At 33.5% G+C, this 288,358-nt stretch overlaps 1 protein-coding gene and 1 non-coding gene across 2 annotated transcripts; one reads left to right on the forward strand and one right to left on the reverse strand.

Annotated features, from left to right (window-relative positions):
• The first annotated feature begins 971 nt into the window (after positions 1-971).
• On the forward strand, positions 972-174,427 carry Sema3d (semaphorin 3D). Its single transcript, XM_046464198.2, has 18 exons — positions 972-1,211; positions 33,653-33,840; positions 67,091-67,251; positions 91,224-91,286; positions 99,869-99,988; positions 104,457-104,550; positions 107,100-107,228; positions 118,187-118,329; positions 131,714-131,828; positions 132,951-133,020; positions 136,353-136,497; positions 146,587-146,809; positions 149,390-149,478; positions 151,680-151,721; positions 154,512-154,669; positions 157,150-157,214; positions 163,087-163,226; positions 170,131-174,427. The coding sequence occupies exons 2-18, from the start codon at positions 33,690-33,692 to the stop codon at positions 170,536-170,538; spliced, it is 2,316 nt and encodes a 771-aa protein (XP_046320154.1). The 5' UTR covers positions 972-1,211; positions 33,653-33,689; the 3' UTR covers positions 170,539-174,427.
• On the reverse strand, positions 125,741-125,866 carry LOC124106551 (small nucleolar RNA SNORA61). Its single transcript, XR_006856095.1, has one exon. It is a non-coding gene; the product is annotated as a small nucleolar RNA SNORA61 (small nucleolar RNA).
• Positions 174,428-288,358: the final 113,931 nt, after the last annotated feature.

Consider the following 288,358-nt stretch of genomic DNA (forward strand, 5'->3'; position numbering starts at 1 on the left):
TTGCTCTCTTCTCTAGATCACATGTTTATACCTAATTATTTTTTATGGTTGTCTATTATTTAAGGCTAACCTAAAGTTATCACCTTGTGCTATATTTTAGTCAATGAGCTTATTCAGTTTTATGGTTCTCTCTGGGTATTTATAGAGTGTACTTTATACTGCATTTCTAGTTCCCTATAACCAAGGAAACAATCTATACTACTGTATTTCAAATCATTGCCATCCTGACCATTACTTCATTTGCAATAAAAATCACAAACTGTGCAAGTGCATTTCATACATGCTCATTTTTTTTTCAAGTGTTTATAAGTAAATGTGTGTTCAGCCTTGGTGTAGAGAAAGTCACAGACCCCCCACATGGTGGGATTTGTGTGAGGCTTGATGGGATATTAAGGGTGCATTCCCATGAGGCTCCTTTCCATGGGAATTTCCATGCTTTATTCCAACTTTCTTATTTTAATAAAATATGTAAGTATTCTCTTGAAAGGTAAATGTTATCACCTGCCATAAGTTTTTAATTAATATAATGTCCCAAACAGTCCTAAGAAAATTTGCATGGGCAGAGTTCAGAGCATAGGAATTCTCTGCAGTCTGTAACATCTGAACTTTCTTCAGATCAGCAGGCACAGGAGATTTGGTAGTTTGAAAATTATGTGTTAAGGACCAAGCAATAAGGTATTTTAATGCTGAAAACGGCAGTACAAAAGGGTTTTTTGAAGGTTAACTTTGTGTCAACTTGACTGGGCCATGGTACCCAGGCATTTGGTCAAACATTACTCTGCATGTGTCTGTGAAGACATTCAAAAGGTTGAATGAGATAAACATTTGAATTGGTAGACTGATTAAAGCAGATTCCCCTCCCTAATGTAGGAGGGCCCCATCCAAGGAGTCTAAAGAGAACAAAAAGTCTCATCCACCCACAAGGAGGTGGGAATTTCCTTCTGACTGACCTGAGTTATCTTTTTCTTTTTCTTTTCTTTGCCTTTTGACTTGGACTGAAACATCTAATCTTCCTTGTTTTGGAATCTGCAGGCACTCAGTGAAACTATACATTGGCTCTCCTGGTTCTCAAGCCTTCAGATTTGAACTGGAACTGCAAGATCTGCTCTCCTGGTTCACAGGCCTTTGCACTAAGACTACACTACTGGCTTTCCTGGATCTCCAGCTGGTCAACTGCAGATCTTGGGATTCTCATCAGTTTCCATTGTCATGTGAGCCAATTCTTTGTAATAAATCTCACTCATAGAAAGATAGATAAATAGATAGATAGATAGATAGATAGATAGATAGATAGATATCCTATTGGTTCCATTTCTCTGGAAAACTCTGACCAATACAGACTCTCCTAGATGAGATGATAGAAGGAGAAAATCTCCTTGTCAGTTGGCTAAGAGAAAATTTGGATAATCTATATTCACATATGTATGTAATATTTGTTCTAGATATGATAACCCAAGAAATCTTGAAAAACAAAAGATTATTATGTCTTTGCTACGAAATCACACTTATTCATTTAAGCAATGAATTAATGACATAGTCATTATAATGCTTTTGGTTCTGTTATTGATATACATTAAAATATTGTCATTAGGTTATAAATCACCAGTCAATATCAATATATGTTTAAAAACATTGCTAATACATAATCTTAGGAATTTTCTTTTATTCTTAAATTATTATTGACTATTTTAAACATCAGACTGCATATTCTGTTAGTTTTCTGTTGTTTTACTATTTGCCAGGCATAATAAATAGCTCTCAGTTTCTTTTACTGTAATATTCATATTAATCTTTTATGCACTTACCCACCTAAGTTCATTTTCATCATTCCAAACTTGTCTTCCACAGTCCAGATATGTAGTTGTACTCAGATTATAAACTATTCCTTTTCGGGCACAAATAATGTTGTCTTTTGATTACTTAGTGATATAATTTGGTGATATGAGATCAAATTATATTTATGTTGCTTTCTCTTGCCTATGGCTGACAATGATCATGTCACTTACAACTTGGGCTTACTCTAATAACCAGGAAAAGGTAATTCAATCATGACTTAAGTACTCACTGTGGTAAAATTTGTCTAATAAGTAGGTGAAATAAGACCCAAGATCAAAGAACACTCACTCTGTGAGCAAACACTATCCTATAAGTAAGTATAAGTGTGGTCATTTTAAAAAATAAAGAAGAGATTAAGGTGGCAACAATTAATAAAGCAAATAAAAAATTGTAAAGTGATCATGAAATCAATAACTATGAAATTATCCAGCCATAGAAACTACAAGACAACTAACCCTTATTAAAATTAAAAAATTAAGAAAACATCTCAGGTTATATGATGCATTTGTAAGAGGTATTGTTTGAAAACAGATTTTGTGAACTTTTTCATTATCTTGACCAAAGTATGGTCAGAAAAATCTCTCATTCTTTTTTAGATACTCTAAAATTTAGAACTTTATAATAGGAATTTAAAGATTTCTTAATATCCTTTGGGCAAAATTCAATATAAAATCTTACACTTGTATGGAATCTTAAGGTCAATATGATGAACTGAATAGGAAAAAATCAATGTAAAAACCTGCACTGGTACAAGATGCTATGATGATATAGAAAGAATAGCATTCAAATAAACAAAAAATCGTGTAGCTATATGATGACCCTCTCCCTCCTCTCTCCCTCCCTTTCTCTCTCTCTCTCTCTCACACACACACACACACACACACAACACATACACTTTCTGTGTGTGTGTCTTTGTCTCTCATTAATTTTGCTGTTCAATTTTAACCAATATAGAAATATATTGCTGTGTTACCATTAGCCTCTCTGGTTAAACACTATACACTTCCTGGAAAGGATTTTGAAAATAATCATTACCCTTTCTGATTTTGTTTCTTCCTTTGCTTTGTTTTTGTTTTTATTTTTCTTAGTTTAGGATTAGAAAGAATTTTTACAAACCATTTGTATATGTATAAACTTGGAGAAGTTTACCTGGTTTATGCAAAGATTTCTAAAGTGCAAGAATAAGGTAAGGAAGGAAGACGAACTATACAGTACCCCCCCAAAAAGAAGAATAAATAAATAAATAAATAAATAAATAGGAAAATATGGAAAGACTAAATGAATGAATAATTGTCTTTAATAACATTGTTTTATTTTATCTATGCAGTTTTCTATAAGGTTGCAGAAGCAATTTCCTTTTTACTTTAATTTATTTGCCTTTCAGTCTCAGTAATCAGATAACCTCTTTGTGCCTGTGTGTGTGTATGTGTGTGTTTCTTTGTTGTGGTACCATACTGTTTAAACATGTAAGCTTAGCATTTGAAGAAAGTTCTATGTTGAAATGAAGCTTTTAAATATTATAACCAAGTTAAACAGTTTTAAATCTTTGAAAACATTCTTTTTTTTTATTTTGTTTGTCTCACATTTACAATGAAAAGAATTTAAAAGAAACACTAAAATCACACCATTAGCCACTGAGTAGAGTGCATGTAAGGAAAGTGGGCTCTGGACTCTTTCCAGGAGGGCTTAATTGTGGTTCCACAATCAGGACATTGTTGCACCAGGCTTTACCTACCTGGCAGATTTACACATAAACTCAAAACCATAGTATAGAAAAGCTCCAGTGACTATAAATATTTGGCCATAAATCTAGCAAAAGCTGGAAAATACAGAAGAATAAAGAAGATATCAAAATTAACAGTAAGAATCAGGTGAGAAATTGATTAGTATGTTGCATAACACAAATTCTCCTTCAGGTTTGATTTGGTGAGTGATCCTAATTACAGGGAAATAGTTTTGTTTTGTTTTCAGAAAAGTACATATAATTCTTAGAATTTTAGCAGCTCAGAAATGGACTAGTTCACTAGGCCAACAAATAAGTACCAAGAATTTTGATTATTAAACAGTTATAGCCAAACAACCTAGTAAGTATTTATGTCCCGATAACCTAAATTGAAAAAAAAAATGAAAATAATACTTTAATTCATTCTGAAATTATTTACTAATTACTTATGAATAAGGTGTATGCATATGTTGGGCACTTTACTACTTTTCATACCTTGGAATCTGATTGAGCACTGGGAACCTCATTACCTGTTCCACAAGGATTTTCAGGAGATACTTGATTTTATCACATCACCTGCTGAGACCAACTTCACACAGCTATGATGTCCTAGAAAGGAATGTGCCCTCACTAATGTTGAAACTGTGAAATACCTTGACTACATGACTCATACGATAGATGTTGAGCCTTGTTATATTTACCTTGAAATTTTAAAATAGCCCACAGCCTGCTAGATGAGTCCACTTATCACTGCAAAGTTACCTTAGTGCATAGTCCTGGAATCACAAATTTAGGCTATTAGATACCAATGTCAAGTATAATCCTTGAGTTTTCAAATTGAGAAGTGAAAAAGCCTTTGCTACATGGAAAGTGAGTGGGAAACAACCATCAAAGCTCACAGTCCTACCTCTTAATCTTGGTATTTTTAAATTTTTTTCTCAGTCCAGATATTGCAAGTACTTCTTAGTATTCACAGTATAATTGTAATTTTGGAGAGTTTGTTGGCCTACATAGTGATGTAGCATGGGACCATTATCATAGCTTGAGGCAAGTGGTACTTATATATTTTAAATAAAATAATAGAATAAATGCCTAGTAGGGCTTTTTTTTTCTTTGACACAGTATTTTATGATTTGGACTAAATGTTTTCCAAAGGTTCTAACTATACCTTTTCACTCAGGAGAGCTACTTGTTTTAACAGTCTGTATGAGGTATATTGTACTGAGAAGAGGAATATGCCTTCTCATGTATATATCCAAACTACAAATAAACCTGGAGTGCTTCAAGGGGAGCATTTGAGTGTGTATTCCATTTTATCTCAGTTTTGCATTTGAATAACCCAGTTAACTATATAAATAATGTTTCCTTTTAAAAACAAATATCATATAGAATCAGCTAAGGCCCTTACTGGATTTTATCTGGATTATAAGAACCCAAGAATGAGAGTGTTAAACTAGATCTGTTGCTTTCTGAATAAACTGTGAGCAATAATGTCCCCATTGACAGTAAAGCAAGGTATGCTAAAATTAATAGTCAAGAGTATAGACTACCTATTAATGAAAAGAAAAAATATGATGGAAGCAATATTTTCTTGCAATATTTTAGACAGGGTTGGATAATATTGATCATTAGCAATGATACTTAATAACTGACATTCTTGTGAGTTCAAATTTTGACTTATTCATTTTCCCACCTATTCATTTTTTTTGAGAGAGAGAGAGAGAGAGAGAGAGAGAGAGAAAGACAGAGAGAGAGAGAGAGAGAGAGAGAGAGAGAGACAGAGAATTTTAATATTTATTTATTTTTTTTAGTTTTTCAGCAGACACAACATCTTTGTTTGTATGTGGTGCTGAGGAATGAACCCGGGCTGCACGCATGCCAGGCAAGCGCGCTACCGCTTTAGCCACATCCCCAGCCCCCACCTATTCATTTTTAAAATTGCAATTTCTTACAGTCTACTTTGTTATCAAATGTACATACTTTTAAACAGTTGCAGTCATAATCTCTGAATGCGATCATGATTAGCTGGCTTTTATTGGCAGGATACTTTTAATTTTTATTCAGATTAAAATCATTTATCATCTACTAAAAAGTAGGTGTTTGAAGGAATGAAACACAGCACTAGTACTGGGCAGGAAGGTATATCTGGGACATTGTGCTCACTCTCAGTCGAAAGACTTCTATAAATCTGTGGAGAGATGTTGCATCGAGTTGGTCAATGAATTCAGATGATTTGGAGTGAGTAGGAAGGGCATTTCACCTATACTGTGAGTCCAGGACTGATTCTGATTATTTCACATACAACTGCAAGAAAAGAAAACAATAAATTGGCTGATACCTAGGTAACTTAAACAATATTTAGGTAATTGAGACATTGGGGGAAATAAATTATATGTAAATACAAGGTAATAGAAGAAAAATAATAATTTGATTATTTTTATTTTCATGAAATCTTATTACCTAAATGTAAAAAATATATGCAGACATATATGTATGTATGTGTTTCCATATTTTCCTTCTAAATTGATTAAATTTTCTATTATTGGTACAATTACTTTCCAGCCAGGTAGATAGTTGTTTTAGTTAGCTTTTTCACTGCTGTGTTCAAAAGACTTGACAAAAACACTTTTAGGGGAGGAAAAATTTACTTGGGGGCTCATGGTTTCAGAGGCCTCAGTCCATAGAAAGTGGATTTCATTCCTCAGGGCTCAAGGTGAGGCAGAGCATCATGGTGCAAGAGTGTGGTGGAGGGAAGTGTCTCAAGATATGATGATTAGGAAGAATAGAGAGAGATTCCACTCACCAGATACAAAATATATACCTCAACATCACGCTCCCAATGTCCACCTCCTCCAACCATACTCTACCTGCCTTCAGTTACCACTAAGTTAATACCCATGGCAGGATTAATTCACTGAGTGGTTTAAGGGTCTTACAACCCAATGATTTCACCTCTAAATATTCTTGCATTAACTCATACATGAGCTTTTGGGGGATAGCTCACACCTGAGCCATACAGAGTAGCAAATCTATAGAAATAAATTCACAGGAAGTCAGAAATGGAATGTTTATGAAGAGGGATAGAAAACTGCTTCTGTGATTGGAACTGAAACTGAATAATGTTAATCCTATGGTGCAGTCATATGCCAACTGGACTGTGCTTTCTTTCCCCTTCACTTCCTTGTTCTCATTGCTCTGCCAATATGCTTTCTTTCGGTTTTTCTATTCCTAAGACAGCTCTCTTTAATTGTCCTAGTAAATGTGCTACTCCTTTGAGTTTTACCACCGTTTTTCAGCATCCTTGTGTAGCCTGCTCCTATTCATTGGAGTCTGCTGTCTTGTCACCAGAAAGTGTTTGGAGACTTTACTTTGCATATACATGAAAAGACCAGTTCTTGTCCTACTCTTCTGTTTCTTTTACCTGTGATATCTGCTGTCACGCCAGGTCCTCTTTTTTTTTTTTTTATTTACTTCAAAAATAAGATCATTTATTTTTTAACCAATAAAACTGTTTCTTATCTTATATCTTAAATACAGAATTGTTAAGTATTTTACAGTATGATAATAAGTGACACACGATGTGTGTAAATGTATATCACACACAGACATACACAGAGTGAGCAAGCAAGGAGAAAGGGAAAGCTAAGAAACTATAAGGTACTATACAAACATAAGGTAGATTGAATTTCCTATTTGTACCAATTAAATTTCCTTTTATTTTTATGTGTTTTGAATATCTTAGAGTTTTGTATTTGAGTAATAAGTGTTGAAAGTGGCAAATTTCTCAGATTGTTATACAGTATTTATGTATCTTTAGAATTGTAAGTAGTCAACAGCATAGAATAAAAATGTCATTTTTTTTTCCTTATTACATGTTGATTTAAGGATTTCACATTGAACCCTCCCAAAACAATCAAATATTATGGGCACCTCTTTGATGTTTCTCAGAGCCTCATAGCTGTGTTAAGACCTCACAGTTTATATTTGGCTCCATTCTTTCACTCAGTTTCTTTGATTCTTCACAATAAATGAAACATGTTTTATATACCAACCATTATGCCAGTCTGAAAACAAAATAAATGATACAAAGTAAAAATTCCTGTCATCGTAATTCCTATACTGCAATAGAATAATTCCAAGTTTTAATATTTGGAAGACAGGTTATTGTCCTGCTGCCATTTACACTCAGTAGTTCAGAGCCTTTGAAATAATTCCTGATGAAGTGTCAAGGATAATCCTCCTCCTTGCTTCATAAACAAATGCAATCAAACCAAATGAAATAATAAATGCCAACACTAATAAATGCCAGGCTAGGATTGTGTGTCTTATCAAGTTTCTCTAGAATTTCTGAAACTTATTTATTCTTTTTAATTTAAATACAGAGGCCATTAAAGCCAGATTGCTTGGTAATGGCAATTTCTCCCATCATTGAAAGATTTTTTAATGAATTAATATTAACATTGGAATCTGTAGTAAATTCTAATAAAATCCTAAGGAATAATGATATCTATTTTACAGTAATCAGATGTTTCAAATTAGGAGTGAGGAGCATAGGACAAATGTAGCTTTAAGGTTGACCTAAAGTATTGGATATTGCAGATTAGTTACTTAAAATTAAATCTGTAAGCCAGGCATGGTGGCTTATGCCTGTATCTGCTGCAGCTCAGGAGGCTGAAGCAGGAGGATCCCTAGTTCAAAGCCAGCCTCAGCAACTTAGCAATGCACAAAGCAACTCAGTGAGACCCTGTCTCTAAATAAAATACAAAAAAAAAAAGGGCTGGGGATGTGGCTCAGTGGTTAAGTGCCCCTGAGTTTAATTACTGGTACTCCCCCCAAAAAAAATCTGTGTATAAATGCTTATATCTTCTTATCCCATATTAGCTTTAAATTCAGTGTTGTTATTTTTAATCTTAAATAATTTAAATTTTAAAGTTAACATTTATTTCAGTTATTAAAAACTTTTAAATTTGTTTGAAACACCTTTAATATGTTCAATTTTTTCCAAATGCAAGTTTTCTATTCTTTTTTATATTTTATTTTTTGGTATTAGGGATTGAACTCAGGGGCACTTAACAACTGAGCACATCCTCAGCCCTTTTTATTTTATTTTTATTTTGAGACAGGGCCTTGCTAAGTTGCTTAGAACTTCCATAATTTTCAGAGCCTAGTCTCAAACTCTTAATCCTCTTGCCTCAGCCTTCCAAGATGCTGGGATTAAGGGTGTGTGTCACTGTGCTTGGAACTGCAAATTTTATGAGAACTGAACACAGACCAAGTATTTTTGATTAAATCTTAGCATTCACATAGAGAAACACTGAAAGGGTTTCACCTGTTTTTGTTTTTGTTTTTTTTTTAAGACAGCATGGAAAAAGTAAAATAATTAATAATTTTTATCTGGATTACATGTTAAAAAGGTGATATTTTGGATATGTTGAATAACATAAATTATATTATAAATTTGGTTTCATTGGTTACTTTTCACTGCTCTTACGTGACCACAAGAATTTTTTTAAAATTACATCTCACCTTATATTTTTACTGGAGAGCACTAGAAAGTTTTATACAACCAGATTATATTTTATGTATAATGTATTTGTTATTATCTGTAACCACCAGTTATTTCTGCAATAACAAAATTATTAACATTTGCTTTAGAATTTATAGGTCAGGTATTTTCCTCATATGGTCTGATTTTATGTCATATCAATTTCATTCCTAATTGCATATAGTTTTATGATAGATATGTTTAGGTTACTCATTATCATTTTGGCAAATTGGTCATTTTAAAAAGATCTCATTAGAAATTATTTTGCTGCATGAAGGCATATAGACAAGTTTATTTTTGAAAGGAGAAAAAGTTTAGCTGGGCATGATGGCACACTCTTATAATCCCAGCAACAGGAGACCCGGTCAGGATCATTGCAAATTTGAAGCCAGCCTCATCAACTTAATGATGCCCTAAGCAACTTAGTGAGACCCTTTCTCAAAAGAAAAAAGAAAAAAGATTGGGGATGTAACTCAGTGGCAAGCACCCCTGGGTTCAATCCCCAGTACCTAAAGACAGAGAGAAACAGAAAGGGAAAGAAGAGTAAGTTGTCTTGAGATAGACTAGCTCTTGATGCACCTGATCAATGTGGCATTTATTGTCTGAGCCTTTGGCATCCCCTGAGAAAGTCTTCTCAATTCATGGATATGGTTCAAGAAAGATAAATTCAGGAAAAAAAAAAGTATAAGATGCATATTTATTCTGAGAAACTATCGGCCAGCCAAAAAGAGAAAAGGTTAGTCCATTCACATCATATTGCTTGTCTGGGAATCTTAGAAAAAAGGCAAAAGGAGCCATAAAATTAAAGAAAACATTGACGGGGTTTTTCAGACACTAAAAAATGCCATCCCTCTTTTCTTTCTTATGAAAACTCTCTTTCTGGGATCACTAAAATAAACCAAATATCAAAAGCCCTTCTTGTTCTTTCTAAAACTTGCTTACGTCCTGCTCTTGAGATCCATGTCTAATGCAATTTGGGGAAAATACCGTATTACCATGGAGAATGATTAAATGGAAACAAGACCACCATGAGTTAGATTCCTTATTTCCCTGATGTAATCTGTGTCTTTTATAAATAAATTATGACATATTTAGAAAGTTTTATTATTGAGTTCTAAATAATGTTGTAATTTCATGTCTAGAGAAATAAATTTTGACTTTAAAACAATAAAATTCATATGGAATTAACTTTGGCTGATACTGAAGTTGTAGATAAAACTAACCATTTTCTCAGTGTTTTACTAGGAATTTTATTTTTCAAACTTTTTTTTTGTATTGGTGAAGACATGACTTCTCAAACTTCAATTAAATGAATGATTGATTAATTTAAAAATTGGGGGTAAAGCACCCAGAAAATTATCTTTTTTAGTGATATTGATAAATAATTGTTTAGAAATTCTAATATACCAAAACCAACTTCTATATAGTTCACAGAAACATATTGGGTCTCTCTTTCTTCCTTCCTTCCTTCCTTCCTGTCTTTCTTTCTTTTTTGGTAGCCCTCAAGCTTAAATAGTACATTAATGTATTAAAGCTTTGTTAAATGCATATATTTTTTACTCTTTTCCGATTTTCTTTCTTTGAGTGCAAAGTGCATTGCACACATCATAAATTAATACTGAGAAATCTAAATTTACCCCTTTAGAGTCTCAGTGATGGCTTTATAAATGGGCCCTTGTTTATTCTGTGTGTGGCCACTTCGGTTGTTAGTAGGGGTTACACTGATCGCCTTTCCTCAGATTTATGAGACTTGGCAAAAAAAAAAAAAAAAAAAAAAAACTTTTGAGAAAACAGAGCCCGGTTTCTCTCAATAGAAAACATCATTAGATACTAAATAAACATTAATTTAGGTAAACTGGTACTACGCAGCCCACAAGGAACACGTTCTTGTTTATATTTCACTCTGATGCATGAAGGAGTACATGGGGGAATTGATTTATGGAAATCACAAAGAAGGTATATTTAAGCAATACTTGACACTTTATTCTTAGGATACCTTCCTGCTCTGTCATGAAGGGCTCTGATACTCTGCCAGGAAGAGCATGCATCAGGTCCTTCTCCCAGTGTGGAAAGATCAAGAGAACACTCAATCTTTTAAAAATTAGTACAGAATCCCCAATAGTACAATGATTGATTTCCCCTGGATTCCAACAAATCTTTGAGAAATAGGGTATATTGTGAAGTTAGTTAACACAGGGTTTGGAAGTAAATTATTAACTCTTTAACAATGTAGATATTCCTGAAGTGTTTAAAGCACTTAAAAGGGTAACTTTAACTTATCTCTCATCAACAAGTTAGTGTCTTTTAAAAGAAAAAGGGGGTGATTGATATGTGTGCTAAGTTAAAGATGACAGGGCTGTAGCTAGTCAATATGCCATGTTTAATTGGATCCTGAGTTGGACATGCCAGCTATAAAGAACAGTTTTGGGACATTCTGGAAAAATTTTAATGTGGACTGGTCATAAAACAAAATTGTGGGCAAAGGAGAAAATTAACTCAAAGTGGTTATAAAATAGAAAGTTCAATATAATTTCATTTTAGTAAAATACATGTACATGTAAAATACATGTACATATATATTGCAGTAAAAATGCATGTAAATGTGGAAGGATAAAGAAGATTTTTAATATTTTTAGTATTTTTCTCTAACTGGGGACAAGATGTGAATATAATGTAGGAATATAATGTTTTTATTTTCTTCTTTTTGCTTATCTGTGACTTTAACCCCATAGAGTACAAGCCTAGCACTTTGGTAATAATCACAATTTATTATTAATAAAATAATTAGCCAGCAGTAAATTGAATTTTATGTTTATACTTAAAATATTATATATTGTTACAGAAATAAAGAAACCTTAGACTTTCCTCAGGGTGGTGGGCAATAGCTTTGTTTTGTGGCTTAGAAATCCATAGGTGTGATTTGCAATGTGTTTTTCTTGATAACAAACCAGTTGGTTTAAAAAAAGCACTCAGACTTTGCTAAAGATTTCAGATCTGTTTTCGTACAATAATAAACTGATTACAGCAGATTTTCTCTTTTATAGTGATACTGAATATTTCTTGAATTGTGCCAGTTTTAGGGCACAAGTTCAAAAACATTGCTCTAAATGAAAGGGTGTTTTAAGCTCCTTTCTGGCATTGCTTATACAGCAATTCATTCAACATTGGGCCATGCCCCCAGGAAAACCAGGAGAAATCTGGGTTAAACAGGTTTGGCTCATAACAAGGACTCCTTGGTAATAAGAAGCAGTTAATAATGTGTTCATGTTTTTCAGGTTGTAGAATATATATTAAAGGGGATAAATAATATATGATAGAATGAGGAAATAAATAAACACTCTGCTGAAACATGTTGGGCAAAATTTGTGCTAATGTTTGATGTAAGTATGGTGAAAAACATCTTGATTTTTTTAAAAGTAAGTGTTCAAATACAGATTAGAAGCATATCGCAACTTAAGGACAACCTTCACTATTCCCTTCATTTAAAGTTGAGGAAATTGCAATTCAAAAAGGTGTAATAATTTGCCAACAGTAACACTGATATTTATTGGCAGAGCTTAAATCAGAACTGACATTATTTTTAATACTGCATTATTTCTAATTTTCATGTTGTCATATTAAAAGTTTTACATATTCAAGAAACAGGAGAAAGTACAGAAGTCTTATTAAATAAATCAATGTGTATTTTATAAAATCATTGAATTTTAAAATGAATGTTTCATGTTAAACTAATTTGTCTTGGAAGACCACATTTCTCCCTATAAAAATTCAAGAAGAGTAATCTTAAACATCTTAGTTCATTTCCATTGGTGCATATGAGTTTATTTGGGTCCAAAATATAGGATAAGTAGCATTATATAATTTCATTAAATTGGATTAATTCTCATATAGAGAAGTCTTATAAGAATTCAAACTCTACATATTCATTTCTTACTCATCTTAAAATTGACTATGAATAGCTTGATATTTTCACTATAATTTGGGTTGCAAAAAGATATAACTCTTTGTTACACTACTCAAAAATTTGTTTATATTGCTATTTTCAAATCAACTCAGATATCTTGGTTTGTAGCTATTTCATAAAAATGCATTTGGGCATCTTTAGGATGCCCCTGGTTTATCCAGAAAGAACAAATTCTAGTTCAAAATCAGAGCTCAGGGGCTGTTTATTTCCAGTTTTAAAACAAAAACAAAACAAAACAAACAAACAAAAAGCCATTCTCCTTCCGGTAAACATGAAGGAAACAAGGCTTTGTTCTAACATGTCTAATAAGCACAAAGTTCCAAAGGAGAGTTGTCATTGTTTCAGGTGGAGTTCTGTACTTGAAAAAGTAGAAATGCTTTACATGTTCACAGGTGACCTACATGATATAAGTTAAATGAGCTTTCTAAATTAAATTGCAGTTTCTCCATCTCACCTTTTTGATCAATTCCATTTTTTCTCCATAGCACTTAGCACATTCTATGTTATATTATTTCCCTTCTGTTTTCTATTTCTAAACTACAAGTTGCTTGAATAGAGATTCTTTTTTCTGTCTTCCCTTCTGTATCTGTAGTTCCTAACAAGGTGCTGGACATTAGAAGGTACACAGTAAGCATTTATTCTCTTGAATGAATAAATCAATGAATTGTCATCCACAGTGGTGGCTCAATTGTTTTAAATTAAATCAAATCAAATATTTTTCTCCTTATTTTAGCAAGCATTAAAAATGATCTTATAAACTTAATTTTATAAATGTTAGTAATTATTTCACATACATTTTAAAATTTAAAGCATATTTATAAGTAGTGACCTATAACAATAAATTAATTGTTCAATAATTATTTATAGCACACAAATTTATCTAATTTTACTGTTTTATTTGACAATTCCTATATTTTCTGCTATCCTGATATTTTACAGAATTTTAACCACCACGCAGGGAGGATCTAATTAAGTATACTGTTTATTGTTTGATCGGAACAGTTTCTTATTCCTCAAAAGCACTATAGATTATAATATTTATCATTTGTTTCATTCTTTATCATGTAAACAGAATGGATATCTTAGTGTAGTTATAAAAAGTTAATACAGTAATATTTCATAAGTCTTAATATGGGCATTTTTTCTTATTTTAAGTTTTCTGAAATCAATGGCATTGTACAATCAATGCCAAGCCATAGTTTGAATGGCAACATTATTTTCTTACTGAAATTTAAAATAATGATGTAATTCCATTTTATAGTAGATTAGATAAGGTATAATAAATAATTATTCATTTTCTCAGACATGTTTTCACAATGCTTAAGAGCATTATTCTTAAAAATAGCATTACCTAAAACTTCTAAGAGAAAGACAGAACTATTGTTTTGATTTCAGGATATTATATGCCTGAAATTAAAAAAATTTGCTGATATAAAATAATATTTTCATTGTTAAATAATATAAAATAGATATCTGGATATCTGATGATATTTTTAAATATTGTGCACCTCTTTAGAACCACAGAACCACTTATACCCAGTAGTCAATGCTTACATCTTATTTTTTTAACATGTTAGCAGCATTTAACTCAGTGGCTCATTGATCACTAGTATATCTTGCACCCAAGATCTAATGTGCCTCCAGAACCACTCATGCTTCTGGTTCTCTTCTTCCCTCACTAACAGAGGTCTCCCAATCTCAATCCCTGAATCCTCCTCACTTCCTTTACTTTTGAATAATGCAATGTGTTGGGGTCCAGACCTTGCAATTGCTCTTTCTTCTTCCTGAACTCCTTTCCTTGGCAACCTCCCCTGCCACAATCCACCGTCATGCTGATGATCACCAGGATTACACATCTGTCCCTGGCCACTGTCCTTACCTTCTGGCTTGAACTCATTGGCCTGCTAAGTGTTGCCAGCTAGATGTCCAGTAGACAGAGAGACCCAAAGCCCAAACTGGGCCTTCCAGACACCTTCTCAACTACTCTTTCATAATACCACGTGACCAAACTCTCTATGAATGGTGTTAGCCCCATCTTCAGACACTAGTGGAATCTAACTTTCACTTTTTGCTTCTATAGGTAACATTCTGTGTGTTTCATCTGCTAATTAATAATTTCCTCCAGAACTTTGCTCCAGTGTAAGTTTTTAATAGGTACCCTGTCAGTACTTCTAATTGAAACTCAACTCAAAGGATTCTTGATCCTATTTTCCAGTACAGCATTTTGTCACAATCTTAATATGTGTTTTGACTACTATGTTGTCCTGCACTTATACTTAATAGAAAGGAAGTTCCACAGAGTCAGGAACTTTATGTCTATGTTTTATCTTCAACTCCTAAAGTCTCTATAACATTATAAAAGCTCTAAAAATAATAGGTAGATAAACTTAGAACTATCAGCATCACTTCAATGGAAAATATTTCTTTATTCTGCCCACCCTTGCTCTATGTCTTCTTTTCTTTCTTTCTTCTAGTGAAACTTATTAACATGTGGACTATGTTTCAGACCTATGGCTTTATATCACATAATTTATCTGTGTATTCAAAACTTCTGATAATTTTTCACAAAAATAATATTTAGAATACCTTTGCTTATATATAGTTCAACAAATTCTCCCAAGTATATTTTACAATATGGAAAGTATAGTGTCAACAAACTAATTCCCTGGTGTATTTCCCTTTATACTATATAGAGTTAGACATAAAATATCATGCTCCCAGATTAAAAAGAAAATTTGTCAGCCATGAAATGAAATTATGCTCTTTACATGACTTTTCTTCCTTTTAAAATATTTTATCAGCTCTGAGTTAGTTATAATTATCAAAATTTCATCCAATTTTATTATCAATAGCTTATTAACTAGTACTTTAGCAGGAACATTATTTTTAAAGTTACCATTAGAAACCATATCTGTCAAATTTCATAGAAAAATTAATAAAGAAAGAGCTACATTTCTATGTTGAAAGTAAGACAGAAAACACAGTAGAGTTGTTGATAAAGTATGTTGAAATATTGTTGATAAAGTAATGTTACCCAAGAACTCTCAAATTTTACAAAGAATAGTCTGCTAGTTTTTATTTGATGATCACATAAAAGACATATAACTCTACTTTCTAATAATTTTAAGGCAATTTAATGTCAGTCAGGTTTCTGGCACTGTCACAAAATATCTGAGAATATTAATTTAAAAAGAGGGAAGATTTCAATCCATGGTTGTTTGGCTTTGTTGTTTGGGGACTTGCGGTAAGACAAAATATCTTGTGGGAGCATGTGGTAAAGAAACACTCCACATTTTATGGTGGCCAGAAAGCAGAGAGAGAAAGAGAGAGCAGAGGCCGGGGATCCTTCAAGGGTATGTTCTCAATGACCTAACTTCCTTTCACTAGGTCTGACCTCCTGATAATTTGCCACGTCCCAATCGCACCACAGTCTGGGGATCAAGTCCTTAATAATTGAGCCTTCAAGAGACACTGTAACCCAAATTTTAGCAACACCATTCTATATTGTTATTGTTCTTAAAAATAGTTTTATGATGAAAAATGTATCATAAGGGAGTCATCAAGTTTATGTATAGTTTAAAGATTTTTAATTAAAAATATATGTTGTTTTCTGTTATAAAATCATTTCAAAATATAGTGGTCAAACAAGATAATAGTGCATTTCCGTTGTGCAAAGAGACTGATGTAGTCAAGGAACCATGGTGGGCAAGTGGCTTTGTTTTGCACTCTCAAGCTTTTTGTCTTGTTGCTAAGTTCCTCGGTGTATTGCCCTCAGCTGGTATGACCATAGCTGGTCTAGGAGCACCTTGTTCACATTATGCCTTATTAGAAAAGGAAAGAAGGCAAGCAATTTATTTTAAATACATGTCAATGCATTACACACATCACTTTGAATTAGTAAAAATTTATTAATTCTTACCAGCTATGACAGAGGATGAAAAATGAAGCTTCTACCATGTGTCTTGCTCACAGTTGGGACTGGTCCGTTTCTATTCCTTACATGAAGTAGGGGTGATGATTCTTAGGGACAGTAAGTAGTTTCTAACACAGTCATATGCCCATTCCCATAAGATAGGAATTTTTAAAAAGATATTCTTCTAAAGGAAAACACTGATTGTGATAAAAGCTTGTTTTTTATCTTTCATTATGTTTTCATTACAAATTTTCAATCAGTCTACACCTAACTAAAACTCATGGTAACTGTTCACTTGCAAGTTTGTCTTAAAATAAAATGTCCTATTGTTGGCTGAACATCTTAACAAAGTAGTTCACACCAGAACTACTTTGTACCTCAATAAGGAATGGTTCAATTACACCCAGCCATCTTAGAAACAATGTGACACTTTTCCAGTCATTCCTCCATGTTTTTCATCCATAAAGTGGACGCTACCTCAGCAATTCATCCTCAAAATTGTATATTTCATCAGATGATCTATAAGAAATTTAGAAGCAGTTTCCAGATTGTTAAAGAATATCATTTGTTACTCTTAGAAGGTTTACAGATTCTTGTAACCCTCAAATTTATTTAAAGAATCAGAAAAAATATATATTTTTATTGCTTCTTTTTTTTATTTGGCTAATTTCTTATCTATGTATCAAATAAGCATTAAAAACACTTTTACATTGAGCCTACTTAGCTTTTGTGGACTATTTGAAACAAGTATAGGAGAGTGAACATTTTATTCAGCTAATCATTTTCTAAACCTCTGGATAGGTAAGAGGTGCATAGAAGTCAGGTAACTCTTTGACTTCCAACAGGGTTAGGGCCCAATGGGCTCAAGGTGAAAGGATTATAAGTTAAATACACATTTAATACACCTAACCTACATAGCTTACAAACTATCATAGCCTACAAACTCAGTACACGGTATTATATTGGTTGTTCACTTTCATGATAGTGTGCTTGACCGGGAGCTGTTACGGCATATTGCTAGGCTGGGTAAAGATATACATTCAGGCCAGGTGAGGTGGTGCACACCTGTAATCCACCAGCTAGGGAGACTGAGGCAGGAGGACTACAAATTCAAAACCAGCCTCAGCAATTTAGCAAGGTCCTAACTGAGCAAGACCCTGTCTCAAAATAAAAAAAAAAAAAATAAAAAGGACTGGTTAAGTCCCCCTGGGTTCAATGCCTGCTACCCAAAAAAAAAAAAAAAAAAAAAAAAAGAGAAAAGAAAAATGTACATTTAGATACGAAGTATGATTCCTATTGAAAACATATTGCTGTTACAGTCATACAGTCAAAAATTGAAAAATCACAAGCCAAACCATTGTAAGTAGGGAACCATCTGTATTGGACATTTGTTGTAGGAAAAATATGTTGTAGTTAGCCTGGTAGTAAATGGATTCTTTGATCTGAAACTTGTCCAGAAATGCTTTGTGGGTGTGATTAGGTCAGGGAGGTCAAAACATCTTCACATTACTACTTAGAAAGGAAAATGAACATGATTTGTATGGCATATGTTGATTGACCATTTTGACCCCAAAATAGAGTACATACTGAGGAACACAGAAAAAAGGCAATTTATGTAGTTAGAGAAGGAATTTGGATAGAAAGCTAGGGAATGTATATTTCAAGTTAGAGATGACATTATGAAAGCAAACACTAAGGAGACAAATCTGGAAATATTGGACACTCCTAGGATTGCAGTCTATGGGCAGAATCCAGAATACCAATGGTAGTAAACCAGATATTCATTCATTTGCCAAAACTCAGGGCTAGGTTGTTGGTCCTGGAAATGGAGTAGAAAAGATTAATCCTAGAGATACAATAAACTGTCTATTACTAAAGACATCAAGATACTGATGATAATTTTGTGGTAAAGAATAGGTATTCCCTTACCTTTCCCTGGGAAAACAAATTTGAATTAAAAAGTTGATCTCTTAAGAAACAATTAGGTCTATGCATATTGTTGATCATGTTTAAAATATTAATTTGCATTACTAGAGCTACATAATATCCCTGTTAGGTTGATGACATATCTAGATACAAATTTACATAAAACAACCCTGACATGGAAGAGTAATTAAATTGGAAAAGACAAGACATCCTGTGTGAGGCAAAGCGAGGACTTCAGCTTCAGCCAGGTCTTCAGGGCCCTGACTCAGAATCCTTTCACTGTGATGATTGACCCTTGCTCATGTTCTTTCTGCATGTTTTATAAGAACAACTGGAGAGTCTGACATATGCTTAGAACAACATATTTTAACAGGGCCCAGTTATGTGAGAATAAAAATCTGTCAGAAACTTAAAAAAAAAAGATTCTGTTCCCAGTCGATGCGAATTTCATTTTTAACACTAATAAAGCATAATTTACCATTCTCATGGGGATGATTAGACCTTTTCACAGTATTTTAAGTAAAAACATATTATGGATAATTGTATAATTAAATTGTCCTAAATTCATATAATCATAAAATATCACTTATAGATTTAATAATTATTCCTAAAAACTATGACATTACAAATTTACAATATATCAACTGATTGGTGAATTGATAGTTAGATATTATATGCTAGTTTTAAATCAATCAAATGAAATAATTTGAAAAATCTGCGTTGCATGATTCCTTAATACTGGTGTTTATCATAAGTCTGGAAGTCAGACTTTTTAAAAAAAATTGAGTAAATAGATAAAATGTATACAAGTTCTCTTTTTAAAAAGGTAAGCTCTTAATTTTATGTGAGTATTGAAATATGATATGTCAAGAGCTTTGTAATGTTTTGAACAACTAATAATAAAAAAAAATTTTAAAAAAAGAAATATAATAGTTTTATTGAACAGTTGTCTGAAACTGATTTGTGGAAATACCAGGGATAGAAAGATATCTTTTTCTCATTGTAATATCTTTACTCATTAAAATCAAGAATTTGTTTCTCTCCTTTCACATTCCAAATGATATATGTATGTGCTGCTACAATTGAACTTCACATTCTTTCTTGCCCAAGACAGCAATAATCTCTACATCTCTTCTTTCCCCCTCTAAATTGCTTGCATATTTTGCCACTTAGACACTGTTCTTCCTTCTCCTTTTAAATCTGAATATGTCTGTGTTTAGAAAACAATCTGTGCTGTGAATTTTATAGGAGAGGATATTATAGGCAAAGAACAAATACTTAGTGGATAGTTTTAAATGTTTTTAATTTCTGCTTAGGTTAAAAGTTATGCTTTGTCTTCTGGATAAAATTCATCAATGGACAGAGAAAAAGGGAAAATAGCAAGTTAATAGTAAAAAATGAGTCACATTAAATTTAATTTCTTATTATGAACTATTTTTTTTTACCAGGTGTATTGGTGCACACCTGTGATCCCAGGGAGGCTAAGGCAGGAGAATTGCCAAGTTTGAGGCAACCCAAGGCAACTTAGTGAGACCCTCAGCAATGAGTGAAACCCTGTCTCAAAATAAAAAAATAAAAAGGGCTGGAAGTGTAGTTCAATGGTAAAGTACCCCTGGGTTCAATGCCTAGCACCAATAAATAAATAAATAAATTCCTTCACTCAGACTATAGTGATGGGAGTGGGAGAAACTTAACAAAACTTCTCAAGAAGTTAAGTGAGCATTTTCTCACTTTCAAATCACAAGTACCATCAGGATTCACTGGCAAATCACACCTACTTGGGGAAATGGGACTCTCCTAATACATAATAAAGAATAAATCATTGTAAGAATTTTTGCTTATTTTGCTTATACTTTATAAATGAAAATTTTAACGTATAATAATTTAAATTCATCAAGATGGCAAAGTTGTCATTACTTACTAAATTTCACAGAAAATCTTTTTCAGTAAGTATGAAAACTGAAATTCATATCCAAAGCTTCCAGACTCTAAATATTAAAATTTTTCTCTTATTTCATGACCTTTCTAGACACAGGGATTTCCTAGACTGTGGGAGGCCAACCTTATGGGTGACTGAGTGCCTATGGGTGACTGAGTTACACTAGACACTCTCAAGTAATGTAGGAGGGAAAAAAAGGTGTGATTCTGAAAAGTTGAAACATACCCCAAATGACCAATGTACCAGTTGGTGGTTCTTCCTATTTTCCTTTGGGTATGAATCTTTGTGGCATCCATAAGTCATTCTACTTTAGTCCCCAAGTTTCCATGTGTTTTTAGGACACTTGGGAGAGAAATTTTTTGAGTTCTTATTATACAAGGGGTGACCTAGAGAGATTTTTAGCTATTTTTCACTGTTCATTTTGAAAGTGGGCTGGTGAAAGAAAGAGGAGATTGACTGCGACTGTCATTAACTTATCAAGTGTATGTTCTTCGCTCACCCTTTAGCAAATACCCTGCTAGGCTTTGGGGATACAATGGTGAACTTGACAGATATCCTGACTTCATGTGGTTTGAACTTACTTTTGTCTACAGGTGAAAATAATGCTTGTTCTTGAAGATAAAAATGCAAGTCTTGTGAAGGATAGAAAATGACCTAAATATCTTTTGGAAAGATTTTTTAAACCAACTTTACTGTGCTAGAACAACTCAATGTTTTGAATACTCTAAAATTGTACAGCAGTTAATTAAAGCTAAAGTTCTTAATGTGTATAAACTTCTTTGGCTAGTACAATGTCCAAATAAGACTTCAGAAGTAACTAGGTTGGCTTACTGCCAAAACCATTTCTAAATATTATGAGCTCTAAGACCTCTCCCTTAGACTTTTCTTTAAACATATTTATAATCCCAAATTGAACATTCTAAAAAGATAACATTTCTTTTTTACTGTTTTATTATTTATTTTTAAACTATTTCTACACTACATCCAATAAAACAATTGTGTGGGTTTTTTGTTAGAATTTTATTTGGGCAGTGCATATGGGCTAAAGAAATGAGAAGTTCAGAAAAAAATGTCTTATTATTTCTATAAAAAGGGTCTTATCTCATCTTGTATTGAAAAAAAAAGTACATTGTATAATGAGGGTTAGGAAATTTAATTGCAACTGTGACAAAGGATGATGGGAGTTCCCAGCCTTCCTTATGTCTTTTATGTTTCTTTAGAAAACTAGTTGTTATTATAGCATGTAAAAATGCAAGTCTTGTGAAGGAGGTTCCTTTAATTCATAATAACTAAACTATGGAAATAACCTACGTGTTCTTCAATGGATGAATGGATAAAGAAAATGTGGTATGTATACACAATGGAATATTACTGGGCCATAAAGTAGAATGAAATTATGACATTTGCCAGTAAGTACATAGAACTAGAGGCTATCATGCTAAGTGAAATAAGCCAATCCCAAATCACCAAAGGCCAATGTTCTCTCTGATAGGCACATGCTGACTCACAACAGGTGATTGGGGGATATGGAGTAGAGGTTCCCCAAATTAGGATGGAGAGAATGAAGAAGGGAGGGGGCATGGGAATGGGAAAGACAGTAGAATGAATTGGACATAACTTTTGTATGTTCATATATGAATACATGACCAGTGTAACTTCACATCATGTACAACTACAAGAATGGGAAGTTATACACCCTGTGTTATGATATGTCAAAATACATTCTACTGTCATGTATAACTAAAAAGGACCAAAAAAAAAAAAAGAGAGGCTCTTTAACATTTGACAAGAGCCTTACTGTATCTGGAAATGTACAACTGATCTCCATGCATTATTTCATTTTATTCTTCCAGCTGATCCCATTGGATGAGGACTGATGATCCTGTTTGGAGATGGGATAACTGGACTTAAGAGAAATTGAATGAATTCTCTTAAGGAATAAAGCTGATAAAATGTGAAACAGAGATTACACTCAAATCATCCTATGGCCAGGGCCTCACCTCTTAACCAGTTGTCTGAGCCGCCCCTGGAAGATTCAAGAATTTAATTTTAGGGTTGGGGTTGTGGCTCAGCAGTAGAGCGCTCGCCTAGCACACTCGAGGCCCTGGGTTTGATCCTCAGCACCACATAAAAATAAATACATAAAATAAATATATCATGTCCAACTACAACTAAAAAATAAATATTAAAAAAAGAATTTAATTTTAGCTACTTTAACAAATGGCAAAAAAGAGTAATTATTAGAGATTTTGAGAGATGATCTAAGTTGAATTCTGTTATTTGAAAATCCAGACCATAATGCTATCTTCACTATAGAGTCCATTTCAGAGGTCTTATAACAAAGGTAACAACTTTCTTAAAGGAAAAAGATTGAAAAACAAAAATGGGAATTAGTGCTCTATCTGATGTGCATATAACAAAGATGTTCTCCCACATGGTTAGCTCTCTCTTCACATTGATTGTTTTCTTTGCTGAGAAGAAGCTATTTAGTTTGAATTCATCCCATTTATTAATTATTTATTTTATTTCTTGAACTTTAGGAGTCTTGTTAGTCAGGACCTAATCCGACATGATGAAGATTTGAGCCTACCTTTTCTTCTATTAGATGCAGGATCTCTGGTCTAATTCCTAGGTCTTTGATCCACTTTGAAATGAGTTTTGTGCAAGGGTGAGAGATAACCATGAATCAAAATGCATTCTGCTGTCATATTTACATAATTAAAATAAATAAATTTTTAAAAATAAAAAGAGCTTAGGAGAGCTCCATGGTAAAGCACCCCTAGATACAATTTCCAGTACAAAAAAAAAAAAAAAAGAAAGAAAGAAAGAAAGAAGGAAAGAAACAACTACAACAACAACAACAAAAAAAATGGGGAAATATCCATCAGAAGCTGCTCAACTCAGGTATCTTCTGATTATCCTACTTGATGCACTTCTTGGAAGCAGAAAGATTTGGGATGACCATTTAAGTCCAATTGTTCAGATGTAGCTAAAGATACAAGGAAATTAAACACAGCTCAGAAACTGATAATAGTAAATAAAGAACCAGGTAAATAGGTGATGAGTGTAGAAAAGAAATAGCCCACATATTCAGTACCTGGCTTAAATGGAACACCACACACACACACACACACACAAACACACACACACACATGAAAAGGTGTTTATGTAGAAAGACCAGAACAGTAGGGTTTTCAGAGAGATATAGGACTGTCTGGTAAAGAAATTGAAATTGTTGGCAATTTATTAGTCTCATTATCATAAGATAGCATCCCAACCCATTCTGCACATAATTATGTATCTGCTGGGCATTTGCAAGTTACTTTTAACATAGAAATACGTTAGTCTAGGAAGTATTCCCTTTATGTAGTTAGAGAGTGTATATAAAAGGAACTAATTTGGCTTAATCCATGAGCTCTTTGATGAGGTACACATTAAGCTTCTATATTGCATGTCAAGTACTTTGAATTGTTTCTAAAATAAACTGTAATACTTTAAAATTAGATAGTTTCACATGGGGATGGATAATATAATTTAAACATGTATTATTTATAAAATAATATTTAATTGTTTTACCATAATGGTACTTTGAATTATATAATACATTGACATTTAATTTTAGTTTTGCAAACTTTTAATTAATATTAACTGAGGTCTGCATTTTGAAGACAATAAAGCTCATGCTACAGAAATACATAATACATTTATATAGAGAGACATATATACATTTTATATTGAATATGGAAATATTTTTTAATATATGCTTTTCATTTTCCACCTTAGGGCTTACAGATATATTAAGATGATCTAAGAGGTTCAATAGGGCTTTGAATCTGTAAGAGAGATCATATCAAATATTTGGTCTAAATATATAATACAGTAATTTTGAAAACTGATATAAATAATACTTGGAAAGTTTATAGATCTGAGATGTTTAAAATGTTATTTTTAAAAACTTCTTTTTCTTTTTAACTTACCAAAACTTATTTGAATATTAACATGATATTCAACTCTACTTTTATTTTTTAGTTTGGAGATAGTGCTTTCTTCTTTTCTGGACTATCATAGTCAACAAACTAAAAATAATTGTTTAGCTCACACTATGTTTCATAGTTTTACTGTGCTTAATATATGATAATAGGGTGTTAACAATGAAGTTTTGTTGGTTTGTAAGTGAGTATGGATTTCTGGAAAAGACAACAAAAGAAGCCTAATTACTTTAGTCTTTTTAATACAAATAAAAATGTTAAAATCAAGTATTTTATATCTTTACCAATGTTTATTCTAATTTTGTTTTGAATTTTTACATGAAATTATTATTTTATTGGGTTTTCAGTTATTTTCCCTTTCTTGATATGTTATACAATTTAATTTGAGTGGCATTCGAGGCTCTCCATGTACAATTACATCTTATCCTCCATTAATCAAATGCAAACCATCACTTTCATTCTCCTAGAAATGGAATTTATTTATTGACTTGCTTATTCACTTTTTTGTTTAATTGATCTCCAAAATAAAAACTTATTTTCTTCATTCATCTTCATATTCTTGAAGCAGTATTTTTCTGAAAATTCTATTTTCCAGGCCTGATAAACTACATTAAACTACATACATTCAGGTCATTATAAATTGTCTTTGAATCATAATTTTCTCTTGTGCTTGACTCGAAGTTTAATAGAAAACTAAACATATTGAATATAATAATTTCACAAGACTAATACTAATCACTTACTATGTATGTGAACATAGTGTAGGGCTTTATATAATGGCTCTTTAATCTGACAATGTCAGAAAAGGTGAGTGAGACACAGTGATGTTGAATACCTGGCCCATGGATAAACCCAGAGCAAACGGCAGAGGTGGGCTTCATGACTGACAGCTTTACCATCACCCTGTTCTCTTCTGTTACAGAAAACCTAACTAGGAATATCTAGAAATGTAGGTAAAAGAAATTTATCAGTTCAGTCTTAGAAAGTGAAAATGATAGCCAGTGATAGCACTGTTGGCATGTGTGGAATCCCAGCTAATCAGGAGGCTGAGGCAGGAGCATGAAAAAATTCAAGGCCAGCCTCTTCCACTGAGCAAGACCCTGTCTCAAAAACAAACAAAAAAACAAAAAGCATGGTCTTGGGATGTAGCTCAGTGGTAATATGACCCTGAGTTCAATCCCCAGTACTACAATGGTAGTGGGAGAGAGAAGAAGAAAATTATGTTTGTTTATAAAAGCTTAAGTTTTATTTCAAAATCGTGTTTAGTTTTTGATAGTGAATCTATGCCAGTGCAGGAATATTGACTGGGTCAAGATGTTAGGATCTTTCCAATTTCTGGTAGTAGCTGGAAGATCATCTGTAGCAAAATTCAGATTTCTATTATGAATAATTCTGTTACAGAAACATTTTTGATAATGAACACCTACAAATTTACTTTGTAATATCCACTTAAGAAAGATACAATTGGAAATACAAGTCTGTTGGACCAATTGCATTGAATTTTTTCTATTTATTTGTTTGTTTTTGTTGTTTTTGTTTTGTACCACGGATTGAAACCAGAGGCATTTAACCACTGAGCCACATCCCCAGTTCCTATTTATATTTTATTTAGAGACAGGGTGTATTGAAGCATTTTAAATCAAGATGAAATCATGAACATATCTCACCATCATTAAAAATATGAACAATGATCATTAAAGAAATATTATATCTAAGTGTGCTGGGATTTTTTTTTTTAATTTGTTGAGAAAAGTTACCTTTTGTTTGCATAGTTATCAGTTGTTTAATTCAATATGCTAATTAGTATCCCTGTTGGGTCAAACATCATGAAATTCAAATCTGATATGAGGACTTGTCTTCTGTATATGACTAAATTGCTCTCACATCCTGCCTGTTGTTTTTTTTTTAATTGTCAAATAATATCGTGTTTTAACCATGTACACATAATTTTTAAAGTATGTAAACTGTGGGATGGTTAATAACATCTTGCTAATTAACAAGTACATTACCTCATAAAGCTTCATTTGATAATGTGGAGGATACACTATCTATATTTATTCCCATATACTATTAATATTTATGAAGTGAATTGTTCAAATTGTTTTCTCTATGTAAAAGGAATACCTCAGTTGCTAGAAATGCTTATTTTCTTAAAGATATTTCACCAAATAGTGAAGAAACAAATAGTTTTAATGTGTTTGGCACATTATTTTCTTAAAATAAAAGCTATATAGGATTCACTCAACTTACTATGTTTTGATTTCAAAAGTACATGCATTCCTGGTAGACCCACGTGAATACGAAATCCAAGCCCCCCCCCCCTTTTTTTTGCTACATTTTGTTTTTGGAATTAAGAAATATGCTGTTGAATATTTTAATTGGTGGTAGATATGAAGCCATTTCATGGTTGGTTTACTTACAAAGTGTTAGGATTTTTACAGATAATCTTTATAACTAATCTATATTGTATGTCCTCAAAACTTTTAATTAGTTCATAATTATTTGCAAATATTGCATCTATTTCAAATTAAGTCTAGTATAAACCCATGTTTTCATTTAGATTTAGTATTGGAACATATTTAAATGCTATTTCCTATATAAGTGATTTTAGATAAGTAGATTGGCATCTTGCAAATTAATAGATAATAACCTCTAGATTTTTCTTTTTAGGATATGATAAAATATTTGTCTAAGATTTATAAAATATGCATTAAATAATAGTAATATTTAAAATTTTTCTCTTCTAACATAAAGAATTATTGTTTCAATAAGTATTTTTATCTGAAAATATTACATGTGAAAATTGTAAGAAACAGGACTAACCCATGTCAGTAAAAGGGAATTATCATCTTTGTACATTATTTTTTATGTAGGTTTCACACTCTTCCCTTATGCATCTCTGCATTATCTTAGAACAAGTGCTGCTGAAAGCAGGCACCATGAAAATTCCTATGCTGTTTTGAAAAACAAATGTCAAAGTGGATGATTATTTCTGCATATAAAGAGACCATGTACCATTAACCTAGTGGTAAATAGAATATTATGTACATTTTATTATGAAGAATCAATTTTAATATTCAAAATTATTTGCTGCCCACATTAACAAAATATTAAATAAATATAAAGTCTGGGGAAATATTTACTGGGAATGTAATTTGACATCTAAATTAAGAATTAAATTTCAGGAAAGATATAAATTACAATTATGGAGATAGCTTAGTTTTCAAAAATAATGGCTTTCCTAAAACATGAAGGGACTCAAACATGTTAGAGCTAAAGTTTCTCAATAATAAATACAGTAAGAAATGAACAGTATGGTTATAATAAATACTGTGATTTTGCTGTTGGTGTTTTCTATGACCCTGCAAGTTGACAACTGTCAGGTTGCTATGCTGAGTAGCAAATTGATGCATTGTGGAAGTAGCCAATAATATTGTCAACAAGGTCTTTTATTGTAGTGTTTTATTAATTTTGAAATATGTTAAATATTTTTCCATTTGAACCCTGGAGGCCCATAATTTCAATCAAAACTCTTTTCAATTTAAACAGATTTTGCTACAATTATGTTCAGGGAAAAAATTGTAAACCACAATATTAAATTGAAGTGGTTACTCATGTGTATACTCACTATTATATTATTTTCTATTGAATTCATTAGGGGTAGATCCTAGAGAATTGGGTGTTGTATAAGTACATAGCTGTGGGCTTGCAAAGCCAAGGAATATATAATAGTGGTGCTTTGTTGATCAGTATTTATATAGTAATACACACTTTCAGTGTATTTTAGAAATGCAAACATCATGTTTAAATCACTGAGTAATAGGATGTAACTACTGTGATTTATCTTTACTGATAAATAGTTGAGCTCAGCTCCACAACTGATGATGTTCATACTTAGTTTGGAGTGTGGGGTAATGTCACTGACTGTTATCATAAGGATGTTAGCAAGTAGATTAACATTTGTAAGTCTCCTCTTCATGATCTTTGAAAGACTCATATGGTCTTCCAGACTCTACTGGAATACATCAACTGAGGGGAAGTCATGACACTTTGGAGACAATGAAATCTATTAATAGACAATTAAATACTTCAACAAAAAGTTTACTGCCTTGTAAATTCTACTTATTACTCTTAGCAATATATACTCAAGCAATGATTGAATACCACTGACTATACAAAAGTAGGAGGATATATTAGAAAATAAAAAAAATTTAGAAAGGATAAGATAAAGATAATTTGAATGAGAGTTCTGGTGTTCCCAGCTCCATCCCAGTGGTTCTTTTGGCATACCACTGGCTTCCTGCTTTGATATTATTGCACGCAACTAATTGGATGTATAATAGCCCTCTGCAACCATAAACTTTCCCATTTGTTTGTGTCTATTGCCTCTTTGGCTCTCAAGTTTCTTCTATAATTGCTGTTTGTTTTGTCATCAACAACCATGCCATAAAGTAATGGTGCCAATAATTGATCAGTCTTGTGTACTGTACAGGAAAACCATCTAACCAAACAAAAGCTCCAAATTATGAGCTGCAATTTGGCCAAAGGGAGTTTATACAGATATTGCTTTTAATTTGCAAGTAGTCATATTACCTTATGTCTTTTGAGTTGGGCAGAAAACTTAAGTGACCTTACATGCACCACTTAGGTATGAAGAACAAATAGCCCTTTATAAAATTCAAAGTGTGATGATTCCTTCCTTAGTGTACACACACACACACACACACACACACACTCACCTGAGAATAAATCCCAAATCTAAGAATTCCAGGTTTTCACGTGTGAAGAAATATATATTTTAATTATTGTCCCAAGGATAGAAGCTGTTTTTCCACATGAATAGTACATCATCTTGTCCTACCGACTTTTGGAATAAATCAATAGAAATAAATTAAGTACATCAATGAAGTTCACATATAAAATTTTATATCTCTTGCTCCTCAAATAAATTTTTTGGTGAGTTATTATTCATGTAATAAGTTCTTTTCTCTTTCTGCTCCTTAGGGAAATGGCGCAAGGTCTTCCTGAGTGTTAGATTGTGCATTTGGAGTTCTGATTTAGTGGAACAGTGTGTAAAACTCTCATAATCAGAACACTCCCTATTGGCTCCACATCTGAAGATCCCCAAGAGTGCTGTTTGTCCCAGTGAACATCTGGAATAGATTATATGCAGTTAATTGGCTCCAGGTCGAGCTTGTTACAGACAGTAGCATTCAGTATAACCTATGCAATTCCCTAAATCTACCCACTTTGGGTAAATCACACCTACTTCTCTTCATAATTCTTCCCAGATGTAGGATGCATGCTCCTGTATGTACACACAGAACACATGTGCATGCACACACACACACACACACAGAGAGAGAGAGAGAGAGAGAGAGAGAGAGAGAGAGAGAGAAAGATAGCAAAATATCAATACATTAGTACAAAGGTTGTTGGCAAGACATTTAACACATAAATTATCTCAATTAAAAGATTAACTATAGGATTCAAAGGATTGTTGGGAAGAAAAACAAAGAATCAGGGGGAGCAAATTGTAGAAAGTGACTGTTTTATAGCAGAAAAATATTCAAAGTTTTTAAAAAAGTTATTGTACTTTCAAGATTTTTGCTTAGTTTTGTTCCCTCCTCTTCATATGTGTTTCCACATGTGCAGGCACTTATCAGAATGTCAGACTAGTGAAGAAACCAGTGCTTTGATTTTTCACTTATTTAACAATATTAATAAGTTGGGTTATAGTGGACAGTAAGACTACTGTTCATTGCAAACCAAAACATCAATCTTTTTAACTTACAATGTTAGAGGCACAGGGCATGTCTTTGCGATTAATGACTAGTTGGAGGAGTAGATATCTCAATATGTAGCAAAGGGCCATTAACCCAAACTAATCATTAATTTCCAGGAAATGTCCTGTACTGAGGTCATTATTGCTAATAAAATGCACATATGGAAAGTTCTCTTTTTTTGCTTATGCACATAAATGTCTTCACATATACATTGTTAGAAATCATAGAACAAAAGTTATATATTTTGCAGGTCCAATGATCAGAAAAACTATCTAATGAGAAATTGAATATACTCAGTCTCGGGATTCAATTTAACTTTCACTGTTTTCAGAGAGTATGGGTGGGGAGGAGAATGCATGCTTGTATGTCAAAGCTGGGGGTCTGCTGCAGTCCGACATCAGTGTTCTGTTAACATGATGAAATAGGTAAAAGTGAAAGGAACAGGAAAATAAGATTAGAGAAACCCTGATGAATGTGGAACCAGCACACATGATCAAATAGCGATGGCAGTAAAAAGTAATGTGTTGTTTTGAGTCATAATATTTTGGGTATCCAAAGAGGCATGAGGCAAATTCAAGAGTTAGCTTAAGTTGCTCTTTGGTGTCCTCTTTCTCCCACCCCCCACTGGATTGTGCTTTCCTCTCCCTTCCTTCTCCTTATAGCCTTTCACCAAGTCCATGATGCTGCCTGCCTATCCTTTTCAGAACCCTTAGCCACGTATCACTGTTTCTGGAACTCTCTTTCTGGTTTTCTCTGTCTTCCATGAAATATTCTCATCTTAGTTAAATCTGTGTAATACTCTTTTAAGTTCTCTTTCAGAGTGTCTCATAAATGTCTCAATTTTAGAATTATTTTATCATACTGTAGTTATTTCTATATAATTAATTATTCCCTCAGTAACAATCCTTATCTCTTTTTTTAACCTTAATAAATAGTGGAGGATTACTTATGGTGTTAATGACTGATAAGAATTGTATAATATATACAACCATACATGTATGTATATTCAAATATCATGACCAGTGATGTAAATGTATATATGTTAAGATGCAAATGTATAACATTTGTGATGGCAATTGTCCAAAAGCAGCAAATTTTTAAGAAGAATCTATAAGTCAAGGAATACATCTACTTTTAGTGATGTCAAGTCAAACAAAAGTTTTCAGGATACATTTCTTAAGACATTGAGTAATTCAAAACAATATTCAAGTCTAATCTGATAACTTTTTTCTATAGGAAAAAGATCAATTATAGATCAACTAAAGTGCCCGTTTTTGTGGCAATAGATTAAACATGTTTTCCTACTACTTTTAAAAAATGTTTCAAATGTGTTATTTAAGGATTTTGTTCATGTATTATATTAAAATGCATATAATTCAAGTTTTAAAACTAAAATATTCATAAAGGACGGCTGTGTATAGATCTTTTTGATTGGAAGGAAATTCTTGTTGTCTCTCAAATTACAACTAATTGGGTAAAACCTTCAAGAAATCTCTAGTAAATGTGAATAAAATATTTTTATTTTAGTATTTTATATTTAATATTTTAATAAAATATTATAAATTAATATTAAAATGAACTATCTGTATGCAGAAATCTATAGGAAGAATTAAATAATTATGTTACAAAATAATTTGATACTTTCATAGATACCATTGAAAATAATAAAAATAATTGGGGAAAACACTCATGCTTAATATTTCATGAAGCAATTTAATGTAAGATTTGTCTATCCTTAAATGCTTGCCATTCATAAACACAAATTAGTACACCTCAAATTTTATCTTTTTTTTACTTGTAAGATGTAACTGGAACCTTGATGTTCAAAGTCTCTGAATCATTATAGTAAAGTGGAGAATTTCTCTTAATGAAAATTCAGCCTTTATGAGATGTCTTAAAATAATACTCATGAAATTCTTATTTTGAATATTAAATATTTAGAAAATTATTTAAAGTCTAATACCTATTTATTATGACTAATGCTATCAGCAAGGAAGGTACAAAAAATATTCAGACCACAGTTAAAGCAGGTACCATATGCAAAATCCTCCCTAGAACTCAATATAGCAAGATCCTTCCCATGGGCTATTTCCTAGGAAGAAAAGCAGTACATTAAGGCAGGAAGAGAGGTTGAAGATTCTATCAGTAATTCAAGGTCAATTGACCCTACCATAATGAAAACACCAGATTTATAGGTCTTAAGAAAAGTTTAATATTTGTTCTAAAGTCCTAATCAAATATTTCCATTGTCTTACTTGCCATTCGAACTTGGAACAAATATTTAGCTCTGTGCGTCAGTTTTCTCAACTGTGAAATGTGGTAAATAACTACTTATTCTATGCCTGTCAATAGCATTATGCCATTTAGTCTGTAAGCTACTTTAAAAAATATCTGGTATGTATATTTCAATAAATATTATTTGTAATTTTTAATAACAGGTTTAGTTTGAAACGTGTCTTTTAATTTTCTCACATTTTTAACAAAGATATCCAAGTCATTTATTTATGGCAGTGTAGTTAATAACCACCTCCTCTCTTTTATTAACCTTTACACTTTATAACTTATTTTTCTATTCAGGGCTGTCCTAAACAGAAACTAATAGATGGTATGTTCTAGGCCTACACTCTGTACTGGAGGACCTGACAGCTTGTGTCTGTTTTTGTTTGAAAATCTTTCCTTTTGGGATGATACGGAATACAAGTAGATGTCTGCTAGTGTTTTCATCTGATCAAAGAAATCAAGTTATGTTAAAAAAAATACTCAGATATTTACAATTAAAAAATAACTTTTGTAGAGATTATTAAAATAATTTGATTTCTAGTAGTGTATTCATTTCTACATTGAAGTAAAGACAATTCTGAATTTATTACACAGTTTTGGATTCATATTCTCTTGAAAAATTCACTAAGAACAAATGAGAAGAGAGAAATTGTTTTTTAAAAAAATTCTATGTACATTTAGAAAATTATCATATAGTATATCTAGAAAAAATCTGCAAAAGAAAAACTCTCATATTTTTTTTTTCTTTTAGAGTCCACTAGCACTGAAAAAGAGCATTGTTTTTCATCATGGATGCCACTAAAGATGAGCGACCAAAGTTGAGAAGCCACAGTTTTCACCTTTTTCATGCTTTCATGATGCTAAGTATGACTGTGCTATTTCTTCCAGTCATTGGAACTTCTAAACAAAATATTCCACGACTCAAGCTAAGCTACAAAGGTAAATATGTAAATATTTTTACATTCTTCATTAATATTTCTGAATGCCCTCTGTAATTATTGTATTTCTTTTATTAAGAAATGCATATTGACTTCTGTTATGGTTCAGATGTGGTGTCCCCCAAAGCTCATGTATTAGACAATGCAAGAAGTTTTGGAGGAGAAATTATTGCATTATAGCCTTAACTTAATCAGTGAATTAATCCCTGATGGCATTAACTGAGTGGTAACTGGGTGCAGGTGGGTTGTGGCTAGAGGAAGTGGTTCATTGGAGGCTTGGCTATGGAGTATTTATTTCGTATCTGGAGAGTGGAGTCTCTCTCCTCCCTTCCCCTCCCCTCCCCTCCCCTCCCCCTCTCTCTCTCTCTCTCTCTCTCTCTCTCTCTCTCTCTCTCTCTCTCTCTCTCCTGTTCATCATGTGAGCTGCTTCCTTCCGCCACACTCTTCCACCATGTTCAGCCTCACCTCAAACCCTGAAGAATGGAGACTACCTTCAGTGGACTAAGACCTCTGAAACCGTGAGCCTTTAAATACACTTTTCTTCCCTAAATCACAGCAGTGAAAAAGCTGACTAAAACAACTTCTATGAAATGTTTATAGTGTTGGCTCAGTTAATAAGAGTATTAATATACACAAAGCCCAATTGTTCATTTTGTGAGGAAAAAGGATACTAAAGTTTTCGCACACTTTTTAGCCCCATTTGTTCTACAAGTTGTAATCAGTTTTGCATTAAAAAAACGTCTAAAAATAGAAAATGTTAACCAATTTCATGTAACTATTATACAAAACTTTTAAAATAGATTTCTTCAGGAAATTTTTAATACTCTGTGATAAATTTAAGATCGCAAGCATTCATACATATTTTGAAATTAAAAAAGCAGTGACATAGGCATAAAATATAAGGATATAAAAAACCAAGTGAAATCTCAGCTAATTGTTTTTAAACATTTGACATAAACAAATAATTTATAAGTATGATAGTTGGTCATTGTGTGGATATGTATATTTGTATGTAGCTTTTCTCCAAAGTTTCATGTCCATAGATTTTGTTTCCTTGGCTTACTTTTCTATGATACGCACTGAGTTTCATTAATACCTCAAGTAACCAAAGGTATGTAGGAAGAATCCAGCTTCTTTATTTTGAATTCTGGTAAAAATTATGCTGATAATTTTAATGTTTTCTGATCTTTGTGATGACATTTTTCCAGTCCAAATCAAATATATATGATAAAAAGATAATTATATATCAAATATAAGAGAAAATGAAATAAGCACATTCTATCACATTTACTATGTTGCTATTTGCTTTGTAATTTACATCTCCTATATTAAAGAGTTGAACAATTTTTATTTTTTTGTTTTTAGACTTATATGTTTAAAATTCTTTTAAATTAGGAGTATATTGGCAATTTAGGATGAGATTTTTATCTAAAAACATTGATCTCATTATGAAATATAATTTATTAATATTTTGTTTTATCAGTAGTTGAAAGATACACCTGAGTATTATCCATTTATTATTCATAGATGTATTCAATTCATTCCCCTAAAATTATTTTCTCTTTGTTAACAGTCATGGTAAGATACAGACTACAAATAAAAAACAAGATCAAAGATTTTGAGCATGATAGAGTAACTAGTAATGCATTATATCTTCTGCCATGAGCAATTACACAACTGAACAAATTACATGAAGCAACCAGTTTTAGATATTGAACAATAGGTAGCAGGAATTACCCACCTAAAGGTGAGACTCAGAGATTTAGGGCAAACAGAGTATTAGTGAGCTAATGTAAGATATTAAAGGTCTAAGAGTGCTGGAATACAGAATCTATGACCAACTAGAACAAGAAGACCTCACCAAACACATTGACACTCAGATGGCTGCTGAAAGGTCACATTTTAAGAACTGAGACATTCTTTCTCAAAGTAAAGGATATACTAAGCCAGCCTTAAAACAAAATATTTAAAAATAAGCCTCAAAAAGATCATATTGAGTTGCCATTAAATTAAATGTCTTCAAAACAACTAGATCCCCAACAATTTAATGTCTACCATGTTCAGGTACAATTAAAACATACTAGACATACAAAGAAACAAGAAAATTTAATAATAAGGAAAGGTAATGGAAGGTCACTTGAGATGATACGAATTTTACATTAGCAGAGAAGGACTTTAAAATGGCTGTTATATTTTCAAGAACTTAAAGGAAAATGTTTCAAAACGAGTTAACATGGAATCTCAGCAGAGAACTAAAACTACTAGGAAAAAAAGAAACTAAATGGAAATAATAGGGATGAAAAACATTTCTGAAATTTAAAATTGACTGCACACATTTAAGATTTTAGATTGCAGAACAAAATTTAGTATAACCAGAGATAAATTGAGCTCATCCAGTGTAAAGAACTCTTATGGACATCTTATACATCCATTTATAATATGCTCTTGAATCAAAATCATAACTACAAAACTCTTTGAGAAATGCTCTTCTGTTCCTTGTACTCTCTTCATTACTCTATTGTGACAGTATTTTTAAGATTCTTAGAGGTCCTGTTGGGTAAAAGGAATCTTCAAAACCACATATCTTAGGTTTCTGTTATGTTAGTGCCCCATTCTTAAAATGAAAATAAAATTTGGATATCTATTAATGTATAACAAACCATCATAGAATTCAGTGCTTTAAAAAACAATTATTATTAATTCCCATTTCTGTAGGTCAAGTCTTTGAGAAGGGCTCAACTGGGTGTTCTGCTGTGTACTCTCAAATGTAGGTGTAGTGGGATGATGGTTGGAAATGGGGCTGTAATCGCCTGGTTAGTTGCATCTCATTCTTCAAGTAACCTCAGGATTTCTTGGAAGGATTATCTCTACTTGGGCAGTTTGAACTTCCTTTAAAACAGCCCAGGACTTCAAGTGCATTTGTTTCAACAAACAACAAGGGAGCTGTAGGTTGAGTTTTCAGAGCTACCTTCAGAAGCTGTGTGGCATTTCTTCCAGGATTACTCTATTGATTGAAATTAACATTAGAGTTCAAGAGGAGCCTGTAGTTTTCAAGTCATATATGCGAAGAGCAGTGACCTTTAAGATATTGTTGTGGATATCTATATAAAATACAATCTGCTACAATTAACCTTTAGATAGCCTTTGACTTTTATGAGAAACACATGTGAATCAGTAAAGAAAGGCAATGGTGCTATAACAACTTCATAGCTATATAGAAAAAACTGAACATCAGTTTTACCCCACAAGATGCACAAAAACTATCTCAAGTTGGATGATCTGCCTAAAAATAAAAGCTAAAATTCTAAAGCATCTAGGATAAAACCTGGAAAATCCTTATAACCCTAGAGTAAGCAAAGATTTCATAAGCAGGGCACAGAAGAACTACAACTATAAAAGTTTTTTAAACTATATGTCAGCAAAATTAAAACAAAATTCTGCTTATCAAAGGCAAGTTATAAAATATTCACAAAATATATCTGAGAAAATGTCTTCTATCCAGAATATATGTATACAGAAACAAATCAATAACAAAATAACAAAAACTGAAACAAATGAATAATAACAAAATTATAAAGTCTAAAAATAACTAAATAGACACCACTCACAAAGAAGATGCACAAGTGGCCAATAAACATTTGAAAAGTGATGGACACCATCAGTCTTTAAGTAAATACCAATAAATATTACAACAAAATAGGACCATATATAAGTTTTTAAAGAAGTATTGACAATATCATATAGCATCAGTATGTGGAAATATTTTTTGAATTTACAAACATTGTTAATAGGAGTATAAAACTGAAAAGTTTTGTTTCAGTGGTTCCCCTTACAACTAAACATAGACTTGCTATTTAGCTGAAGTTTTAGAACTGATAAAACTAATCAATAGCAAAAGAAAAAAAGGAATCAAAAGGAATCGTGTTGGGGGGATAGCAGAAAAGAATGACCAGCAAAGAGGGGAGCATGAGAAAGAGAAATTTCTGTGATTATGAAAATACTCTATCTTGATAGAGATGTGGGTCACTGAAGTACATAGATCTGTCACAACTCATCAATTTTTTCATATGAGAACTGCTTATTTCTATACAAATTTACCTTTTAAAAAATAATCAAAACCACATAGGAGATGCCACATGATAAAAAGTGGTACAGAAAATTTTAATATAAAGATATTAAAAGTAAAAAAGTAAACTACCTGTTTTCTGTAATATAGTGAATATTATAAAAACATTCTACCGATAAATGTGGGCAAATAAAAACAATTAGATTTGCAAATAAAATTTCAAGAATAGATAATATTCACTGAGTATTCATAATGAGCAAAACATTGGTATAATGGCTGTTGGAGAATTATCTCATTTCATTGTCACCACCACCCTGTGAGGTGGACATTGTCATCCCATTCCAATCTGAGGATACGAGATACTGAGAGACTGACAATTTGCCAAAGCACTTTCTTTCCAACAAAGTTATTTCATGGCTAAAGTCCTGGGCCAGCTCCTGTCTGACCCCTAACCTGTCTCTTATACTGTAGAAATAAGTAATTCACCCATTAGGCTCTTACCTAAAAGATTGAGTAAAGTTACAGAAAATATCATGCTCATATTTAACTAAAACCAATTATGTGATTTTCAGTTGTCAAAATTAAACAGAGTTGAAGAAAACCATGTGCATTCTTTAAGATCACTGGGAGGGGTGAATTAAAAGAGCTTTACTGAGTTTCATAGGATTTTAAGCTCTTTGCTATATTTGTTGGGGAAAAAGAAAGTAAATTGTGACTGTGGTAATTTATCTTTATAATCAAAATTTCATAGAAGAGTGGATTCTAACTATTAACTCAAAGGTAAAAAATTAGTAATTTCAAAATAATAACTTGTTTTAATGTATGATTTTGGCCTTCTAATCAATCCCATAAAGACTAAGAATCTCAGCCAGGCGAGATGCTCATGCCTGTAATCCCAGTGGCTCTGGAGGCTGAGAGAGGAGAATCTCTAGTTCAAAGCCAGCCTCAACAACAGCAAGGTGATAAGCAATTCAGTGAAACTCTGTCTCTAAATAGAATACAAAAGTAAGGCTGGGAATATGGCTCAGTGTTCGAGTGCCCCTGGGTTCAATCCCCCCACACACCCAAAAAAAAGACTAAGAATTTCATTTTATTCATCTGTCAAAAAATCTTACTTCTTCTATGCACCTTGTACTTCTATAGAAGTAGAACTAGTATACTTTTGGTTAGATTAAATGCAATGAAGTCTATGCTTTTATTGCTCCTTATATGTAGTACACATGCCAAATTTATATTTTTTCCAATGTTTTAGGTCATCTACATATCAAAGCCTGGTCACTAATACTAGACATTGGATACAAGGCAAGAATTCTAGTAATTTCCCAACCAGTACACACATACACTTCCCTAAGCTGCTACAAGTCATTCATTTTTTGATTAAATGCTAATAACAACAATAGTCTCTTTATCTAGGAGAATTATTAATAATCCCACCAGCTTTGTGCACTTATCTTTCCAACCACTTTAAAGAACACAGTGTTTTACTTTTGAAAATCACCAGTTGTTCAGCATTGTGAAACCCATCCATTTGTAAGAATTCCAAGTTTCTCTGTTCACCTTTCCTATATCCAGACTCTTTAGAAGGAAAATAGCTCAATTCCTGGCATATTACCTTTTAAAAGTGTACTTTTTCTGACTGAAAAAAAAGTTAGACCATAAAATTCCTGTTAATTTAGTGTTATGATGAGGAAAATTGCTTGTGTAATGCCTTCCCACTTCTCAGACAATAATCACAATTTTCCTTTGGCATTTTCTGCTTTTCTCCTGATTATGACTAATGAATTGAGATCAGCAGGCACTACCCTTTTCTTGGGTAGCATTGAGAGTCTAGAAGTTCATGCTTGGGTATGTAAATGCTAGTGGGATGTGAAGAAACTCAGCCAACACGAAAAATTAATTTGGGATTTAAAATAATTTTTTAAAAGAGAGAGAGAGAGAGAATTTCAATGTTTATTTTTTAGTTTTCGGAGGACACAACATCTTTGTTTGTATGTGGTGCTGAGGATCGAACCCGGGCCGCACGCATGCCAGGCGAGCGCGCTACCGCTTGAGCCACATCCCCAGCCCAATTTAAAATAATTTTTATAGGTCCAAAAATCTGTATTGTTTTCTTTGGTCTCACCCCTTCTCAGGTGCCATCTACAGAGCAGAATGTAAGATATGAGCAGCCCTAGGTACTTGGAACAGCTGCAAGATAATACTGAGGCTTAATTTCTTAAAGGTCAACAGAGTTGCAGTAACCATTTTATCCAAAGAATGCTCTTTGATTAAAGACTTAACCTTTGAATCTCTGAATCCACAGGAGCTCATTTGGTACTATTGTTGTACAAAGAGATTTTCCTTCAGTTCATGTTTTGAATTCTTACATATTTATGCATACTGAGTCTCTTTCCTGAATAATAAGTATGGAATCAGAGGTCAGAATAAACTATATTTTAGATTTTGATATTAGACAATTATTACATATATTTTGCCCTACAAACTAGGATTCTCATAGTGACTTCTACAGAGATACTACAATTGTAAAATAATTTTTGTGAAATGACTTACTTTAGTCTCATAATAATATAAACTTTATGACAATGATTACTAGGGACCTTATATGTGTTAGGGATATTTATATAGATATACATCATTGCCCATGTAAAGTTGCTTATTTGGCTAAATAAATAAATAAATAAATAATGAATAAGAAAAATGCAACTGCAAGAAAAGGAAAGTAACTTATTTAATGGTTTTATGCTCAACCATTCTACAAATTATAGGGATTCACCACTATATACCAGGCATTGTTCTAAGTTCCAGAAAAGTCACACTGTCCCCTTTGAACTTATTTTATATATATAGACAGTGAAGGAACAGAACAAACCATCAAATATCATTTTTTAACTGTGGTAAGTGTCATGAAGACTGCAAAGCAGGAGAGTGGCTGGATCCACTTACTTTACTCAGACTGTATCAAGTCTGTGGTGTTTCACAACACTTTGAAAACCTGTGTTTTCATACTCTGAGACATGAGAAATATAAGACTCAGATCCTGAATGATTTGCCCAATAGTGAAACTCTCTCAAAGAGCAAAACTATGTGTAGTTCAAGGCCCATGATCCTGTCATCTCATCATGCCCTTGAAGGAAATGTTACATACTGAGGAACATCAATGTCAAGACACACACACACACACACACACAAAAAAAAAAAAACAGCCAAGGTTCTATGATCTTTGGCAGCATGTTCTTTTCAAATAGCTTCCACTAGTAAGTAATGGTGCTTTGTGTTATGTGTGTGTAGTTTATTTTTTTTTATTTTTAATTTTTTATTGTAGGTTGTTCAAAATATTACAAATTTCTTGACATATCATATTCCACACTTTGATTCAAGTGGATTATGAACTCCCACCTTCACCCCATACACAGATTGCAGAATCACATCAGTTACACATCCATTGATTTACATATTGCCATACTAGTGTCTGTTGTGCTCCGCTGCCTTTCCCATCCTCCACCCTCCCCCCTCCCCACCGCTCCCCTACCCTCCCCTCCTCTCTCTCTACCCCCTCCACTGTATAACCCTGAGGGTCTCCTTCCATTACCATGCAATTTCCCTTCTCTCTCCCTTTCCCTCCCACCTCTCATCCCTGTTAAATGTTAATCTTTTTCTCCTGCTCTTCGTCCCTACTCTGATCTTAGTTACTCTCCTTATATCAAAGAAGACATTTGGCATTTGTTTTTTAGGGATTGGCTAGCTTCACTTAGCATAATATGCTCTAATGCCATCCATTTCCCTGTAAATTCTATGATTTTGTCATTTTTTAATGCAGAGTAATATTCCATTGTGTATAAATGCCACATTTTTTTTTTTATCCATTCGTCTATTGAGGGGCATCTAGGTTGGTTCCACAGTCTTGCTATTGTGAACTGTGCTGCTATGAACATCGATGTAGCAGTGTCCCTGTAGCATGCTCTTTTTAGGTCTTTAGGGAATAGACCAAGAAGGGGAATAGCTGGGTCAAATGGTGGCTCCATTCCCAGCTTTCCAAGAAATCTCCATACTGCTTTCCAAATTGGCTGCACCAATCTGCAGTCCCACCAGCAATGTACAAGTGTACCCTTTTCCCCACATCCTCGCCAGCACTTGTTGTTGTTTGACTTCATAATGGCTGCCAATCTTACTGGAGTGAGATGGTATCTTAGGGTGGTTTTGATTTGCATTTCTCTGACTGCTAGAGATGGTGAGAATTTTTTCATGTACTTGTTGATTGACTGTATGTCCTCCTCTGAGAAGTGTCTGTTCAGGTCCTTGGCCCATTTGTTGATTGGGTTATTTGTTCTCTTATTGTCTAATTTTTTGAGTTCTTTGTATACTCTGGATATTAGGGCTCTATCGGAAGTGTGAGGAGTAAAGATTTGTTCCCAGGGTGTAGGCTCCCTATTTACCTCTCTTATTGTTTCTTTTGCTGAGAAAAAACTTTTTAGTTTGAGTAAGTCCCATTTGTTGATTCTAGTTATTAACTTTTGTGCCATGGGTGTCCTATTGAGGAATTTGGAGCCTGACACCACCGACTGTAGATCGTAGCCAAATTTTTCTTCTATCAGACAGCGCGTCTCTGATTTGATATCAAGCTCCTTGATCCATTTTGAATTCACTTTTGTGCATGGCGAGAGAAAGGGATTCAGTTTCATTTTGTTGCATATGGATTTCCAGTTTTCCCAGCACCATTTGTTGAAGATGCTATCCTTCCTCCATTGCATGCTTTTAGCCCCTTTATCAAATATAAGATAGTTGTAGTTTTGTGGATTGGTTTCTGTGTCCTCTATTCTGTACCATTGGTCCACCCGCCTGTTTTGGTACCAGTACCATGCTGTTTTTGTTACTATTGCTCTGTAGTATAGTTTGAAGTCTGGTATCGCTATACTGCCTGATTCACACTTCCTGCTTAGCATTGTTTTTGCTATTCTGGGTCTTTTGTTTTTCCATATGAATTTCATGATTGCTTTCTCTATTTCTACAAGAAATGCCATTGGGATTTTGATTGGCATTGCATTAAACCTATAGAGAACTTTTGGTAATATCGCCATTTTGATGATGTTAGTTCTGCCTATCCTTGAACAGGGTATATTTTTCCATCTTCTAAGATCTTCTTCTATTTCTCTCTTTAGGGTTCTGTAGTTTTCATTGTATAAGACTTTCACCTCTTTTGTTAGGTTGATTCCCAAGTATTTTATTTTTTTTGAAGATATTGTGAATGGAGTGGTTGTCCTCATTTCCATTTCAGAGGATTTGTCGCTGATATACAGGAATGCCTTTGATTTATGTGTGTTGATTTTATATCCTGCCACTTTGCTGAATTCATTTATTAGCTCTAATAGTTTCTTTGTAGAGCCTTTTGGGTCTGCTAGGTATAGAATCATATCATCTGCAAATAGTGATAATTTAAGTTCTTCTTTTCCTATTTTTATGCCTTTAATTTCTTTCGTCTGTCTAATTGCTCTGGCCAGTGTTTCGAGAACTATGTTGAACAGAAGTGGAGAGAGAGGGCATCCCTGTCTTGTTCCAGATTTTAGAGGGAATGCCTTCAGTTTTTCTCCATTGAGAATGATGCTAGCCTGAGGCTTAGCATAGATTGCTTTTACAATATTGAGGTATGTTCCTGTTATCCCTAGTTTTTCTAGAGTTTTGAACATAAAGGGATGCTGTACTTTGTCGAATGCTTTTTCTGCATCTATCGAGATGATCATATGGTTCTTATTTTTAAGTCTATTGATGTGGTGAATAACATTTATTGATTTCCATATATTGAACCAGCCTTGCATCCCAGGGATGAATCCTACTTGATCATGGTGTACAATTTTTTTGATATGTTTTTGTATCCGATTCGCCAGAATTTTATTGAGGATTTTTGCATCTAGGTTCATTAGAGATATTGGTCTGTATTTTTCTTTCTTTGAGGTGTCTTTGTCTGGTTTAGGTATCAGGGTGATATTGGCCTCATAGAATGAATTTGGAAGTTCTCCCTCCTTTTCTATTTCCTGAAGTAGCTTGAAAAGTATTGGTATTAGTTCTTCTTTAAAGGTTTTGTAAAATTCTGCTGTATACCCATCCGGTCCTGTGCTTTTCTTAGTTGGTAGTCTTTTTATGGTTTCTTCTATTTCCTCAATTGATATTGGTCTGTTTAGGTTGTCTATATCCTCCTGACTCAATCTGGGCAGATCATATGACTTAAGAAATTTATCTATGCCTTCACTATCTTCTGATTTATTGGAGTATAAGGATTCAAAATAGTTTTTGATTATCTTCTGTATTTCTGAAGTGTCTGTTGTGATATTGCCTTTTTCATCCCGTATGCTAGTAATTTGAGTTCTCTCTCTTCTTCTTTTCGCTAGCATGGCTAAGGGTCTGTCGATTTTGTTTATTTTTTTAAAGAACCAACTTTTAGTTTTGTAAATTTTTTCAATTGTTTCTTTTGTTTCGATTTCATTAATTTCAGCTCTGATTTTAATTATTTCTTGCCGTCTACTTCTTTTGCTGTTGTTTTGCTCTTCTTTTTCAAGGATTTTGAGATGAAGTATGAGATCATTTATTTGTTGTTTTTTTCTTTTTTTAAGGAATGAACTCCAAGCAATGAATTTTCCTCTTAGAACTGCTTTCAATGTGTCCCATAGATTCCGATATGTTGTGTCTGTGTTTTCATTTATCTCTAAGAATTTTTTAATTTCCTCCTTGATGTCTTCTATAACCCATTGATCATTCAGTAACCTATTGTTCATTCTCCAAGTGATGTATGCTTTTTCCTTCCTTCTTTTATCGTTGATTTTCAGCTTCATTCCATTATGATCAGATAAGATACATGGTATTATCTCTACTCCTTTATATAGTCTAAGAGTTGCCCTGTGACATAATATATGATCTATTTTTGAGAAGGATCCACGTGCTGCTGAGAAAAAAAGTGTAACTGCTTGATGTTGGATGGTATACTCTATATATGTCAATTAGGTCTAGGTTATTAATAGTGTTATTGAGTTCTATAGTTTCCTTATTCAACTTTTGTTTGGAAGATCTGTCCAGTGGCAAGAGAGGTGTGTTGAAGTCTCCCATGATTATTGTATGGTGGTCTATTAGACTCTTGAACTTGAGAAGAGTTTGTTTGATGAACATAGCTGCACCATTGTTTGGGGCATAAATATTTATGATTGTTATGTCTTGTTGGTGTATGGTTCCCTTAAGCAGTATGTAGTGTCCCTCTTTATCCCTTTTGATTAACTTTGGCTTGAAATCTATTTTATTTGATATGAGTGTGGACACTCCTGCTTGTTTCCGAAGTCCATATGAGTGATATGATTTTTCCCAACCTTTCACCTTCAGCCTACGTACGTCTTTTCCTATCAAATGCGTCTCCTGTAGGCAGCATATTGTTGGGTCTTGTTTTGTGATCCATTCTACTAGCCTGTGTCTCTTAATTGGTGAGTTTAAGCCATTAACATTTAGGGTTATTATTGAGATATGGGTTGTTCTTCCAGCCATATTTGTTTATTTCTGTTACTAAACATGGTTTGTTTTCCTCTTTGATTATTTTTCCCCCCTTTACTGTCCTACCTCCCACTGTTGGTTTTCATTGTTATTTTCCATTTCCTCTTCCTGTAATGTTTTGCCAAGGATGTTTTGAAGAGATGGTTTTCTAGCTGCAAATTCTTTTAACTTTTGTTTATTGTGGAAGGTTTTAATTTCATCTTCCACCCTGAAGCTTAATTTCGCTGGAAACACAATTCTTGGTTGGAACCCATTTTCTTTCAGTGTTTGAAATATGTTATTCCAGGATCTTCTAGCTTTCAGAGTCTGTGTTGAAAGATCAGCTGTTATCCTGATTGGCTTACCCCTAAATGTAATCTGCTTCTTTTTTCTTGTAGCTTTTAACATTCTCTCCTTATTCTGTATGTTGGGCATCTTCATTATAATGTGTCTAGGTGTGGATCTCTTATGATTTTGCACATTTGGCGTCGTGTAGGCTTCTAGGATTTGGGATTCTGTCTCAATCTTCAAGTCTGGGAAGTTTTCTCGTATTATTTCATTGAATAGACTGCTCATTCCTTTGGTTTGGAGCTCTGTACCTTCCTGTATCCCAATAACTCTTAAGTTTGGTCTCTTAATGTTATCCCATATTTCTTGGATGTTCTGCTCATGGTTTCTTAACAGTCTTGCTGAGCTGTCTATGTTCTTTTCCAGTTGAAATACTTTGTCTTCATTGTCTGATGTTCTATCTTCTAAGTGTTCTACTCTGCTGGTAGTATTCTCCATTGAGTTTTTAAGTTGGTTTATTGCTTCCTGCATTTCTAGGATTTCTGTTTGTTTTTTATAACCTCTATCTCCCTGTATAGTTGATCCTTCGCTTCCTGGATTTGTTTGTGTAATTCATTGTTGAAGTGATCTTTCATTGTCTGATTTTGCTGTTTAATGTCTTCCTTGATACTCCAGATCATCTGAAGCATGTATATCCTGAATTCTTTATCCGACATTCCATCTGCTGCAGCTGTTACCTCTTCTAAAGTTGCGTTGACCTGCATTGCTTGTGGTCCTTTCTTTCCTTGTCTTTTCATACTGCTTGCGTATCTTTCCTGCAGGCGCGGGTGGCGGCTCTGCTCTCTCCTTATTCCAATTGGGGTGTCATGGCTACCACGCCGGCAGGTCACTGGGCCTGTTCTGGGCGTTGGCGGCGGCTCTGTTCTGCCCCTACTCCAATTGGGGTGACGAGTGTACCACTCCGGCAGGCCACCGGGCCTGATCCACCGGTGGGTTGCAGGTTTGCCTACCCTGCAGGCTTGGTCGGCGGCTCTACTCTGCCCCTACTCCAAATGGGGTGACGTGTCTGTCCTACCGGCAGGCCACTGGGCCTGTCCCGCTGGTCGGTCGCAGATCTGCCCAACTTTCAGGCACGGGTGGAGGCTCTGCTCTGCCCCTACTCCAATTGGGGTGTCGTGACTACCCCGCCTGCAGGACGCTGGGCCTGTTCCTGGCATGGGCGGCGACTCTGCTCTGCCCCTACTCCAATTGGGGTGGTGTGTGTACCACGCCGGCAGGCTCCTGGGCCTGATCCGCTGGTCTGTTGCAGGTCTGCCTACCTTGGAGGTGCGGGCGGCGGATCTGCACTGCCCCTCCTACCACGCCTGCGGACCCCTGGGCCTGATCTGCAGGTTGGTCACAGGTCTGCTCACCCTGCGGGCACGGGTGGTGGTTCCGCTCCGCCCCCACTCCAATTGGTGTCACGTGACCACCACACCGGCAGGGCCTGATCCGGGCGTGGGAGAAGGATCTGCTCTGCCCCTACTCCAGTTGGGGTGACGTGTGTACCACACTGGCAGGCCACTGGGCCTGACCCGCCAGGCTGTCACAGGTCTGTTTACCTTGCAAGCGCGAAGGGCGGCTCTGCCCTGCCCCTCCTACCACGCCCATGTACCACTGGGTCGTGGGTCTGCCCACCTTGCGGGTGCGGGTGGCGGCTCCGCTCCGCCCCCTCTCCAATTGGGGTCACGCGGTCACCACGCTGGCGAGCCACTGGGCCTGCTCCGGGCGCTGGTGGTGGCCCGGCTCCTCCCCTCTGGCTCGACGACAAATTGAGGAGACTCGGGTGTCTGTGCCTCACCCCCCCTACCAGGAGACCAACTGTTTCTGTCGCCGCTGGTATTGATGAAGTTCTCTCCTCCGCCGCTTTCTGATGACATCAGATCTCTGCCATGTTGGTATCCTATGCGAATTGCTGAATAAGCAGTGTTACCCTCCGTGCGACAAACCTCTCGCGTTTGAGTCCCCGTAGCCGATCCTCGTGCGATGGAAATCCTTCCTCCAGGTTCCGGAGCACCCCACTATTGCTGGAAATTCCTAACAAGATATCCTTTAGCCGTCCTGACTTGTCATACTCCCACACAGTGAAGCAGCGCACGGGGGCAATGCACTACCCTCGCCGCCATATTTCTAGTCCTTATGTGTGTGTAGTTTAAAGACAGAGTTACCAGTTAATTGAAATAGGGAAGAATGGGAAAGAAATAGGTTTGGGAATAGACCAAATGGACATATTTTATTTGATAAGGATTAGATATCTAAGTGAAATACCACAAAGACATTAAATCTGGAATTCATAGAAATGTCAATGGATATATTAATTTTGAAAATTATCATGTAGAAAATTTTAAATCCATGAGATAATCAAAGGATAGATGAGAAGAATTCAGAAGATTAAGTTCTGGGATACTATCAAAGGAGAAAATTGGAGAAAGAAGGAATGAGCAGAGAATTGAATTAAAAAATACTATCCGGGTATGTGGTAAAAAGAAAAGAGGAATCATAGGACAGGAGTTAAATGAAGGAAACAAAAGAAAAGAAATGTCATCATTGCCAAAGTCAGCTGATATGTCAGGAGAGATGACAATTGAAATTTACATTGACTTTAACAACCAAGGATCATTGTTATCATACAAATGACATTGCAAGAAACTTTGCTGAAGTTAAGAAGATAGATAAAATCTCTGATGTCTATATAGGTCATCATTGTCTTTTGGGCGGAATAAAGGAGAACTAGGTTATGAGATACTTTGGTTGTGTCTTTGTCCATGCAAAATTCTGGTAGGGACTTCAAAATGGGCAGAGGTTAAGTAAAGATAATTTGTACTAAGATCAAACTCAGTCAACTATTATTTAGTTGAAAAGGTTCTTTTCAAATAGATCTTAAATATGGTTGATTTACTATTCTATAAATTTATTTTAATAAGGTATGAGTATCTATGTACAATTTGTTTTATAACTTTACTTGGGTCTTTTTAAAGAATTTTCACACTGAGACTCTTTCAGAATGTGTGGCTCTTGGGGCTGGGGTTATGGCTCAGTTGGTAGAGTGGATGCACAAGTCCCTGGGTTCAATCCCCAGCACAAAAAAAAAAAAAAAAAAAAAAAAAAAAAAAAACTCAGAAGGTGTGGTCTAAATTTAAGGAGAGTATAAAATATAATGACATTCAGTCGTCTTTAATAGAAAATTTGACTAATGTCTCTCTGTATTTTTAAAATGAGTAATGTGCAGTTTGCATTTTTGTATGAGTCCTTTAAGCATACTACTTTAACTGTATTAATTCAAAAGAGGCATAAATTAGGACTAAAGTGTGTTTTTACTTATAAAGAGGCTTATTAAAGCCACAGCGACACATTCCAGAAAATACGATACATAATGCAGTGATCCCAAAGGAACAGGGAAGTAGAGGAAGCAGTAGATGTGAATTTACCTTGATATATTCAGTAATAAGTGGAGCTATTTGGGGAAAGAATATTGTTTATCTAAATATTAAAATATACAATATAGCTACAATAGGTGAAGGACACAGAATTAAGAGACCTGTATAAGTTTTAGCTACTTTTGGACATGTACTATCTATGCATCATTAGAACAATCACTCGCCCTCTCTAAGTCTAAATTTTCTCATCTGGATATTAGGTTTACCTGGAAATTAGATTCTCCTTGAGAATCAAATTGGGCAGCATATGGGCAAACCTGTCAGATATTGTAAAGCACAAAATCAATATAGTGACAGCTAACTCAAAGATAGTTAAATGTAATGTATTATTAAAGTAAGACACATAATAAAATATCCAAAGTCTTTGAAAATATGATTTTAATTATATCTAGGCTTCTTAGTCAGCAATTTTATTGCCACAGATAACAGGAAAAATACTTGAGATAAAAGCCTAAATTCCTCATCTTAGCATCTTCTTTCCAAGGTAATCCATATTAAATAAATGTACTTCCCTTCTTTGTATTAAAAAACTGAAGGGAAACTGTTTAAATATATTGTTGGTTTAAACTAAGCAGCTTGCTTATCACTTTATCAATTTAGGAATAACATCTGTAGGGATGTATAGATTTGACCTATTTAGCATTGTAAAGGAAAAACATAAATTGCATAGAAGAACACAACAGGAATTAAATGTTTAAAATAATTGTGATGAGGAAGAAGGAACAAATCCCACTCTTGAACTCAAGCAAGTGGAGGAGGAACAGCCAGAGAGTTTTTTTTTTTTTTTTTTTATCCTTTCTACTCCATGTATGGTTCAAGAATCAGAAGCATCAGCACAATCTAGGACCTTGTTAGAAATACAGAAGCTCAAGCCTGTTCTGTGACTTCTTAACTGACAATTTGTGTTTTTCAAAGACACCCATTTGACTTGAATGTATGTTAAATCCTGACAAGCAATGCTCCAGCACGTTTTGTTTCCCTCCTTCCCCCAAGTATGGAGATGACAAGAATTTTTGGCAATGCAAAGCCTTAGAGACACAGTTGAGTTTCCACTTGGTACGTTAGTGTCTCTAAATTATTAATAATAACTTTATAATAAATTCTGATTTAGATAGGAGATAGATAAAACAAGCAAACAAAACACTAGCATGAAAAAAAAAAACATTCGTTAAATCCATTAGACTTCTTATGTGAAAGCAATAGTGCTGAGGTGCAGCAATGATTTTGATGTCCTTATCTACAAGGGCTTCTGATCTTTTTAAGGGATAAAATGAGTTCACAAAATCACAGCAAAAAAGATTAGTGTCATAATGTAAATACAAGGAAATGTTTAAAAGATTTATGAGGGAAATAGGTATGAAACTGACCTTTGCGCATTGGAGGAAACAAAATTTTGAATGAAGTACATGTTGGCATGGGAGGATTTCAATTATGAACTTGACCAAATTGAGCTGAGATTATGGGAAAAATTGAATAGGCAGCATCATGTGATAGGAACCGGTGGGGAGAAGAACAGCAAAATAATTTATGAGTCTGTGACAGTAATTTAGAGAAGTAATTTTCATCTTAGCCTACCTAACAATGAGTAAATACTTGAGGAGGGAGAAGATAAATTTATATGATAGGATGTCTAAGGCTTTAAATTTGGTACAGTGGTGTGAAGGAAATGAATAAAGTTGGAATTACTTGAGGGAAAGAAGAATAAGGGCACAAGGAAAAGGAACTAGCAATGATTCTGAGATGTTGAACCTAATGACCGGGTTGTATCACTGAAGTCATTAAAATCAGCAGGAGTAGATGGTTGAAGGGAGAACAATATCGAGCAGGCACCTAGAAATTCTGAACTGAGACTTATGAGAAAGAATGGGATTTTAGGTATCTGTTTTGAAATAAACAATTTATGGAAAATAAAATGTAAGTGGGAATCATCATTTTGTTGCTTGTACTTTATAAATACTGCCTAAGGCAGAGAATGACATCTTAGGATGTTATTTTTAAAATCTATCTCTTAGAGGTATATTTGCAAATTTTGGTGCAAATTCTCTGAGCATCTTTATCAGGATTATGCTTCTTGGACCAGTGATTAGAATAAAAATGTTGAAAAAACCCAGAGAAAATATGTACAAATGATTAATATCTTATTCTGAATGAAAAGTCAAACTAATATTTTCCTGAATGTGTGGAAATTAAATTTCAGACCATGTCACAATTTTCCCCAACATGATAAATAACATAGATGCCAAATGTTTTTAAATTGCGTAATAATAAGAATGAAGACATGATTTGAACAACTTTTAAGAAAATAGGAAGCATTTTCAAAGGCTTGGGGAAATAGATTACCTGAGACTTCTCAATCGTGACCAGTCTCACATATGCCTTTGATGGTTATTTTTGTATATATACATTTACCTTTGATTGATGTGAATCGATTTTTTAAATTATACTTGTTCCAAAATGTTATCTTTTGATTTAGTACTCATAACCTTTTGCTCTGTACATTATTTTCCAGTAATCCTACCCTGAGGAATTACCTGTTCTTGTCACATTTGTCTAGCTCTTGCAGTCAATAGTAGATGTTGTGCTAAGCTATGATTTTCTGGGTTTTTAAAATTTTAAATTTGCATACTTGGCTAAAACAAATCCTCATTCACTTGTGGTATGGTGTTTTTATTTTAAACATTTCTGAAATTTGAAAAGGGACAAATTCTAAATACATTGATGGGAGCCAAGAAACTAATTGTCAAATAAAAATCCATTTTCCTCATGATCTATCAATCATTCCTGAGGAGGTTTATTCTATCATGGCATTGCATTTTGGGAAAATTTTCAGTTATTTATAATACTAGTCTTTTTATATAGGTCAAAAGGAAAATTTATCACTCATACCAAAGCTTTTGAAAAAATTAGAAATGACTTATTCTTTCTGAACATATGCATTTAAAAGAATTATATTATAAATTATGAATCTCACATGTGATGAATTATATAAAGCATCCACTTTGAAAGCTAGCCAAATAAGAATAAACCTGCGATTTAAAAAATGAACATGTAAAATTACAACTTCCCTACTTCACATCCTGTCCTGGCAGGAACATAGATCCAATGACATAATAGGCTTTATTTGGTTCTGATTTATGTTTCCCTATGTGATATCATCTGATTTATTATTGACACAGTAATGTTCTAGGACCTAATGAATAGAATGATCTCCAACATTCATTGTAGAAGAGTAGAGTTAATTTGATTTTTTTTTATTCTCTTTCTGAATGTGAACTTGCATTTACAGGAACAAAACAAAGTTAAAAATTTTGCCTATGAAAGCATAATGATAATATAATATACACTTGTAATATTGAAGTAGTCTTTGTATGTATTGTAGGTTTAACTAATATTATTTTTTGTGATTTGCATTGGTTGATTAGTTACATAGACTAAATATACAAACAGACCTTAATAGAGATTTTTGTGTAGGTGGAAGTGAACTATCTTGATAACAAAATCTTTTCACATGACCTCAAGCCTCAGAAAACCTACTGAAGAAGCAAGGCCAATTTAAGATGAATTAATTTCCCCAAAGTAAAATTCAAGGAAGAATCCAAGGCCTTTCCTCAGACCAAAAGCTGAAGAATCAAACACATGTTAAGAGCCGTAAAGACTCAGTGAGAGATATTAGGGGCTAATTTTCATTTTCAAACAAACAAAGTTTATTCTTTACTCAATTCCTGACCCAAAGCCTGAGAGGCTTTTTATTGGGAATAATTTTGTAGCCAAACATTTCTGAAAATTATGAGAAGAAGCTTTGAAGAAACTCAGAAGGACACTAAGTAAGTATGAGAAGTCCCGGAATTCAGAAATAGAGTAGAAACGCTGAACTCAGGGGGAAGGCAGGATTAGAAAGATTTAAAGAATTAGAGACAATCTACTTGGAAAACTTTGGAGAGAACATACTAAAGAACTAACTGTATTTAAGAGTCCTCAGATAGCCCTACTGATAAAACTGCTATTTCCTTGAGGAAAAAGACAAATGGGTGGGGCAACAATTTCTGTTGAATGTCCTGATATGTCAGAGAAAGGTGACTGATCTGGATCTATTCTTTGTTGTGAACTTTCTCTGCTAAGGAATTCTACTCCTCAATCTGTAGTAGACTAGAATTTGACATTCTCCAAAGCTGATTCTTTTTTTCTTTAACTTTGTGAATTTGTGCCTTCAACAATCTTGGTTTTCTTTTCTCTGTCTTTCTTTATAATATCTCAAAGTTACATGTTCTTTGAGGATGAGGGAAGCCATTTTTTAGCTGAGAGAAACTGACAGCTCCACCCAGTTCAGGATTTCTGGCAATAAATGCAGGATTTCAAGGGTATGGGATCTTATTCATTTAGTATTCAAAAACTGAGGAAGTCTGTGTTGCTCAATCCTAAATTTATTAGATTCAATATGACTAACCACTCCCTTCCTTTCTGGGGTGAAGAGGAAGAATGCAGACCATCAGGTCAAATGTTTTTTTTCATAATGAATGAACAATTGTATTAAGGAGCACTGAAAAGGAAATACAAAGAATTCTTTTCACAGCAAATGTTTATTTCAAGTATGAACAGGGATTGCTTGGCCCATAGCCAAACCTTCACCTGGAGGAACACCAGGTCATGAGTGAATAAATTCTTGCCACTGGGCTCCACCACTGAGAGAAAATTGATCATGCAAAGGCTTTGGAACAGTTTTGGAACTCACTGAATTAATAACCTATTTGTTAAACAAGATTATTGATAAGATCTCCCTTTAGCTAGAATTTTTTTTGTACTATATTTCTTTTCTTCCCCAAAGTACAGATTACTTGATTTTAGAAGTAAGAGTATCAATCAGTATTAGATAAACTATAGTTTGTTATTTGATATGTTGATATTTATTATTTGATATTGCCATAGAACTCATTTGGTTTCTTTATCAACACTTAAAAGATCTGAGAAAGCTAAGGTAGCATTAATTAGTTTTGCCCAAGGAAATATAGATAAGAAGTACTATCCATTTTATTACTAAAGATACTTAATAGTCTACTAATTTAAATACTCTTGTTCTTTGTCACAAGAATATTTTCTTTTTTGTTGGGGATGAACATTTCATCTCCACTGAGCTCGAAGTTCCATGAAGGCAGGAATCTGTCAAACTTATTAGGGTCTTTCCCTCAGAGTACTTGGTGTTCTTGGGGGAATTAGTTAGTGTCTCAAAAGTCAAATTTTGTGACAGTAGTGACTCACTTTCTTGTGTTAGAAATGAGAAATTATTTAAAATGTTCCTGACTGTACTTGGAAAACAGAAAATTTCTGGTCATTTTTTATAAGATATCAAGAGATGTTGATGAAGATTATGGACATTCTCTTTAGAAAAAAATGCACATATACAATCATGAAAATGTCATGGTGTTTAAAGGCATTTTGATCCTCAGAATTATCCCTGTTCTCTTTAATGGGTTATTGATAATGAATCATGGACATCTTCTGTCATTCTTCCACCAAAATTGATCTTAAACAGTGATTTCCAACTTTAACCAAACAAACAAAAAACCATGTGAACAATTGTATCTTTGATCTTTTTATTTTGGAAGTGATCAGATTGTAGATTTTCTAATAGTGTATTGCTAGAGCAAACATGGGAATTTGAGTACTTGAGTGATGGAGGGAGATTACAAACTGGAACTGAGGTGATAGGAAAATATACTGCTGGAAAGAGTAGTTAGAAGGAATGGTTATGGTGAATTAAAACAATTTTGGGTAGATTTAACAGAGAAATAACTCAGGACCTTAGGAGACCAGAACACACAGAGGTAAGTGCTGCTCACATCTCAAAAGGATAGGAATGGTTAACCAACCACCTAATAGGCCTTTTCTGAAAACAACACCTGTGAAGCAGTGTACTTATCCTCTACCCAAGGGAAAAGAAAAGAGTCCTTGTCCAAAAGTCTTGAAAACTATGAGCAATCTTCAAAATCACATGCGTAAGAATTTTTAATCTGGGAGAAAAAAATAACGCTCTGACATTGGCATCCAGCAGAGTCAGCCTCCATTTCTGATTCCTGGAATCCTAAAACATTTTAGGTGTTACAATATAGTCTCTAGAGTTAGCAAAATTTTTACTGGGTTTTGGTTGATGATCCTGTGGAAACAAAAATGACTTTGCTTGGCTTGGCAGAAGTGCAAAAGAGATAAGCTGCACGGGGAAGAGAGAACTTGTTCCAATCCGTGTCCCAAGGTCTTTTCATAATGTGTACGTCAGCCTGAGAATTTTTTATATGTAATGCCTAAGACTAATTATCTAATTTGGCTACAAAGAATTGGTGCAGCATGTTGTAATGGTTTTGATGCGAGCATTGTCACAAGGCCGCATTAAATCATTTGGAAATGATAACAGTCCAGGTTAGTCAATATTTTTGCAGCTGTTTTTCCTTGTCAAGTTTGTTAGAAACTAAGTGAAATAGAATTGGTTATGGTGGAAAAAAATTATTCAAATGTCTATGTCAACTGCGTATTTGTTTTCCTCATGTATATGTAAAGGGGAAAAGTGAGGTACACATCCCTCTGCCCATTGACATTGCTGTAATTCAGGGACCCACTATGTTTTTGAAATTTCTGGGTAGTCTTCCTGACATTGCCATTCCCCATCCATATCCATCACAAACACTGCAGCCAGACTTATCTTTCCAATAATCAATTATAGTCTTTGTTACTTGCTTACATAAAAAGATATAGTGGCTCTCACTTACACAGAAAATAAGCTCCCCATTTTGATGTCTTAGGCCCTGGTTATCTGCAAGTCGCCTTATGTCTAGTCTCACTTCTCACCTCCCCCACGTATTCTCCATGTTTCAACACACTGAATTTCTTCAGTTCCACAACTATTCATTAAGTGCTTAATTTGTCTGAAATTCTGAGTGAGGTGCTGGGAATTCAAAGATAACAAGACATGGTCTTCGCCTTGTACAAACACTCAAGAGTAGGAGATATGCAATCAACTCCCTTATCCATATGGAATACTTGCCAAAAACCCCAAGTCCCTGAAATTGAGGAAAATAATGAATTATCTATACCTGGTATTTCATTCTAGAGATATACAGCTATGATAAACTTTAATTCATAAAACAGGAACAGTAAGAGATTAACAACAAGTAATAATAGAACAATTATAACAATGCATTGTAATAAAAGTTATGTGACTATGATCTCTTCAAATATCTTTGTACTATACTCCCCTTTCTATTGGTAACAGTGTGAGTTGATGGCCTTTCCCATGTGATGAAATACCACGAAGTGAATGACACAGACATATCTTTGCAGCATTAGGCTGTACTGAATTCTGGTGGTACATCAGGAGCATCTGCTTTGGGTAACCCTAAAGCACTGAAGCCTGACAAGGCCAGATGGGTGGTGTGAACAGCAGGGATATGCTGGATGAAAGGAAGATTCATGAGGAGCATTTGTACTTCTGTTAGAATTTATTTCTCATATGATGTGTTTTATTTTCATAATATCTTTTAACGTTTATGGAACGTTTTGTATACACTGGAAGGAACCCAGAGCTCTATTATAATTAATTTTCTTAAACTAAATACAACTTTAATCATTTCAGACCAAAGACATAATGCTATAATATATTAGTAGCTCCAAATGCAATTATCCTATTTGTGAAAGGCTAATATCCAACAAATACTCCATATGGTTGTAAGTAGAACTGAGAAGAAAATAATGGAACCAAGAGATTTCATACAGTACTTACTCCAGCCCACTGCCTTTTGGTTTGTCAAAACTAAGATGAATCTAGCTTAGAAACTAAAAGGAATAATAGTTATGCATAAAATAGAAGAGAAAATCCTCCAAACTATGAAATAATAATAAATCCTGTAGTTGAGGGATAGAATATATATACCCTATATTTAAGAGATTAAGAGTTCTGCCTATTTTACAGAGGTTGAAATTTCCATACTTTTAAGAAGTATCTTCATGTCTATTTTTGAGATATTATCTCTTTTATATTTATCATCAATTAACATGAATTATTTTAAACCAATGATTTGGTGTTAAACTCATAACATATGATAGAATTTAATAAAGTAATGAGCAATATTATTATCTTGTCAACATTCAATATTCTAGTTGTAGAAAATTAGAGATTATTGTTAAGTATTTGAAGTGAAAAAAAAAACCTGTTGAAAAGATTTGGGTTCCTTAGAGTATCTGTTTGTTACAATTAAAAATAAAGAATTTGGAGAGACATCAATGAAATGAAAACTAGGAACTCGAATTCACTTATCAGCTTTGACAGCACACCATTATTTTTCTTTAGAGCATATGACTTCAACTCACCAACATTATATATCTTCACTTATAAAATCATTAATTTGTATTAATTGATTTCAAGGTTATTTTCAGCTTAAAACTTCTGATGCCATTGCTAGATCAAGAGTATGTCTCAGACTCCATTTGGTCGGAATCACCTTATTTACATTTTCTTTCTGCACATTTAAAATAGTGATAGTATAATCCATTAATCACAGAAATCAATCTAAATACTATCAAAAACAGAAAGCAAAAATAATAAGCCATAAACTGCAAGAGAATATTTTCCAAAGACATATATGATAAGGTACTGTGATACAAAATATGCAAAGACATTAAAACTCACAATAAGAAACAACAACATTTTTAAATGGGTCGAAGACCTTACCAGACACTTCACCAAAGAAGATATAGACAGTAAAAAAAAAAAGCATATGAAAAGAAGTCACTGGACTCTTTGGTATGAAGATGGCCGCTGCGTACGGGGGTTGCTGAAGTGCTGAGCGTGGTGCTCAAAGCAGCGGCTTTAATAGAGATTTTGCACAGTCTGTTAGAGCTCCTTTCACCTTAAATCTGTAGTGGACCACTTTGCCAAGGAGCAGGAAGAACAAAGAAATCGAAAAAGAGACGCTTGGCTGCTCAGAGCCGCGGGCGCTTTGCTCCCATCTGCTTCCTCTTTCGCTTCGCTCCGGGCGGAGAAGCTGAATGTGTAATCAGCAGTGGATTGTAAGTACCCGAGGCAAAGAAAGCTCAGTGCGCCCCGCCTTTTTTTTTTCTTCTTCTTTTTTTTGAATATTTTTTATACAGGGAGAGTTTGTGGATTGGGATTGTTGGCGGGGCTGTGGTTTCTGTGCCGAAAATCCACTCCGCGGGAGCCGCCATTTGCTTTCTGCTTGCTGTCTTGATGGCTCTGTATACACTGTCCGGCAGCCGCACCTAGAGGTTGGAGCTGGGCTGCGTGCCGAGCCCTGTCCTCCGAAGGCTGGACTGCAGCCTCGAGCGTCTCAGTGGCCTGTTCGCCGCTGCACCTTCGGGCAGAGCCTGCTCTTGGGTCGTTCTGCACCCCCCTGCCAGGGGACCCGTGCTCCGGAGGAGGGGACGGAGAGCCGCGGCAGCAGCCGCTTGGGCCCCTGGGGCCGGGCACCGGGCTGAAGAGCTGCGGAGGCCAGGGCGGCTCTGCTATGGTCGCAGACAAGCGCGGCGCTTGTGAGCGCAGCCCAGAGACGGAGGCGACGGCGGCAGGGTTTCATTTCTAGAAATCTGGACTGGAAACAGAAGCAGCAGTTTGTATAATCCCAAGAACTTGCTTATACCAGGAAGCTGTAAGGGCAACATGAATATCACTGAAGAGATGTAACATGGTGGCAGGCGCAGAGAGATCAAGTCTCTGACATCTTCAACTGCGCGGGCATAGGGAGCTGTAAACTGTCTAAACGCTGTTTGCTCAGGATCACTAGGCAATGCTGAGCTGACGTGGATCTGGGGTGTACAGGCTGGGCCCCTCAGAACACACACACAGAGCTCGAATCGGAGGCAATTAAGCTCCGGTTCGCCTGCTTCGTGTGACTCAGCACTAACGATCCCGCTGAAATAATTGGCCGGCCCTTAGGAACTTACAGAGGTAAAAGCCAACAGAGCCTTCATAGGCAGTGGCCACAGGACTGAAATGGGGATTGGGAGAGACAGTCAGGACCCACCCGTTGCATTGGTCACCCGGCAAAGGGAACAAATGTTCACCATTTGCAAGGGATACCACCATGGCAGAGAAATGGCGTCACGGGCGGAGGAGATAACTGCATTGAAACCAGCGCGACAGGTGTGTAATCCCCTAGTCATCTCTCTCCACACAGCAGGGAAAACTTAAGGGCCACTCCCAGCTCTCCTGTGAACGCAATAACCAGACCGAGGGAATCAGGAGTGGCGCGGGACTCGCGGCGCGGAACTCCCGGCTACCGCTCCCACCAGTGCTGACAACTGAGGTCTCTTGCACCAGCTACCGGGGGCGTGGCTACAGGAGGGCAAGCAAATTCGCTGGGGGATCTCAGCCCCAAGCTCTACAAACTTAGGGTCTGAGGGAGGCAAACAGGGAGAGTGAGCCCAGGTGTTCATGAAAACAGGGCTCCCAGGAGCAGCAGACCTGGCGTGTAGCCAGTATTGTGGTGAGCGCCACAGGTGAGCACGGCCTGGCTTGAGGAAACACAAGACAAGGCCCTAGACACTCAGGATTGGAGACCCGCCCAGTCTAGGAGAAAGAGCTGCTGCACAGTGAATGGTTCCCACCTATTGAGAGGAGAAGCTTGGCCCAGTGGGCACAGGTCCACCTACTGGAAGAGAAGTTAATAGAACTCTAGGACTGCATTTATTATTATTATTATTATTATTATCATTTTTTTTCTTTTCTTTTTCTTTTTCTTTTTTTCTTCTTTTTCTTTCATTTTCAATTTTTATTTGTTGTTGTTCTTTAACTTTTTTCAATGTTTCTATTTTTTTAATTTTTTTTATTTTATTATTATTATTTTTTTTAAATTTTAATTTTCATTTTTTTATTATCGCTATTATTTTTGTTAAAAATTTTTTTCGTCTTTTCTTTCTTTCTTTATTATCTAATCTTTGTTATTCTTGTTTCTTTTGTCTTTTCATTTCTTTTCAATTTTCTTATTCCCCCTTCCTTGAATTCTACCTGCCTACTCTCATTCTCTTTAGTGACTTCTTCCCTTCCCTTCTAATATCTTTCCTCTCAAGCATCAAATAAATCTATAAGAGTAAACAGTAACTCAGCAGTCAAACAGAACAAGAAGTAACATGAGCAGCATAAAAAAGCAAGGAAGAAAAGGAGTACAAACAATGAAGGACAGCCCAAATATTCAGGAGGACCTAGAGTCAGCAGAAAAATGGTCATATAAAGAACTCAAGGAATACCTTAGACAGATGGAATGGAACCTTAAAGAAGATATAAGACAGCAAATCCAAACAGTGAAAGAACACTTTGAAAATGAATTACATAGACAGATAAAAGAAGAAGTTAAACATCTTTATCAGGAGATTGAGATTATAAAAAAAAAAACCAAACAATAATTCTAGAAATGAAGGAAACGATAAACCAAATTAAAAACTCAATTGAGAGTGTCACTAACAGAGTGGAGCAAGTAGAAGCCAGAACATCAGATAATGAAGACAAAATATATCATCTTGAAAAGAGCCTAGCCAACTCAGAAAGGATGGTTAAAAACCACCATGAGAAAAACATCCAAGAGATATGGGATAACATAAAGAAACCAAACCTACGAGTCATCAGGATAGAAGAAGGTACAGAGATTCAAACCAAGGGAATGAGTAACCTGCTGAAAGAAATAATTACAGAAAACTTTCCAGAAATAAAAAAGGAAACGGATATACAAATTGTAGATGCATACAGGACACCGAGCACACAAAATCACAGTAGACCAATGCCAAGACACATTGTTATGAAGATATCCAATATACAGAACAAAGAGAAAATACTAAAAGCTACAAGAGAAAGGAGGCAGATTACATTCAGGGGTAAACCAATAAGGTTAACAACAGATTTTTCATCACAGACGCTGAAAGCGAGAAGATCCTGGAACAACGTATTTCAAACACTGAAAGACAATGGATGCCAACCAAAAATTCTGTATCCAGCAAAATTAAGCTTCAGGTACGATAACGAAATAAAAATCTTTCATGATAAACAAAAGCTAAAAGAATTTGCAGCCAGAAAACCAGCATTGCAAAGCATCTTGAGCAAAACACTACACGAGGAAGAAATGAAAAACAATAACCAAAACCATCAGTGGGAAGTGCCTCTATAAAGACGGAGGGCGGGGGGAAAGCTAACCATGGAGAAAAAAACTAAATTAAAAAAAAAAAAGAAGAAGATAAATAATCAAACATGGCTGGAAGTACAAACCATATATCAATAATAACTCTAAACATTAATGGCTTAAACTCTCCAATAAAGCGACATAGGCTGATAACATGGATTAAAAAAACAAATCCAACAATATGCTGCCTCCAGGAGACACATCTGATTGGAAAAGACATACACAGGCTGAAGGTGAAAGGCTGGGAAAAAATATACCACGCACACGGTCCTCATAAGCAAGCAGGGGTGGCCATCCTCATATCGAATAAAATTGACTTCAAGACTAAATTAATCAAAAGGGATAAGGAAGGACATTATATACTGTTAAAAGGAACCATTCACCAACAAGACATAACAATTATCAATATTTATGCACCAAATAATGGTGCTGCGACATTCATAAAACAAATTCTCCTCAAGTTCAAGAATCAAATAGACCACAACACAATAATTATGGGTGACTTCAACACACCTCTCTCACAATTGGACAGATCCTCCAAACAAAAGCTGAATAAAGAAACTATAGAACTCAATATCACAATCAACAACCTAGACTTAACTGACATATATAGAATATATCAACCATCATCAAGTGGATATACTTTTTTCTCAGCAGCACATGGATCCTCCTCAAAAATAGACCATATATTATGCCATAGGGCAACCCTCAGTAAATATACAGGGGTGGAGATAATACCATGCATTTTATCTGATCATAATGGAATGAAACTGGAAATCAATGATAAAAGAAGGAAGGAAAAATCCTACATCACATGGAAAATGAACAATATGTTACTGAATGATCAATGGGTTACAGAAGACATAAAGGAGGAAATCAAAAAATTCTTAGAGATAAATGAAAATACAGACACAACATATCGGAATCTATGGGACACAATGAAAGCAGTTTTAAGAGGGAAATTCATCTCTTGGAGGTCATTCCTCAAAAAAAGGAAAAACCAACAAATGAGCTCACACTTCATGTCAAAGCCTTAGAAAAGGAAGAGCAAAACAACAGCAAATGTAGCAGAAAATAAGAAATAATTAAAATCAGAGCGGAAATCAATGAAATTGAAACAAAAGAAACTATTGAAAAAATTAACAAAACTAAAAGTTGGTTCTTTGAAAAAATAAATAAGATTGACAGACCCTTAGCCAGGCTAACGAAGAGAAGAAGAGAGAGAACTCAAATCACTAACATACGGGATGAAAAAGGCAATATCACAACAGACACTACAGAAATACAGAAGACAATTAGAAATTATTTTGAAAACCTATATTCCAATAAAATAGAAGATAGTGAAGACATCAATAAATTCCTTAAGTCATATGATTTGCCCAGACTGAGTCAGTAGGATACTCGCAACTTAAACAGACCAATAACAATAGATGAAATAGAAGAAGCAATCAAAAGACTTCCAACCAAGAAAAGCCCAGGACCGGATGGGTATACAGCACAGTTTTACAAAACCTTTAAGGAAGAATTAATACCAATACTTTTCAAGTTATTTCAGGAAATAGAAAAAGAAGGAACTCTGCCAAATTCATTCTATGAGGCCAACATCACCCTGATTCCGAAACCAGACAAAGACACCTCAAAGAAAGAAAACTACAGACCAATATCTCTGATGAACCTAGATGCAAAAATCCTCAATAAAATTCTGGCGAATCGGATACAAAGGCACATCAAAAAAATTGTGCACCATGATCAAGTAGGATTCATCCCTGGGATGCAAGGATGGTTCAATATACGGAAATCAATAAATGTTATTCACCACATCAATAGACTTAAAAATAAGAACCATATGATCATCTCAATAGACGCAGAAAAAGCATTCGACAAAGTACAGCATCCCTTTATGTTCAAAACATTAGAAAAACTAGGGATAACAGGAACTTACCTCGACATTGTAAAAGCTATCTATGCTAAGCCCCAGGCTAGCATCATTCTCAATGGAGAAAAATTGAAGGCATTCCCCCTAAAATCTGGAACAAGACAGGGATGCCCTCTATCACCACTTCTATTCAATATAGTTCTCGAAACACTGGCCAGAGCAATTAGACAGACGAAAGAAATTAAAGGCATAAAAATAGGAAAGGAAGAACTTAAATTATCACTGTTTGCAGATGACATGATTCTATACCTAGCAGACCCAAAAGGGTGTACAAAAAAACTACTAGAACTAATAAATGAATTCAGCAAAGTGGCAGGATATAAAATCAACACACATAAATCAAAGGCATTTCTGTATATCAGCGACAAAACTTCTGAAACGGAAATGAGGAAAAACACTCCATTCACAATATCCTCAAAAAAAATAAAATACTTGGGAATCAACCTAACAAAAGAGGTGAAAGATTTATACTATGAAAAAAGAGAAGTAGAAGAAGATCTTAGAAGATGGAAAAATATACCCTGTTCATGGATAGGGAGAACTAACATCATCAAAATGGCGATATTACCAAAAGTTCTCTATAGGTTTAATGCAATGCCAATCAAAATCCCAACAGCATTTCTTGTAGAAATGGATAAAGCAATCATGAAATTCATATGGAAAAATAAAAGACCCAGAATAGCAAAAGCAATTCTAAGCAGGAAGTGCAAATCAGGCGGTATAGCGATACCAGACTTAAAACTATATTACAGAGCAATAGTAACAAAAACAGCATGGTACTGGTACCAAAACAGGAGGGTGGACCAATGGTACAGAATAGAGGACACAGAGACTAATCCACAAAGCTACAACTATCTTATATTTGATAAAGGAGCTAAAAGCATGCAATGGATGGAGGATAGCATCTTCAACAAATGGTGCTGGGAAAACTGGAAATCCATATGCAACAAAATGAAACTGAATCCCCTCCTCTCGCCATGCACAAAAGTTAACTCAAAGTGGATTAAGGAGCTAGATATCAAATCAGAGACTCTGCGTCTGATAGAAGAAAAAGTTGGCTCCGATCTACATATTGTAGGGTCGGGCTCCAAATTCCTTAATAGGACACCCATAGCACAAAAGTTGATAACAAAAATCAACAAATGGGACTTACTTAAACTGAAAAGTTTTCTCTCAGCAAGAGAAACAATAAAAGAGGTAAATAGGGAGCCTACAGCATGGGAACAAATTTTTACTCCTCACACTTCAGATAGAGCCCTAATATCCAGAGTATACAAAGAACTCAAAAAATTAAACAATAAGAAAACAAATAACCCAATCAACAAATGGGCCAAGGACCTGAACAGACACTTCTCAGAGGAGGACATACAATCAATCAACAAGTACATGAAAAAATGCTCACCATCTCTAGCAGTCAGAGAAATGCAAATCAAAACCACCCTAAGATACCATCTCACTCCAGTAAGATTGGCAGCCATTATGAAGTCAAACAACAACAAGTGCTGGAGAGGATGTGGGGAAAAGGGTACTCTTGTACATTGCTGGTGGGACTGCAAACTGGTGCGGCCAATCTGGAAAGCAGTATGGAGATTCCTGGGAAAGCTGGGAATGGAACCACCATTTGACCCAGCTATTGCCCTTCTTGGACTTTTCCCTGAAGACCTTAAAAGAGCGTACTACAGGGATACTGCTACATCGATGTTCATAGCAGCACAATTCACAATTGCTAGACTGTGGAACCAACCCAGATGCCCTTCAATAGATGAATGGATAAAAAAAATGTGGCATTTATACACCATGGAGTATTACGCAGCACTAAAAAATGACAAAATCATAGAATTTGCAGGGAAATGGATGGCACTAGGGCAGATTATGCTTAGTGAAGCTAGCCAATCCCTAAAAAAACAAATACCAAATGTCTTCTTTGATATAATGAGAGCAACTAAGAACAGAGCAGGGAGGAAGAGCAGGAAGAAAAGATTAACATTAAACAGATACATGAGGTGGGATGGAAAGGGAGAGAAAAAGGAAATTGCATGGTAATGGAGGGAGACCTTCATTGTTATACAAAATTACATATAAGAGGTTGTGAGGGGAATGGGAAAATAAACAAGGAGAGATATGAATTACAGTGGATGGGGTAGAGAGAGAAGATGGGAGGGGAGGGAGGGGGGATGGTAGAGGATAGGAAAGGTAGCAGAATACAACAGTTACTAATAGGGCATTATGTAAAAATGTGGATGTGTAACCGATGTGATTCTGCAATCTGTATTTGGGGTAAAATTGGGAGTTCATAACCAACTTGAATCTAATGTATGAAATATGATATGTCAAGAGCTTTATATTGTTTTGAACAACCAATAAAAAAAAAAAAAACAGCTACTCTTTCCCCCTAGATATTCAATTGATCCATCAACATTAATTGAAAAGGTCATTCTTCACTCCATTAAATTGTAGTAGATATTTGTCCTGAAAAAAAAAAAAAAAAGAAAAGAAGTCACTCTATACGTTATGTAACCAAGTAAATGCAAATTTGAAACAACAGTAAGTTATCACTATATACTTATTAAAATGGCCAAAATCGAGAACACTGACAACATGGGTGCAGATGAAGATATGGAGCAATTAGAACACTCAATCATTGGTGTAAATGAAAATGGTACTGGGATCTTAGAAGCCAGTGGGCAGCTTCTCATAAAACTAAACATGTGATCCATCAATCAGACTTCTTGGTTTTTACCTCCAAAAGTTGAAGACTTGTGTTTACAACTGTCCCACATACAGATGTTTATAGCAGCTTTATTCATAATTGCCAAAACTTGAAAGCAATAGAAATGTCCTTCAAAAAGTGAATGGATAATTAAACTCGCTGATCCAGACAAAGGGATATTAGTCCACAGTAAAAGATATTAGACAGTGACCCAAGAAGACACAGAGGAAGCTGAAATGCATATTACTGAGTAAAAGAAGCCAGTAGGAAATGGCAGCATACTGTACAATTCCAATTATATGACATTCTGATAAGACAAAACTATGGAGACATGAAAAAGATGAATGATTGGGGGCAGGCGAGAAGGATGAATAGGGAGAGCACAGAAGCACACAAGACTTTCAGGATATACTATGATGATAGATACATGCCATTATACATTTATCCAAACCTATAAGATGTACAATATCAAGATTGAACCCTAAACTATATACCTTGAGTGATAATGATGCTAATGTAGGCTCATTGATTGTAAGAAATGTGCCACTATAGTGGAAGATGTTGATAATGGGGAGGCCATATATGTGTTGGGGCAGGAAATAAATGTAAATCTGTTTCTTTCAATCAATGTCACTGTTAATTTTAAAATGCTCTAATAAATCAGGTCTATTTTAAAATGTAAAAAGGAACGAAATGTTAAGATTTGTGACATAGTTTGATCCCTGCTTTGTATGTATCAATTTTATCAAGTTTCAAATATTCTTATAGGTAGATATTTTAAATTGTAATTCAAGAAAATGAGAATAGGTTTAAACTATTTTGCATTTAATTGTTTTGTGTTTATATATTTGATCTACATTTTAATATGGTGCTGAATATCATATAATTATACATAAAAAGGTATTGATAAAATAAAAATATCATACATCTCACTTATTTCTAAATGAGTATATATTAAAAACTGTAATTATTTGTAAGTATTTTAATTGGAACTTTCATGTTATATACATGTATTTGCACACACAGAGAGAGAGAGAAAGGAGAGAGAGAGAGAGAAGTAAATGTTTTGCCTAATAAAATTTTTTTCTTTCATTTTTTCCCATAGATTTGCTGCTGTCAAATAGCTGCATTCCATTTTTGGGTTCATCAGAAGGGCTGGATTTCCAGACTATTCTGTTAGATGAAGAGAGGGGTAAGCTGCTTCTGGGAGCCAAGGACCACATTTTCCTGCTCAGTCTGGTTGACTTAAACAAAAATTTTAAGAAGGTCAGTTTATTTATATATAGTTGATTAGATTATTTTAATTTTATCTGTGCTCTTCTGCTTTGTATTAAGTGATTTAGTGTCAAATGCAGTAGGTCCTTTATGTATCAAGAAGAACACAATACATTAAAAAAATGACTCAAAATACATTTTGATTTTTTGTGGATTTAAGTTCACATGCATGTTCTTTATTAAGAGTAGATGAGAATAATACCAAAACCATTGAAATTATAAATGAAAGGAATCAAAGTGTGTAAATGTGAACTTATATAATGCAAAATTTTGGATTAAGAAATAGCAAGTGAGCTATTCATCAAGAGTGAACATTTATACTAACAGTAATTATAAACTTGTATTTTTACTAACTTTTAAATAATAAATAAGCATAGCTCCACTTTACAGTGTGGCTGTGGTAGCATTTTAATACCATACTTTCCTCTGCACACTTCATTTTACACCTGTACAAGTTTCTCTTAAGGCCCAGTCACTCCTAGATAATGACGTCTATAATGCCCCAACTCTGCACTGCTTAAGAACAGTCTTACCACTAAATATAAATGCACAAAGACAGAACCAGATGCTTAAGCAATAATCACCTCATTGACATAGCAGTTTGGACAGCTATCTGCCCACTACACTATCTTTACAAGAGACAAGAAACACCAATGAGAGTTCATAGTGCCTGGTTTTAGGAAAATAAGAAAAGATACATGGCGGTAGGTAGGAAGGGAAGAGTTGCCAGTGTCACCCTTCCCATATAACTTCAAAAAGTGTGAAAAGAGACACTACATGCTTGGGAAAAGGGGAAAGAATTAAGTCCAGGCCTTGGACTTGAAAGCCAGTACCAAATCTATTATAGCAAAACCCAGTGCCAAGCAAAGCCCCATGATCCCCATGCCCAGGCCAGTAACAATTGTCATAGGTGATGGAACTGCATTAGCCAGGTGGCTGACTGTTTCCACCACCCCTTGCCCTACCTTGGGCAATAGAAAGAGGATCAAGACTCAAGCTACCAGGAAGCAGGACATCAAAACCACCACAGGATTTCAAGCAGGACATGAAAACTACTACTAGGAAATAGGACATCAAAACCACCACAGCCTCTAGAGGAACCCCAATGTCAGGAGGAGACATGTGGTACCCATCTATTGAACTTCTATTCCAGACAGCATCTTAAAATCCTCACTGAATGAGTTCTATGAGTCTGTCTGGCAGGGAACAGGTGTTCTGGGAGGATTTAAACAGAATTTTTTAAAAATTTAATTCACAAATAATGATGATATGTATTTATATGCTATGGTATGTTATTTCAATGCATGTATACAGTGTGTAACAATCAAACCAGGATTTTATCTTATCTGATTCCACTGCAATGAAACCTAGGGGTAGAATTCAAAGGCCCCATGGCCATGCCACAAGTCAAAGACAGAGCATCTAGACCTGCTCTGACATTAGGAGGAGACCTACATGACAGTAGAATGGGCTGAATTTTTGGCCTATATCAGTTCCAGCCTTGGAATGGGCTTGGGGCATTGGCCTCCTCTAGCTCACCTGACTGCAAAGGTTCCTGTGGCTATGAGATGCAAGTGGAACCTAGTTTAGCATGAACTGTGGCAGTGAAGGAACTATCTTTATTACTTAACTCCCAATTTGGAGCATTATTACCCTATGTATAGGTATGGTTGCACAAATGGTATGACTCTACATCATGTACAACCAGAGAAATGAAAAGTTGTGCTCCATTTGTGTAAAAAAATAAAATAAAATTTTAAAAAAGTTTATTCTAAGACATAATAATAAAAACCATCCTCAGGTCTAGAGAAGGATACAAGTATCCTGGTAAAAGAAGGTCAAATGTCACTATTCTAATTTAGCACAACCAGTTCTGTGCCAAGATGTATTATAATCAGGTTATTAAAGGTGAAAGATGAAGAGAAGATTCTCAAGGCAGCAAATGAAGAAACAAATAACACATAAGAGTGTCCCAGGTTATCCAACAGCAGACTTCTGAACAGAATCTTACAGACCAAGAGTGGCATGAAATTTTCACAGTACTGATAGAAAAACAACAACAACAACAACAACAACAAAAAACTGCTTACCAAGAATACTATGCCCAGCAAAACTTTTTTTTTTTTTTTTTTTTTTTTTTAGGAATGAAGGAGAAATAAAGACATTCCTAAGCAAAAGCTGAGATGTCATATCTCAGTCATACTAAAGGGGGTTCTTCTAACTGAAAGAACTAAAATTAAGAGGCAGTAATAAATAAGAAAATATGAGAAGGAACAAATTCACTGCAAGAGTAAATATAAAGACAAATTCAAAATGCTCTGGTATCGTAAACATGGTGGGAAAATTCTTTTATATTAATAATTAATCCTAAAAACAAAACAATTAAAAAATACATGAAGAGATAGGCAATATACCAAATGAAAATTAGACATCAAAAAATTCAAAATGTATAGAGGAATGGCATGCAAGTGCAGATTTTGTTTTAGTATATTTTCTATTTCATTTCTTGTTGTATTTCCTCACTTTATGATCATGTTAAGTTGCTATCATTTTAAAATAGCTCATTATAATCAAAGAAGGTTTTTATAAGCCCCATGGTAACCACAAAACAAAAATTATTACAGACAAACCAAAAATAATAAGCAAGAAATCAAAGCACACTGCTAGAGTAAATCACTTAACCACAAAGGAAGACTGTAAAAGAGGAAGGAAAAAAAAGAGAGAAAGAAACTGCAATAAAACTAGAAATATAATTACCTTAAACATAAATGCATTTAATTCTCCAATATAAAAACGTAGGCCAGGCACAGTGGTGCACCCCTATAATCACAGTGGCTCAGGGAGCCGAGGCAGAAGGATTGCAAGTTTAAAGCCAGCCTCAGCAACTTAGTGAGAGCCTGTCTCAAAATAAAAAATAAAACGGGCTGGGCATGTCACTCAGTGGTTAAGCACCCCTGGGTTTAATCCCTGGTACCAAAAATACATACATACATAAATTACATACCATAACATGACTGAAAGGACCAAAAACAAGACCCAACTGATACTGCTTATAAGGAACTCAGTTCGCCTCTGAGGACACAAATAGACTGAAACTAAAGGGACAGAATAAAATATTCTAATCAAATAGAATTCAAAAAAAGAAGGAATAGCCATATTTATATCAGATATAATAGACTTTAAAATAAAAGTAGTTAAGTTAGTCAAGAAAGGTCACTATGTCATGATAAAGGGGTCAATTCAACACAAGAAATAATAATTCTAAATTATTAGAATTGAAATTAATATACATACACCAATATCAGAGTACCCACATAACAAAGCAAATCGAAATAGACCTAAAAGGAGAGATATACTCCAAAACAGTAATAATTGGAAACTTCACTATTCCACTTGCAGCAATAGACAGATCTTCTGGACAGGAAATCAGCAAAGAAACAGCAGAGTTAATTGTACCCTAGACCAAATATCTAACAGATATCTACATGACATTTCATCTAACACCTGTAGAATACCTATTCTCATCAGTACATGTAACATTCCTCTGGATAAACCATATGGTAGGCATATGATTTAACTCAACAAATTCTGAGAAATTGAAATCATATAAAGTGTCTTTTCTGACCATGAAAGAACCAAGCTGGAGGCAAAAATGCTACAAACTGTAGTCTTCACAAAAACATGGCATTGGGATAAAAACAGACATATAGCCCAATGAAAGAATAGAGAGCACAGTAGTAAACCCACACATGTACAGACATCTGATTTCCAACAAAGGTGCAAATAATACCCAATGGGTTAATGAAAGTCTTTTCAATGAATGGGGCTAGGGAAATGGATATCCATGCAGAAAAATTAAACTAGACCCTATCTCTCACTAGTCACAAAAATAAACTCAAAAAGGATTGAAGACTTTAATGTAAGACTTGAAACAATGAAACCACTAGAGGAAACCCAGGGGAAATACTTTAGGTCTTTGAAATGGATTGGACCCCAAAAGCACAGGGAACAAAAGCAAACATAGACAAATGGAACTACATAAAATTTTAAAAGTTTATGTACAACAAATGAAATAATTATCAGAGGAGATATACAAAATGGAAGTATTTGCAAACTAAATATCTGATAAGGAACATACCCAAATTATATAAAGAACTTAAAAAACTGAATGACATAAAAAATAGAATAACTTGGTTTAAAAATGGACAATAGACCTAAACAAACATTTCTCAAGAGAAAACATACAAATGACCAGCAAGTTTATTAAAAATATTCAATATCAACTAATCCTCAGGGATTCAGATGTGGGACTCTGGAGGTGGTGATCACCTAGAAACTGAAAGTAGAATGGTGGTTACCAAAAGCAGGGAGAGTAGCGCAGAGGAAAGCTGATCATGGGTACTAAGTTACTTTTAGGTAATGGTAAGAAGTTCTGTTGTGCTGTCACATGGTAGGGTAGCTATGGATAACAATCAAAACCACAGTGAGATACCACCTCACTCTAGTAAGGTAAGACCCCAAGTGATGGTGAGGATGAGGAGTAAGGGGCAAACTTGTATGGTCTTGGTAAGAATGTAAATTAGTACAGCAACTGTGGAAAATAGTATAGAGCTTCCACAAAAGGGGGGGGAGGAGGAGGAGGAGGGGGAGGGGGAGGGGAGGGGAGGGAGGGGAGGGGGGGGAGGGGGAGGGGAGGGGAGGGAGGGGAGGGAGGGGAGGGGAGGGGGAGGGGGAGGAGGACGATGACGACTACTGTTTAATCCTGCTTTCCCACCACTGGATATATATTTGAAAAAAATGGAATCAGTATTTCAAAGAGACACAGCACACCCATATAAATTGCAGCACTATTCAAAATAACTAAGAAATGGAAACAACGTGTCAGTCCATCAACTGATGCAAGGATGAAGAAAACCAGTATACATAAGATAACAGAAAATATTCAGCAACAATAGGGATAGAACTGCAGATCATTAGGTTATGTGAAATAGGCCAGAAACAGAAAGATACTACCACAATATCTCATTCAAACATGGAATCTGAAAAAGGTGATCACCTAGAAGTTAAGAATAGAATGGTAATTACCAAAATCTAGGGAGAATAGAAGGGAGGAAGGTATTAGAAAAGTTGATCAATTTATACTAAGTTACATTTAGGTAGTACTAGAAAATTCTGGTGTGCTATTGCAAGATAGGTTTACCATGAATAATAATAATATACTGTATATCTCCAAAAGCTAGAGGAAAGGACTTTAAATGTTTTCAACATGAAGAAAAGATAAATCTTTGAGGATATAAATATGGTTAACATGATTTAAACGTTTTACAAAGTATGCATCCATAGATCACATTAACCCATTACTAGGTACAATCATGAAGTTGAATATTCAATAAAGGAAAAGTTAGTTTAGATTTTAAAAATTAAAAAAAAAAGAAAATAGCTACTAGTTATTCAAAATTCAAAAGGCATTTGCTACCAAATCCTACATTTTCAATTCTCAGTGTGATGTTCAAAGGAAACCATTCCACATTTTAAACCTTATCAATTACATTAGATAATACTCTAGCAGATATCAATATCTATGGAAGTAGATACAGATACCAAATGTACCAGAACTTGAGTGATTGCTAAGACATAATGCTCAACCAGTTCTCCATCAGTGAGGCTTTGTCACTTACCTTCTTTTTAAGAAGCTTTGCAAAAGAAATTCTCAGAGCCATTGCAAGGTTTCATGTCAATAATTCCAAAGATTGAATTACTCTGATTCAAAAAAATGTCATTTACATTTTATCGTAGGACCTTGAATCTTCATATAGCTTTTATCTACAATGACCAGTTCCATTTATCAGTTTTATTTAACCCTCCAATTATGAGATACACTTCATAGCTGAATATCAATTGCTCAGTTATTTGAATATTATATGGTCTCACAGCTTTAATCTGCTTAGCAAAATATTTATCTTCATTTATATTAGTATTGCTTAACTAATCCCTCTAGTAGAACAATGGGTTTTGCTTTTTAATCATTTAATTTTTAGGTAGGTCTTTTATATATTTTGGGGTCCACCAAGGGAAAAGGTGCTACTTCTTATGAATTCTCAGACTTGAAAAATAAAGAATCTTTGAATATAAATGTAGGTATTTCATGTAATCTGTACTTCTAGAAGAAAGAGTGCGGGCTAAAGTACTGCCAACAGTTGTTCTCAGCTTCTCTTACTTCAAACACTTAAAAATTTAGAAGATTACCTTGTTTAAAAAAATACAGTTATCCTATAACCTGGATAATCTAAGGTAAAATAAACAGTTGAATATACTCTAGAATTTGAAAAGTTTACCCTGCACTCCGTCATAGCTCCACTCTATTGTTCTTAAGGATGTATTTTTCCTTCAAGATTTTAAAAAATTTTTCATAATCTTAGGAGAGTCAGTTATTGGTATTAAGTAATATCTTAATTGTCCATAAATATCTTAAAGGAGTATGACAGTTTTTTTCCAAAAGATATTAGAGAAAATTCTTAGTTAACTTTGCAGTTTTGCTTTAAGAGATACTGCATAACTTAAAATGCATTTTTCCAAATATGTCTGTCTTTTAATATAATAGCAAGAAGTAATACTTTTAAGGGAATTTGATCTTGTTCTCTTCTTTGCCTTCAGGGAGTAGAAGAGAAAGACCATTTATCTGAACTGAGTGTATTAGATCATGGCTTAAAATAACTTCTGATAGCGTAACTTCCCTTCAGTGACTATTTTAAGTAAATCTCTCTTTGGCTGTTTTCCATGCTTGAAATGTGCTAATATTTAATAAAGTAAATGTTTATGAAATTCCAATTTCTCTTATGATGTTATTGAAATAAATGATTATTTAATATATTATACAATTAGAGATTTTCAACATAACTGAAATTTCTTTGTATTTCTATAAAATGTGCAATTCATAATGGGTTATGCATGCATTGGTAACCATTGGTGTTTATGTAGGTATCCACCATTCCAATTTATATAAATCATTCCAGTGCTAAAAGGTACTCCACAGTAGCAAGTGTCAAGATGTAGTACTTTCTCAGTGTTTAGACCTCCTCAGTTTGCCTTGGCTCAATGCCCCTCGGCAAAGATCCAAACTCCTCTGTGGAGGAAACCACACATTTTGGGACTCTAAGGGCTGAAGTGTGTCCTTTGTACTCTTTAGAGTTAAAGCAATCTACAACACATAATTGAGTTATGAGTGACTGGTTGGGAATTTTCCCCCCTGGGAAATTTTTTTTTAGAAAGAAAGAAAGAAAGAAAGAAAGAAAGAAAGAAAGAAAGAAAGAAAGAAAGAAAGAAAGAAAGAAAGAAAGAAAGAAAGAAAGAAAGAAAGAAAGAAAGAAAGAAAGAAAGAAAGAAAGAAAGAAAGAAAGAAAGAAAGAAAGAAAGAAAGAAAGAAAGAAAGAAAGAAAGAAAGAAAGAAAGAAAGAAAGAAAGAAAGAAAGAAAGAAAGCTTTGGAAAGTACTTAATTGAACTAAATAAAATTTAAGATATAGGTGTACTTATTACAAAGTCGTTATTATCACTCACAATTGCAATGGACATTTAGGGTAGAATTACAGCGAAAAGTGAATTTTTATAAATATTTAATAGTACTTTTCTTGTTATGCTTATTATTGTTTAGACTAGATTTTGAATTTAGTATAGTGAATGGTGCAGGGATATACTTAATAAATATTTGACTAATAATTGAGTTCAGAGGAAGACAAAATTAGACCTTTTGGAATACACCTAGCTCTTTTTTACCTTTTCAAATTGAGATTAAAGGGATGAGATTCTGGGGTTTGTCGTTGTTTGTTGTTTTTATGTTTTAAGGTGAAGGATTGATCTCTATAGGGCCATAACAGACTTTGGAGCATGCATAAGTGCACATCATATCATGAGGAAGTGATGCCTTATAATTTAACAAGCCTTTTCCAAACTTGAACTATAAGGCCTCTTTTCAATTAGGAATACCCTATAGATTCCTCTCTGGGACAGATAATGAACACTGATTAGGCCTTCTCCTTCCTTTTTTGTTTCTTCTTCCCATTCTCCTTCCCTTCCGGACTAAAGCAAAATAGACCAGATATGATCACATTACAGGGAAGGACATGGGTCTGGGGCTGTACTTTTCCAAAACTTGTGTTGTAAGTTGAATTATCCTAGAAACCAACTCTGAGATGATACTTAGCTTGCATTTGTAAGAGTGTTTGGGATCAGCACCTATGGAGTGTAAGGTAGAAGTGGGGAGGGAACATAAGTTCCAACAAAAGCTTCAGTCCACAAGCCTGACCACTAACGTCACAAAAATTCAATATGTTCCTACAGTGTATGTGATGATATCTCATTCAACCAAGTTTATCTTTTTCTCTTACCTAATCCATTCACAATGACCATGGAAGTTGCTTTAAGTATATAAAAGTCTGATCCTATCTCTTCATTTTTTTACACATCTCTGATGTTTTTTTTTTTTTTTTTTTTTTTTTTTTTCTAACAGCTTGAATAAACTTCAGTCTTTTTATCATGACTTCTAGGACTCTTCCTAAACTTTTTGCACCCTATGATGTTTCTGATCTCATTTCCATCCATTCTTTATTGTTCCCTCACTTGCATTACAAAATCTCTCCATTTTCTTTTTCTCTTTCTCTTACTCAAACTACCCTGTTAAGTATTTCCAAAATGAATAATTTACTTTCAAGTTCTTTGCCTTTGTTAAAACTTCCTGGGATGCCACTTTCTTGCACATCTCAATTTCCTTAGATCTTGAAGTCATATATCCCAATTTTCCATATTTTTAATGGGTGCATTATAATTGTACATAATGGTGGTATTTGTTGTTCCATCTTTGTATAAGCACACAATATAACAATATTCTACTTTACAATACATTTCCTCTATTCTACTGCTCTCCCTTTGATCTTCATGAGATTCCTGCAACCCACTTATCTTTTCCTTTTTCGTCTTTAGCTTCTCCATATGAGAGAGAAAATACAGTGTTTGATTTTCTTAGTTTGATTTATTTTTTTAACATGATAGTCTCTAGTTCCATTCATTTTCCTGAAAATGACCTACTTTCATTCTTGATGGCTGAATAAAACTCCATAATTTATATAAACCACAGTTTCTTGATCCATTCATCTATTGATGGACACCTTGGCTGGTTCCATAGCTTTGCTATTGTGAATTGTGGTGCTACAAACATGAGTATGCATGTACCATTATATTATGCTGACTTTAATATTTTAGGATAAATACCAAGGAGTGGTATAGCTGGGTCACATGGTGGTTCCATTCCTAGTCTTTTACGAAATCTTCTCACGGATTTCCGTAGTGGTGGCAGTAACTTACAATTCCACCAGCAATGTGAAAGTTTTCCTCTTTCGCCATAACTTCTCCAGTATTTATTATTGTTTGTATTTTTGATTTTGAACATTTTTTTCATATGTTTGTTGGTCATTTATATTTCTTCTTTTGTGAAAGGTCTGCTTTGTTCATTTGTTTATTTTTTAACTGGGCTATTTGTTTTTGTGTGTGTTGAGTTTTTTGAGTTCCTTATATATTCTGGATATGAATCCTGTCAGAAGAGTAGCTACAAAAGATTTTCTTCCATAGGTTGTCTCTTCCTATTCTTACTTTTTTCCTTTTCTGTGCAGAAGGTTTTAGTTTGATGCCATCCCATTTGTTAACTGTTGGCATTATTTCCTGAGCCTTAGGGGTTCTATTGAGAAAGTCGTTGCCTGTGCCTCTATGTTGGAGTTTTGTATAATTTCTGGTATAATTCCCAGGTCTCTGATCCATTTTGAATTGACTTTCGTGCATGGTAAGAGGTGAGGATCTAGTCTCATTCTTCTATATATGAATAATAAGTTTTCTCAGCACCATTGGTTAAAAACATTGCCTTTTCTCCACTGTACATTTTTGTCAAAAGATGTATGGGGTGTGTCTCTGTGTCTTCTATTCTGTACCTCGGGACTCTGTGTCTGTTTTTATGCCAATATCATGAAGTTTTTGTTACTTTAGCTCTGTGGTATCATTTAAAATCTGATATTGTGATACCTCCAGCATTGCTTTTTTGTCTTAGAATTGCTTTAGCTATTCTGGGTCTTTCATTCTTTCAAATGAATTTTAGGAACTTATTTTCTAGTTTTGTGAAGAATGTCATTGATATTTGAATGGGGATTGCACTGAATCTGTATATTGCTTTTGTAGTATGGGCATTTTGATAATATTAGTTCTGCCTATCCACTAACATGAGAGATCTTTTCATCTACTTGTGTTTTCTTCAATTTCTTACTTCAGTGTTCTAAGGTTTTCATTGTAGAAGTTTTTGACCTCCTTGGTTAGATTTACTCCTAGGTATATTATTTTTAGTGAGACTATATTGTAAATGAGACTTTTTCCCGATTTCTTTCTCAGAATTCATTGGTATACAGGAAAGCTATTGATTTTTGTATGTTGATTTTATAACCTGCTACCTTACTGAATTTGCCTATTAGCTCCAACAATCTTCTGTAGTGATAATTTGATATCTTCATTCCCTATTTTTATCTCTTTTATTTCATTCTCTTGCCTAATTGCTCTGGATAGAATTTCTAGTGTAATATGGAGTAGTGAGAGTGGACATCCTTTTCTTGTTCGGGATTATAAAGGAACCATTTTCAATTTTTCTCCATTCACAATGATGTTGGCTTTGAGATTGCCATACATAGTATTTAACACATCAAGGTAAGTTCCTTCTATTCTTTGATTGTCCAGTGGCTCCTTCCTTCCTTCCTTCCTTCCTTCCTTCTTTTCTTTCTTTCTTTTTTAATAAACAGAATGTCAAAGACATTCTCTGCATCTGTTGAGAAGACAATGTGATTTTTCTCCATAATATTATTTTTTTTTATTGGTTGTTCAAAACATTATAAAGCTCTTGACATATCATATTTCATACATTAGATTCAAGTTGGTTATGAACTCCCAATTTTACCCCAAATACAGATTGCAGAATCACATCGGTTACACATCCACATTTTTACATAATGCCCTATTAGTAACTGTTGTATTCTGCTACCTTTCCTATCCTCTACCATCCCCCCTCCCTCCCCTCCCATCTTCTCTCTCTACCCCATCCACTGTAATTCATATCTATCCTTGTTTATTTTCCCATTCCCCTCACAACCTCTTATATGTAATTTTGTATAACAATGAGGGTCTCCCTCCATTACCATGCAATTTCCCTTTTCTCTCCCTTTCCATCCCACCTCATGTATCTGTTTAATGTTAATCTTTTCTTCCTGCTCTTCCTCCCTGCTCTGTTCTTAGTTGCTCTCATTATATCAAAGAAGACATTTGGTATTTGTTTTTTAGGGATTGGCTAGCTTCACTAAGCATAATCTGCTCTAGTGCCATCCATTTCCCTGCAAATTCTATGATTTTGTCATTTTTTAGTGCTGCGTAATACTCCATGGTGTATAAATGCCATATATTTTTTTATCCATTCATCTATTGAAGGGCATCTGGGTTGGTTCCACAGTCTAGCAATTGTGAATTGTGCTGCTATGAACATCGATGTAGCAGTATCCCTGTAGTACGCTCTTTTAAGGTCTTCAGGGAAAAGTCCAAGAAGGGCAATAGCTGGGTCAAATGGTGGTTCCATTCCCAGCTTTCCCAGGAATCTCCATACTGCTTTCCAGATTGGCCCCACCAGTTTGCAGTCCCACCAGCAATGTACAAGAGTACCCTTTTCCCCACATCCTCTCCAGCACTTGTTGTTGTTTGACTTCATAATGGCTGCCAATCTTACTGGAGTGAGATGGTATCTTAGGGTGGTTTTGATTTGCATTTCTCTGACTGCTAGAGATGGTGAGCATTTTTTCATGTACTTGTTGATTGATTGTATGTCCTCCTCTGAGAAGTGTCTGTTCAGGTCCTTGGCCCATTTGTTGATTGGGTTGTTTGTTCTCTTATTGTCTAATTTTTTGAGTTCTTTGTATACTCTGGATATTAGTGCTCTATCTGAAGTGTGAGGAGTAAAAATTTGTTCCCATGCTGTAGGCTCCCTATTTACCTCTTTTATTGTTTCTCTTGCTGAGAGAAAACTTTTCAGTTTAAGTAAGTCCCATTTGTTGATTTTTGTTATCAACTTTTGTGCTATGGGTGTCCTATTAAGGAATTTGGAGCCCGACCCCACAATATGTAGATCGGAGCCAACTTTTTCTTCTATCAGACGCAGAGTCTCTGATTTGATATCTAGCTCCTTGATCCACTTTGAGTTAACTTTTGTGCATGGCGAGAGGAGGGGATTCAGTTTCATTTTGTTGCATATGGATTTCCAGTTTTCCCAGCACCATTTGTTGAAGATGCTATCCTCCCTCCATTGCATGCTTTTAGCTCCTTTATCAAATATAAGATAGTTGTAGCTTTGTGGATTAGTCTCTGTGTCCTCTATTCTGTACCATTGGTCCACCCTCCTGTTTTGGTACCAGTACCATGCTGTTTTTGTTACTGTGGGAAGTGCCTCTATAAAGACAGAGGGTGGGGGGAAAGCTAACCATGGAGAAACAAACTAAATTAAAAAAAAAAAAAGAAGAAGATAAATAATCAAACATGGCTGGAAGTACAAACCATATATCAATAGTAACTCTAAACATTAATGGCTTAAACTCTCCAATAAAGCGACATAGGCTGGTAACATGGATTAAAAAAACAAATCCATAATATTATTAACTTAGTGAATTATATTTATTGATTTGCATATGTTCAACCATCCTTGCAACATTGGTATTAAAAACAACTTGGTAATGATATACAATCTTCTTAATATGATGTTGAATATGATTTGCTAATATTTAATTTAAAATGTTGGCATTTAAGTTCATCAGTGTTTGTAAGTTTTTTTTTTTGTTGTTGTTGTTTTTACATTGGTCTATAACTTTCTATCCTTGATGTGTCCTTTTCTTGTTTTATTTTGATAGTGATACTGACTTCATAGAATGAATCTGGAAGTGTTCCATCCCTTTCTATTTTGTGGAATAATTTGAGGGGCATTGATATTAGTTCTTCTTTTTGAAGGGGGGAGCATGCAAATAAATAACAAACTATATTCCAATGGGTAATTTGATAAGGCATGCAAAATAAACATGTATTATACCAGGTACAGTCAAAAATCACAAAAGTAAAAATTGTTAGATTTAATTACATAAACAAGGAAACTATAAAGAAAATTGTTTTGTTGAACCAGTGAAATTTCTAATAGGAGACTACTTTTTCCCTAAGAAAGGCAATTTAATGTGATGAAAAGAAGAATGTTTATAACAAATATGAGAATGGAATAAAGCTTTTATGTAAAGAGCTCTTAAAATCCAGTAAGAAAAAGTCAAAACTTTCCAGAAAAAAGAAATTGGACAAAAGGCATGAATGGGCAATTCACAAAATGTTTCTAACTTCAAATATTTAAGAAAATATTCAACTTCAAAGATAAATAAACATAGCAATAACTGTGAATAACTCTTCAACTGGCAATGCAGGTATTTTTTAAAGCCTCTATTGGAAATTCTGATAATTTCTAAAAATCCAAGAGAAATAGGAACTCAGTAATTTTTGGTAAGATTTATGATGACTTTAGAATATTTGCTCAAAATGCACATATCTTTTCATCAAGTGGTTTTATTTCTAGTTATTTACCTTAAGTGTATAGTCTAAAATGTATGCATATGCATGAGATTGGTCATTACAAAGTGTTCATGAAAAACCAAAGATTAGATAAGATAAATGACTTATAATTATCAAGTTAAATGTCTAACAGTACCCAGATATCTGGTTAAATATTATTTTGAATGCTTCTATGAGGCTGTTTTTGGATTAAATTTTACTGAAACCAAAGTACTTTGAGTAGGGCAGACTGTGCTTCCCACTGTGGATCAACTTCATCCAGACAGTTGAGGACCTGAATAGAACAAAGACTGACTTCCTCAGGGCCAGAAAGAATTCTGCCAGCAAACATTTACATGTGAAATGCAGAATTAACTCCTCCCCAGCCTCCAGCCTGCTGGTCCACACTGCAGATTTTGGGTTTAAAGCCTTTGTAATAGTGTGAGCTTGTTCCTTAAACTGAATTTCTCTCTATATATGTGATCTGCCCTTTGTATCCCAAAGATGTGTTCAAATTCAGCCTGGAATCCCTCTAGTCCTCAGCTCTTTTGTTGGAAGGCTTTTTATTGCTGCTTCTATTTCATTGTGTTCTGTTTAGGTTTTTTATGTACTCTCAATTCAATTTTGGTAGGTCATGCATATCTAGAAATGTATCTATTTCTTTCAGATTTTCCAATTTACTGGAGTTTAAGTTTTCACAATAATCCTTTTCTTTTGGCTAGTTTGGCTAAGGGTTTGTCAATATTGTTTATCTTTTCAAAGAACCAACTCTTTGTTTCATTGATCCTTTGTATTTTGTGTTTAAATTTTCTATTTCATTAATTCATCTCTGATCTTAATTATTTCCTTCCTTCCACTAGTTTTGGAATTGATTTGTTCTTGTTTTTCAAGAGCCTTAAAATGCATTATTAGGTTGTTTATTTGGCATCTCTCTGATTTTCCTGTGTAGGCACTCATAGCTACAAATTTTTCTCTTAGAAGTGACTCCTGTGTTAATGAATTATTGGGATACGTCCATCAAGAAATCTTACTTATTTTGAAGCCAGTTCAAATCTGCATGGGCGGAATGAGTCTCTTAAAAAAGGATGTATGCAATAGCTTACAAAAGGAATGATTCATTCACTAAATATTGTTTTTTATCCATATTATTCAAGCATTTGTTTTAGTTTTCTTTCTTTTATTTCTTTTTCTCCCTTCTTTTTTTTGTGTTTGTTTCGAGAAGGCTATAGAGGAAGGTGAGTAGACTAATAAAAAAATGAACTTACTCTGAGACAACAATTATTATTTATTTGATCTACTAGTCTAACACTAACTGGCATGCTAACTCATAAACCAGTAAGACAACTTCATTCTGCCTCCTGTAGTTCCTTTCAATCTGCTCTGTGGGCCAAGTTCTTCTCCTGGGTTTGCTGGATAACTTCAACAGGCTCCATGGCTTCTGAATTCACTCTTAGGTAGTACAGACAATTGTTATTTAGAAATGAAAGGTCCCATGTAATGTCATAAAGCTTCATTTATCATTGAACTCCTGTGCTCTTCACCCGTCCCCACTAGTCCTGCCATGTACAGGAGGTCCTTGTCATAGGGAGATGACCAAGGACTTCTCTTTTTCCCTGGCTAGTACTCCTCTTCCTTCATAATCTTGTTGAACACACTGCCTGACCAATGCAGGGTCAAATCAGAGGGAAAAGGGAAAAGAGGTGAGGGGTTCAGAGAAATGTTTCCTTTACTGGCATTGTCAGAAGGAGGTCACTTCCCAGATGTTTTGCCAGACGTTTAAAATTGACTTTTCTTTTGTAGCTACCTTTGTGAGTTTTTGAAATTTCCCTGACATGAATCTTTTTTCCTTGCAGTACTCTGGATAAGGGTGACTGAATTTTTCCTCTGACTAATGTGTTCTCATTCTTTATCCTGAGACAGGTTGCAGTACCACCAGGTGTTTGCTTCCTAAATCAAAACCACTCACTCTTCTTAAACAGCAACTAAGATGACCCCATGACATCCCTCTCATTTTTTATGAAGGCTCACCTCTGTTCCATGAGAAGCCTTTATATGCTTTTCCTTGGACACAGTCTGGACATGCAGGTTGATACCAATTTAGATACCAAACCTGTCCTCTGTTTTCACTTGTCACTTGTCATCTTTCACCCTTTAGATACTCCACAAAACATGCTCAACAACAAGTGCTTCTTGAGGTTCTATTGATGCCCCTTCCATAGAATCTATACTTCACACCGGGTGGGTGGAAGACTAGTGATAGATATACCTAATAAAAAAATAAAAATTAAAAAAAAAAAAAAACTTTCCTCAAAGTAAAAACTCTGTAATCTCCAGTTTTCAACTATTTTTTAATTTGGACATGGATGAAATCATGTAAATGATCCTTGGTTACTGACTGAAATTTTTTGCTTTTTGAGGTCACATCTCATGTTGAATTTTGCCTCAGTTAAAATGTTCTCTTTGATGATCATGCTTTAAGATCTAAGCCATAAAATCAGATCTCAAATGAATGTTTTACCTTCTAAACATTATAGTGGAGATCACTGTACATCATTCTTGAAGTATTCATTTAGAATCACTGGGGTAAGCAAATGTTCATCCTTTCATTAACATTGTTTACCTTTTGGTATAAATAGCATCAATCAAAATGTTTTCCCTTTTGTACCTTGTTCCCCATCATTTTCAGTAGTATTTCTGATAGATTCCTGCAAAAGTAAGTTGTGACTGAAAACCTAGATAAAACAAAGTGTAGAGCCTACACTTAACATTTTTAAACATTCTGCAAAATTAATATTGAAATAGTTCATTTTTATTTTCAAATCTTGATTATCTTTATTCTTTTTAATCCAACTAATTTTTAAATCTTGAAGCTGATATATGTGTAAATTAAATGTTGTATATAAAAGTGTTTAAGAATTGTTTTATTGGAGGTAAAAAAAAAAAAGTGAAGATTTTCTTTAACTGGACCCCAAGAAAAACCTATTAGCTAAGCCTCTACTTACACTGTTAATGGAAAAATCCATAATCCACATGTCATGTCCTCTCTAAAGCATTTGTTTTGATGTAAAATCACTTTTTGACTTAAAAAAAATTGTCTAATGTAAAAAACAACAACAACAAAAAACTACATATGCACTGGCTAAAAAGGAAATTTTTATATGGATTTAAAAGTGAAAAAACAAGGACAGTGATAGGTCAGTAGTAGCACTTACCTAGCATGAGTTTGACCTCCAGTACCATAAAAGAATAAAATAAAAATGAGAAAGCAATGCATTTAAAGAATATGTAGATTTCATAGCCTCCCTAAAACAGCAACATATTTTTGTGGAGTATTCTGAAACAATTTTATTTCACCTTAAATGAAATTTAAACAAATAAGACTTGGTCCCCACATTTATTTCAGAAGTTTACTCTTTTAGTTATTAAAACACAAAAGTAATGTGGATTTTATAAAAGAAAATATTGAATAAAACTTGAAAATAAATATTTAAACTATAATCTGGACACTTGAAGAAAATTGACCTTTTTATTAGAATGTAACAAAATTCAAGGTTGACAAATGTGAGAGGTTGTTTTCTTTTCCCCACATAGCAGTGGTAATACAATTTTATTATTATTTTTGTCTGTATTTGACATGAGAATTTGGTTCATAATTATGAAATTACTCAGATTACTTCAAAGTCATGAAACTATGCACTTACTTTTGAGAGATAATATCATGAAAATAACTAAGTTAAGTAAGTTTGTAACTTTATAATAATTTTCACTGGAACATTTAAACCCCCTTCTTTGTTTAAAATAAAAAAGGGCTTTGTTATTTTCCTTTCTTTAAGGAAGTCTAAAACAAGAGGGTTTTCATACATGAGCATTCTGTACTTGCTTGTTTTTTATTGAGAATAAGCAGAAATTCCTTTATAAATCAGAATGACCTTCTGACTCCAGTTTTTTAACTTACTCTATGGCTGAATAAGACATTTCCATCTAATGTAAATTCCAAAAGAATTAGTATGAATATCCTCCTCACTTAAAAATCAAGATATTGACAAAAGAAAATTGCCATCCTTTTAATTCCAATTTAATACTTGAAATTTAGAAAATATGAACACTGGAAATCGTGTGGCTATCCCAATAAATTAACTTTAGTGTAAGGCACCCTGCTTAGTTTCATGGTGATTAATCTGTTCCTATTGCCTGCTGAGCACATGTTGTCTAGTAATCGCAGAGGTACAACAATTGACCTGTTCATGGATGTGCTGGCTCTGTAGCCGGGTGCTGATATGCAGGTCCCATCTGGTAACTGTAATGGACTGTCAGGATGTCAGGCTGCTCAGCTCCTACCAGAACTCTGACCAGAACTCCCTCTATGTTTCCAATTCTAAACGAAACTCTGAAAGTCATATTGCAATGAATACTTATTGAGTGCTTACTCTGTGTAAAATACAGGTTCTCAGGATGGTAGGAAGAAGTAAATCCCTTGCCCCTGAACCTGAGTGGTCACTAAACTTTAGTGTCTTCTTTAAGAATCTAATGAACACCATGAACAATATTCATTACAGAATTTTGAAATCCATCCACAATAGCAATTGGACCATAAATTCACATTACTTGTGGAATTCTTAGAATTTATTTCATTTGAATGTTCCAATAGTATTTCTCTTTCTTTCATGCAATGCATATTCATGCAGTTCCAATATATTTCCAGCACCCTTCTACATGTGGGGAATATAGTGAATCATAAAACATACTAGGCCTCTGTTCTTATTTTGTCTGAAATTTGAGGAAAGGGAGTTAATGAAGAAGAAAGAAGGAAACAAAAAATATCACTTATTGTTCAAAAACCTGGAGTTATTGCTAGAAAAGTACTCAGATTAGTTACCGGAGAAGGTCTTTTGGGGGAGATAATATTAAACTTGGTGCCTGCTTATAAGAATGGATTATCAAGGGGAGGTCAAATGTGTTTCAGGTAAAATGAGCTCTACTTGGACGATAATAGTGAACAGGCAGTGTTAGTTGGCATGGGGTAAGGGATCCCTAAATACTAAGTGTATATTTTTCCAAATAGGTCTTAACTGGGTAGAGATTATAATCTGGGATTTATGGCTGAACTACTGAGACAGCCACCTAAGATCAAAATCCAACAAGTGGCAAAACAGGGAATCAGACCCAGGTCTTCTAATTCTGCTGTTTCATTGATCATTTACACCTAGAACATGGTCCCAAACTAAACTTATATTAGTTAAAAAAAAAAAAATGCCAGTGCATGTGATAAGCACAAGTGTTAGCAAGACAGAAATGGTCAAAGATGGCTCAAATGCAAAAGAGTATTTTGAGATGATTCCAGATTCCAGAAAAAGAAAAGGAGAGATAATTGTTACCCACGATTTCATGAAGGAAGCTACTGTGGGCAGATCAGAGCACTGTGGACTGCATACCTGAAACTCTGTCTTCTGTACAGAAGGACATTTTCTTGGAAAACTGGTAGCCTTACTTTTATATGTAAGTCTGAAAACAAAAAGGCAAAAACTTGAACTTCCCATCAGCAATAATTTCTACTCAGTTCCATTATTCAAGGTTTACCTTTGATATTCCTGTCCTTAGTTTTCAGTTTTGTTCTCTGAACTCAGACCTCCTCCCTTTCCCTGTGCTTGGTTGGAGCCGGGTTAGTCATTGCTACATTAGTAATTCAAAACCTTGATCATGTAGCATTTAGAGCAGCATTTTCCCAAATTCTTTATAATTGTGCAAACAGTTGTATTCTGTTCTTTGATAGAGATGGCCCTGTTTCTGGAGTTCTGAATTGTTGTCTTTAATTAGGTTTTATGAATAAGTTGCAACTTCCTCTTGGGTGTTCTATTCAGTTGTTGTGGCATCTCTGAGTTAGGCCAAATGACATTTGATTGTCCTTGCACTTGCTAACTTGAGTCTGTTAAATTGCTAGTTCACAGATTATATTTTAAATCCATGCAGAAAAATTATTATAAATCTTTTTTTAATGGGTTTAAAATATAACTTTATGATATACAAAATGTTTAAAATATAACATTTTGAACATAAGCAAATAGATCTAATAAGGCACTAAAATTTTTTCCTTTCATTAGAATGATCTTTTTCCATATTATTAATCTATGTTCTATAATTCTAAAATAAAAAATATGTATACACATGAAAAATATGTATGTATATTCTTTTAGAACTTTCTAATACACACACATATACACACACTCATATTTTTTGGATGTTAATATTTGTGCCTTCTAGTGTATCCTGAAAAAATTCTTTGAAAATTATCAATTGTGAAAAATATAAAGGCTTGCATAAACATACTAAAATGGTTGTTCATAAATTATAAAATATGGGTGATGGTTACACTTTTTTTACAATGTTAACTGTAAATTATTACTTCTAAATATGGAGAACTTTATAAAATTCTGTTCTGTTTCCCAGTTTTCTGTTGTCAAATGTATCTATAAGAATTACCATTCAGATTAAAACCAACTTGCACAATTCTAATTGTTTAACATTGGTTTAATTAGTAGTTACACTCTGGATAATTAAGCTGGAAGTGATTCTTGGGCTCCCCAAAATCCACAGAAAAGATCTCTGTTTGATTTTTCTGCCCTGCTTGTGGATGGAGAGAGCAATAATGTGCTTTCTACATATTAGCAATCCTTAATATAAAAGATGTAAGGTCTTAAAGATCACAGCCCACTAAAATGACAGCTTTAAATTCTGTAGGGTACTTCATACAAGGTTAGTTAAGAACTAATATTTCATGAGAATGTTTCAGGACAATTAAAATAACAATTACACAAGTGACTGCTTCTGGTATGGCTCTTTGTTACGTGACAGAAAAAAATATCAGTGAATGAATTTCTAGGGAGCCATCATCTTTGAGATGATATGGCATATATGCTGTGTTTTATTTTGCTTAATGCAACTTTTAATATGTTGAGATGTGTTTTTAAGGCACTAAAATGCAAGAGCATACACAATTAGAATAGAAAATGTGGGTAATGGAATGCTCTTTCATGTGTGTTTGTGTGTATAGCACATTAGATGTCTGTTCAAAAATTATTGAAACACAAAACTGTGACCTGAACATATTTTTGCCAACTCTATATAACTACCTATGTAAGTACCTTTTTTTCCCCTTTGGTTTGTATTTAGATTGAATCTAGGATTATTCTGTATCTTTAAAGTCTTTTACTAATTAAGAATCAAAAGAAATATTTTTGCAAAACCTTTATTCTAATGACTAGGTAACAGTAAAAGAAAATCCCACCATATTCATAATTAAAATAATATCTCTTAATCATTGGCACAACTACCATGGTATTTTTTTCTTCTTTCTCAGTTAAGTGTTTAGAGTCTGAAAAAAAATCATACATATATGTTTATCTGTAGGTGGTTATTATTTAAGTTGATTCTGCTTATGATTTCTAAGTTCTTAATGGTATTATATTAAAATAAGCCAATATGCACTCTCAATCTTCATTTTGAAGACTTCAGTAATTCTTTAATTAGAAAAATTTTCTTTGTACCAGTATCTTAGAATCCTTGTGCCATTACACATATGTTCAAGGACGGTTTACATTTATATCAGGGTTCTAGATATTATAGCATTGAAAGTGAATGACGAAAAATAAAAGAACATTTTGGAGAAAATCTATTATATAAACAGAGATTAGAAGATCTAGAAAAAAATGAGTTCTGGAGTCCCACAAATTGTCAGTGCTTACACATCTCTGTTTAACATTTATGTACTTATCAAAAAGCAAATTCTCTGAAGCTTGTAATTAGTTTATTGCTCCACCAACTAGGATGATATAACTCAGCAAAATGTACAACAGAAACATTAAAACTTCTTTTAGAGATTTGTGTTTCTTTAGAAAGAAGAAAAAATGTGCAATTGGTATTTTAGTGTCAAATCTCTAAGACAAACTAGGGTTGAAACTATTAAACTAAACTAAACTATCACACTAGAGTTGAAACTATTAAAAGCCAGTAATGTGAACAATGATGCGAAAGTGGGGACTGAGAAGGACTGTTTACCACTGAGTGTTCCTGAGTGCTCCCTGGCAATGGCTGCTCCCTGTGTGCTCTCTTCCCTCCCTCCAGCTCCCATGGAAATGGAGCTGCTGTTTATTGAACTGTTTTCCTGACTCACATCTAAGTGCTTCAATCCCACGCTTTGCCTGGCATGGTGGCAATTCTTTAATTAGAAAAATTTTCTTTGTACCAGTATCTTAGAATCCTTGTGCCATTACACACATTACACACATTAGACACATTACACACACAAACATAACTACGTATCTAATGAACAGTAACTATTCCATGTTAACTTTCAAACAATTTAGATCCCATAAAAGACGTCAAGATTGCCTCCACGCTTTGTCCTTAACTTCTTCCATTTAGAGACAGCAATGAATGTTTTCAAACTCAGTTTTGGAGACAGTATTTATTTCATAATTCACTTTAACTCAATCACCCAGTATGCTTATTTGAAGTAAAAATAGAACACTGTGATGATCTTTATGCTTTTTAAGACCCATTTACCTGGTGAAAAAGAGTTCTGTAATTTCCTTTATTCTATAGTATTAATAACAATAAGATCTGTAGCCCTGAACAAATATATATGTTTTTATATGTATATAACCTATATATAAATTTATGTAAATATGTATATGTAAATTTAGGATATATATGTGTATACATATCCTAAATTTATTTCTGAAATATGATTGAATCTGACCATATTTAAAAGACTCAGAGATATATTAATCTAGACTAGAAATCAAATGAAATAAGTCAAGGATTAAACCAATTGACAGATCACAGATATGAGTTATGTAAATGATTTTCTGTCCAGTGATATAAAGCTATATTCTGCTAAATAATCTGCTTCTAATATTAATTCATCATTCATTTAAAAATCTTATTAATTTGATTTTATTTGTCTATTATTACATTTTGGGATGCTATTTCCTCTTCCTTCCTCAGGCATAAAAGCCCAAATTTTTATTATAAAGACAATATTATGCAAACATTGGTGATTCCTAAATCCTTTGTTAATTTTAGGTTTAATAAGTCTCTTTCAATGTATTGACAGAGGTGTTTTGTTTTGTTTTTTCTTCATCCATTAAAACATTTTCTGTTAACTTTGGTGAAAAACATAATAAAAGTCTGTCAGGAACTTGTGGCGTGTACATTATAAGCAACTCAGAACTTGATTTTCTTGTTTCTTCTTGCCTATAGCTTTCAGAACTTTTCTTTCTACAGGCTAAATCACTCTTTGAACCTGACTGAAAAATTTCTAAACTTTTCTTTTTAAAAATGAAGGATAAAAGCTCTTTTTGATAATTCAAGACTGTTAAGCATAATTAAAATCTACCAACCAAGATGGTTGGTGCCTTTGACCTTAATCATTTGCCCAAATAACATTTTGTAAGGACTGAGACTCCCAGTTCAGAAGATAGACAGAATACATGTTGGATTATGGCTATATCACAAAATAGTTTTCTGTCCTTTGACATGTTTTTTAGTGGCTGGGTGACCAAGTTTCTGATTTAAAATTGAGGAGAATAAGTATAAATATTTCATAAGGTCATTTTGAAATTTAAATAAGATAATACTTTAAAAATATTTAGTTTAGTGACAGATGTGTCTGAGCCCCATGCTTATTAAATACTGTCAACAAATTCACACTTGTCCTTGGTTTGGAGTGATAACTTAAGCGTGTGACACAGAGCTATTTCCAACACCTCATCACATATGTTCATAATGCACCATCATTCATAGTAAACACAGAGACGGGGTAAACAAAGCCTATAATTCCAGTGTGAAACTCTGTTGACATTATTATGAGAACTTTTTCCTCTTGAGCATAATTTATCTATTATTGTATACATTAAAAGAGAAACAAGAAGATTGATAAATCAAAAAAATTGGGGGCTGGGGATGTGGCTCAAGTGGTAACACGCTCGCCTGGCATGCACGGGGCTGGGTTCGATCCTCAGCATCACATAAAAATAAAATAAAAAGATGTTGTGTCCACTGAAAACTAAAATAAATAAATAAATATTAAAAAATTCTCTCTCTCTCCTCTCTCTTAAAAAAATTGATTGTTTTACATAATTCTCTTTTAATAACATTTTTGAGGGGGCTTTGAAAAATACTTAAATTTCAAAATTCTCACATTGACTCTGTTAGCGTGATTAATATCCATTCTTTAGTATCACACATTTACTTCTTTAATCAAAATTATAAGTTAGAGTGCTGTAGATATTCAGATTCTGATACACCTTGAAATGTTTTACAGATTTATTGGCCAGCCACAAAGGAGAGAGTGGAATTATGTAAATTAGCTGGGAAGGATGCCAATGTAAGTATGAAATTTTATAATTATCTTTGTTAAACTAGTACTGATAGTAAATATTTACACTCACTTTTATTGAAATAATGACATAAGTGTATTATTCATTTATTTATATACTAGAAATTTAACCCAGTAACATTCTACCACTGGGCTACTTCCCCCGTCCTTTTTTTTTTTTTTTTTTAAGAAAGGGTCCCACTAAGTTACTTTGGGCCTTGCTAAATTGCTGAGGCTTGCCTTCAACTTGGAATCTTGCTGCCTCAGCCTACAGAGTTCCTGGTATTACAGGTTTGGGCCACCATATTCAATTAAGTGTCTTTGTTTTTTCTTTTTTCTTTTGTACCAGGGATTGAATCCAGGGAAGCTTTACCACTGAGCCACATCCCCAGCACTTTTTATGTTTCTTTGTTGTTGTCGTTGTTGTTTTCGAGACAAGGTTTGCTAAGTTGCTTAGAACCTTGCAAAGTTGCTGAGGCTGGCTTTGAACTTGAGATCCTCCTGCTTCAGCCTTTTGAGCTGCTGGGTTACAGCTGTTCACTACCACACCTGGCTAAGTGTATTATTTTTAAGATAATAAACTAATATTCTCTATAAAGATTGATGTAATGTAAAATATTTCTACCTTACCAAAAGCACTGATGCTGTTTATAAAAATCCAGAAATTTAGGGGTTTGTGACTCAGCAGTAAAGCGCTTGCCTAGCAGGCATGAGGCACTGGGTTCAATCCTCAGCACCACATAAAAACAAATAATAAAAAAAAAGGTATTGTGCTCATCTACAACTTAAAAAACAATTTTAAAAATACAGAAATTTAGAAATGCTATACTTTCTAATGTATCCTCAATATTATTATTTTTATCACAAAAATATTAGAAGCTATTAAAATATTCAAAAACAAATTATCAGCAAACATTGTATTTCAAGGAATGTATTTTTTTAAAAATGTATGTACATGTATTTTGTAAACATACAAGTATCAGACATTTTAGTATCATGAATATACAATTGATTAATTTTATTTGAACTGAAATTAAATTTACAGCATATAGAAGATATTTATATTGTGACAGAGATAACAAGCAAAATTGGTGGTAGAAAAATGAGTTGAGAATGAATGACACAGGATTCTGGCATAAGAACTAGAAGTAACGTACTCTAAAATTTACTTAATAATTATTACATGGAATAACTCATAAAAGATAATTAGATGTTCTTAATATAAACTTCTAGCTTAAACCACCCTAAGAACAAGAACAAAACCCTGTTCAGGAGTCACCCTGTTCATTGTCAGTGCAGTCCTGCCTAGCTTGCTTTACACTGGGCAGTTGTCCTGTGTGCTCCCACACTGAGTCACCTGTTTTACCTCCACATTGATTGACTCCTCTCCTCATCTGCATGCTCTAGTTCATGCCAGATGCTCTGTGTTTTGCTTTGACTTCTTGCACTGTGTGGATGAGGAGAATTATTCTTTTTAGGTAAAATTGATCACAACCTGACTGTAACTCAAGATGGGAAGAGGTTCCAATGTTGGACAGAAACATGGACATCTTGAAGTTTCTTCTGCAACATCCTTTAATGTTACCTTAACCACAATAACACAAGGATCTCAAGTGGAGCTTGGCTTTCATATTTAATAAAAAACAAATTGTTTGTTATATGAAAGCAAAATTAGATTTAAAAATTATCAATGTGATAGACGTACAACAATAGGGTATATGATGTCTTGTGAATTGAGGAGATGCTCGGAAAATTATGATTGTCAGACAACAAGCTGGTTCACCATTTGCTCATTTGTTTAGTCAACAAACAATTTTAAGGAGCCTGAATGTATGTACAACTCTATATCATCTATATATGTATATATATGAAATTGATAAGATAGCTATCCTCAAGAGTCTTTCTACTGGAGGATACAGATAGCACTCAAATTTCTATACATTCATACATAGAAACAGTACTAGAAAACAGAGTGATCAAACCAAAATAAAACTTATGCTTCTACTTGATTTTGTATTAACATGATATGAAATATGATCTATTCAGGCACATTAATGTAAACAGAAATATATCAGGTATTGTTAGCCTCAAATGCAATGGGAGACAGTTTTACTTTCATTTTTACCAGAAAAGAAAGGAATTAAACATTTCAAGACTATATTCTTTATCCCATGACTTCAATGCAGAGACATTGTTCACTCTCATTACATAGCAAGTGCTGGTTCTATAAAGGCATCATTTCTTTATTGAATTTATGAAGGAAAAAATGCTTTGGTTATGAGAGTTTTCAAAATTATTTGTGGAATGAATAGTAGAAGCATGGTGTAACCATTGTGAACAGTTTTATAACTTGTGTTTCACCAATATTGAGTATTTGATAAAAACGCAAGAAGGAAAGGGATGTTTTCAATTTTCCCCAATAAACTAATGTGTATTTTCCCTTCAGTTAGATGAGGAACAAACACCCAAGGTCAAACAACAAGTAAAGTTTTAAACTGTGACAGTGTTCTCATTTCAACATGCACACTAGGTCCAGTTACATAGTAACTGCATGGTCCCTCTTATTAAGTTAAAGCAGAGAGTGATGAGCTTTCCTTGAGTATGTATGACTCAGTACACTGAATGAATTCATCCAATTCAGTTCTGTTTGTGAGCTAGTGCTTACCCTTACCTTTAAGCACTTCTGCTAAAACAGGATTAGAAATCTGGGAAGCTTTCCTCTTTTCACAAATCCTTTAAAATCTGATGTTGATTCATGAAGACACAAGTCTTTATCTCTTCATTTTTAATTGGTCATTCTATTTTAGAGTTCCTGATAATGGCTAACACTCTCACAGCACTTACCATATTCAAAGTACTGCTTTCAGTACCTTATGCTTCTAATCTCATTTAATCCTTAAAACAATACTATATGCTATGCTTTATTATTATTCCATTTTCTCCAGATGAGAAAACTAAAGCCAGGGAAATGAAATCACTTGCCCAATATCACACAGCTGGTAAATGTAGAGCCAGGAATTGAATCCAGAAGTCTGGCTGCACAGGCTATGCTCCTACTTTACACTATAAATCTACATACAGGATCTGAAACCTCTCTCTCTCAAATCATTTCTCTCTCTAATATCACCATGATACAGGTCCTCATTTCGAACAGTATTACACAGATGTTGACCAACAGAAAACTGAGACAAGGCTGTGGTTTTATGGACATCTTTTATTACTGTTGGCACTACCCTCTGTCCTTCCTCCTCTCTAGTAATTTTTACCTACTTCCCAAGAGTACGTTTAGGATTAACAAGTGTTTGGAAAGACTGTCCCTTAACACAAAGGTACTATATAACTGCTAAATAGTGAATTATTTACTATAATGAAATTTAGCTAATTGGGATGGGGAGGCAGTGGAAGATGAAAAAACAAAAGAGAACTATTCCACATTCTTTAACATGGTCCCACAGTTGAATCCAGGGAGAAGAAGGAGAAACAGAAAAATATTTGGCAGAATTTTGCTTCTATTTAGAAGAAGGTTATTCAAAAGAAATCAATGAAGAAATGTCTTTAGTCCTGACTGTACGGCTTGGGTTAAACAACTCAGTCCAGGCAAAAGAAAGGACAGAGCTAGGAGAGCCTGGCTCTGCTTGTCAGCTCAGCTTCAGAGAAGTGCACAGGCTAGCTGTGGAGAGATGTTACAGAGATGGGTGACCTGCCAGCTGTAATGTTCTGTGGTTATATTTCATTTTTTTGTTTTAGTTTTTCAGAAAATCTGAAAACAAAACACAATATTTATTTTAGAAAACTTGCAAATTATATACAAAGGGAGGGAAAAGTCACTTGTAAATACTTTCTCCCCCATAAACACTACCCAGAGATAGCTGGTGACATGTTGGTATTTATTCTTCTATCTTATCTATTTACTGTTTTGCAGAATGAAATCATTGTATACATAGTCCCTGAAAACGTTTTTTTTCCACTTTGCAGACTGCCATGAGCATTTTCCCATGTCGTTAAATTCCTTTTTATAACACCACTTTTAATAGCTACACTGCATTCCATTATGCACTATTTCATCAATCCCCTATTGTTAGAATTCTGGTGCATATCCAGTTTTTATTATTGCAAATGATACTGCATATGAAAATCCTTAAGTATAAACACTGGGAAGATCTTTGATAATCAAGTGGACTTTTATTAGTTAAAGACATAAAATTTTTACACACATATTGCTAAATTTCCCTCCAGAAAGTTTATGAAATCCTTTTATACTACAAATACTAATTATTTTATATTCTTAGAAAAAGTATTTTAAATATCATATCCCTTATGTTTACTTTTCCTTACTGATTATTTAGATTAAAATATATATATATATATATATATATATATATATATATATATATATATACACACACACACGTATATGCTAGTGTATGTGTGTTTGTGTGTGTGTATGTGTATGAGTGTGTGTAATAAAGCATATAACTAATAGGTTTTCCACTCATGGAAAAATATTATTTAGCAGTTTTCTTTTATGAGGACTAGACTTTCAATATTTAAAAAGTCTTTTGCTTTTAAATATTTTCCTTTGCTTTTTAAAAAATGACCAATTATTCCTCTGTAAAAATGTTCACTGTTACATCTTCCATTTTTAAGAAAGAAATTGTGATATTTGAACTTTTATATAGTTATTTTAAAATGCTGACAATTTATTAAAATATTTAAACATTCTGAGAACTAACCACCTATCTCTGCATACAGGATCATGTCTGAGAATAGCATCCAATTAATGATCCAACAAGGTTCAAGATCACAATATTCTACAAAAATGTTAAAAATAAAAACATATCTTAAGAGATTTTGGTCATGTAACTCAATAGTAAAGTGATTGCCTAGTATGCATTATGCCCTAACACTACGAAATATATATATATATATTTTTTACATTTATATTATATATTTTTTAGAGAGAGAGAGAGAGAGAGAGAAAATTTTTAATATTTATTTTTTAAATTTTTGGTGGACACAACATCTTTATTTGTACGTGGTGCTGAGGATTGAACCCGGGCCGCACGCATGCCAGGTGAGCTCGCTACTGCTTGAGCCACATCCCCAGCCCAATTTATATTATATTATATATATTTAAAACATATATATTTTACATATATATATATATATATATATATATATATGTGAGTGCATACATACACATATAAAAAGAGAGAGATTCTTTTTATTTTTAACCACATAAACCTATATTGGATTTAACTAGTCTTCCTGTAAGTCTTGAGAATTGCAGGTACTTCTGTTTGCTAATATCTTTTTGATAACTGAGGAGAAACTAAAATTGCAAATGTTCATGCATTGACCACTTGTTTCTGCAAATATTAATTTAACTTTATATTAATTTTATTAATTTTACATATAAAAATGCATACAACATATTAAATAAAGATGCAACATTAAAACATGCAATGTTACTTCAGAGAATTTAAATATTAATGCATGGTTTTGATCCTCTCTCTTTCTCTCTCTCTCTCTCTCTCTCTATCTATCTATCTATCTCTCCTCTTCAACAAATGGGGTGGTATGAGTAGAAAGGAGAGAATAGGTAGGAAGAATAGGAAAGATACAAGTTTAATACTTTTCCGAAGCTGAATATATTACTTTCTAGATTGTTTGGTAACATGCAAGGATTGTGGGCAATAGCTAACAAATTAGCCAGCTTTCAGGGAAAGTTATAAAAGCTGATTCTCAAAAGTTATCTTTCTTCATGCCTCAGAGAATTACCTTACCATTAATAGTCATGCAAGTTGCTAAATGAATTAAATAGTTAATTATTGATTAGTCTATTTAAGCAAAACTTCGAAAGTTATGCATGCTCGATAAAAGGGTATGTAATCTTTGAGTCTAAAAAAAAATGAAGTCATGAATTAAAAGGGAAGTCACTGTAAAGTAATTGCATTTGGCAAGGTTGTTTGGCTAAAATGTCATGCTCCAGGCTGTTAGAACTCAGAGACTTTATCTTTCATGATCCCTAATCATAGGTTTCTTTTCCTCAGGCAACCAATGCCTTCCACTGCCTCCTGGCCAGTTAGGGAACTGCCTTCTGTCAACTTCCCTGAAAAAAAAAAAAAAAAACCTTTGAACAGGCTTTCTTTTTTTATAAAATGTGTCATATAATTCAAGACTCACCCACACTATAATCTATTCCACTTCAGTCCAATCAGAGAGAGGGAAGGGATTCCAAACACTAATCCTAGGTGATCTCTCACCTTGTGTGGGAACTGGCAAGCTAAGTTACTTTCCAGGGCTGGTTGCATTTTAATAAATAGTCCTAGAAACATTAAAGGTTGAGAAATGTTTTAGGTGTGATTTGTTCTTTTTGTTTTATAGTCATTAAAACATTTCCTATGTGTATACAACTTCATGCCGGGCCTTGTTTCCCTTTTTAACAGTAAGGCTTCTCATAGTCCCTAACTTTTCTGATTTCATTATTTATAATCCGGAAAGAGAGTTGTTTTATTTCTTTATACAAGTATTTCTTTCATAAGTTTCCAAAATTATTATCTAATGACTGTTTGGGTAAAGCTAAACTTCTGTAAAAATGATGAAATAGCTCTCAGTGCATCCATCACATCTCCCTTTAGCCATACATTTTTATTCTTTCCCTTTTTGTGTATTTACTATTCTTTGGGTAGATTTTACCCTTGTGTGCATCTATTAAGGGAGGAAAGACCAAGAAATAAAAGTCCTGTCAGTGAGCATGCCTGAGAAAATATGATGGCCTTTTTCAGTGCAGTGTGCAACAGAGCAACAGTATGCAGGGTGCTGCTCCAGTTAAAAAGTGCTCCATCTATGTACCTGATTTAAGAAATATCCTTTATCTTTGTGGCTACCAGACGGATCAATACTGGTAATTGTATTTCTTAGTTTTAAGCAACTACTGTTTTTTTGTTTGTTTGTTTGTTTGTTTGTTTTTTATAAGGAGGCAGAGAGCAAAACTACGCAATGAGTTTAATGGAATATTCTTTGTGATAGAGCCTGTGGATTTTGTTAAGATCTACAAACTTTTGAGACATAAATTTGCAGACTAGTTGAGTGAAGGAAGGAAGAAACTAGGAACTCTGTTGCACAGATTTGCAGACATAGTTATTCACTCTAAAATCAGAGCAGCCATGGGATATTATGGAATATTAATATTTTGAATTAGGTTTTGTATTAGGTTGAAATCAGAGTAAGGAATGCATAATTATTAAATGTTATTTTTTTCATTTAATCCCGTTTAGCAATCACAACAATCCTATTGGTTAAGTCATTGTCTCTGCCTTTTTAAAATCTTATTTAAGAACCATTCTAACAGTTACATCATTGTCTGTTTTTGTGTTTTTTTTCTTTTATCTAATGTAGTCCTCCCAATAGTCCTTACAAGAGTGAGCATTATATCAGTGCCTCACTGGTGAGGAATCCATGGCTAATCAGGAAAGATTGAACTTTTTCAAGAAAAAAATCAGTGGTTTCATAGGTTTCTAGCTTCCTTAAATACTCAACTGCCTTGTATGTAGAATTATTATCAAGAATAGAAATGTGCTATAGCCTAATATTTTCCTCAGGGGTCTTTGGTACTAGAAATCATGCAGTCATGATTAAGAAAATATTTCCAAAACTTATGTAAAGAAAAGAAATCACCTATGTTTAGGTATATTGAAAATTAATACATAAAAAAGAGTGACTACTCCAGAAAAATATAGAAAACTACTATTAATTAGTAAATGGAGGATAGAAATTCTAATGGCTTGGAGATGCAAACCACAATGAATATACAATCTTTTCAATGAAATAATATCAAAAAATTTCCCAAACTTAAAGAATGAAATTGAAAGTCAAATCCAGGAGGTTTACAGGACTCCAAATATACAGAATTACAATAGACTCACACCAAGGCACTTTAAGTTCTAAAAATTATGAGGATATAAATAAATATTTTATATATATATATATAGGCATATTCCAAACAAGAAGAGATATACAAGTCTTAAAGCATGTCCTTGGGAAAAACAGAAGAGACCATTGAAATCAATAGAAAACAATCTAATTTTTAAAGACTTTGTAGCATTTGAAAATAAATGGAAACAAGTATAGGGCATTTTGATCTATATGAATGAAATACATATCTGTGTCTAGTGTTGTGTTCAGTATAGCTGCGACAGATGGTGTTGCAATTCGAGCCATGTAGGATAGAGTGTTAACACTAGAGCATAATGGATGCTCTTCTCTGTGTACTTGAAAGAAAGTATGGATGTCACATTCACATTCTGTGTATATCCATTCTCCAGGTCTCACTGAATATCACTATAAAGATTTTCATTCTAACATTCTGATTAGTTCAAAAGTTTTATAATTTTAAGGAGTCACTCTATTAAGCCATAATTTCCACACTTGCCCTATCTTTTTTGTTCAGTTAGACATTTAAACCTTGTAATAAATATTTTTATTTTTTAATATTTAATGATTTATCTACTTGAAAAACAGGTGATACGAAGGATAATCTTTCAAAAATTTGAGCCCTGTGCTAATGCTTTAATTTTTACATCCAATAGACAGAATGTGCAAATTTCATCCGAGTTCTTCAACCCTACAACAAGACTCACATTTATGTGTGTGGAACTGGAGCATTTCATCCAGTGTGTGGATATATTGATCTTGGAGCCTACAAGGAGGTAATATAATGCATAGTATGCAAAGCATAATTTATTGCAATATTTTGTTAATTAATAGCTTTAATATAAATGGGATATATTTGAATATAAAGATTAAAAATACACTTTATTAACTGTATAAGGACTCATCTTCCTAACCATTTTATGGACTATCATTTTGATTATACATTTTAGCTACATAATACATTTTTCTATTACAAGTTATTTTCAATAAAAATAAAATTAATAATGTAAAATGCTAAAAGTCTTTTTGTTTTCTATGGGCTTTCTGGATACTTTCATTTTCCCTTGAGTTTTCTTTATAAGTAGATATATGTTGTTTGTTGCTGTTGGTAAGAATCCATTTTCCATAAGATCTTGCAGTGGAATTATATCTTCTATATAATTTCATTTTTCCCATCCAGTAAAGTTGATCTGTTATGAATCCTTATGATAGTGGTCACTAAGTAAAGAGAACTTTAATGAATTTCTTAAATTTATATAGATAGTAATTATCAAACTGAACTTATTGATTATGTAGCACCTAATTAGCATAGAAGAAATAAAGTATGTGTTAATTAAGATGAATTTATTCCAGATAGCAATGAACACTTTTGCAAATAAGAAATATGTAAATTTCAGAAATTTAACTAATGACTATTTTAAAGTGCTGTGAGTTATAGACTATATCATGCACATTATATGGATTATTTTTTTTTGGAATTTCACAAACTCTTAATGAAGTTAGTACCTTTATAATTTCTAACATATAGGTTAGCAAAAGTTGTCCTATTGGGAAAGAAATTTTATTTTTAAGGTCACCCACCCAATAAATGATCTAGTAATGAGTAGAACCAAGACAGTCTGCGTCTAGAGACAGCATGCTCTGCTGAGCTTTAAAATATGAACTCTAAATTGTTTCTTTGTATGGACTGTTATCCTCATGTTTATGTATATGCTTCTTGTGAATAACCACATATATTTGCAGGATGATTGGCTGTGTCTTTGAAAGTAAAGTCCAGGGTTCTGAAACAGGTTTCCTTACATTGATTTAACTGATTCATGCAGAGATCAAACCCACGAGTGTGGCAGGATAGATTTTTCTCTCTAACCAGCTTGTCTAAGCAGCCCAGACTCCACTGTTTGAAAATAAAGCAACCATGATGGTTAAATCTCTGAACCACTAGGAGACTTGGCAACTGAATCCATCATTCTTTGTTGCTGGTATAATGTTCTCCCGCCTAGCTTTGATGAAGGGTGATATATAACAGTAGCTCATAGCATAGGGTGTAATTATATGAGATAGCCCCACAGCTTTGGGTGTGCTTTGAGACCTGAGGCTAAAGGCCAAACTCACAACCTGCTGAGGGAAGCAAATAGTGTTTCATAGCTCCTTAAAAGTCACACATGCTGAAAGGGAATTTGGATGGAGCTAATTACTTAGCTTGGGACTGTCAAGAAGCCCTGGGGCAGTCAAATTTACAAGTTCTATGAATAAGAAAATTATGGGTGAACAGGAGTATTAAGCCTTGAGAGTTTTCAGCAGGTCAGAAGTACAGGTAATTGTATGGGCAGTATTCCTTCAAGATTGTTAACTTTTTTAAATGAACCATTAATTTCAAGAAATTATTGTACTTCTAGAAAGAGTTTAGAAGCCCTTTTCATTTAAGATAAGATTGCTGGGGAGAAGGAACAGTTATACTCTGTAGGGCTAGAGGAAGGAACTCTCTGGAGACTGCTACTTAATGTGGCTGGGGCAGTGAGAAGAGGAAATAACTATGATGAATCCTAGAGAATTAGCAGCCAGTTGGAGCGTGGTCCTATTTATTGAGGTCAGAATATTACCAAGTTTGTGGATAGAATAGTGAGTTAGTAATTGCACATTTTGCATTTGAAACCTGTTCAGTAGGTCATGCCAAGAGGGCAATTGGATCCAGATTCAACAGAGAAGTCAAGACTGCTGTCAACAACTTCTAATAGTAGCTTGGGCACAGACCATCAGAGCTTGACATATGGCTTCAGTCATTTACCAACTCCATGACCTGATGCATACTGCATACATTTCCTAATTTATTGTTTATTCAATAAAATGATAATGATTATGATAGTAACTGCTTCACAGAGTTTTGAGTACAAAATGAGGAAATGATTGGAATAACAATAATTTGGAATAGCACTTGCTCCATTCTAATCACTTTTAATATTCATTAAAATAGGAAACAGGAAGACAGAAAGGTAAAAAGGCATAAGTTTAAAATACATATGCGTGTGTGTGTGTGTGTGTGTATATATATATATATATATATATATACATACACTTTATATGAAGTAATATTAATACCCTGCAATACTGGGAGTTGTGATAGCTGCTTAACAATTGGATTAGAAGCAAGTTCTTTTCTCTGAGATCAACACTCTGTTGCTGCACATTTTACCTTTAAGTGGGGATAATATTGGTAGTAACTTTCCTAGTTGTGATGATTGAATATTTTCTTACTATCATTCTTATCTACTTATCTTTTTTCCTTCTCTAACAATATGTCTGTATGAGAAGGTCAGACAGGTGATTTTTGCATAAATAATTAGGTTTAAGGAATTTCAGGAGGCAAATCTCATAAAATTGAAATCTCAAAACTTAGAGTGCCATGTAAGTTTATCTCAGGAAGTGCATTGAATCATCCATTCTTTTACTTTATTTTCCTGTAGGTGCCCTTGACTGGCTCAAGGAAACCTGCTTTCCTGCTGTCTCCAGATATCTTCTAGTTTTTTATTATAATTTGTAGAACAGGATTTAGTTTACTTTTCCCTTTACAGTATCTCATTATAGACTTTTAGAGTCAACAGGCCTTGTGAACCTGTGGAAAGTAATGTGCCTTTAATGATAAGTAAACTTACTTAAGAGCCACTATCACAGTCCCATGCCCCACTCATCTCTGTCCCCAGCTATGTTTGGAAGTATGCCCTAAATGCATTTTCATTGGAGATATATATATATATATATATATATATATATATATATATATATATATATATATATATATATATTTTAACCTAGGCTCCTCTATTACTTTTCATTAACTAACCTGATGAAACTAAACACACTTGGACTTATGTTACATGGTCACAGTGAGTCAATAAATTAACATGAACACATCCTTATATAAATGAGTTTAAAATTCTGAGACTATATTGTTAACTTTGGAGACAACCATGAGTTCAAGCTCCTGATTTGCCTTTTACTACTACTGTGTGACACTGAACAAAGAATGTGCCCCTTCTATCTTCAATATTATAGCAATTGGCAGAGCTGGAATTGTTGAAGTAGCTACACTGTTAGACTTATGGTGAGGATTCAGTGAGCCAATCTGCATAAACTTCCTAGATCTTGGTTAGTACCTGTTAACTGTTAGGTGCCACTATGGCTAGCATTAAGGTAGGCTAGCATTAAGGTAGGTTTATTTAAAACTACATAATATTGATTGTTAATCAGGTTACTTAAATTGCTATTACTATTTTTTAGTTACTATTGGTCTCATTCAAAAGGGGAAAAAAATCTCAACTGACAACATAATACAATAAGTAATACTATGTCCTCTATCCCTTTTGCTTCAGTGCTTGTAGCATTGAACAGTTCTCTCTTATTCCATGTGACCTATGGTATAACTTTGCAGATAATCCATCTAGAGAGAATGTCTGAAATGCTGGACTTCTCCAACAAATGCAGAGAGTGAGTCATCTGCCTTTTTGCTGGATGTAGTGTTGTCATTGTTATGAAACATTCAGGCTCATGGGGCTACATTCATTATACATTCATATTTTTCTTGGAAAGATCAACTTACGATGTTATTTTTTTCCTGAATATTAGAAGTCTGCCAATGTCATTCTGTCTGTGGCCACTATTACAAAAATAGATGTTTCAGCCAAAATAACTATGTGGCTTTAATGTGTATAGTGTTTTTATAATAGTGAAAATACTACAACAGTATTTTTTTTTTTGCCCACATGCATCAATAGCTCTGAAAATTAACTGCCTGCCTCAGAACATTTTTATGTCATTTAACACACACACACACACTCACACATGCACGGCTTAAGTAATTTGACATAGTTGCAGATGCTTAGTAACATAAATCATAATCATTAACATAAAAGCATAAATATTATAATAAATCTATTTCTTAAAAGAGGAGATTGGTTTAAATTAATAATAATAAACCTATTAGTAAGCTTAAAAAATATGTTTGCTTAGTGATTTTGATATTAATAGTAGTTCATTACCACCTTGGGAAAAAGGAGACCAAACATGAGAATTGAGTCTTGCCAAATGTAATATTGGCTAAAGAGTTAAGGATCAGCATTAAGTACATGCTATATATGCTCTATTAGTTTTTATTGAATTAATGAGTTAGAATTTAATTCTTATCTTCTATGTACTTACTGGTTGTAATATCATAAAAAATCTCACTTGCATTAATATTTCTCATAACAGGAAGTCATATTCAAACTGGACCCACATAATTTGGAGTCTGGCAGACTGAAATGTCCTTTTGATCCTCAGCAGCCTTTTGCATCAGTAATGACAGGTAAGATTGATGACACATAGATCTTGCTCTAAAATGATTTTCTGAAAAGATATGTGTAGACATATATGTGTAGAAAAGCCACATTTTCTTATTGAGTTGAAGATAATTTTGGATTAGTCTTCCACCAGCTATTTGGTTCCAGTATTTTAGTGCCAAATCTTTTTATACTGAACATTCCAATAAAGTGAGGTTTCAGCAATCCTAATGCCTACACAGCTGCTTTTAAAATGAACTTCTGGTTGAATTTTTTAATGCAAATGACATGCTTGTTCTATAATATTATATTTATATGCTTTTTTTTTATACTCAGTTATTTCCCCATTTGGCTCAGTAGGGATGTTAAATTTAAGAATTCTGCATGTGTGTAAATTAATAAACCAAATGAATCAAGCTATCAAATACAGATATATAATGTTACAACATATTTTTCCCCAAATGTTCTATTAATGGAAATGGGATTTTTTTTTTTTGCTGCACATTTAGTCTTCTCTCACTTTGTATACATCTTAAATATGAGATGGTTATCTTATTCAAAGGAGGCAGGCAGTACTGTGTGGTCTGAAGTATGCTCTATAGAATGTCAGCAGGATCCTAGAATTTCAACCATTACCAGAATACCTTTTGTCTTGGTTTGGTTCATGACTTTGGTCTCTTTTTATGTAACTTGTCTATCAAATGTTTGAATAAACCATCAGACTAAAGCACCGTGACATTTTAATTTTCATTAGTGAAACCAATGATCTTGCTTTGAAGTGAAAGTGCGCATGTTTCTGTGTGTTTCGAAAATTATGTGGCTAACATTTACTCGTCCTCAGAAAGTGAAATAAATGATTTGGGATCTCAACAAAGACATTGTGAAAAGTTTGATAAGAGGAAGGGAAGCAAACCATTACTTTGAAATATATAATTGTAGATATTTGACTATTTTATCAGAAAACATGGTAGGTTTCAAATTAAAATTTGATTCTGCATATCTAGTTTTAAAAACTGTCTTCATTGCATCTAAAGTCATACACAGAATCATAAAAGGAGTCACCAGTGCCCACTGTCCATTGTATTTTATAAAGGGTATTAATCCCACTTGACAGATGAGAATCCCAAATTATCTATTTCACTTTCTGAGGATGAGTAAATGTTAGCCACATAATTTTCAAAACACACAGAAACATGCACAGTTTCACTTCAAAGCAAGATCATTGGTTTCACTGTTATGTTTTTCTGATTTTAAAAAATTTGCTCTGCAAGAAAATATTTCCATTTAACCTAACATACTTTAGGAAGTACCTTAAGAGGATGAAGTACTACTGTGTCTTTAACAAATTTACACAGCTGAATTTCTCTCACTTGTGTATTGTTTGGTTTCCTTTATAAGCTGCCTACTGTCATTATTTAAGCATGATTTTCCCAAGGGCTTATTTAGATAAATTTAGATTACATTTCTGAGGAAAGTTGAATTTCAATGATAAACTAATATTTTTATTTTCATACATAGGCATTTAAAAATTTAAATGCTCTGTAGACCAGTTTTACTTTTTTTTTTTAATATATAACCCACAGTTGTTGACTGTAAAAGGCTCTTGAAATAGCAAAGGCTTGGCTCTCAAAGGGGCAACACTTTTTCCTGCCACCCACTCCGCCCCTTCCCAGCCCTGCCACTAGCAGTAGGGGGGCTCTGTCACTGATCCAGCACCCCCTCTCCACTCCCCCATCCTCATCTCTCCTTTTCAATCCCTGATTCTCTTTCCTTGCTCCCTTTCGTTCTTTTTCTCAGCCCCCTCACCTTCCTGTACCCTCCTCTGCACTTACTTCCTTTCTTCCTCCTCCTTCCTGACATTCTTTCCCTTCTCCTCCTCTCTGTCCTCCCCCATCCCCTTTCCCCTCTCTCTTTTCCTTACCCTTTCTCTCTTCTGTGCCTGATAAAACATGGACATTCACTTTATGTAAATAATAGGACAAAGAAATTTGGTATGCTGTAATGCAACATCTTTCTCTTTTCAAGAACTCCTGTTTATCAGAACTATTAGAGACATGATTAGCTACAAGGAATGTAGCATGTTATAATTACAAAGAATGACTTCAGTGCTGAAAGCTCCCTTTCAGCAGAGGTTAGGCAAAGAAAAGTTGTGGTCCTTGAGGTTGTTCGGTTAAGTAAATACTAATTACACAATCCATTCCTCATTATGGCATTTAATTTTTTAATATTTTCTGTGTGTTGTTGCAAAGAAGAATTCCTAACTATAATGTTTTACTGAAATATTTGTGGGGAGAAGGAATAAAGAGTTGGTTCAAAGAGAAGCCAATGCATGTGCAATTATTAATGTGGAAGAATTTAGCCTTTTTTTAGAGTATCTAGCATTAAATGATGAAAGGTAATTGACTTGTGTCTTCAACTAAGCTTATTTTTCAAAATCTGAAAGTGAAATTTGTGAAACAATATATTCTGATGTGAAGCAATCATTGTCTTTGGTGTCATGCTGTGAAATTTGTATGTTTTCAATAGTATCTGGTCAGTATCTGAAAAGTCCTACATGTGCTTTTCTTTCTCCCAGATGAGTACCTCTATTCTGGAACAGCATCTGATTTCCTTGGCAAAGATACTGCATTCACAAGGTCCCTGGGGCCCACTCATGACCACCATTACATCAGAACTGACATTTCAGAGCACTACTGGCTCAATGGTTAGTGATTATTTTGTCATTGATTTGAGATTGATAAGAAGTTCCTTATTGACCATTCAGTTGTGTTTTGGTAGAGTTGATTAAGTACAACATTATAAAATACATTTGAAACTAATTCACATCAACCTAGACAAATCTCCAGAAATTTTTGTTATGTATAGTAACAGCTGGTATTTACTGAGTGTGAGCTATGTAGTTTGCACTATCTATGCTTTTATAGATACTTTGAAAATTCACAATGACATGTAAGATGTAGTATTATTTTATGTTTTTTTTTAAAGATCAGCAAACTGCAGTTGAGAGGAGTTGACTAATTTGGTCAAGGTCTCATAACTTCTTAGCTACAAAGCCAGGATTCAAGCTGGTAATCTGACTCCCACAGTCTGTGGTTTAATGACTAAGCCATCTATTGCCTCTTAGCTCAATAGAAAGGGGTGAGACTGTAATGCTAACTTCTTTTCTAGAACATATTTCTTATTTGTAATTGATACATAATTGTATATTTTCTTTTAAATTAACAATGATTTTCATATTTGGGGATATAGTATGAACTTAATACATACATATGTATGATGTGTAATTATCAAATCAGGTAGGTAATATTTCCCTCTCCTTATCATTTCTTAACATTGATAGTTGTAATGACAACTTCTATTGCTAAAATTTATGTTTGGCGTTACACAGCCCTGCAAAGTTTTAAGAATATTGATAATGATATAGGTTTGTCTGATTACTATTATGTTTAGGGTCATGCCATATTTTGGGTTTAAAAAAGAAAAAAAATAAACAAAAAAAAAAGAAACGTCTAAGTGAATTTCCTTAATTATTTTAAGAACTAATACAAAGGTCTAAATTTTTTAACCCATTGCCTTACAACAGGCCAAATTTTATCATGATTTTCTAATGTTTTCTAATTACCATATGCCTTTATTACTCAGGACAGAATAATATAAAACTGTTATTTAAGCAGGCAGAACACATTTACCATTCTCACCATAAATATTGGGCTCTAGTGGAAGAGGCCAAGGTAGAGCATTTCTAGGAGCCATCTCTGTATCTTTCAGTGTGAGTTAAACAGTGACAACATAAACAAAAGAAGAAACACTTTTAACAAATTTCTTTACTCAAAACCTCCAGATATATTTGTTCATGTAAAAATACGATCTCCAAATAAACCACAAAGATAAATAAATAAATAAATAAGAAACAATGCCCAACAGTATATTTTTGTGGAATTTCTTAATTTGAGAGAAACTCCTATATTTCACCCACAGCCAAGTTTAGATATATCGTTAGATGATAAGATATTCTTATGGCTTTAAGACGTAGTATAAGATAGAATGTTTCAGTTTGGGAATGACAAATATTATGACATTGTTACTCTTTTAAAAAAGTATTCTTTGTTGTCCATAAATAAATCTGCAACATATTAAAACAATAAATGTGGAAAATACATATGCAACTATTATTTACCTGGGATGCTGTTGTTATTGCTGTGTGAATAGAATTACAAAGTAGGAAGCCTTTGAATTGTTGAACATTTCCATAATCAACAGCCTTTGAGTCCTTATTGCATACTGAGTGCTATTCTACCCATGGTCCCTGCCCTGATAGACAGGGGAAGGTGGCTGACCTCGGGTATCATGAATGAGCTGCTTATTCTGCAGTATAGCAGACACTGGGAGAAGGGGCTAAGAAGTTGTTAATATTATTGTAAAACTAAAAGAGAACCACTGATAGCCAGGTAATCAGTTCTTTATTTTTTAAAAGATGAACTGATAGCATGACAAAGGGACAGAGACAAAGGTGCTGGCTGTGGAGATGTACTTGAGCATATTTGAGGGGCACATTTGTGAAAGGAAGAATCTAAAGACATAAGGTAGAGTTCAAGAAAAGAAGGCAGTAGGAAGTAAAATTCTGAAGGAAGAAGAAAAAGATATATGATAAAATTTTAATGGACCTGAATTTATCATTTTAGGGTCATTCAAGGCAGACTTAATGTTTAATAACCACAGTGACCATAGGACCTGGTTTTGCCCAGGATTTCCAGTTTACTTCTATTACTCTTTTACTCTCAAATTATCCCAGCTTAGACAAAAAGGTTATAGTTGTTTGGAACTTAAGTATCTGCACTTAAATCCTGAATATTACTTATGTGTGATCTTGATCAGAACTTTCTGAGCTTGCAAATCTTTGTCTATTTAAAATGGCATCTATTGATAACTATATCTGTTTAGAATCATAAACATTATATTAAATCATTTAGGGAAGTCTGTTAAAAGGCAAGAGCTGGATTAGTGCCAATATCACCCTCATTGCTATCATTCCTGAATGGAACAGGTCAGATGTGGGACTAAAACTCCGAATGCACCCTGGTTCTCTGACATCTCTTTGGCATGTTAAACTATTGACCACTTTTCCCTTTTCCCTTTATACTTCATCATTCAGTGAGCTCATGTAACCTAGTAGTTTCAACTATTACTGTGTTCCATTGTTTCCCAAAACTAGAATTCCATCCTTGTCCTGTAAATCAGTGCTCTTAAAAACTATTTGAATGTCTTATATTTTCATTTCAGACTAAAATAAAAATGATTGCTTTTTGTGGAAATAAAGATATCAGAGCCTTAGCTTCAATTATGCCATGAACTAACTTTGTGATTTCTACAAGTTAATAAATGACCCTTCACTTTAATGGAATCGAAAGTCTAAAAATTTTTTTTAATCTTTTTTTTTTTTTTGCTGCTAACCTGCCCTTCAACATCAGCTTCCTGATTTTGATCTATCTTAGGCTTCTTAACTTCATTTTTCCCATTACCTTGGATTTATCTTTGATTCCTTCCTCTCCTTTATCCCTTTATCTAATCTATCACTAAGGCCTCTACTTCCTTCAACTTGTGTATTGACCTTGTTCTTCTATGGCTGCCATCTTCCCAGAGGCCTTCATGACCTCATCTCTGGTTTATTGCCCCTATTTTAGTATTTACTAACTGATCTTTCCGTCTCTTCTCTTTTCCATTTCAAATTTATTTCATATAACATCTTATATAAAGTCACTATTGTATACAACTTTTAAAATGCTGTTTTGTTGACTGGCATAATCTTGAGAGAATAATTAGTTGCACTTTACATTAGGAGACATGTTAAAAGTTAGTAAATAATCCATATTTAAACAGTTAGTATAAGTGAGTTTGAAACTGAAATCCGTCTCAGGATCCAATTCTTTCCAGTGTGTGACACAGTCTAGCAACCTAAATTCTATTCTTTTGGTGGCATAACTTCTGCTCATATAGCCTCACCATAGAAAAGGGTCGATGTCTACATGCCATGTTGGGTAATAGCAAACCAAAGATGTTGGTCTGGCAGCAAGGACTAGGACAGTTAGAGAAAGTAAGGTTAGGCGAGCAATCTGGGTGAAGCCATGACAAGTGCAAGCAAAAAGGCAGGCCAGAGTGAGGAGAGCCTGATGCTCAGGAGATCAGACAATCACAAATTCCTTGGTTCCTGGAAACTAGGGTAGAGCACAGGGAGAAATTATAGAAATTACATGAGATTCTTATTATGAGGAGAGATCTGATGGGCTATGGCAAAATATTGGCTTGCTCAGAGAAATTTTCTGTCCTCCTCTATGAGAAATGGCCATTTTCCAGATATAGTTAGTCCATGGTTCAAAGACCAAAGTCAGGCATTAGGAGTGTGAGAAGAGAGAATACAGATGAACTGTGCTGTGGTTGAGAATGAATTTTATTATATTATTTAACTGCATGTTTTACAACTTGAGATAGAGCATAGGGAAGGGACACCTCCAAGTCTGTCACCATCAAGCCCAGTCTTTCATTGTGATCCTAAACTTCTGCTAAGAGTAACCTGTTGGGTTTGAGTCTAGAAGGTTGTCTGTTCTTTTGTGATAATTACAAAAATAAAGGTTCTTGCTGTTTAAAACTTGACCTGTTACAGCACACACTGACATTGGATTGGTCTAATGCTGTCCTGCCCATTATGGTAAACACTAGCCATATGTGGCTATTTCTATTTAAATAAACTAAATTTAAATAAAATTAAAATTTCCTTCTTCATTCATTCTAGCTATCTTCAAGTGCTCAATAGCCATCTGAGCTAGGGGTTACGATATTGGACAGCACAAATATGAAAGATTTCCATCAGTGAAGAGATTTCTTTTGGACAGGCTGATTTAAAGTATCCTTACTTATATTATTATGAACACTATCCTACAATCATATAGTACAACACATTTTTGAATATTATTTACTATTTATGTAGCTTATAGATGTGAATGTCACTATTGGGTTTCATAAGATTGCTGCCAGATTGAAAGAAGTAACATAGAAATTAACATTTCCAATGTTAATCCTCCTGCCTCAGGCTGCCCAATAACTGGAATCACTGGCATGTGCCTGGCTTTTATTCTCTTATCAGGATCATTTGAAGAGTATCAGGTTTTTTTGTCTTTATTAAGTCTGAATGGTTCCATATCAATGTCTTTTTGTTGTTTTTTGTTCTATATTGTGTTATTTATTTCTGGCTAAGAAATTTTCTGTTAAATTTTGCTTTCTGTGCTTTCATTTTCAGTTTATACTCCTACTTTTTATTTGCATGTGACAAACTAAACTCTCATTAACGTAATATTATGTTTAGATTAAGTGAAATGCAAAAGTTTAATTAGTAATTGAGCATTTAACAATTAAAATATAGATTCTATAGAATTATGCTTTTTAGATATTGCGATAGATGAAACTTTTATAAGTACCTTTTAGTCACTAAACCATTTAGGTACTTAAAAATTCCTAAGTATGTGAGTGTGTTCCATATTGTGTTCTGTGCCCTATTTTTGCATTAACCAATGGGAGATCAGCTGATCCCTTTACTTAACAGTGGAAGGTCCTGCTCAGAATTTCTTTAGGATTCTCTAATCCCTTCTTTTGGGGGGAGGGATACCTGGGATTGAACCCAGGGGCACGTAACCACTGAGCCAATCCCCAGCCTTTTAAAAATATTTTATTTAGAGACAGGGCCTCACTAACTTGTTTAGGGCCTCACTGAGTTACTGTAGCTGGCTTTGAACTTGCAATCCTCTTGACTCAGCCTCCAGAATCACTGGGATTACAGGCATGCTCCACCACACCCAGCTCTAATCCAGTTTTAAAACTTGAGAAAAATAAATGCTGATTTCTTCCTTGAGATACTAAACCATACTATGGGCAGTTCTAGATGGAGAGCCAGATAATTTCCTATTTTTCTTTATCAAAACTTAATCCTAGAACATATGAAGAAACAGAATATAAACATAAGTTAGAATGATTACTTAACAGAGTTGAACTTTTCTAGAATTTTAGGATGCAACTAAGGAGTATGACCACTTGGAAAATGAAAACAAACAATGATGCCTATGATGCATATGTTTTTGTTTTCTTTCCTGGAGTAAATGAGAACTTTTGATTTAACTTTTCATTTTTAACATATGGAGGCAGTTTTCATTTGAAGTTTCCTTTGGGGTGCTCTATTGTCTGAAAATTCTCCTCTCACATAAAAGAAGTTTTAAAAAATAATAGGAGCAAGATATTATAGCAGAAATAAAGAAATTTAGAAACTCAGTGTGTTAAATCATTGGATAGGGATGCTTATCTGGATGAAAAGAGCTCATGGGGAGAAGTGGAATTGGTGAGTTCTGCAGGCCACATGCCATTTTCACTTGGCAGAGCTTCGTGGTGTCATGCTAGAACTTCATTTGTGAAAACTCATGGTTTCAAACTCCATCCCTATTAGTGCTTGTGTTTCAAATGCCAAAGAGAAAAAATGTGCTGTAATAAAGCCCAGGTGCCTCCTGGTATGATTTTAAATTGTTTAATTCAACAACTATGCACTAATTAAATGATACCTATTTTTATCCAAATTTGGCAGCAGGTCAGAAAAGACTATCATAAAACCCTAACATGAGTATAAGACAGAACCTCAGTAAAATTGGCAAGAAACTCTCTATTCTTGAAATTAGTATTTATTTTTAACTCATAAGTATGCTTATATTTAGATCACAGAATGGAATCCTATTTGATACTACCTCTTTTTTCCATAATTAGATTTTATCATATAATGAACATTTACCTCCCAAACAATTTTCATATAAGACTTTTAAAAGAGCTAACATTTAAGACAGAGTTCAATAAAATCAGAAGTGACTGAATAAACACAAAACCATCCATGTTGTATGTTATGTATTAATTGAAAGTTAAAAGAAATAGCACTTGGAAAAATATCTACACTATTTTCCTCCATTGATGTCATAATGAAATTGCTGAAATGTGGAGTGGACTTATATTCTACTTTTAACCATTTCAAATAGCAGCACTACCTGGCAATACTTGGATAGGAGTTTTCATATTTGAAGGAAGTTGTCCTGTACATTATCTGTAAAATGGCAAAAATTTGTCAAATTCTTTATACTTCTTTTAGGTCTTGTACATTCTATTCTGTTTTACAACCCCATTTCCTCTGTAGAACTCTGGAAACAAGTAGAGACCCAGCACCTTATGTAACCACTTCCCCTACCTGAGTGTCTGAGGGAAGCTTTACAAGCCACTTTCTCCCCCACATAGGTATTCCTGTTACTTGGGAATGTCAAATCACAGAGTTCTCATTTCTTTCTATATAGATGATTGTGTAAATTGTGTGCCACTATTTAAATATTGTACCAGTATATTATTTTTAAAATTTAACTCAATTATTATACAGACCTGATGAGATACTAACATTCCAAGAGGCATCATGCTGCATGAGTAACTTCTACTGAAATTATATTTAAGTTCTGTGAGAAACTCTTACTCAGGTTAATATGCATTTTAAGCTCACATATTTGTCAAGATAAGGTAGTTCTATTGTATTTCTTTAATTTCTGGATAATTTGAGTTTTGTACTTCTAATCTTAAGAATTTATATTTATTATTCAGCTCCCTACTCTCCCATCTATCCATATATCTGCATTATTTACCACCATTACTGAATCTGCTCATATCTTTTTCCCCATATGCAGAATAGTAGTCTATTAGTGACTCAAATTTAGATGCTTTTAAGAATCCCCTACTACAGGGTTTTATTTGTTTTTATATTTATATATATTTAAAATATAGCTAGAGGTTTTCAATCAATTGGGTAGCATAGTATTAAGTCATCTGTAAATTCAAAAATTCTGTAGATTACGATCAATTCTTGGTCATGTCTGTGGAAGCCCAAAGTCAGTTGGAAATATGAAGGTCAGGTTTTCTCATTAGCTGTATCTTGATCATATGTCAATGTTTCCTTAATCTAAATTAAAATTTAAAAGTTAGTTCTTATTCATTTTTGTTTTCCTAGCAGTTCTTAAATATAGAAGAAATTAATTTCTTATTTTAATCAATTATTAAAACCCTAATCCCATATTTATAAGAAAAGTTTTGTCCACAAGGAATTTTACTAACAAATCATATATAAATAAATCAAAAGTGCTAATTTGTGATTAGGAAAGGATTTTTACTCTGCTCAGAGATCAAAATCAAGCATTTGTGATGTAACAATAACTGGAAAGAAAGACTGAGAAGGGGAAACAAAAAACCTTGAGTGGAATTGTTAACAGACTTTGCCCATTTGACATCAATTAGACAAGGAGCATTTAAAAAGTCCTATGTGGTTTTCTAAAATTAAATTTTCATGTAATTTCTTAGGTCCATACCAAAATGAGATTATCAGTAGTGTCAAAGTCCATCAGAGCTTTAAATTCTGAAAAGAAGAGGAGAATAATAAAGAATAAAGTTCATGTACCTATTTCTTTTCTCTGTTTTCTTCTTAAGCCTTCTCATTCAGGGACTGGATGGAGACACAGGGCTGACCCAGAGAGGTTGGGCTGGTAATGACTCAACTGCCCATCATTTGGACTCCAGCATTAACTTTTGTCCACTGAAGAAAGCTATTGTGAAGCTTTCTTTATTCAACTTTTGACCAATTGCTGTACATTTTCAAGGGAACGATTTTCAGTGCTTGTGGGATAAAAACACTACAGAAGGCAATGTTGATCTTTTTCACCTCCCATCAATTTGTTTTTCTTTAGAAGCTTTTCTTATCTTTTCTTCTGCTTCTACTTCCCAAACACTCAGTGTTCTATGCTTCCTTCCAGGTCCGGGTGCCTCACATTTGCTAAGTAATTAAAGTCCTTTCCTGTGTCTAAATAACCATTCTTTCTGTCTTCTTTGCTTTTAATCAAAAGATTATTTCTGAACTAGTATCAGGCAATTTCAGATCTGTTACCTAGTTAATTCATAATATAAAGCCAAAACTTAAAACGCTGAATGCTTTTTTTTTTTAGCAAAGAGTTAGACAAATAGATTTGTCATTGATGTAGTGCAAAGAATATATATATATATATATATATATATATATATATATATATATATATATATATATTTAATTACTTAGCAAAAAACTTTAAAAAAATATTAATAAATATGCAAATGAACTATATATAATATATATATATATATATATATATATATATATATATATATTCAAATAGTTTTTCACTTTACATGGACTATGCTCATCTATCCATGTCAATAGATATGGATTTACTCCATTTTAAATAACTATGTTTATTACCCTGTACAAAAATCAACTCAAAATGAATCAAAGATGGGAATTAGACCAGAAACTATGTAACACTTAGACAAAAACATTGGGTCAACACTCTAATACATAGGTGCAGGCAATGATGTTCTCAATAGGACCCTTAAAGTTCAGGAAATAATGCCAAGAGTTAATAAAAGGGAGGGCATCAAATTAAAAAGCTTCTACACAGCAAAGTGAACAATTAGGAATGTAAAGAGGGAGCCTATAGCATAAGAGAATGTTTTCTAGATACTCTCTGACAAAGGATTCATATCCACAATATGTAAAATAACTCAAAAAACTTAAAACCAAAAAATATTAATAAATACACAAATGAACTAAACAGACATTTCTCAAAAGAAATACAAATGAACAATGAACATATGAAAAAAATATTCAAAATTGTTAGAAAGTAAATAAATGCAAATCAAAACTATACTGAGATTTCATATCACTCCAGTTAGAACAGCAACCATCAAGAATACAAACAATAATAAATGCCAGAGACACGTATAGCTAAAGGAATATTTTACTGTGTTCGTGCAAATGTAAGAAAAACCATATGGAAATCAATATGAAGGTTCCTCAAAAAACTAGAAATGGAACCACCATATTACCCAGCTATACCTTCCTTGGTATTTATCCTAAACAATTAAAATCAGCATACTATAGCAGTACATGCATACCCATGTTGATAGAATCACAATTCATAAAACAAAACTAAGTGTCTTGCAATGGAGGAATGCATAAAGAAAATGTTGAGTGTGTGTGTGTGAAGTTTTATTGAGCCATAAAGAAAAATGAAATTATGTTATTTGCAGGAAAATGGATAGAATTTGATAACTTTATGTTTAGTGAAATAAGCCAAACTCAGAAATCCTAGGGTCATATGTTTTGTCTCATAGGGAAGCTAGAGAGGAAAAGGAAAAAAAAAGTTGGGGCAGGGGCAGAATCTAATGAAAATCAAAGGGAAATCAGTAGAGCACAGGAAAGGACTAGGGGAGGGAGAAGCGGACAGAAAGGAGAAACACATGGAAATAATATTGGCCAAATTTTATTGTTATTTTGTGTCCATGTACAAATATGTAACAATGAGTTGCACTATTATGTACAACTATAGTGCACCAATAAAATATGGAAAAAAACATATTATTATCACAAATATAAGATTAAATTTTCTATTACCCTCTTGATGTTGGTCATTATAATTATAATGATAATTATCATCATCACCATCTCAATAATAAATCACATTTATTGAATGGGTATGTCAGGAACTACCCAATGCTAAGGGCTTTATGTATATTAATTCAGTTGGTTATCATGTCATTTATCCCAGTAGGTAGATGACATTGAGAGCCTCATATTGCATATGAGGAAATTGAGACATAAAGAGAAAATAATTGGGGGCTACGGTTGGAACTCAGTGGTAGAGAGAGCACTTGCCTAGCATGTGGTGAGATGCTGGGTTCATTCCTCAGCTTTGCATATAAATAAATAAAAATAAATGTTCACAAACAACTAAATTTTTTTTAAAGGAGAAGATAATTGATGTGCCTAAGGCTATCTTTACAATAAGTGATAGAAACAAGCAGAAAGAATACCTTCCAGAGCCTGTACTGGAGAGGACCCAAGCAGTATTGGTTGTTTTCATTTTTTCCCCTTGGAAAATTTCACAAAAATATAGCAAAGTACACTTTATGTGCCAACATTTAAGATATATATATATATATACACACTTTTTTCTGAGTTCTTTATAAAATCTGGTGTGGTTTAAAGGTGGCAAATCCAGCATATAGAAGGAAAATATAAAATCATAGAATCTCTAGATTTGACAGTGCTTTAGGTAGAATCATCCACATGACATTTCAGTCAACCATGGGTCACATATCCATATACAACAGTGGTCCCATAAGATTATACTACCTATTGACATCATGGCCATCTTGATTCATATAATTATATTCTGTGATGTTTGCCTAATAATGACAAAAGCAGTTACCATTGCATTTCTCAGAACTATCCCTGTCATTAAGTGAATTGTGACTGAAATTTAGTAGAATTTCAGCGATTGTGTCAACTGGTCATGTTCTCACCTGCTCTCTGGAATTCCTAGAGTACTTGTTTAGTACCTTTTCATGCTATCACGTTTTTACATTATATCATGTTTGTCTACCTGTCTTATTTCCCACATTTGACTCATGGTACATGTTTTTATCCTGCAGCTAATTGTTTTATATACCAAAGACACTGATACTATTATGGCTGGATTGTTTCAGTATTTTAATTTTTAGCTTTTCTTTTTCAAACAGGAGCAAAATTTATTGGAACTTTCCCCATACCAGACACCTACAATCCAGATGATGATAAAATATATTTCTTCTTTCGTGAGTCATCACAAGAAAGCAGTACTTCTGATAAGACCATTCTTTCTCGAGTTGGAAGAGTTTGTAAGGCAAGATATATGCATTTGTTTTACTTAAGGCATATGTGCATATGTATAAAAAACCATGTAATGTTGAAATGAAACTTAATGCCCATTATTCATAACTCATAGGATAGATTTATACTGTTACATGTATGTGATTTTTGAGATCCAAAAGTTAAAAAGAAAAAGGATTTAGATTTTTCAAATATTACAGTTGAATTTTCAGTGCTAAAATGTCACCCTGATGTGAGTTACACCTCTTTGGCAGTTCAGTTCTTTTTTTTGAAGGGCTGTTCCAGTTATTGTAATTTGCAGTAAGAATGCTGCATTATCCAGACCCTTGAAAGTTAATATGTTATCAAACAATGTTAAATAATCTTATATTAAAATTAAAAGTAACAACATAATCACTAAAGTGCTTTAGACACTAACAATCATATTCTATATTTTTTTCAAAATACACATTGCATATGTAAAATGTTGTATCTTATGTGAATTGATTATATTTAGAATGTGCTTATATTTTTACTATAATAAATATTTTAAGTCAAGTTCTAAGAGAAAATGGAGTAAAGAAGAAAAAAAAAACCCAAATGAAAAACATTTATTTTGAAAATAAGTTAGAAAATTAAAATTGTCATTAGACTTAAATAGTGTCATTTTATGCAAATGTGAGACCCTAACATTTTGTGCCATCAAGGCTCTCATTTAATAGCACACAAGCCTTAGACAATAATTACATTTTTGGTTTCAGTAACTTTTTTCCTTGGATTTGCATCTAATAAGAAATAGCATCTCTTAAATAGACATCTTCAGCATAAACTTGGTTATTAAGGGCAAGAGATGTTAAATTAATAAATACTTTCAGTGGGAAACTTTCTTTGGTCTTATGCAAACTTTTCATTTTCTTCCATTTGAGCCTATCACTTTTTGTTTTAGTCTATACCATCAGGTTCTGAACACTTCCAGAGTTAGAAATACAAACTATCACTGAACGTAAAACTGTTCATGAAAACTCAGCTTTTGAATGAGGCCAACATGTGAGCCCAGATCATTCTTTGCCTAGAATCCTAGCCAATCATGCAGTCTCCCACTGATCCCCTTAACCTCCAGGGGACAGACTCTTGAAAAAGCATCCTCATTCTTTCAGAGTCTGAGTTCACAGTGATTTCTCTTGAAGCCTCGTGCCTAGGGATGAATGGCTGTTGTTCTGTAGACTTAGTGTGTTAGTGTACTGAAGCATGCCTTCTAACAACAGTATCCTGACCCTGAATAGCTATGATGTTGGTTGACATTGTCTGTATAAGTGAACTACGTTAGAGATATTTCAAGTCACTTTCTGATGAACATATATAAGAAGTTAGTGTGTTTGGGAGCCATTGAAACTCTTAATTCTTGACAGGTTTAATCATTTAATATAAATTCATTTATAACAAAGTAATATTTTTTTATCCTAATATAAACATAGTGAGTGTTGACCTTAAAGATGAAGAAATACCTTAAAATTTAATCGTTTCATTTTAAATTTCCATATTAGAAGTTTAACCTAGATCTCATCAACATAAGCATGGAATATTTTATTTAAATTATGAACAAATTTATACTGAACTGGAAAGGCACAGAAGATTGTAAATGAGTCTTTCTAACTCAAAAACCTCAGAGACCACACAGCAAGACTTTGTCATGCTATTGTCCTTAGTTAAAAGCTAACAAATTGTAAGATCAAATAAGGATGTGTGATGGATGAATTTACTTTAAGAAAAACAAAAGAGGTTCTTCACTCATTAGTTTATCTCTTCACTTAATCCTTCTTTTAAGTGAGTATCTTCAAAATTTCTCACTGACTAAACGATCCATTGGTCAAATGTTTATATTTGATTCTAAATGCTTTGTACAAAATTTCTTAATTATAGCAATCTTAGACATGTTTCTAAATTTTACTTAATGTTTCAGGATAAAATTGTGATGAAAATTGGAAACATCTAGGTGGAAATTTCTCTAAGAACATTAAGAATGACTTAAAATCTTTAAAAATATGATTATATGCCTTACAAAGCAATAACAAGTTTAGTAATGATTTTTAAAAACTCAGCATCACTGTTGGTATTATATAATAGTTTCATGTAAAAAGACTTTACTGAAATTATTTTCTCTTTCCATTTTTTTTCTTTTTCTTAACCCCCCAAATGACATTATAACATCATAACATTGGTTTTCCACATTTGATAAATAACATAATGCATATCTATATTATGAAACAAAATTTGATAACTATAAGAAAAAGTTTAAGAATGAAGAGAAAACTGTGTGTGATTTACTGAGTTTACCAAGATTTTTCAGTAACACAGAAGTACTTTGTACTGTTCCACCAGCATTTTCCCAAAGTATATATCTGAAAATATTCAGGTTTTATTTTTCCTGTTCCAGTTGCTTGGTTTCATTTTTAACTGAATACTTTGGCACAGTGCAAAACTGCTGACAATTTAAGAGTTCTCTGCCTCTTCAGCTTCTTTCTTTCTGTCTGTCTGTCTATCTATCTATCTTGATTTGTAAAAGATGTTTTTTTGTTTTTTTTGTTTTTTTTTTTTTGAGCTGCCCAACATATTACTATTGGGCCAAATAGGATATAGTGATTGGTGAAGTGGTCTTGGTGATAGGCAAATATCACACAAAAAATGACGAGAAAATTGTTTACAGACGAAGAATAAATCTTTTCAATTTTGTAACCCATTAATTCATATCTAATTTTGTTTATTTCAACTATAGCAACAAAATAAAAATGTTGTGTAAAATACAAGTTGTACTACACGAGACAACTTGTATAACTAAACCACTACCCCTTTTCTTTAAAAATTCATATTATAGTGAGAGTAATAGACATATTAACAGATAACCAAAATATAATGTATTAAAAGTAAGAGATAAGAATTTTTAAGCATTCAGTGAAGCTCAAAAATATTGTATAAAAGAAGTGGTGTTTAAATCAAGTCCTATGGGGGATCAGGATTGCACTAAGGAAGAGAGGGCAGGCATTTCAGATAGTACTGTAAGAGGGTTTATTTTTTTCATGGAACACTGAAATCTTATAACTGTGATTCAAAGGGTATGTATGGGGAACACTGTCTTTTGAGATTGGAGTGGCAAGTAGGGTGATAATCTTATTTCTGTGTTAGCAGGTGCGAATTCTATTCTGTTGCGTATGAAGAGTTACAAGATGTTTGAGTCAGAAAAGTAGCAAAATAGGTAGATATATTTAGCAAAAATTTAAAAAAATTATTAGAAATATTTACAAGTAGAAGGCCTATTAGGTCCAAAGACAATAGGAAAAAGGAGGTAAAGTTAAGTTTAGGAGATTTTTCAAATAGAAACTTTTTGCAGATTTCTAAAATCTCCTAAATTATCATTCATTTATTAAGCATTTTGTATAGACTAATGGTGTCCAATAGAACTTTCCATGATGATGGTAATGTTCTTTATCTGCATTATCCAATACAGTAGCCATGTGATGGTTATGATTGAAATATTATTAGCATGACAGAGGAACTAAATTTTTAATGCATTTTAATTCTCCCTTGCTCCTATCTCAGAAAGGATACTCACCTTGTAGACAAGTACTTCTATATTCTTGAAAATTGTTGTTTCTAGAAGATAAGGCATGGATCACAAAAATGTGCAAAGGGGACACATTCTGATACAAGAAAGGAAATACCAAAAAGAGTTTAGGGGCATAGATTTTATATTTGGGCATGTTGAATTTGATATGGCTCTGGGATATGCTGATACATTCGCTACATGAAAATATGAACCCGAGTCTCAGTAGTATCTGAACTCATGAATTTGGAAGTCATCAGTATCTTGAAGTCAAGGAACTGTCTAAAATTGTTCTGAAAGATTTGTGGCATAAGATTAAAGGCAAGGACAGAATCCTGAGGGAAAATGACATTTAAGAAAGCATAGGAAAGTATCTGCAAAGGCAATTAAGAAGAAACTATTTAATGGCTAAGCAGAGAACTGGAAGGGAGTGTCAGTCCCATCTGAAGGATAAGAAATTCTTTCAATAAGAAAGCAGATGTCAGGGATGTCACACCCCAAAGGTAGTCAGCCAGGTATTAGGTTTGATAGTAAGGCTATCATCAATGACCTTTGCTCAAATCATATTCAACTTGAAATTAGATGTAGATTTACATCTTGCTCTACTTCTTATTACCTTGGTTTCTTAAACTAGGAAATGACTCTTCCATGACTATTTTTATAAGTAAATGTGAGGCTTCCATGAGAGCATACAGATTTGGGTGTGGTAGATACTCAAGAAGGTCTTGAAAACAGGAGGGACTTAGATTTGTGTTTTTGAACATAATTCAATTATAAGACATTTATACACATAAAAAATTATAAACATCTGGTCATACTACAGTGAGTTTAATGCCACAAAGCAAAAACATGGACATACACGCACACATGCACACATCATAATACAGCCTTTTGAAGCTGGGTAAATTTAACAAACTTAACAGTGATTACACATGGGAAGAAGGTGGTAGTGGTGATAGTGGTTTTTGTGTGTGTGTGTGTTAACAGGTTAGGGTTAGGCTAGTTGCCAAATATTATTGAGAAAAACATTGTATTAGTTTTTGTGGTTGAATTTATTCTTAATATGTGTACCTCATTTTTAAGAATATTTATACTTTGAGGATGGATTTTATTTCTAAATAATGTCAAGATCATTTGGAACCATATCCGGTGAAAAAATTTTTGAATGATTTGAACAATGTAAATTTTAGTGAAGAGGTATGGATGGGGAGAAACATTGTAAACTAAATAAATTGATTTAGAAGGTAATTTCACAAGGCAATAATGATCATTGACAGTCTGAGAATAAGTACTTTAATCTACACCTCTCCAAACACAGCATGTGTGTCATTGTACATGGTAGAGAATTATTTTTTGGTAGGGTCACACTTTCCAGTCAAACTACTTGATACTCTTTTCATATTTAAAATAAGGTACTTAGCCTTAAGTCCTTGTCAACCTCTAATAATTCTCCCATGCTTTTAAACAATCAGTACCTTGAAGCACTTAAACAGGAAAACCTCTTCTTATAGGTGGTAAACCACCCAGATCTTCCTGGTGAGATATTAAATGCTGACTGAATGAACAGGCACAGCAGCATTAAATAAACGCTAAGAAGATTTGTGTCTATTTAGTTTGCAAGTTATTACTCTCAGATACCACTGTTTATGTCTGTGTGATGTTTATTACTGTGTGTGTGTGTGTGTGTGAGTGTGTGTGTTCCTATAAACTAGAGTGTGGAAATGCCAGTCTCTTTTGCAAGGCTAGCTTGTGACTTTTCACCTCAGGGCTGTTTTGCATTACTTTTGGATTCTATTCATTTTTGGAAGTGTTGTCCATTTGCTTACTTATGCTAGCCCACTCCGGATTCCAGCTGTAGGATATGCCAATTCTCTTTTTCTGTTTTGCAGTATTTCCTTTTGTTCATGCCAGGAATTCAATTTGGATGGCCCTTTCACATAACTTGCCTGGGGGTCTCATTAATAGCCTTTTGCTTCGATTCTACTTGCATTGTCTACTTGATATATGATCCTATTTGGACAATTACTGTCTTTGAAGATCTGTGTTTTTAGGCAGATGACACTTTCCGTATTTATTGATCTCTACGAGCTGTGGTTTTTGTGTGTCACTTACAACCTAAATGAGAGATTTAGTGCCCATGAGTTACAGATGTGCTTTTGCTTCACTTCCATCTGTTTTCCTGTCTGAGAAATTCTTAGGAAGGGAATTATTCTGTTTGTTGTAGCTTTCTTTTCTTTTTCTCCCTTAATTCATGAACTCTGATCCTACCTGGAATAGACTGCTAAACATTCCTAGATTTACCTAATTTAATATGTTCAATTTTAGGAACTAAGTTCTTTAGCATAGTGTATTATCCAAATCCTGCATTTCTAATAATCTTTATGAGTTTTAAAAGTAGTTAGAAAAACATGTTCTTCATTTCTGTTTGCTTTGTCATTCTCTAATGGCAAATCACAAACAGTTGTCTCTAAATACTGAGTGTTTAAGAAAATTTTTTTCCTTCAAAGTCTCTATAGAATTTATCCCTTAAAAACTACTATGTCCAATGCCTGCCATAATTTATTTGCTTTTTTCTTCTCCTCTCCCCTTTGTCTTAGATGTTTTTTATGTTTTTGTTTCCTCACTGCTAAGGTATCTCAAGATTATTAGTAGGTGAAGTAAGGGAGACTCTGGTTTCTTGGCGGTTGAGCTGTCTGGAATTTATTTTGGATTCCTTTTCCTATTAGAAAAGACACTAAAACATTTGACAACAGTGAAGAGTAAGCACTAATTAGATTTTATGCCAGAGAAGAGAAGAAAGATGCCTATAAGTTTCTCGTTTTTTGCAAAAAGAAATGCCTACTATAACTTCAACATCTCAAGAAAATAATAATGAGATACTTATTTTTACACATCACATGTTCCTATATAGTATAGATTTTTTTTCTACAACTTAACTGAGTTGATCACCAGGTGTGATATTTTGTGAAGTTAACTCAAGTCATTCTTCTTAATACTATTATTATAATTTTATCATAGTATTATTATAATGTTATCATTATTTTCACTTTATATTTTATTTCTAGTAGCCAGAATTTTTGTTCATCCCAGTGAACGAGTTACATGAAATATAGAATTTAAGCATATTGTAAATGAATACTCATGGTCTGAAAAGGAAAGTTTTGTATTTGATTTGCTGTGCATAACTTCAGTATCTTTCATTACTTTTAACATATGAAAATATTTTCATTCACACTCTTCTTTATAGTATAATAATGTATTTTAATACACATGGCATACTATCCAAGAAACTCTGGAGGCCTATTCCAAGTGTACATTTTGTTTCTTGCACATCATGATCATAGTATCAAGCTTCTGAATTAACTACCCCAAGTTTGAATTGAATTATCCTACCATTATTATTTACTTATGGACCAGCAAACTTAAATTTAACCAATATTAAATTTTCTTTCCTTTTTTTTCCACTTCCAAAGTCTTATTATTGTTTACCTTATAGTAATAGATGTGTAACAGATTAAAGCCTTATCAAACAAATGTGCTCACAAAGCCTACTGTTTTCATCTATCATAACTGGTTGCCTCTTTGCCTGCCTCTTCCTTCTTATGGGGTTTTCTCAATTCTGTGGATTAGTAATCACAGATAAAGACCATTTTACTGACTACATAGATCTTTAAAGAGAGAGAGAGACTGACTCTGTCAAGAGACAAGAAAGCACCACTTAAATACAATAATATTAGTCAGCAATTCCCACTTCAGTTGCCCAGAGCTTCACACTCCTCCTCCCTTCAACCCTCAGAGTTCTGCACATTGTACAGGAGAGGAGGAAACAATTTCAAAGACAATTCAACCCTATTGGAAACTAACCCAGATGTGCCACACCAGACTACAATGCTGAGAATAGCTTCTTACTCTTCCTCCCTCTGTGGCCACCAAGACCAGTGTTCAGGTCCACTAGAAAAGGGAAGCAGAGGGTTATATGAAATATTCAGTAAAAATTTTAGAAACATTCTAAAACCTATCCTTAGATACTCCAAAGACTGAGGTGGCACAGAGAAAAGTAAATGGCCCAACTGCTATGAGGTGTCAGGCTGTGATCATGTCTCCAGTGGTTCTTAGTACAGTCACAGTCTTGAGGATATTTGATGGCATACTCCAACACAGGGCTATTTAAACTCTGCGAGGTGCATTTTGTTTAAAATGACAAATCAAATAAAGAATGTGGTGATGTATTTAAACATAAGTCATTGAATCAAAAACACAAAAATGTTAAACTTTCCTCCTCTTTTAGGATGAATTTGTGAAAACAGTCTGTGAAAAATGTGTGCTTGCTCCATGAGACTGTTTCAGTGAAGGAGTAGCATTTTTAATGATTTAAAATACTGTAGCATTTATATCACACATAAAAAGAAGGTGAATGATGTAAATTCAAGCTACAATATCTGAGAGTAATTGTTGTTAATGAAAGGAATTGGAAAGAGGGACACACACAAAAGATGCATACATTATGGTTTTTAAATTGTTTCAGAGAGAATTCCATTCTCTTGCCTGTATGAGTCTACAGAAGAGCAGCTTTAGGCAAAAGAATTGAATTTTAAGCAAAGGAAATTTATAACCTTTAACTACAGCATCAATTTTTTTTTAAAGTTTTTAAGGTGTATGATTCTCTGGTGTCTGCTGATCTGAAAACTTTGGTATACTCCAACTTCAACCAACATCATTAAAAATCTCTAAATAAATATAAGATTTTAATAGAATACAATATGATCTCAGATGTCTTGGAGATTTTGTTAACTTTATAAAATTTTCAGGATTTAAGAGCATATAAATTTAAAGCCAATTATCACAATTTCCAACAGCTTCTGTTTCCCAGTGTATAATTGAAAATAATGTTAAGTGCTGAGAAAGCCTCAAAAAGGATGGTGTATACAGATAAAGCCATGTTTACCAGATGAACCCAGAATCATGACCTAGAGGTCAAAAGACACACTCAATAAAAGTCCATGTGTGACAGCCTCTAGCTACTCTACATGTCCATGTAAGATTTATAAGAAGTTGTGTGTGCTGGTAGAAGGAAAATGTAGTAACCATTAGCATCATCATGACTACCTGTTAGTAGATGCTACAATTAGAAGATCATAACAATTCATAAGGTGCAGCTAACATCCAATCACATGACTTGGTGGTACTATATTTTCTTTTTTTTTTTTTTTGTCACTTTAAAATTAAGAAACATTGCAAACATAAACGTAAAAGCTACAGAGAAAAAGTAAGCAGGCGTTCTTTACTCACCACCCAGATAGAGCACATGGGATCAGGCTTGTTTACATTTCATTTCTTTGTTACTTTCATCTGCATCTTTGTAAAGGATGTCAAGGCTTTTGGCAACCTGGCCACAAAGAGGCTGTGTGATAAATAGAGTGGAGACACATAGAAGTGACTGGTGACTAAAGAGCTCCTGATTCTGACATCTCAATAGTAAATCTATTGTATTGGTGAGATGGTTGTATTCTTTAGAACTTCACAAAAATAAGCAAGGAGGTGACAATTTAGTACAAAAGTGATTATCCCCTTTCAGTCCCCTTGTGGGCTTAAAGTTCTCAGGGGTAGATTGTGTGGATTTGCTAACAAATCCAGGGACCTAGAGCTGGTCAACAAAGTCAGCCCAACTGACTTCCCTAGGGGAGAAATACAACTGCTTGTGAATTGAACTTTGTCATCCCAGGTCGGGCTTCTGGATGTCTGCAAGAGTTACTATCTGGTCATTAAATGCTTATAACCTATTACTAAAAGCCTTCATGCCAGAAACTATTCTCCTTCCCTCCTGACAGCAGGTGGCTTTCATCTTTGACCTGGATTTTTTTGTTTGTTTGTTTTTATCCTTTTACTTCTTGCGGGGCTGGAAAAGGCTGCTGGATGGTTGGGTAGGCAGGAATGTTTGAAGATGATTTTGTTGAAAGATTGTAATTTTCATTTGTCAGGTTAAAAAAATACAGGAGTAGTATAAATTCCTTTCTTATCCAACAGATTTGGAGGTAGTAGGTTAGAATTTTCTCATGGCTACCATTAAGTATGGGAGAAAATTGTAAATACAAATGGGGGAAATGGGGCTGGGGCTGTGGTTCAGTGGCAAAGCACTTGCCTAGCATGTGTGGGGCAGTGGGTTCAATCCTTAGCGCCACATATAAACATAAATAAAATAGAGGCATGCTGTCTATCTACAATTACAAAAAAATTTAAAAAATAAAAGAAATGGGGGAAATGTATGAAAATGAGATTTATCATCACTTTTATATACTAGAATGTTTAAAAGAACCTGATGACTCATTTTTATGATGAACTAGTGTTGCCTGCATCTGTTAAAGAAATGTTGTTGAACAGAATGCTAAGTATATGTTTATTTATTTAAAATATTTTAAGCACCAACTCTCTATTAGGGTGAAGTACTAAATCAAACATAATCCTTTTCATGATCACCATATATATTTTTATGTATATTGAATCAACACTATTTTTAGTATTCACTGCCAACTCTTCCAAAATATACAAATATAGGCAAGGAAATTTAATAATATCATACATATATATGGAAAGTTAATGTATTAAGATAAAAACATTTTATAAAGACTTTGTTTTAGAACAACTTGGGAATTGCCAAAACATAAAAGGCTGGAGATGTGACTTTAAGAGATATAAATCAAGGATTATGAAATGAGGGAGAAATAAGTCACTTTGTATTTTCAAATTCATTTAAAAATCCATTACTTTCTGGTAATGTATGTACACATTTTCTCATGGGACTCCTACTGTACATGAGCACATAATCCATTAGTACATTAGGAGGAAGCATCAATATTTTTGCCCATTCATTTTAATATCTAAATTTAATGATAAAATGATAAGAAGATATGAGCCTAAAAATAACCTATATGTAGATAAAATCTGTCTTCACCTCTGTAGATGCCTGAAATCATCCAGTTGTTAGATGGAATAGTATCTGAGAAATGATACCCAAATAATAGAAGCACCATACACAAAATTAAAATTCAAGAGCAATTACATACATACTTGTTACAGGTCATTATATAATATACCATTTAGTTTCCTTGAAAGAAAACTCTTAATTATTTCACTTCTTTGCTAATCATTACATCTTTTAGTAGTTCTTCATCATGTGCTTATTAACATACAGACACTTTGGCCTGATATCAAAGCCTTCCTTGATCTTACTCCAATTTACTTTTATTACATTTTTGTTCACTATTTTAATTGATCCCAGTCTTCATGTGAACCAAATTTGTCTCCCAACGAGTTCTGGATATTAGACCCATTGTTCTTTCCACCTAACTTTAAATAACTGAAGTTTCTTCTGAACCAGTCTCTACACATGTAGTCTGAGCCCCCCTATCATAAAGGCTTAGTATTAAATCTAACTCTTTTGTGAAGCCTTTCTTCATTTTCCTATTTAAAGAAATTTCAGAAAAGGCTCTCCTTGGCTCTCTATTCATTTCAAAACACTTTTGCCGATTTTAACTTGTAGTTTCAGTTATTTATTAAGTGTTTATTAAATTGGTTGGCAGGGTATTAGTGAAATATCTGGAGTAAGCATTGAGTTAAGACAATAAGGAATGCATTTTCTGTTGAGAATTAAAAACTACTGGAACACAACTAGCAGCTATCATGCATTTTATTATCACCACAAGCCAGCAACAGCATTGATACCACCAATTATCAGTGCTGAGGCAAGCATATAAGCAAGTTTATTTAACTTTTTTTTTGGGGGGGGTAGGGGTTATGCTGGGGCTACAACCTATGGCCTTGTGCATGTAAGGCAAGCATTCTACCAACTGGGCTATATCCCCAGCCCAAGAAGGGTTTATTTTAAAAGGAGTAACATAGACTTCTCCCAAGAGGGAGAAGGAGGCCATAGCTGTTATCCTGGTATCCCCCAAAGTGAGGGTGTTCTGCTTTTTTTATATGTCCTAAGCTTCCTTTATTCTCCTGCTCTCTTTGCCTTATCTCTCTCCTTTCTGCATATAAACTAGGCCCAGGATATGCTCCATGGGATGGCCAAAAGGTGTGAAGCAGATGGGCTGGAGGAGCCAAGCAGGAAGGGGGCCTAATTAAAAACTCCCTGTAGGGACAATCCCTGAGACTAGTTCCCTTAGCAACAGGTTGGAGCAGGGGCAGGTTATCTTGATTAGGGTGGAGAAAGGGCTCTGAAGGCATTAGCATTTCAATCTCCAACTTCCCAGACCCAAATTGGCCTCCTTGATCTGATCTGACTGGATTTACCTATCTACACTGACACTCTTTTAATTCTGGCTTCAGAATCAGTGACAAAATACTACAACTAGGAAAGTGTTTTGTTGATGCTGGTTCTAAACAATGCTGTTAGTCATTATGTTTATATTATGTGGACATTTATATGTATGGTTAGTCCCCAGCACACATGAACTGAGCTGAACATGTTCCACGTGTAAATTTATCGTGATTTGGAATCATGCAAAATTAACACAGTAAGTGCAAACTGTGAAGTGTGATAAATGTTTGTTAAATGTACATTTTTAGCTCATATAAGACATATTTTACTGAAAACACATGTCTTTAAATTAAAAAAAAATAATTATTGTTTGGTATAAGAAGTACATGTATGACTTGAATTCTCTTGCTTAGAATTATCATTTGGATGCTTTTCTCTAATTTGGTTTATTTTGGAGATAAAGAAGCACAGAGAAGATAGTTCCTAGATATTCAGATGTAAAACATGACAGTTAACTTTTCATTAACTTTATAGAACATCATGTAATGAAGGATAAAAAAAATTGTATAACATTTAAATACAGATAAGTTAATGGAAAAAGTAGCTCCAAGAGTACCTTTTAAAACTTGAAATTGAATACATTGTATATTTATTCCATGAATCAGTCTTGCTCTTTTATTATAAGAATAGCAGGGTTGGCTGAGTCAGATAAATGAAAAATCATAATAATCAAATGTTCACAGGGACATATTAATTTAAAAATTAATTTAAAAATTAATTTAAAAATCTTTTTTTGCTGGATTATTAAATAGCCCAATTGTTCTTATTCTATTTAATCGATTAAAATGTTTGTTTGGCTAAATGCCTAAGCAAACATTTTAAATAAAATATTTCAAAACAAAAGTAAGCTATGGAAAATATAGGCTAATATCTTTTAAAAGATCATTTTCCTGTGTATTCATATTATGTATATATTTATGTCACCTTGATGTTTAATTATAAATGCACAAAATTTGGAAAAAGACTACTTTTAAGTTTATACAGAAGCAGAGTTCTTCTAAAGTCTGGAAATGTTTCTTAATCATAGAAATAATAACAATCAGTGCTAGCATTTATTGCACTCAAGTTGCGTGGCATTATGTTAAGCATTTTATACAATTTTTTTTCCATTTGATCTCATTAATCATATTTTATTGATGAGAAAACAAGTAATTGGGTAAATTAATCTTTTGTAGGTCATGGGAGAAAAAACTGGAAGACACAGGATTTGATCCCAAGCCTACCTTGATTGCTAGAGTCTTATAGGCATCTCCTCATTCAGTAGTTATATTGCTTTCATGGCATTCCTTTAACCATTAGAAAATCACCTTTGGTTTAAGGAAAGAACTGACTTTTCCTTTATTTGGAAGTTGAAAGACTCAATATCCAGGCTCTATGATTTTTTAAACAATAGAATTAATAATGTACCACCTGTATTAATAATAATAACTACCAGTTATAGTTGGTGACAGAATCATGTTGGTGAAATTTTATCTTTATTTCTTTTTTTTCACTTTTCAGAATGATGTAGGAGGACAACGCAGCTTGATAAACAAATGGACAACTTTTCTTAAAGCCAGATTGATTTGTTCCATTCCTGGAAGTGATGGGGCCGATACATATTTTGATGAGCTCCGTAAGTCATATGTTCTTTCTTTCCTGGAAAAGTCTTTCTACCTATTTAAGCAATTCATCATTTGTTATATTTTACTCCAAATACCTGATTATATGTAACTCAGCACAGCTTACAGGAATGGTTCTTACTAAATTTGCAAACTCAAAGCACATGGGGTGCTCTAGGCCTGGAGTTACATGAAGTAACTCCTCTCTTTGTAAGAGTCCTAGAAACTAGTGAAGGAAACAAAATTACAGCAAGTGAAAGGAAGATATAAGTCCCCAGAATACAAAATTTATCCATCCCTTCTGCAGCCTTTCCCTTCCTTGGAAGGCTCTTTCTACACAGAGGAAGAGTTCAGGTTCCTCATTATGTGAACGCCCTCTGCTGGACAGACTAGGAGACTTTTCTATTCCCCATTTCTCCCAATTCTAGAAGCCAATTCTAGAAAGAACATTTTAGTTTTATATAAATTACACTTCATTAGTTTTTATCTTCTCAAACTTGTTTAGATTTGCCATGCAGTGTAAAATAATTATCTATACCATCTATTGCTTTATCATTATTATGTGTTTGATACTATTAAAGTGTATATTCAATATGCATGGGCCATCTCTCATGTAATATATAAATACACTCACCTCTTAAATACTCTTTTACCAAATATTACTTGCAAATAATCTACCACCAATATTGTGCTATTTACTCAAACAATATTTTAATATTATTATTGAATAAGTAGTTGAATTACTAAGTTGACACAGAGTGTATAACACATTTTTACACTAGAGGGTAAAAAATTCCTTTTTCTGGCTTTTATTTTATATGAAATCACATCCTGATAATTGAAAACAGTCATAGATTATCAATTGGATCACCTCGTGTATGTGATTGAAGTAAACAACTGAGAGGTTAAATGTTCAACTCAATGTCACATAGCTAGTGAGAAAACTTTTACCCTTAATTTCTCTTTTTAATATAAGCTTTGCATTTCCCCTTAATTTCCTAAGAGACAGTATAGTACTCTGTTATCTTAATTTTGTACACTGTTTAGAGTTTCAGAGATATTTATTATTTTTTAAAAGAATATACGTAATATTAAAAATTAAAATATACTGAATAATTATTTTTTTCCATTAATAGAAGATATTTATTTACTCCCCACACGAGATGAAAGAAATCCTGTAGTTTATGGCGTCTTCACCACAACAAGGTATGTAAAAAAATGTTTTTAATCCTTTTAGAAAAGTTATATACGTATGTGAACCCATATAGTTATATGATTTTTGTCTCTTTCTTTATAGCAACATGCTATACGATGTTTTCCATTTTACCTGTTCACTTAGTGTTTTTTAGAAATCTTTCATATCCCTATAAAAACTTGCTTCCTTCTTTTTAAACCAGTATAGCAGCCCCTATGTCACTAAAGTTACTTAAGCAGCCCTCTGTATGTTCCTGATTTCTAGAACTTTGCTGCCACACATCGTGCACCATAGAACATGCCATTCCACATGCGAACAAGTATATCTCTGAGATGAATTCTCAGCATAAAATTGCTGGGTACAAAAGATGTCTGCATATACTATTCATAATAAATACTAACAAACTTAGGGACATAGAAGTAACACTAAAGAAATGAATGAGAAACGATTAAGTTCACCGGCAAAGCTGTGATTAATTAATCATGAATGGGATTCTCTTGACTTTTAACTTCTCATCACATCACAAGATGTCTTACTTGCATGTCCTGCTACCTAAAATGATGAGAGTGTGGATGTTAGGACCATGTCACTGTTCACTTCTTTAACAATGAAAGTTGGCTTTATCCACCCAAAGAAGAATAACCAGTTAGCAGTAAAAGTAGGACTAGAACAGAAGAGATTTTTCTAATTTTTAATCCCTGTATTCTTGTCTTCTTTCTGTCTTCTAAACATTATCAAGACTTTGTGAATTGCTTAAAAATTGTACTAGCATCTACAAAGCTTTCTCCAAGAAGAGTGATCCTCGCTGTCTTCATTTTATTTCAAGAGTAACCTACATTTGACAATATTCAAAGCATATTTTTGCCCCAGTTACATGTTACTGTTTGTGAATTTGTAAATATGTTTCACTCTTTCCTCAGCTCTCAATGTATGTTGATAGGCATATTGGAAGAACTATGATATTGTTTGGTTTTAGTGTATTCTTTTGAATATATCCTTAAACTATTTTGTATACATGTTCTAATTTGGTTTCCTCTTTATGAAATATTCCTCATTTCATTCATAATACCTTCTACAAAAACTGAAATTCTCTAATGGTTCAGAATATATCAAAAAACAAAATAGTATTTGATTAATTATAAAATGAAGTTAATATTTGAACATGAGAATAAAGAAAATAGCTTAAGAACTTTTTATTTTGGAATTCATATTTCTGTTACTTTATATATGAATATAAAAATATGCAGACTTCTGAGTATGGTTGCATACAATTGTACCTCACACTTTAGGAGGCTGAGGTAGGAGGATCACAAGCTCAAGGCCAGCTTCAGCAACTTAGTAAGACTCTGTCTCAAAATAAGAAATAAACATAGTCAGGGATGTAGCTCAGTGGTAGACTGTTCCTGGGTTCAATCCCTGGTAGAAGGCAAAAAAAAAAAAAAAAAAGCAGGAAGAAAAAATGTCTGTAGTTACTCAATTATCTCAGTCCTAGATCTCTTGGCACCTTTCCTTTCACAGAACTTTCTTTGAAGTCAATATGTGCTTCATATACAAGACACAAATATGTGCCAGGGAAATGTAGCCCCAAGATAGTTCTTTTTTTTTTTCCTATCAAGTTTCTGCCCACCCAGAGTGTGAAGTTACAAGTTAGCTCTCTGTTCTTGGTGTTCTTTGTTATTTTATTTTTAGTGGTGCTCTGAAGACTGAGGTAATGTCAGAATGTATGTCATGTCTTTGTCAAGCAAGAAGACATAATTAGCCCGCAATAATGCCAATGCCATTAAACATGATGCATTATTCTTTTAAGAATTCTTTTAAGATTTCATAGTAGATGTGTAATTTTTATGGGAACATCACCTCTCTTCTTAGCTGCTAGTTTTCTCCTAACTGCCTGTTTACCGTTACCTCCTGATGTTTCCTATTAATGTCATTCCAAGAATATTAATAATTGAGTTACTCATGCTAGAGAATTGTTGGCTTGTTTGTGCAATAAACAAAGGTGATAAGTTTCTCAGATCATAAAGGGTGATCTCATTTTAAATAACAGGAGTCATTGAAAGAAATCATTCAAAGAAATTTAAAGAAAATATCCTGTAACTTCCAGAACTAAAATAAAAAAGAATTATCTGATGGTGTTAACAGTTTATATCATTAGTGTGCAAAACTTTGTAGAATTCCTATGGAGCTTCTCATAAATGCTGTCTCTGAGATTATGTAATTACAATTAAGTGTTAGATAGGTAACTATAAAATCTCAATTCAAGTAGCAAAATGAAAAAAAAAAGATTAAACATTTAAAAAATCAGTTTAATAAACATCATATGAATAAGTTATTTAACTTATGTGAACTTTATGATGAACACTATTTTTTGCCATATATTTATTGGTGTTTTACCATTGTACATTATGGTGTGATTTGTTGTTACTATTCATATACACATACAACATAAATGATATAACTTGGAGGATATCTTTCCCCAGTATTTCCCCTTTCCTTCCCTCCTTTCTCTCTCTGGCCCCTTTCCTCTAATCTTCTGATCTTCCTTCAGTTTTCATGAGATCCACCTCCTGCTTCCTTTCCTTTTCTTTTCCCTCTCTGGCTTCCACATACATGAGAACATATAGAACCCTGGACGTTCTGAGTTTGGCTTATTTTGCTTACCATAATTGAACATTCACTTCAAAAAGGAAGATAAATGTGAGATGATTGTTATCCAACATCTAAATATTTACTAAAAGTACATAATGTAACTTTGTTTTTTAAGAGAGAGAGAGGGAGATTTTTTTTTAATATTTATTTTTCAGTTTTCAGTGGACACAACATCTTTATTTTATTTTTATGTGGTGCTGAGGATCGAACCCAGCGCCCCGCGCATGGCAGGCGAGCACGCTACCACTTGAGCCACATCCCCAGCCCCAAGTTTTTATATTTTAAACTCTTTATAAGGCATTATATTATAATAACTTCAAATAAAATTGAAGGATATATAGAAAAACACAGTACCATTTTCTGCATTTTCTTCTCTATCCCCCAGTTTTTCTAGATAATTTTAAATAAAAATTTAGACCTCACTTCCTCCCTGAAAACTTACGTGACAGCCATAGCCTGGGTATACATCCATGTGCTTGCTTAACACATTTATTTACAAGAGACTTATCACCTATTTGTCAGGATTGCTTAGCCATAAGCTCTTTGAGGACATAGGCACACCCCCTTTTTTTTGCATCACCTGTCAATTAGAATTTGCCAAATATATTTGTCCCCACAGCTCCTGTTCCAATATGTGCAAAATAAAAGCCCACTGGATGGTTGTGAATGACTGGATCATGTTGCTTTCTTTCAGCTCCATCTTCAAAGGCTCTGCTGTTTGTGTATATAGCATGGCTGACATCAGAGCAGTTTTTAATGGTCCATATGCTCATAAGGAAAGTGCAGACCATCGATGGGTACAGTATGATGGAAGAATTCCTTATCCCCGACCTGGCACAGTATGTATCCAACTTAATAATTGAATTATTTTTCTAATCCCATATTCAATTCTTAGTCCTATTATAAACTTAACTACTCCCACAACAATGTGGGCTGTTGGTTTTTAAATAGCTATTATTTATTTTCAGTGATGTCTTAACATTTTCATCCTCCACTTGAACATATTTCTTTTAAGTAGAGAATTTTAAATACTACGGGAAATGATGAACTACATTGTAATGAGTAGATTATGGCCCAAGGTATAGTTTATCCTAAGTATGTCTGTAGAATCATTAAAATGACTTGTTATCTAGAGTGAAAAATATTCTAAGTTAGATGAAAATGCCAAATACGTATTAGTTCCAAACATACAGTTGCACATAAAGCTAAAAAGTCTTCTAGCTTCTACTTCTACTTTGAAAAGATTTCATCAGTTATGATGGCCCGTTTAAGTTATCCTCCTTCTTGTAATGTGTTAATCTTTTTTTTTTATTTTGTTGCACCTTTATTTTGTTGCTTCATTTCTTAGACAAGAGGCGATTTTAAAGAACCCTGAGTTCAAAATTCTTATCAAATAGTATAAATCATGTTTAAAGCACACATGAAGCAAGTAATAATTTATGCATTTGTTTGAAAAGAAAAACAACTGAACTTGTAGTGCTGTTTGTACATTGTAAGCAGAAGATTACTTTTCATTTTGTTGGTAGAATTAAAATAGTTGAAATTATTTAAATAATTCAAGATCAGTTAGTTGAATTAATATTAAAAGGAAAAATAATTTTATTTAATTTAGGACTTTTTCTCAATATTTCTACCAAGGGGTCTAAAATAATCACCAAAATCTCTGAGAAAAAATGTTGACTTAACCATTCAAATTCTATTTAATATTGCCTTTTCATATGTTCATTCATAAGAAGGAACTAGCTGTTGGTTAGGCTTTCTGAATTGTCTTTCCATCTTCCTGTTATGCAACTTAATTTTGGAACCACACTAAATATTTCTATTCTCCCTTTTATAATTAATTCATATAAATCTGATTCAGGGATGGGTTTTTTGTTGGGGGGGGGGCTGGTTATGATGAAATAACTGTTTTGTGAAAATATTTTTTCAATTAATATTGTGATTTTCAGAATTCACTTTTGTTTTTTCTCTTTTAAAAGATGATAACAAAAACACAACCTGTCATCTACCCTCTTACATTTTTAAGTGTATGGTACATTAATATTGGCTACAGGTACTATGTTGTATAGCAGATCTCTAAAACACATTCATATTAGTCACCTAGAACTTTGCATCCATGTGATGGTAACTCCCCTCTTTCCCTTTTCCCCAACCCCTGGTAACCACCATTACATACTTTGATTCTATGAATGTGACTTTATCCATACCTTCCATGAGTGGAACTATGTCTTTCTGTAATTGACTATTTCACTTAGCATAATGTTCTCAAGGTTTATTCATGTTGTTGCCTAGCATAAAACCTCTTTTTTCACCTTTTTGTTATTCATCAATTTATTGATGTGCATTTAGTTATTTCCATATGTTAGCCACATTGATTTTAATTTGGGCCATTACAAATGTTTTCCCCAATTATTGGATGTAACAGGAGAAAGAATTTGGTGCTTATATCATCCACATTAATTACAGCAAATTATTTGAATACATAGACAAAGCAATTGAGTCCTGTGATACTCAGAAATGGAAAATAATAATCAAAATAATTACCTATGATTTTTTAAGATTACATTAATTTTGATTATAATGTAAGTTAGAAATGCTAATGTGAATTAGCATTGTTACAAAGGTGGTTGTTGTCACTGTTTACCAGCACTGGCTGAAAGAGATGTGAATATTATACACAGCTTAAAGAAAACTCATATTTTTTAAAACTCTCCAAAGTACACAGCCATTTCTCTGAAATGACAATAAGTGTCCCCCCAAATCAGACAGCATAAATATCAATGAGGAGTGTTTTTCATCAGTGGAATTATGTAAAACATGCTGGTCTCTTCTGCTGAACCCTCAAAATAACTATAAACAAATTTGGAAGTACCTAAAATAATTCATAGATGTGTAAACCCTTTATTTCCTTACTTCTTCAGTCACTTTTAAATAATATTTTATTTTATTTGCTTATGCTATTATTCTGCTTCTACATTATATTTTTTAATTGGAATGCTGATGTTGAGGTTAGAAACATCATATATCTGATGTGGAAACCTATTACACAAACATGCTTTGCCTAAACAAACTTTACCATTTTAAATAATTACATTCATAAAATCATTGAAATTGTGTTTCACAGTATATCAAGTGACTACACTTGTAAAATTTGAGAATGTAAGAGCTGGAGTAGATGATAGAGAGCACATAATTCACTCTTGTATTATATAGGAGGAATATGATGCCCAGAATAATTAAATAATTTCCCCAATATCATGTTGCCATAAAAAGCAGAAGGAAAAAGGATATGGTTGGAATTTTGTTGTTGTTGTTGTTGTTGAGTATGCTCTCTCTATTCTGTGATATTCTGTGATAAGTCACCTATTTTCTAACATTCACCTGTAGTTATAGTGCTGAATGCCCTACCTAAAATTAATTGCATTTGATTTTATATCATCTCTTGCCATTCTCTCTCATCTGCACTTTTTTTAAAGCACCCAAAATAGTGATGCTTTCTACTATTTCCTCTCTTTCAGAAATTTTAGTAATAAATTATAATTGAACATTCCTTATGACTTGGAGTGATAAACACTTCCATGTTATCTCACTACATTTCTAAGAAAATATCATAGCATAGGTACCATTACCTTAAGTTTATGGGTATGAAAAAAAAGTGAGGATAATGCATGTTCATGATCTCATAGTTTGTGAAGTGGTAAGACTAGGATTACATTTGGATCTACCTACCTCCAAATTATAAGTTCTGCTGTCCTACTTTCAAAGGGATGAAAATAATCAAACAGAACCTTTGTTGTATCTCCAGGGATTGAGCTGTTGTCTGTACATGTTTCAGTGTAGTTCTGAAACCTTCTTACATTTGTCATCTTTTATTATGATTTAGAGGAATGTATCTTACTTTAATAAAAGCATTGTTGAATAATTTGTTTTCTCTGTAATTGGTTAGAATGTTTACTAAAGTTATTTTACCCTTAAGTTAAAATTTTAAAATATATTGTTTTTTAAAAAATCACCTTTACTTTCATATTTTCTGTATCATTGTTGTTACTAAGATTGATGTCTAAGTGGTTCTCCCAGAAGTCACCTCTGCTGACATTGTTACTCAGTTAAACACTGTAGGGATGTAGCACGCTGCACCTACCTTCATTTTTTTTTTTTTTTTTTTTTTTTTTGGTTTTGACAGAATACTGTATTTCCTGTGACCAAAAGTCAAGCCTAAACTCCTAGCCTTACCTGGATGATCTTCAGTTTTATTAGGCCTGAAAATTCACAAGGATACATTTACAAAATTCCTTCACTTCAAGTGATTCTTCTGCCCTCTGGTGTCCAAATAGAGTCTGAACATATATTTTGTACAGGTGGATTTTATCAGTCTTTTTGATTTACTGGATTTGGTGATATGAATTTCCAAGTGAAATGAAATATGGAAGAATCCACTATAAAGTGAGAGGTATAATTCAGATATGGACACTAAATTGAAGTCAGGCCAGAACTAATAGACAGCTAGAAAACTCAGAATCTGGGGAGGATTTGTAAAGGCAGATTTCAGTTTTCATTGTTGATTCATTAGAAATAATTTATCAGTTTCAAGATACTAAGTTAGTCTTATTATGTAGTTTTATTCTGTGTTGACAAGTAATTTTTTTAAGATTTATGCATGAATGTAAAATACTAGTCAATATTTACTGAAAAGTGAGTTTCAGTTTAAACCATTCCCTTATCAAAAAAGTAAGAAGAAAGTACTAGTTTTTGAAATTTAAATATTTATGAAACACATTTTACTACTTTTAAAACATTTTTTCCATAGTTACTGATATTTTATAAATGCTTAATTTTGTAAAAATTACAATTTATTTCTTAATTCCATTTCCTTCTATGTGGTTGCTGGTTTAAGTGTGAAGATTTTTTATCTTTTTTATGTGATCCATAAAACACATCATTATCTCAACTAATCCTCCATTTGAGGGCAGGGTATAAAAGAGGTAGTGATTGCTACTATCATTGGTTTCATAACTTTATTATGTGAATACTGGTGATAGATACAATACAACTCCTATGAGTAGCTTAAACATCAGTAAGACCTGTTCTTTCTTTGTATATAGATATTTTTTAAAAAAGTGTTGCAAATAGTGAAGAAACCAAAAAATAGTGAAGAAACCAAAAAACTAACTGAAAGCCTACAATCCTTTAGTATCTTTCAAGATCTCTCCTCTCTCATGCTCTTGTTCTTGCTTGCTCTCTCTCCTCTCTAGTGAGTTTCTTAGTTCAAAAATTTCAAGCCAGGCACAAATGGTACATGCCTGTAATCCCAGCAGCACGGGAGGCCTAGGCAGGAGAATTGTGAGTTCAAAGCCAATCTCAGCAAAACGAGGGGCTAAAGCAACTCATTAAGACCCTCTCTTTAAATAAAATACAAAATAGAGCTGGGGATGTGGCTCAGTGGTCAAGTGCCCCTGAGTTCAATCCCAGTACCGCCCCCCCACCCCAAAAAAAAGATTTTGAAGCAGAGCTATATTTCAGGGACTCCAAGGCATGGTAAAAGCATCCTGGGGGGAGTATGTAAAGACTGGACTTCTCATGCCAACTGCAGCTTCCACATCTGGCCCTAAACATGTAAAAGAAATGCTCATTTTTCAGCTCTTTCTAAATCCTCCCTGTACCCCCAGTTTGGCGTAGGGGCTATGGTTGGTTTTCTTTGTCTAATCTTCTTTTCATGGAGAAAGAAACTCTAAGATACAGGGAATATCAAAATTCCTTTTTACTGCTTATTGCTCTTCCATGATTTATTTCTGAATATCATTTGTTCTTTTAGTGGGACAAAAAGAGGAAATAAATATTAAAATGTCCTGTAAAACTTGATTAACAAAACTTATTATCCTTCTTTTCTGCTAGATTAAAACCTCCTGAACTCAGGATGTGAGTAGATGTGTTAAACAGTTCTTATTTATTTTCTCCCAAATTATTAGAAGTGTAAAAGACATTGAGAAATTAGAAGGTTCTTTTGATTTCAGGTCCACTAAAAAATTTGTCTTAGCAAATAAGACATAGACCTACTCAGAGACCTGGCATATTCACCTGGGCTAGAAAGATCTTTTTCACTTTTACATATTGGGGCATCACTGAGTCTTACTTGAGGCAAATTTGTGGTTTTGTCATGCAAAATCAAACCCTTAAGGGGTTCTCATAGGATAAAAATAACACAATGTTGAGAATGATCTACACAGCAGACTGGATATATGTAATGGTGCTTCAACAAGAAATTTTATGGAGAATTTTCAACTTTTACCCTGGTTTATATTCACAACAGCCAGGATTTGAGGTAAACATGGAATCCACAATAGTAAGAGATGCATATGGAACCCACAAGTTCAAAATTCTTTGGCATTCTGTTTTTCTCAGAGTACAGGCTCCATCTAAACTATTCGGCGTAAGCTTTGGCCTAGTCCCATCATACATTCTTTCACTAGAGAGCTGATGGCTCTCAGAATTTTATGTCTTTATTAAATTAATGAAGATCCAAAATTGTCAGAAGATTGATTACAAGTTGTGCTGTTCCCATTAAGAATTGTCCTTTTTACTGTAGTAAAGAGATATCTGACTTCCAAATATAGGTTAACTGGCCAAAGAAAAACATGTAATTCAAGATGTATATAATGAAACCTCCTCTTGATTTCTACAGTTTGGTGAGACTGCGATAGTCTTACCAAAGGAAACTGAGAAATACGGCATATGACGGAAGTATTCCCTCAGTGTCTTGACCCATCCCCTCCTTTGTACATCTGAAGAATATGGTTAACATTGTGTTGTTGTTTGTTTCATTTTGTTTTAAGGCTTTAAGGGCTTTCCTAGTTAACTTAAAAATCTGTAGAAAACTTTGGGGAAATTGCATTTTTATAGATTACTTATGCCTCTTCATCATATTGTCAGCTTTATTTCCCCCTTAATATCTGTTCAATTGCACTGCCTTCTATTGGATAGCAAACCACCATTTCCTTGTCACTACCTCTCTCAAATTACTAGAGATAACTCTAAATCCTTTCTTTCCAGGGATTTAGCTCTAGAAGACAGTAGCAGAGACAGAACTAAACTTGGAGCATCCTGAGTCTCAGTTCTTAAAACTGGTTACACTGACAGTGCCTGACAAAACATCCCTGTCAGTCCTCTGTATCTAGATCTAGGCTTCATTTCTCCAAAACGATGAGAGCAAGCCTGGTTTGGGGGCACAAGCCTGTAATCCCAACAACTGGGAAGCAGAGGCAGGAGGATTAAAAATTTAAGGTCAGCCTCAGCAATTTAGCAAGGCTCTAAGCAATTTATCAAGACCCTGTCTCAAAATAAATAATACAAAGAGCTGGGGATGTGGCTCAGTGGTTAAGCACCCTTGCATAAATTGATAAGAACCAACTTGTTTCTTCACATGAATTAACCTTTCCAACTGGATATCAGGTTTTTATTTCCATAGGCCAACTATTGCTTTTGAAACGAAGTTCTTCAAATCATAGTCTACTTATTATGTTTACTAGTGTTTTGCTTTTTCTGGTGTAGAAATTCCAGGAAGTGAAAGGAATCTTAAAAACAGAGGGGGAGTGATTTACCTCTGCACTTCTATCTCTGGCCTTTCTATCCCTGACCTTTCTATCTCTGATATTTAAGACAGGATCCTTCCTTTCCCATATCTGTTATAGGCCAACTCTCTGATAATCACAGTGATCAGGCGGCACTTACTGAATTTGCATTTTTACATTATAAATATGAATCAGACTTCCTTTACATACCATTCATTAAATATTCAGTTTAGTTTCCCCAGTTTGCTGAAAATGAATGCCTGGTTCAGTCTTTCTTTGTGCCATGTCTTCGCTCACATTAGTCATTCCTCTGATCTGTTTAAAGAGAAACTGCAACCTGTTGAGAATAGCCTGAAGCAGCAGGGGGAGAAAACTTTTAACAGCTGTCTGGTGCCTTGCCAAGGGGCAAAGTTCTCTCATTGGATAAAAACCATTTTTCTTCTCTTATCCATTGCTTCCCACTCCACTCCTAAAGGCCCTATACAAACACAAGGATTTGCCAAGCATAACAGGATCACACCTAGCCAGCTGTGGCAGCCAGCCATGGAGATAGGCGCTGAACCAGGCTCATTGCTGTTGTGTTTACCCTTTCATCTCAGGTTTTTCTAGGCAGGTTCTTTTTTTCTCAGATCTTGTGATGGTATTAATGTTTCCAGCAAGATACTGGCATTTTTTTTTTTTTTTTACATTTAGCTAATCTTCTCCTTTCTTTTTAAATTTTTTTCTCTCCCCTCAAATTTTAAGTTGTCTTACAGTTTTTCAAAATAGTAGAGACACAGATAAATTACCTGAGTTATTTCTTCTACACACAAGATCTAAAGTGATGGAAATTAGGTAAAGTTAGAAAACTGTGAGCAGACATGAAAAAGACCCTGTATGGGATATTCAGCTAGACTATGTGAATAGCCAGGGATTAAAAGGACAGACACAGAGAAAAACTTATGAGATTTTCAATACCCAGATGTATAGCTGCAATAGGAAAATTTTCTAGGAATTTTTAAAGGAAGATAAATAACTGAATATGGCATCTGCATTACATGGAATGTTTCCCTATACTTCATGTTTTTCCTTTATGGAATTTTCATTTCTACTTTATTCTTACCTAAATACATTGCTTGGCATCTCGTTATTTTAAATCTGTGCACTGCACAGCTATATGATATCAAAGCAAAAATTCCACTGGATTGAATGTACTAAAATAACAATGTTTGGTTCATACTGTACTATCTTGAACCTCAGGGAGTAACTCTCTCAAATCACTTTCATTTGTGCAAGCAGAGTGATGCGGACCTGAGAGATCACACATAGCAACGGAGAGGAGAGGATAAGGATCTCATCCAAACACTGGCAGCAGGCCATGAGCAAAAACTGCCCCAAGAAAATGATATTTCCAAAGATCATTTTATGATAGTGGATAAAAACCAGGTTTTCTTTCCTTTTTTTTAACCCTTATATTTTATTACACATTTATTATATTTTGTCAGAGGCAAGGACTGAGGAAAATTGTCATACTTCTTTCTTAACTAAAGGTTTCCATCTTCATTCATCTGTACTTTCTTACCTTAAATTCTAATTATTTAAAATGTGATATCAAAAATTGTGGCTTGTATGTCATGATATTATTTCTTTTCAAATTTTGACTACTGAGTAACCATAGCTACAAAGTCAAAAGAGATTTTTTTGCTCTTAAGTTGGAAGGTTCTTTCAAAAATGTAATATAAGCAAAATCTTGCTTTTGCTTTGATTTTAATGATAACCAATCAAATTGAACCACAGGCATTATAAGCTGTAAGTCTACTGTGAGTGGCCTTTGACTAAGCCTCAAACATGCAGCCTGTAATTGGCCAAGAGCTTTGTATTATTTGAGCTTCATATCCACTCTGATTCTCTGCTTAATCTATTTAATACACGGTTCCTTCCATTATCAAGTTGACAGATTCCACTTGGCTGAAGGCTAAGTTTCAGAAAAAAATGACCAAACACACAGACTTTCATTTTTAGACCAACATCCAGTTAAGGATATCTAAATAAGTACCAAATGGCTAATGAACTAGGACATTTCTAATCCTTTTGTTACAGACCTGGGACAAATAAAGAGATGTCAATAAAGGATTAGTTTCTTTAGACATTCAAGATTTGGTGAACCATAGATATTCTTAAATTAATTGAAGAAAATCATTAACACTTATTTTAGTACAACTTAGATATATCTTATAATTTAAAAAGAGACATTATGGTTTCATGCATATGAAGTTTGGGGTCAGGGTCATAAATTATGAAATCTTCAGGATCTACAGCTCCTTAAGAATGAACTTTAGACAAGTGGCATGTTTTTGGAGCCCTGATGGGATTATAGTGAGTGCCTAGTAGAAATGGCTGAGATCAATGTTTCAACTCAAAAAGAAAACTAAAAAAGAAAAGGAAAAATTTTCATATAAATTTTCTCTAATGTTTCTCATTTCTTCTATTTACCTGTATCAATTAACTATAATTTCCCTTCCAAAAAATTTGTTAGTTCATTAATAATTCAAATGATTAACACTATTATTCTATAAGATAACTTACTAAATTATAATATTTTGAAATATACATTAGATTTAGGATATAAGTTAGGATACATTTTCTGAAAAACAGTCAAATTGTAAATTGATATCCTTATTTTTGGATAAAGGTACATGAAATTCATTAAATTTGTACCAAGCTGGACTTTTAAATTTTTACCACCAGGGGGCAGATTACGCTAGCTATTTATTTAGTAGATTCTCAAAGTGACACAAGGGGCAATTTTAGAAGGGGAAAATTCTCCAAGGATTTCTTCACAGATTCTTTAGTGGAAGAACTGTTGAATTTCCCAATATAACTTTCACACCAGTTATAATAAAGCTAGATAATTATTATTCCAAATTATTAAACTGCTTTCTAAAGTATTTTTGTGACCTGTTGATTTGTTCCTTTTGTTGTTAATAGACATGGTTTCAATTGAACTAAAATCTTAACTTTATTCAAGGGACACTGAATATTATGATTTTCCATATATTCACATGTTTAACAGTTTAACATTTATTTCAACCTAAATTCCAAGTATCTTCATTAGAAACAATATTCTTTATAAGAATCAATAGTGTGTATAAAGAGTTCACTATGGAAAAATTTAGAAAATATAGATATAATTTAGAATATTTTTGAAGTGTAAAATGGGATTTAAATATATTAGGTGTCCACTACACTTATTTACAGGTGTATTTGGATATGATTCCATATCATTCCTTCAATATTATCCATGATATATCTTAAAAGCTTCATTAGAATCAAGTGTAAATTTCTTAGGTACATAAATGGTGTCTCATTTACATTTCTTTTTAGTGCCCAAGCAAAACCTATGACCCACTGGTTAAATCCACCCGAGATTTCCCAGATGATGTCATCAGTTTCATAAAGCGGCACCCTGTGATGTACAAGGCAGTATACCCTGTTGCAGGAGGACCAACCTTCAAGCGAATCAATGTGGATTACAGACTGACTCAGATAGTGGTGGATCATGTCATTGCAGAAGACGGCCAATATGATGTAATGTTTCTTGGAACAGGTGAGTTCAAACTAGACTAAGCTTTCTTTCAAAGGAATTTTTCATTGTCTGATAAAGAAAGCAAAATCTTCAAAATTATTTATTGGTCAAAATAAAAATGAATAATTATTAGACCATACCTTGTCAGTGTTTCTTAAAATTATTTAACACATGCTTTTAATTGATACTATAAACATCTGCTGTACTATGCAAGATTAAAAAATATATTTGTATCTTGTGGTTGCAATGGGCCTAATATAGATTAGGTGCTCAAGACATATTTGTTGAATGACCATGGACTAAAATTAAATTAATAGAGCAAAGCAATTTATTTTCCAACTTTACCTTTCCCTCTCTCACCAGGGTATCTGATAAGCTCTACCCCAAGGACTCTCAGTTTGAGAACTACTGGCTTAGTTGACTTAATATGGCTTTTCAAAAACATTAATCATTATTTTGTAAAGACTTTAAGCAGAAATTTCTTAGAGATTATTTTTTCTGTTCTTGAATTTTGTAGATTAAAATAAATTTTGTGGACTCTCATTCTTGAAGATCATCTTATTTATTTATTTTGCTAACTCAGTAATTACAAAATGAGTTAAATGTATTGTTTGCAGGAGACACTACATTTTTGATGAGTCTCCAAAATAGGAAAAAATATTATCTAATAATACTTTTTTTATTGTGAATTCTAATGGCAGTAATGATAGTATGTATCATTAAAGTAAAAATGTTGCATTTTAGTCACTAGGTTATCTAATATATTGAGCATTTCATAAATAAATAGAGATTAATAGGTTTTTTGACAAACAGACATTTTTATTGGAATAGTTTTTTTTTTTTTTTAAGTGTGTAAAACAATTTTAGAATTATTTGGTTTTTAAAACCAAATTGGTTTTGTAGAAGCTAGGTTTCTTAGGAAGCATTTGAGTGATAAATTATTAAAGTGCTTTCTAAGGTATTTTTGTGACCTGTTGATTTGTTCCTTTTTGTTTTTAATAAACATGGTTTCAATTGAACTGAAATCTTAACTTCAAGCACAATTGTCAAACATGATCATGTTACAGATGGCAATTTTAAGATCCATATAAATAAGGAGTGTTCTCAAGACTGCATAGATGGCTGTTTAAGGGGTCAGAATTTGAAATAATGAGTCTGTTATTACTTCTCATGAGTCTGACATTTAATTTGCTCTGTTCATCTAAAGCTCATTCCTAGCTTTTTAACAGTTCAATGTGATAAACGTCATTCAGCCACTAGGTGGTACTACCTAACTTTAACTAAAATTATGGCAATGTTAAAATAGTCAATTTGACACTTAAAGTGTATAGTTAATATATTTCAAAGATTGCATAGTCATTGACAAACAATATGAAATATCACAGGCTATTTGTGCATATAGTAACATTATTACATATGCCCTTATTCTTCAATGCCTGCGCTCAGTTTAATGACATTTGTTTTATATAAATTAATTAAAGTGGTATTTTTTTCCTTTTTCTAAAGTAGTCTTTTGAATATCTCTCTGAACTAGCATACCACCACATAGAACTGCAATATAAGATGATGTACTTAAGATATGTTTTCTAAACATCAGATTTTGTTTTACATTGTTAGTTTTGTATTGTCTTTTAAGTTGAATTAAAATAATTTAAAATAAAACTTTAATTTTTGCCATATTAACAATGGTTATAAAGGTAGAATATATTTGAAGAGATGTAGTTTCCCTCATGTAGACTGGATATAATAGGTATTCAATAAATATTTACTGCATAGAGATCACTATGTAGAAGTAAAACTAGTTTTTTTAATGTACTTTAGAATCTTAAATTAAGATCTAAAATATGTGATTCATCTCTGTTATCATTTTAAGCAATACTTAAATTAGGCACATATATTTCTTTTGTTAAGAATATGCACTAAAATGTCAGGTGTGGTGGCTCATGCCTGTAATACCAATGATTCTGGAGGCTGGGATTATTTGTATATTATTTGTAATTATTTTATATAGCTCATTTAAAAAAGTTATGAAACAAACTTTCTTGCATAACATTTTTATTTTATGAATTTTCTTAAATCTTTGACATCTGCTATTATTTGTCAATTAGTAAATACAGACAGGTAATAAATGAATATAGATATTAGATAAACTATTTTTGATGCTTTTTTTCATTTGATAGATTTTATGTTCAAGGAGCGTCACAAATTCAAAGCCAACCTCAGCAATTTAGGGAGGCCCTAAACAACTTAGCAGGATCCCATCTCAAAATAAAAAAAGGGCTGGTGATGTGGCTCAGTTCAATCCATAATACCAAAAAAAAAAAAAAAGAAAGAAAGAAAAATAAACAATATGCACTGATATATATATATATATATATATATATATATATATATATAAATAATCTGTTTATAAAATTTTGTTCTTTTAGCTAAAAGCTATCATGTTTCTTAAGGGCAAAACAATATACATTAGCCTTCATGTTTAATCTGATTTCTTGAAAAACATTTAAAGAAAAGTGAGACAAGCAATTTGATGGTTTCTAGGAATATACTTAATATTGAAATAGAAATGGCAGGATTATAAATTATATATTTTTTCAGACATTGGAACTGTCCTAAAAGTTGTCAGCATTTCAAAGGAGAAGTGGAATATGGAAGAGGTGGTACTGGAGGAGTTGCAGATATTTAAGGTAAGGCTTAGTCCAGAGTTGCAGGGGGAAGAGAGGGTGAAACTGCATACTCCTTGCTATAGGGCACTCTTTAATACATCATCACTTTTGCTGGAAAGTCTTTGAAATCAGTTTCCTTCTTTTTCTTTTCCCTAAGCATTGAAAAGAGTTTTATAAGCAACTAAGAATGGGCCTTACCTTCCTCTGTAGAATACCACTGATTGAGAGCTCCTGGGATTGCCTCTCATTACTGCATTCTCTAAGCATATAGTCAGACAAATTGCCACATTAAATGAAAGCCTGGGGTCTCTTTTACTATCCAGATGCTTTTCTACTTTATAAATTTCACGTTGCAATTTTTCCCCAATTGAATTTGAGAAAACTGGAAGAGAATATAAATCATATATCCCTGCTTTTCTGTAAGGAAAATTTTAAAAATATGTTACATGATAGTAAGTCTTCCTGTATGCCAAAGTCCTGACCCTCTCCCCAACCCTCATAATTAGTAGATCTAGAAGAATTCTCCAGATTATGTGAATGTCTTTGACTTTTAACAATGAAATTGAATTGTGATATTCTTTGTAGAGCCTCAATGAAGTTTAATTTAAAAGTATTTCCTGAAAATACCATTAGAAATGAAATTGTATTTCTTGGAAATGCTTTTTTTAAATATTCTGGATTTTTAATAACATTTTTGTTCAAAAAAACTTCCTTAAAAACTGTTTCCCTGTAAACATCTATGACTTTAAAGGAGAGAAGAGCCCTCCACTGTGAGGGGCTCAAGTTAATTAACATGCTGGGTTCCACAGATCCTGTTTACATTGTGATGATAATAGTGGTCAAGAAGTTAACAAGAACAAGACCTGCTATCTGGCCTCTACCAAAACAAAATCTTGGGTGGTTCCTAAGGGAAAGGCTGATGTCAAATATAAGGGTGAACCCAGAGGCCTAAATAAAGTCCCTACAATACACAAGCATATCAGAACACATTTATTCACAGAAAACAGTGGCTGTAAGACACTAGTCAAGAGGAATTCTTTGGCTTCACTGTGAAGTTAAACAATGCCATGGTTTGTTCTCTCTCTCTCTGTTTTCTTTTATTCCCCCTCTTTTTATTTTTTTTTTTCCCCATGGCCCAACAAGAATTTATTTGTATGATAATAAAGTGGATCCCTGTTAAATAATTCCCCCTTTTCCTTTCAAAGGATAGTGAGCCTTTGATTCTAGGATCCTCTATCCCTGGTAGATTCTGAACTCTGCACATTCTTGTGGAGGGTGCAGGGGAGAATAGAGAATCAAGAGTTGTCCCATCCACTCACATCCCTTTGACCCTGTGTATGCCCATTCCCCCTCTTTTTAAAAAAGCATGTTTATTGAGGTATAATTTATGTTAAAAATATATATAATTAATACACATTATTTAATGACTTTGGCCACGTTGTATAAATCATTAAAAAAAAGTTATGAAACAAACTTTCTTGCTTAACATTTTTATTTTATGAATTTTCTTAAATCTTTGACATCTGCTACTATTTGTCAACTAGTAAATACAGACAGGTAATAAATGAAAATAAATAGAATATAGATAATAGGTAAACTATTTTTAATCCTTTTTTCATTTGATAGCTTTTATGTTCAAGTTTCTGATTCTACTTTGCATGCATACAACCGTATTCTCTACATATAAAACAGGCTCTAGTTCATATCATGAAATTGTGTGCATTGACATCTTGTAGTGTTACATAAAGAATATGGCCATCTACAAGGAGTACTATAGCTTTTCAGAACTCTGCTACTTGAACAAGTGTTTGAATGACTGATCTAAGTAAGAGCAGAAAGAGGTAATAAATAATTATGGAGATGTTCTTGTCAACACTAGTTTGAATTATATGGAAACAGTTAAGATAAGCAGATTTAAAAGAAGTAGAAAACTTGTGAGTAACTGGGAACAATTTTCAGTACAGAAGGCTTCTTCATAAATTTAGTTTGTTTTTCTTTAAGAAGATACTTTAAAATAATTAGTTTCCTCATTTCTGTTAAGGTAGATTCACTACACATTGGAAAAAGATAGCAAACAGAATCCAGACTTTGACTTCAGTAAATACATATATATATATATATATATATATATATATATATATATATATATAATAAAACAACATATTGACTAATATAAAATCATATTATGGTTATGTTTATTGATGTTTACTTTCTATTTTCAGCACCCATCAATCATCTTGAGCATGGAGTTATCTTTAAAGCAGGTACTTTCTCTTTTTGGTGTAAAAAATATTTTAAAAAGTAATAAGTTGTGTGAATGAATGTTGATTTGAAGAATACATTGGAATAGGAAGATAAACTGCAGATAATTTAGAAAGTTTCAGATTATTTGTTTCTCAAACTATTGATTAGAAACCATTGTTCCAACCTTGCCTTGGAAGAGTAGAGACAAAGTTCACTTATTGAACTATATTTTATATTCTACATTCTCGCCTTCCTTTTGGCTCTTAAAAATTGAGCTCAGTTTTCTGGTGTCTTTCTGTCAAGTTCATAAGAAATATATGTAAAATGTTAGTTCTAACCATTAAAAAAGATTTTTAATTAGGGAGTGTAGGAGTTAGAATATGGACTGCAGTGGCAAATAGCCCAACAGTCAACTTTCATCACATTACTCAATATCTATCACTCAGATTCAATTTCCTCAACAGCAAAGTTGAAAAACCTTCTATGTTACTTGTGAGTTTAAATAGGATGCTGTAGGCTAATGTTTTAAACAGAGTAGCCTATTGTAAGTGTAGAGTTAATAGTAGCTATATATAATAATGATAATAATATAATGTAATTTCATAGCTCCCTGGTATGATATTTGAAATCCCAATTCATTTACAATTCAGACTTGCATTATTATTTCTATATGTACCCTCACGATTTAAGAAAATCATATGATTAACATGCTCAACATTAATATGTTGCTAAAATTGTCTTACTATACTCTGCCTAGTATGGCCGAGCAATTATTAGGGCAAGGTATAAATAGGTTTGTTCTTCAGATCTTTTCCATGAATTTGTTCATTCATTCAACCTTTATTTCTTGAAGGCCTACAAATGTGCTATAAGAGTACAAAAATCAATAAATGACATAACATAACTTCCGGAAGTTCATGGTAGAAACAAAGATGCATACTCAGATCACTGAGTAATAATGGAAAAATATACAAAGAAGGTAGCCTGAAATGAGCCAGAATGAGCAAGGGAAGATATCAAAAAGACATGTGACCTGAGCCATAAAGGATATTGTAGTAACCAGAAAAAATAAGAAAGGGGATGGGATAAAGGAGAATACCCCAAATAGAAAGGGAGAACATTTGTAAAGATGTGAAAAATAAGAGCCCATAGCTAATTCTAGTAAGTTTATGTACAAGTAGAGCAAGGACATGTGTGTTCAAGGGGGATGGAGGCTAGAAATGAATCTAAGTAAGCCAGGGTAAGATTAGGCACATTCTACATGTCCTCCCAAGATGGTTAACAATTTATCTTAAGGATGTGAAATCCATTAAAGATTTTAAGCAGGAGGGTGTCATGATAAGATTTTCTGTTTTAGAAGGATCAGTCTGGTGTGACAGTGTGAAAGATGGATTGGGTCCTATGATAGAAGTGGGAGTTGCTGGAAAAGAAGGCAGAAGTCAGCAGAATTAGTTAGGACACTTAAAAGTAATCCAGGAGAGAAATGATAAGGACCAATGCAAAGGCAGTGGTAGTGGAAAGGGAGAGGGAGAGAAGGAAGCAGATTAGAGGTTTCTATATGAGGGCATGGAAATGACCTGGTGACAGATGGTGTAAGAACGAAATCTCAGAGACAACTCCCAGGTTTCTGTCTTGCGTGCCTGGATGAGTGATGGTGTCTCTTGCCAAGGAAGGGCAGGTGGGTAGCTTTAGGGGAACTGCTATACTTTTGATTTGGCTGTTTTCAAGATACCTTTGAGTTTCCCATTAAAGGGGACATGAGAACAGAAAAGAAAGAAATCTGACATTTAATTCAAAGGAAGGAATCACAGAGGAGACAAACGTCTTAGGCAGAAATAAAGAGGAAGTATAGAAAAAAGTGCTGAAGAGAGTTTTGAGGAAGGTATGGTCACTGGTCTCAAATACTGAAGAGAATTTAAGTAAAATTGATAGTAAAGCCTGGCTGGTGCATTTAGTAACAAAAAAGGTTTAACTGAGAGCTTAATGAGCAGTAAATATGTAAGACACATTACTGATTGTGTGTGTTACTTATGTTAAGATCTATTTATAAGGGGTTTTCCCCTCTACTTAAAACCTGGAATGGTCCACTAGAGTTGACCATGAGTTCATTGACTGTATAGAGTCTGTGTGGAATTCCCCTCTTTCCCCTTCCACTACCACCACTGCAGACACTCAAATAAGTATACATGGTGAATGGTGCATCAATTTCAGGACTAATTTCCAAAAATATGAACTTATTTGCTTTTTTGTTTTTTCAGAATCCTACACTTTCATTTGTGATGTGGCATCTCTCAGCCTGCTTAGTGCTTTCTTTATACTGATACTAAATAACTTAGTTGCTCTCAGAGATCAATACTTCATTATCAAATGAAATAATTTAAAAATGGAATGAAGTTTTATTAATCTCTTCAGTTGTCTCTCATGTAAGGAACTGTGACAGAGAAAGTCCATCAGTTTTGTCTATAGCATCTGTGCTTGATATAAACTACCAATTCCTACTATTGAGAATTTGACATCTTAATTCCTCAGTCTAGCAGCTGTTTCTTTAACTTCTTAAATTACTGCCAAGCTTACTCTAGCTTTATAGAACACTGTGCAATACAGTATCAGCATCTTCAAACCACAGTCCTACCACGGAAAGAAGTAATTGACTTATTTTACTCTTCATTTACATTTCTGCACAAGTGTTTACAATGGTCAGGACACCCGGGGAAACAGATTTAGTGTTATTATGTGGTGTTCAAGAAGAGGAAGTTCATAAGACTCATCTGAAAGATGCTTATAATTCATTTGTTTTGCCTGATTTACAGCAACAATTGTACATTGGTTCCCGGGATGGATTGGTTCAGCTCTCCTTGCACAGATGTGACACTTATGGGAAAGCCTGTGCAGACTGCTGTCTTGCCAGAGACCCCTACTGTGCCTGGGATGGAAATGCATGCTCTCGATATGCACCCACTTCAAAGAGGTAAGTTATTAGGAAGCTTCCCTTTCTATAAGATTAATATCTCACATAAATGCCTTGTCTTATAGTTTAAAGAGAACAATGGAGAAAACTTAGATTCTGGAAGGAATATTAAAATTATAATATAGTTTCATTGTTTTACATAATACTGAACTATGAAGGAGGATACAACAGATGTTCTGGAATTCTAAAATGTGAAACTATTAAAAAAATCCAACACATTGTTTATATTCTTTTATTTATGTCAAACACCACTAAAAGTTCTTTTATTCACTATTTTCCTTTTTCTGTCTCTCCCATGTTATTTCTAAATTTGCACACACTCATACCTATTGTTTTGCAAATAATTTGCACATATTATTATAGCTCACAGTGCATCTAATAACTTGGTAAAATTTTATTTTTATTCTAATAACTCTAATTTGGTCAATTTCTTTCATCATATGTACTTGAACTGCAAATTGCTTCCCTGCTGTGTGTAGTTCATTGTTTTATGTATTCTTAGAAATAATGCTACTTTGAGCCAAGTATTCCCAAATAAGAATTTGTACTATTCACTCATGTGCAGAAAGACCACAAAGTTACAAGATATTCATTTCAGCACTGTTGACTTGCAAAATAACTGGGAAAACCCTGAATGCCTATTAATATGCCTGACACTATCTAAATATACTATGATAATTAGTTTTAGATGCAGACTAAATAACATTATTTGCTAAAGTATTGTTAAAAGTGCATTTCATCTATGTAAAACATCAACACATTGTGGTATTATTTTGTTGCTATTTTTTAGGATTTTTTTTTTTCATGCACACACATGAATCTTACTACCACTTTTTTGCTTTTTGAAATTTGCTTGATTGGTCAAATTCTAAACTCTAGGCAACACAGGTTGAATGTATATTACAATGGCAAATATTGCTTAAAGTTAAGACACATTTTATATTCTCTTCAATTCCTGAAATAAATGTCAGTGGATAGACATGATTATTAAAAGTTAAAAGTGAGTAGTCACCAACATTTTGCTATAGTTTTTGGCAAAGGTTGTACTCATCACAGTGAGTCTTTGGGGAATTCTTTTCTGGAAGCTAAAAAACCAGAATGCTCATTAGCTGGCAGTAAAACTTCAGTTTGATTAATTGACCCTGTTCCTTAAGAAGCCAAGATTTAAAAACATTCTTGACCTTATGTACCTTATACTACCATATTTTTTTTTCTTTTTATATTTCCCAAGACTGTGTCTCTGATCTTAAAGACATGCCACTGTGATGTTTTCCCTTACCTAGTATAATGCCTGTGAGAGTCTAAAAATGTATATGAGGGATGAATCTTACAAGGTTGTCATTGACCAGTACTGCCCTTGAGGAACACCTTAGTTATCCAAGAAAGTTTGTTGTTACTTCTCTACAACAAAGACAGTGGGGAGTGGACCAGAGGGAGGAACAGAGAGAGGTTGATCAATGAGTACTAAGTTACACTCAGACAGGAGCAAGAAGTCCCTGTGGGCTACTGCACAGTAGGATGAATATAGATAATAATAATGGACTTTACATTTCAAAATTCTAAAGGAAAGTATTTTGAATATTTTACCATAAAGAAGTGATAAATATTGCAGGAGATAGATACATTTAAACTGATCTAAATATTATACAACATATATATATATATATATATATATATATATATATATATATATATATATATATATATTTATATATATGTGTCCTGTGGCACTCCATTAATTTCTATAATCTTCATGTTTTGTTTCAGTTATATTAAAGTTTATTCAAAGGAAAAACAAATACCCAAAGCAAATTAAAATATATTGTAAGAGTTTAAGGCATACTTTAGATATAGAATTTTTTTTATTTTTATATATGATTAATACTATTTTGTCTTAAGGAAAATATGTGACCTAATGCAAAAGCCATTGTGTCTATACTATTACTAACACTAGAAAAAACATATGATCTACATATTCCTACATAGAAATAACACATAACAATCCATGCCTCATCAAACATGTACCTGTTTCAGACACCATCTTTCTATATAGTGAATCTATCCATGATAAAGTGCTTTGTATTTGTGTATACACTTCTACATACTAATTAAAACTCTTATATATTACTTTTCCCAGAACTGTCAGAAAAGAGAGTAAGAATAGTTACCACATATCATAAACATGGATTCTATTTATGTTCAACCCATTCTGTCCAATCATTTTTCAAGTAAGAGAAAAAGAATAGTAGTTAAATAAAATTCAGAGCATCCTAATGCAAAACACTATCTATTCTATTAGGCATTTACTCTACTAGTAGTACCAAAATCAATGTTAGGTTGACTGGAATATTGAACTGCATTTAAATTGAGCAGTAAAATAAGTATAGTTCTGCATCCGCTGCTATTAGTGTTAAGTGTAGCCTTTCTATATTCTGATTATAAAGCTTGGAGTTCTCATCACTCCAATCCTCTTTTCATAGGCGAGCTAGACGTCAGGATGTAAAGTATGGGGACCCAATCACCCAGTGCTGGGACATAGAAGAAAGTAAGTATTGGTTTAATATGCTTTTTCTCCCAATTTAAAATGATAAGTCCAGGCTTTGTATATCTTTTTAATTACATGACTCCAAACAACTATTATATTAAGATCTCATTTTGTGTAGTGCTTATATTCTGGAAAAACAACAGGAGATTTTATAAATCAACCCCTGTCTACAAGCCTAAGTGAATAATCTTTTGTTATATCATGATTTGTTTCATATGTCTTTTAAAATTCCTATACTTTAGCTTTTGTTTCTTTTCTTACTCTCTTATCCGTCCTTGTAAAGTTTGAAAACTGCTTTTTAGAGATAAAGCAGGATATAGCCCAAAACATTTGGACATATAGAGTAAACTCAAAAGAGACCTCTCAGGAAAGTGTGTCAAAGTATAGGCACTTATTAGAAAGACGTTTTAGGTAGCCTATACTTTATTTGTACTCAGCTATTAATAAATATATTCATGATTGATCTGAATATACTAGGAGACAAGGAATGCCTTAAAGGGCTTAGGATTCCTTGGGGAAATAAGATGATCAAAGCTCAATGGGAATTTAGCAAAAAAAAAAAAAAGATATCACCAGAGGCTGAATGGTTCAGAAACACAAAAATCATAGAATGGAAGATCTTGAAAGAATGAGTGGGAAAGAAGCAGGATGGGGAATAGAGAGGAAATCTGGTGAGTGAGTCTAAAAACAGAGGGACCTCTAAAAGTAGAAAACCCATAGTTTTACTCTACCTTCAGGTAGGACACAGAAGCATGCACACCCACAAATGCACACATGCAACCAGTGGAAAAAAACAGCAATTTCCTTTATCACATTGTTACTAATCATCCCACTAGTGATGAAATAACCCCATTTTCATATTTTATAACTGGGAACCCAGCGATGTTTTCTTGTTTTAAAAGCAAGGCAGTCATTTTTAACTCAGAATTCTGAAAAATAAGTTCAGGACTAGCACAGTGTGTTTGCCTTCTCATTCTAACAATGTAAGAGACTCACTGTCATGTCCAGTGTTGTGTTTAGTAATCACTACTGTGTGACTTCCATATGCACATCAGGGACTGTGGTAGGTGTGGAGGACATACAAATGAGCAAGAAGGAAGCAATCTACGTATTCATAGAATTTATATTCAGGTGCATTAGGGAAGAAAGCAAACAATAAATATAAACAGACAATAAAAATAAAAACAGGTGAAAATGCTGTGTTATTTGATGATAAATGTTATAAATAAAACATAAAGCACACAGTTTTCCCCTAAGGCTCAAAGTTATTGTCTCTACCTTGCCATATTGCATTCTTGCTGTAACCCATGCTGTCCAGTTTTTTGCATTTATTATCGTCACTTTGCTCAATCCATTCTTGTTAAAGTCACCAGCAATTTCCTTCTTGCCAAATTCAATGGCAAATTTTTACTTCTCATATTTATTTAATCTCTAACTCCCTCTTCCTTGAAACACTTTTTCCTCTTAACTTCCTTGCAGTGGTATGCTGTAGCCTTATGAAACCTGTTGCTTATTACTTTGTTATTTTGTGAGCTGGTTTTAAACCACTGGTAGCTGTAGTCAGCTACAGTGGGGGTATTTACAAGAGAAAAATCAGAAAATACTATCAAGCCTTTCTCTTTTCAGAGAGGAGGTATACTTGCCCACTTATGCTTTTATGGCACTACATCCTTCTGGTTTACCTGTTACCTTGCAGACTGTACCTTCTGTGTACTCTCAACCTTTCTTTTCATTTGCAACAAGTTTTCCAGTGACCCAAACCACTTTTTCAATCTCCATCTGTTCTTTCCCCCAATATCATCACTTCAGTACTATCAGAAGCTATTTGACTCCTAAAATCATAGTCCAGTTTAAGCTCATCCCTGTCTGCCAGTCTGGAATGCTTACATGCCTACTCAATAAATCCTTCTGAATGCATAGTTAACATCTCCAACATATGTCTAAGAATTCTTGCTATCTTCTCCAAAGCTGTATTTCTGTACTTTCCTTTATTAATAAATAGCACTTCCATTCCCCCAGCTGCTTAGGTCAAAAAGCAGCTCAGAATCACATCTTTATTCTTTTCTTTTTTTCATATCCTACCACCAACTTCTCAATAAGTCCTCTTCCTCATCTTCACTGATACCTGGATTCCTGTTCTGTAGCCCCTTTTCTGGTCTCCTGCTTCTATTCTTGCTCTGCTGCAGTCTATATCTTACTCAGTAACCAGAGTAGTCTTTTCAAAACTTCAGTCAGATCACATCATTACCTTACTAACAATGTTTCATTAGCTTCTTAGAACAAGTAGTACAAATCCACAGTCTTTACCATGGCACGTGAGAAACTGTTTCACCTGGTCCCAACACCTTCTTGACCCTCTCTCATATACTGTTGCATGGTCCCCTCACTGGCTTTCTCTTTTTCTAGAGCACCAATCTGTTTCCTGCCTCAGAGCTGTTTGTATTTGTTGTCCCCTGTATTTCCCCTCAGAAGTTCACATAGCTCCACTTTCATATCATGCAATTTTATGCCTCAATGTTAATCCCTCAGAGACCTTTCCTGATCTTGCCATCAGAAATACTTTTCTTCTTTCTACTTACTATTGCCTAATCTACTTTTTCTTTTTCTTTTCTTTCTTTTTCTTTTTTTCTTGTAGCAGATAATACCACATACTATATACTTTCTTCATTTACTTGGTTATTTTGTCTGTGTCACTAGAATATATGTTTCTTAAAGTCAGTGATTTCGCCTGCCATATTTACCCAGGCACTTAAAATAATCCTAGTATGTTGGACACCTAAGACTGTTTGTATAATGGATGGGTAAAGGAAAGCCTACATAGATGGGTAGCATTTGAAGTATGCTTTAAAGACAAAACTAAATTTTACAAAGTAATAGTAATTAAAACCAGATAAAGCCTGGAATGGTGGTACCTGCCTATGATCCCAGGATACTGGAGCCTAAGGCAGGAGGATCATAAGTTCAAGGCCAGTCTTGGCATTTTACTGAAACCCTGTCTCAAAATTAAAAATAAAATAAAATTTAAAAAGGGTCTGGGCATGTAGCTCAATGTTAAAGCACAAGTGGATTCAATCCCAGTACTAGAAACATAACAAAACAAAAACAGAAAGACCTCATATAGGTTGGGTTACATTTGTGGCAGTCTCATGTTATTCCATGAAATTTATGTTTACTTTCCAAGTGATGAGCTATTTCATATTTCTCAGAAAAGTTTTTAAATTAAATTAATTATCTCCTTATGGATAATTGATTAGACTCGGAGGAGCTAGAGGCTGAGAGTCAATTTTGGGAGTTAAATAATTTCTCTGAAAATACCTACAACTAAAGGAGTTATATAGTCTTAATGTAGAGAAAAGGGCAAATTTAGACACTAACTTGTAGAAAAGAAGAAAGGAGATGATTTGAGTCTAAACCACCATAAATGCTTGTAGTACTTACTAGGTAATCATCTCTCCAATAATTGACAAATAGATGTATTCTTTGTTCCTTCTTTCTTTTCTTTTTTTAAATTAACTAATTGCTAAATGTTATGATATAGTGTGATTACTAATGATATAAAATCAATACATGTAGATTAGCTATGTTTGACAATGGAAACCAGACCGAATCTTGTACCTCAATGCCATATATTTCATATAAAGAAATATTCCAGCCACTTACTGTGAAAAACAATTTTTGACATCAATGTGGAAATTGAAATGCCCCATTCCAAATTATATTACACTTAATAAGGAAGATAGAACATTTTAAAATACTATTCTATATGACTTTTACATGTTTAAAGGTTAGATCATAATAGTATTTTCATATATATATATATATATATAATACATACACACACACATATATATGCATTTAAATATACATATACTATTTGAAACTTAAAAACAGGAACTTTAAAAATGAAAAATGAGACAAGCATTATAGGAAGCAGCAATAATTTTTTTTAATTTTTTTTTATTATTAGTTGTTCAAAACATTACAAAGCTCTTGACATATCATATTTCATATATTTGAGTCAAGCAGATTATGAACTCCCATTTTTACCCCGTATACATATTGCAGATTCACATTGGTTACACATCCACTTTTTACATACTGCCATACTAGTGTCTGTTGTATTCTGCTGCCCTTCCTATCCTCTACTATCCCCCTCCCCTCCCATCTTCTCCCTCTACCCCATCTACTGTAATTCATTTCTCTCTCTTGTTGAAACAAATGCCAAATGTCATCTTTGATATAAGGAGAGCAACTAAGAACAGAATAGGGAGGAAGAACATGAGAAGAAGATCACCATTAAACAGGGACGAGAGGGGAGGGAGGGAAAGAGAGAGAGAAGGGAAATTGCATGGTAAAGAAAGGAGACCCTCATTGTTATACAAATGAAAAGATAAGAGAAAGTGAGGGGAAAGGGGGGGAAAAAAGCAATAAATTTATTTTCAGTCAAACAAATGTTTTGGTGACTATGTTATAGGTATGTTTTTTTCTGATTTGAAAAAAAAAGATTTCAGACTATTTGTATACTATTAAAGTTTTTCAGTATATTTTACTAATTTTTCCTTTACTGAATTGACCAATTCTTTGCTTGAGTCAATCTGAGTTTCTTCTGATTGCTTGCCTCATAACCTGACAGTCAACATGCGGTACTCTCTGCTTTGTTGACAAATTCCCTTTCTCAGGATCTGTTATTTTGAAGTGGTCCACGTCTTTCTCTCCCATCATTGACACTTGTGATCTTCTGTGCATTAGGATTTTATTAACTGTGAAAATTGCAGATATAATCTGCTGAAATGCTGGAGATAGTTGATGAGTTAGAAATTTTAAATAGAATCCAAGCATTGTGAAGGTTAGATAAGGTTAATTCAAAAGTTGTTAATGTGCTTGACTTAATCATTGTACGTAAAATACAAATATATTCAAAAGAAGTTTCTTAAAAACAAGTCATGGGATGGATGTGCATGCATGCCATTGCTGAGAATTTTGTGTGCTTTTCTTTAGGATTACCATTAGTCCCTCAAACCATAGTCCTTGGTTAATGTCTAACTTGCTAAAGTAGGACCATTTGTAGAATGGAGATATTTAAATGTGTGATGAAAAAAATGTCTGTTTGGGCCAAGCGGAGCAGCCATCATTTTTTATTTGACTTAAGCCACAGATCTTCAATTTCACAAGGGACACAGTCTTTGGCTATTCTGGATGAAATGTATTTCAGATGGTGCAGTTGATTTACAAAAATAAGTTGTCTGAGATGCTGCTTCTTAGCATCCCATTAACTATCTCATAGCAAATGCATGTCAGGCTAAAGAATCTCTGAAAAAAAATATTGTAGAAAATGCAAATAAGGCCCAGATTGTGAGTCTTAGATTATGTGGAGTATTCTCATCACAGAATTTCATCAAATATCACTGTACTAATTTTTCTGACATCAAAATTTCTAAATGTTATCTGGTCATCTCTGTGGACCCATTCAATTAGAATTTCTCTTAAAAGTACAGTAAATAGCAGAAGTAACCACACAATTATTTATATTTTATATAAAAATGTTAGAACATTAAAATGTGCTAAAGATCATACTTAGAAAAAAAATACATTTAGAATTAAATCTTGTGAATTGTTTTTAAAAAACCAACCAAAACTGCAAATTGTTAATATAGTGATGAAATAGTAAAAATTGCAATACAAATTTTTTTTAAAAAATCAATCTATTGGATAATATTTGACTTGAAGGCAATAATATTCTAGGATGAATTTCCTTTCTGTTTAGTAATGTGCATGATTCTTTCCTGATGGCATCTGTTCTGAATCATTTTATTTTCCCATTGCTTTTACAATCAGGTCAAGGTTAATCCTTTATTCCATGTTTGCTTTCTAGGCATTAGTCATGAAACTGCTGATGAAAAAGTGATTTTTGGCATTGAATTTAATTCAACCTTTCTGGAATGTATACCTAAATCCCAACAAGCATCTATTAAGTGGTATATCCAGCGGACAGGAGATGAACAACGAGAGGAGGTGAGTTATCATCATCAGAGAAGCTAACCTTCAGGGAAATAGTATAAAGTTTAAATTGAGTTTTGGCTATGAGATATAGTCAACTTTTAGTACCATATGATACTCTAATCGCTATTTGATAAAGGGGAAAATAACAGTTTGTGCTAACACCAAAGGGTGACAATAGCTTTGAGAATCAGTCAATTTAATGCATTATTAAATTGGACAATTTAATACAAATACACTAGTCAAATATATTTAAAAGTAGAGTGAAGTTTTAAAATTAATTTTTATTAATTTTAAAAATTGTTATTTCATAAAGATTTGACTACTCCATGAATAAGGCAATCTTTTTTCTCTCTGTAGTAGCATATTAAATTTTAACTCACATTGTATTCAATTTTGATTACAAAATGAATTTTATGTCAAATTTGTATGAAAATACAAATATCTATTTTTATCATATGATAAAATTTATTGGATAAGTATTTGGACATATACTTTTTCACTTTTATGTATTAAAATTAAATCAACAGAGGGAAATGTAATATGGCTACTCTAATTTTTGCCATTCTTTCTGCTAATTTTCCTAACATATAAATGTGATTGAAATATTTCATGGGGATTTTGTAACATAGATAGGTTTTGTGTATTATGGAACTTAATGTTATTACTTTGGGTAACTTAGGAAATCATGAACTGATGTTATTTGATTGACATGTAACAATGGTTAATTGGCAGAATTCTTTGTCATTATTGATTATTACTACAGTGGCAGAAAGAAAGCAGTGATGCTCAGACCAGAATTCTAAAACTCTCAATATTAAACTGAGGCTGCTGTAATGAATAATATATTGAATGCAGGATTCTGGATAGATGTCTTGATTTGCAACATGGACCTGATGTGTTGATATAATTGAGCCTCTGAGGCCAGAATTTTCCTAATGGAACAAAATAACTTTAAAAATTACTGTGAAAAGCAAACAAGATAACACAACAAAGTAGAATTTCAAAGCAGAGTTCTTATAAGTATATAATAATATCACATATACTATCTATCAATAACAATAGGTGGGATAAGAAATAATACTGATCACATGCTTAGATAATTATGACCCTCCCATTGGTTTGACTGCCTAGGATTTCTGAGCAGGCTGTCACTTTCTCAACCTCTTTGTTAAATTTACTAACATTAAGAATAGTAAATTTAAGTAATCAAACATTAGTAGAGGACAGTAGATCTCAATCTCAGGCAATTTTGCTCTGAGAAGACTGATGTTTGGCAGTTTCCTGGGACATTTTTGGTCATTGAAACTAAGTGGGTGGGTGGTAAGTGGGTGTTTCTGGTATGTAGTCTGTAGAGGTCAGAGGTAATACACAGAATTTCAATGCACAATTACCTGCAAGAAAGAATTATCCGACATCAAATGTCAATACTGCTGAGATTGAAAAACTTTGGAGTAGCAGGGTCAAATTTTGTAATAAGAAATTGATTTAATGATATAATTCTTCCGTTACATGAAAAAAAGTATCTTTACCTAAAATCTACAAGGATAATTTTTTATCAAAATGTTGATTCTATGTACTTAATACCATACCAAGGGAATAACTCCATTCTTTATTATGTCACAGTTATCCAATAAAACTCGATTGTTCATCATTACTGACATTCATAAATTATAAGATTATGCAGAACCATATTTACACTAAACATGTATCTTAAAAATTCTCATTTTTACCAATATATATTGGAACATTATCTGATATAGAATTTAATTATTTAATTTCAAAATAGAAGGTTTTTACTTTTTATCCAAGAAATATTGGAAGAATGTTATCTGTATTTTTAACATGCAGATTGCTTGTAGTTACATTGAAATATCTTAATCTTAAGTTTAATAAGCTAGTAATTTTAATTTTATAGTTCATAAATTTGATGATTTCCTTTTGGTTAAGAATAACTATTCAATCAGTGATTTTTTTCCCTCCATAGCAAATGTAATCTGTTGTGTATAAATGCAGATAACTACATTTGTCTGTGGTTGTTTGCATTCACGTCTTTCATTTTCCTGAAAATGCTATGCATTACTTTAATGTACCTTTTAACAGTATATCATATAGTCATGATGGTACCATGCTCCATGAATTTCAATGGAGCAGAAATAGAGTATTTATTGAATCTTACTTAAAAGTATCTTAGCTGTAATGTTTGGACTGTTTTTGTCTGTCTTTTAAATGGCCAGTTTCACATAGTCCAGGATATGCAATTCTGCTTCCTGAGCTAGGAAAAGGACAACATCCAGACTGCATGAAGCACTTTTCCCAGCAGGATACCTTCTGTTCCTTACCCATAAGGTCACAGTTTGGAATCTTTCCTCCACTCAAAAAAGCCTGAGGGACAGACCATGATCTCCTGTGGCACAGAGGCTGTCACCAGGTTATTCTCTGCCAGGAGGAGAACATTTCCTTACTGAGTTGTGTCACAGTTGGGTGCTGTTGGGGAGGTCATGAGTCAGTTATCTGCTGACTTTCTTATAAAGCTGTTCTTGAAATTGATGATGTTTATGCTATAACTATGCAAGTTAATAGGCAGTCCCCAAGCTTCTGTTGAACTTTTGGGATGTTAATGAATAAAGAGGCAATACTTCATGCCATTTACCAAACTGCATTTTCTCTATGGATTTTCCCATTTTTCAAACATCTTCAAATATTTTCATTTCTCTGTTCCCAAGTCTTTATTTTATTTTTGTTCTTTTTATCATAAAAGCAATGTAAATGGCTTCAAAATTGCATAACACATGAAGAACTAGGATGCCACTAAGTGTAGATAAGCAGAGTAATATTTTAGTGTCTGTTTCACTACAGTGTTCATCATTGTGCTGGAAGCATTTTCCATTATCACTCTGACCCATAGTCATAAGTAACCAAACTTTTAAAAAATACTTCATGTTTTCTCTAAGAAAAAAAAAATGAGCTTCCCTTCTGTTCAAATTTTTTCTTGTACTTTTCTATTTCTTAGGGCACATTCTTAGGAGGAAAAGAAATCAGTTAAAGACATTGATTATCTTTATGTTTTTTGATAACCACATTTTGATAATTTCCCATTGAAATCACCATATTAGTGCATACTCTGAACTGAAGCAACATTGTGTTCCAATTTAAGAAAATTTTTACCAGTTTGATATAAAGAAACATATTATGTACTATCTATTAGTGTATATGAACATACCATTGTTTCTTAGCTGTTGGTTTGAGTGTCATTTGGTGAATTGCTTTGCCTATCATTTGCTTAGTTTTTATTGATAGATAATTTCAAAATGCTTTCATCAAGTCTTTTATATATTATAGATATTAATAACAATGATGTACATATTATAAATAATTTTATTTTGATATAATCTTTATGTTTTATGTCCCTAACAATTCCTGACTTTTCTATAAAATTTTTTATCTGTTATAGGCAAATCTAATAATTTAGTAGCTGTATAATGTCTCAGTCATTACTCTTTGAGACCCTTGTCACATGACAAGCATATATATATTTTTTTCCTAGTTATTTACGATTTTATTTCTATATCTATACTTCATATTTTATTATATTAAATTATAATTAATTATTCATTTAGTATAAGCATACTCTGAGACTTAAAATATGTATGCATATTATTCCATTTTAGTTCCTTTTCCTTTTCCCATATGAAATTAGAAACCTTTCATTGCTTTATTTCAAATAGAGATAAATTTTTGCAACATTTTAATAAACATTTGTTTCTTCACACCAGGATCCTTCTACTTTATTTAATCCTAACATGTCTCTAGTAATATTTTCTGCATTTTAGAGAAAGGAAGTATTCTTGAGGCTCTAGTCTCCTCCAAGACATGTGCAATGGTTTAAGTATGAAAAAACTGACAGGTGAATTATCTGTAAAGGAATTATCATTAGGCACTATTATCAGAGATAAAGGCCCTGACCTTTGTCTGCTGCTTAGTACCTAAATGTCCTTTGTCCTTTTCCTGTTTCTCTTCTTTCATTAAATGAATTGCCCTTCACTGAAGATCTACATTTAATAATGCCAAATATATAATCCTTGTTCTCATAAGGCAAATGGGTAGTCAATCCCAGTTCAAGCATGGTTTTGATTTGTAAGGTAGAACAGTTTCTGCATATCACTTCTAGAGTGAAGAGAATTCCATGAGCTTAAATCAGTGACCAAAGATTACATTATCTCTGTAGAGGAGCTGCATTTCTAAACCGACTGTGCTGACATTTCACTGTGGAGATGCAGGCTGCATAATGCATCCTATTCCAGCACAGAATGAAAGCTTCACAGAAAGCAAGAATGTAAAGTAGGCAAATGTTAATCAATTTCCTAACTCTGGTCACAGTTTTTTGCCTCTAAAAAGTGAAAATCCTGGAAAAGATATCACTTCAAAATGTTTTATTAAAAATGCCATTTCAATAAAGCCATATTTTTGAAATTTTTAGAAAGGAAACAAAAATTGATTAAATGATCTAATAGGCAGCAGGTAAATATATAAAATTCAAAATCTGCTAAGGCAAGTTTTCCATCTACAGATCAAAAAACAAAGAACAACTTAAGCATTCCATGGATGAAAGAAAATGTGAAGGATCATGACCAAGTAAAGAAAAGCCAGGTGTTTATGAAATTTTGAGTCCTGTGGGGAACAAAGTTAGAGTGGAAAGGAGGAAAGGGAACTAGATCTTATGATAAAACAACATAAACAGGATACAAAAAGAGAATAGCAGAAGTAATGATGAAGTGTTGCACAATATGTGTGAAGTCAAAATCATAATTTCTTCCTGTCAGAGGATTAAAGAGAACAATAAATGAGTACTGAGTCAAAGCTGTGACAATCTCCAAAAGCCACATTAAATGCAGTTTAAATATTAGCGAGAATACAGATTGTACAAAGGTAATCTAACAATGAACTGGAACTGAAGTCACCCACTTTGTCATGTTAATAGCCTTAGTCCGTTTTCTATTAAGGGAATTACAGAAATAAAAGCTTCAGAATATTATCTCTCAAACAACATGGCAGTAGTCTATAATGTTGCTAATAATACTTCACACTTTAACCTTCAAAGAGCTTTGCTTTTAATCCCCTAAATACACCATATGCTACACACCAATTTGATAGATGGGAGACCAATAGGGAAGATAAGTGAATCATCATAGGAAGCAGAGCCAGTGGAGACCAGAATTCAATGTATAGAGCCAGTATTTTGAGATTTAAGGTTTATATAAATTTTTAAAAATAATTATTACAATGAAATTACTTAAATAGAACAAGTGTATGTAGTGTGTTCAATTGCATTTCTCTTTGTTATTGGCCCTTTAGAGCCTTACAAATACAAATTCACATCTATTTTAGGCAGGGATTCCTATGGTGTAGGAAAATGTAAATGGATTCAGTAGTTTGTATTACTGTAGCATTTAAAAATGTCTGGGCCTTCACAATAAATCCATTAGGAAAAGAAAACTATATATCCAACACACTAATTGCACAAAATAAGGGAAACAAACAGACAAAACCTTGATGGTGTGGTTTCAGTGCAGAGTAAAGACAGGCCGGAGACAATTCAGCCTCATTAACCAGGGATCTGAGCTGTGACCTGCCTTTGGCCTCAAATGGTACCCCGCCAGCTGCACTCCACTGGCACAGAGGGTGGTTTGCCATATACTTGTTAGTTAACTGGGCTAGTAGCCAGAGATGTTTCTTTTCCTTTTCTCATATTTCCAGAATTAGAGGGATTTTTCCCTACATATTTTTCACATAAAGATGCAAAGTATAGTCCACCCACTGTGAATAAATTTAATTTAACAATCTTTATGCTTCCTTGATTTTCATCAAGTAAAAGTCTACAATACAGGGGCAGATGTGTAAACTGGGAAATAGTCCAGGTTTCTTTGTTGTTCTTCTTCCACTTCATGCCTAGCCATTCAACAATACGCCAAATTGAACAGGGAACTTGTGCTGGTAAACATGCCTCTACTTTTACTGAAGATAGTTCACTATTCACACCAGTCTGTGGGCCAGGCAAGCTTCGTGTTTGAATTGTCTTTCAGCAAAACTGCCACAAAGGATGAAGGGCATCACATTTCAGGGGAGGTTCTTTTTGTTCATGGTGCTTTCTCACACTTGAAATCACATTACCATGTTAGTGAATACCGAGGTAGGGCACATATTTCTACAAATAACATAGTCTAAAGTATCACATATCTACACAGTATCAAAATTTAGTCCATAGTAAAAAGGGACATTCCACTTTGAATGTTGCTAACTTTCTAATGTTGCCTGCTCACTTACAGCTCCGACATCCAAAAGCTGCATGCAAGCCTTTATACTTGACTTTTAACAGGTCACCACTTACAGCTTTCATATGCTATTCAGGTCATTTATTTGGTGATATCCAGAAAACAGAGTAAATTTCTTTTGGAGTGTTTGTTCTCTTCTACATTATAGGTAGAAGAATGCACTAAAGTTTCTTTGTATTGTATAAAATGATTGTTAATGTCACATTCTTCCTCTGAAATTGGCATGACAATTTTTTATCTTAGTACACCAATTGCTATCTGAAATCTCTGCAAAGGTCAGTTTTACTTCAGTGCTTTTTGAACTTCTTCATTCCCATCTGTGTATTGAGAGGAAAACTCACTGGTTCCAAAGGTTCAGTTAGACTGTGTAAGATACCAACGTAAAAAATTCAGGATATGGTTTGGAGGCTACTTTGTTTGCATTTTTTTCACCCTCTTCAGCTCTGGCTGATGATGTTATGCTTGATGACAGAGACACGGGGAATATAATTTTTAGATTCATCCAAGTAAAACTATGTAGCCTGTTTTCATTTGCTCATAGCCCTCTCTGTTTTTAATTTATTACCTGCATTTTTCCAATTCTGTAGTTGAAACCCGATGAAAGGATCATCAAAACGGAATATGGGCTACTGATTCGAAGTTTGCAAAAGAAGGACTCTGGGATGTATTACTGCAAAGCGCAAGAGCACACTTTCATCCACACCATCGTGAAACTGACTCTGAATGTCATTGAGAATGAACAGATGGAAAATACCCAGAGGGCAGAGCATGAGGAGGGGCAGGTCAAGGATCTATTGGCTGAGTCACGGTTGAGATACAAAGACTACATCCAAATCCTTAGCAGCCCGAACTTCAGCCTCGACCAGTACTGCGAACAGATGTGGCACAGGGAGAAGCGGAGGCAGCGAAACAAGGGAGGCCCAAAGTGGAAGCACATGCAGGAAATGAAGAAGAAACGAAATCGGAGGCATCATCGAGAACTGGATGATTCTTAGAGCTGTGGCTACGTAGTTTTCTATTTTTTCTTAATTTAAAAAAGAATTGTTTACCTGCAAAAACACTGTCTTCTGTTTTGTACATCCTTCCTACTAACTCATAAATGCTTTCTATGGAGTTTTGACAAGACACAAGAACAAGCAATCTGTATTCAATAAGACTATATGTGGTGAATATGGAATAATATAAGGGCAAATCATTCATCTGAACCAGTTTTCCAAGAACTAAGCTTGTATCTGCAAAGTGCAAGAAGTATCCCGAAAATAGGAGTTTTACATTTGCAAATGTTTTATTTTGAATTTTTGAATCCATTATGTCTTGTAAATAATTGAGCTAAGCATGCATCAAATTCGATATTGTATTGAGGTGCTGTATTTCCTTGCATGTCCATTAAGCATGGAGTTTGCCATACAGTAGTGCTATGTTCTTATGAAAAGATAAATCATTCCACTGCTAGAACTGGTTATCTTGTGGAGGGAACTGAAAGGAAAGGCACAAATTAAAACAGCTCACATTATTAACAGGAACTTTCCCAGTGAGCCATTCACTCTTGCAGTGTGGTGTGGGAATTTGGAGAGGTGCACTATTTCTTTCAGGCCACAAGGGTTGCATTTAGTGCACTGCAACATTGATTTACTGAGGGGCATTAATACACTTCCCAGGATTCCTTATGATTTGTAAGGAGAAATAAGTTCACAGACAGAAATTGGTTCTTAGTTGTGTATTTCTAGAATATATGCTAAGCTCTACAGGGATAGGATGCTTAATACATATTTTAATAAGATATGGGGAATATTTTAATAAAATAAGGGAAACATCATGATGTATACTACACCCTACTGGGAAGACATGCAGATGGGATTTGTTAGGAGACAGAAGGAAAGATAGCCATAAATCCTGGGTTTGGGGAAAAACTCATATCCTCACAAAAAGGAAGAATAATCACAAAGTGGACAAAATGCAACAGAGCTCCTTTCACTGGGAGCATAAATAGCTGCCAATTTGTAATTTATCTGTTAAAAAAGTCTGGATTATAACAAACTTCTAGCAAAAGTCTGAGGAAAAGTCAAATTTCTAAAGGATCATGGGAAGGATGAACATATTTTATTTATAACCAATGGTATTTCTGTATGTATTTCTTCTCTTTTTTCAAAGTATTTATCATACTCTGTATATTATATTCATACACTTTCTTTATTCTCTCCTGAATATTGGATTATTGGATTATATTTGAGTGACTAGCAAAGAACAATATATAATACATTAAGAGAGAATTAAGTAAAAGACCATGGTGGGAGTAGGGATATGTATTTGCTAAATAACAAAATTTTGACAACGGAAAGGGTTAAATTAACTCTTTGACACATCTTTTTTCGCACAACCTTCTTGAATTTCTAGATGATATGTTGTAATTCAAGTAGCATTGTTTTAGTAATTTAACAATAAATAAGCCTACCACATGTAAAGAAAATAAACTCACAGCATTAACATAAACACCTTTCATATTTTGTTATCCTGTTCAAGTGTTTCTAATTTGACTTTCCCTCTGAATACGTATGGTGGTTTTCCTGTCTGTTTGGGCAGGACTCACCTTTCCTTCTTACAACACACAACCCTTAGCCTTCTTCTGTTTTGCCTTTTCACGCCCTTTATAGTGTGAAATGAAAAATTAGTCACTTCCTCACATGGAAGGCAGCTTTTCAGAAACCTAAATAACAGACGTTGCTCGTTTCTCATGCATTCTACATGTCTTGAAAGAAAAGTCTGTGAGAACTAGAGTGATGAGAGGGCCACTTGTTTCCGAGCCTGTGACTGTCTCTGTGTTCAGAACATTATCTGTGTCTTGCGTTTTTTTTTTTTTTTTTTTTTTTTTTTTTTTTTTATGTGCATTGCTTACCTATCTCAAAGTAGTCACACTGATACATGATGTTGAGTGCCCTCTTTTGATATTATATTCATGAATATTTGTAAATGTTGCTATAAGAAAAAAATTAAGGAACAGTTTTAATAGAAGTGAACCAGAATGAATTATTCTGAAAAAGTAATCCATAAAAATAGCTGTGGCAGGGTTAGACTGCTAACTGAATATCATACGTGAATGTTTGTAACTATCAATTTTCTGGATAAGAATGTCCCAGGAACTCATAGCAGGCTCAAAGTAAGTGAGAACATGCTTTATTTTTAAGATTTCAATATTTGTGCATCAGAAAATAATATGCAAATATGGAAGATTCTGGAAAAATTATCTGAAGCTCAAATGTAACTAGTTAGGATTGACTTGTAAAAATAGATTTTATTTTCATTCAAATATGAATGTCCAAGTAGTTTTTAAGTCTTTCTTAGTGATCAGATAACATTTTAGAAAGCTATTTTATGCTTTCTATCTATAATTCTGACTGCCTTGGATACAGAATTATTAATTCATGATGATTGCATAAAATATATTTGAAACATTATTAGAAAATAAAATTTTATAAACAAAACATGGGAACAAAGATTTATGTGTATTTTTAAACACAGGCTATTGAAACGACATTTAATTTTTGAACCTCTTAATCATAAATCCAAATCACTTAGAGAAACAGTGTAAATATATTAACTTTACAAACACAGTGTGTACCTCTTTACCACTCAAGATTTTACCAAATTTGGTTTGAAATAATAAAAAAGAAAATTATTGTTAATAGTTTCAAATTTTCTAAGAAATCAGCTCTCTCTGGACAGAATCTTAAAATGGCTACTTATGCTTGATTTCATATTTTTCTCCCTTACCTTCAATACACATGTCTTTGAATTCCTTCTGTGTTTTTTTTTTTTTTTTTTTGCCTGCACTTTATTCTAACTATTTATACTGCTAAGTGGAATACTGCCTGTCTGCATTCATTTACAATTTATTGGGAATTTTCAGAATTTGTTTAGAAATCATAACACTATATTCATATAACTGTATGAACATTTCAAAACTAACCAAATTCAAACTAACCAAATTACTTAAGAAAAGCAAAGAGTCATAGAAAAAAATTTACTAATTTGCAAAAGCCACAACTGTAGTAGAAGTGTAATTCACAATTTTATCATTTTGTTGTTTAAAATAATGCTCATTAACAATATTCTGGCTACAAAATGGTCTTATTTTAAAATTTTCTTTGGTTTTATTTTTGGCTCTTCTTATACATTTTTTTATTCCTGCTGACTCAACTAAAATATAAATTAAGAGTCAGGGTCTGTTTTTTCAAATTATCAAAAATGAATTTTTAAAAACAACTTGATGTCATTCAGATTTCTATCAAATAATAAAAATTAAACAAGATCATTTATTAAACATTAATTTTCTTTTGCTGAAACGAGATATATTTTATATCATTAAGACAAATGGAATCAAAGCTGAAATACCCTCTTAGAATGTCACCTTTGTCTTAAATAATAAGATTTAATTAATTCACCTTATTGGGAATAGATAGTTTAAAGAAAAAAAATAAGTGAAATGTTTTTATAAAAAGGTATATTTTTCTCAGAGTAAATGATAAAAATACTTAAGTAATTCAGCTTACATGTGAGGTTAAAAGAAATAAAAATCTATAATTTCCAGTTTCTATACATTAAAAGTGCACATGACTTATACCTCTCATTTAAGCATTTGTAGTATACAGTATTTATAAAAAGTTTGAGATAATTTTTTTTTTAAGAAAGGGCAAATATATGTCAAAGGCCATAGTTAATCATGTAATTTAATCCTGGTTTTGTGAGTGTTTAGCAATCAATTTTGAACTTATTATTTTGCTATTTTAAAAGAAATGTAGTCTTGTACTATAAAATAATTGAAAATTGTTAAGTGTATATTTTGGTTGTATTATAATAAAACAAACATTAGTGTTTTATGATCATAAACAGTGTTGGTTTGTGTGCAAATTTGTTTTTTTTTAACTGAAAATATGTCAAATAAATTTTATGCAGAGCATTGAATGAAAAAATATATCAAGGAAAATAAGTCCTGAAAAATTTAAATAGATATTTTTGCACTGTAAATATGCAATGATTTCTTTTATGAAAGAAAAGAATAAGCATCTCTCCCACTTTGATACAATTACATGGGTAAGCTTTATTGTGATTAATTAAATTTTGGTTTACTGTGATGAACATTATCACCACAGGTCACCACTTCTTTTAAGGTTTCCAATTTTTATCCAATAAGTGAAATTTTAAAATACTCATCTATTATCTGCTTTTAGGGTATATATTTTGTTTATATTTTTGCTTAACAAAAACATTTCTTGAATTACTTTCAGAGAAAATTATATGTCCAACTTGTTATACACACGAATGACACTTGATATCTACAAATAGATATATTATAATGTTCCCACAAATGTGGTACTTAAAGAGCATATAGACACACTGTACTAAGAAACATCCAGTTTTCTAATTAATCAGACAAACTTCAAACATGACTTTAGAGTAATGTAGTCTTTAAAAGTACAAATAATTTTATAAAAGTTACTTGATTTAATCTGTTTGGTCTATTATACTAAAATATCATAAACTGAGTAGCTGGTAAACAACACAAATTTATTTTTTATAGATCTGAAGTCAGAAAAGTCCTTTATAAGGGTACTGATCCCATTCATCAGGGCTTTTGTCCTCATGTCTAATTAGCTCACAGAAGGCCCCCTCTTCCTAATACCCTAAATTTGGGCATTAGAATATCAATACATGAATGGGAATGGGAAGCAAGACATTTAGATGATAGCAGCATACTTAAGTCTCAGATCAGGTTTAAACTATAATTGTAAGTAAAATATAGACAAGTTTGATAATTGAGAAAACTCGAGTTATATTTGTTTGAAAACAGAAAGAGACAAGTTAATCTCAATATAGAACAGTGGAGAATGTGACTTTTAAATTGAGATTGAAAAGCAGCTATTACTTGCTGCCTGCACTACATGGCTTTATTAATAAAGAAAATCCTTGCCCAGAAAAAGGAAGTCGCAAATAAAGTACCCCTGTCAACTGTCTCAGAAGTTCATATACTTCTACTTTGCATATACGTTGTTACCAAAAACACATTTCAGAAAATGATTTGGCAGTATTCCATGAAGTTAAAAATTCAAATATCCCAAGAAGAGCTCCCACCCCAATTTGTTATTGTTGTTATTTCGTTTTTTTTTTTTGCAGTTCTGGAGGTTGAACTCAGGAGCACTCTACAACTAAACTATGTCCCCAGCCCTTACTATTTTTTTATTTTGAGACAAGGTCTCACTAAATTGTCCAGGCCTCAAATTTATGGTCCTCCTGCCTCAACCTCTCGAGTCACTGGGATTACAGGCATAAACCACCACAGTCAGCCTTGCACAAGTTGTATGCACTGCAGAGAAACTTCTCCACGTGCACAATGGAGGACATTTTCAGAAATGTATATTGCAAGATTCATTCTAATAGAAAAGAGAGAACAACCTATATGTTCAAGAAAAGGAGAATGCATGAGTTAAAATCAAGTCACTAAATGGATAAAAAAGTTTAAATGAGAAGAAAAAGAACTGCCTTTATCAATATAGAAAAGTTTCAATAACATAACTTAAAAGAAAAAAAAATCAAAGAGTGTAGGAATGCAAACAGAGTTTTCCTAGATGTATCATGTTTAAAGAAGCAAACGATATTACTTATGGATATATACATTCATATGTAAGAAGTAAACATACAAAAACATTTCTGGAGAACTTAAGCATTGAATCCCAAATAGATTTTCCTCTAATAAACAAAGGAGAGGATGAGGACATAGGGAGCTCCAGCTGTTTCAGTAATTTTGTATTTCTTTAAAAAATATATAAGCAATAGAGAAAATACGTTAAAATTTGACAACATTGCATATTAATATACTGATCTCAACACAATTCTGTGTCCTTTAAGTCATTCATAATTAAAAAAAAAAAAAAAAAAAGCTTAAGGATCTACAGTTCAATAAAAGAACAACTTCCTCCATGGTAAATTCTAAAGAGCAAGAGGGAGAAACAAAGAGACAAAAAGAGGAAAGAATGATATAGAGAAATGTTAAATATTCAGCCATTATGTAGTAGATACAGTCTTCCTATTCTAGTTACTCTTAAAATACAGACTTTTTCTCAGCATTCTGATTATTTTAAAACTGTGTCAGTTAGGACCTTATTTGGCCTCAAGGATTCAGACCCAAGAATTTTGTCTAATCTTCAAATACCCACATACTATTATGGACAGGACTAAGGCATCTAGGATATGGAACTATGTGCTTACCATGCCAGAAGGTTTAACAGAATTGAGTTGGCCATTTTTGGATTGAACACTGCTCAGGGTTGATGTTTTCAATATAGAGTTTTGGGCTTCCATATCAAATGTATAAACTCACTCATGCTCTTTATATAGCCGGAAGGCTGAAGAGAAATATTTATATCTTGCTCAACATAATGGTTCCACAAATCATTATTTTTTTAAGGAAAGGCTCTATATCAATTTCTACTTTTATGTCACTATGAAAATTTTGTTTATGCATAGAGATAGACCAAAACTTAACCCAAGATTTTTGCCTTTCACAGATTCTCAATTCTAATGGGAAAGTATATTTAAACATGTACTTTAGGAGTAAGGATTAGCCTATAGAAAGTATTGATTTTAAGTTCATAAACTTGCATAAGGAGAATATAAAACCCAATTTACCAGTTAGGATGTTCTTATTTAGAATTAAGAAAATATTTTTAATGAGCCATATCCCTCTAAGCTTTTAATATGTTGAAACTAACTTATGTTGTGCAATTATCTCTAATTATTTAATTATGTTAGAATTATGGACCTTTTTAGTACTAAAAAAAAACAAAGAAAGTGAAACTCTGATTCTCCTGTCATGATTGTGTTATTATAGTTTGGCTTTATAGGATTTGGAAGTACTCTTCCAATTCAGTGGACACAGTTAATTGTGGCCAAAGCATGAGAATTGCCACACATTCTTCATGTGCTGACAAAAAGCCAAGGATCTGATTATTAAGAACTTTTTGATTCATACTAGATAGATTAAATCCTGCAGACAAGAGGCCGACATGTTGGTGTTTTCAAGCAGAAAAATGGCTTAATGAGATTTCATCACTTTCCCATATGAGAAATAAGAAAAATAAACAGTGGCTCATTGGTGTCAATATTATTCAACTGGGTGAACAGTATTGTCATTTAAAAATGATGGGAGGTATAAGGACACTGATTCAGGTGAAAAATAGATCAAGGTTTCAGCAATGAACTCAAGAGTGTATGCTGGAAGTTGAATTTCAGAGTGTTGGTACTCAGGTGAAACAAAAATTGGGATTAATTTTTGGTTGCTGGCTTTTGATATACAGAAACAATGTAATGGGGAATGAAATGAACATTAGCAAAAAGTTGTGGTAAATCTGGGGCCCATATTTCAGTGTATCTTGATCATTAATTTCTCTGTGCCCCAATGAGATATCTCTAAAATATCAAAGAGCTTAAAATGTATGAAGTTTCCTTATGTCTTACAAATTTCTTGAAGACTAAACCTCTATTCTTAATATCTATTGCAATCTCTAGCAACTAAAAAAGAGCTAAGCCTGCAGTGCAAAGGAACAAAAAGTTTTCCTTAACTATTATGATTCTTTATTTAAGAAACTAGTAAGAAAAAGATCCTCTGTTAAAAAAAAATCCTCCAAATGGAAGCATTTTCTAAAATTCTTATACCATGTGCTTCTTTTTAAAGCAAATTGGTAAATTGATGAAGGTCTATTTTCATTTTGAATGTTCATCTGTTTTAAAGACAAGTACAAACTGGTATTGTTGGTCCTTTCTTCCCTTTGATTCAGGTGCACTCACTGCCATAAACTCCAAGACTACAGTTTCAATTGATAGACGACAGAAGGTCCATATAATTTGTAATGGATTTTTTTTTCATACAGGGACTTTGAAGAAGTCTTTGAAGAAAGCTTTAAATATTTCAGCTTATGGCACAATCAAGTTTAGATAGATTTCTCTACAATTAGTCCTTGGTTAAAATGTTATTTTTGTTTGTTTGTTTCATTTTGCCATAATGCATCCCTCTTTGACTTACCTTAATGTGTAAAAAAGTCTTAAATGAAATCTTCTTGGAAAAAAATATTCTCCTAGACCTTTCAGTTTCAATGCTAAATGAGAGCAAAACAAAATTATAACACTATTTATTCATTCATTAATTTATTCATTCATTCATTCACTTTTCATTGGGTTTATCATCTCAAAAATAGGCATATTGTTTATATATACACATATCTGTTAACTATCAAAAAATAAAGTTAATTTCTATTGTTGACTTAGAACTCTTAAAATTCATTATTTAAGGTAAGTTATGCATTTTAAAAAGTGAAATACTAATAAATGAGAGTTTAGGTTTTAATTTGAACCCATGATATCTGTAATTTGACAGATAATAAGCCAAAATCATCTGTCGAAATCCTCTCCTAAAAAACACATTCCTAGCCATTAGCAAAACATGGATGTCTTTTCTTTCTTGAATTATGTGAAAACAAAAATAACAAAAATCACTTTATGGGCATTTAATATTCATTAAAATTATAGTCATTTATATAACATAATCTTATATATCAAATATGTAAATTAATTATCAAAATTATTAAAATGAATATATTTTCCTCTGTAGAAAATTATCTCACATTTATCTGATGTTTATATCTGGGAAACCTGAGAGGGGACTCTAAACCAAACATATTTGTACAGTTCATCATTGCTTTCTGTTTATTCTCACCAAGGAAAACTAAATCACACAGAAAAGTGGTTTGTGGTATCTCTGGCCAAGAGAGTAAATTGGATAAAGTTCTAGTTTATCCCTTTTTGTTAGCCCTAAAGAAACTTCAAAAAACAATGTCAGCATGGTGGTAAGTTAGGTGACAGGCACAAAGCAAACTAAAAGTGCTCAATTCTTATTTTACTGGTGAGGAAATACAGACATCAATAAGTTCAAAAATCAGTAAGAGCGAATACATAGGAATATGTCTTAAGGACATTTTTTAAAGTTTCATTTAGACCAAGAGAAGCAAGTAATTAGTATCCAGGAGACAGCAGGAGGGGGAAAAAGGAGGTGAGGAGCAAAGGGAAATATTATAAGAATCAAATATTATATGGCAGAACATGGTCTAAAATGGCATTTAGAACAAATGAAAGGACTTAACTACATCAATTAAAAGATGAAGACTTCAGATGGGATTTTAAAATTTCTAATACACAAGAAATAAACATAAAACAAAAAGAAACACAAATATTAATGTTAAATTAGTGTGCAAAAATGAATCAAAGGGAAATTAATATGACTATTTTTTCAGGAGAAGAAATATAAGTAGCATGATTACTATGATTAAAGAAATACTTTAAAGGGCTGGGGATGTGGCTTAAGCGGTAGCGCGCTCGCTTGGCATGCGTGCTGCCCAGGTTCGATCCTAAGCACCACATACAAACAAAGATGTGGTGTCCATCGAAAACTAAAAAAATAAATATTAAAAATTCTCTCTCTCTCTCAAAAAATACTTTAAAGAATAGATGAAATACATTTGATAACTGTTGAAGCTATATAATGAGTACAGGGAAGCTTACTATGCTATTCTCTCTCTACTTTTGTATATTTTTTTTAAGTTTTCCAAATATGGATTTTTTTAAATGTAACATAAGTAACAAAAATGTATATTAAAATCTTTTAGCTATCTAATAAAGTTTTTATTTATATTTACTAATATAAATAAAACAATCTTACTGTTTTTCTTATAAAAAATCTTACAGTTTTTATTCATACAAATATAGCATATAGTTGGTACTAATTCTACTGCTCATTTAATCCCTACAAACTTCTGTGAAATCAGTATGAATTAAATTGGATTTTACATATGTAGTCTGAGGCCACATGGGTACAGAGATGGAGTTTGAACCCAAGCTGGGTGACTGTGATATCCACTCTGTCTTGCCTTACAGCTGAAAATGATAAAGCAAGCCTTGTCTCTTAAGTCCAAACTTTAAACTCTGTTCTTACAATATATTAGTCATATTAATACAGTCAAGAAATTATACTTACAATCACTGTTAGATGATAAAAGTTAGCCATACTAATTTTCTGTAGTAGCATATTTATGTTTAACTTCATTTGTTCTCTTATTCTCACCTTCCAGATTATATTCTTTCCAAAGATTTTCTGAGTCATTATATTACCCTAGATTTAGGAAATGCAATCATAAAGTTTACTAGATAGTTGTTGCGGGATTGATTGAAATATTTCTGTTAATAAATTCAGTTAACAGTATTCTAAACGGTTTTCATTCTCATTTGTGAAGTTAAAACCATCTCTTTCATGAAAATTCAGTTATGATTGTATTTTAACATTAGCCTGTCAGCTAGGATCAATTTTGGTTTCCAGAGTAAATTTCAAATAAATATCAAATGGGGGTCCCCTTCTAAGTCTGAAAGTGTCTGTTGGTGAAAAGTTACTGCTCCTCTGCCTAGAATTAAACAATAAGAATATCTAAAGAAATTAAATAAATTTTGGCTTTTTTTAAAGAGGCAGTTTAGAACACTTCTGTTAGAGGCTTAGAAAACTTAATTCTACATTTAATTTTGGCAGAGACCACTTTCTCTCCATGAAATCAAGTTTGTAATCAGAACTTATGTCTGATAACACTATCAATAATAGGCTGTCCTTTTCTCTGGAACAGCATTTGTATATTCTGTACTAACAGAGGTGTAAGATTGATTACACTCACTTGATTACACAGACACAAGTAGATTGTAAAGAAAGTTTCAGGCAATTAATTTAATGAGCATTTATAAAAATCGAAAAACTCAAGAGGACATTTAGTCCTAAGATTTTAGTTTACTTGGAGGAAAATGGGGAAAAAAAGTGATGTACTGATGGAGATTAATAAGTTGTAAATGAGAAATTTCCAGTGGGTGGAACCCTGACATTTTTTTTCAATACTTTATGCTTTATTCCAAATTATCTCCTATCAGTTTCTTTAATTTAATAAGAATTTATTATGTAAACACATTGTGAATGAACATGTACTACACAATCATTAAATATTCCAAGACCAAATGAAGCAACATAGACAGATTTATTAAACTGTATCTCTAATTTCCCCTTGGACCTCTGCAGAATGTTCCCACATCACTGTTGAAGTAGAGATACCCCTAGAGCAAAAGGATCAGTCATATTTCTTTTAGGACAGCATTCTGTGTAGAAGCAGAATCCAAACGCTTTAGATTTTTGTTTTTAGTGTGTTTGTGTAGGCAATCTTTACTCATCACTCTGTCAGCTTTAATGTATGAAAGGCAAGATATTAATCTGGCCAGGGGAAAAGAAGCAAAAAGCACAAGGGAAAGCCTATGCTTTTGTATGAGTGTCTGGGCATGACAAGTATTCATGGCTCATTTTCCATGTTTTTTTTTTTTTTTTTCTAGTCTAGTCACACTCTAGAATATCCTCCTGGTCCTGTCTCCAAAATTTACCAAGTCACAAATGTTCAACAACTTGTTCATTTGATTTACACACATTGTCTTGCTCAATTTGGACTTCTATGATAAAATACTATAGTCTGGATAGCTTATGAATAACAGGCACCTATTTTTCACAGTTCAGGAGGTTGAGGAGTACAAAATCAATGTACCAGTGAATTTGGTGTCTAGTGAGGGAGTGCCTGTGTACTGGTTCATAGACAGCCATCTTGTCACTGAAACCTAACACTTCAGGGGCAAGGGAGCTCTTAAAGACGTCTTTTATAGAGGCTTCAATATAATTCATGAGGACTCTGTTCTCATTCTCTTAATCACCCTACAAAGGCCCATCTCCAAATACTGTTGCATTAGAAATCAGGTTTCAGTGTATGAAGGCTGGAGGAACACAATCATTTCATCTGTATAGCCCATACCCCCCAGAGTAAGCATGATCACGATTCACTGAATAGAAAGTTTCAATTACATGTTTGGTTGTGCATTTACCCCATAAACCCATGCATAGCATGTCCACTCTAATGGGTACTATGAGAGTCTGATATATCAAAGATTTTAGTAAAAATGAAGATAGTGAATACAGTAAGGGGACTGGGATGAGAAGGAAAGTCAAATAGGTAAAACTATAGCAATTGAGATGACAGGGAATTAATACGGAGTAAACCCTGTAAAAGATGCCAAGTCAAAGGCCAGTAAGACGGCAAAGTGAATGAAAGCTGGTACTCAAGTTCTGAGACTTAGGTGGAATGGTCATTATATGATATATCAGAATCTGGTATTTTGGACGCCAAGATAGGGAGAAGCATATGAACTATGATGAAGTTAAGGTCAATAAAGGATTGTGCTCCAGAAAAAGAAATGGCCATCAGCTAGAAAGGCCCCCATGAAAAGAGAAATGAAAGTCAGTATGTGTGTCAAATGATTTCCTTACATCCTGGTGACAGGCTATAGAGGACGGTGTTGAAGGCAAAAAAGAGAATGGAGGACAGGGTTCCAGCCATGTGGAGAGATGGGGAATTTGATTTTTCTCCCTTTGTCATTGTAAGCTTGGACAGTTGTCTTAATCCCTCAAGGAATTGGTCTACAGCCTCAGTGATGCTCAGGAACAACCTGCGCATCCAATAACGTTAACTTAAATTTGTATCTTTATATCAAAGGAAAAGATTTTCAACTAAGATGAAACTCAAAAATTGCTATGTCCTAGATTTACAGCTGTGTGTGTGTTTGGAATGTTTCAATAAAGTGTTCCACAAAGGCTTCAGGAGATTTTCTTTCCTTCTGGGCACACAATTCCATTTTAAGCTTGGAGAAAAGGTGTTAAAAATAGTTCCTATAAATCTCTGAACACCCCTAATCAGGCCAAGTTCTGATTATACAACTCTTTTTAAAAAGTCCTTTCAAGTACCACATCAGATTTTGGCCTAGACAAACAGTAAATATTCCTGACAATACTGAACTTGCTTTTTTCATGTTTTAAACTAGAGTTGTACTTATTCCAATTGTGTAGTTTAGTCATAATGTGATACAGTGGAGGGTTAGAAACTCCCCTCTGACCTCAGAGCCAGTCCTCCCATTTACCAGCCCTAATGGTTGACATTTCCATGATTAGAAATGTGAAGTTTTTAAAAAGGACTTGATTTTTAAAAATTCAATTCCTCATTTTTAATTCTTAATTAAAACTGTAAAACACAAAAATGCTTTATCTACCATTTATCAAAGAAAAGATAATCTATCAGTTACAAATTTAGACTTCCCTCTTATCTATATTATATGTATACCTCTTATCTCTAAACTTTATTTTAGAATTTGAGGCTAACTGTTCACTTATCTTGCATTTTGATTATTTAAAGAAATTAGTACTTCAGTTATTTTTCATCACTTCCAACATCACTTCTTCACTGAATAGCCCCGCTGGTAGGATCCTGCTTCCTATCTCAATTTCTTTACAGTCCTACTTCAAGATAAAGATACCACAAATTGCTGCATCCATTTCTTTTCTTTTCTCACAATTCTCAAACCATAGAAGAGGGATGTTTCTATTCTCTTTCTTAATCATTCTATCACCTATACTACAAAAGATTAACAGCATCTTCCCAAACTAATTTTACAGTAAAATTCAATGAAATGTGTCTCTTTGGGTATTTGTTTTTTGTAATTAATTTATTTTTGAATTGACAGATAGGATTGATGTACTTAAAAAATTATTTGTTCTAATTGGTTATACATGACAGTAGAATGCATTTTGACATAAATGGAGTATAATTTCTCATTCTTCTGGTTATACATGGTGTAGAATCATACCTATCCTGTAGTCATACATGTATATAGAGTAATAATGTCAGATTGTTGTAATTTCATGATAATGTTTTGATATATATATAGATTACAGAGTGGCTAAATAAAACTAATTGTCATATTTATAACTGCATACTTATTTTGTGTGTGTGTGTGTGTGTGTATGGTGACAATACTTAAAATCTACTCTCTTGGGGAGTGTGGACATGATCAATGCATGGTATATGCATGTATGGAAATATCACAGTGAAACCCATTTACTGGTATAAATTAATACATGATAATGAAAAAAGCCAGATAAAGCTTCAAAAAATAATTTTCTCTTTTAAAAGTTTTCAAGTATACAATGCAATATGTTGTTATTAAGTATGTTTACCATGTCTCTTGACCTTATTCTTATCCCACTGAAATTTGGTGTCCTTGGACAAATATCTTCCCAATCCCTACCATACCTCAGCCCTTGGTAACAACCATGCTACTCTCTGCTAGAAGTTTGACTATTTTGGATACCATATGTAAGTTACATTGTGTAGTATTTGTCTTTCCCCTTGCTTCTTTCACTTAACATAATGTCTTCTAGATTTATTCATGTTGTCACAAATGACAGTATTTTCGTCTTTTCATGGCTAAATGGTATTCCACTGTGTTTATATGCCATGTTTTTTTTTTTTTTTTTTTTGTCTATACATACATGATAGACACTTAGGTTAATTTTATATGTTGGCTATTGTGAATAATGCTGCAATAAACATAGGAGTACAGATATCTCTTTTGCTTAAATAATGTAATACTTGAAGTTTACTATCTCTACCCCCAATATGTTATTCCCTTCATCTAGACTGCCCAGTTCCCAATTTCTGTGTCTATTATACAAATGCACATCTTTAGATTCTTAGATTAAATGCTGTTTATTCTGTGAATTCTACTCTGAGTTTTCCAGTCATTATCCTTAGGAATATTTTTCCCCAAACATTTCTATGTGAATTATAGGAAATCCTTATTATTTGTGGCTATTGTATTTGATAATTTATCTAATTGCTGAAATTTATTTATAACCCCAAAATCAATGCTCATAGCACTTTATCAATTAGTGTTGACATGAGGGTCAGCTTTGTTTCAGTATTATTTGTAGTACTATTGGTCATGAGTTCAATGTTAATAAGTCCACAACATATGAAAGAATGTATTGTTTAAGAGAAACACACATCAAAAAAAGTTACATATTGCTTGTCAACAACTTTGTGACTAGAAACCCACAGTAATAATCCCATGTTGCCGTAGACAGCTTTGTTCATGATTAACTAATTCAATTCTTACAACGACTTTATAGAATATTAATACAGGTAATAATGAGAGCAACTATATATTTATGTGCACATATCCATGTATAATTTTTTGATGGTGGTTACTCTGTTCATTAGTATTGTCTATCTCCCAAATATGAACAATTCTTGACACATAGTAGATACCAAATATTTTTTAATTTATTTATTTATTCTAATTTGTTATACAAGACAGCTGAATACATTTCAATTCATACTACACATATAGAGCACAATTTTTCATGTCTCTGCTTGTACACAAAGTAGATTCACAAAATTCATATCTTCAAACATGTACTCAGGGTAATGATGTCCATCTCATTCCACCATCTTTCCTACCCCCATGCCTCCTCCCTTCCCTTCCCTCCCCTTTTTTCTATCTATAGTTCCTCCATTCCTCCCATGCTCCCCCCATCCCCATTATGGATCAGTATCCACATATCTGAGAAAACATTTGGCTTTTGGTTTTTGGGGATTGGCTAACTTTACTTAGCATTATCTTCTCCAACTTCATCCATTTAGCTGAAAATGCCATGATTTTATTCTCTTTTAATACAGAGTAATGTTCCGTTGTGTATATATTCCACAGTTTCTTTATCATTTCATCTATTGAAGGGCATATAGGTTGGTTCCACAATTTAGCTTTTGTGAATTGTGCTGCCATAAACATTGATGTGGCTGCATCACTGTAGTATGGTATTTTTAAGTCCTTTGGGTATAAACTGAGGAGTGGGATAGCTGGGTCAAATAGTGGTTTCATTCCAAGTTTTCCAAGGAATCTCCATATTGCTTTCCAGATTGGTTGAATAAATTTTCAGTCCCACCAACAATGTATGAGTGTTCCTTTCCCCCCATACCCTGGCCAACATATATTGTTGTTTATATTCTTAATAGCTGCCATTCTGACTGGAGGGAGATGAGATCTTAGAGTAGTTTTGATTTGCATTCCTCTAATTGCTAGAGGTGTTGAACATTTTTTTCATCTATTTGTTGATTGGTTACATATCCTCTTCTGAGAAGTGTCTGTTCATTTCCTTGGCCCAATTATTGATTGACTGGGTTCTTTGTTTTTTGTTTTGTTTTTTTTCTTGCCTCTCTCTCTCTCTCTTTCTCTCTCTCTCTCTCTTTTGGTGTTAAGTTTTTTGAGTTATTTATATATCCTAGAGATTAGTGCTCTATCTGACGTGCATGTGGCAAAAATTTGCTCCCATTCTGTAGGCTCTCTCTTCGTATCACTGATTGTTTGTTTCACTAAGAAGAAGTTTTCAGTTTGAATCCATCCCATTCATTGATTCCTGATTTTATTTCTTGTGCTATAGGAGTCTTGTTAAGGAAGTTGAGACCTAATCCGACATGATGAAGATTTGTGTCTACTTTTTATTCTATTAGGCCAGGGTCTCTGGTGGTCCTTGATCCACTTTGAGTTGAGTTTTGTGCATGGTGAAAGATAGGAGCTTAATATCATTTTGCTGCATATGGATTTCCAGTTTTCCCAGAACAATTTGTTGAAGAGGCTATCTTTCTTCCAATATTTTTGATGTATAACATGAAAATCAATATACACAGGGAAAAGAATGTATGACAGCATTATTTATTATAGTATGAGTCTAATCTCTGAAGCAATAGAGTGAGTTTCAATGAACAGAAACAGGGAAAGGATTCTTTAAAGATAGAGCTTGTTAGAACATTGCCATTAGGATTTCAATGTCTTGGAAAGGGACCTAGGGTGAGTAAATGAAGAGAAGTCGTGATATAGGCAGTAGCTTGGGTTAAGAGCTTCAGGGCAAGTGTAGTTTTAATGGAAGTGACCAAGAGTTGGAGGGTTCAGAAACCAATCTTATCTTCTTTCAGATCTACTGAAGGTTTCTATTTTCCCTATCCTTGTCTTCTATTTCCTATGTAAAAATAAGTTGAAAAATCACCCCAGTGTGCCTAAGACTGTCCTGGTTTTAACTCAAGACTGCTATCTCATAGGAAACTCCTTAACCCTGAAAACTAAAGTAGCTAGTCATTCTACTGACAAACCACTATTTATTTAAACATGACACTTTGGTAATTGAGACAGTGGGAACTTACTTTATTGTACACCCACTGTTCAAACTATAATGCCAAACTCTTTAACTCTTTCGTTTTTGAGGACAGGAAGGTGAATTTGACATCTTTTTTCCTTAAAGATCCCTGTATAACACTTCACAATAATATACACTTCAAATAGTTTTTATAAACATGTATAGATTCAGGACAGAAAATCACAGAATGGGTCATTCTGCTACAGATGCTTCACAGGGCTGAATAACAGATAGATGCCCGAAACAGGGAATGTGAAAAGGCTAGAGCCACTTTTAATCTGTACTTAGCTGGGACAAGAAAAAAAAAATCCTGACACTAGAGAGAAGAGAAACATTTTGAGGAATAACATGTTCAGAGAAAGATGGAAGAAAAAATCTGTTTTCCAAGAACCCTGACACCCAGGCCTCTGAATCCCAAAATGAATAAATAAATAAATAGGTTCCTTTCATAGGTGACTGCTCCTCCACCAGAGTTTGATAAGCTTTCTTTTTGTTGAATAAGATTTTGTGATGCTTGAATCAAAAAATCTTTTTTATAATAAACACAAATAAATATATTCTCTTTGAAAGCGTGATAAGAATGCAATTATTTTCAAAAACACTTAAATTTGTCTAAATTTTTGGCATATATTAAAATAGTTTTTAGTAATAAATAATCAGATTTGTGTTATATCTTATTTTCTAATTTATCTCCTGATAAATAAAAATTATACTTAGTGTTCTATTTACTACATAGTTAAAAAAGACCTTCAGGGGAAAATTCCGTAAGATTTATGCAATTTCCCTCAGACTTTAATAGTTACAATTCCAGCCTAGTTTTGTTTACTGAGCTAAGAGATCCTATAATCCTTTTATAGCTGGTATTTTCCTTAAAAGAAAAAAAATATATATATATATATACATATATACACACACATATATACATACATGTATGTATATATATACATAAATATATATAGTATATTATTGAAAACTTTGACTTGATTAATAGCAAAACTGATTATTGAGAAGAGAGGCTTCAATCAATACTGTATTCTAAATATGCAGTAGAGACATAAACATTGGATTCAGACTAAATTTGCAGCTGTGGCAATGAAGAGAAACATAAGATTGGCCTACTTGACTGTATTTGTCTGGCTACATTTAAAAATTTAAGTAAAATCATCTAACTTATATTTATTCCTTTCAGTTTTATACTATGTTATTTTAGTCTAAATATACACATATATGTACATATGTTTGAAAAAGGAGCCAAATATGGATCAAAATAAAACATCACAGCTTTTTCAGTTTCGAATAATTTATTTGATTATAAACTCATTAGTCAATGAAACAAACTTTAATACATTCTAAAGTAATAAAGAGAGAACATAACTTTACACAGATATGCATATTTAACAAAGATCCTCTGATATACATACATATTTGAGGTATGTAATGTATAGAAAGAGTTAGCTTGGGAACTATTATTATGGGTGCTGCTCTGGAAACTGATACTAATAGATTATGGGCACATCATTTAGTAGCCAGGTTTCATTAATGAAAGTGAGAATAGATGTGAGTTTCCTAAAAAGTATTTCTTAAAATATTAATATGGAAAATTTCAATAGTCATGAAATTGAAAAAGAGTTGATTGATGCAACAAATTTGGGAAATTCTCTGTTCTATATCCTGTCTTGAAAATTCACAGTACAGATTTTAAAATAATTTATCTACATAAATTAAAGTTGCAAATTAGTTTTGTGAGGACTTTGATTTTAAGAAATTAGCTAAACATGGGACACTTTATTTACACACACTTATAAGTACTTATAGTCAAACTTTTAGGCACATTTATGAGTTTGATAACTTCCAAAGTTTTTCTTATTTAGAAATTCCAGTACTGCGTTTCTGAAATAATGTGACATTTAAAAAGAAACCAGTCCTATCACTCTCATCCAAACTAGTGAGCAATGGCAGAAATAAAAGTGATCTTAAGTTATTTTGCAGGTACTAATGGTTGCAGAAATTATAAATGTATTCCTTCTGAATAGTATTTTTCTGAGAATATCATTAAAATGCCTATATTCCTTTATAATTCATTAGAGTCAAGAGTGAGAGATTAGGATTTTCTGGGTGAAAAGAGGAAGACAGTCTGAAGTATAACATTAGATTATTTCCTGTTGACAAAATTCTTGCTTAAGAATATGTTGGCAGGGGCTGGGGATGTGATTCAAGCGGTAGCGCGCTCGCCTGGCATGTGCAGGGTGCTGGGTTCGATCCTCAGCACCACATAAAAATAAAATAAAGATGTTGTGTCCACCGAAAAACTGAAAAACAAATATATATAAAAAAGAATATGTTGACAGATGTTGTGAGGGGCCATGTGGTCATCTCTTAGATGCATCTATATTCAAAGTGTTTTGTTATGCAGCAGGGAAGGGACTGGAGGCTTTGCTTGCCTACAGGAACAGAAAACATCCTAGTCCAAATGCTAAAACTGATATCCTTCTCATTTGGAATAGATGAGGTATGGAATCTGTCTTGCTCTTAGAATTTTCAGTTTATCAATGTTTGCAGAAATCATGAATTCCGCATGTAAAACTTTTAAATACTCATCATGGGAAATATACCTATGTTTGTTTCAGTCTTTAGAAGTTATATATATTTCTCTAGATCAATGGGACTTATTGCCCCCTACAAACTAATTTCCCTTTCTTCCCTACCACTTCCCATGGAAATTACCAAGAGAATACAAAAAAAATTAAAAGGCTATAAACTTTAAACGTCTGTTACTGAATATTTCCAAGATAGTTTGTAATCTTTTTTTGTTATGTCTAGATTGATGTGATGAATTTAAGGGGTGGCAAAGAAGAAACACTTGGCATTATCCTCACATTTTTGCAGTTTGAAGCTAATTTAGGTAAAAGCCCACTAATATCACTTACACAAGATGGAAACCACAAAGGGGAAAATGAAATGGGTGAGATCATTAATCCAAAAAGAAGATACTTAGGGTGATCATTAAATTGTCTGGCCATGCTAGGCAGAGTACTGCCACTGCCAAGGCTCACTTAGGCCCCCAATAGTGTGGCTTTGCAGTAACAGAACTCTCACCTGTGACTTCTTTTCTTTCTTTCCATATATATATATATATATATATATATATATATATATATCTCCTAATACTTATATAAGACAGTAGAATGCATTTTGGTAAATCATACATAAATGGAATATAACTTCTCATTCTTCTGGTCATACATGATATAGTATTATACCAGTCATGTAATCATACATGCACATAGAGACATAAGGTCCCATTCATGGGGTTGGAATTTTGGCTCAGTGGTAGAGCACTTGCCTAGCATGTGTGAGGCACTGGGTTTGATTCTCAGCACTGCATATAAATAAATGAATAAAATAATGGTACATCAACATCTAAATGATAATGATAATTATAATGTCTCATTCATTCTGCTATCCTTCTTGCTTTTCTCCCCCCTCCCTTCCCTACACTCCCCTTTTGCAGTACTGCAGGTTGAACTCAGGGGTGAACTAGCACTGACTGGAATGACATTTCCAGCTCTTCCACCCACCCTTTTCTTTACTGAGACAAGGTCTTGATGAGTTTCTGAAATTGGCCTCTAATTTGTGATCCTCCTGCCTCAGCCTCCCGGCCTCAGCCTCTTGAGTCTCTGAGATTACAGGGTGTGCCACCATATCTGGGTTTCTGTAACTTCTTTGAACCTGACGCTGTCTTTATTTTCCAGCCAAGTTCTTTGATATCCAAAGTAAGTTTGCATTAGCTCAATTTTTCTTCTCTCTCTTTTAGACCTAAGTTTTCAGGAAGAAACTCACACCAGTATCTGACAGGATTTCTTCCATATCCTGCTTGATTATAAATCAGTTCTCTCAGCCAGAAAAGCCTCTCTAGGAAGAAGTATGAGTGATCAGAGAAAGGTAACTATGAATTAAAAGATGTGTTCCGAAAAAATGTAGCTGAGAGCTGGTAGTGAGGAGTCCTAATATTTCCAATGAACATAAAAAATGATTGCAGACTTTAAACAATACCAGACCTGGATACTTGGTGACTGTGGTGTACAAAATAGAAAAGGCCATGCTATGACTGTACCTGAGACAGGACAAAGTTAAGAATGCTTTGCATCTACAGAAAGAACCACTCTTCTTTTTACTAACACAAGGGACTACATTTTTATCAATGTCAATCTAGCTGGGCTTTAATTCTTTTATATCCTAGATTAAAATGACTACCCACCCAGTAACTGAATTGGCAATTATGTTTACCAATAACACTCAATTCAAAATAAGCCCCTACTTTCTTAATCCACATAATCTAACCCAAATACTGCAATAAATTCCTCTGTAAGAATTCTTCTCCAGGTAGCCTGAAGAATGGGTCTTCAGCAAGGGTAACAAACACAACAGGTGTGTTCCTAGAAATGGAGACTAGTGGCTTTGACACCACCTTGAAGCATCAAGGATGTGATTCACTATGAATTAGTTTGCAAGAAATTGAATCAAAAGAAAAATAACAATACGAAAGATAAAGGAAAAGAAATGTTTAGATTTCCATTTTCTTTTCCTTTTCAAGTAGATTCAAGAGAATATGGAACCCTGAAAATTGAACAAACAATTGAGTGAAGGGAATATTTGAAAGAAGAAAGAATCCAGGAAGAAAAGACCCATAATTAGTGACTTTAAAAGTATAAGGTGACCACTAGATTGGATATTGCATAAAACCAGTTGAGTGAAAGTTAGACCATAAAATGTAGAGTAGACGTACATCTATGAGAACCCAGTGTCTGAGTGAGCAGGGGTTGAATCCAGCTCACATGCTTCTTGCCAACCCTCAGGTCTCAGATGGGGGCTGCATTTACCTAGAGGAAGGGAAGCCTTTTAACCTGAAAACACCATTTATTCAAAAGGCACAAAGGTCAGAATAGGCTCTAATTATAACTGAAGAAAAATTAATTTCAAACGCTTTCATAGATGAAGTTAGTGCTTCCCAAGAAATTGGTCACAACATTTGTAGAGTCCCCAGAACACAGTTGCTTCTCCTTTGGGCACAACACTTGGAAAGACTTGGAAAGGCTAGAATTCCAGGAGCCTGTATTCTCGTGCTACAAGGAACCACATCTGTTTGCCCTAGTTAGCCACACATTTCCTGAGTCTTCCATGGAATGAAAAAGCTTTATGAATAGGGCTTAGAGGAATGCATATATTTAGTCAACCATTGTTTGTCACGTTCCCATGATGTCCCTAGTTCTGGTGAATATCTGAACAGAAGTTCTAAGGTTCTTTATCCATCCTGTATTTCTCTACATTTTCTATCTTTTGCAATATCCTCCACTAATTTTATTGTTTTCCCTTACAATTGTAAAACTCTTCTAAAATTCCTTAGCGCATTAATCCATGGAATTGCCAAATAGCAGATGTCTTAATTATTTGTTTGAGATATTGTCAACATCATCACTATTACCAATTGCAGCAGCAGCATCTTAATGTAAGGGTGTGTGTTGGGTAAAAGTTCAGTAATTTTCCAATATTTAAGGATGGGAGTATATGTCTCATAAGTGCAGTTCACGTCAATTCTATCTGAGAACTGAGAATCTTTAGTAAGTTCATAGTGTTCAGTCAGCCTTAATGTAGTTGAATGTAGTCATGTTGAATGTAGTTCCACGGAAGACCCTACAGAAATCAAGCAGGATTAAACATTGTTTTTTACTAGCTCCCCAAATCCTTTCTTATTATTTTGTTGGTCCTTGCAAAAGGCACAACATTTTCAAATCTCATATTTTTTGTCATATGTAACTAATTTCATTCTCAAAGCTTACTTCAAATTATTTTACTTTAAATGATTTTACTTTAAATTATTCAGTTTCTCTTATAAGCTCATAATGGAATTAAAGTGTTTTCTATTTGGGTTTTGGGTTCATTTTTTTTTGTGGTGAGTGAGGAAAGAAAGGAAGACAAATATAAAACAATACATAGCAAAAGCCATTAGCAACTCCTTACCTTTCTGACCATCAGCATTGCCTTCCTCCTGTTCCTCTTTACAAGTTCAGTTTTATAAGTAATTTCTCATTCAAGTTTTTTATATAGGTCCTTCTGTCTACATTACAGCTTTTGGAATATTCTTATTCTTGTTTTCTTATATTAAGCAATTTATCAGCTATTGAACCAAGACTCTTTATTTGGCTGTCTTCATTTTTTATCCTTAAAGGGATTATATGCCTTGAATCAAAATTAAGACACGTAGTTAACAGTAACATGAAATTACTAAAATCAGTTTCAGTTCATGACAACAAATAATAGAAATACTGAGAATAATTTAAGCAAAAAGGGAATGAATGAAATGTCAGGACAATGGAGATCTTGTTGAATTGATAAAACTTATTAAATTGCTTAAAAGTGGAAGTTTGCATGTCCTCTATTTAATTTTCGTACTTAGATAGAGAGCTTTACTATGCTGTGTTTGGAAGTTTTCTAATTTCTATTTTTTTTTTTTTTTGCAAATCTTATACACAAATTTATTACTTCAATTGTACCTTCTCTTTCTATTCTATTCTCTCTGTTTTTGGCTCCTGTTTGTGGTCTGCTAGTGGGTGGTATTGTTCACTTTTCCTATTTATGATATGCCCCATCATAGTGCTTTAAACATAAGAGCTGTTCAATTAATGTGTTCCATTTTTCTTATATTTTGTTTTTGAGCACATCATTTCCCCAAGGTTTCTTTCTCTTATCTGTTCTATAAAGATTTTTTTTTTCCCATTCTGAACTTACTTTGGGCTGACACTGTTATTATTCTGGGCTTGTCTGAATTTCTAACTTAAAGGCAATGCCAACTCCAAGTATGCTTTGACAATACTAATGACCCAGTGATTACATTTCAACCTGAATATGTTAGGCATTCTCTTGGGAAAAGCTATTTAAATTGGTAGTCTTTGTTCAGGGTATGTTACTTTTCTAATTTTTGGAGAGCCAACTAACTAGACATGGACATTATTCTCTCACGCATCTCTCTTACTTATTCATTTCTCCAAACTCTATTTTGGGAAAAAGACAAATGGAAAAGTGTAATATCTTATTTTTACGTTTTCAAACTTTTTTCCCGAGTTCCCTTGAGAATCAGGGCTCAAAATCATGTAAATGCTGTTTCATTTTAAGATAAAAGGAGATACTATTACTCCACATGGTAAATAAATCATAATAAATCTAAAACACGGAACAAGATGGGCATTAGCAAGAGTCCAGAGAGCAAGTTTGGAGAATATGAGGATTAGCCAATTGCTCCCTAATGTCAAACCAAAATCCAGTAGAAATAATCATTCTGGCATCTGACAGAAGAAGTCAAAGGTCAGGATTTAATTCCTCCATAGTCTGATTTCCCAACTTCATTGAGCAGGTGCTTAATAAGGCATGATTATTTGTTATGCTTAAAGAGTTCAGAGTAAAGCAAGATGTAAGTCACAAAAGAGAATCATTCCCAGCTCTATTATTCTGGTGAGAACACTGTAACCTTTTTGTTAAAGACAATTATGTTGAGGTCATTACTTTGTCAGAGTTGATTTCTTTGCCTAAGAAAAATATGGAATGCAAATGTATTAGATTACAAGAACTACTAATGTCACTGATGAGTCTTCTGTGATTACAAAGGAGAAAGAGTTTAAGGTCAGCAGAAATAGCCCTGAATGACTAGGTGATTAGATAAAAATATTTCACTTCAGCTTCTAAGTGAAAAGTCTATGTAAAACTGAAAAAAAAAAAAGTCAGCATTCACCCATAGAAAGAAAGAGAGAATGCAAGAGTGAGGAAAAATGGAAAGTGAGAAAGAGGAAGAAAGAGAAAGAGAGGCCTTTTCACAGCAAATTTAATTAATGTGGACTGTAGGAAGTTTGAATCAATTAGGACTTCTTACAGCATAATAAGCATAACATTAGGGATTTAAAATATTGCTCAGTAGGCCCATTTCCTTCTTTTCATTTTTTTTCTTTTCTTCTTTAGAAAGTTGTTTGAGTCAACAAATTAAACACTTAAGCAATTACCCAAAAAAGAGGGCTCAGTAATCAGAAAGACTGCCTAGTCCTAACTTGCCCACTTACTGAGAGACCCCTGCTTGAATCTGCTATTTAATTTTCCTCTATCTGTTACTTGAGATAACTGTTCTGAGGATTAACAGCCATATAAGCATTATGAATAACTTTTGACTCAAGGTAAGTTCTCGTTAAGTTTTTTTTACTGTAGTTGATTATGGCAATTTTATTATTATAACTGTTACTATGCTACATTAAAATTTTGTCCTAGAAATATTGGGAAAATAGTACTGAGACATAGTGTAAAAATAAGATTGAAGAAGTAAACATTTGTTGAAAAGTTAACTGACACTCAGGAACACTAATCTGCAAAATTGCCCACAATAAACCATGCCTTCTTATGCCCCCAGCTATTTCACTTTAACCTTGAATCTGTACTGCCTCTGGGACTCACTATGAACAACAGCAAGCAAAAGCACTAGACACTAAGCTTTAAGAAGGCCTGGCTCTGCTTTTGAGCTTTTGGGACCCCTGAAAGACCACATAATAAACCTGACTACCCTGTTGGAGAGACCACATGGAGAGGGCATGTGTAGAGGACAGGAAGGGAGAAGGTGGCTTAGCAATGCCAGCATCTCAGCTCAAAGCAGTCCTGTAGGTCTCCCTGCCCCAGAGCCAGACCTGGGTCATCCTAGACCCAGCAGCTCTCACTTTCCATAGGCATGGGAGAGTTGAAGCATAACCAGAAAAAGGATTACAGAGTCAACTTAAAAAAAATGTGAGACATAATGAATTATTGCTATTTTTGAATCACTAATTTAAGGAATACTTTGTTTTACAGAAGTAGATAATTGAAATAAGCATTGCAGAAAACATGTGAAGCTCTGCTGTTCAATGAGGCAGCCATCAGCTACAAGTAGCTATTGAATATGGAAAAGAGGCAATGATGCCAGACAAAATGAAGTTTGAATTCTGTGTAATTTAATTAATTTAAATTTAAAAATTGAAGCAATGTAACTTTTTTTTTCCTGTTAAACACAACTTTGCTTTAAGTGAGATGATATTTTATGTTAACTGTTGTAAATTATCTATGGTGTTTTTATTAGCTTGTAATTCGGTCAGTGTTGTTTCTAATATCATATATAAACATACCACCAAAAAAGATCATAAGACATCTTATTAATAACTTTTTAAATCAATTATATGTTGAAATGATAATGTTTTGGCTACATTGGCCTAAGTGAAATATATGATTGTTGGGAGCCACTCTGGACAGGAGCTATGTACACACCTCTAAGTCCTGAGTAAAGGGATACTGAACTGTATTGCACCCATTGCAATGCAATTGGGCCTTACCTCCTCTGGGATAAGAAAGGTGCAGCTCCAGGAGAGGGCATCACCCGATGGAGTTGGATTATACCCACTCGTTTGTAGTAACCCTACCCTTTGCTCATTTGAATGTCTTCTCCCCAATAAAATCTGGGTTAGAGGCGTGCTCCTTCTCTTTCTTGTCTGCCTTGCCCCCTGTATGGGAGCTGTGGTTGAGGAGCAGTCACTGAACCCAAAGAAAAGGTATTTTCTGTGTCTGTGTCTTTACTTAGCCCAAATTCACTTGGGCTGACTCTGACTCATTTAGTCGTGTGTCATCATATTTAATTAGAACTAATTTCACCCTATGTTACTTTTTAAGCCTTTAAATTTAAGCCTTAGTGAAGCTTAAATTTCAAAAGGTGGTTTGCATCATATTTCTGTTGGGTATCATTGTAACAGAGTTAAGCAGAATTGTTTTTAATTAGAATTTATTTTCTAAAACAGTTTTAGATCCCATATTCCTCAATGCCCAGGCATATACACAATTTCTCCTGTTTTTAACATTTTGTAGTAATATGGTTAGTTATAATGAAAAAACAAATATTGCCATTTACTTATGTCCATACATTTTCCCCCATATACTTATTGGTGCATGACAGTTTACATAATGGTGAGATTTGTTGTTATATGTTCATACATGCATATAATAGAACAATGTAATTTGGCCAACATTATTCCCCAGTAAAAGTCCATATCTGTTTCACATTCCCTTAGTTGCTACCCAATTTCCTCTGTTTCAGGATCCCACCCAGGCTTTCCTTGGCTGCCACAGTTTCAGATTTTGCATGTTTTTGATGCCTGCAGGAGTTGAATGGTGTCCCTAAAAAGATATTTCCATGTCCTAATCCCTGGAACCTGTGAATGTAACCTTACTTGGAAAAAAGGTTCATTTAAATGTAATGAGGTTTGAGAGTTTTGAGATGAGATCATGTTGTTTTATATGGGTGCGTCCTAACTCCAATGACAGTGTCCTTGTAAGAGATAAACAGGAGACATGCATAGAAGAGGCAGAAGCAATGTGGCAAAGTCAGAGATGGTAATGATGCAGACACAGCTCAGAAATGCTGATAGCTACCAAGCTGGAAGAGCCAAGGAGCAGAATCTCTTAGAACCTCTGGAAGGGCACAGTCCTACCAATATATTGATTTCAGATGACTAGTCTCAATTAATGGTGAGAGAAAGAATTTTTGTTATTTTAAATCACTAAGTTTGTAGTAATTTGTTATAATAGACATCAGAAATTAAAACAAAGTTATTGACTATTTTGACAGTACTATTCAGATGCTTTTTCAAGTCCCCTGTTAGAATTTATGTGGTATTTTTCTCATGTTTTGGTAGGGCCACACATTCTTGGGTACAGGTCCACAGAGTGCCATTTTTATATTGTATTAAGTGTTCATGCTATTGACACAATCTGTCATTATCCATCACTTGCATCAGGTGGTGTTTCTCCACCATACTTTTTCCCTCCTTCTTTTCATATTTTACCCTTGTAAGGGCTTTTAACAAATCAAAATAATATATAATAAAAGGGAAAGGACAAGATAGCTATAAGAGCTGCTGAGAAAGGGGAGTTGATACCAAGTGGCTTCTAGTCAGTCAAAAAGAAATTAATGATGACCACAGTACAACAATTGTGGGGTCACATTTGAAAGTAGAGGAGAATGCTACTCCTCTGAAAGATGAATAAATAAAAGTCAGAAAAAAATAGAAAGGGAGAGATATTTTGAATAGGTGATGCAAAGAAAGGTTAAAGATTTTATATAAAAGGTTGTCTTCTCATAATGTAAATTTTAATTCAATTCAATTCAACAAATATTTATTAAAACTTACCATATGCTTCCCATTCAACATGGACATGAAGAATCTAAATTTAGAAAGATTTAATGTCTGTCTTAAAATGTTTATTTTTTTAAAAAGAAAGATATCATATGAGTAAGACATAAAAATAAACATAACGATGTAGGGATATTTCAAAAGGGCTATATGAAAGTAGCATTCACATCCATCTAAAACTCAAGAAAGTTTCCAAGGATCAGATGGTATTTGAGAGAAAAACCACTAACCACAAAAATTGACATGGTAGCATGACCTAATAATAACTGTCAAAATAGCTCTCAATTCTGCAGGTTCTGAAATGTTATTTGTCATTGACCCAGAGTAGATTGGACTTGAGGACAGAAGCCAAGCCAAGAAAAATCATAAAAATATAAACTATAATGAAAAGTATTAATTATACTGAGAATTAAAACTGTCAGGCAAGGTTTATATGAAAAAAGTAGATGGAAAACCAAAGTATCAAAAGATTGTTTGGAAAGCCTTGAATGGAAGAATAGGGATTAGTTATTTATGTGGGTTCAATGTGTAAAGGCATTAACCTAGAAAACTTCAGTGCCATGGTCTTTAAGAAATGAAAAATAAAAGGAACTCCTACATCAAAGGGTCAAATAAAGTTAGGCATGCTTATCACAGGGTCTGAAACATAATAACCTCCCTGGAATTATTATTAATACTATGGCCATAATTATTTGTTCATCTATCATTTTCCTTCCCACTAGGGTTTTCTTTTTTTTTTTCCCCGACCACAGTTTTCTTCAAGGTGGTAGCCATATCACACTCATTGGTGTTCTTCTTGTGCCGAATAAAGCACTTATCACCAAGAAGAAACGCAATAAATGAGGTTATTCCAGCTAATTAAAAAGGAATTTATTGTGGCAGAAGCAAGAAGTAGAATCAGTTTAGAAGCTGACAGAAGAAATATGCTTTAAACTAATTTGGTCCTTCAATAAAGGAGAAAAAATACAAATATTTACCTGCTTGAAATTATGTTCTGTTACAAATTCATTTTAATCTTCATGAATATAGACATTAGAAACTATGTACATGAGAAAGCTTTGATTTCCTTTGCAGCATCACTGTGTCCTGTTCTTCATTAAATGGAAAGAATTAAAGATAATCATATGGCAGAAGGGGGTTGGGGTGTCTGTGGTTTGGAGGCTTGGTAGGTATTTATAAATAAACAAATGGAAAAGAAGGTGTCATAAACTTAAACTAGGGAGGTCCAATGCTAAGTCACAAGACTGTCTCTATGGACTGAGTTAAGCCCCTTAACAACTTCTCGGTTTTATTCTCTCCATCTGTTTTACCAGACTATTGGGAGGATTATTTAGTTAATGTTGAAGACTATATTTATCAATTCCAAACAAATGTCTGTTATTTAATGATGAGAGAACTCTAAACGATGCAGAGGGAGTATCACAGGGGTTAGCAACAGCATTATTGTCAGTTGAGTCCTTTAGAGACCCACAGGACAAAATATGATATGCAGTTTTTCGAGCATTTGGAATTATGTTTCAATAATTATTTCTCCCTCTAACTCCCCCAATTCAATTGGGTTTTCTACTTTGTGGGCTTGACAAGCAATTTGTTTTTCATAATGGTGGAATTTTTGAGTGGTTTCAACATATGTCTGCAAAATGATTCCTGTAAACAGAAATTACAGTGACACAATGCTCTGTAAGGTGATAACCTCTCTTTCTACATGTCTACATAAGTGAATTCTTCACTTTAACTATTTATCTGAGATCTTTCTCTTTTCCTTCAGTAGAAAAAACAATGTAATTTTTAGTAACTTGATTCTAAACCAGAGACCAGAAAGCCCCCAGTATATCACATTTAAATACAGTTTTTCCTTCTATAGGATACAGATCACAGAGAAATAAGAATTTGATATAATAACACATTGAATACTTCAATGAGAAAATGATCTCCCTGTAAATCAGTTTTTATAAATAGTCTGCATTTTTAAAATGTCCATAAGAGATATCAAGCTGATTCAGCAAATATGAAAATAGTCCAATATGCTTTAGCATACCTTTGATTTCTAAATCTACAATATTAAGTGAGCCCCTTGTAATCTGAAATTAAATATGATTCTTTCTACTTCAAAAGAAGAACCACAGGGAAGAATAATATTTCAGTATACTCATAACTAGCATACAATATCTCAGTTTCATAATAAAGCCTGGTAAATAAATTCCTCTTGAAAATGAAACCTCTATATGAAGTAAATCAGTTCTTTCAGGTCAGTAGGGTATCATTTGGTAAATTACCCCTGCTCCCCTACCATGAGAGAATGCTATTACCTCACATATAAGGGCTAGTAATACTCTCCAAGCATCAGACTATTCTGAATTGTTCCAAGAATCATGCCCATTTTGAATGAGGCTGAAAATATTACTAATGGGTAATTTAGACTTCAGGCCTGAAGCTGCATTCATTCTGTTACCAGGTCAGGATTTTGGCGCTTTCTCTTTTCTAATGTATGTTTGAACAACACTAACATGAACTAAGTTCAAACATCCTTCCAGAAATCTGGCCCCAGTCCCTCTATATGTGGCTTTAATTTGTATCCTTCTTAGTATTTCTGCATATTATAGTAGTTTTTATACCAGTTTTGAATGGAATTTCAGATGTGATGGAAAGGTGTTCCATTTTTATAATTCAAAATTAATAATGCTCAGAAAAATGAATGTAAGTTTCTGAGTGGTAATCCCAAAGTTAACATTCTCACTTGAAGATGAAAACAATCATTTGTGATCTTTATTAAAGATTACCATATCTATAGACATGTGTCTGACATGACTTCAGAATGAGATCCTGGGACCTTCTACTGTGCTGCATGCTAATGCAGTAATTCAGGGGCTCAGTTTCATAGATGTAGAATCATAGATGTAGCTGGAGTCTAGGAGGCTTTCCAGTGTGGAGGGTGTGGTAAATAAGGTGTCATCAAGAGCCCAAGGGAGACTTCACAGGAGATAAATGTGAAGACAGAGATTCCTTGACCTGGGCTTTATAACAGTTTTTGTCTTTCCCCCTCTGGCTACAAAGCACCAAGAGTAAGTGCCTACTTGATTGAACCAATACTTCTGGCAAAACAGGAAACTTGGCTTATGTGCTCAAACATAAATTTCACAATTCAGCACCCTCAGTTTCTGGTCACTATTTTTTTTTAGTCAGGTCAATTTCATTACTTACCTCCTGTTTCTCTAATAATGCAGATCCTGTCTTGCCTTGCCCACCCAAAAAATCCTGTTATGAGTCTAAGAACAATTCTAGCATGGATCTTCCATCACATATCAGTGATTATTTGAACAGACTACAGAATTAGGTTGGCAAAAATATTAGTAATGATTTCAATCTGTGTGCATATGTGTATAGCCAGTTTTCTAGGTAATATTTACATTTAAATTGTTCCAATTTAATGATTTTAACTAAAGGCAGTGTTAGGTACTTTTTCATGTGCCAATTTTGTTCAAAGTCTATTATCTAAGTATTATTTATTTTTAAATTTAAAATAAAATTATATGTATTTAGTTTATAGAATTCAATATTTTGAAGTATATAAACATAGCAGAATGACCAAATCTGGGTAATTAATGTGTCAGGTCACATAGCTATTATTTTTGTAATGAGAACATTTATATCTGTTATCCTGACATTTTTTTAAGAATATAATGTATGGTTAACTATAGTGATTGTATTGTACAATGGATTTCTTGAACTTATCCCTCCCATTTTACTGTAATTTTAGATCGTTTGAGCAAGAAGACGTTGCTTTCTCTCCCTATTGCCCACAGCCACCACAGTCCCTGGTAACCATCATTCTACCCTCTTCTTCTGTGAGATCAACTTTTTTAGATTCCACTTGAGCATGAGGTCATTCTGTGTTTGTCTTTTGGTGCTTGACTTATTTCGCTTAGCATAATGTCCTCAGGTCCTGGTAAAAATTACAGGATATCCTTCTTTATTATGGCTGAATTATAGTCGTGTGTGTGTGTGTGTGAGTGTGTGTGTGTGTGTGTGTGTGTGTGATTTTTTAAAAAATCTATTCATCCATTGATAGATACTTAGGTTGATCTCGTATCTTGCCTCTTTTGAGTAGGGCTACAATAAACATAAGAGTGAAAATACATCTTTAACATACTGACTTTATTTCCTTTGGCTATATATACCCAGTAGTGGCATTATTGGATCATATAGTATTTCTACTTTGGCATGTTGAGGAACCTCTATACTGTTTTCCATAATACTTATGATAATTTACATTTCCATCAATAGTGTGCAAGGCTTCCCTTTCCTCTGCTTTCTCCCCATTACTTATCTTTAGTCTTTTTAATAATAGCCTTTCTTAATGAGATGAAGTGATATCTCATTGTAGTTTTGATTTCCATTTCCCTGATGATTAAAGATGGTGAGGGTTTTTCATTTCTCTGTTGGTCATTCGTATGTCTTCTCTAAGCAATATCTACTTAGGTCAATTGCTTATTATTTTTGTTGTATCATTTGTGGAATTTATTTTTGGTTGTTGTTATAGAGTATAAAATGTATTTTGTGTACTAATCCCTTATTAGGTGTTTAGTTTGTAAACATTTTATGTCATTTTATAGGTGTCTATTTTTTATACAGTCTTTTTAATGTATATATCCACTTTTATCAACATCATTTATTGGAGAGATTATCCTTTTTGCAATCAACAAAAATCAGTTGACTGTAAATGTATGCATATATTTGTGAGTTCTCTATTCCGTTCCATTGGTCTATGTGGTTGTTTTTATTCCAGTGTGATGATATTTGGGTTATTATAACTTTGTTGGATATTTTGAAGTTAGTATGATGCCACCAGCTCTTTTTCTTTTTGCACAAGATTGTTTTGGTTATTTGGGGTCTTTTGTGGTTCCATACAAATTTTAAAATGTTTTTTTATATTTTTGTGAAGAATTTAATTGGTATTTTGATGGGGATTGTATTGAATCTGTAGATTGCTTTGGGTATTATGGACATTTATCAATATTAATTATTTCAATCTGTAAACAGAGGCTACATTTTCATGTATCTGTGGCTTATTCAAATTTATTTATTGTATTTTATAGTTCTAAAAGATCTTCCATCTCCTTTGCTAAATTTATTCATAATTATATGATTTTATTGTAGATATTGTAAATGGTATTGTATTCTTAATTTCTTTTTCATATATTTCACTGTTAATGTATAGAGAAAATACTTATTTTTGTATGTTGATTTCATATCTTGGAACTTTACTGAATATTTTTCCTAGCTTTAACTTTTTTTTAGTGAAGTCTAACACTTGGTACTTTTACTTTTGCTCTTTCCTATGATAATCTCTCCTTCTCTCTCCATCTGTCCTTACACTTGAATTTCTTCAGATTTATTTTCCTTGAAGTTAAATAATACAGTGAAGTTTTTAAGCACCTTGGTAGGATCACTAGGAAACTAAGTTTATTTAAAAATGAATACTTTGGATTTTCTGGGGTTGGGGTTCTTCAGTGTCCCTCAATCACAACTTTAAGTGTATGGAGGAGAAGTATTTGTGGTAAAGCCTTCTAAAAAATTAGTTATTAAAGTCCCTGTTGGTCTCTTTAAAAAAAAAGTGTGAATTGTTTGCAAAGCTATGACGTATTTTCAGATGTGAGAATAGAAATTGTGAACTCTGAGAAGCCTGGTGTTGTAACTGCTAAATCATTTGTATACTGTTAAATGATATACTGATGGGGATACCAGTTTCTTGAACAATATTCCCTTCATATTTCCAACTCCTCAAACTTTTTACAACTGTTTCTTCTGTAATCATTGAGTAGAAGGGACGTAAAAATGTATATATGAAATGGAATCTTTCTTTTGGGAAATCATTGAATAGAAAAGATTGTGGGCTCCTTCAGCAGAATAATATAGGACACATGAAATCTCACCTTCTGTGTGGAGGTAGAGTCTCACAGTGGTTATTGTAATGAGACTCAATTATCGCCTATCTAAAAAAAAAGAAATTGGCTTAAATACCCTAAAGTTATTACCTTATCTTTACCTAAATTAAGTACTCTATTGGATTATTTTTCCTCCATCATATATTAGTTTTAAAGCATGAATTAACTTCAAAGAAAGTTCATAATGTGACATGTACAAGTTAAGCTATAACAACAAAACTAACTTCAAATATATTTCTGTATCCTTGGTATAAATTTTATTCTTACCTTTTCAGTTAATTTTCTTCTTTTGATTTCCTTCTACACCTTATATTTTTCTGTCCAAGATGCCAGCATAGAGAAAATATAAGTAAAGAGAGTAGTCATCTTGGCTTGTTCTCTTTTTACTGTTTTGTTTTATACCATTACATATAATTTTATCTTTCCTGTTTTTCTTTGATACCCTTTAATAGACTGAGAAATCTCTAATATTTTTAGTTTATTAAAAATTTCTTGGGCTGGGGATGTGGCTCAATCGGTAGCACACTCACCTGGCATGCACGGGGCGCTGGGTTCGATCCTTAGTCCACATACAAATAAAATAAAAAGATGTTGTGTCCACTGAAAACTAAAAAAAAAAAAAAAAAAAAAAAAAAAAATTAAAAAAATTCTCTCTCTCTCTCCCTCTCTCTCTCTCTTTAAAATTTTTTTTCATGAATGAAACAATTTTTCATATATATATTTATCACTTAAATGATATTTATGATTACATGATATTTGTTGGTTTCATATATATAATAATTATATAACTTTTGTTAAAATTCTGCATCAAAATGAACTATAAATCCTAACTCCTGATGGAATATTCTCATGGGAGAGAACTGATTGGACTAGTGTCAAGTGTGAACTTGGGTCCAGCCTATTATAAAACAGAGTAGGCTACAGGTCAACATAGGTCATTGCACACAGAAGTAGAGACCATGGTTAAAGACTCTGTGGTCAATTTTACCGTTGTAAACACTGTAGGAGTGTTCTTGAAGCTGGGCATGGTGGCACATGCCTATAATCCCAGTGACCTGGAAGGTTGAGGTAGAAGGATCACAAGTCAAAGGCTAGCCTTAGCAACTTGGCAAGAACTTCAGCAACTTAGTGCTACACTGTCTATAAATAAATAAATAAGGACTGGGGATGTAGTTCTGTCACGACCCCTTGCCCGCAAGGAAGACGCAACTCAGGAATCTTCTTTCAGCAGTTTATTCAGGCCCTTGATATTTCTTCTTCTCCCTCTTGGATGCCCCTCCCAGCCTTAATAAAGCATCCCAAGCCCCAATGCAAAGCTGCCGCGTGGAGCTTTCTCACAGGGTGGTGAAAAATCATGTGCCAACTTTCCCAGATAAGGAGTTGTTTGTCACAGACCACAGCGGAGCCAGCGTCATCTTGTATTGGCGACCATAATCTGCAGAAACGGCAGAAGCGGCTCACCACAGTTCCCCCTTTCTGTTTTCTTAAAACAATACAGGCAAGAGTAGAGGTCCTATCCCACTGTGCAGAAGTGGCTGCATAGTATGGCTCAGTCCTAAGGAGGGCCCTTCCCCAGATCTGAGGCCATATCAGCCGACGCCTTTTTTCGTGGGGCGGGGCGTGGACGCGTCGAACCCGCATGCAATAGGACATGCTCTCCTTGAGGTCCACATCAAGGATCACTCAAGTGCAGTGCCTTGCCTCGCATCCTGTATCGTGACGATGGTGGACGAAGGGGGATAGCTGAGGCTGAACTGTGGCTGTTTATAACGACAAACAAGTTGACAGCACCCTGAAAGAAAGGCACGAACTTCAAGGCGATAGAAAAGCACTAGTGTGGAAACCCATCTGCGTGCAATGGCAGTAAGACCGGCAGAGTGCAAGGGCTTTCCAACACTAAGAGAATAACAAGGAAAGTCATGTCGATCCCAGTGCAATGTTATAATAACTTGGGGTGTAACGACCATGACAAAGGTTTACTGCTTAAGATGCGCAAGCCAGACTTGAGGCGAGTTGCCATTTTCTAAAGCTGCAAGAGCTTGTATGATCATAGCCTTTTCTTGTGCATGGCGAGTTTTAAGGCGACAGAGAAGCCACAAACAAAGTACAACACCGAAGCAACACATTGCACCAAAAATGCCTACTCCCACCCATTCTTTGAAGAAGGAAAAAGCAGAAGATATCCAATCGGTGAATTGACCCAAAGTCACTGGTTCAACACGGGTACTATTCAAAACAGCAATCTGAGTTAGTTGAGACTGGATCAAGTTTTCTGCTGCCATGGACCAATTTCCGGCCAAATATTCGCCAATGATGCGGGAGGCATTCCTGGAATCATTAAATCTGACAGAGGTTATGCATAAATGTGCACGTTGGTCAACACAACCCAAAAGCACCAAGTCTGCCAATTCTTCTACCTGAGCTTGGAGTAAATCTATTCTTTGGTTGGCAGCTAAAATCCCTGACAAAATATGTTGATTAATTGAATTTTGGGACTCAAGTATGGTGGAAGTTTGTTGAACAACTTGATTAATGGTGGCAGCAGTTTGTACTTGACTGGCCATGGCTACTCCAGCTATAACTGCTGCAGCAGCAGATACCGCCACAGCTCTCACTATGGCTGCCGTAATTCCAAAATCTCTACGGGCTCTAATCAGTTCAACAATAGGAAATGACTCTGGATCTGCAGTAACCGGGATCGGGACAAAGGTTGGAAATTTCATAACCATTGCCGTAGTCCAGGAGCCATTCCAACACTCAGACAAATAACAGGTAATATTAGAACAATTAAGCATCCCCTGTAATGTAACATTAGCCAAAAGAAACAGGAACGGAGATTGGAGACAGACTGCTGCGGAGGGTAATGTAGCATTAGATAATTGTGAATTATTTGCAGAAATTTTAAGTCTCCTACCTCGCTCCGAGTCTTGGGTACTGCCAGAAACATTAAACAGCCAACTTTGGACTCCTAATATTTCCCTGGGGAAACACAAGCGCGGACTAGACTAGAGTCATGTAAAATCTAGTAAGTCCCTCCACCTGAGTGAGAGTGAAAGCGGCATCTATGCCATAAGTGCGGACAGATTCTGCCAAGGTTTTAATTATCTTAAAGTCTAAAGGCTCATGATATCTTCCCCTGTTATTGTCCTGAAATACAGGGTATGCAAGTCCCATATCTGTATTAACTGTCCTCCAAACTTGTGCATGAAAAGATCTCCCGGAACCTTGGCTCCCCCCCACATACGGAGGTGGGGCAATCGGCACCATATCTTCTTCTAGATATTCTACCTCCTCCTCCTCAGAGTTTTGTTGACCGATGTTAACTCCCTTCCCCTTCTTACAGTAGGCCAGGGTGCCCTGTGTCTCCTTTTTCTTCTTTTTCATTTTTATCTTATGTAGTTGTTGTAACAATATATCAAGGTCCTCAGAACTCTCCGAGTCGCTTGTGTTCTCAGGCGTTTTTAATTCGGTCAAGTCTGGGTAGAGCCTTCTCCTATTTTTATCTTCAGGCTCTTTTGCCTTCTCACTACTGTTACTTTTAATACTCTCTGCCACTTCACTATATGATCCTTCAGATTTTTCCTCATGCAATTGCTCAAGAATAGCTTGACCCTCACTCACAGCTTCCTGGCATTTACCATCTGTAAGGCAACCACGGACCATTTTCCAAAGGGGGATCACCCCACCCTCTAATATGCCCTGCTCAGAAGCAAAGTCAAGATCTTTGCCTAATTTATCCCAACTAGGCACAGTAAGGCTGCCCGAAAATGCAAACCACGGTGCAGCGATATCTATCTTCTGTAAAAATCTCTGTAAAGTACTATGTTTCACTTCCAGTCCCTTGGAACGTAACAGGCCATCTAGGGCCAGGAGAAGCGGACTTGAAGATGCGGCACCCATGACACAACAACAAAGGAAGCACAAAAAAAAGAAAGCGAAAGTACGCAGTGCAGCTGCAATAAAATGTAAGGCTCTCTCTTTCATTACAGAGGAGCTGTCCCGCTTTGGTCGCGGATCCCACTTACTAGGGACTAACCCCGCTTTGATCGCGGATCCCACTTACCTGGGACTAACCGGTGCACCACCCCTGACTGCTGAAAGTTCTGGTTCCCGGGTTTCGGCACCACTTGTCAGGACCCCTTGCCCGCAAGGAAGACGCAACTCAGGAATCTTCTTTCAGCAGTTTATTCAGGCCCTTGATATTTCTTCTTCTCCCTCTTGGATGCCCCTCCCAGCCTTAATAAAGCATCCCAAGCCCCAATGCAAAGCTGCCGCGTGGAGCTTTCTCACAGGGTGGTGAAAAATCATGTGCCAACTTTCCCAGATAAGGAGTTGTTTGTCACAGACCACAGCGGAGCCAGCGTCATCTTGTAATGGCGACCATAATCTGCAGAAACGGCAGAAGCGGCTCACCACATAGTTCAGTGGTAAAGCAACCCTGGGTTTAATCCCCAGTACCTTCCCTACTGCTTCCCCCCGCCAAAAAATAAAGGCCAAGTGTTAAACTAATTTATATTTAATTTAATACACTGAGCATACCTAGGGGATTATCATTAACTGGCAATATCTTATTTCTCATTATATATCTTGGCACAATGCCATGTCTGACATTAAATGACAGTTTTCTGGCTCAAATAAATCAACATTTTAGAGAAGGTTCTCAGTGACAATATAATAAACCTTAATGTACATATGCAAGGATAATGAATATATTATCAATGTAGAATAGAAAAAAAATGAGAAGACATTATGCAGGTTTTGGCAAAGTAGAAGAAGGAATAAAGAAAAGAAGCATGACAAAATTTGAAAGCCAATGATTTGACCTCCCAGGCAGGCATGAATGGTTAGGGAAGTTTTCTATCAATCAAACCTTTACAAAATAAAACCAAGTATTATTAATAAATTAATGCAGCAACTTACTAGGAACTTTGCTTTAACTATAAGTAATGTCTAAATTTTTATTAGCCTTATTACTTTAATTTAGAAGGAAATTTTCTACAAAAGACTATGAAAATGCAGGAGTGGTACTCTCTCTATATCTTGCAATGATTTATTTGTGTACACAATTCATCTACTTAGACAAGGTGTAAGGAAAGTAATATTTTGGCTCCATGTTTCTGAAAAAGCTTCTATTTGTATATTAAGAAATTGAATATACAAATGGACAATGGCCATACCATACATGACAATAAAACTCTAAGCTACAATCTAAGCAACCAGCAGGAAAGCCAAACTGCAAACTCTGCAGCAATCATCCTTGAAAATATAGGATTTGTCAATGAGTGACAGCTGCCCTAATTTCTGTTCTTGTTCCCAACTTAGGATCAGCTCGTGAAAAGTCAGATGAACTCCACAAACTAGTAACATAGGCTATCCGCTTCTGGTTAACCTGCCTTCAGATTTATTTACTGTGTCAACAAACTCCATTCAGAACATACTGAAGCCTTCCTTTTTATTTATTATTTTCTTCTTCACTGTAAAGCTTCCCACTGTGGTGACTGCCTTTGGGTCTTTTGCCAAACCCAAGTGATGGTTGCTGATTCCCTTGTGATAGAAAGTTCCGAATAAATAGCCTCTGCTTGTTTTTATTGGCTGGTCTTTATTTCCCCAATATATTTTTGAATGTCAAGGTGTATTAAGTATTCACTTAAAAACTTAACCAGTAACAGCAATTTCTTCTATTTTTAAAGTAATATAAATTGTATGTATGCATATGTAAAAATGAATCCCACCATTATGTGTAATTATAATTCAACAATAAAAATATAGAAAAAATAAAATAATTATTTCATGATATCGGTAGGTATGGTGGTGGCCTGATTATGTGTATTTTCTGCCTTCAAAGACACTTTTCACTTTGAGGCACTTCCTGATTCTGGACCATGGCTAGCAGCAGAGGAAGCTAAGAATCTAAGCTTGGTTAAGACAGAAAACTGCTTCTCAGGTCAGTGCTGTGGACACTCACATTATTGACAAAATAACAGGTTTGAAATGAATAGGTTTCTTTTTAATAAACTTGCAAACAATGGATGTAAGTTGATCAGAAAGCTGAAGTCTAAAATGAAAATTATTTAAGGATAAAACTGAATTTCCTACAGTCTTTCTAGGCTCAGTAAATAAACCCTTACAAGGATCTCAACTGAAATCCAAGGAGGATCAAGTCTAGCATCAGGTATAAATTAAAAATAGAACAAATTTACAAAAATTTTCCAACCCTGACCTAGCTCAATTCCAGATTGTATTATAGTGATCAGTATCCTACACTCAGCAAAATAGAAAACAGAGACCCTCCCTGTGGAAGACATATGCAGTGTCTAAAATTCCTTTTACATGAGGTCCAAAATTTGAATAAATAACCTTGTGAAAAGGCACAGCCACAGATTCAAGATCAAGGAAAAGAAAAAACTTTGAAAAGAAAAAAATTTAACAACAAAATAACCAAATCCAAACAATAACTCCAGATTCATAGAACTGTCCTAAAGGCAGATATTTTAAAATAAACACAATCCCTATAGTCAAGATAAAAAGAAAAAGGATTGAAAAAAATAGAAAAGAGGATAATTTCACCAGAGTACTGAAATCTGTTTTTAAAAATCAAAAGATCATTGTAGAATTGAAAAATACAATATTTGAAATTAATGACTTAGTTAATTAGTATATCATTAGTTAAGAGAATAGTATTTAGGGCTGGGAGTGTAGGTCTGTGGTAGGGTACTTGACTAGAATGCACAAGGCCTGGGGTTCAATTCCTAACACTGCAAAAAAACCAAAAACTAAAAATACAGCATGGTATTGATTCAATTATAAGTAAACCAACATGTAGAATAATGAGAGAAAGCAAGAGTTGACAAATGTAGCCAATGGACATAACTGGGTCTGACATCTTTTTGTGTGGCCCATGAATGAAGAATGACTTTATATTTTAAATTGATGGAAGATTTTTTTTGTAAGTAAGACATAATAATTTTGATCCGTGTTACCTCTAAACAAGAAAGGAGGTGTTGAGAAGAGGAGGATAATAAAGCATTTCCAATATATACTCTTTGTTAAGCTTTAATTTTGAGCCATAAATATATTATCTAAAATTTTGAACATTATGATCTGAAATACAGATGAAAAATTTTAAAAAAGATAAAAAATTCATAAAGTATAAGTATACTCACACCTTGCATTTGTTGGACACACACATATGCCTGGCATTTTATATACATCACCTCATTTAATGCTTACATGAATTCTAGTTCTCAATACCAGGAAACTGAAGTTCAATGAAATTGTCTTTTTTAAGTTTTGTATAGGTTTAGTCCCTTTGTGAAAGACAGCTAGAATACAAAACATATGCCTTCAATTAATCTAAAGAAATTAGTTGAATATTCAAGAAAGCACTGCTGTAGACATTAGCATTAGGATGTCTTCAGGTGTTTCTTTTTCAGGTGTTTCAATTATCGTAGATGAACAGATATGTAGTCTAAAATTTGAAAATAGAAATATTTTAAAATAGAAATATTTTACTGTGTGTTAGGCATCAGAAAGACTGAGCAGTGGATCTGGGAATTTGTTAAAAATTGCAGAGTAGGAATAATTTGCTTCCCCAGCAACCACTCTCCCGACACCAGCTTTCTTATGTAGCCATAAAGCTACTAGCAGAAGTGGATCATGCAGCCTTCAGTGTCTTCCTTCTCTACCACTGTGAATGATCCTCAAAGAGGAAGACTGGATTGTGTTATATTCAGATCCACATGGAAAACATTTTCCTCACTGACTGTGGAGATGGAATGTGATTTTAAGTTAACTTTTAGAAACTCCTTGTATTATACAGTGAGTTATCTAACATCATCATCCGTTGAATAAAGGGTTGACTGTAGAAATCCTGCGTATAATTCTCACATAGTTTGAAGCATACCAACAAACTACATGAGATAAAACTGAACGCTAATTTTCTGGAATCCTGCCGTATACATTTTGTTAAATATCTGAAAGAAGAGCAATGAAGAACCTTCAAAGTCTTTCAATCTTGAAACATCAAAATATGTAATAACCTTCATGCTTATAAATTGCTGAGAACTTAAAATCTTTGACCTGGATATTAGTTAAGGTTATCCCAATTATGGAACACAGATTTAAAGTGAAACTAACCTTATATAGATAAATATTAGAGTTATTTTAATTCCTGGATCCTATAATTTCAGGAAGGATCCTATGATGGTAAATCTTTGTTGTCTACTTGATGGTATTGAAAGATCTCAGAAAATTGGTAAGGTACAATTCTGGGTTCGTCACTGACAGTATTTCCAGAGACTCTTGGCACATAGGGCAGCAAATTGAGGAGCAAACACCCGCCCTGAATGTGGGCGGGGCTGTAGATAGGCTGGGGGGCCTGGATGGAATAAAAGGCTGAAGAAAGGGGAACTCATTGTAGTGCGTAAGCTAATTTCTTTTGAGGAGGCAGTTTTTACAGCTGTCATCGCCCTGTCATCAGAGTCTTCAGCCTTTGAACATGGGCTCACACCAGTGACTCTCCAGAGACCTTCCAGGCCTTCAGCCTTAACAGGGCTGTGCCATTGATCCCTCCTCTTCCACTGAGCAGCTACTGCTTTCCCGCCTGCCAACACCCATTATGCGACCATCCACCTTCTGATCATGTAAGCCAATCCCCTCTTATATGTACATGTTATTGGTTCTTTTCCTTCGGAGAACATTGACGAATATGGAGCACTTTACTCTAGGCTAATTAGTAATTATTTCAGTAAAACAAGAGGTCTTGTATTGAAACTTTTTTGTGTGTGTGTTCAGCTGTTTGGCCTCAACAATAGGTATTTATTTTAATTTAAAAGATTTCTAGTCCCAGGCTTTCCACATAATGGCTATTTTCTAATATAAAGGTCTGTCTTTTTAGTATAAACTTATTAAATTGCTTTTTACTAATTATTTTAGTCACTTATAAGGAACTCAAATCAAAATTATATGAATTTCACATGTCAATGATGTTAGTGCAATTCCTATACCATTCTAATATTGGATTTCATCTTCTGCAAGTGATTTTATTTAAAAGAGATTATAATTTTCAAGAACAAACTCAAATGTCTCTGACACAGAATTTTATTTGAAACACTGTATTCTTTGGAATGATGATATAATGTATTTAACAAATCCTCTGTGCTTCCAGAATTTATTTTTTAGGAAGGGAATAATTGACTTCTAAATTTTACTCACAGCCTCTTTCATTACAGTTCCATACCATCTGAAAATAATCGAGCAGAGTGTTATAACTCATCAAGTCTGGTGGAGATGGAAACATTTAAGTATCTCTTAGGAGGGAAGAAATTTCTATCTTTAATGTGCCTTTCTATATACTCTGTCAACCTCATAGTTACATTGCACTGTGGACTCATACCAAGCCCTATTCATGGTCACACCTCTTATCCCTTTATTAACCTTTAGGTTTTTGTGATATGCTAGGCATAGATACACATCTGTTCAACAGACCATAATTATACCTAGCCACCTGTTAAATATTTCCAAGGCTACTAGGAAAAATACCTTGAGTGTATAAACAGTGTCTACCTTCATTTTAAGGAAAACATGTTAAGAATCACAATCCTTAGGGCCTTGTTTTTAGCAACTCACATAGTTTTCACTGGTGACCAGTTGGTTTTAAAGTTGGATGAGGCATAATATTTCAGGTTTATGTTGCTTCATTTCTGCATAGCAGAAGGGCACAAATTAACTACTGGAATAGGTAATGACAGTTCTTTAAAAAAAGAACTTGTACCTGAGTGTAAATTTTATTTTTATTAAATTTCCTGGGCCCACATGGTATAATAGGTATCTCAAGATTTTTATAAGGCAACTTAAATATTAAAGTACTTAAAAGAGCCATATTTTAGACCCTTTATTTCAAAGTCCGATGTAAAATGAGTTGATGAAACACTACAAGCTTGTGACTATGATTTAAGTATTTTTTTTATTATTCTCCATTATTTTTTATTATTTTCTCTTTTCCACTAAACATTTTTAATTCTTGTAAAAAATAAGGAATCTACTCACTATGAATAAATCTTGATCAAATTAAAGATACCAGAGATAACAGATGCATCTTTAACCAGAGAAAGGATGATTGTAGGTTAAATGCTGCATGGAAGTTAGAAATACAGCTAAAGCTAAGATTGATTATTTTTTGTGACATGGTAAGTTACTGGATTTAGGAACAGCAATAAGCAAGAATATAGTATTTATCATATAATTGATGATTTCCTATACTTGTATAATGGAGAGATGCATTTAATACTTAAATTACACAATGAAGCTGAGTTGGATTTTGCATAAAGAAAATGTGGACCCTTAGAAACATACTAAGTTTAAGATTATATTATGTTTCGGGAAAATATAGTCCAGATAGCCTCTGTTAGTTTTCTGGCAACCTTATAAGAGGTATAGATAAAGATATTAGGAATTCCGTTTCATTAGGGGTAAGAAAAATATAGATAGCAGTGGCAATGTTCACTGCTATTATAAAGTTGAGTTTGTTGAAATCTTAATAGGCTATTCTTGAGGGAGTATTTTTTTGTGGCCATGAAGTTTAGAAATGAGAAAAAAATGTTTATAAAATGCCTTAGATTCTAATTACAGAATTTTATGTTATTTTGAATAATAAATTGATAGAAATTTAATTTGAAAATGCAAAGTTATTGAAATGCACATAGACAGCTTTCTATTTTATTTTTTTTTTCATGGAAGAATAATTCCATTAGCAAACCTACTATAGTAGATATGTTAATGAAAGTTGACTTCATGATAGATGCTTATTTTCTAAGGTTCTGAAGAATCCTAATAGATTTTAATTATGGCTGTGCTTCCCAGCAAAATATTTGTTCAATGAACAAATTACTGTTTTAAATGTCTTTATTTATAGTGCTTTTTTGTAGTTTAACCATTGTCCATGAATTTAAATAAGGCAAGAAGGAATTTTAGAAGTATATTATTGGAGATATATAGTACGGTGAACAATGTAACAATCATCACATTATGTACATCTAGACTAAAAATAACAGTTAAGATTTGTTGATAAAGACAGTCTACTTATTGCCCCAAAGTGTCCAAAGAATATAGTGATTTCTGTTACATTTTATATCATGTATTGTTGGCAGCTTAGTTTATTTTTATAATGATACTAATGAAATCGGTAGAAAGATAAATAATTTTAAACTAAGAAGTGAAATACATAATTAGCTTCTATACATTCTCTTTGGCCACTGCACCTTTTTATTAAAACAAACAAACAACAACAAAAAAAGACAAATACACATACACCCCATGCCCCACACATAGGAAGGACACATGAGTCTTTATGATACTTTATTTTTGGACTGGGTGTTCTCTAGTACTATGATTAAAATAGCAGCCAGTAAGATACAATTATGTCATCAAGGAATCAGCAGCGAGCCTAAGATTTGTAGCTGCTTCATTACCTCTCTTAATTTTTAATGGCTAGCCTTTTAATACAGGTGTTTGCAGTTATCAATCACTGAGAGAGTCTTAGCTTTTCTCCTCTTTCAGCCAACTTTCACTGACTTGTTGATGCAAGGAGGACGTTTGTCTCAAGCAATTATTTTAAAAGCAGTTGCAATCCAGAGAGGAATATTTTATGTTGTCTCTGTTAAAACATTAAAATTATTGGATCAAATTTATGGATGGAGAAGGGAACCCAACTTATGAGCTTTTGGTGGAAATTACTGGTGTCGTGAGAGATGGAACAGGCAATTTTGCAGTTATCAACACTTGCAGGAAGGATCATTTTCATTCTTGTTTACCCCTGCATTTGAATTTGAAGGGTTTGCATTAGTGATGACAACTGTTATACAAGTTGGAATGTGAACAGCTTGTATAACCAGTATTTCCTCAGAACATACTAAGCTAAAGATTCATTAATGTCACAATTATAATGATAAAAGTTCAACTTCAACTGAAGAAATGTGAGAATTTTAAGTCCCTTCAGACCCTTCCCAGCTATGTTAAACTTTCCTATTAGCAAGGAGTCTCGATTCTAGAGACTATATGTTTAAACTTTCAGTGTACTCCACTTCTGTAGAGACTATATGTTTAAATTTTCAGTGTACTCCGCTTCTGTAAATTACTCAGATACAAATCCATGGGAGCTGAATTTAGGAAACATTAGTGGTACTCTCTTCGGGAGTTAATATTTCTTCTCTCCTCCAAACCTTACCAAATGTCTTCTACTCTTTTTCCTCAGGAAAGTGTTCTCTCATGAAACACCATAATTCCACATATGCTAGTGCACATTGTTGGCCATTTAGGTTTGCTGTTGGAGGCCTCTTGGTGTGTGTTTGTGTGTATATACACACACAAGTACTTCATATTTTTATTGTGGTAAAATATACCTAATGTAAAATTTACCATTTAACCATTTTAAAGTGCATGGTTTATTGGCAGTAAGTTAATTTCCATTATTATACAACTGTCCATTTCCAGAACATTTTATCATCTCAAACTGAAACTCTGTACCAACTACACAATGACTCCCATTCCCACCCTCAGCCCTTAAGAAGCACTACTCTATAGTCTGTCTCTATGAATTTGACTATTATAGATTATTTTTGTGATAGCTTTTCATCACAGTGACAGAAATACCTGTCAGTAAAGACTTAGAGGAGGAAAAGTTTATTTTGGCTCATGGTTTCAGAGGTTCAGTTCATGGTTAACAATCTCCATTGCTTTGGGCTTAAGGTGAGGCAGAACATCATGGTAGAAAGGCATGTTAGAAGCAAACTGCTCAACCAGAAAGCAGAGAGAGGGAAGATGAACCTTTCCAGGGCATGCCTCCAGTGACTACTTCATCCAGCCATACCCCACTTGCCTATAGTTACCACCCAGTCAGTCCATTCAAACTAGCCTGGACTAATTAGGCTACAGCTTTCACAGTCTAGTAATTTCATCTCTGAATGGTCTTACATTAACACAGGAATTTTGGGGGCCACGTCATCCAAATCTTAAACAGTCTTACAAGTGGAATAATAAACTATTTGTCCTTTTGTGTCTGGAATATTTCATTTAATACAGGTATGTCTTCAAGCTTCTGTATCATTACATTTATGAAAATTATACTATTTTAATGTTGAATACTATTTCATGGTCTCCATGTAAAACATGTTCTTTACTCATCCACTGATTGTTTTTCCACCTTTTGTCTATTGTTATTTCAAATGTTTGTGTACAATTGTTATATTATTTCAAACTTTTGTGTACAAATATCTGCTGAGACCATGCTTCAAAAATCAACATGAAATGGTTGGTTTAGGGTGTCAACTTGATGGGGTTAAGAGAAATTCAAACAGCTGGTATTGTGAATGTTTTCTGTTGACTTCAAAGTGAATTGCAGGATACATATCAGGAAAATACCACCAACTGCTACTGACACAGAATATTCCCCATCTCTGTTCAGAGTGTAAGGAATCCCAGTAGTCCCTTTGTGTGTGTGTGTGTGTGTGTGTGTGTGTAAAAGATGCAAATAATATTGGTTTCCAGATCAAGCTGAACATCCTTAAGCACCCTCGATTCTCTTCACCCCTGTCTCTTTTATGCTTCCTGGTAGTTTGTTTTCTAAGAACCGTGTTTTTATTTATTTTTTCTCAATAGTCTCCAGACATCTTCATTTGGTCTGTGGATAGAGCTTTAGCTATTTCAACAACAGCTGGAGATTCTTTTTCTAAATTGCACTGTTCTGATCTCTCCTCATATATTTTTTTAATTAGTTGTTCAAAACATTACAAGGTTCTTGATATATTTCATACATTTGATTCAAGCGGATTATGAACTCCCATTTTTACCCTATATACATATTGCAGATTCACATTGGTTACACATCCACTTTTTACATACTGCCATACTAGTGTATGTTGTATTCTGCTGCCTTTCCTACAGTAGTCCCTTTAAGCAGGAAATAATTAGATAGGAAAGCAACCAGGTGACTTACCATGCTATCAGTTACTTTTTTTTTGTTTAACTTGTTTTTCTTTTTTCTTTTCATGTTATACAAGACTAGTTAGTTGTGCATTGCAGATTTGGAGATCTGCCTTGACTTGCTGTGGTCCACACTACCTTATGTGAAAATTCTCTCAGAATAAGTTTTGACTACTACTTGACAGGGGTGGTCTTCCTGTGAGTTTGGTCTGATCTTGCCCTCTGCTTATGAAAGGTGGCTCTTGGTCCTGACAAGGAGTTTCCCCAATAACCAATAAAGCATTTATTTTTTATTCATTTAGTTAGTATTAAGCCCTCTCTCTCCTGAAGATAGGAAAACCTAAGTGCTTTGTTTTTTACTAGCATTATTGGATGTGTCTATGAGAAAAATGGTGAAAAATTCAGAGTAAGTGGGGAAGATCCATCTTTAATATGGGAGGGCATCATCCAATCTACTGGAGGCCCCATTTGGAACAAAAAGGCAAAGGTAGGGTGAATTGACTCTCTGTTCTGGAACTGTAATGCCCTTCTCTGTCCTTGGATGTTGGAATTCAGATTCTCTATCCTTTTAACTCTGGGACTCTCACCAGGAGTCCCTAGAGCTCTTGAGCCTTCTGTCTCAAAATGGAAAACACCATCATCTCTCATGGTTCTGAGTTATTTGAACTTGGATTGACACACCTCACTGACTTTTCTGATTCTTCAGCTTGTGGAGAGCCTATCATGGGACTATTCAGCTTCTATAATCAAGTGAGCTAATTTCTCTAATAAGTCTTTTTTCATATACCTCTGTCTATATTCTCTTGGTTCTTGTTAAAACAACAACTTAATATGATGTCACATGTGCTGTTACATATATCAGAATTTAATTTCCTTTTAACTTTACCTTTTATTTGGTCTTCTGATGTTTTGAAATTCTACCACCATATCTAAAGTTAGAGTAGTTCTGTGCTAGAGTATACGGAGATAGTAACAGATTTAGTCATTGAACTGAAGGCCAATATAGATTGTTCCTGATTCTTAAAATTAATTTCTAATGAATTCTGGAGAAATTTTCACATCATGCATTAGTTTTGTAGGACCGCAGTAATAAGTTTCCACGTATGTGGTTCACTCAAAACAACAGAACTTTTCTCTGACAGTTCCGCAAGAGGAAATCAAGACATGGGCAGGACCTCTTGTCCTCTGAAGGCTCTAGGGAAGAATCTTTCTTGCTCCTAGCATGTAGTGGCACCCTCCCTAGATTCTTGGCATTCTTTATCTTATAGCTCTATTACTTCATTTTTTTGCTCTGTTTTTACCTGGGCCTTTTCTGTGCCTGTCTAAATCTCTGCCTTATTTTCTTTTATGAACTTATCTGTCACTGGTTTTAGGAGTTACCCTGAATCCAGGATATTTTCATCTATATCTTTAACTAATTACATCTGCACAGGCCCTGTTTTTATAAAAGATCACATTTTGGGGGACTAGGTGAACATGAGTTTTTAAGGAATACTGTTTAGCCACTATAAGGCCCTAGGTTTGTTTTGTAGTTCCCTCCTTCCTCTGTCCTTTCACTGACCTATTTCTATTCTGTTGTGAAGTTTACCACATGGTATCTTAGCAACACATGTGTTTGTGTGTCTTCTTATATTATGTACACTTTAAAATCACATTTTATGACTTATCCGTCTTTTTTTGTTCCAGTTCATAGCATAGTGTCTGGTACAGATCAGTGTGTGAATATTTTTAGCTTATTATACTCCAATATTTTTACAAAGAGCGACTATCTGGCATTTGTACCTCAAATTTTTGCTATCTTTTTTCCACTCTCTTGTTAGTATAATACTAGTCTCAGAAGTAATATGTCTATTATCAACTGAAACATACAAACTAATTTTATTAATGGTTAGTTATAACATGTTACTATTTCATATGTTTCATAATTTTGTAGGTGGATTCTGGTTATCTATAAATGTAAAGGACTTGTGCTATGTTGAAATCTTTCTAATATTCCAATCTGTGAAGACTTTCTGTATTGGTAGGTTTGGGGGAAAAAATGAGATAACTTAGAGTGAGTTGTGGGTCCCTGTGAAGGTGTAGAGGCTCATATAGGAGAATGAGATGGGGAGCAACTTCTCCAGTAGAATCAAGAAAAATATAGTTGATTACAAATTAATTTTTGGTTAATATTATTATAACTTTAAAATAATTGTTCAAGGAAAATGTAGTTGATTTCAAATTAGTTTTCAGTTAATATTATTATAACTTTAAAATAATTGTTCTTATTTTTAGCCATTTATGTACTTGTAAACTTGTAGAGGAAGTAGTGCTTGTTGAAGATTGACGTGTGTCCTAGAGAGTTAGCTGTTCACCAAAGTTGTGCTGCATTCCCCTGTATTGTATAAGGTTGTTGCTGAGAAGCAGCTGCTCAAGATTGAGGGTGTTTACCAGCCTTAAGCCCTTCAAGATCCAGTGCACCAGATAACTAGTACTTGCCAAGGGAATGTTAGTGGAAGCTATGTTTTATTTCTGGGCCAAGGAAGAAGTATGCCTTTTCCTTTTCTTTTCTTTTTAAAAATTTATATATGACAGTGGAATACTTTGTATACAACCAGAGGTATGAAAAAGTGTGCCTTTTCTACATACCTTTTCCCTAATCTTCCATCTGAAGGCAGAATACTTAGTGGTCCCTGGAAAGAAAGGAATTGAAAATGGGAAAGATCAGTGTGGGAACAAGGAATTTATTTGAGCCAAAATAAAGATGGTCACTCAGGAAGAATGTACAAATTTTAGTTGCCCAGAATAAGTATTCCTGAAAGTCATCTGAGAAGTCTGGGCTTTATAGATTAAAAGACAAATAGGGAGAAGGTTACAGCAAACTGGTTTCTACAGATGCATTGGTCAACAAGAATAGCACAGGATGTCAATTGGTCATTAGTCCTTTATGTAGTATGTTCTAGGTAAGAATTGTAATAGGCAAGGAAAGGCTTTTACTGGGGTTATTTATTCTCTTATGACATCAGGGAGTCCATAGAAACTTGCTAGACTAGGTCAGAATGACCTAATAGACTGCAGTCTAAGCCTCATACGTTTTCCCAAGGCTAATCAATTTTGGGCCATCATTTTTGTGACATTTTAAATCCTTTCTCAAATGGAAAGCTTGTCTGCCAACTAGGGACATTTGTGCAAGACATTTTCATGAACAAGAAAGCTACTATTGTGGTAAACAACCAAGATTTTAGAATTTACTGCAACTAATGCTAATCTAACATATACAGAAAATAGTATATTGAAGAAGGTGCAGCCAAAGACCAAAATTAATGTGTGAGCCATAGGCTTAGTGGTCAAGTGGCAAATAGCAAAATAAATAGCTATCATACTTGGGGTAGCTGGATATCCATTATCTACAAAGGCAAAACTTTCATAAAATTATTTTCCATAACAGAGAGGAGTGGAGCCAGCAGCTTTTGAGTCTGTTAAGAATAGCTTCATGGAAACTGTGTTTGAAAATGAAGTGCCATTGAAACACATCCTCAGAACAAAAGACATCCAGGGTACTGCCAGTAAGACAATGCTTTAGGGCATGGCTCATTCTATAGCTGGCACCTTTGTCAGATCTCCAAGAGGATTAAAGTGGTACCTATGAGATTCTTTGATTTGGACAAAAGGGATTTGATTAAATACACAGTTTACAGAAACCTGATATGTCTAAAGTCTAGAGGAAAAGACATGGCTTAGAAAGATTTGTGGCTTATGAAGTTTACTTGAATCAAAAACACAGGAAAGCAACAAAATGTTTGAGAGAGCACCATTACCCCCCCCATCTCCAAAACAAAACAAAACAAAACATAAAGCACTTTGCTATTCAAGATCTAAAAATATCTCTAAGACCCTAACTTTATATAGTCAAAAAATGGGTGAGGAGGCCACTCAGCCACCAGGAATCCCTTCTTCAATGCCCTTTCCATATGTGAGTAAGGGAGTTGTAAAAGAAGGACATGTAATGTAGTAAAGACAAAATTCTGTAGAAAAATGGACTGAGGAACTACTCCTAGGAGACATATAAGGGGCATGTCCTACATACAAGTTAGGTGAACCTGGTAATATTTGATCTACAGAAATTCAGAATTATTTTTGAATGAATACTTCTGTGTATCTCTCAGTATTCCCCCTTTTTTTGTTGCGGTGTTCAGGGAACAGTAACTTGTCTTTTTGTTTTTGGTCTTCTAAACAAGAGGATCTTCATCTGGATCTGAGTTAGAACATAACATCCAGACTTAAAACTTGATTCTGTGATTGGTTTGAAATTTGGAGATTGGGACATATTAAAGAAATTTGCATTGGATTAGATTCTTTTCTCCTTCTCCCAGTTTATTTTTCTTCTGCAGTGGTATCTTTCAAGTGGCTAGAATGAAAGGATTTATCTCCTCATGCCACTAATATTGGGTTCAGCCACACAAACAATTTGACTAAAAAAGTTTAGTAAAACACGATACAAGCTTGAGTTTTAAAAGTGTTTGTATGACTTTGCTTTGCCCCTTTATTCCACTAATATAAAATGCACTGGGAAGCTGCTGGCCCAAGAAGCATCAGAGGTATGTGTGTTGAATTGAACTCAGCCTGAAGCCTGTACTCAAACTAAGTTGATGCATGTCCACCTATTCAAATTGCAAACCTGTGAGAAAAATTATTTTTTCAGAGCTACAAGCTAAGAGAGGCTGAGATTTGTACAATGGCTTATTTCACATAATTATGGCAATACTTGCCTAAGAAGGAGATAATTAAATAGATTTTTAATCTATAAGGGATTTTCCCTTTTCAATTTCCTCTCAAAATTATTAATAATGAAAAGCAAATCACCGAGGACAACCTAATTATATTGCTTTTTGGTATCTTGGTTATATTCTTCTTACAAAACATTTTTACACGTCTCCACTCATTCCAGACACCTATTTTAATATATAAAATGATCATTCATGCAATCTTATACATTATTTGTTCTTATAAAACATAAATCCTATTGTATCCATATATTTTCACTTTGCATAATTTACAAATGACCTGTGTTTCTTTTCATTTTCACTGAAAATATTATATTTTCGAGATCCTTAATGTTGACATACATAAATCTGTTCCTTTGACTCTGAATACTGCAGTGGTATTCCAACACATGTATGCAACAGTCTTGACTCACCTCTCATTGGGTGTTGGCACTCAGACTGTCCTTTGCTTCCACAGACTCCATTGGGATTAACATTCTTGGTTATTTCCAAATAGTTCACTATGAAGGTTTTTCTATGCTGTGCACCTAGGCGTGGACATTCTTGGGTGTCCTGAATATTGGACAAGTTTTTCTATAAATGACTTTGAGTGTAAAGTAATACATTTGTATTTCAATTTATACTTATGTGTTTCTTGTGAATGTACACCACAACACGCACCCCTCCCTCCCTCTCTCTCATATAATATATTTTCTTTTTTCTGTTCAGGGAAACTTAGGGGATAGATAAAAGGAAATTAAAAAGAACCTGTTTGTGAACCTCTTTGCTGTAAGCTGAAGTTCTTCCCATACTACAACTGCAGCTCTTTTAATCATCACAGTAGTTTTTCCCATGGTTGAGGTGAGTTGGCATGTCACAGATCCAATACACATCTTTCTATGGCATTTTCAGGCTTGGAATTCATGCTGATTTCTTCAAAACTCAAATCTCCACATTTTTTATCTTTCATACCTTGTTATGTTGGTGCTTTCTGATAGTTCAATAACAATTTTTTCAGAAAAAGAAAACACATCTAATAATGTTATTTCAACCTCCTTCTGTGAGAAAGTTTTTATGCATAAAACATATCTAATGGATTCTTTTGACTATTCATCTCCAAAACAGACAACTATTCTACTGTAGGAATATTACTTGTAACTGTTTATAGTAAACCTTTTGAAAATTGCCATATTGATCTCCAATTGGAAGCTTGTCAATGGGAAATATCTTCCACTTTCCAGAGTATTTTAGAAGGGCAGATGCAAATATGCCTTGTAGCATTGTATTTGCCATCTTAAGCACAACAAAATAATTGTAAGCTACAATTAATGGTTTCATTTAATTATTAAAATTTAAGAATAGTAATTGTCAATATAGAGTATTGCCATATGAAAAGAAATTTTCAAACCAGTCTTCTTTGACTTTCCAAACAACTTAATTTCATAATTCAATGTGCTTAATTCTAAATTTAAATTTTTGAATTATGTGCTCAGCATATAAACAAAAGAATATATTAAGTTCTAATGAATAAATTATTATTATTTGTTTTTTTACTCAAAAATTCAATTCAGGAAGAAAACAAAAATAACTTTTTGTAAAAGGGGACAATGTATTTTTTTCATCTATTTCCTACTTGAAAACTCCAACCAGTGAATGATTCATAACTGTAGAACATGAATGTTGTTAGCAAATCCAAGGGTTAATGGCAAGCTCACATAGCCAGAAAAATAGTGTCAAGACTTTGGTTATCATTCATTTTTTTTCATCAGCATTCATACAGTGACAATTTGGTTAAGACTTTATTGATAACCATGAGAATAAATCACCTTAGTAATTAGGTAAATACAAATATTCCTAGATTAAGAATAAAACATCTTTCTCATAATATTTGGAGAAAACCTTGTAGATAGTATACTTACAATCTAAGGACCAACAGAATATTTTGATAACAGTACAACTCTATTGATGTATTCCAGTGAGAAAAAGTATAGATTTGATGAAATATCACAGTATAGATTTTTAAATCTTACATACTTTTCAACATACATTAAAAAATATTTTGAAGCATCTGCTATCAGAAAATAAAATAATAAACTATCAGACTAGACATTTTTTTTTCTTTTGATGGTAAATTCCCCCGAGTTATTTAGATTTTTATTTCTTCTTACTGTAACTTGGGGCATTAACAGAAACTTTCAGTGACCTTTATTCTAGCTCATGTATCTGATTTAAATCTATTTCAAGAGAAAACTGACAAAAAACCCACAAACTATTTACTCAGTACTAAAATTATTTATAGTGCATATTCTAATTTGTTCATTCCTAATAGGGATACATGGTGATATAAAATCCAAAGAGCTAAAGATAATTTATAATTGGCCCTTCATATCAACATAGAAATTTACATCCACTTGGCCTGAGATGAAAACGTTTGTGCAGAGCACTCTAATGTTACTCAAAGAAAATAAATGACTCTTTTTTCTTTTCCAGTTTCACTCACCCTATCATATGAGTTGTGTGTGTGTATGGGCATAGAATGGGCATTTAGATTAAAAAACAAAACAAAACAAAGTTTAATAGTTAAAACAAGATTTCATGGGCTTTAATTCCCACAGAATTTAGCAAACATGGAATTCAATCTGCATTACAAAAGAGTCTATGTAAATGTTTTAGACACTGACAAAGGAGGGATAAAATTTTATGTAAGGTAGAGAGAATCAATTTAGTTGAATACAGTTTGATAAAAACTGGACTTCATTCAAATTAATTTCCTCCAAGCTAAACAAAAAATACCCTTTCTCATATAAACTATTATGCAGAATTCTTTGACTCTGGTATCTATTGTGAGCTATTTTTGACATATAAGTAACCACAGAGAAAACAGTGTCATTTGAATCTATTTAGTGTAACAACAACAAAAAAAGCTATAGAAATTCTTGAAGAAAAAAGTTATTGAGATACAAATTAGTTTGTAAAAAAAAAATCAAAAGAAAGACAATTAATTCATTCTTGTAAGATCCTTGCCTTTAAGTGTCTATATAATAATTATTAAATTAAACTCCTTTAAAAAAATTAGAAAGGTAGTCACCTAATTTTTTATTCTGGGGACAGAATGTATAAATGTTTTAGTCAGTCCTTACTTACAATCCCAAATTAATTTTGAAATACAGTCATCTTTTATATCTAATATTCTTGTGTAATTATTTAGAGTTGAAAAATCTCTTTATTTTATAATATGTGTAGATACTAGGAGTCAACCATACAGTGAAAATCTTATATTTTCTCTAGAAGTAAGTATTTACTAAGACTCCATATAGCAAGTAATATTTTTTTTTTCCTTTTCAGATTTACTTTAGATTGGTCTGAAAAATATAGCTATGTGGGAGATAAAATAATTAAGGAGTTCAAGACACAATTTTTTTTCTAACATTTAAAAGTCATTCCCTCCTCATTTTGCTCTTTAGACAGGGTACTATATAATTCTAAAGATAAGATGTATATAGGAGAGTATTACTCAGAGATTGAAGACCTTACATAAAACTAACTTCAGGATGATTCAGCCCTGATGAGGCAAGGACAGGGATAGGAGAGGAGAGTTCCTGAATTTGATCCAGATTTTGGTATCTTGGAGGAATCTTCTTGTCTGGTTCTCCGTGGCTGCTATTCATCTTCTAGAATATATATCTTTGCTTCTTGTACTCCATGGGCACAGCCAAAGTGCCTTTGGGGAATAAACTTTCTTGGGTAAGACAAAGATTTGTTCCATTACCAACCAGCTTTGATATCTGATTACTTACACTCAGTATCTTCTCAGTTTAATTATCCTTACCCACAGGTGATGCCTGATCCTAGTGGCCTTCCTTCAGCAAGAATCCTGTTAGGTCAGTTTAGTCAGAGTATCTCTTAACCCTGATGTTTCCTCTTAGTGATTTTCTATCATAAAGTATGTACTACTACTTCTCTACAAATTCCTGCTTTTCCTGGTTCTATTTGGAATTAAGATCAGTCTCCCTCCCCTAACTGCAAAACCCCATTGCAGTGGTACCTACACCTTACCACATTTGTTCTGAGTAAAGTCAGCTTTACTCTTTAACAAGTACCATGAGTATCTTCTTTTCCTTAATAAATACTGTAAAAAATTTCCCAGGAGACATCCTCATACTATAAATTTGAGCAACTAATGTTTGTTTTCACTTGCAAATAATCAAGTAACCACTCTTGTCATGAAATCAAAACAATGCAAAACTAGAAATAAATATGCTTTTTTTTTTCATCCATAGAAGCAAATAAAGGAAAAATAAACAAAAGGAAAATATGGGATTATAAGGTGATTATTTTTATATCTGAAACATTAATGTTCTATAGAACTTTAAGGTCAGAAGCATGCTTCTCATTTAATTTCTAATCAAAGGCAGTTTAAACAAGCAAGCAGTCTCATGTTAGTTACAAAGGAAAAATACTAGATTTCTATGAATAAGGAGAATGTGATGGTTACTTTGATGAAACATAGGCAAAATCTTTCCTTGGATATGATTTGCCACAGTTAAAGAAATTTTGAAGCTTGAGTCTATACAATAATCACAACTGCATCCTGCTTCATTGGGTGTCCAGGTGCTAAGAATACCTCACAGAATAAAGCAGTTGACAAGTTGAAGATAACCAGGTCTTTTGTAGAACTCAAAAAATGTAGTTTCTGGCCAACACAATAAGAATACTGTCCATGTGAATGACAACCCAGGACACTAGGAATAGATAGCCAAAATGAATAGTCACCATTGTACTCCTTCTACAGTGACAGTTTTTGATGACTGTTGTCTGTCTGTGTGTGTGTGTGTGTGTGTGTGCGCGCGTGCGCGCTTGTAGATGCCTGTGGGTGTGGTGTACTAACGTGTTTAAGGAGAAATCATTTATCTCTAAAGGTTTGATGAGAATCTGACATTTGTGCAAACACATTTTTGTTCCTCACAGTACCTTTGCTATCTTCAGTGTACATTCCACCTATTTATTAGGAAGCCATAAATAGATAAGTTTATATGAAGAATAACACAAAGTTATTTCACTTCAAACATCTTTGAGAAATATTTACTTTGTCTCCCTAAGCTTATTGTGGTGATGAAGGTATTTGAAGATTTCAGTGTTAATACAGAAGAAATTCTGTGCCAGTTATGCCATTAAGACACTCTGTTGTAGAATAATTGCACAGTGGAGAGCCTGGGGAAGTTGGAAAAATCATTTGTGTAACCAAACATTCAGGATTTTACAGTGGAGAAGCTAGCAGTTGTTTAACATCAAGAAATGCAAGACAGAACATCTGAGCAAGATCAGACATATTATTATTGAATTCCACTCCCTAATTCATATTATTAAGCTCTTCAGATCACTTTAATCTTATAAATCATTAAATCACTACCAGCCTGTCCCTGTCTGCTTTTCTCTAAACATTTCTAAACACACTTAGTATTTCCTATCTATCATTTGCATGCACATTGAAAAATGTAGTGCCAGTTTGGTTTTTTTTTTTTTTTTTTTTTTGAATCCTGTATGTCCATATTGTTGATATTTAGGAGAAATGATGAAAAGAAAAGTAATTGAAAATATCTGTAACAAATCTTTTGATATTTTGGTAATTTCTTATGGATTAAAAAAATCATCCACTCAGACTACTTACACATTTAATAGCTAAATGTGAAGTGTGACAATAAGTTTTTAACCCTTATAAAATTATGCTACTTTCCCCAATTAAAATAGAATAAAATATTTTGTATACAAAGAAACATATGCTATTACGTTTTTAATGCCTAAGATTTATATACTAGTCCTGCTCGACAGTCTCTGAATGTTTAGTCATGTTTCGCTTACCAATGAGGAGATGTTTTGAGAAATACATCATTAGGCAATTTTGTCATTTTGTAAACATCATAGAGTATACCAAATCTACTTGTTATTATCTAGTATACACCTAAGCTATACGGTATAGCCATTGTCATATATGCAGTCTGTTGTTGACTGAAATGTCTATGTAGCCCATGACTGAATTAAAAAAGCATATAACTGGACTATTTGTGTTATGACTCTTTCAACAAATACAGGCTTTGCTCCAAATAGGTAGTGGTTATAGGTAAGAAAATACATGTTTATATCTGCTTTACTAGTATTGATAATCATGTGAACTGCTTAAAATAAATTTAGTGATCACTTAATGAAAAAATTATAGTAAAATAATTTGAGAGTTATTATTTTATCTGACCACACTTCATGCCAAAAAATTAGTTAATGTTAGTCTGTTTTCCTAAGAAGTTTGTGATAACATAAATCAAAGTGTGTTTTACATATTTATGTACTTTATCAGATATTTCTAAGTTCATGTATTTAAAAATTTTATAATACTTAAAAAATACATTACCCATAGTAACTAAGATATATAAATCTATATAACATATATATTTGCCTTCTAGGAAAGAGAAAAGATAATTGTGGTAGAGTGAGGAGTTTTCCTTTAAATACTGCCTGACTTGATGCAGTGATTTGATTAAAGAATCTAAAACTATTTCTTTAAGGTGGCACCTATAAATCTGTTAGCAAGGATTGACTGAAATGAGTCTCTTCACATCAGTACGTGTTGGTTCCTTGGAAGTATGAGAATCAAGTATAAGAAATTACTGTAGAGTATACTCAGTTCCATAAACACTTAAGACACAGAAGCTAAGTCATTCTAATGAATGGAAAGATTGGTGAAATCCAAAGCCTTCATTATTTAAAACATTAAAATTGTCATTTTGAACTTCCTTTGAAAGAAAATATTCTGCGTAAAAACCTACTATATGCTAAATTTAAAAGATGTAGTTTTATTATTTGGGAGTATAATTTCTACCCCAAAAGATAACTACATATATATTTTTAAAAGATCAAGAATTGGAGTAAGGATTTGTTATTCATTGGTACTATTGCTTGTTCTTCTTTGTAAAGATTTTATGCAGGTTTAATACCACTAAAGGTAACTTTAGTGGGGGGTGTAATTCTTTTCCAGGACTTAAAGATATTTTCATTATAGGCATGTTGTTTATTAAATTTAAACATTAGCTATTCATAAAAGTATTTAGTGGTATGATATTGCTGTTTTATTTTTAAGTTTCTCTGATTGCTAGAGAAGATAGACAAGTTTTCAAAGATTTATTATCTATTTGTATATTCTCTTGTGAAATGTTGGGTGAATATTTTGACTTTTTTTTCTATTTGGTTGTTATTTCCTTATTGACTTGAGGAATTTCTTCTGCCTGACTATGAAGTCTTTCTTAAGCAATATATAGTTAATATATACCTAAGGATATTTTTGTTGCTTCTAATTTTTTCTTTTTTTTAAAGCACCATACTTTTTAAAATGAATTTTTAACTGATACATAAAAACATAAAAGTTGTACCGGGTAATGCTTTGATACTTGTGTGCATTACATCCAGAAATCAGGTTAAGTATATCTATTTTCTTAAAAACTTATTACTTCTTTATGATGAAAACTTTCAAACTCTTTCTAGCTTTTTGAAATGAACAATACATTATTGTTATCATATGCTGCAGTCTGGCTGCAGCAAAATAACCAGGGGGTGATGAGCAACTTGTGTAGATTGATACAGCAGGAGTGGGAGCCGTTTATTGTAGGACAGGAGGGGTATATATACATTCCACACAGCTTATCTTAATTAACATAAACTAGATACAGCAGTCAACCAGTAAGGAATCTCCACACTTAATGGCTCGCTGGCATTACTTCACAAACCACTCCCTCTGCAAAATGCCAGGCGCCATCTTGACTTGTTTACAGACTCTAACATTTTCCCCTTTTGTTTAATTTAAATAACGACCATAGTGGTTTTTACACAAACACCATAAATAATCTGCTACAAGCAGAAAGGTAGGATACAAAATGCCACAATACCAAGCCAATTGATGGCTCCATGCAAGAAGCCCTTGGAAAAATTATACCAGCAATGACACGGTTAGCAAAGATGGTTAGCAAAGATACGGAGTTACAATTTGTTGTAGATTACAGTTTGTTGTCTCAGTCCAGGTAAAGCAGTGTCTCAACAGATTAACTCACAGTCCCAGGTAAATCACAGTCCAGGTAAGTTCTGCAGGCAGCTATCTTAAATCACAGTCCAGGTAAGTTCTGCAGGAAGCTAGCCTAAGCTGTAGCAGCAGAAACAGCAACAGCACCTTATTGTGTAATAGCACCTTGGAAATTCTTGATCCTATCCAACTATAACTCTGTTCCCATTAATCAGTGTTTTCTTATCCCTTTCTACTGCTATTATCCCCAGCCTTTGGTATCATCTTTCTACTTTCAACTTCTATCATATCAAGTTTTTTTTTTTCTTTTTTCTTTTTGGTACCAGGGAATGAACTCAGGGTCACTTGACCACTGAACTACATCCCCAGCCCTATTTTGTATTTTATTTTGAGACAGGGTCTCACTTAGTGCCTCACTTTTGCTGAGTCTGGCTTTGAACTTGTGATCCTCTTTCCGAAGATTCGAAAGCTGCTGGGATTACAGGTGCGTGCCACTGCCCCTGGCTGGTATCAACTTTTATAGATTCCTCATATGTATGAGATCATGGGGTACTTGTCATGCCTTGTGTGTTTTGCTTAACATAAGGATCTCCAGTTCCACTTATGTTGCTGCAGATGACAGAATTTCATTCTTTTTATGTCTGAATAGCATTCCATTGTGTATCTATGCCATGTTTCTTTATCCATTCATCAGGTGATAGACACTTAGATTTTTTTTTCCATTTTCTGGGTATTATGAATATTGGTACCATGAACACGGAATACATATGTCTCTTTGACCTACTGATTTCATTTTCTTTTGATATAAACCTAATACTGGGCTTGCTGGATGATGTGGTAGTTCCACTTTTAATTTTTTGAAGAACTTCCATAGTGTTTGCCCCAATGGCTGTATTTATTTAGATTCTTACTAACATTCCCAAGTGTTCTTTTTCTCCACATTCTTTTCAGCACTTACTATCTTTAGTCTGTTTGATAATTGCCATTCTTACCAAGGAGAGTTGATACATTATAGTGGTTTTGATTTGCATTTCCCTAATCATTAGTGATGTTGAGCTTTTGTCTAACTGTTGGCTGTTTGTATGTCTTCTTTAGAGATATACCTATTTAGGTCTATCACCCATTTTAAAAATCAGGTGGTTTGGTTTTGTTGTTGTGATTTGTTGCTGTTGTTGCTGAGTTTTTGGAGATCGTTACATATTCTGAATACTAACCTCTAGTCAGATATATACATTTCAAATATTTTCTGGCATTCTGTAGGTTGTCTCTTCATTCTTTTAACTGTTTTCTTTGCTGGGCAAAAGCTTTGTAGTTTGATGTACTTCCGTTTGTCTGTGTTTGCTTTCATTTCCTGTGCTTTTGGGATCTTGTCCAAAAATATCCTTGCCCATTCCAATGTCCTGAAGACTTTCCCTGTTTCCTTCAAGTATTTTCATAATTTCAAGTCTTACATTTCAGGGTTCAGCCCATTTTAAGTTGAGTTTAATTTATTGTAATTCTCAAACTTGAAGGAATATCTTTATCTAAGAGACAAAAGTCCTTGCCAGGCTCAAAATTAATTATTTTCTTTAATGTTTGAAAATCTTTTCCTCCCTCCCTTACTTAGCAAAGGTTTAAGAATCTAGGGAGTTCAACCAGGTGTGGTGGCACATGCCTGTAACCCCAATTGCTTGGGATGCTAAAGCAGATAGATTGCTAGTTCTCTGTCAGCCTGGGCAACACAGGAAGACTCTATCAACCGCCCCCCACACCAACTATATATATACACACACACACACATATAAACAAACAGCAGGATATCTGGGGAGTTGAGCAGTTAGGTAAAATTTGGAGGACAAGTGTGTATTTTTTTTGCATGTTCACAGTTTTTCAGTATTTTAATTTGCACATATGGGAAATATTTTTTAGAAAAGATTTTTAGTTATAGATGGATACAATACATTTATTTTATTTATTTATTGTTATGTGTTGTTTAGGATCAAACCCTGTGCCTCACACATCCTAGGCAAGCATTCCACCACTGAGTTACTATCCCAGCCCTGTGGGAAATACTTTTTTTTTTTGAATTTTTAAATTATAATTTGTTATATATGACAGCAGAATGCATTAAAATTCATATTACACAAATATACACAAAATTATTACACAATTTTTCACATCTCTGGTTGTATCCAAAGTACTTTTAAAGTCAAAAATTAATAATTGGGCTTTTACCCCACTTTAGTCCCCTAAGAGCATATTCTGAAACACTTTTTCAGCTTGAAATCTTACTTTAAGGCAAAAGATGGTGCCAAATCATTATAGCTAAATGGAAAGGTTGTTGGAGACAAACTAAGAGATGCCTACAAATTCATATATATTTAGGGGTATCTGTTCTCCAGACCCTCTGAGAATGTGTTTTTTCCCCATTTTATTCTTAGGCTGGATACATAAAAATCATACTATTTTACCTGAATTTATTGTACCAATATCCAGAAAGTTGAATGATTAAATATTTGTGCTAGATGTAATTGGACTATTAAAAAAAAAAAAAAAACAACAAGATATAGGCTTTGTATTGACAGAATTTATGTTCTCCTAGAGGAAAATAATATGTGGTCATGCAACCTGTAACAAAGTGCTGTCAAGTCATAGAGTTAGGAGTAATTCATCCTAATTAGAATTGCAAAAAAACATCTTGGAGAAAATGACATTTAAACTAACCTTGGACTATGAATAGAGTGTGATAAGGGCTGGGGTTGTGGCTTAGTGGTAGAGTGCTTGCCTAGCATGTGTGAAGCACTGAGTTCAATCCTTGGCACCACATAAAAAATAAAGAAATTAATTAAATAAAGGTAGAATGTGATATAGGTGGCGGTGGATAGTAAATGGGAAAATCATTATGATAAGATGAAAAGCTTAAGAAGAAGCCATTAAGTGCAACAATGAAAATGTTCCATTGGCATGAATTTAAAATAATAATACTAGGCCAAAGTCCACCCTATAACAGCCCCCAACAGATTTGGAGATAGCCCATCCCAAAGAAGTGATAATGAAGTCCTTCCTGCCCAGATTACTTGTTTGGCCCACCTGTGTCCCAACCCTTCCCCCTTACATTCCATCACCAAAACTATAAAAAGGGGAGACAACCACACTTCCATGGATTCCACCTCTTGGGTCCCCTTCTTCCTCCAGGAGAAGTCTTTTCTGCTGTCCTTTAATAAACTTCTAATTTCTACTCTGAAAAAAGAATAATAATAAAGTTTTATTATAGAATTTTACTTGTGATACATGCCAAAATTTCTCTTTTTGGAAGAAAACTTTAAATTTGTTTTATTATTTTTTTATTTTCATGAAGTAATACTTCACTCTGAGAAGCTAGATACTTTTGTTTTGAGATAAATTTTATACATTAAGTTTGTTATAGCATATTTATCATCCATTCCTGACTAGACTAAGACAAAATGATATTATTTTCTTTTATATTATCAACAGAAGCAAATTGATAAATATCTTGGAGTAATGGGTAACAAAGGAGAATAATTTTAGTTATAAAATTAATAGTTTAAATTCTATATGTTGAAAGATGGTAGAGATTTAAGTTGGATTTTGAAAACACAATCATAAAGTAGTTACTTATATATGAAAAGAAATCAGTGTATCTGATGCAATATTCTTGCAATATTATTAGCAATATTATTCCTATGTATTCGGGGAGGTAGGTGATAAACTAGTGATGAAAGCTGTGTAAGACATGCATAAAATGCTGAGACTTACTGGTGTGAAAAACTATAAAATATATAAGACACATGAAATTTATTAAGAGGCTGAAGATTCAATTTGTGTTAAAATATTACAAAGAAATATGAAGAGATTGACTAAAATCATAACTGCCTATAAAAATAGTAAGAACATAATATTAGAAAAGAAGTGAAATTATTCAGCTAGACTGAGAGCCAGTTGTTAGAAATGATAAAGCCAACATAATCATATGGAGCATTTTGTTTTTGTTTAAATTTTTAGAAAACCTTATTATACTGAAATTAATATTGTACATTTTCTATGTTTTAGACAATAGAGTTGGATGTGACATGAATATTTGGTCATTTTCAATGCTTAGCTTCTTATTGAGACTACTTTGAGAATGATCACACTAATATTTCTGATGTTTCTGGAGTTACAAATGTTATAATCAATTAGAAGCAGTGAGGATAGTTTAAAATTTAGTACATGTACATGCATTATTTTTCCTTGTCTCTCAAGTACTTTTCTCAAAAGAGTGTCTTTTCTTATGGGCATAAATATTATTGGAGTGCTAACCCTGATTAATATACTTTAATCTCCTATGATTAATTTTATCTTCAAGTGGAAGTTTTCTTAAGAGTAAACTAATGTGGAAACTATTAATTTCAGAATTATTGTCACTTTGTGATGCTTGTATGATTTTGTGAAATTATCCATACTTTGGACATATTTTCTGTTTTCTATGTTATGATTAGCATAGTTTCTATATATACATGGGAAATTGTCCCAAAAACAATGATTTAAAGGCTGTAGGAGATAATTGTTTTTAAAATGATAGTCACAAATTCTACTTTCTTTTTGTCTTTTAAGTTTTGCATTAAATAAATGATAGTGTGGAAAATGCAATTATTACCTACTTGCTTTTCAGTGCTTTATTGATTAGGAAATTCCCTGGTGGTTCATCATTCAGAAATGATTAAAAAACTACATCCTATCTCATTTTATATATACTATGTCCTATTCTCATTTTATATCTTCTGTATCCTATCAAGTACAGAAGATAGGATATCCTATCCTATCCAATGAGTTAGGTAGCAGCACAGAGATGAATTTAAAACTGAGGAGTGAATGAATAAAATCATGACCATAGGAAAAATTGAGCTAAGAGGAGACATATAATGAGTCAGTTATTATTTTTCAATCTATTATTCAGACTCTGGCTTGGGCTTGTAGATTACAACTTTAGTAATATAACATTTTTATACTTTTAAAGCAACTTTTAATCCACTTTCCTAGTTTTAGGTCAGTATAAGAACATAGCGTGAACTTTATCAAATCTCTAATTTCTTGGTTTTAAAATGGGAAGACTAATAAATAATCTTAATAAGGGATCATCAATCCTTTTGGGGTACAATTGTTTAAATTATCACTCCCCTTACATGAAGTTATTCAGTTTGAAGTCCAAATTATAGCGGGGAGGAAATGCTGATGCTGAGAACTCTTAGTCCAGGGCTTGCAGACAACCTAGGAATAATGGGATTCGGGTGAGAAGCAATTGACAATTTTGCACTGAGTACAAACTTCACTACCTCCAAAGCCTCTTCTAACTCAAAAACCTGTGACAACTTACAGATTCTTAGTTGAACTCTTTGTATTGGAATTGATAGTAAACTAATTAAAATGAATAGATGGCATTTGCTTGGACCCAAAATGATTTGGGTAAAGCAAAATTGCTTAAAGTGTGTGTGTGTGTGTGTGTGTGTGTGTGTGTATGATAGGGTTGCTGCAAATTTTCTGTTAGTGTTTGGTAACTATTTTTTCACTGTCCTTTAAGCCCTCACCAATAGTCTCCTTGAGTCCATTCTACTTTATAGCTTAAAGCCAATGTCACATATTTTACCTTTTTTTTTTTTTTTTTGGTAACTTCCCCATATCTAGGAACCAAAACCAAGTTCTGTTCTAGTTATTTATTATTGTATAACCCACAGCATTTAGAGATATACAATAACAACTACTTAATTTTGATCAACATTTTGTGGCTTAACTAAGGCAGGCTGCAAGCAGGGATGGCTCATCTCTGGAATTTTAATGAGAATAGATCAAATGTCTGGAGATGACAGCTTAAGTAGGACCATGAGTTTGCAGACTTTGGTTCCCTTACCCTTTGTGATCTGCTGGAGATGGAATATATTTCCTCAAATGACTGGAACATCGATCTAGGGTAGCTATTTCTCCATGGCCTATTTACTTCGTTATTCTCAGTGTTCTTTTAGCATGATGGTCTTACTTTGTTAGATTTTTTTCAATATTTCCATTATTTTAAGTGATCATTCTAAGAGTCTAAGACAGTAGTTTCAGCCTTGAACACATGCAGAATTGTCTTTTAGTTATGTAGGGTCAGGGCAGATTCAGTGTTGGACTAACTATACAAAAGTGTGACTATCAGGAGATAGGACTTATTAGGGGGACCTCAGAGACTAATTACCATAATGCTCTTTATCCAAACAAAAAAAGTAACTGGAGGCCAGACAGACCACAGAATACTATGAAAAGCATAGCTGGTGAGCTGGAATTCAACTCTTGTTAGAATTTATAATTTTGATTTACTTCCACTATTATGTGGCTTGTTCTCTCCTTTTCCTTTTAACCAACATTCATTCTCTTGGAATTTTGGTGAAAGTTTCATAAAGATCTATGGTAACATTATATACACTTTGTAAATACCAAACTGAGATGATGTTGGATTTTTGTTTCCTCTGAAGATGTCTTAAACATTTTTCTAATTTTTGTCACTAAAATTTATAATTTGTACCAATAAAATAATTTAAGTTCTATCCTGAGATTTTTATTATGATAATTTTTTCCTTTCCTTATTTTTTATAGTAACATTTTGTAGATGACATTCATGGTTAAAACAGTTTGAAATGATGTATTGGAAATTCTAGTTTATTTAAAATTTTTCATTGCCAAGCTCAAACTTTAAAAAATAAGCTTACTATTTTTAACCCAGGAAAACAGTTAGTATACTAAAATGCATTTTGGGGAATTCTAAATAGATAAATTTATTTTTTATATTAAGACTTAAGGTTTTGGAAAAAGTAGAATCCCAGGAATAAGTTGTGTGGGATAGCGATGCTATGTTAGTAAAATAGAGACTCAGAATGTTCTTTGAGTATGTCATTATCAGCTGGGACCTTCTGGCCATAGTGTAAGACACATACTGTGACTAATGATCCCAAGGATGAGAAATGCGGAATATTGTATAAAATGGTATTTGAATACACAAACATTATGTCGCACATCAAATTTTAGCAGGATTATTGTATCTATGAACTTGAAATAGACCATCCATTCATAGGGTTAGCAAATCAGTGGGGGAGCAGGGTTAAGATAATGAATTAAGAGAGAAAAAAGGAGGCAAAACATAGCCCAGATGGCAGTGTAATTGATCAGGGAGAGAAGGGTATTAGTGATGCTCTGGTTGCATGCTTTTGTGTTACTTATTTCCAAGTGAGTAAACTAGGATAAATTATTTTAATTGCTCAGACATAGTATATTTTTTCTTCCCCCCCCACCTGTGTACACTAGTTCAAATTATTTCCATATTGGAATAAATAGCACAGATATAGATACAAGTGGGAGAAATAGTACTCTGCTAGTTTTTCTATTAATTCAAAACAGAAACAATCTGTCTCTATTCACCTTCTCCTCTTCTTTAGGGTCTTTAATATCTTTTTCCAGCCCCTTCCACCCCCTATATTGGAGCTACTACAGCTGCAAAACACACTGAATAAAACACATCCACAGGGAGGAAAAGCTAATGGGGCTTTCATTCAGCAAGTGGTTTTTGTATATCTGGTTTTGGTAATATCTGTGGACAAGTATCTCACAATCTTTTTATGAATCTCATTATTTTAATGAAGAGAAAAATGCTGTTTTTTTTTTTTTTTTTTTTTTTTTTTTTTTGGCCTGAGTTTATTTTTTATTCTTAGTCACCACTGGAGGACATTCCAGAGGTGCATGAGGAAGCACCAAAGTGCATCATAAATGTTTTCACTGGAAGATTTCTGTTTGATCAGAGATCTTATTTAACAAATGAAAATAATCCTAGTAATTCTATTATATAGGTCGTATTTCCATTAGGATTGAAGCTTAAAATTGAGTCTATTATCTGGTTATTCTTAGTTGAGAGGAGAAGACATGATTTAAAAGAATTTCCTTTGATCGTGTGTGTTTGACAGATAGTGGTTGAGACCACACAAGATATGTTGAAATTGTTGGAAACAAACTTTTAGAGGGAAAGTGATTAAACTATTTCCTTACAAATATGATTTTTCAGAACTATTTCCTGAAAAGTTTGTACATATCTCTACAGTATTCTAAAAAGTCCACACCTGGAAATCAGAGTGTTTTGCTCAAGGCATTTTGCTACAGAGGTATTTGAAAGGTATCAGAGAGATAAATGAAACCACCTGGAAACTATTGTGCTAGTACTGGGCAATTGCTGGCCTGTCCTAGGATGGAGCTGTGTCTACTCTGCCACAGCTGTCAGGCTGCTACTTTGTTCTTTACAGCTCCTCTCAAATCAATATCCATCAAAAGGTGTCAATTAGGTTTTATAAGTGCAGTGCTCTACTTTTATGAAGGGTTGTTATTAAATATGTGTGTGTAATATTAATAATGCCTGCTTAAATATTTATGAGGGCAACTTTATGACCTAAGACCTAGAAGAAGATAAAACTGCTCACAAAATCAGCAAGCTCAAGGAAGCACAACAGAGTATTTCAAATGCATTTTAAATACCATTTCCCAAAATGTTGAAGTCTAAGATACAACCCAGAAAGGAAGAGAGGCAATAAGGAGAATAGAATTAAAAAAAAAAAATGTTTGAACATTTCGGTTGTAATTATTATCTTTATGCAGATTGAAATGAAATTCTTCCATAAAATAGGCATAGCATTTTACTTCTACTTTTCAAGCTGCTCCTCTTCAGGTTTTGAGAACTTATAAAAACATAAACAAGCACACTTTGTGAAACAGGAGTATTTCATGGGTTAAAGATACCCATGTACTTGTTGATTGACTGTATGTGGGGAAAAGGGTACACTTGTACATTGCTGGTGGGACTGCAGATTGGTGCAGCCAATTTGGAAAGCAGTATGGAGATTTCTTGGAAAGCTGGGAATGGAGCCACCATTTGACCCAGCTATTCCCCTTCTTGGTCTATTCCCTAAAGACCTAAAAAGAGCATGCTACAGGGACACTGCTACATCGATGTTCATAGCAGCACAGTTCACAATAGCAAGACTGTGGAACCAACCTAGATGCCCTTCAATAGACGAATGGATAAAAAAAATGTGGCATTTATACACAATGGAGTATTACTCTGCATTAAAAAATGACAAAATCATAGAATTTACAGGGAAATGGATGGCATTAGAGCATATTATGCTAAGTGAAGCTAGCCAATCCCTAAAAAACAAATGCCAAATGTCTTCTTTGATATAAGGAAAGTAACTAAGAACAGAGTAGGGATGAAGAACAGGAGAAGAAGATTAACATTTAACAGGGATGAGAGGTGGGAGGGAAAGGGAGAGAGAAGGGAAATTGCATGGTAATGGAAGGAGACCCTCAGGGTTATACAGTGGAGGGGGTAGAGAGAGAGGAGGGGAGGGGAGGGGAGAGGTGGGGAGGGGGGAGGGTGGATGATGGGAAAGGCAGCGGAGCACAACAGACACTAGTATGGCAATTTGTAAATCAATGGATATGTAACTGATGTGAATCTGCAATCTGTGTATGGGGTGAAGGTGGGAGTTCATAACCCACTTGAATCAAAGTGTGGAATATGATATGTCAAGAAATTTGTAATGTTTTGAACAACCCACAATAAAAAATTTAAAAAAAAAAAAAAAAAGATACCCATGTATTTCTTTAGGTTTATGGCTAAGGGGGAAGATACTCTACCATTTCAGAAACTATCTTATTTTAAATACTAAGAGGATATTTTATAATTACAAAATGCATGTATTTTTTGTAAAATGATAAATGAGAAAAAGTAAACTATAATGTAACCACACAACTCTCTTCACCCTTCAAAACTCATTGATAAGAATTTCTATCTAGACTTAGATTTTCTACATATACATGTGTATATTATGTATTTATAAGTGAATTAAGACTGTCCTGTTTTACAACCTGCTAATTTTCATTACAAAGCACTATTTTTGCATGGTTACATATATACATATGTATGTGTACATATATATTTATTGATTCAGATTCAAATTTTTCCAACTTGATCCAAACAATACTTTATAGCTTGTTTAGTTAAGAATTTATTCCAGGCTTATGTTGCATGTACTTGTTTTATCCTTAAGTGCTGCTCTCTTTCTTTAAATTTTTTTTTTAAAAGTATGTATTTGTGTACTTACATTTGTGAGCATGTGTGCATATGTGTTTTATGTGGAGTATGTGATCATGCAAAAGTTAGTTTTGATTAACCTCTGAAAGAGATTAGTTAACTAACTACTATTCCATTACAAAAGAATAGCATGTTTTTTATTTGATTTAATTTCTTTTTAAAGCCTTGTTAAAGAGACTAGGCTGGTTTTCCTGCAGAACAATCTTGTCTTTCTGATTTGCCTGATTGGTTCTCTCAAGTTTCTTACCATCTATTTTTCTATCCTCTGTGTTTTCTTCAGATGTGAATGTGGATCTGTAAATTTGATGGATGTATTTTTTTTCTTCTCCATAATGTGTTCTAGGTGATATTATTTACTTCATATTGCATCACTCCAAGAGACTCATGACTTGCTTGAACCTCCATTGTCAATGCTTGACCACTAACACCCTGTTGAAATGTGTTGCTCCCATCAATAATTTGAAAGTAATGTGTGCAATTATACTTTGGCACTACATGAATGTTTAGTTCCCTAATTACCATCTAGCTAATGTTTTTAACACTGTCATTTGTTTTGTGACCTTGCTGACATTGTTTTTCATGGATGATTTGGTTTTAATACAATCAGATTTATCCATCTTTTTAAGGCACATGGATTTTAAATATTATTACAAAGCCTTCCCCTATTACAAAATTAATAATAACTGTAAACTCCTTTATTTTTTTTTCTTTTGATTAGTTTATGTTGATTTCATTTCCATTGTTGACTTTATTCCCATTTCTGTTTGTGTGGCATCTATTTTTTTTCTTTTCTTTCACAAATGCATTTAGTTGTGCCAGCACACTTTAGTGTGCCTATCATTAGCATATTAACTTGAAAGGCTACCTTTAACCTATACTAAATTCTTGAATATGTATGATAATATTTCTGACTTTTTCATTTTCTTTCTCTCTCTCTCTTTCTTTCTTCTTCTTCTTCTTTTTTTTTTTTTTTTTTTTTGTGTGTGTGTGTGTGCTTGGGATCAAACTCAGGGCCTTGTGCTTGCAAGGCAAGCACTCTATCAACTGAGCCATATCCCCAGCCTTCCATTTTCTTTCTTTTCCTAGGTCAATACTATAATTTTTGAGATAACACAATATCTGGTAAGTGTATCCTATTTTGTTTCTTTGTTCTCTCTGCTGTTCATATATATGTTTTCTATATCTACATCAGAATCCACATGTCTACTTCCATAAAAATACTTGCTGGTATTTTGCAGGAATCTATATCGAATTCATAAATTGTTAGAGATAACTGACACTTGTGAGAGTGTCATTCTTTTAGACAAGAATTTACAGTCAAATCTACTTTTGAACCCTTTAAAAGTGTGTCCCTATTTCTTTCATATAACAATCATTCCTTTCAAAAAGGGTAATGTCTATTTTGTGTTTTATTTCTCCCAAACCTATAATTTGGAAAACATGTACATATATATAGTCTTACATGATACTTTTTCCTCCTTCTAGTGAGCTAGCCTCCTTTATAAAGATGTCTTAATTTCCTCATTTCCTGCTCTTTTTTTATATGTGTTTTGTCCTAATAATATATTATTGCTTTTTGCTTCAAATATTATATATGGTTGAAGAGAGATTTTCTGTCATTTCCTATACTGATTCTTCTATGTAAATAATCTTTTTAAGAAAGATATTTTTAAAATATATTAGTCATGTTTTTAAGTTGCATAAATGCCATTTTAATATTGTTAAGTCATAGACTTGACCAATTAACTTCAAAGCTCAGAATCTTAGAAAAGATAAAGATCTATTCTTGTTTAACAAAAAAGATCCCATATTTTAAGCCTACAAATAATACTTTTATAAATTAATTAATATGCAGTAGAAATAGAACTGTGAACAATAGAGAGATATTGTTTATAATATAAAGTTTATGTAAAAATGGCAGTTACCAGAGACTGGAAAGAACAAGGGGGGAAGGTGGGCTGGGAGGGGTTATCAGTGGTAACAAGTTATAGTTAGAAAGGAGTAAAAGTTCTGTTATGCTGTTGCACAGTAGGCTGACTATAGATAATGATTATGTACTGTATATTTAATTGAGCTGAAAGAAAGAATTTAGTATATTTTCACTAAAGAGATAAATGTTTAAGGAGATAAATATTTTAATCTGATTTAAACATTACTATATATATATATATATATATATATATATATATATATATATATATATCTCAAAACATCCCTTGGTACCCTCTAAACGTATATATAGGCAAAAATCAATACAATAAATTTTAAAAACGCAAAGTTTGAGTAAAATAGTGAAATAATATAGTTGCTAAATACAGGAAGTATAACAATATATGGTTTGGGGCTGGAGTTGTAGCTCAGTGGTAGAGCACTTGCCTAGTACATATAAGGCAGTGGATTCAATCCTCAGCACCACATTAAAAACATAATAAAGTAAAGGTATGGTGTCCACGTTCAAATAAAAATAATAAATAAATAAATGCCTTAATTGAATTGAGAACAACTACAAAAGCTAGACCATCAATTATAGCAGAGAGTACATTAAAAACTAACATGAGAAATTTAGTTAGTAGGCAAAGAAAACCTGATACTCTATGGTAAGTAATATTAGAAATGCATGAAACTTTTTTAAATTTTCCAATTAAACTGATTTATAGAAAGGTGAAGGACATTTTCTCATAAAATGTACCTTCTTATTTCAACATAAGGATCACAATTTAAATTTTCTGAAAATTATTCTAAAATGTGTGTCTCCTAAAGTATATTTTTGATTTAAATATGTTGCATATTAATATTGTTAAATATCATATGAAAGTTTATGAACATTTTAGCATGTAGTTTTTGGTGTGTAAACTATATTTAGGGTTTCTAAAATAAGGTGAACTTTATTATTTATGCCAGCCATGATTAATATGGTGTTATTTTCAATTACTTTTCCATTAAATTTGAATTAGAAAAAGAATTGCCTTAAAATTTATACATTGTAATAAATGAGATATTAAGTGACAATATGAATAGCTGGAACTTATTTAATGAATATGACATTCTAAGAAGAAGATAGAATAGATGCATAAGAGACATTAATTTATATTTACCTTGGGAAGAGAAAGGAACAAACACGTTCCTAGGTTTATATCAGCATGACCTTTAATATTTTTGTCAAAATTTTATTGACCCAGGCAGTATTTCATAGCTGCAAAATTACTTTTTGTGTTAACTTTTTAAAACTTTACTAATGTTGTATATATGTTCCTAGACATAAAACTAGAAATTCCAAGATAAAAAATCCAGAGTGAGCAAATTACATGTAAGTAATTACTCAAGTTACTTAAGTTACATAATTTACACAGAGATAATCAGTTTTAACATTCTTGTGCTTATTTTCTTGACTTTTTCCCCTTGGTTTCATTTTATGATACAGTCTTTTAAAATTTAATTATTTTACTTAGTTTATTGATTCTTTTTATTTATGCATGACAATTCATTTTGATATAGTTGTATATGCATGGAATATATCTTATTCTAATTTGAACCTCATTCTATGGATGTACATGATGGTGGGAATCACTAGGCTGTATTCTTATAAGAACATAGGAAATTTGTTTCAGATTCATTCCATAGTCTTTCCTTTTTCCTATCCCCTCTCCCTTCCCTTCATTCCCTTTGTCTAATTTACTGAATATCTATTTTTACCCTCTCCCCTCTTATTATGGGGTAGCTTCCACATATCAGTAAAAACATTCTACTTTTGGTTTTGGGGGACTGGATTATTTCTCTTAGCATGATAGTCTTCAGGTCCATCCATTTACTTGCGAATGTCATAGTCATTCTTCTTTGTGGCTGAATAATACTCCTGTGTGTGTGTGTGTGTGTGTGTGTGTGTCTCACAGTTTCTTTATCTATTCATCTGGTCATGTAGTTTGATTCCTTAGCTCAGTTATTGTGTATTAAGCTGCTATAAACTTTGATATAGTTGTATCATGTAGTATGCTGATTCTAACTCTTTAGGATATAAACCAAAGAATGGGATTTATGGGTCAATTGGTGGTTTCATTCCTAGTTTTTTGAGGAATCTCCATAATGTTTTCTATAGTGGTTGCACCAATATAGTGGTTGTACTCATACCTGCAGTGTATGAGTGAACCTCATTTCCCACATCCTCACCAACATTTATTATTGCTTGTATTCTTGATAATTGCCATTCTGAGTGGAGTGAGATGAAATCTCTGTATATTTTCAAGTTGCATTTCTAGTTGCTAGAGATGTTGAACATTTTTTCATATTTTTTTGACCATTCATATTTTTTCTTCTGTGAAGTGCCTATTCAGTTTTTTTTTGCCCATTTATGGATTGGGTTATTTATTTATTTATTTATTTATTTGTGCTAAGTTTTTTGAGTTATTTATATATCTTGGAAATTAACCCTCTATATGAGTTACAGGTGGCAAATATTTTCTCTCATTCTATGAGCTCTCTCTTCATGTTCTTCATTATGTTCTTTGCTGTGAAGAATCTTTTTAGTTTGATGCCATCCCATTTATTGATTATTTGTAGTCCTTCTTGTTGTTTAGGAATCTTGTAGAGGAAGTCATTTTCTAGGCCAATATGTTGGCTTATTGGGCTTACATTTTCTTCTAGTATGTTCAGTGTTTCTAGTCTAATTTCTAGGTCCTTGATCCACTTTAAATTGAGTTTTGTGCAGGATGAGAGAGAGGAGTTTAATTTCATTCTGCTACATATGAATTTCCAGTTTTCCCAGCACTCTTTTTTGAAGAGCGTATCTTTTTTTCTAATGTATGTTTTTGGCACCTTTATCAAGGTGAGGTAACTGTATTTTTGCAGGTTTGTCTCTGTGTCTTCTAGTCTGTTGCAATGGTCTTACTACCTGTTTTGGTGTCAGTACCATGGTATTTTTGTTACTATAGCTCAGTGGTATATTTTAATGTCTGGGATAATGATGCCTTCTGGTTTGCTTTCCTCACTAATCATTGCTTTTTCTATTCTGGGCCTCTTATTTTTCCAGGTGAATTTCATGACTGCTTTTTTTCCATTTATATGAAGGATATCATTAGAATTTTGATAGAAATTGCATTGAATCCTGTAATACAGTTTTGTAGCTTTGTTTTTAAAACTTTTTTCAACATCATTTTTAATTTATATCAAAATTTCTAATTGTTAACATTTAGATTTTTCAATGTTTCACATTATAAATACTGACATAAACGCACTTATAGTTAAATATTTGTCAATGGTGCTATAACCATAATTGCCAGAGTTGTTAATATATCTATGGATTTTAGAGTGTTGCTATTGGTTATAGGTTTCAAGATGCAAAACTTTATGTTCCAAAGTGGTAGCATTTGAGACCCCTTGGTTTGGTTAACTGAGGGTTTAAATGCATTGTAGTGCAGGATGGTATGTATGTTGAGGAGATAGCTTGTAGTTTATATTCACATGAAAACTATTCTGAAAGTTATACATGATATGCTCTCTTTATTCCACAAAACTAAGATGATCTCTATATTTTTGCATATATGGTTGTCTGAAGAAAAATAGGGGAAAATAATAGACTTGACTTCAAAATGTTTTTCTTATTTTGTAGAAAAAGCAAATGCAAAAGAAATATTCAGAACAACAGGACATTGGAATATTATATTTACCAGGGAAGGTATTTTTTTTTAAAGTAGTAAGTTAGCAACAAGTTGGCCTTCCTATCTGGAGACAAAGAAATGAAGTTTAGTGAGTAAGTTGGTAAGGAGTTGTCAGTAATCCATGATCCACTAAAATTAAACCGTTTCATTTTATTTAACTTTTACAAATTACTAAAACATCTACGTTAGTCCTATTATTTGTAATTGTGGACACATTATACATCATGAACTAGACTCATATATTGAGTATGGGTTGCCTTAAACAGATTCAGCTTTACCTACAAATTTAGATTATAGCAATTCTTGAATAAAGAATTTTGCTATGCTCAGATCATAATAAGATCATTTGAATTGGAACAACTTGAGTTAAATATCACATTGAAGGATTTCTGAAAGATCTTTGATGAATGAAGCCAAGTTTATGTTAAGTAGTTTGACATGATTTTAGAAATTCCTGAATGATGTGACACCAGGAATTGGTTGAAATACTTGGAAATACAGTTTCATAACAAGTTTATCACAACTTTCTATACCTATGAATAATGATGAACACCCTTTATTAATATACTTGTGGCTCTATTAATATTACAGAAAGAAAAATGTATAATTTTATTCAATTTCAATAGATAATTGCTGGAGGAGATGAGTTACATAGATTATAATCACTCTAATCCTAAGGAAATCTTAATTTTTCTAAATGCTTACAGAAATAAAATATAGCTTAAATTTAATGAGGAAAAATCATATCTGTAAATTAAGAATAGTAGACATGTAGAAATAGTTTTTGATTCAACTGAACTTTTATATATAATGCATTTTTTTGTGTTTTTGTAAATGTCAACATCAAACACAAACTTGGTGATGAGTATTCATGGATTTTTACAGTTAACCCTGGGAAATTATATCATTTACTGTGATTCATGGGATTCTATTTGATGAATGAAAACATTATTTTTTAGATCACAACTTACTCAGAGTTTCTAACATTTAAATTAATTTTGGTATTTGAATAAATGTTCCTCCTCCATTTATATTATTCTTGATACCAACTATTTTCCTGTACTATTTCAGCTGATATTAGTTAATGCCCCCAAAACCAAAAGATTTTATTTAATGTATTTTGCAGAGATAAGTATGTGTTAGTTTGTCCTTCTTCACAATGACCAAAAATCCCCTACAAGAACAACCTAGAGGAGGAAAAGTTTATTTGGGGCTAAAGTCCATGTTTGGACCTCTGAATCTGTGGTGAGGCAGAATGTTATTCTGGAAGGGTGTAGAGGGGGAGTGCTGCTTGTTTCATGGTGGCTAGGAGAGGTGGGGAGTGGCTATAGGGAGGATAAACCCCCAGTCTCCCTCCTCTTCTAGCATGCCCTACCTGCCTACAGTGATCACCCAGTTAGCTCATTCAAACTATGATGGACTGATTTGGGTACATCTCTCATAATCCACTCATTTTACCTCTGCATATTCCTGCCTTAAACATAAGTATTGGGGGACATTTTATACTTAAACCCTGATAAAGTTCTTTACCTGCATTTTTTTAAGTGATGCTGAAGAATCCTAGTGATATTATGGAAATGCAGTGAAATTAAATCCTTGTAAATTAGAGTTATCTTTCCAAAATTTAGTTAAAGGGGTACTAAAACAGTATTACATTTTGAAACTAGAATATAATTATATGAAACTACCACTGCTTTGGAGATACGATTCTGATAATTTTTTTTTTGTTTGTTTGTTTTTTTGTTTTGAGTCATGAACAACTAAAAAGGCAAAATAAATTTTAAATGACTATGTGATATACTACAGAAAGATAGAACTGTGATTAGATTTAATATTCTCTAAGGACTCATGACAACTAATAAGATTTTGTTAGCATTAAATGAAATAATTTAAACAAAACCACACAATTATGTGATTTATAAGTAAAACCATGTTCTTTGAAAAATTCCACAAATTCTCAGGGGCATGAACTCAAACAATCTTGTAATCTGTGCTGAGGATGTCAGTGATGATCAGCAACCAGGGCTCATTTTCCTCTGTTTAGAAAACTGTATCCAAACTTCTCAACTTTGCAATCTTCCAGAAGTTTGGAAACATGAAGAGATATACTCAGTGGAGGCAGGTTAGTTGAGAGAGGATGTTCTTCAAATAACATTGCTATAGTTTGGATTTGGAGTGTTTTTCAGAGACTGATGTGGAAAAGGCCTGGCCTTGCTAAACTTGACACTAGTGAGATGTTGAGGCTTAGTGGAGGAAATTAAGTCATTGGAAATGTGCCCTCCAAAGGGATTTGGGATCCTTGCCCTGTTCTGTTGCTCTTTCTGTTTCCTGGAAGCCTTGAGGTGAATATGATTTTTTGCCACAAGGTTCTACCATGATGTGCTATGCCACCATAGGCCCAGAGCAACAGGGCCAAGTGAGTATGAACCAATAAAAGAAAAGATTAACTCTAGCTCACAATTTCAGGTATTTTGTCACAGTGGTGGGAGGCCGACTAACATAAGAATTTTAAAACTTTATGTTTATTACCTGGATAAGTAAATTTTAACTGATGTTATTCTGAAAAATAAACTTCTGCCAGGCATGGTGGTACATGCCTATAATCCCAGTGGATTGGGAGGCTGAGGCAAGTTCAAAGCCAGCCTCAGCAACTTAGTGAGATCCTAAGCAACTTAGCGAGACCTTGCCTCAAAATAAAAAAGGGCTGGGGATTGTGGCTCAGTGATTAAGTACCTCAGGGTTCAATTCCTCATACCAGAGAGAGAGAGAGAGAGAGAGAGAGAGAGAGAGAGAGAGAGAGAGAAAGAAAAGATAAAATAAATATATTTTGTAATTTAAAGTATATACAAGTAAGTATGTTAGTATATAACAGGATGACTTATCTCAGACCTTGTTTTGATTTAGATATGAGTTTTCCTGCCAAAAGATCATATGTGAAACAATGAACATTTAGAGGTGAAATGATTGGGCTATAAGAGCCTTAATCTAATCAGTGCATTGCTGTTAGGGCTTGATTGGGTGTTTCCTGTAGGCAGGAAGGGTGTGGCTAAAGGAGATGGGTCACTGGAGGTGTCCCTTTGGGGTAGATATTTTGTCCTTGGTGAGGAATGTTCTCTCTGCTTCCTGATGGCCAAGTTCTGAGCTGCTTTCCTCCACTATTTCTGCTTCACCTTTAGCCCAGAACAATGCAGTTGGCTGTCAGGGACTGAGATATCGGAATTTGTAAGCCCCAAATAAATTTTCCATCCTCTGTCTTTCTTAGTCAGGTCTTTTGGTCACAGCACAGAAAAAGCAAATTAAAAAGTCATGAATGCATGAAATATATACAGATAATAGTCTGTTTTGTCATTTATTACCATAAAGTATACATAAATCTATTATGAAAAGCTAAATTGATCAGAAATTCCACACTCACAATGAGTACATGGCACCACTGTGGTTAAGAGAAATGTAAGCAAACACAAGAATTTAGTATTAAACCATAATTGCATAAAATTAACTGTAGCAATATTGTACTACTATAAAAATTTCATAGCCTCCTCCTGTTGCTGTTGCAGTGAACAATAAGGGTTTTAGTATGTTTAAAAAGTTATGTGATGCTAGTTATCTCTACAAATAATATTAGCATGAAGTTGCTTATGGCAGTAAAAAGTGATCTCTCTGGGTTCTTGTACATTGTCACCACACATAGTACAGATATAAAATATGTATTAATCTATTCTTTGGGTTATCATAATGCTTCCAATCAATAGAAGGCTAACAATTGTTAAATTTTGGGAGAATCAATAGTTATATGTGGATTTTTGACTGCATAGAAGTCAGTGCCCCTGACCTGAACAACTGCATTGTTCAGGAGTCAGCTGTCAGATAGCAATGTAAAATTCATTTCCTACTCTGGGTCATGGTCAAGTACTTTGAAAGCCACTGCCTAGCCACGTTGTTATTCATTCATTTTCTTTACCTGCTAGAGCAAACACTTTCCCTGCTTTCAGATCTTAAAAGTTCTGTTTCCTCTGCCTGCAATGAATTACCTCTCCAAAATACCTTATTCATTTTATGTGTCTCTTTGTATTTCTTAGTTTCTAAACTTAAATGACATTGTCTTACATCAGCCTTAAACAATGGCATACATTTGGTATGGAGAGGCAGCTTCATACTGCTCTAAGGATCTGGGGTAGATAACTATGTAAATGGTAATAAGTCACACACACATGCACCCTCTAATTTTAGTAGAATTTACTATCAAAGAAAGTTGGTGCTTTTCTGAGTTGGATCTATATAACATTTGCAGCAAGAATGTCATGTTTTGAGGTACATTTTACTATCTCTCTGATTTATTCAGTCACAAACAAGGAAATCTGGGAGTAGAATTTGCTTCCTTAATTAGTTTGGTTGATCTAATTATTTACATAATTTGTTATAGTGTGTAAGTACCTGATTTTTAGAATCTGAACTTCTGTGGAAAGTTCTGTTTTCAATCCAAAGAGGGATTCGCATCTCTTAGAAATAATTTACAGAAATCTGTTTTGAGTCTCAAGAAAAATTCTTGAATATGCTTATGTGGACTAACTAGCATTGATTTTATTCTAAGTGATACTTATAAAAGCCGTTGCATAATGCTACTCGTTTCCATTTATATAGACTTCTAAAAAATGAGCATGCTTGTCTTCTAGTTACTAACAACAGATGTGCTTAGCATAAAACATCAGAAGTGAATTTGTAGACTGTAGCTAAGATCTAGTAAAATTGGAATGAAAATTTGCCTGCAAGGAAGCTGTCTGCTATTTCTTTTGCAAACCTGTTTCATATTTTCCTTACAAGTGAGGGGCAAAGGATGAGTGCTCAGTGATGCTTCTGTGTTAGCACTACCAATGCTTACCAACTTCAAGTATTTATTTAGAATTTCAAATTGGGTCCTTGTTTCTGAGACCTTAACAAAAAGTTCATAATTTTAAAGACTAGATTAATATTCTATGCCACTTTTATCTAAAGAAGTCAGTTTTAAATTTCATTTGCCTCTGCCATAGAATTTTCAACCATGAAGCATTCCTTTACATTTTTTTCTAATAATTATTCAGAATTTAAGTACAAGTGACAAAGTAATTTGAAAAACTATGAGATTTCCTCTTGCAGTTAATGATAGGGAAAGCTACTGCACATGTCTTTTAAAAATATTTGTAAAAAATTTCTGAACTATTATTTTCTTATAACACATTGATTTTCATTTAAAGAGTTTTGAGAAGTGTTCAAGTTTCTAAGAACAATCTTTGAATTTGTCTCCATGATTGGGTGTACATTTTTAATAGTTTATGATTCTATAGTACTTTGAAATTTTGGGAGCATAATTTTATTAGATTCTAAAATATAATCTTATATACTCCAAAGTTCTGAATAATGTTTTGCTTTAGAAATTTTAACAAACAAAATTCAATTTTTAAACTAGATTGTTTTATATTTATTTATCTTTCCAAGACGTGGTACATCTTTGTTGATTTTGTTTAGTTATGACATGAAACGCTGTTTTTATTAAATGTGCTAATCTTCAAAAAGTACTATATAAGCACTCTGCTTATATTTTGCTATCAGAAAAAATATTTTCTCATAGTATGTTAAACCTTCACTTCATGTAAAAACATTGAAATTATATTTATTGCCCCAGATTTATCATACCATAGTATTTCTAGAAATGCTATGCAGCTGCAAAAGAAATTGACCATAACTGTGGCCACCTCATTTTTTTTGTGGAACTGATTAGCTTTGTAATATAACTTTCATGAAGACAAACCAAAAGTTTGTTCCCTTGTTAATGCACAAATAAAATGTAGTCTATGATTTGCTACTGCAGTATACGTTTTCAAAACTAGTCACTATTTGTAAAATTGTTTCTGACTTGTGGTTGGCCAATTCTTGATTGCAGAACAACCCCATTCCTGAATGTAGGGCACCAAGCAACTCTTCCCCCCCCCTCTTAGAACTTGATGGTTGCATTAGTTTAAAGCCAAATCTTGGTGCTTTGCTAAATTTTTCTCTTTTCCCCACGTATGATTATTGCCATTTCATAACTTAGTAGAATCTTGAATACTCTTTTGCTGGATAAGCATATATCTGAAATCACAATAGGGATATGAAGTTCAAGAGACTAAAATTTTGGGTGATTTTAATACTGAAATTCTATAAAATAAAGGTAATAATGCTACAAAATAAATTGACTATCAAACTATAAAATATATGTTGTTTTTAAGTTTCAAGATTTTATCTGAAAAAGAATTATAATTATGTCCTCAGCATTTAGTCTATGTGTCAGGCAACACTTTAAGTTATCCAGGTGTGATTTCCATCATGTTAGCTTTATAATTCCTCTTACTCTGCCACTTGACAAAATTGAGAAGTAAGTAGCTTTAGTGATAAATTTGCAGGTTAAGGCTTTTCTGAAATTTGCTGAAATATGACCTTCTGCATATCTGATCTTCCTGTCCCAATTCTTACAAAGAAAGAATTCTGCAAAGCCTACAGAAAGCTCATGTATGCTGAGATTTAAAAATCTAATATTTTTGCTTACGTACAACATAAAATTGAGTTATTTTCAGAATCTCAGGAAAAATGTAGACACCACCCTTAGATCAGTTTTTGTTTCATGAATGTAGCCAAATGGAACAAATATGTAAATATATGGAATTTGACTTGGCTTTGTGACTTTGGAAAGTTCACTGTCTATTGATATAACTGGTGGCCATGAGATCGTGAGCTTAATTAGCTGAAGTTCTGGCAACTGTGTTCTGAACTTATCAGCTCCTGTGTCAATGGACTGACTTCAGGCTGCTCTCACCGAGCATGGCAGGGGTTACAAGGCAGGCCTGATCCTGGAAATGGTCAGATTCCTTTAAGGTATGACTTTGGCTGGAGGACTTACCAACTGCCTTGCCTAACTTCTTTAGATCTACATAGCAGTCCAAGAGGCTGTAAGATTAAATAACTAACAAACAAATGAACAAAGTATGTCACAAATAGATCTCTATTCAGTTTCTCCCTCTTCCCAATTCTTCTTTCCTTAATTTTTCACAGGTTTTTTTTTTTTTTTTAGAAAACTCCTTAAGAACCTCTTGGTCACAAGTTTAATTCTCAGAATCTGTTTCTCCAGCAACAAATTTATCATAAGGTAGAACAAGAAGCAGAGTCAGGATTAATCTCATTCTTGCTTAAGGTACTGTGTTGCCTAGCTTATATCTAGTGCTCATGGAAAGAAGAGGGCAAATAGAAAAGAGAAGCTGTTGGTTCTGTTCTTACAATTTCCTTTACTTAAATACTTTGACATCTGTTTGTGTTGAATGGATCCCATCCATCAACCCATCTTTGCCCCATTTCTTACTGTTTGGCCCACCACCATGCCAGAAAGTAAGAATATCAAGATCTCTTACTCAACAAATTAGAGAGGGTTAAAGATGTATGTTGCTGCTCCTTTCCTGAATGTTGAAGATCTGAATTTTGAGCTCTGTAATGTGTCATCTAAGATGAGAACTATATTCATTTACCTATTCTTCAATATCACTATCTCTAGTTTCATTTTCTTTATTTTTCCTTCCTCTAAACAAAATGCCCATCTTTCCTGTCTTTAAAGTACACATGCATAAACATAACATGTCTAGCAAACACTAAAAATCACTGAGCTTCCTAATTATCTCTTATTTATTATCAAATTCCAAAATATCTCTTATTTATTATCAAACTTCTTTAAAACTTTGCCCATTATTGTTATCCCATATAGGTATTATGCAGGCCCCAATCAGCCCATTAAAATCATGCTTCTTTATTCCCACTTTTATATACACTATTCATGATTGAAAACAAATCACTTTTGGCCACTTTCCAGTCTAGTTACTGTGCACCTCTCTAAGATTTTGAGAAGGATGGCCACACTGTCTTTTGACACTCTCATCTTCTATGGCCTGTGAGAATCTAGTCTCCCCTTTCTCTCTCACATAAATACTTCTTAAAATCAGCATTTTCACTGCCTTTCCTTTTCTTTGAATTGAGGATGTTATTGTGGACAGCTGTATTTGGATACTAGACATTCATCTTGAGCATCCTTTCTACACTGTCATAACTTCTGTCGACATATCTATGCAGGTCATTTCAAAAATTCGGTTTTTTAGCCTCAGCTTTACTTTTGAATCTCACAATAAGTTAATAGTTACACAGTGCTTCAACTGAGGACTAAATACTAAACTCAGTGCTCTAAGAATATTGTCAAAAAATTCCCAAAGCAATTATCGTGGGTAGGTAAAATTATCCTGAATTTTATCCTGAACCATTGTTCCTGAATCACTGATGATGAATCAGGAACAGAAGGGTTATCTAAGTCCCTGTGCTATTAGAGATAGAATTAAATTTCAATCCCAGGCAATATGACAGTGTTTTTAACCACAGTTCTCAAAACAAAGGGTTTCCCCTAACTCTTTATTTTACCTTCTCCAGCGTATCCTAGGCCTCACTGTCAATACTCTCTTATACATTTTCATATCAATTTCTTCATGTTGTCTTGATTGCTACCTCTTTGGATCAGCACAGTGATCTGGATTATTACCAAAGCTTCCTGAACACATTTTCCTTTCCAATTTCTCATCCCCATGTACACAAATCACCCTTCACAAAGAACAAAATTTTTCTTTCTTAAACACCAAATAAGATCATCTTTGATACTTTGCTTTAAGGTCCAGGTAAAGTACCTAATGGCTACTGTACAAAATTCAAATATTTTACCATGACATACAAACCTTTTTTGACTTTCTTATATACTTTGTATCTAATAGATTTTTATGCATGTGATATATAGCATTGTGATTCTTTTCTGTGTCCAGCTCCCCAACTTACCCATTAAAGTCTGGACATTAGAGACTATGACTCATTTAGTTGTACATTCCTTAAGTATCATCTATATGACAGAAATAGTATAGACACTAATGACATAACTCTGAGTTTAATAGATACTGTATTTCCAGTGCCAGTGTGACTCTTAGGTGGTAGTTATTGAAACAAAATTCTTTAATTGAATTCAGCAATAGTTTCCTGATTGTACTCTAAAATTGCTACAATCACATCTTCAGAGGCTACCCTTTATTAAACAGCACCACAGAGATGTTAAGAAGGATTCTGTTCCCAGAATACAAAGTTTTCACTTCATATCCTTCTGTGTCTTACATTTGCTGCTCATTGGCTTGAAATACCAGTGTTTATTCATCATCTTGCTATTCTTTATATCCAAGCTGTTTCTGGGAAGTTTCCCTGCCATTTTCTTTCACCAACACCATTTGCTAGAGATATACAGTTATTCTTTTAAATCGGTTCAATCAATAAACTTTGATATGTTTTCTAATAATATCATGCATGAATTCCTTTTGGATTATATCATCTTTAATCTTGTATCCTATGACTGCACAATTTTTATCTAACATGTTTTTTTCATGAAGGAAGTAGTCACCTAAATATTATTCCAATGGAATTGAAATCAAATGATCCTCTTTAGGCAAATATTTACTTCTCTGTTGCTTGTTGTTCTAAAAAAATATATATATTTTCTATCTCTGTTACCAGTCTCATTTATCAGTGTGTAATAGTTAGATACAGTGCCCAATGTATAAAGTATTGATTTTATTGTAATTCTTAGAAAATATTGAATTATTTGATTAGTTGGAAGTGAAGTAGCAATAGGAAACCTGAATCTAGAAGTAAAAACCTAAATGTGTTAAAGGTTTTTTCAAACATTTTTCTTGCTATCTCTTAATTTAAGGATTTTAAGTTACCAGCAAAAAAGCAGAAATAGTCATTACCATTTGTAATATGGCTAGGGTCATGATATTACAAAATCCAGTCCTTATTTAACAGGGTTGACCCTTTACATGGAAAGATTCTGCTTTTGATTAAGAACTAATTCAAGGATTATTCAGAGATAATTATGTAAGGCCCAAAGATTTCTCATGTACATGTCCTCCTGGGATGCAGGTGTTTGAAACAAAAATCTTGAAAGAAATAATAGAACATAATTCCCAAGTGATATGATAGAATCATAGTAAATAGAGCTCTCTTAAGAAAGAACTAGAAAAAGTGCCAATTTATTTTCATCTATATACACAAACTTTTCATCAAAAAATTAGATGTTTCAATAACAGAAAAATTTTACCCTTCAGTAAGGGGGATGAATATATACTATAAAGAATATTTCAAGAGTATGATATAATCCATAACACAATGAAATTAGAAAATTTACCAAGATTGTTAAAAATTAGAAAAATATACTATCTTGGAAGTTCATAATTTATTGATAATACACCAATTCTGTGGTAACTGTAGAGTTTTTAGATTTAAAAGATATGATCTGGCAGATATGAAAATGGATCACAAGTTTATCAAAGTGAGACAGGGCAAAAGAATATTTACCATGTTTGTTTAATCATGGTATAGAATATGGTGACTTTATCTTCTGCTATATAAGGACAAAATATTGGTACAGTTCAATACATCAAGAGATCAGATTTAAAAAGACTGACTCATGTTGATTAAAATTAAAAGTGACACATGTAAATTCCAATGGCATTTTTTTTTTTTTTTACAATGGAAATATAGCTGTTGTAACACATTTCCTTTAGGCAAGCTACATGAGGAGACCATTATCAAAAAATTACTGGTTAAGTATAGAATTAGAACTGATATATGGCAGGTTGGGATAAAGCCAAAGGGTGATTTTATTATTTGAATATGTAATGCCCATAGGTGAAAACTGCCAGATGCCTCCATTGTTTTCTTAATATTTCTGTGTTTTTATTCCATCAGAGGCGTTGGACTACTGGCATAGACCACTCTTTCCCTGTTTAACAATACACGACTAATGTCTAAATTCCTTTTATTCCCTCTGTTTGTGTTTTTGGTTAAGAAAAAATCCTTCTAGTTGACACACGTTTTAGCCATTTGTAATCCATTTGTTATCAAGTTCTTCTTGCTTGCAAGTGATTCTATCTTCATATTTTTCTTAACTCTAAACCTACATATATTGTATTGAACTTAGTGTTTAACTACAAAAATAAAATCCCATTTCTCTTATTTCCTTCTCCATGGTAAGAACTTTCTTGTCCTTTCTATGCCCTGATGATACCAAGTAAAGCAGAAATTTAGATTTACAGCACAATATACAAAACTTTCTTCTCATTATTATAAACTGTATTTTTATTACCATTATTTTAATACAAAATGATGGTTAATGAGATAATATTTCAAAAATTTCCCCAATATCTATTTCACATAATGACATTTATTTGAAGATGTGGAAAATCTTTGTTATTTCAGGTTTTCATTATGTTTAAATAGCTAGTTGCATATATAACAAAAGTACTCAGTGACATTTATAAGGTGACTTGGTATGTGATCATTAAGGTACTAATTGAATGTAACTTTTTTCATTTAACTAAATATTAAACACATCATTCTAATCAAATATTTTAAGTGCATTCACAAATAAATTACAGTTGGTTAACCTTATATTTGAATGAGTTGATAAGCATTTCAGTCATTTTGAAATATAGATTTATGTTGATATTTACACTTTATATATCTGTAAATAATAATGCTAAAGGAAGGTATTTATAGTAGACAGTCCATTAGAATATAACCACTATCTGGTATGCTATGCAACTAATATTAAAAAAAAAGACCTTTCTAAAACTGGCAAAAGTCTATGATATTAATTTTCTTCAAGTTTTCTACTTTTATTAGCGTGTTTTATATATACACAATTTTAATGTATTTCACAAATATTCAAAGTATATTTTTGATTAATAGTCAGCATTTATTGTCTACCTACTGTGTAATAGCCATTCACTTGAAAAGTTAGATAATAAAAACTAATTATAAAATATGTCAAATATATGATAAGGACACTAAAGCTAAATAGAACAAGTAAGATGGTAAATAGTAAAGGGTGGTTGGAGAGAGAGGGAAAGTATTATTTTATTTTTTTAAAGATGAAGAAACTAAACTGTGAGACCACCCTCATTGCCCTTCAATAGATTAAGGGATAAAAAAGTGGCATATATACACAAAGGAATATTACTCAGTAATAAAAGAGAATAAAATCATGGCATTTAGAGGTAAATGGATGGAGTTAGAGAAAATAATGCTAAGTGAAGTTAGCCAATCCCAAAAAACAAATGCTGAATGTTTTCTCTGATATAAGGAGGCTAATTCATAGTGGGATAGGGAGCAGGAACATGGGAGAAACAGAGGAACTCTATATAGAGCAGAGGGGTTGGAGGGGAAAGGAGGGGGCATGGGGTTAGAAATGATGGTGGAATGTGATGGACATTATTTTCCAAAGTACATGTATGAAGACATGACTTGGTGTGAATATACGTTGTATACAGAGATATGAAAAATTGTGCTCTGTGTAATAAGAATTGCAATACATTGCACTGTCATATATAAGTAAAAAAATTAATGAAAAAAAGATGAAGGATTTATTTTATTTTTCTTCTTTCTGCTGTTGTGTTATTGTCTCTTTTTTAAGTTTCCCATATAATATTTATTCATCTATTTCAGTTATATACATGATCAGGATACATCCTGACACATCTGATGCTAGGACCCACTGTGCCACATCCATGCGTGTGTATACAAAAGTTCCATCAGATTCATTCCCTTGTTCTTCCCTTTTCCTTTCCCTTCTTCCTCCCCCTCAATCCCCTTCATCTTTCTACTGATCTTTCCTCTGTTTTGATGAAATTCACTCCTTCTCCCTCCCCTTTTCTTCTTCCCTCCCCCTCTCTCTTTTTTATTCTCCTTCATCCTTATTTTGTATAAGCTTCTGCATATAAGAGAAAACATTTGACTTTTGACTTTTGAGGACTGACTTATTTCACTTATCCTGATAATCTTCAGCTCCATCTACTTACCAGCAAATGCCATGATTTCATTCTTCTTTATGGCTGAGTAATACTACTTTGTGTATATAAATCGCATTTTCTTTATCAGTTCATCTGTTGAAGGGCATGTAGGTTGGTTCCGTAGCTTGGCTATTGTGAATTGTGCTGCTGTAAACATTGATGTAGCTGCATCACTGTAGTATACTGATTTAAAATGTTTTGGATATATACTGAGGAATGGGATAGTTGGGTCATAGGGTGGTTCCATTTCTAGTTTTTTAAGGAGTTTCCATACTGCTTTCCAGGAGTGGTTACAGCCCCACTATCAATTCCCTTTCCCTCCATCCTTGCCAAGATTTATTATTATTTGTACTGTTGATAATTGCTATTCTGAATGGATATGAAATCTCAGAAAATCTTGAAGGCAATAGACTTTTCTTTTAAAATTCAAAGGATATAGGTTCTTATCTCATTGTAATCTAAGGAAACTTACCCATATTGTACCAATTTTAAAGAAAATGCAAGCTTGAATTAGAAGGATTTTGATATATTAGAACAAGAGATGAGAATTACAAAATGGCCCAAGGCTTGGTTCAAAGTAAACATTCCAGAGTTGTAAACTGCTATTATCTTTATTATTTTTTGTAAGAAATGGCATTTTACTTGAATAAGCGATGAATAGAAAAATGTCATACTATTAACATAGTGCACAAATAGCCTGATTCATTGACAACCCACAATCAAACATGGTTTTTAAATCTTAAAAATCGATCAAAGAAGGGTTGGGGCTGCAGCTCAGTGGTAAAGCGCTTGCCTCACATGTGTGAGGCACTGGGTTTGATCCTCGCCACCACATACAAATAAATAAAGACATTGTGTGTCTATCTACAACTAAAAAAATTATAAAAATATCTATCAAAGAAGACATGTTATTTCCTAACTTTGGTGCAGTTTGCTGATGCACTATAACCATTGTGAACTCAAAAGGTACACATAGTCCATTAGAAAATGCCAATGAAAGACCTCTCGGACCTCCTGTCTATTTAAATCAACAGTAAGCCCATATAAGCAAGTTAACTAGAAAAGCTTCCATGTAGTACATGAGGTGGGAAGATGAGGTGTTGGCAATCCTGTGGAGCAAGAGGTTGGTTCTGCTCCCCTGCAGGAGAGAAATGGTACCTGGTCTAGTCAATATTGCTCAGGTGGAGGTAGCTGCTTATTTGTCTCTTTTACTGCTGTATTGCTGGACACTAGTGATCTTCATGTTCCTGGGGCCTCAGGGGTATCATGGGCCGTACCCTTAAAGACTAACCACCCAATTTTAATACAGAGAGGGCAGGGACAAATATATTAACCCTGTACTTTCACCTACTTTAGCCAACACCTGCTAAAGTTACTCATATAATGTGAGAATGCGAGCCACTGTGCTTGGGCCTTAGAAAGTACTGCTGCATAACATTTGAAGGGTCTCAAACTCTGGACAGGGAGCTAATGAAGAAGCTGCTACTACTTTCAAAGTGCAAACAGTGATCCTTGGAGGTAGTTGGAGAGGCCTTCGGTGCCAGTCAGTTTTTGTCATTTTCACCAAAATACCTAATAAGGACAACTTACAGGAGGAAAAGTTTACTTTGGCTTATGACTTCACAGGTTTCAGCCCAATGTCAGCTCCCTCCATTGCCCTAGGCCTGAGGTGAGGCAGAACATCATGGTGGAAGGGCACAGAGGAAAAGTGCTTAGCGCATGCTAGCCAGAAAGCACAGAGAGAGGCAGAGGCTGAGGCAGAGGCACTGACACCTAGTAGATTCAATTTATTAATCCATCAAATGGATTAATCCACTTATGAGGTGATAGCTTTCATAATCTAATCATTTCACCTCTGAGTAGTCCTGCATTGCCAAACATGAGCTTTTCAGGGGATACCCCATATCTGAACTATAACAGGTTGGAACTGGAAATGGCTGCCAGGACCCCCTTCCCAACCCTTTTCCTTTATTTGCCAAGGAAATCTACATTATTAGTTATGAGACAGAGATTAAAAACTAAAAATCAGGCTGGGGTTGTGGCTCAGAGGTAGAGCGCTTGCCTGGCACACGTGAGGCTCTGTGTTTGATCCTCAGCACCACGTAAAAATAAAATAAAGGTATTGTGTCCACCTACAACTAAAAATAAATGTTAAAAAAAAAAATCATTGCTCTGGGCAACTAGAAGCCCAAAATAGAACAAAAAAATAATTTAAAAAATTACTGAAAAAAATCAAGATGTTTGGGGAAATTTTTAAAAAATATATATTATTAAATTAAAACAAAGGTCAATTCATTACCAATTTGTAAATTCAAGATGTACTTTAAGAAGAACACATTGTTAAAAATAAAATGTACAAATTAGCTTTGTATATTTACAAACAGGTTTTAAAATAACCTTAATATTTGCTACAATGCACTAACTTAACTGACAAAATTTCATTGATTAAATTCTGGGTATCAAATTACAGTTATATCTGGGGACCTGACTAAATATACTCATAGCATTCCCTAGAATATTAATATTTTAACTAAATATAAAATGGAACAAAAATGAGTGCTTCATTTTAACTATGGTCTTACTTTAATTTCCCATAGCCATCTAACATTCATTATTCTAAATATCTCCTAGTGGGCATAGATACACTAATACAATGACCAATAAGTAAAAATTAAATTGTTTGGCACTTACAAATTGCCTGGATAAAATGGGATACCAAAGACCCCCAGTTGAAATAGATACACGAGCCTAAAGTAAATTGAAACAGGGCCTTCAAAGATTAAAACTTATTACAGAATAAGACCTTGTTGTTTCATAACCCTATGTTGCCTGCCTGTTCTTCAACCTATAAAGAATAAAAGGCACCTCATTGTGAATTATTAAGTCTTTGTAACCTCTTCTTGTGCCTCCTGCAGTCTCTTTACAATGGCTCACAGGTGCTAAGACCAAAAAATTGCCCTTCTTGACTCTGAGCTACACATTAGTTCCTTCTAGAAATAAATACTGTCACAGACCCTGAGAAGGACTCTTCCTACCCATCATGCCTTGACTCAGCTTTGCATAGCTGCAGTAGACCATTCTCTGATCTCTTTCATGAACAGAGAACTAATCCCTGTCTCTACTCACACTAGGTTGTGTCTTCTAGCCAGTGCGAGTTTCTTTGCAGGACTTCCTACTCAGTTCTCACATTTCATTAATCATTTCTATTTGTAATCACTTGAGGCTGAATCTTTAATATAATTTGATCTATACAAATGATAATTTTATTAACCTAATTAGATAATATTCTAATATAAAACACGGTGTGTTAAACATATAGACATAGTAAATCTTTATCAGCATCTCCCCATGTTCCTTCACTTTTCTCTACTTTTCTTGGCAAATAGGAGTTGATGACCTGGGTGATTATGGCAATGGCTCTTCTCTAATGAACAATCTTACTGTAATTCAGAGGTAGCATTTGTGCTCTTCCCTCTGTGTATAGCAAGCAAGCAAAGAAGAATATATATCCATCCATTGGGTGGACCTTCCAACAAGACCTCTGCCCATATTTGCCTCCCATGCCAAGCAGTGGTTGAGAAAGATAATGTAGGAAAGAATCATCTCTCTTCAGATGTTCACACTGCTAGTTTTCACCCAGATTCTTGGGTTGGATTCCTGGTAAAGCAACCATGTGGAGGTTAACCAAGGCTCTGGAAAGTAAATTTAAAAACTAACAAAATTTAGGAAGGAAGCTATAATGGTAGAGGTCATATGTTTTCATTGAGCCTTTAAAGACATGGGCTTAGAAGGTCAACATCAGCTATGAGCATCCTGAGTTATGGAAAGTTTATCTAAAGCAAATTTAATTTCATAATAGGAAATTTTGTTTGGTGATGTTTAGAGGGAGAAGGAGCCAGTGTAGAAATCCCTACTTCAGCCTTAAGCCAAACAAATGCACCAACAATTCATCTGCTTTTAGAGAACATTGTGTTTCTGATTTTGGGATGCATGCTGTCCTGTCACTTAGTGAATACCTTGATTCCATTTTTTTCCTTAGGATTCCTATTCTGTAATTCCTCTGGGAGATTTTGACAATTTGGGGAGCAAGATTCAAGTAGTTTGAGAAGATTTATAAATTCTTATTATCATGGCTATAATTTTTTTTTTCATGTCTAAGAAAATCTTATGTAGAGAGTAAGGAAACAGTAACGAAACAAGGAAATTATTTGGCCACAAAGAAAAAGATTCTACAGAGACCCAAAGAAACTAAAACATAAGAGAAACTAAAACATGAGACTAGAGTAGAGTAAGAAAAAGGCAGAGGAGTTGGTTGTTTAATGTGAACATCACCTCTCCACCTCACCCCCCCCCCCAACATACTCGTGCCTTTTTATTAAATTCCAGAGAGAACTGACATGTAATCACAGTCAGTTATTTTGCAACAAAACAATTTCAGTGGGCATATATCCAGCAAGTAAAATTATTCCTGAAAGTTCTTCCATCCCCCTTTCACTAGCCACAAAGCCCTAGGGGAAGGGCCCCTCACTTACATCTTCCTCAGCTAATCACTTGGGTAATCCCTCTTTTCCGGAATCAACTCTTTTCACCAAGGTTCCTGTCTGACATCCTGGCAAATTATAGGGGATGACCTTGAGGAGTCACTTGTAACAGCTATGAGGTTTTATCATAAGAGGTTAGCTCTGAAGGAATATCCATATGTAATCAATTAAATGCAAGTCAAATGAAAAAGTTTTACATGATTTCAAGTGTTAAACATTAGCATCATATGTGACAGGAAGGTAAAGGGGGATTACACCTAGAAAAATTTTTTTTCACTATATCTTTTAATGAATAATGGGGTTCAAGATTTAAGAGATTAAGATTTTTAAAGTATAACTGTAAGAAATTTAACACTTAATAAAAATAAGAGTGATACTATTTTGATAATTTATTTGCTTGTGTATATGTCTACATGCATGTACATGTGAATTTTGTTATTTATAGAATAAGGAAAAATATTTATGGAATGGCATAAAAGGAGGCTATATAAAGAAACAGAAATTGCAAAATTGTGAAGAGATTAAATTAGATGGAGGACCTGTATATATGGATGGGGCACCTGCCCTAGAAAATGAGGCATAGAATTTCTATTTTCCAGAGATTTCAAATACAAAGGAAAAAGAATATCTTAAAAGACATCGTGGTAGTTTGTAAGTGAACTGTTTATTCTTATAACTTACTCTTTTCCTAGGTGCTGTGTTCACGTGATTCCCTGAATACAGAATTATTTCACTCTTGAGTTTTCCATTATCACCATGCGTTTTGTAAAACTAAAGTGCTAAAAAATACAGGATTTGAAATTTAATGTGCATAGGACTTGAAACCTATAAACTTTCTTTACACCATAGCCCAATTTTCACTCTTATAATGCATTCTTTAAAAAATAAAAAATAAAAAAGCACAGGTTTTTCATAAATAATGCAATCTTAAATTATTTCTTTACTTAAAAATACTCAGTGAATCTTTATATCCTTAAAGAGAACTACAATCACAAGCTTAATATAGAAGCTTTCTGCGCCTCTAGTAAAAAGCTTACTGTGCTTTTCCCCTTGAATTTCACATTTCCAACCTACAGGTATAATTTATATTTTCCTGAACCCAGAATTCTTTTTGCATATGACCTTATTACTACATCTTTTCTTTCTCTTCCATCTCCACCTCTGTATCCCAGTTAACCCTAAGTTCCCCAGGCCTCCATCCATTGGGCACACTTGTAGGGATAATTACTACTAATCACGTAAGTTTCAGGCTAATTTTTCCAGGAAACCCCACCCAAACTGCACTCCTATTACTTTCTCTGATTCTTACTTTCTTATCACTAATAACAGTCTATTTTAACGATAAAATTACTTGTCTGTTACTTGCTAACTGGAGACAATGTGCTCCTTGAGAAAGCTCTCTGATTCAATGCCTTTTTATATCAAGATTTTAAATATGCCTGGTAGCCAACAATAAAAAATTAAAAATAAATAAATATGCCTGGTATATAGCAAATGATCAATAAACACTTAATGGTTATATCTTTCTTATATGCTAACTCTACAGACTTCAGTTTTGCAGTAGCTAAGAGAAGAGGAACATGTTTCTTAGTTCTTTTAATAGTTTATATCTAGAACGTGATATGAAAATAAGTGATGGTTGTTATGTTTAGGGAAATATTTAATAGGCTTCATAATGATAATGCCCCCCAAGAAATTTAAGTAAAATACAACAAGTAAGGCAGTGAAAATTCAATTATTGATACCAACAAACAGATTTCTAAGGTTGATTTTTTTTCTTAATCTCATAAGTAACACTGAAGACATTTTAGTTTTGTTGTACTTATTTGGTGTAATCAACTTTAATGCTTCAAGAGAACAAAGTCTGAAGCCCAAGAGCTCTTCTTTTACAAAAGATCCTTTCAGGGTTTTGTAAACTGATTTGGGGCTTATATTTTTTATTCTTATTATTATGTTTTGATTTCTGTGCCGTGATTAGAAAACTTGAGCTTTAGCTCAATAAAACCTAGAATACTCCTATGAAAAAATAATGTATTTTTAGGAAAAATATATTGAAATTAAAGCAAAATTTTGAAAATTATAACTGGTTAAAATATAAAGTAGTAATTAAAGTAAAAAATATTAATAAGAACAAATTAAGTGTTTCATGTGAAATAAGAAAAATCTGTCAATAGAAGTAGGAAGATCTAGAATAAATGTGTATAATTGTAAGCTTTTATGTATATGTGTGGGTCTGTGTATTGTGTTTTTTGTTGTTGTTTTTTTGTTTGTTTATTAAATGCTGGGGATTGAACTCAGGGCCTCATGCAAGCTAGGTAAGCACTCTACCATCTACCACTGAGGTACATTGCCAGCCTGGTAAGCTTATATTAATGGACTCTGACATTTACAGGAACACATTTTCAAAGTGGTACTTGTTTCAAAGTAGTACTAAATAATGTGTCCACTTTATATTTCTTTAAGTTTAATGCCTGATATATATAATTTTAATTTGGGGTTCATATGTCTCAATGCAAAAGACATTTTTGTGTCTCCTGCATTGACATTTTATTTTGAATGATATATTGCCTGTGGGCATGGCAATAATTTCCCAAAACCAACTCCACATTTTTTTATAGCACTTGTTGGCTTAATTTCAGTTCAACTACAACATAAAGTCATTTTGCAGAAAGACAACTATTGGTCATATTTTTCTATGAGATTTCTACTAACTGATAACAGTGTAAAAAAGGAAACCAATTATGTTACAAAAATAATTAAAGTTAAGAAAAAATTCATCTTACCCATGGCTAGAAACCAATAGAAAACATTTTTTTTTTTGCAGTCATGAAAATATGATGCTTTCATGTTAGCCTGAAACAACATTTGTCTTTTGTAGTCATTTTGAAAACTTATTTGATAAAGCACCTAAATATATTTTTAATTACATTTATTATCTTTGGCAAAGATGAATGCTTTTAACATTCAGAAGATTGATGTATAAAATCTTCAAATAATGTTTCATTTTAAAATAAGTTACGATTTCAAAAACATGCATTTTCATATACTGAAAACTCAACAAGAATTCTGGAACAGAGAAGATATATTTCTTTTCTAAATATGTAAAAAATTTTCTAATATATACTTAAAATAGTTCAATTAACTCTGGAATTAATAAAGGAAAACATTTTTTACCATGTTATAATGGGGTTCACTGTGATGCTACTCTGGAGTTTGATGCAGGAGGACCACAAGTTTAAGCCAGTTTGGGCAACTTAGTGAGACCTTGTCTCAAAATTAAAAAAAAAAAAAAATAAGAAAGGATGGAGGCCTGGGGCCATGGCTCAGTGGCAGAGTGCTTGCCTAGCATATGTGAGGCACTGGGTTCAATCCTTACAAAAATAAGCACATAAAAGAAAGGCATGCTGTCCATTTACAACTACCAAAAAAAAAAAAAAAAAAAAGGACGGAGATGTAGCTCACTGGCAGAATGCTAGATAAGTATGTAGTATAGAACCCGGCTTCAATCCCCAGTACTTCAAAATGAATAAATAACTATGATATAAATAGAGATTGGTTTTGCTAAGTTGATGAAAGGTTTAGAAAAAACACAATAACCTATTGTTTGAATTAAGTTATTTTAATTTATTTGAGAAAAGAATTATAGATAAATCAGTTCCATCTAAGTAGAAAGGAATGTTTTCTCCTTTTCTCTTAGTTACTATCAGAAAGTTAATTGCTTCTTCTGATATATTCCTATAGTGGTTACTTATATATTAATTTACCAATTTGGGTAAGTTCTCTTCAGTGGGCATAATTTTTCGAATGTTTAAAATTTAGTACTTTTATTATGAAAAATTTCAAAACAAGCTAAAATATAGAAAATAATATGATGGACCCTTGCATACTTATCACGGGGTTAATCACTCGAATATCAACTTCAGTGATCACACTTATGCCATTTCATATGTATCTCTACCCAATCTTCTCTCTTCATTATATAAACACAAATTATAGATATCATGATCTTACTTGGATTTCAGCAAATATTTGAAAAGATCAAAACTATCATTTTATGCAAATTAAGGATATCATTATTATACTGAGAAGAAAAATACTGATAATTTCTTAAACATCACCAAATAACTATAAGGTTTTCTGAATGTCTTATTGCTTCCTATATAGTGTTTATGAGTCAAAATAAAATTATTAGTCTCCTTTATATTTGTTGATGTCTCTTAATTGTTTTAAATCTCTAAATTTCTCCCCCATGTCTTTTTTTCGTTGTTCCAATTATTTTTTTTGTAGAATAGGAGGTGATTTTTCCTGTTTCAGTTTCACAACCTAGATATGATGTATTGTATCCCTGTGGTGCTATCTAACACATTCCTCTTCCTTTCTCCTTTAAATTAACATGTAGATCTTATTGCCATGTGTGCTTCTACATACACGTTGTTAACTTCTATCAAGAGACACACAATGTCTCCTTGTTTCTCTTTTTAGATATTTAGAAGCCATTGATAATCACTATCCTGACCCTTTAATGGTATTATAACAGTATTTTATTAGATATTTATTAATATATAATATAGAACAGTTTTTATCCCGAGTTGCAGATTATATAAGCAAGATAAAGACTTTTTTTTTTTTCCCAAATACTTACGGTTTTTCAAAACATTGAGTTAGTTCCACGTACTCCTTCAAAGTTGACGGGTATATATGTTGTTTCTCAGCATTACCATGAATTAATGAATTTTGATATGTGCAGTGAAAACTTTACTTAACCAAAAGAGAGGTCTGGCTTTTGTTCACAGTTACTGTGAGTTTATTTCTAAACCTGTAGGATATCCTGGCTGAAGAGTGTTTTTGCATGGGGCTTTCATGATGGTGCCTTTAGAACTCACCAAGGGTCTGAAGGAGCTGGTGACTGAAGGTTTTAACCCAAACCTCCAGAAAGGGCTAGAGCCTAAACGTTAACCACAAGGGCAGTATGTAATTAAGTCTTAATGAAAACTTTTAATTAAAAGTGCATATGTCCAAAATAGTTTGGCTCATCTTTGACTAGTAGGAGCTTTTCAAAGTTCATTCTTGAATTATTTAATACATTTTGATAGTTTTGTTGCTTCTGATCTGACAAGGTGTTACAGGCTCATCTAGTACATTAATGGCTACCACTTAAAATCAGTGATATGTTTATGGTGTCTTAATAACTTTTAGTGGAAAATGAACTTTATTGACTGTGGAACCAGAATTTTAAGATGTCCCCTAAGATTTTTCTGTCCCCATATCCAGCATACATGCCCTACATAAGCCCCAGGATTATGATGAGAATGATGAATTTTACTCCCATGATAGGTCTTATTACATGGTACTATCAACCTTAAAATAGTATATTATCTGGGTGGGTTTAATCTAATCACACAAGACCTTCAAAAGCAGAGTTTCTTCCACCTGGTTGCAGAAAGGGACACAAGAAAAATTCAAAGTGTGAGAAGGATTTGGCATAAGAAAGAATTTGTTGCTGAGATTGAAAGTTCACATGGAAGGGCCTGAGAGCATCTTCTAGGATTGAGAGCAGTCTGCAGCCAGCAGCTAGGAAGAAAGCAGGGACATAGGTCTTCCAGCTGCAAGGAATTAAATTATGTCTGCAGCTCACGGGAATGTAGGAGTATTTTTCCAATGTCGAGTATGCAGTTGAGACAGCCAGTGAACACCTTCATTACAGAGAGCCCAGGAAAAATATCCAGACTTTTGGCCCATACAAATTCTAATATAATAAATTCATGATAATTTACATGTATGGTAATTTATTGCATAGCAAAAGGAAACTAACACAATGCTTGTTGGGGCACGGATGAGCTCATTGTGTTTTACTATTAGATTTGTCCTTGTTTCTTAGCCTTTTATGTGAACAGACCTACAAAAAACTTTTTTTTTAATTAAGTACATTTGAGATTATTCCAGTATGTTTATATTAAATTCAGGACTTCAGAGCTTTGCTTAATTGGACATATCTTATCCCTATGTCTTTTTTCTTCCTATTTCTATTTCTTTACCACATATTGGCTTAATTTTAATTTGTATTATCCTTCAATGCAATTCAATCATCTGAAAGTTATCAATAATATTACCAGATGCATGATTGTAGGAAAAGTTTTCATTTTCCACTTGGGGATATAAAGTTGAATTATTGAAACTAAACAGTTTTTCTCTGTGTGGTTATATCACTTGCTCAGTTTATTCACAGCTTATTTGTTATATTTTGCTTTAATTTTTAAGATAATAAATTTTGTTTTATAGTATGCAAAATAGTTGTATGATTCTAAAGTCATATTCACAAACGAGGATATATTCAGAAAGATCAAGATGTGGGTCGCAATATACTACCTGATTTTCTTTTTACGTAAATATTTTGAAATATATACTTTTTTCCTTCTTTTAAGTACAAACAGATGTATTAATAGATACATTCATATTGCATGTATGTATGTGCATATACATACACATACAAATCATCTATATTCAAATACATATTTAAGTCAACCCTCTCCCTTTCTCCTTTTTCTGTATAAACTGTGGGGAAAAAATATACACACAGTCACACACACACATACATAAACTGGAAAAAATCTATACACATATAGACACACACACACACACACACATCCATTCCCCACCACACTACACATATACGCACTTTATCTCCTTGCTATTTTCACTTAGCTATATATTCTTGAGATCACTTTATGATTGTATATAAAGATTTTCTTCGTTCCATTTATAGCTTAACATATCTTATGGTGTGAATGTTTCATAGTTTATATTAGCAGTTCCCTTTGGGCTTTTTTCTTTTTTTAATCTACTTTTACACACAGGGTTGAAATGGAGAGCCTTGTCATAGATTCTTCCATATTTTTCCAGAACAAAATATGAATATAAATAGTTGAATCTCTGGTCAAAACACAGATATATTTGCTGTTTTTCTGATTATTGCCAAATCATTGCCAAATTCCCTCTGTAGTGGTTTTATTTTGGTACGTTCTTACTGATATTTATAAGGCATAGTAAATATGAAATAAAGTCTAGTTTCTTAGGCAACTTTTTACCTTCTTGTGATTCTTTGATTTGGGAATTAAGAGAAATCATTCCTAAAATTATAGATGGAATGAATATGACAATAAATATTGAATTCTTATTTAAGAATTTCTCTACAAAATGAAATGCTCAAACAAAATTACCTGTGCACTATTGGCAGAAGTACATGTCTAGAAAGGATGCCACTGGACAAGTTGTACATCATAAATGTTTTCTTCAAGTCCTATAGAATTATAGATTCTATTTTCTTGAATGCATTAATGCAATATTAATATCACTGAATGACTTACTTCATTCTGCATTCAATTTTGTATTACTCTTTTTTGTACTCAGGCATTCACTAGTGATTTTTTTTTTCCCCTAAGATAGTCCTGTAAAAGGCTTTAACATATACAATAGAAATAAAAAGGGAGTTTTTGCTAAGTGGAAAATTTTGAACCAATTCTTAAACATTCTAATGTCTTCTAGTACAACCCAGTATTAGGAAAGTAAGAACAGGCTTATTGATAGTTTTGGTTAAGAATATATCGCTAAGTGAATATGAAAGCAAGTAAAGTGTGTGTATGTGTGTGTGTGTGTGTGTGTGTTTGTGTGTTTGTGTATTTAAAATGTAAATGAGTAAGTTAATTTTTCCTAAAATATTTCAAGACCTAAGAATGATTTTAAGAATGTTTCACTTTCAGCTGTGAAATTATTATCAACAGAGAAAAGAATATCAGAACTTTTGTCAAAAGGCAGAAACAGAAGAATAGGCTAAAAAACAAAGCAGGGGTGGGGACTGGGGAGTTATTTTTTCCTTTCAATTTTGAGGTGTCCCTTGTCTCTCTTCCTTTGTAGCCAAGATTTGTTTTATCTGACTCACTATCCGTTAGGTTCCCATGACACACAGGATACAAACGAAGTCAACAGGAATACCTGTTCCCAAGTTTATGGTCTTTTGCTCCCTGACTAATGTACGAAACAGTTTTATTAGATGATTTTTCATTAGATATTTGTCTTTACCCAAATTTTCCTTACTAGGAAGACTCACCTATCAACATGTACTAGTACCCTTTAGCATGCTAGCGTCAGCTCATGAATTCTTTAGGAACAATCAGTTCCTTGCTCTGTAGAGAACATCCTTATCAAAGCAATGTCCTTGAAATTTTGAACTTCCATGATGATCACTTTGCACAATTCTGTTGCTCTTGCTTCAGTAATGGGGTGACATTCTTATATTCCCAAATTGTAGTTAAGTGCAGAGCCCTAATATCATTGTTCAGTAAAAGTGGGTTGAGTTGGACTGAGAAGGGAGTGTTAAAAATTCTGTATCAACTATGAAATTGGAACAGACAGAAGAGAAAAAGATCATACAAAGAAATAAAATGGCATTGAAAAAATGAGAAGGAGCTAACAAATAGTATTTAAATGAATTCACTTACAATTCTAATTTCTACTTTTCTTCCTGGAGTGTTATTCATTTTTAATCAACTGCTGCCATATTTGTGTGGGCTTCAAGTCCTGAGTTGACATGGTTGATCCATGAAATACTCACTTTTGTTTGTTTGTTTTAAAGGATTTTTTTTTTCACTATTTACTTTGCCTTCTCTTTCTGTTACCTTACCTATATTTGCTTACTGTATAGAGTAACCTAAATAATATTTGTGGGGTTTATGTTCCCTAATATATGTTCATGAGAATATTATTTAAATAGTCATCTGTTTCTAATTATTATTATTCAATTAAAATTGAGATTTTAGTAGGGATAGGTCAACATTCTATAAGTTTTGGTATTGAAGTGAATTCAAGTTTGATTTATTGCTATAGAAATGTGATTTCCTACTACAGAGAGGTAGCTTTCATAATATTAGCCTAACACCAGAGACATTCTAATGAGTCTAAACTGATGAAAGCCATATAGATTAATTTTTATGACTTTTATTTAATTTTTTTTTTATTTATTACACTTTTACAAACTCCACGAAGCTCACTCTCTTAAAAGATACATAGGAAGAAAATATAATTACTTTTTATTGGTTTGTATGGTGAAGGCTTCATATTTTGGAAATCTCTTTGTAATATTTCATCTTTTTTTTAACCACCTTTTTATGTTCAGATTTCTAGACACTTTATCTTAAAAGTATAGTATAAATAAAAATTTGGTTGGAATGTAAGAAATTAAAAAAGAGTATGTATTTAATTATGAATGGTTGAAATATAATCAATGATTGCCTGAGTGTTTAGTTTTACCTTGTGGACTTATAGATGGTGTTCAGTAGCCATGGAGGGCTTTAAAGGATCTTATTTACGAGACTTCTTTTTCTCTATGTATTGCAGATGGGCACAGTTTTCAGAAAAAAATTGTTTGCAGTTGTATTAAAAATATTTCTATACACAAAGTATTTGGAAACAACTTTGAGGAATTTGTGGTCATCAGCAAGTTGCCAAGATTGCCAAGTTCCATTTTTCAACTTTCCATTTGGTAAAAACTAACTTTTTTCCCAATGCAAATAATTATAATAATATAAAGAAATAAGAGTTAAAAATGATAAATAATAGAAACAGATGACTTCTCCAAAGAAGAACTTTTTAACAAAAAATAATGTTCTCAAAAAATATAAATTTGTTTAAAAAATACCTACATATCTCTTTCCTAAAAAGAAAAGTTTAAATGGGTCTTAGTTGGAGGATTGCAAGAAAGATGACCTAATAAGTCCCAGCTTGAATTTTGAAATTATCTTTAGAAATAATATGTGTAGCATAAAAGCATTTTGGGTGATCTTGCTGGAATACACTCACTAAAAATCCATCGAATAATTTATTTCTGTAAATTACATATATATTACATAAGAATTTTATTTTGAATAGATTGTTTTCTGATATTTTCTCTGAATTTCTCTTTACACACATTTTATGAATTTCAATAAATTTAAGATGCATTTGATTAGATATAAACATTTGTAATTCATCCTATAGTATTTTTAATGCTGCACATCTTTCTCCCATAAGAAAATTTCTTTTTGAAGATAAATAGGAGTTCACTGTTGTGTCTTTACAACCTCAATAGTTCACGTTGCATACAATTATATCTTTTGAAAGAATAACTAAACATATAAGCAAATATAGCATAGACTGGATTATTTATAGCATCTTTTTTTAGGTATGTATGAATCTGTTTTCAAATAAAGAGCAAATAAATAGAAATAATAAGCAAGACATCAGTTTAAGTATTGTTTTTTTAACATTGCCTAAAATAGTCAACATTTTATGCAAAATCAATATGTACAATGTATACATATATAAAAAAGTATACTTAAGTAGTTCTCAAATATATATATATATATATATATATATATATATATACACACACATATCTCTCTATATATCTATATGTAGATATAGATATATAGATATAGATATATGAGTTCTCAAAGCAAAAACATTTTGTTTTAAAACTGAAGCCACCAGTTATGTATTTTTAGAGAATTATGCAAATCACAATATATTACTCTGCAATTCAATCTATTATAAGTGGTGCTCTATCAATTAAAAAGAAAAAGAAAAACATTCAGGGATTTGTCCTCGGTTATACTCCATAACTTGTAAAAATTAAGTTGGTTTCCACTCTTTTTTGACATTATCCTATGCTGCTTTTAATTTTATAAAGATTTAAATTAGAAATCTAGAGCACAAGAATCAAGCTTTATTTTTTAAAATTTTTATTTGTAAGAAAACATTTTTATAACTTTAATAATTATCAATGGACTGACCAATACAGAGCAATTTCTAGAGCTAAATAAATGAAAAGATAGTGATGTATAGACATTTAATTAGCTTTTCCATCATGATTAATAAAAATATTTCAGAAAGTAATGATCATTTTTTCACTTTGATTTAAGTTATCTCTTTGAACTTTGCCTTTTATTTATTTTTTTAATTTTAAATATATATTTTATTCGGCTGGCCTATATGTCTCTTTTCAGGCCAATAACCTCCTGGTTTTTTAAAATGGCTCCATGTTATAATTTGAAATCAGGTATAGAATAGGAGACCCAGAATAAATCCATGCATATGCAGCCATCTGATTTTCAATAAAGGAGCGAAAAACATGCATTGGATAAAGAACAGCCTCTTCAACAAATGGTTCTGGGAAAAATGGACACTGTCCTGTAGAAGATTGAAACTAGATCTCTCACACTTTACAATAAAATCAATTCAAAATGGATCAAAGACCTTAATGTAAGACCTGAAACTTTTTTTAATGTTTATTTTTTAGTTTTAGTTGGACATAATACTTTTATTTCACTTATTTATTTTTATGCGGTGCTGAATATCGAACCCAGGGTCTTGCACATGCGAGGCAAGTACTCTACCGCTGAGCCACAACTCCAGCCTATGACCTGAAACTTTGAAATTACAAGAAGAAAACTTAGGGGAAACACTTCAAGATATTGATACTTACATAGAATTCCTAAACAGGACTTCAATAGCTTAAGAATAATAGTAAGAAGTGACAAATGGCGTTAGATCAAGTTAAAAAGCAATTAACAATCAACAGGATGAAGAGACAGCCTACAGAATGGGAGAAACTCTTTGCCAGCTCTTCATGTGAAAGAGGATTAATATCTAGAATATATAAGAGACTAAATAAGTTTAATAGCAAAATTTAAGCAGTGGGATTGGAGATGTCTCTTTCACATAACAATCTATTTTGCTTTAAAACCTTAAAATTTAAAATATTTAACTTTCTATGCAATATTATCAATTTATAAAGGTATCAAAGATACACATTATAAAAATATGCATCTTTGTTTTATTTTATGACAAAAATATCTTATTTCAAATTTGAATATAGTAGGAAAAAAGTAAAAGAAATAAATACAAACATTGCCATTTATTTCTAGCACATTTTGTCTCATATCTTGACTTTTAAAATAATTTAATTAATTGTCATGATTTGGAAGGTAATCCATCTTATTTGTAGAATAGTTTTGAATTTTTTTACATAAAATTCAATTTTATATTACATAATTTGATATTCCACAAGCTGTGTTTGGCTACATTGTACATTTATGTGGAAGACAACTTCTGTTTTTAGTATTCACTTTATATTATTACAAATTTTGCATATATATCACTAAATCAGAAAAAAATTGGGAAGATGTTCAAGCTATTAGTGAACATCAACTCACGATTAAAATACAAATATTCAATAAGTTAAATTAAATAGGTAAATTTAACCTCTAGCATGTTTATCATTTAAATTGAAGCAAATATTAGTACTTCAATAGACTAATAGCATTATATGTAGATATTAAGCTCATTATATGTATATAAATAAAGATACATTATACCAGGGATAATTTATATAAATTATTCATAATAAATTAAAGATTGAAAAAAGTTTTAAAACATTACCTTATCTAGATTTAGAGACCCATGTTTTAAAAAGATACTTATATAGCCACTTACTGCCAAATATTGATCATCTGACAGAGAATAATTTTAATGTTATCCACTGCATATATTCCATCTGTTGGAAGATTCAGAATATGTGGAATAAATTAGCTGTTTCTTTAACACCACTAAGTCACCTTCTTTATATTACATATAAGTTCTTAAAACATTTGGTAGTTGAAGAAGAAACTATAGACTACAGATGAGAAAATATATACTGAAGCAGATTTTTCCATCTGTGAGAGTTATAATTTTCACAGAGGAACAAACTAAGCCAGAATTTATATATCACTTGAACAATCTTTCTGACAGTAAACAAACATTTTGGCGTCTCAAAAACCACCAAATATACATGTGAACATCAATGTCTTCATACCTCAAACCATGACAAATTTTTTATTCCTTTGGCTTTGCTTTAATTTCGAGGCATCTTTTTATGTACCCAGGACACTATCAGAATTTGTACCCTGTCAAGGAATCTAGTTCTAATCTTAACATATTAAAAAAAAGTGTGTGTTTTTAGTGGTTTTTGAAATACACTTAAAAGCTGCCAGCTTACTGAAAACCTTTAGAGTAGCTCTTGATGAACTAGCTGAGTTCAGAAACAGGATATCAGCATGGTCTGACAATTCTGGTTAACCTGTAACTGTGAAATCAATGCAAGGAAAACTAGGACAATCTCAGGCAAATATCAGATTAGATTATAAAGGAAAGTTTTTCTGATAGGTTTAGTAAATGTGAAGGGGTATATGCATAATTCTTAATATTGCATAATAAGACATGTTCTAGATAATAATTTCATTATATATTGCCGTCTTGTCGAGTAACTTTTCTTTATGGAGACTGTTCATATACTTTCTCTAGTTTTGGTCAGCATAGGATTATTATGAGGTTAATTTTTCAAATATCCATATTTTCTTCTGCTTGTTAAAAAAGAATATTCCATGATGGAAAGTGCCCCAAAGTAGAATGACCTAGTATTTTTATTCTCAGAGGAGAATGAAGGACCCTCTGAGAAAAGTAGAAATATGGCCATTCTGTTTTCTTGGCTATTGTAGAGATTTTTGATTTATGTTTACTTGGGGGTTTTTGGAAACATGCTTCTCCCATATAAAGCAGAATTTGACATCCCAGTTTGGATTTTACTATAAAGAGACTCTTTTCAAAGAATTGATCTTTTACAAATTGCCAAATTACAATGAAATAATTAATTTTCTAATCTAGTAAATTATTAGATTCCAGTCATGTTAAACTAGGAAGTCAAGGACAGGGGAATCTTTGGACTTATGGAAAAAGTACCTAAATCCAAACATAATGAAGAATTGTTCAGAATATGAATAAACAAAATATTTTGCACAGATTTAAGAACATCAATGAATTTTCAGTAATATTTTCTTAAGTATTTATTTACCAAAGATAATCCTTATACCTGTACTTGGAGTCTTATGAAAGAACTATATAGATCTAGTGTCACAACTGTGTTCAAGTCCTCTTTTAATATTTGTTTTAGTCAACTTTGTGGACATTACCATAAAGACCCAACAAGAATAATGTAGAGAAGGGAAAGTTTATTTTGGCTCATGGTTTCAGAGGTTCAACCCACGGTTGATTGACTCTGTAGCTCTGGGCCCAAGGTGAGGCAGAACATGCATGGGCATGGTAGAGGAAAGCAGAACATGGTGATAAGGAAGTAGAGAGAGTGAGAGAGTTCATCAGGGACAAAATATAAAACCTCAAGTCATACTGTTAGTGACCAACTTCCTCTTTCCAACATTCCTACCTGCCTACAGTTACCACCCAATTAATCCATATCAGTGGATTAATCTGCTGATTAGGTTATGCCTCTCATAATCTAATTTCTCCTCTGAAACTTCTTGCATTATATGCCTCACATATGAACTTTGGGGAACATCTCATGTGTAAATCATAAAAATATTAAATAAATTAATTTGCTTTATGTTTCTAAGTTTATTTCCTTATTTATTAATAAGTTCACTCTAGTTTTGTATGTATAATGTTTTATGTAAATAACATGCATATATTATTTATAATTATATACACACACACACACACATATATATATATATATATATATATATATATATATATATATATATAAATTATATAACATAATGTCATATGCCTTCTGTGATATGTTAGTTCACTTTTTGTCACTGTGACCAAAATACCTGACAAGAACAACTTAGAGGAGGAAAAGTTCATTTTGGGCTCAGGGTTTTAGAGGTTCAGTCTATGGTCACCCAAGTCCATTGCTTTGGACTCCAGGTGAAACAGAAAAATGTGGTAGAGGAACATTGCTCAGCTTATGTTAGGAAAAAAGAAGAGAGAGAATCCAGGTATAGTAGTCCAAGAGCACATCCCAGTGACTATGTCCTTTAACCATGCCCCATATGCCTACAGTTGCCACTCAGCAATTCATTCAAATTCTTAATCCATCACTTATATAATTTAATCTTCTCACCTCTGAACATTTCTTCATTGCTTAACTCATGAGCTTTTCAGGGAACATTAAAGATCCAAACCATAATATTTGACATGATATATTAAACATTGCTAACAATTGTTTATAAAGAAAAGAGAATGATGAATGCAAAGTCAATACAGAGGATGGGAGAGAGTGGAAGGTGCATTTGGAAAGGAGGTTACCTAGGGTTCTATTTTTGAAATTCTTTGATGGGAATTTGAATGAACATATCTTATTATTGCTATTTAAACGTTATACAAGTGTCTTTTATATCAGTGTATATCTCAACATTTAAAGAATAAACAGGAAAAAAGAGGTTGTGAATTGCCATCACAGAACCAGTGCAGCAAGAATCACCAGGGTGGCCCCCTCACACTCTGTAAGAGGTTCCTCAGTAAAATGGTTTCTGACTTTGATGATTTGTGTGGTCTTTTATTCTGTCTTGAAATTTTCAGGTTTATACTTTCTGATTGAGAAATGAAAGTCCAGTTATTCAGTGATTACTAGTAGTTTGATTAAATTATGTTATGATTCTGATAAATACAGAAAGAGTAATATGCATATGTCTTTGGATAAGATTAAAAGTATTTTCCTCTGCAGGCTTTGGCAAAGCCATTTTTAAAAGAACTGTCATAAAAATCGAAGAAATAAAAGTACAGTAAATTTTATTTTTAATTTATATTAAATGTATTGAATGGGCTATAGTGAAAATTTTATTTTTTATTGAACTCTTATAAACTTTAAAAATTCTTACAATGTGGAACTACCAAAATAATAGTCTTATCACCATATAGTTAATTTATTACCAACTTTATGTTTTTAATAACCAACATCATCAAAATGTCCAACATATATCGACTGTATCTAATCCAACTCTGGAAGGAAAATAAATTTACGACTAAAACTATTAGATTGTAAGATGGAGCTCATTAACAATATGAAAATTTATCATTACCACATACTTTTAAAACAAGGGTCACTGACTTTTATTATTTATTTCTAGTCTTTGAAATAAAATGTTCTACTTTTGAAGAAGTTACTCTGGAAGTTATTTTTTTTCCAAGTATGTAATAAAAAATATAAAGTTTAATTAGCTGACCCATCATCATATGAGCCTTTCAAAATCGGGAAACATGGAAGCATGATTGAACCACACTTGAGTGTTCATGATTATGGCTGAGAAAAATGCATTCACATAAGTTTCACTGCAATAGGAATAAATCTTCCTCTGGATGATGACTTGAAGGAATCCAGTTTTGCTTTTTTTTTTTAAACCTCAGAAGAGGCCTATAATATGTTAGTAAACTTATATTCTATGGTGACACACTGCATTGCCATAGATTAACCTAGCATACTTTAGTCTTGAAGGATTTATTACATTCTGGTTTACTGATCTAAAAGCCAGTAAGAGGACAGATGTGCTGGTGGTCGAGCTCTTTAGAAATATTCCACATGATCCTGAAGTAGGACAAAAACCATTTTTCCCCCCAGAATACAGGTCTGTCCATGAAAAGACATATTTTATAATAAAACTCCATTATCTTAGGCTGGGATCTGTCTATATAAAAACACCATCTTAATGGCGAAATGTTTGTCAAAGGGTACAAAGTTTCAGTCAGGAGAAATAAGTTTTTAGATCTATTGCACAGCAGGGTAACCACAGTTAATGTTCTATCATATATTTCAAAATTGCTGAGAGTCAATTTCAAATGTCTCACCACAAAAAATGATGCCTAAGTGTGTGATGTGTTTGTTAGTTTGATTTAAACATTTTATATCATATACATATCAAAACATTACATTGTACCTCATAAATGTATGCAATATGATTTTTCAATTAAAAATAATATTTATAAAAACTTTCCATTATATCATTTCCCAGCTTTAGATTCCACTTATGTTCCCTCATGAGCAGACGCTGTGCCACTCACTGGCTGCTGAGCTGGTCTGTCAGTACTCCTAAAACCCTTGCTAGCTCTCATTTTATTCTCTTCCTTTCCATCTATATTTCTCTCTTTCCATGCACTGGATGCTTGGGTAATCTTTTTGGCTAAGAAAAATACTTAAGTATGAAAATTAGCAAAAATATAAAAAAAAGCTAATTTCCTTTCCTTATTTGATTGATTGATTGATTGACTGTGGTGGTAGGGATGGAAGCCAGGGCCTTGTACATGCTAGGCTTATATTTTGTCACTGAGGTATATCCCATCCCCATCAAAAACTAATTTTTGGCCTAGCATATATTTCATTTTTGGAATCCACCAATAATTACTGCTTGTCAGGTTATGTCAGTGTAATATTTTCTTTTGTGTGTGAATTTAGCTTATAGATATCCCTAAATCCTAGACTATCATTAGTACCGTCCCATAGTACAAAATTCAGCATATTTATTTCTCCACCATGGTGTAATTAGAACTACTTTGATATCCTACTCATAATAGACTATCCTTTCTATTACCTACTCTTTAATATCTTACAGAAGCTCATTTCTTATCCCTGTTTCCTTCAGTACTGCTTTGTTGCTCTTATTGTCCCTGAAGCATCCCTGTTTTGTGCAGCTCAATTCCTCCTGGCTCCCTAATCAGACCTAAAATCAGCGCATTTACTTTCTTCTCTCTCACTGCTGATCTCCCTTTTCCTCCTTCTCTACTTTTCTTCATCTTCCTTGCAAAATTCAATCATGCATCAAACAAATCAATAGTCAAATATGTTACTTTATTGTGCATTATAAAGAATATTGCACAACTTTTAATGTTGATGTCCTTGCTAAAAATAATGATAATGATGATGATGATAATAATAATAATAATAATAATACATAAGGGAGTTCCCCCCCCAAAAAAAAAAAAAAAGCCCAAGCATTTTGAATCAAGGACTGAAACTGAGAGACAGGAACCTGGACTTTGCTGACAATGCCAATTTCTTCATCAGGCACCGTGTTCAGATGCTAGGATGACTTGCCTGAATTGAACTATATGCAAAAAAAACTATATGCAAAAAACCAAGGAACTATTTTTTTTTTTTTTTTTTATTCTTGACATACTTGACTTCTGATTCCCTGTTCCTGGCCTATCATTGCAACTTCTGTGCTTCAGCTTGGCATGAGGAAGGACCAGAAACTGGGCTTCAAGTGAGATTAAGATGCACCTAACCATAACCTGAAGAGTCAGAAAATGTTTTAAAAGTTTTCTTAATGTGATTCTAAAAATTTCTGAGGCCCTCCTCATAAAATTAAAGTAAGTTAACCTGGCATTTACTAACCCCCAGTCTTAAAACCTGTCTTAAGTTTAGCACTGAAATTTCCACATCCTTGGGAATCCCTCACTCCAGGACAAATTGGACCAGTTGGTTTTCTTAGCTCTGTTCTGTCCCATCAGAGTGTCTTGAAGCAAAAATGCAGAAAATCACACTCAATCCATAAGGTCCAAGTTACTTTCTGAGTATGAATAGAATCATATAAATATTTAATAAATATAAGCAATCATAAAACTATATGCAAAGAAAACAAGGAACTGTGGGTTTTTTTATTCTTGACAAAATTGTCTAGAACACAGCTTCTATGTTACAGAGAGTGATTGGGATTTACATTTTCCTGGGGAGACTTAACAAGGTTGCATAAATGTTAATAACACAGATATTTGTATGAGACAAATTCAGCTTCACATATGATTTTATTGCTTACATTATATTGTGTTACTGTGTGACTCAAGATAAATTTCATAACTCTCTGTGAGTTAATTTTATTCTCTGTTAAATTATACCTATTTTGAAGGGTCATTCTATAAATTAAGACAAAATCATTATAGAAAAAAAATTTATTGTGTGTAACCTCAATCAAGACTTTCAATCACTCAGTGAACCTTCCATTTAATCAAACTGATTTCCTGACCTTTTTCATATAGCAATTCTTTCCTCATTTTGCAATTTCATGTGCAGGAGCTCACCACCCTTTTCAGTGATACCCATTTAATCTAGAATTATTCCAGGGCTGGGATATACTCAGTGGTAGAAAACTTGCCTGCTCTACATGAGGTCCTGGGTTTAATCCGTAGCATCACAGAAAGAAGGAAAGAGAGAGAGAGATGATATCATCCATCCAGCTTGGTGTGTTGGCACATGCCTGTAATCTGCAAAAGGGAGGGAAAACCACTGGGTTCAATCCCTAGTACCATAAAATAAATAAGTAAAGAAATAAATATATAATAAAGAGGCCATCCTTTCAGCTCTTTTTTCTGTAACAATATATTTCCATATATATCCCATTCTTTTTTTCTTCAACTTTTTAATTGGTGCATTATAGTTGTACATAATGATGGAATATTTGTTGCATATTTGTATATGTATACAATAAAACAATATAATTTGGCCAGTATTACTCCTGAGCACATCCTCTCTCCCTTCCTGCCTCCTGTTCCTTGGTCCCCTTTTTCTACTGATCTCCCTTTGATTTTTATGAGATACATCCCCACCTGTCTTTTTTTCTTTGTTTCTCTAGCTTCTGCATAAAAGAGAAAACATACGATCCTTGACTTTCTGAATCTGACTTATTTCATTTAACATGATGGTCTATATTCTATCCATTATTCCCCCATTCTTACTGTGTTATTAATTCTGTGTTAGAGAAATGTCCCTTTTGCTTTGTAAGTCTATTGTATCCATTTGCCATGGAGAACTGGTTGCATTGTGTTTTCTCATGAACCTGACATAAGTGCTCCCTCTTAAGTTATCAATTAGTTTGTTTATTGAAAAACATTTCAGGACATTTATTGCATTAGTTTACGGGAGTCCATGCTAATGCAATATGTGGACTTATTAAATTTGTATTCAAGTGGAAGAAATAAGTAGGTTCATATTCTGGAGAGTAGTTGGGAAAAGAATATAGGTGATTAAGAAAGATATTATTTTACAGACATTTAGCCTGAGACTTGAGAGAAGAAGAAATGATGATCATTTTTTTTTTGCAGAGAAAAAAAATGGAAGAACCAGTGCCATGAGTCATAAATGGCAGAATTATAATTGAAAAAATTAGAAGATAGTATAACAGTGCAAGATATGACAAGGACTTTAAACTCTGGTATAATTGCCAAGAGAAGAAATTGAAGCATTTCAAGAAGGGGAATGGCATGATTGTTTTGTATTTTTATGAGCTCATTCTGATAGTAGTAGGAGAATAAGTTGTAAGTTCAAGAGCAGGAATCTGAGGGATCATTAGGAAGCAATTGCATTAATCTAGACAATAAATAGTAGTGACTGTGTCATGATGGTGGTAGCAGGAGATGAAGAAATCAGTTGAATTGAGATGTGGTTTTGAGCATTATTCTCACTTTTCATTGGTGGGTGGGATAGCTAAGGAGGAAGATGGAACCAGACTGGTATAGAATTGCCACTACTTCTCACTTGTGCAGCTGAATAGTACCAGCTTGCTAAATGAGGTTGAAGGAATAATACATTTATGTTTGGAGTGAGGACCAAATACTTCATTTTGGGAAATATCAATTGTAAGTTGGCTTTATCACATTAAATATTTAATTCTTTCCAGTGTCAAAACCAAATGAGCAGTTTTATTACTTTTCTTAAGTTTTCAGTCTGAGTTAAGCCTCCTACTGAAAAACTCTCTTCCCCACTCTATCTATATGTATACATAGTTTATTTTTTTTCACCTTCCCTTTTTATCCACCCCTCAACCTCATACTGATTCCACTATTCCACTAATACTCTTGGGATTATTACTCTAGTGCTTTATTTCTCAATGTGTGATTCTTGAAATAGCATTATCAGCATCACCTGAGATTTTAGAAAAATAAAAATTCTCAAGCTGTACCCTAGGTTTTATTGGGGATTCTGTGTTTTAAAAAAATTCCCAAGTGATTCTAATGTGTATCAAAGTTTGCAAAAGCTTTGTGGTAAAATGTTCTAGTAGATACTTCACCAAGATTTCCTCTTTCAATCGGAGGCACTAATTCCCCAGCTTCTTGGAGTATTGGCAGCAGATGAAGATGACATAAACCCCACCCAAAAAGAGCAATGAGCATCTGACCCCAAGATCATGTTTTTTTTTGTTTTGTTTTGTTTTGTTTTTCCAGAGGCATTGTACTACATAACTTAGACAAAAATGCTAGTCTAAAGACTAAGCCCCTCCTTCAAGGTGAGCAACTATGAAGGCCATCCTGTTTTCAACATTCCTTCAAATATTAACTGAGGTATCTTTTGCAGCTATATTGAAGCTTCTCATCTATCCCAAGTATTTTCTATAGTCATTTCCAGTAATCATTTTTCATGCAAATTTAAGACAATTTCTGGTTCCAGGGGAACATACCCTACAGTAATTCCTTGTGACACCCTTAGTGTCAGATGCAATGAGAGATAGTCAATATTTATCTTACTTGGATGATATAATAATGTTCTCATATGGCCACCATTCTTTCTTTCTTGAAAGAATGGCTCATTTCCAGAATGCCATTCTTTTTCTTTTCTTTCTCCTTCCTTCCTTCCTTCCTTCCTTCCTTCCTTCCTTCCTTCCTTCCTTCCTTTCTTTCTTTCCCTTTCTTTCTCCCTCCCTCCCTCCTTCCTCTCCTTCTCTCACTTTCCCCCTCCCTCCCTCCTTCCCTCCCTCCCTCTCTCTCTCTCCCCCTCCCTCCCTCCTTCCTCTCTCTTCTCTCTCTTTTCTCTCTCTCTCTCTCTCTTTTTTTTTGATACCAGGGATTGAATCCAGGGGTGTTTTACCACTGAGCTTCATCCCCTGTTTTAATTTTGAGGCAGGATCTCAGTTGCTTAGGAGCTTGCTAAATTGCTGAGGCTGGTTTTGAATTTGCAATCCTCCTTCTTCAGCCTCCCAAGTCACTGGGATTACAGGTGTACACTACCATGCCTATTTCCAGAATCTCATTTTTCTTGGTTTTCTCCAATCTCTTGATTTCACCTTTTTCATGTCCTTCTGTTCCCCACCCCAACCTCAATCCTTTCCTTAAATTTTGGAATTATTCTGTTCTTTCATGCCTCCCCACTATACCTTAAAACTGTCTTTTTTTTTTTTTTTGTCTGTAGAATTGAAAAGAACCACAAGCTTATTCTTCTAGTTTTTTATGCCTCTTTGTTTACTAGGTGTTTCCAACTGGATGTCCTAACACCACCTTGTGGAATAATTTATCTAACAAATTTCACAAATTATATTTATTATACATTTGAATGTATCAATAAATTCAAAATTGAGCCCTGTCTACACCTTTAAACTCTAAATAGATATGAGCCAGTCATGCAAGTAATGGAATAAACCAGTCTGACCTTGAGCGTCAACTGTTCAGGGAATTTAAAACAAATACCTTGTTGTTGGATGTCTGTGTTGAATGAATCAGCCTCAACTTACCCCCAAACCCACTATGTAAAATCCCAGGAAACAATTACTGTGTCATCTAGTTAACTACTTTTTCTCTTCATTTTCTTTTTGGGATAGGTTTTAAATTCCTTAGGGTACTTCAAATGATAATTTAAGGTCTGATTCTTCTAATTTTCTAGTCTCACATCCTGACGTTCTGGTCACATGGGACAACTTATAATTGGCTTAATATAACATTCTTATCTCTATATGCTTATATTGGCATAATTTATTGTGCCTAGTTTTTTTCTTTTTTTCTGCTATGATGAAACCTACGCAATGATTAATGATTTAGTAAATTAATGATAATTTCACAAATATTTCAGTCCCTACTAAGTGACTAGAAATATTATAGAGACTAAGAATAAGTTAATAAACAAATGTAATATAAAGCCCTGCTTTACAGAACTTAGCTTGAGTGAGAAAAGTCAGCTAATAATCATTAAACAGGATAAATATGCATGTCAATAGGTAATAGCTCACATGGCATAATGGAATATACACTGATGGGAGATTGGGTAGCCCTAGAGGATTCAAGGAAGTGCATTGTAATATTTAAAAAATGGTGCTTTAGTAGGTATATTGAGGAATTCTTCTAAGCAAAAATTAAAATGATAGATGAGAGGTTGCCATGTGTCTCTATGGTGGAGTAATCTTACAGTTGGATAGTAGTCTGTACAAAAAGCCTAAGATGAGAGTATACCTGACATTTACTAAAAAATTTAGGAGGTTATACTGGCCAGGCAAAGTGACTGAATAGGAGATAATAAGTCATAGATGTATCATGTAAACAGATCATAGAGAATACTGTGTACCACTGTAAGTACTTCATTTTATGGATAAGATTAGGAATTACTGAATGGTTTTGAGCATAGGAGTGACAGACTGTGGAGAGGACTGGGTCAAAAGGGATTTAATTTAGAAACTGACATATGTATCAATGGGAGTATGGTCACAGTGGAAATAATGAAAAATATGAAGGGTATAAGTATATATTTTAAGTTAGAGATAATAAGAACAAGGATCT

Source organism: Marmota monax, unplaced genomic scaffold (assembly GCF_021218885.2).
Source record: "Marmota monax isolate L192 unplaced genomic scaffold, Marmota_monax_Labrador192_F-V1.1 WCK01_AAM20220418_F8-fsc00065, whole genome shotgun sequence".
In the NCBI taxonomy this organism is placed as follows: Eukaryota; Metazoa; Chordata; class Mammalia; order Rodentia; family Sciuridae; genus Marmota; species Marmota monax.

Coding starts and splice junctions, on each gene's coding strand:
- Sema3d (XM_046464198.2), top strand. CDS start 33,690: ATGGATGCCACTAAAGATGAGCGACCAAAGTTGAGAAGCCACAGTTTT. Junction 67,252..91,223: donor TAAACAAAAATTTTAAGAAG/GTCAGTTTATTT, acceptor AATGTTTTACAG/ATTTATTGGCCAGCCACAAA. Junction 149,479..151,679: donor AGGAGTTGCAGATATTTAAG/GTAAGGCTTAGT, acceptor TTCTATTTTCAG/CACCCATCAATCATCTTGAG.